Source organism: Neofelis nebulosa, chromosome 5 (genome assembly GCF_028018385.1).
Source record: "Neofelis nebulosa isolate mNeoNeb1 chromosome 5, mNeoNeb1.pri, whole genome shotgun sequence".
Classification (NCBI taxonomy): domain Eukaryota; kingdom Metazoa; phylum Chordata; class Mammalia; order Carnivora; family Felidae; genus Neofelis; species Neofelis nebulosa.
This window is the reverse complement of record NC_080786.1, coordinates 22,114,807-22,403,164: the sequence shown is the minus strand read 5'-3', so window position 1 is coordinate 22,403,164 and position 288,358 is coordinate 22,114,807. Positions and strand designations below refer to the sequence as shown.

At 38.5% G+C, this 288,358-nt stretch overlaps 3 protein-coding genes, 1 long non-coding RNA gene and 2 pseudogenes across 11 annotated transcripts; 4 read left to right on the top strand and 2 right to left on the bottom strand.

Annotated features, from left to right (window-relative positions):
• Positions 1-64,601: 64,601 nt before the first annotated feature.
• LOC131511769 (high mobility group protein B1-like) lies at positions 64,602-65,256 on the top strand (annotated as a pseudogene).
• A 45,316-nt stretch (positions 65,257-110,572) lies between these two features.
• LOC131513088 (chromobox protein homolog 3-like) lies at positions 110,573-113,035 on the top strand (annotated as a pseudogene).
• Positions 113,036-139,594: 26,559 nt separating this feature from the next.
• LOC131511771 (uncharacterized) lies at positions 139,595-165,749 on the top strand. 3 transcript variants are annotated; one of them, XR_009261723.1, is made up of 7 exons: positions 139,595-139,703; positions 141,950-142,060; positions 154,503-154,572; positions 158,259-158,440; positions 158,764-158,827; positions 164,351-164,506; positions 165,226-165,749. It is a non-coding gene; the product is annotated as an uncharacterized LOC131511771 (long non-coding RNA). The 3 variants fall into 3 exon arrangements; XR_009261722.1 differs by lacking the exon at positions 165,226-165,749 and adding an exon at positions 164,691-164,874; XR_009261724.1 differs by lacking the exons at positions 158,764-158,827; positions 165,226-165,749 and adding an exon at positions 164,691-164,874.
• EFHB (EF-hand domain family member B) lies at positions 162,686-211,915 on the bottom strand. 2 transcript variants are annotated; one of them, XM_058729775.1, is made up of 13 exons: positions 210,890-211,915; positions 193,165-193,227; positions 192,571-192,714; positions 191,701-191,881; positions 190,172-190,282; positions 186,241-186,370; positions 181,560-181,643; positions 180,908-180,975; positions 176,825-176,979; positions 171,134-171,341; positions 167,965-168,177; positions 165,747-165,928; positions 162,686-163,015 (listed from the first exon to the last, which is right to left on the bottom strand). In XM_058729775.1, exons 1-13 carry the CDS (start codon positions 211,796-211,798, stop codon positions 162,842-162,844), a joined length of 2,622 nt encoding a protein of 873 aa, XP_058585758.1. In that variant the 5' UTR covers positions 211,799-211,915; the 3' UTR covers positions 162,686-162,841. The 2 variants fall into 2 exon arrangements, with proteins under 2 accessions (XP_058585758.1, XP_058585759.1); XM_058729776.1 differs by lacking the exon at positions 190,172-190,282 and having other exon boundaries at positions 210,890-211,914.
• Positions 211,916-217,069: 5,154 nt separating this feature from the next.
• On the top strand, positions 217,070-247,507 carry RAB5A (RAB5A, member RAS oncogene family). 2 transcript variants are annotated; one of them, XM_058729782.1, is made up of 6 exons: positions 217,070-217,345; positions 220,310-220,566; positions 239,260-239,411; positions 239,733-239,855; positions 241,839-241,932; positions 246,067-247,507. In XM_058729782.1, exons 2-6 carry the CDS (start codon positions 220,404-220,406, stop codon positions 246,180-246,182), a joined length of 648 nt encoding a protein of 215 aa, XP_058585765.1. In that variant the 5' UTR covers positions 217,070-217,345; positions 220,310-220,403; the 3' UTR covers positions 246,183-247,507. The 2 variants fall into 2 exon arrangements, with proteins under 2 accessions (XP_058585765.1, XP_058585766.1); XM_058729783.1 differs by lacking the exon at positions 217,070-217,345 and adding an exon at positions 235,718-235,888 and having other exon boundaries at positions 220,436-220,566; positions 239,243-239,411.
• Positions 247,272-267,814, bottom strand: PP2D1 (protein phosphatase 2C like domain containing 1). Of its 4 annotated transcripts, none has more exons than XM_058729777.1 (3): positions 267,606-267,814; positions 259,960-261,023; positions 247,272-248,505 (listed from the first exon to the last, which is right to left on the bottom strand). In XM_058729777.1, the coding sequence occupies exons 1-3, from the start codon at positions 267,626-267,628 to the stop codon at positions 247,706-247,708; spliced, it is 1,887 nt and encodes a 628-aa protein (XP_058585760.1). In that variant the 5' UTR covers positions 267,629-267,814; the 3' UTR covers positions 247,272-247,705. The 4 variants fall into 4 exon arrangements, with proteins under 4 accessions (XP_058585760.1, XP_058585761.1, XP_058585763.1 ...); XM_058729778.1 differs by having other exon boundaries at positions 260,212-261,023; XM_058729780.1 differs by having other exon boundaries at positions 247,272-248,238; positions 267,606-267,813.
• Positions 267,815-288,358: the final 20,544 nt, after the last annotated feature.

The window sequence follows — 288,358 nt, the reverse complement described above, 5'->3', positions numbered from 1 at the left end:
TTTTTGTATTTGAAAGCACTTGTCACTCATTCTCCAACATATTTCCTCATCTTGAAAAGAAGAAAAGCCTGAAACTGCTTGATAAGGAAACAACTGGGAAATTAAAGTTGATGTGTCATACCTTTTGCTGTCTCAATTTTTTGGATTCTAAAGCCCCACTTAGGGGAACAGACAAAGACAGAGCTGGCAAGAGTGAGCAGGGTGAGAAGTGAAAGAGAATAGAAAAAGTGAACTAGAGGGAGACAGAAGCAATTCAGCGGGTGACGAAGAGACAATGAGAGAAGTGAGGACAGATCGATGAAGGCAGAAAGTGAGAAACTGACACAAATGGGGACAGAGAGAGGTAAAGACAGGGATTGAGGAACAACAACAACAACAAAAAAACCGGTAGAGCTAGAAAGAAAAAGGATACCTGTACTAGATATACAAGAGAAAAAATATTCCTTCAATAAGAACCTATGGAGCAGATTCTATGTGAGATTTCTATGTTAGCAGGCACTGGGACAGTAAAGAAATCAATTAAATAAGTTAATGCAATGAAGAACACTGATATGCAAAATAGAGTGCTCTCTGAGAAGAACATAGCAGGAATACCCAGCTGGTACAAGTTGGTCGGGCACCTTCTAGGGAAAGTTACAGATCTTTTCTTTTAATGAATGTGTAAGAAAAAAAAAAGCTTAGAGTTTACAAACAATGGGTTCATAAAGCTGAATTTTATCTGATAGGCAGCCTTCTTAGATATTCTCCCTTGAACTCATACCTCTCTTTATCAGAGTTGCCACTAGCCCAAATACAGCAATACAAAAACAAAGAAAACATTCTTGCCTTCAAGGCAATTTACTTCCATCTATTGGAAAATTGTCATAATGTGCTGCGGTTTTTTTTAGAACAAAATGGTTTACTGCTATCTGACAAAAAGTCATCTGAGTAATTACTTACATTCTTCATGTGTACTGTGTCAATGGTGACTCACAATATGTGTGTTCTTGTGCAGTACCCCAGTCTATACAACTTTATTCAACAGCTGATATACACATCTCTCCTTAGGCCAGGGTCTCAGAATTAAAATAAAGGAAAAATTCCTGTATCATTCCTTTCAGGGCTTCCAAACTAGAACTCTACAGGCTGATGTGCCCCATAGCTATGTTTGCTTTTATCTGAAACATTGAGAGATCAGAGTAGTTAAGATAAAAACCCAGATTACCAGCTTCTCTGGTAATAAGTATCTGTTTCCTCATTGTTACGACAGGCAGGAGCAGAGTAGCTCTCTCCCTTACAGCCAAGGCACACACGCTGAAGAACACCCTTCGTAGATTCCATTGTAGATCTCTGGAACACTGAAACCAAAGTCAGTGCTATTCATCATAATTCTTCTACTGCTATATTGTTTACATTTGGTAAGCTTTTTTAATTTATATACACTGGCCTCTATAGGCAACTGAATCTGAAAACTTTGATCTAAAGCTGTATTGTCCAATATTTTAGCCAGTAGTCACATGGAATTATTTAAATTTAAATTAATTGAAATAAAATTTCATTTCATTTCATTTCATTTCATTTCATTTCATTTCATTTTCTCAGTTGCACCAGTCACAATACATGTGCTCAGTAACTAACAGTAGCTAGTGATTACCATAGCACAGATACAAACCACTTCCATCAGTGTGGAAAGTTCTATTGGATAGGGATAATTTAGAGGATAAAGAAGGGCTGAGACCAGCATACTTCCCACGTATTGTCCCAAATTTGGACACAAGATCTAAGAGATATTAGTAGGTGTTCTATGGTCAGATGATTTTGTAAAACACTGTGTGTATTAGTATCTTATGGCTGCTGTAACAAATTACTACAAACTTGGTGGCTTAAAACCACACATATTTATTATTTTAACAATTCTGGCAGCAAGAAGTTCAAATAGGGTTTCTATGGCTTAAAATCAAGTATCAATAGAGTTGTGTTCTTTTTGGAGGATCTAGGGTAGTATCATTTTCTTGGCTTTTCTAGCTTCTGAAAGTCACCTCCTTCCCTCTTCAGAGCCAGCAATGGCCAGTCAATTCTTTCTCTGACCTAAATTTGACTCTTCTCTTTCTATCCTCCACCTTTAAAGACTTATGATTATATTGGCCCCATTCAGATAATCCAGGATAATCTCCTCATTTCAAGGTCAACTGGCTAGCAACCTTAATTCCATCTGCAACTTTAATTTCCTCTTGCCATATAACAATGTTTTCACAGGTTCTGGAGATAAGAACATGGACATCCTTGGTGACAATTATTCTGCCTATCATGCTGTGTTAAACAAAATTAATCAGGGATCTCTATAGCAGAACTTTAGTGAATTTTTAGGATCCAAAGAACAATCAAGTGCTAGGGGACTACATGATATACTGTTTATTAAATCTGTATAATTAAATGTTTATTAAATGTCATTACAGAACTTCTTTATGAGTAACATTTATTAGCGCTGTTTCAAGGAACAGAATTTTAAAATTCCACTGTTGGAAATGGAAAAAGAATGTCTCAAAAAGAAGTAATCTTTCCAATCAAAAATCATGAAAATAGTAGACTGTCTCTAATAGCACATGAACATAGTTTTATAGGTACTTCCAGGATTGTATTGAGTTTTTGTTTTCTTTAAACAAGATGGAGCAAGTGGAAAGAAGTGGAAGATGGAGGAAGTAGCCACATGGAAAAATTCTTTAGCCTGCTCAGTCTGTGTAGAAACATCCAGGGTCATGTCTTTGCCTGGGCCCCATACTTCCAACTATAATAGAATAGTCATGAAACATCATACCAATGCATGAACTTCGAGGTACTCTAATCCCAAAACCTGGAGTATCAATTTGTCTTATGTCATTCAGCTAATATGCATCTAAGGACAGACTAGGTCTCCACATTCCCAAGTAAATACTCTTCCCATACCATAAAGCTGTATTTTCCCAAAATGTAGAAAGCCTAATCATCTAAGTTGTTTGTAACTAAACACCAAAGATATGATCTTCGTCCTTTCTAGGGATTAAAAAAAATAAAGGATTTCATTAGAAAGAAATAAAATGTCATTTTGCTGTTGGTTCCCTGCCTCAGAAACTTCCCAGGAATTCACATGGAGGCTTTTGACTTGGCTTCCCTGTCCACATGGACATGCTAACAAAAAAAGAGGATTAAGTCTCTTACCTATCCTCCCCACCAAAGTTCTTCCACTGGACCTGCCCTTCATGAAGCAAGGAACCAAAAGGGCACTAGAAAAAGAATGAGATTAGACAGTGCTAATGATGTTGGAAATCAGTACATAAAAATGTGAATAAGAGAACCATTTATTTCCAAGAATGAGAAAATAATTTCTACACTGTCTCTCAGCTTTGAGTGGCCAATTAATCTGCTGTTGATGTGTCTCCACCAGGTCAACAAATATATGTAAAATATTGGCTACCAGAGTGAGGCTTAGAGGCAGGTTCAAGATGGCAGCATAGGAAGACACTGAACTCACTTCCTCCCATGGACACACTAAAGCTACAGCTACATATAGAAAATTCTTTCAGAAAACTAGCTAAACAGCTCCTGCATGACAAAGGATAAAAAGGCCACATCAAGATGAGTAGGAGATGTAGAGACATGGTCTGTCCATTAACCCCATCTCCAACAACCAGGAGGGACCTCAGCCCGGCACAGTGAGATCCAGCATACAGTGAGACCTCACATATACAGAGCATATTCCTGAAGAGTGAGTAGTTTGAGCCCCACATCAGGCATCCCAACTCTTGGGACGTCCACCAAAGAGCCCTCAAGACATCTGGCTTTTAAAAACAATGGGGCTTATGCCAGGACACAAAGAAGGCTATACAAAATTGAGACTCCACTCTTAAAGGGCTCACATACAGACTCACTTGCCCTGGGACCCAAGGTAAAGCAGCAGCTTAAAAAGTGCCTAGACCATATGTGAAAAAAGATTCATTGGCATTGGATCATAAAGCATCTTCCACAAGGGCAGAGGTCTGTTGGAACTGTCTCCATCAGCACCATTTTTATACTCTCCCTATACCTTGTTAGTGCCGCTAGTCTCACTCCTGTATTCCCCCATTGTCCTGCCCCACTAAATCCAATGAGAGGGCATGCCCTGGACTGGTGCTTTCCTGAAGCCCCACCTAAATTTTTGGGTATACACAGTCCACACAGGAGATACCCCTTGAATATCTGGTTCTGGTAGCCAGTAGGGCTTTTGTTTCTTGAACCACAGAAGTAAAACAATTGGAGAGACAGTTCTTGGAAGGCTGCCACTGAGGGCGCTGCACAGACAGCAAACTAAAACACCCTCAGTCTTCTTGCAACCACTCCTTCAAGTCTGAGAGAAATAGCTATTTTATCTAATACATAGACACCAACATAGAGAGTCAAAGAAAATGAAGAAGCAGAGGAATACGTTCCAAATGAAAGAACAAGGTAAAACCCCAGGAAATGACCTTAATGAAAGAGAGATAAGAAATTTACCTGACAAAGAGCTCAAAGTAATAATCACAAAGACTCTCACTGATCTTGGGAGAAGAATATATGAACACAGAGAAAACTTCAGTGAAGAAATAGAAAATATAAGAAAGTACCAAACACAGGTCATAGAGCTGAACTAAAAAAAAAAAAAAAAATACACTAAAGGGGTTCAACAGTAGACTAGATGAATCAGAAGAAAGGATCAGTGACATGGAAGACAGGGAAATGGAACTCACCCAAACAGAGCAGCAAAAAGAAAAAGAAAAATTAAGCAACGATGAAACAACATCAAGTGGAACAACATTTGCACTGTAGAGGTCCCAGAAGAAGAGAGAAAAAGGGACAAATAACTTATTTTAAGAAATAATAGCTAAAAATTTCCCTAACCTGAGAAAGGAAACAGACATCCAGATCCAGAAAGCCCAAAAAGGTCCAAATAAGGTGAACCCCAAGAGATGCACATCAAGATACATTATAATTAAAAGGCCAAAAGTGAAAGATAAAGAAGCTTAAAAGCAGCAAGAGGAAAAACAATGTGTTACATACAAGGAAACCCCCATTAAACTATCAGCTGCTTTTTCAGCAGAAACTTTGCAGGCCAGAAAAGAGGGGCATAATGTAGTCAAAGTATGGAAAACAAAAACTTCCAACCAAGAATACTCTACTTGGCAAGGTTATCATTCAGAATTGAAAGAGAGATGAAGAGTTTTCCAGACAAGCAAAAATCAAGAGTTCACCCCATTAAACTGGCTTTACAAGAAATTTAGCTAATTTAGATTGATTTCTTTAAGTCAAAAACAAAGGGCACTACTTAGTAACAAGAAAAGACATGAAAGTAAAAATCTCACTGGTGTAGGTAAATATATAGTAAAGGTAGTAGACTAATCATTTATGAAGCTAGCATAAAGATTAAAAGACAAAATGGTAAAAATAGCTATGATTACAATTAGTTAAAGGACACACAAAATAAAAAGATGTAAAATGTGGCATCAAATATATAAAATGTGAAAGTGGGAGTAAATATATAGAGTTTTAGAATGAGTTCAAGCTTATCTTGCTATCAACTTCAAATAGATATATGTATCTACATATCTATATAGATATATCAGATATATCTATCTAGGTATATATATATATATATATATATATATATATATATATATATACAGATATATAGATGTATCTATATATAGACTGATATATGTAAGCTTCATGGTAACCACAAAGCAAAAACCTATAATAGATACACAAAAGATAATGAGCGTGGAATCTAAACATAACACTAAACAAAGACATCAAACCACAAATAAGAGAAGAAAGGAGCGGAGAGAAACTACCAAACAGCCAGAAAACAATTAACAAAATGGAAATACAGTAAAACCTTGGTCTGTGAGCATAATTTGTTCTGGAAACATGTTTGTAATCCAAAGCACTGGCATATCACAATGAATTTCCCCATAGGAAATAATGGAAACTCAGATGATTCATTCCACAACCCAAAAATATTTATATAAAAATGATTACCATACTAGATATAATACGAAATAATGGAAAATACAAAATATAAAGAAAAATAAACAAATTAACCCGCACTTACCTTTGAACACCTTCGTGGCTGGTGTGAGGGAGACAAGAGAGAGGAGGGTTATTGTGTAGATCGATTTTCACTATCACTAACAGAATCATTGCTGTCTATTGCCTCAGTGGAATCTGTATTGTATATGCTCACACTGATGTTGACTACAGTACAGTATTAATACTCTTGTAATATACTGTATTTAATGTAACTGACAATAAGGCAGCAGAGGAAAGGGCCTATATCTGCAGGCAGCCTGACCTAGAATGAAGCGAAGCATTCCTAAGCTTACTTTTGTATAGAAAAGCAAGACTGTCCATAGGTGCTTTGAAATGACAAAAAATACACTAGTGCCAACTGAAGGCACCTTCCAACATTCTGAGAAATCACTGATCTCTGCCAAACACCACAGCCTGAGACTGAGCTTCTGAGCCTGGGAGATGATCACCCACAATCCTGCAGCGAGAGGGAGAGAGAAGAACCATTGGCTCAGTTGTGATCACATGACATTCAGCATCACATACTACTGGCATTGCAAGACATCACTCATTTATCAAGTTAAAATTTACTAGAAATGTTTGCTTGTCTTGAGGAACACTCGCAGAACAAGTTACTTGCAATTCAAGGTTTTATTTCAAGTACATATCTATCTGTAATTACTTTAAATATAAATGGACTGAATTTTTCAATCAAAAATCATATAGCCATCTAGTGGCTGAAAGGATTAAAAAAACAAGACTCATCAATATGCTTCCTGCAAGAGACCCACTTCAGATGTAAGGACACACACAGACTGAAAGTAAAGGGATGAAAAAAGATGTTTTATGCAAATAGAAACCAAAAGAAAACTGGGATAATGATATCTATATCATATAAAGTAGATTTTAAAACCAACACTATAATAAAAGACAAAGAGGGGTGCCTGGCTTCCTCAGTCAGTAGAGCATACAACTCTTAATCTTGGGATCTTGAATTCAAGCCCCACGTTAAGGGTAGAGATTACTTACATAGATAGATAGGTAGATAGATTAGATAGATAGATAGATAGATCAATAGATAGATAGATAAAGACAAACATGAGCATTACATAATGACAAAGGGGTAAATCAAGCAAGAAGATACAAGATTTGTAAATATTTATGTACCCAACATAACATAGAAACATCTAAATATGTAAAGCAAATATTAACAGACCTAATGGAAGAAATTGCAGCACTGCAATAATAGTACAGAACTTTAATACCCCCCTTACATCAATGAATAGATTATCTAGACAGAAAATCAATAAGGAAACATCAGTCTTAAATGACATGTTAGAGCAGATGGACTGAACAGACACTTACAGACCATTTCGTTCAAAAAAAAAAAAAACCAAAAAACAGAATATGCATTCTTCTCAAGTGTACATGTAATACTCTCCAGGATATATCACACGTTAGGTCACAAAACAAGTCTTAATAACTCTAAAATGACTGAGATCATACCAAGAATCTTTTCTGACCACAGCAGTATGAAACTGAAAGGCAACCTACTGAATGAAGGAACATGTTTACAAATCATAAATCCAATAAGGGGTTAATAACTAAAATATATAAAGAACTTCTACAACTCAATAACACAAACCAAACAATTGATTAAAAAATGGGCAGAGGATGGGCACCTGCGTGGTTCAGTCGGTTAAACATCCAACTACAACTGAGGTCATTATCTCACAGTTCATGAGTTTGAGCCCCACATCAGGCTCTGTACTGTCAGCTCAGAGCCTGGAGCCTGCTTCTGATTCTGTGTCTCCCTCTCTCTCTGCCTCTCCCCTGCTCTCAATCTCTCTCTCTCTATCTCTCTCTCTCTCATAAATAAACATTTAAAAAATTGTTTAATGGGCAGAGGATGTGAATAAACATTTTTCCAAAGTGCAGATGGCCAAAAGACACATGAAAGGATGTGCAACATCATTAATCATCAGGAAAATGCAAATAAAAACCACAACATGATATCACCTCACACCAGTCTGAATGACTACTACCAAAAAGACAAGAAATAACAAGTGCTGGCAAGGATGTGGAAGAAAGGGAACCTTCATACATTGTTGATGGGATTGTAAATTGCTGCAGCCACTATGGAAAACAGTATGGAGGTTTCTAAAAAACAAACAAACAAACAAACAAAAACAAAAACAAAAACAAAAGTAGAGGGGCACCTGGGTAGCTCAGTCAGTTAAGCGTCCAACTTTGGCTCAGGTCATGATCTCACGGTATCTGAGTTTGAGCCCTGCGTCAGGCTCTGTGCTGACAGCTCAGAGCCTGGATCCTGCTTCTAGTTTTCCCTCTCTCTATGCCCCTCTCCTGTTCATGCCCTGTCTCTCTCAAAAATAAATAAACATTACAAAATTTTTTTTAAAAAGTAGAACTACCATATGATCTAGCAATTCCACTTCTGGGTATTTATCTGAAGGAATTGAAAACACTAATTTGGAAAGGTATATGCACCTTTATGTTCACTGCAGCATTATTCAAAACAGCCAAGATATAGGAACAACCTAAGTGTCTGTTGACGGATGAATGGATAAAGACATGACAGCATGGATGGACCTTGAGAATACTATGTTGAGTAAAATACCATGTGATTTCATGTATATGTGGAATCTAAAAAACAAAACAAAAAGAAAAGAAAAGAAAACCAAACTCATGGATGCAGAGAACAAATTTGATGGTTATGGGTGGGAGGGTTTGAGGAGTGGGAAAATGGAAGAAGGGGGTAGGAGATATAAACTTTCAGTCATAAAATAAGTCTTTGGGGATAGAATGTACAACATGGTGACTATTGTCAATAACATTATATTGCATGTTATGTAACATGTAGTGGCAGGAGGAAACTATACTCATTGTGGTGATCATTTCAGTATATACAAATATAGAATCATTATGTTGTATATCCCAAACTAATATATTGTCATATGTCAATTATACCTTAATAAAAAAAAGTTAATGAAAATAGTGAGGTACATCTCCATATGGCTCCTAACAAAGATTTTGTGGTGGATTTGACATCTTCTAATGCTGTTAACAAATTAACTTTGTTATGTTTAAAATATACTTTTTTGGGGGGCACCTGGCTGGCTCAGTCAGTTAAGCATCTGACTTTGGCTCAAGTCACGATCTCCTGGTTCATGAGTTCAAGCCCTACAGTGGGCTCTATGCTGACAGCTCAGAGCCTAGAGCCTGCTTCGGATTCTGTGTCTGCCTTTCTCTCTGCCCCTCCGCTGCTCATGCTCTGTCTGCCTCACTCTCAAAAAGAAACATTAAAAAAAATTTTAATGCATTTTTCAGACTTGTGATCTGCCTTATTGGTTGTTGATGACAAGCAAAATTAAACACAACACTAATGTTTATGTTAGAAATGATATCAGAAATAGTCATGCTATTATAGCCATTCAGAAGTTGACAAAGATGGTTAGTTTTGGAATCGTAAAAAGACACAGAACATTCTATCTTTGAGTATTTTTGGATAAACTGACATAGGAAACTACAACAGACTTTGTGAAAGACCCCACACTTATTCACATTAATTTTACAGAATTTAGCATTCATGCAATTAGGTTAAATTTATTACTGTAGAGGGATGGGTCCATTTTCCAAATGTGATCTAAACTCTCCTTTCACTCATCAGAACCAAGGAAATAGGGATCTTTCACAAGTTTCCAGGAGAGGAAAATCACCCCAGTGAGGTTGGAGGGACAGGCTTCAGTGAGGAAAAATCCCTGGACCATAAATTTGTAGATACTTGAATCAAGCGCTACATTTCACCTCAGGAAATGCTTCCAAAACATTGATTTCTCATTGGTAAAATGACAGGGTTACATTCACTTACCTCTAAAATCTCTACTTCTGTTCACGAGGAAAAGATGAAAATCAGAGACATCTCCTCTGATAGATTTTCAGTCTCACCTCCAAATACCTCATCTCACCACAGCATGAGCAGCTGAAAGACAAAGCCAGGAGGAAATCTAGGGATGCAGGATGCCTCCTCTGTTCTGGCTAATAACTGAGGATACAGAAGGGAATGGGTGTGATGTCTTAAAAATATAGATGGGAGTTACTGAAGGCCAGAATAAGCGATGTGGTGTGAACAGATTTGTTGCTTTCAATGGTAAAACATCAACTCAACACAATTTTAGAACTAAGAGAAAAGAAGAGAAAGACAATGAGGAAAAAATAAGGAAAGGGAACAAGAGAAAGAACTTGGTCCATGAATGGGAAAAGTATTCATTGTAACTAGATTCAGGGATGTCATTAACTCCTATGGTACTATCTAGACTTCCTTTCACCATTTCTGGCATTTTCTTCTCTGTGTGTCTCATTCATTCTATTCGACCATATCTGGATCTTGTCCTTTTGGTAGAGTAAGAGGAGAACATGGCACAGACAAATGCAGGCATATGGCATCCCAACTTAGCATTCTGGAAGGAAAGGTGGAGCTTCTCTTTCCTGTCAAGAGAGAGCTTTTCTCTCTCCAATTAAAAATTCATAGAAGGATTCTTACTGACCTTCCTTAGCTCATATGCCTTAGAGGTGTGACAAGGGAGATGGAGTGCTGTGGATGGCCAGACTTAGTATAGCCCCAATTCTTTGTGGCCAGGAGGTGCAGGATAATGTTACTGGTGGCTCCTCCAGGATTACAGTAAAAGGAAGAATTCACCAAAGAATAAAGAGAAGAGATGAAAGGAGTCCTGGACAAATGAAAATAAGAAACATTCAATTGTGCACAGGACAGAAGAGTTCAGGAATTGTATAGAGAAAGAGTCCCAGTGCCCTGAGCACCCCTCAGTGTGCATCTTTGAGAGCTTCTTTTTTTCTGTGGAGGCTTTTGTGTTTAAGGCAGAGAGAATGCAGATGGGAATCTGAAGATCTGAATTTGCTCCTAGCTCTGACAATGAGGGATCTTGCAGAAATCCTCCAAACTTTCTGAGTCTTGTTCACAATTTGAGTGTTAGCCAAGTTGACTTTAAAGATCTTTTCTACCATAAACATTCCATGAGTCTTTGATTTAGCCTGATATCCATTGCAAAGAAAATGTGTATGTGTCTGCACCCCAATGTTTATAGCAGCACTATCAACAATAGCCAAAGTATGGAAAGAGCCCAAATGTCCATCAACAGAAGAATGGATAAAGAAGATGTAGTATGTATATACAATTGAGTATTACTTGGCAATCAAAAAGAATAAAATCTTGCCATTTGCAACTACATGGATGGAACTAGAGGGTATTATGCTAAGCAAAATTTGTCAGTCAGAGAAAGACAAATATCATATGACTTCACTCATATGAGGACTTACAAGATACAAAACAGATGAACATACGGGAAAGGAAGCAAAAATAATATAAAAACAGGGAGGGGGACAAAACATAAGAGACTCTGAAATATGGAGAACGAACAGGGGGTTACTGGAGAGGTTGTGGGAGGAGGGATGGGCTAAATGGGTAAGGGGCACTAAGGAATCTACTCCTGAGATCATTGTTGCACTATATGCTAAATAACTTGGATGTAAATTAAAAAATAAATAAATTATTTAAAAAATTTGAAAAAAATGTGTATGTATCAAATAGACCTCATTCCACAATCACCTTCTTATTGTTCTACATGTAGGTGTGCCTCCTTTTTAATTGATACAGGCATAGAATTGGTGGTAGTTGTGGTAAGAGTAGTGATGGCTCTTAGCATTTACTAAAAGTTTGCTAAGCACCAAGCATTATGCTAGGCATTTAAAAACATTTTTCCAATTCTTACATTTCTGCCAAGTGAATAGTACTATTTCTACTACTGTTTTGCCGTTGATAATACTAATTATCAGAGCAGTTAAATAATTGGCAAATATAACATAGCTGCTATAAGATACATATCCATATTCTTCCTTTATCTAGTCTGTTGTCCTGCTATAGTGCCAGGGAGTCATATCTAAATGATAGAAGGCAGTTCTCTATTGTTAATAACCTGCTTTTTAAACAATGTAACATGAGTATCTTCCTATGTCAATAAACGTAGTTATATCATTTCAAAGGCTAGATTCTTAGCATTTAAGTATTTTAAAATTAATCAATCACTGATTTTTAGACATATTTTTTTGTAAATTTTCACTATTATAAGTGGTACTGAAATGAAGATCTTAACTCATTAAAATCTTTTCTTTGGATACCTTTCAATCATTTCTTTAGATTGAAGTCCAAAATTTAAAATCACTGTATCAAAGGTCGTGTACTTTAGACATACATTTAGATATAATTTAGATATACATATCTCCTCCAAAACAAAAACAAAAACAAAACAACAACAACAACAAAAAAGACTGTGCCAATGTAAACTCCCATAAATAATGTATAAGAGTATCTATTCACCCACATCCATACCAACAGTGGGTACTCAAATTATTTGTACTAGATGCCAATTTTGAGTGTTTTTTGTATCTTAATTTTTATTGTATTACTATGATTATCATGAAGCTATTGGTTTTTTCATATGCTTATAGGATTTTTCTATTATTTTTTATGAATTGCTAGTTCATATCCTTAACCCAAGTGTCATAAACCTTAAAAAGTTACCTTTTTTTCATATTTGCATTACAAACTGAAACAGTCCAAGGGATTTTTAAATTTAAATTGTAGTTAACATACAGTGAAATATTGGTTTCAGGAGTAGAATTCAGTGATTCATCACTTTCATACAACACCCAGGGCTCATTGCAACAAGTGCCCTCCTTGGTATCCATTATTTATCTAGCACATCTCCCACCCTCCTCTCTCCATCAACCCATAGTTTGTTCTTTATTATTAAGACTCTCTTGTGGTTTGTTTCCCTCTCTTCTCTTACCGCCTCTTCCCTTATGTTCATCTGTTGTTTCTTAAATTCTACATATGGGTTAAATCATATGTAAATCTTAAATCTACATATGGTATTTGTGTTTCTCTGATTGATTTATTTTGCTTAGCATAAATACATTCTAGCTTCACCCATGTCATTGCAAATGGCAAGATTTCATTCTTTTTGATGGCTGAGTAACATTCCATCACACACACACACACACACACACACACAGACACACACACACACCACATATTCTTTATCCATTCATCAGGCAATGGACAGTTGGGCTCTCTCCATAATTTGGCTATTATTGGTAATGCTGCTATACAAACAGTGGGGTGCATGTGCCCCCTTTGAATCTGTATTTTTATATCCTTTGGGTAAATACCTAATAGTGCAATTGCTATATCATAGGGTAGTTCTATTTTTAGTTTCTTGAGGAACTTCCATACTGTTCTTCAGAGTGGTTGCATTCCCACCAACCGTGCAAGAGGGTTCCCCTTTCTCTGCATTCTCACCAACACCTGTTGTCTCTTGTGTTGTTAATTTTAGCCATTCTGATAGGTATGAGGTGGTATCTCATCATGATTTTTATTTGTATTTCCCTGATGATGAGTGATGCTGAGCATCTTTTTATGTGTCTGTTAGCTATCTGGATGTCTTCTTTGGAAAAGTGTCTATTCATGTCTTCTGCCCACTTCTTAACTGGGTTATTTGTTTTTTGGGTGTTGAATTTGATAAGTTGTTTATGGATTTTGGGTACTAACCCTTTATCAGATATGTTGTTTGCAAATATCTTCTCCCATTACATAGGTTGCCTTTTAGTTTTGTTAATTTTTCCCTCCACAGTGCAGAAGCTTTTTATTTCGATAAAGTCCCAATATTTCACGTTTGCTTTTATTTCCCTTGTCAAAGGCATTTTTTAAAGGTGAGCTATAATTTTACTGTTGAAATCACTGGATGCTGCATTAACATAAGAACAAACTATTCTGGGTGCCTTTGAATATTTCTAATTTTCCAAAGATTAAAGAAGAATGGGATAGTTGATAAGAGATACACAAACTACAATTATATAAAGTATAAGCACAGAGGAGGGGTGAGAAAAGTCTAATTTAGAATATGTTTTAGATGCTATTGGGGCACCTCCATATCATAATTACTGGGTCCTGGGTGCTGACAGTGTTGACTATTAAGAGCTCACAAATGCCCCTTACTCAACAGAGTTACCCTCTGTTGATGGCAGTCACAGGAAATATTCACTAACCCCCAAGACAGCCGATAGTCAATGACTAATCAATATAGGGGTACAAAAGACTGGCTGGCCCCACCAACATTGTGGAGGGAAAACTTTGTAGTATGTTTAATGCTCTAGAGGCACCTACCCCACCACCAGTGGACTAGGCCAAGGCAAACTTTTCCTAAGATAACAACCTTGCTTTCTCTTTTTCTGTCCTGCTTTCCTCACTCACTTAAAGTTTCCACCTAAAAAATCAAGTGCACCTAAATCCCTGCCTTGGGCTCTGCTTCTCAGAAACCCAATCTAAGATAGCAGGAGTTAGCAAAATTTCATAGAGGAGATGACTTTTCAGTTGAACCTTGTTATATGGCTGGGCATCTAATGTTCAATGGGTAGAAAAGGATATGGGCATTTTATGTAGATAGAATAAGCAAAAGAAGGCACGAGACATACTTGGGGAACATCAAGTGTCTTAATGCGGCTAGAGTATATGAAACTTGAAGGGTTAGGGATACATATAGTCCTTACACATAAAAAGACTTAAAACACCAGTTAGGAGGCTAATGCAGTAGCCTCATTTAGGGCTGATAAGTGCCCAGGCTTCAGAAATAACAGCCAGAATCCAAACCCTTAACAACACTTCAATAATTGACACCGAATCTTGGGAAATTATGTAGATTAGGTAAAGGTAGACTAAATGTGGTTAAATCTGTTTTCATAGGGCACAGAAAGAGACTACAGGGTCAGATTTCAATTTAAAAACATTCTAACCTGGAGCAAAACCACATTATTCATCACTGGAACTTAACCAAATGACTCGTCAAGAAGAGAAAGCATAAAATGAAAATAAGGAAGGAAAAGAACCTGCCAACTCAGCAAGACTTGACAGGTGTTCAAGAATTTAGGCTAATTAATTGACCACATGGTTGATAAATTAAGACAGTATCCTTGTTTGGAACAAAGTATACTTACTCCCCAATTTGTCAGGGGTGGTGATGAGGAGAAACAGGAAGAGGTAATTGAAGTTGAGATAAAAAAAATCATGAAAAGCACTAGGAAAAGGAAAAAAATAAAGAGTAATAAGCAAACAGGAAGTGCAGCAATTTACATAACCATCCCACAGCAGAGTAACACATGGGTCTAAGACCTGGGTGTCTCATAGGACTGGCAAAAATTGCAAGACCTTCAAGTCTTTTAAAGAGAATTATTTGAAAATGATGATGAAAGATATTAGTTAATGGACTAAAGTTATAGTCACCACCTACCACATCCTAAGCAAATACTCTCTGAAACAAACTCTACTTTCAGGAGCTAAAAATATTCATATTTTCCAAGGAAAGGTTATTACCTTGATAACACAAATACCCTCTAATAGGCTTACTGAAATACTCTAGTAATGGGTAGGAAGGAACATCTAGCCTAGGAAGCACGGAACAAAGAAAATCTGACTTCCTTTGAATGTCTTAACACTCCTTCAGCCTCTACAGCTCATCCAAAACAGTAAAAATCCTACCATTTTAGTTTTCTCAAAGTAAAATAGTGCAAGGGAAAATGAAAACCTTAACGAATCTTAAACCTGGGTGCTCACTCTGTTTCTATCACTATAACCAGCTATACAACCCTGAAAAAGTCATAACCTTTCTAGACCTTGTTTTCTTTCCTGCAAAATAAAAGAACTTCGCAAGAGGTTAAATCCAACTCTACAATGCTATTCCTCTACTCTGAAGTCTGAAGCAATCATTATTAGACACTAAAATGACAAAGTAGAATGGCTCAGTTTATATCTCATAGTAGTCAGTTCTATTGATGGCTGTGTCAACTAGTTTGACTTACAAGTATTTCATATAAACATAGTTTCTATTGCTACTGAATAGCACTTCTTTCCTTCTGGATCTGACTTGACACTAGTCTCATTGATGATGGATCATTAATTTTTTTCTGCAATTATTAAATAACCAGTCAACTCCTAAGGTTATGTGATCTAGTTGAAAGAGCAAGGCATTGTGGAGCTGAGGCCCTGAAATCCAATTCTTGCCTTAATGCTATTGGATTGCATGGACGTTGGGAAATTCATTTAACTCTGAATGGAAAGCAACTGTAATTTATCTGTCTTCGTCATAATATTATCAGGGTCAAATGACATATAAGACAGAACCATTTGAAAGTGCTATATGTTGGTAAACTTGAATCTCAGGCCACAAATTGAGATTTGCCAAGATATAACTATTTCTACAGTTGAATTTAATTTCCATTTTGAACTTTCATTCTTCTGGATATGAAAAATTAACATCAGTCAATTCAGGTCCTTTTCTATTTCTTCTACATTTGTGCCCTTGGTCCCAGAAGGGCTGCATAATGCCAAGGCATTGGGGTGGTCTTCATTGTCACTTGGGCCTCTGACACCTGCCACGACTGCCCCCAACTGGTCTCTGATTGACAGTTACTCCAGGTCACTGCTGCATCTTCCATAACTGCAAAGCCACTCCACGTCTGGCAAAACTTTCAATGGAGGAAGAAAACAGTAACCAGAGAGGTAAAAGAACTAACATAAAGATGTGTTATGGAAGCAAACGGAGGAGAAAACACCAACAGCAATGGTGGTCAGAGGCTTTAAGTAACTCAGACAAATCTGAGAGTAAAGGAAGAACAAAATGGAGCTACAAAAAACTTTTGCAAGAACAGTTTCTGTTGAGTGGTAGATATACAACTCTAACTGCAGAAGTAGAGTAGGAATACTAGTAGTGAATATGACAATTTTTTACTTTTTTTCTAAAAAAAAAATACAATTGCAATTATCTTCCCTTTGGAATAGTATGAGAGTTTTACTCAAAAGTTTTAATTGAGAATGTAGTCATTTGAGTACACGAAAGGATATAACTTCATATGGGTCAGCAAGACCTGACCACAAGAATGATTAAAATTCAAGATTATTAAATGTTGTCTCCCCAAGTAAGATAAAATATTTAAGCCCATAATAATTAGGCCACCACTTCTCTGAACTAGTCTTGGGAGTAAAGAGCCAATGAAAATGAAATACCTTCTTCTGCTGTAACAAGCTCAGACAATAAATGGCCAGTAAGTAATGAAACAGGCACCACTGCTGATGGATGGGGTGGATGAGGGAGGGGAGAATATAAGTGGAATTGCTCTGGTTGCCACAACTGTCTATTTTGCATGATTCCATAAGGCCAACCTGATTCCTTTTCAATTTAAAGAGTACTATGTATAATTAAGTCAACCACATAGGAGTGATCATTATCAGAGCATTCAATGCCAGTTACATCCACCTTGCAGAAATGCCCAGATTATGAGAATATCGCACCCTAAATTATACTCCTACAAGACTGTGAAATGGAGGGAGGTATGAGCAAGTATCACCATGACTTTTTTTTTTTCCTTCCATCTTGACCCACCAATCTCAATAAATTCACATTTTTTAAGTTTCAAACATTTATAATAGAACACTGTATGTTAATTATACTTCAATAAAAAAAAATAAAGTTTCAAACATTTAATGCTAAGAGTATTCAATTCAGTTGAACAATGGAGTACATTAAGAAAAACTTTGGTAAGTTAATTTTTTTCCCCTTAATTCTCCTGCCTACCTCAGATAAGCCACCCAGAATAGGAGGGGGGAAGATCTGTTTTAGCAACTATGTCAAATTGGCTCAGTTGTAGACTCACAGAACAAATAGAGCTCAAATATGTTTACATGCTATCTAGTATGTAACAGTAAAAGGTAAAATGAGCTCAGGAGCATTGTGTGTCTTACTCAAGCTATCATAATAAGTGAAGGAGAGCCAGGAATAGAACCCAAATTTTCTACCATTAAGGCCAATGGTCAACAAATATTTACTGAGTGCTTAGTCTATGCTAGTCAACATCCTAGCCCCCGAGGATTAAGAGCTGAAAAATATAACTTGGGATATAGAAAACAAATTGATAATTGGCACAACCGCTTACGATGGCAACAAAAAATGCGAAATGGATTAGAACTCGATATTGTTAAGATGTCAATTCTCTCACATTGGCCTATAAATTCATTATAATCCCAATGAAAACCATAGCAAGATTTTTGGTAGATATTAACAAGATGATTATACAACACGTATGGAAAGGTAAAATACTAGAATAGGCACAACCATTTTTTAAAAGAAGCATGAAGTTGAGAGATTCACACTATCTGATTTCAAGTCCCAATATAAAGCTGTGCCATTTGCAAAAGCATACATAGACCAAGAGAGCAGAATAGACAGTCTATATACCTTCAAAACTATGACCAATTGATTTTTTAACAATGCAAGGCAATTCCATGGAGAAAGAATAGCCTTTCAACATATGGTACTGAAGCAATTCAATATTCATAAAAAAGAATCTTTGATCCATACCTTGTACTATATATGAAAAGTGACTGAAAATGGGTCAAAGACATACATATAAAACCCAAAGCTCTAAAACTTCTAGAAGAAAACAGAAAAAAATCTTTGTGGGGCACCTGGGTGGCGCAGTCGGTTAAGCGTCCGACTTCAGCCAGGTCACGATCTCGCGGTCCGTGAGTTCGAGCCCCGCGTCAGGCTCTGGGCTGATGGCTCGGAGCCTGGAGCCTGTTTCCGATTCTGTGTCTCCCTCTCTCTCTGCCCCTCCCCCGTTCATGCTATGTCTCTCTCTGTCCCAAAAATAAATAAAAAACGTTGAAAAAAAAAATTAAAAAAAAAAAAAAAAAGAAAAAAATCTTTGTGACCATGAATAAGATAATCATTCATAGATAAAATACCAAAAGTACAATCAATAAGTGAAAATATTGATAAATTATACTTCATCAAAATCAAAAGCTTTTGCTCTGTAAAAGATATTATTAAGAGAATGAAAAGACAAACCACGGACTGGGAGAAACTATTTACAAAATAAATCTGATAAAGATCCTCTACCCAGAATATTTTTAAAAATCTAACAACTCAACAATAAGAAAATAAACATCCTAATTAAAAGTGAACAAATGTCTAAAGCTGGAGAATATACAGAGAAACTGGATCACTCGCATCACTGGTGGGAATGCAAAATGGCACCACACTTTGGAAAATGGTTTGGCAGTTTCTTTTGAAACTAAACATGCACTTACCATACAACTCAGCAATCCTATTCCTGGACACTCTGAGGAAAATAAAACTTACGTTCGTACAAAAACATATACGTTAAAGTTTATAGTAGCTTTATTCATAGTAGCTAAAACCTGGAAACAACCCTAAATGCGCTTCAGTGAGTGAGTGGATAAACAAAGTACACTACATCCATTTCACAGAATATCACTCATTAATAAACAGGAATGAGGGGCACCTGGGTGGTTCAGTCAGTTGAACAGCTGACTCTTAGTTTCAGCTCAGTCATGATCTCATGGTTCATAGGATGGAGCCCTGCATCGGGCTCTGCACTGACAGCACGGGAGCCTGCTTGGGATTCTTTCTCTCTCTCTCTCTGCTTCTCTTTCTCTCTCTCAAAATAAATAAATAAACTTTACTTTAAAAAAAAATAAAATACACATGAGTGAGCTACTGATACATGCAACCACTTTTGTGGAGCTCAATGGAATTATGCTGAGTAAAAAAGGCCAATTTCATGATTCCATTTATATTACCTATTGATATACATAACAACTTGGTGGAACTCAAGAGAATTATGCTGAGTGGTAAAAAAAGCCAATATTTTTCCCACCAGGCTCTCAGGCAGGAAAATGAAGAATTTTGTCTATGGAATTTGAACAGACCAAAGGAGAGAACCAAGGATATTGATATGATGGATTTCTTAACAAACTTCCACCCTGATCATCCTCTATTGAAGTTCACAGTCAACAATTTCTACAAAAGTTCTCACAGCTTCTAAATTGGATTTTTTATCCCTGACTCTTAAATAAGAGTTGGCAAACAAGGATTGCCAGCCATCTGAAGAAAGATTCTAATCCAAAAGATAAGAACTGAAACAAATAAATAGGAAACAACAAGATTGATGGGTGAAGAAACTTTTCACCCATATATGCACACACCAATATACTCAGAGACATAAAAGAATATATTGCACTCATGGAATAAGAGCAGGATGCTATAAAAAAAAAAAAAAGGAACATTCCAGGAATAAGAAAGAAAGCATAGAGATATAAAACATGACAGCAGAAATAAAGAAGTCAAGAGAAGGGTTGGAAGATAAGGTCAGGGATATATGTAATGTGTGTGTGAGAGAGAAAAAAAAATGAAGAAATAGAAAATAGGGGAGAAAAGAGAAGAAATTAAAGGATCAATCCATCCAACAGGTCCAAAAAAAAAAAAAAGTTTAGAGAAAATGGAGAGCAGGAAACCATCAATGAAATAATTCCAGTAGAACATAGACATATCTCTACTAGAACAGTTTCATAAAATACTCTCAAAGGAAAAAAACTCCTATGGCAAGAATTTGTGAAAAATAAGCACATCCCAAATAAACACAAGATGTCTTTTGAGTGCATTGAGATTGACAAAACCTCCTTTATCATTTCTTGAAAGTGCACTGTCATTGTTATCAACGCCCGGTCACAAGGACAGGGACATTCACAACTTCTTTCTTTTCTTTATCGATTTTTTATTTTCATTTTATTTTTGTTTGGGGTTTTAACCACAATTTAATTTAAAAGAACTGAACATGCTGTAGCAGTGAAGTCCAAAAATTGATTGTGGCATTTTATTTTATAGCAAAGGTCTATGTTTAGGGAAGAAAAGGCACCACCCAGCTTTCACCTTGAGAATATACATCAGGCTGACTATAGTTTCTGTTCCCTTTGGAGAGCTTATGCCACTGTCCATTCTGAAAAGACATCTTTTCAGTTTTTGATACTCAGAACTCATACAATGACTCTGAACATACCTGTTGGCAGTTCTTTGCTGTTCTGATGTGACTACACGGGGACAACAATGGGTAGAAGCCATTGCCATTTCAGCATTTTCCCACCTCCCCCAGCCCCCCTGCTCCCGTTCAGATGGCCTCATCAAAGGAGACAGGGACGTTATCATGATGCAGGGATGTCAGTTGGCATAAAAGGCCAGGGGCTCAGTAAGGTGGATCTTGAAATTATCTTCATTTTATCACTAAAATAACATTTAAATCTGATTTTTTTGGAACAAATTGTTCATATGCAGCCAAGAGTCTATTCTTTCTTATGCCCTTAGTTTCCTTCAACAAATATTCTCAGAAAATACAAGCACATTTTCTTACTGTTTGAAGAGGCAATGTTGTACAGAGAGCAAAACTCAAGAAAACCAGCTAAATTGATGGTGGCTCTAGATTTAATGTGACGGATTCATGTCACTCTCCCTCTTCAAAATCCTTTGTGTTCAATTCCATTTTCTTTGCTTTTTCATCATCCTACTTCCCGTACTTCCTGTCCTCAGTCCATGTCCAAAGTACAATTTTTGTGGAATGTTTCTTTTTGATATTAATTCACAGATGCAATAAATATGTAATCATCAAAAAACTGATTTTCTATATTGTATAGGTCATACACTGTGCTAGGAATTCAAATTGGAAATGTTAATCAAAAAAGTAGTGCTGGCGGGGCGCCTGGGTGGCGCAGTCGGTTAAGCGTCCGACTTCAGCCAGGTCACGATCTCGCGGTCCGTGAGTTCGAGCCCCGCGTCAGGCTCTGGGCTGACGGCTCGGAGCCTGGAGCCTGCTTCCGATTCTGTGTCTCCCTCTCTCTCTGCCCCTCCCCCGTTCATGCTCTGTCTCTCTCTGTCCCAAAAATAAAAAAATAAAAAAAAAAAACCGTCAAAAAAGTAGTGCTGGGGCACATGGGTGGCTTAGTCAGTTAAGTGTCCAACTTCAGTTCAGGTCATGATCTCAAGGGCCTTGAGTTCGAGCCCATGCTGATATCTAGAGCCTGGAGCCTGCTTTGGATCCTTTATCTCTCTGTCCCTCCTCAGCTCACATTCTCTGTCTCTGTCTCAAAATAAATACACATAAAAAAAAGTAGTCTTTGTGAGGTTTAGAAAGTAATGTGGATTAAAACTTGATACTCCTATATCATTGCTAAATCTTCCTCCCTTTGTCCCTTCATCACTTTCTTCTGTATCATACATATTCACTGCCCATCGTCATCTCCTGTCACATGTACACAGGACATAGATCAGTATCATTTCACTTGATGGATTTAGTAATCAGTAACGCAGAAGCTGTCAAAATGCTAAAAATAAATGTAAAAGTTCCCCATTCACGGTCAACAACATTGAAAAGAAAATAAAAGATTTAGAATCACAAAACCAATCAAAGCATTTATTTTAAGCACCCACGTTGTCTATCATATTAGATATGACTAGAATTAAGAAAAAGGTATGCCAAACACCTGTTCAAACTCCTTAGCACTAGTGTTTCCCCAGGTCCTACCAGTTAGGGAGTAACAAAGAGCCGTATTTATAGAAACACAGTCGTTTTCTAATTCTTCCCTCACCTATTATTGAATATCTTCCAGATCCTCTTAAAAGCCTCCTCCAAGAACTCCTGCATGTCCCCTAGAGTTGCCCCACCAGTATTGAAAAGCAAGGCCTCTCAGCTACAACTTCCTCCTCTTTTGCTCTGGCTTTAGCTCTGGCTCCATGTGGCACTATCAGCAAGCCTCCAATCTCTGTGAAGCCTGGTGAAAGTGCAATTTCACTGATGCTGCCTCTGATGACATCTTTTATCAATGTCGCCTGAAGTCATGCTGTGCTCATGTTGTGCTTTGCTGAAGCTGCCAAATTTCCAATATGGCTGGTGCCCTCCCCTGCTGATCGCCCAGTGTCCTCAGTGGAGCAGTGGCATTCTATGTTCTCTACTGCAGTGCATAAAACAGACAGCCTCACCTTTGTTACTCTCCACTACGCCTGGTTAGTAGTTCAGAATGCCAACAACACACACAAGACAAATAAGAAATAAATTACTAGTTCATTTGTATGGGAATATCCAAAATGCTGTGCCACTGGTGAGCGTAGGAGGGCGAAGCAGATCCTCCCTATTTCCCATTCTAAACCTAGATCTTAGCCCTCGCAGGCTCCAGGCATGCACACAGAGGCAAAACGTGACTCCACATCACTCACACAAACAGTCTCACCTTGCACACCCAGTTACACACAGAACAGAGAGAGCTTAGAGAATGAGGAGGGAAGCCAATCACAAGTACTGCTTCACAGAAGCCTTGCCCCAACGACATGGCATGAAATAAGCTGAGAATTGTATGCACATACAGGACATCAAGACATTGGTTTTAGGTAATTTGACTCGCCCATCTTCCTCCTACCTTGTGTTCTTCTGCCCTGGAGGACTCTTCACTCTGCACAGGCTGCTGAGACATAGCTCCTGGTGTGCTTCCATGAGAACTGTGGAGGCGGCAGGGAGCTGCCTCGATGTACACCGTCAGGTATCCTGATCTCATGTGTGTCCCTTCCACTGCTTGCTGAAACCAGAGTAAAACAAAGAGATTGTAACCGTGGACTAATTAAGGAAATCATCCCAACTAATCCTAAATCTATACCCGCCTTTTGTGTCTGGTCTAGTTCATAGCCCCTTCAGAATGTGGGCTGTGGGCTCTTGGCAGGCTAAGCGCATGGAGACAAAAAGGCCAAGAAGTAAGACTGGAGAAGGTGTATCACATGTAAGCAAACTGCTCACTAGTAGATAAGCCCCACTGAACAAATTCTCCCCGTAAGATTAGCCCCTCCACCTCCCCTAACTCTACATTCCCTCAAGGGGTATGAGGAAAAAAAAAAAAGATCATTCAACCCTCAAGCCCATTATATTCTCAGACAGAAACTTGAGGAATGAAGCACAAATGTTTCCTCCTACAGATTTAAAAAGAGTCAATACCTATGCCTTCCATACCACTTAGAATTTTGGAGAAATGTAACGTTCAGTTTCATTGGTAGTCTTCTCCTTCCCCTCTCTCTTTTCTTCTCCCTCCTTACTAGAAGTCAAGCCAATCGATGCAGGCAATAACTAAGGATGATCTGCCTATGGTGTTTAAAATCACCCCAAATTCACCTCCTCCTGGGAACATACCAAATTACCTCTATTTATAGAGCAGTTCCTCCTGAGGAATTGCTGAGGGCTAACTGAAGAGCTTCTGCACAAGAAAAGATAGAACAGCAAGAGAGCTGGAGACGTGGTAGCAAAAACGCCCCCCACGCCTTAAACTGCAGTGGGGAGGGATAGTACTAAGGAAGTAGGAACAGATTCTTCCCTCTTTCCTTGGGCACAGGGAAAAAAAAAAAAAAGCCAAGGTTTAGAAAAGCAATTAGTATATAAAAGAGCCAGCCCTGGAACTCTACCAGATGAAAAGCTCTCGGGTGGGAGGGGCTGACAGGTTCTATACTCCCCCTCCACCTTAAAAGCCCAGACTGGATGCCCCTTAATGGGCCTGCCACCTCAGGGAGCCCAGGTCCCTAGCCCACTCCAGCCCTAGCCATCCCACCAGGCAGCCACCGGGTGGTACCCACTGGTTAATGCTCACTACAGCTTCAGCCTTCTTGCCCAGATGATGGAGGCACAAAGCAGCCCGGAACATTCCAGGCCCACACTACTTCGGCTTCTGTTGTCTTATTAGGGCACCCTCGGTGCAGAGCACTCTGGGATTTCTTGGCTGATGTCTGTTTTAGATCCAGCCACACTGCCAGGGTGCCTCCTGTGCAGAGCACCCCAGAACACTCCCGCCACACTGGCTTCATCTCCACTTACCCGGGCCAGGGCACCCCCTGCATTGAGTACCTTGGGACACTGCGGCTTACACCCAACCCAGCTGCAACCCATGTGACTGGCCCACAGTCACATTAGCTTTAGCTGGCCTGCCAAGGCACCCCATGCACAGTGCCCTGGGATCTCTCAGCCTGTACTGTGCCTCAGCTCCAGCCATCTCTCCAGAACACATTCTGTATGGAGAACCCTGGAACAGCCTGCTTTACTCTACTCCAGCTTCAGCTAGCCTGTCAAGGTGACCTCTGTGCATAGAGCCCTGGGTCTTCCTGGCTTGTACCCCTTTAGTCTCAGCTGTTCTGCCAGGGCACCCTCTGCACAGAGAGCCCAGGGACCTCCTGGCCTGTACCAGCCACAGCTCCAGCTGCCCTGTCAGGGCATCCTATGTGTGTAGAACTTTGGGACGCTCTGGCTTACACCCACTGTAGACTTAGCTGTCCTACTACACGGTGCCCACTAACACGGAGAGCTCTGGGACCCCCATCCCACACCAGCCACAACTCCAGCCAACCAGCAAAAGTTACAAAGCACACCAGTCAAGCATCCACATAATAGATGACCACACACAAGATCATTCTTTGAAGTTTAGGAGAAGTAGTTGTTCCATCTAAACCACAGAAACAAACACAGAAAGTCAAGCAAAATGGGGAGACAGGGAAATATGCTTCAAAAGAAAGAACAAGACAAAAACCTCAGAAAAAAAACTAAATGAAACAGAGATGAGCAATGTGCTTGATAAAGAATGTAATGATAACACTGCATGTTAACTATACTGGAATTAAAATTAAATAAAAGGAAATAAAAATTAAATTTAGTTTAATTTTTAAAAAGAATTTAAAGTAATGATTGCAAAGATACTCACTGGGTGAGAGAGAAGAGTGGAAGAATTCAGTGAGACCTTCAATAAAGAAATGGATAATAGGAGCACCTGGGAGGCTCAGTCGGTTAAGCATCTGACTTCGGCTCAGGGCATGATCTCGCGGTTCGTGAGTTCGAGCCCCACATCAGGGGAGCCTGCTTTGGAATCTGTGACTCCCTCTCTCTCTGCCCATCCCCTGCTAATGCTCTGTTTCTGTCTCTCAAAAAATAAATAAACGTTAAAAATTTTTAAAAAGAAAAGAAATAAAAAATAAGATAAATAGAACCAATAAAAAAGAACCAATCAGAATTGACAAATACAGTAACTTAAATAAAAATACACTAGAGGGAATTAACAGTAGATTAGTGAATGAAGAAGAATGTATTGTAATCTGGAAAACAGGGTAATGAAAAGCAAAAGAATTTAGAAAGAATGAGGATAGGTTAAGGGATAGCTTGAAAAATATCAAGTGGATATTCACATTGTAGGGGTCCAAGAAAAAAAAGAAGAGACAGAAAGGGGCAGAAAGTTTGTTTATATAAATAATAACTGAAAACTTCTCTAAACTGGGGAAGGAAATAGACATCCAGGTCCAAGAAACACAGAGAGTGCAAACAAGATTAACCCAAAGAAGTCCACACCACAGCACATTATAATTAAAATGTCAAAAGTTAAAGATAAAGAGAGAATTTTAAGAGCAGCAAGAAAGAAGGCATAAAGTTTCATACAAGGGAAACCCTAAATTTTTTTTTTCAGCAGAAACATTGCAGTTCAGTAGGGACTGGCATGATACATTCAAAGTGCTGAAAGGAAAACACCTAGAACCAAGAATATCCTACTTAGCAAAGTTATCATTTAGAATTGAAGGATGGATAAAGAGTTTCTCAGACAAAAGTTAAAGGAGTTTATCACTACTAAACTAGCCTTACAAGAAATGTTTAAAGGGAATTCTTTAAGTTGAAAAGAAATGGCCATAATTAGACATAAGAAAAATTGTGAGTAAGAAAATGTAAAATATGTCGGCATATACATAAAATGTGGAGGAGGGAGTGACGAAAAAAAAGGAAGTTGCTTTTTTTTCCCCAGAACGTGGTAGAACTTAAAAGACCATCAACTTAATACAGACTGCTATGTACTTGGGATGTTTTATATGAACCTCATGATAATCACAAACCCAAAACCTGTAATAAATACACAAAAGATAAAGAGAAAGAAGGCCAGATGTAACACTACAGAACTTAACCAATCACAAAGAGAGTAAAGTCACCTTCTCCCTGCCAATGCTTGGGGGTGTTACTGTATCAACATGCACACTACATTTTCAGGACAATTCTTTCTCAAAAGGTCTCCTAACACTCCTACAGATTCCTGGCAAGCCCTCCCCTCCAGTCTTCAACACACCTTAATCTAGGTTAAGCACAACCTTGGCTCTGCTGCAAAATCAAGTTCCATCATAAACTATCTCTTGCAGACATTTGTAGTTACCTATATTTACTTTTTGTCCAGTTTACAAAAATATTTACATTGTTCTAGACATATGTATGACCTCTATACCTGCCAAAAAGTTTTTGGCATAAAAGAAATAACCAAAGCTTTTGGGCCTAAGACTTCATAGAAATATAAATCTGCTCTCGTATACGCAACCCCTTGTACTCTTTCACCAGGCAATTGACTCTGATTATTTTCAGAGTTTACATAACCATCAACTAGGGAAATGCCCTTGTGGGTCTAGGCCTAAATTCTGGACTGCTAGTAAAAGATATTTTAGTTGTTTTTACTTCTATGATGTAATTAGTAAAATAGCAAAGACTGGGATATGTTGCCTTTGGACTGAATTATTTGCATATTGTCTTCAATGTTTCTGTAATTATTATACTTCTATATTTCTCAAATTACAAGGTCTTAATTGCACTTACCAAAGCGAGATCAAAAACAGCAAGCATTTTGATTAGCATTCTTTGCAAAGGAGTAAAACAACCCTTAGAATTAAAGATCTTTTTCCTAATTTGCTTAAGATAAGGTAGATTGAATTTTGGAATACAGCTGTTAAATGAAGTTCTAAAGAAACATCATGCAGAAGGAACCAGCCCTAGTACTTTGCAAAGAAACACTACCATTGGGTTTAAATGGAAAACTGGAGCACCTGGATGGTTCATTTGGTTAAGCATCCAACTCCTGATTTCAGCTCAGGTCATGGTCCCAGGGTCATGGGATTGAGCCCTGCATTGGACTCTGTGCATAGTGTGGAACTTGCTTGAAATTCTTTCTCTCTCCCTCCCTCTGCTCCTCTTCCCTGCTCATGTGTTCCCTCTCTCTCTCTCTCTCTCTCTCTCTCTCTCTCTCTATATATATATATATATATATATATATATATATGTATGTATATGCACATATACATATATACACATATATATGTATGTGTGTATATACATATATATATAATAAATGGAAAACTGAGAAAATTAATTTACATTAAATGATCTTGGATTAGATGGTCTTTGGAATATTGCATAGTCTCAATTCTTTATGTCCACCCCCATGTGTCAACACCTTTTGCCATCTGACTTTGCAGTTACTCACACTAAAAAATATGACTTGCTTTGGCCAGTAGAAGAATGAGATGGAAGTAAAATCAAGACAGTTCTAGCCTAGGCCTTAAAATATCTTGAGTTGCATTCTTGTGTTTCTGGCATCTTTGTGAGAATTTCATGCCTCGGCTTGCCCACTAGCCCTAAGAGAGGATGAACAACATGTGGAGCAGAGTCACTCACCCAAACTGCTCCAGTCAGCCAACCTTAATCAACTGATCCCCAAGCCAACCCACAGACACAAGAATGAGTCCAGTCAACATCAACAAAGCTGGACAGCCAGTCCCAGTCTAGATCAATTGACCCCCAGCTGACCTGTAAGTACATGAAGAAAAATAACGTTCACTATTGTAGGCCACTGAGACTTTGTAGTTGTTTGTTATTTAACAATAGTTAACCAATCCAGTCTAATATATAAGCTGTAAAAATATTAACTTAAATCCATTTGAAATTATTTATGTATTTATTTATTTATTTTGAAAAGCTAAGGTCTAACTCCTCTTGAAATCAAGTTGCCAGATTTTTTTTTAATGTTTATTTTTGAGACAGAGAGAGCGAGATAGGGAGGGAGGGGCAGAGAGAGAGGGAGACACAGAATCTGAAACAGTCTCCAGTCTCTGATCTGTCAGCACAGAGCCCAATGCGGGGCTCAAACCCACGAACAGTGAGATCATGGACTGAGCCGAAGTCAGACACTCAACCAACTGAGCCACCCACCCAGGTGCCCAAAACATTGGACTTTCAAACCAAGGTATAATGCATTGATCACATACGTTTTTTACTATATATTTTAAAGGCAGATGATATATGAACACACACACACACACACACACACACCCACAAGCTAAGTAACTAGACAGAAATGAGGAGAAATAGAAATCAAGATGACAACCCATGGACCCTATAGTGGAACTCTGAGAAATTACACCTTGCCAATTTGACAGATTTTTAACTTATCAATGGCCTGGTCCCATTCCACAAATTTTCAAAGGAAGACTTTGTCTCACCTCAGCCACTCCATAGCACTCCAATTTAAGAAGGGACCACCTATTTCTATATTGTGTAATCTAAGTGAACTTTCTAGGAGGCAAAGATAAAGTGACAGCAACTTTTAGCAATCTAAATAGGTACCATCATAACATGGTCACTACCTAAACAAAGATTCAATATGAGAAAGAAGAGTCAACTCTATATTCCACCTTTTCAAACTATTTCTATATGCCAGTCATTAGCATTAATCAGCAAGCACTTCTCAAGCTCTTAAAATCTCATAAGAGGACAGGGCTTCTTTATTGCTAATTTTTATTTCTTTTCTTGTTCTTGTCTAGGTTGAAATAAAATTCCACAGGTCTCATGCTAACAAGTAACATAAAAATGTTGGTTTAAATTAAATCAAATTATTAGTCTTTTAGCTTCTAACAAGGTATCTTCAATCAATGATTGAGTGTCAAAAAGTGGTATTTCCTTGCTTTGTTTTAAATTAATTATTGTAGACTCAGCTCCCTGCAGCTTATTAAGAAATTAAATCTTTATGAATGTAAAATACATTTAGAAGAATAAAAGACAAGAAAGCTATTTTTGCACACCAAGTAGCTCAGAACTTTATATTTAAATTCATTAAAAGTAATCAGAAATGTTCTAAATTCTGTATAATGTGAACATTCATTGAATCTTTCTTTAAGAGTTAAAATTACAACAGTCTCATTCTTTGGACATGATATGAAGATATGTGTAAAATTTAATATAAACCTGCGAAAGCCCCCTTTTGCCCCTAAAAATCTGTTTTTTAATCATTCATTCAAAAATACTTATCAAACACTGTATAAGTCAGGGCCTTCGCAGGAAACAGATGGCATGCTCAAATTAGGATGTCTTCAGTTAGGGACACATTACAAAAGTGTGGGCAGAGTGAAGGGAAACCACAAGGAGCAGTGCAGTAATGCTGGACTCAAAACATTATAAATCCACAGGTACAAAAGGGAAGGTGGCATTACTGGAAGTTATAAGGACAGAGTCTGGTAACAGAGGTCTGCCTTGACAGAAGCAGTGACTTCAGGGAACACAGCTAACTTGAGGCGACCCCATAGGATGGAATCCAGAAGCCATGGCAATAAGTATTCTCTTCTTCCCTTCCACTGCTCTCTTGCTGGAGAATTAGGGTTGAGCAGTGAACAAAATGGACAAAAATGGCTGCTATTGTGGACATGACATGCTAGTCAGGGGAGACACAGGAAACCAACCTAAGTAGTACGGAGACAAATAAAGCTGGGTAGAGTCACAGAGAAAGCTAGTAGTAAAGTAGAATAACTGAAATTTAAACAGGATGGTCAAGGAAGACTTTGTTGAAACAAGTGGTATTGGAACAAAGGCACAAAGGGGGTGAAGGAGCTAACCATCTAGATATTTAGGGAAGAACATTCCAGGCAGAGAAAGAAGAAAGCACTTAGGAGACTGCCTGTCCTGGGGGAGAGGAGTTGGAGCAAAGGGCAGAGTATAAAGGACAGGTGATTAGGTAGCCCACCATGAAGACACTGGCGTTTATTCTGAAAAATAGAAAGCAACTGAAAGGGTTTTCAAGTTGAGGAATGGCGTGGTCTGATTTCAACTTTATCAGTGTCACTCTGGCTGCTGGATGGAGAGTAGACTGAAGGCGGAAGGGGTGGAGGAAGAAAGGCTCGTTAGGCATTTACTGCAATAACCCAGGCAAGAGATAATGGTGGCTGACACAAGGGTAATAGCAGTGGAAATGGTGAGAAGTGAAATTCATTCACTCATGAATAGTACAATGGTTTATGAGAGCAAGCTTAGGCATCAAAATCCCTGTATTTATGTCTATCATTTAGCTGTGTGGCTAGGACACGTCATTTAACCTCCCTGTGCTTCATTTTCTTCGTCCACAAATTAGATAAAGTAATAGTACGTAGCTCATAGGATTTTTTCCAAGTTTAAATGATATAATGCATGTAAATGGCACATACAAAGCCGTCAATAAATATTATGATTGTTGTCTGCATTTGAAAAGCATCCTGAGGGGCACCTGGGTGGCTCAGTCAGTTAAGCCTCAAGGGATTCTCTCCCTCTCTCTCTGCCTCTCTCTCTCAAAATAAATAATCTTAAAAAAAAAGCATCCTGAGATGCTTTTTAAAAGTTCTCTCATTACTAAAATGGTGGAAAACCATCTTATGCAGGATGGAAGAAGTCTGCAGGATGTCACTTATGGTGAATTTCCAGGCATTTTTGTAAATCCTTAGTGGTCTCCTTGCCTATCCCTAAATTTTCTAGGAACTGAGGAATATACTCCATTGCCTAGCAGGCCCATGCCACTTGCATACCTCTGACTAGAAGAAAGTTTCTAGTCAGCTTGAATTGGAACTTATTTCCCATTGTCCTACCTGCTGGTTCTAGACCTCTCTTTGGCACGTACAGCTCAATTCCTCTTTCATGTGACAAAACTTTTAGGATCCAAAGGAGGTGGCTAGGCCCTTCTTCTCTCCTCTTCTAAATAGTTTTTAGACAGCAGTTTGTTTGTTTGTTTTCAAGCAGTCTTTTAGAACCAAGCTCAGTGGAAGGGGTAAGGGGTTAATGAATTCTTTTTTCAGAATCAAGAGAGCTAGTACTTGAGACTGGCTCATGTAACATCTGTTGCATACCCTGTTTCCATTCCATTCTCAGCTACAGTTGACAGAAGGTTAAAAGCTCACCTTTTCAGACTCTGGTGGTTAGAGGGAACCATGCTGGCTCAGTGTTGACAATGAAATGCAGGCTGAAGTGTGTTACCTTCTGCATGTGTATTTCTGCCTTCACTATCCTTGATGTTAACTGTGAGTGCTGGACTAAATGCACTCTAAATCCCCTTCCAGCACTGACATTCCATTGGATTTTCTTATCAAACTGGACTTTTTCCAATTAATCTGCTTAATTCAAGTCAAATAACCTACCTGAAAGCTAAATTCATTCTTTTGATTTACCCTCCTTCATTTATATAGCTTTGTTGGACTTAGCCTAGTGTCTTGTGCATAGAATACACCTAATAGATGATTGCTGAATTTAATATAGGAAGAAACATTATAATAGGATATCATTATCTATCTAATTTATCTATCCATTGGATTACCCTTCTCTGATCTTCAGCAACTTGGTAAACAAAATAACACTTATAAACAAATGCAACATACATTAGCCTTTTAGGCTTTTCACACTTGTCACCTCATTATATCATCATGATCCCTTTCTTAACATTCTTTTCTGTTCATAAATAAGTGTATGTTAGGGACGCCTAGGTGGCTCAGTCAGTTAAGCGTCCGACTCTTGATTTCAACTCAGGTCATGATCTCAGTTTGTGGGATCAAGCCCTGCATTGGACTCTGCATTGACAGCACAGAGCCTGCTTGGGATTCTCCCTTTTTTCCCTCTCTCTGCCTCTCCCCCACTCTCTTTGTCTCTCTCAAAATAAAATAAATAAACTTTAAATTTTTTTTAAATAAGTGTATTTTAATTATAGGAAACTGAGAGATTAATCAGAGATTGATTATTAGAGAATTAATTATTAGAGAATAATTAATTATTAGGGAAACACAATTTCAGTGTGTTTGCATTTAGTATGTTTTACTCTGTATATTACAAATTACAGATTCTAAAAAAAAATTACAGATTATTCTCGAAAAGTATTGCATTCTTTTCCTATAATATAATGATATCCCATCTCTTTAAATAGTTTTTGAACATGCTATGAAATAATTAGTGAATCTTTCATGGGAAAGGTTTTTTTTCAGATACCATATAGAATGGTATTTTATAGATAATTTATAGATTTGGAAACTTAAACACAAAAAATTATAATTATCTGAGATTATATAGTAAGTTAATATTTAAGATTACTCTCACTCCTGATAGATAAGGTCACTCCTGACCTTTTTCTATTGAAATCTGAAGGTGTCCCCCAAAATGTTTTAAGTTGCTGATCAATAATTGTGACAAATATCAAATAAAAATCATTTTGTCACATAAAATACCCAAAGAAATTACAAAGAAGATATATAGGTAAAAAGTAAATATATAATAAAAATCAATGGATAGATGGATGGTTGGAGAGATGGATGGATTCTATGAATCTGAGTTGGACTGCTTTATCCATTAGAGCAAATGGTCAAAGTCTGCATTAGAGAACAGTAACTGGAAAAAAGGCTGAAAATGTAACACTTCCTTTCTCCGTCAGAGCTGAAATAGGGAGCCTAATACAATCTCACCAGAAAATGAAAAACTGTGAATCACTCCTGACAGGAATGGATCTTTTTCCAAATTCAAAGTTGTCCCAGCTGCATTCCACCGATACATCTCACGTTGTTGCAGAAACACTGTAAACAATGCAAAAAGCCACTGCAGAGCTTTGTGCAATACAAGTCAAAACCCATAATGACAATCATGCCATTGGCATCTAACACATCTGATCTCCCACATAATGATAAACAATGATATTTGTTCCTTCTCGTCCTAATTAACTCTAGGTTACCTCAATTCTAGAAAAAGTATTATCATAAATAGTATATATTATAAATATTAGATAATATAAATATTATAAATATTTAGGCACAAGTGAAATTAATTAAACAATATCTGAAACACAGAAAACCACGCATTGGAATAAACTCTGATATTGCTAAAGAAAGGAGTATTGAGGAAAAGAACCAAGGAGCACGTCCTTGGTCCACCTGGAAGAAGTCCTCTAGAGTACCCTAGAATACTCTCAGTGTCATACACATGACCTGCTACACTAGCTTCTGGTGCCAAAAAGGCACACACTCACTTAAACTCTCTTATCATTTCACTACTAAATATTTAAATGTGCAAGTTTCAAGTATTTATGAATGAAATGATAAAAGCTCCTTCTAAAAATTATAACACTAGGTCAACCCAAGAAAAATTATTAATTTCTTAATATTATTGAATATCTCCTCACTACTTAGATTCCTTTCCGTCTCTGTCTCTGTCTCTCTCCTCCTCATTTTCAGTCTGTGCGTTCAAACCAGGATCTAAGAGTGTCATATATTCTAACAGGTCAATAGTAGGTCACTATGTCCTTCGGTCTCTTTCAATGTCTTTTTCACTCTCTCACTCTCCCTGCAAGTTATTTATTATGGAAAGCAAGTTGTTCAGCCAGCAGAGTTCCTCCCTGTCTGCATTTTACTGGTCATTACCCATGCTGTCATATAACATGTTTTTATGCCTCTATCTTTCCTGTAAATTTATATTAATTTCTAAGTTTCCCATAGATCTAGAGGCCTAATCAGATTCAGGCTTGATTCTTTTTTTTTTTTTTTTTAATCCTCTCTTTTTAATATCCAAGAGAAGTATCTGGGTTTCACATGCCATATTATCAGAGAATCATTTTGCTTACTTTTAATGCCTGTTCCACCTCTAAATTTTCAAGGAAACATAGAAAAGACATACTCTGGCTGCCCCCACCCCATCTCCTGCTATGAGGAAGGATTATCTATCCTAAATTCTGAGGCAACTCTAATAACTTGAGGTTAACAACTGGCCACACCTATGCCAAATTCAACCTCTCAAAGTCTTAGCCCTGAAATTCGGTCTCTGTTTCAGGTTCCCTCTTCCTATCATGTATTTTGTTCCACCTAAGGTCTTCAGTAAAGATCTTCATAATCCATTCTTTAAGTTATCATAAAATGGTCTTGGCCTTGAACCTTTGGTTCATAGAGGTTTCATGATCTTAGAACTTATGACCTCCTCCAGCCTTTGACCTGTTACAAAGAAATCCTACTGTCCTCACAATTACATATCTAAGAGGAAACACTACATCCTTCTCAAAACAAAGAAAATTTTCTGGCAAATGATTTGTTGTCTTCTACATAGTGAAAGAGTGGGCAACTCTATGTGATCAGCCCAGCCTCCAAGATACAGGATTTAATATAAATATGATCTTCTGGGACCACAGAATTTCATAAAAGCGGGCACAGTAAGTTTAAAAAATGTTTCACAAAGGTTACCTGATATAATCCTTCAAGGTAAATTATGAGTTCGCCTCACCACCCTCATTCTAAAGGTAGGAAAACCAAGAGTGAGTAACTTGCCAGGGGTCATAAAAGTGTCTTTTCATTACAACATATGGTATTTAATCAATACTTAAATTAGCAATGACTGTTCAAAGTCAGACAATGACATAAAAAAAGGCCAATATTTCAAAAATCTGCACAGGTCTGACTAAAGGCAATATGCATTCTAAAACTGGGGCAGCAGTCTTTCAGAAGCAAGGAAAGAAAAAAAAAGGAAAAGAAAAGCTCTGCATATTTCTTGGGGCCCAGGAGACTGGCAGAACACCCTGGGGGGTAATCTTCTGTTACTGATGGAGATGTAAAGTGCTGGTGCTGCACAGGCAAGACTCCGCTTGGCATCGTTCTGTATTTTGGGCTCCAAAGCCATAAGCTTATTCCTTGCTAAGCTGTTTATCTATCCTTGCCCCATTCTCCCATTTGGTATCACCAGGGCTTTTCTGTAAACATCTTTCTTCTTTCTATTCAGCACTGTTTTTCTTTAATATCAGAATTTATATGGTATTTAGGATTTAGTTAAACAACCAGACTCTTCTATATCAAACAAACTTAATTTCATTTGCTTATCTCTATAACCTTTCCTGCGAGGTACCCAACACAGAAGAGTCTGCTTATTCCACCAACTAGTCCCCAGGTGTCTTCTGGCTTGTTCAAACCTACACAATAGGGAGAAACATAAGTCAGGATCTGTTGTTTCATACCCTCTTAAGATGACTGGAACTACTGCCAAATTTTTAGCAGATTCTCCATAAAAGGACCCAGACATAGAGGCAAGATGGGATTCTGTTGTATCCATATTTCCAAACTTATTTTCAAATAAACTTATTCCATCCATTCTTTCTTTTAATTTTTTTTTAATGTTTATTTATTTTTGAGAGAGAGAGAGAGAAAGACAGAGACAGATCGTGAGCAGGGGAGGGGCAGAGAGAGAGGAGACACAGAATTCGAAGCAGTCTCCAGGCTCTGAGCCGTCAGCACAGAGCCTGATGCAGGGCTCGAACTCATGAACCGTGAGATTATGATCTGCCTGAACTGAAGTTGGACACTTAACTGACTGAGCCACCCAGGCGCCCCTCCATCCATCCTTTCTTTCATTTATTCACACATCCATCTATTTGCTCATCCATCCACTCAACCATCTGTCCATTCACTTGACTCTTCATTCACTCATTCATTCATGCATTCATTCAAGAAAATCTAAGTCCCTTCTCTGTCAGGCACCACTGTTGAATTACTCCCTCTATTCTCCATCCTATCCTGTCCCTTCCCATCTTCTTTCTTTACTTTTTCTTGTTCTACTCAAATTTCTGCATCTACCTCAAAAGTCTCATGCTTCTTTATTATCCCCTCTAGTGCATGTGATAATCTCCCAATATATATTTGTGGATTAATAAGAAAAGTTTACAGAACAAGAAGCAGGAAATAATGGTGAGTAAACAAACTAGAAGAAAGATCAGGAGAGGTTTAGAATATGAGGTGACTAGATGATTACCTAATCTGATAAGATTTCTAGGAATCTTCTACCACTTGGAATCGTGGTATATAGTTTAGGCTTTATAGACCATGAGAGGTAGAAAGAGGAAATCGACTTATTTATAAAATAAGCAGCGCTCCCAAGGCTAAGTTGTTGGTGGCGATTTGATTTCCTAAGTAGATGTATATTTCAAATCGTGGAACTCAGTGGCATGCAATAACCCCTTGGGCCTTAGGCCAAGCGATACAGCTTTGTTAAAACAGTCCACTTGGATCATGATATTGCCAGGACACACTGGCTAGCATATACATGCTTGGGAATGAAACGGACCTGAGGTCAAGTCCAAACCTTAATATTTTCTACCTCCGTGGCCTTGGGCAACTTATTAACCTCTCTGAAACTTTGTAAGAATAATAATACTTAGCTCTGTGGATTTTTGAAAATTAAATTATATAAATGGTAAAAGTTTTTAGGCAGCTCCTGGCACATAGTAAATGTTTAGTTACAGTAGCTATTAGTACCATCACATGGATGTGATATTTCTCACAAGCACACTTAGTCAATTCATGGCTTGTAATCAATCATACATGTCTACTTCTGCTTCTGCTCTTTAAATAGGAATGGTCATCACCAATATTAAAATATGTACTAGCTTCAGTTTTCAAGGAGGAGTATGTAATTTACCTGATATTTTCAATCTTTAAAAGAAATTCCAAAACTGCCTACTATATTGACAATGAGTGTTTAAATTAACATGAACTACTTCTGAGAAAGTCTCAGAGCTTCATTTATTAAATCAATCATTTCCTCCTATTGGCTTTACTGACTAAAATGGGCAATAATCCAGAACAAATTAATCCTTTATGTTCCAACTTAATAAAACTTTTAATGTACAGGCTTTGGCCAGAATGTAATAAAATGTGAATCAAATAAGATTATAGGGGAAATAAGCCAATCATTAGAAGGATTTTTTTTTAAGTAATCCAGATGCCAGCTAGGGTCACACTGCCCCTTAAAATGAAGATAAGAATGGATTAAACCCCATGCCATAGCAGTAGGAAATCCAATGCTCTCTTTAAGATACCTGCAAATGGACTGGGAGCCTGGGTTCCTGTGGCCATCTAGTCTCTACCTGTTTCTGCTGTAAATAAAGTATTCAATTTATTAATAATTTCACCATGATCTTCATATTGTTACTTTCTTCCAACATTGCATTGAGCCAAACTTGAAACTTGGCCTCATCTCTTGGTTTCTATAAAGACAAACCCCTCACAAGGAGCATTTGTGTGCAGAGCTGACCTTACTGGAGGTTTACAGAGGAGACAGGAAAGGAGGTATTTAAGCATCACAGTAATGCAAAAAAAAAAAATTTTAAGTTAAAATGAATTACGCAACAATTTTTTTAAGGTTCTCCTATTGATTCTGCCACTACAGACTGTTTACTTTCTGCTGTGTTCCAGTTTATGTCCCAGACTCCAGCCAATTTCTTACTACTCCTCTTCTCCCCTGTCTCTTCCCACTCCCTATTGAAATGTCCTTAAAATATACCAGTTCTTCTTACCATTTATTAGTGTATTCAGTTCTCTCTGGCTATTTCTAAATTTACTGCCAAATCTACTTTGATGAATCCCAAACCGATCATGTGTTAAAGATATCAAATGGCCAATCTATTTTCTTGTCAACACAAAAGGCCAGCAGAAACCTAAGGTTTCCTTTACCAGGATCTTCCCTCCTAAAAATATCTAAGTTTCAATAGTGATTTCTTCTTGTTATATAAATATTTAAGGAAGTAACTGAAGGTGAACCAAATAAAATAAAGCCAGAAACTCTGTTTTGTATATTGTGATGAGAATATGATTCTTCAAAAGTGGAAGAGTGACCACAAAGAATATTTCGTGGGATTCTTCATTGAGATTGATGGGGGGGGGGGGGTGGTGGAATTTTTATGCATTTTCCCAATCTGACACATCATTTGACATGTACACATTTTATTGGTCTTGGATACAGAAATTTCTTTTCTATTTCCACTTATCCAGTGCATTGACCTGTGACCTTAAATAAACAAGAACATCTTAGAACTTCATGTAAAAATTGAAATCAGTTCCAGCTACATTACTTGGTTGGTGTGAGGGTCAGATGAAATAATAAATACATAAGAGCTTTATAAACTAGGAGACATAACTGAAGCCTTTAATGTATTAAAATATGGAGACCCATGAGAAGGTACACAAACTTACTGAAAGGCACAGGATGATCTACTCTTACAATCTGAAGTAGATATATGGCAATTATGCACTTGTCTCTGCAGCAATGTTTTAGTTCATTTTCATGAATAATCACGTTAAATACTTTCTTGGTACAGAATACAGAAAACAGAATGTGAAGGAAGGTAAATATCAAAAGTAGAATGATCACCAGGAGAATCCAGTATACATTAACAAAAGAAAAGGATGGATAAACAGGATGCCAGTTGTATTTATAATTATGTATATTACTTTCATTCAGCCTAAAATACCCATTCTGTTGTGATAAGCACATTAGCTTCCAACCTGTAAAGCTTCATGCAAAGGCAAGTTATAGAAAGAAGGATATATGGTAAGCATGGGACTAAAGTAGGGAAATTAACTGTATAATTCTTGCTTTGGTTGTTATCAGGCAAACGATAGCCCCAAATATCCATTTTCACAATAGGATTATACATGCATTTAATATCAAGTGCTCACGTTAGTTGCGAGAATACAGGATTTTTCTTACCCTAGCCATTGTTGGCATGAATAGAGTCCCTATAATCTCTGACCTTCCTTTCCCACATTAACCAAACTGACTAGCTACTTCTTTTTGTTATCTTCTTTTCCTATATATGCAAATACCTTCAGTCAAGACTGGTAGCCTAAGGGCCATTCGATCTTATTAAATTGTCTTTACATATTTCTGAAGGGACCAACTGTGCTATAATCCAAAGTTATTATTTCACTCTCCAGGGTCTATATATTATTCCTCTTATTTTTAAGTCATTTGAGAGGCACCTCACTGTTACGACTCCCCTTCCCCCTCACACAGCCAAATGAATATGTTCAAAGAAGGAAATGTCAGCTTTCCTATTACACCACCATCCACTTCCTCTCCAGGGTGGAAATTCACCTACACTTGTCTTTTGAAAAACCTGAGGGACCTCCCTCAAGGCACTGAACAGCAGTCTAAGAATAGTCTTCCCCAAAAAATCAGAAAGTCCCTGAGTAATAGAAAGGTATAAATCATAAAGACCTCTAGAAGTTGGTCTCTAGAGGTTAAAAATAAAGTTTTAAGAAGTAGTGATAAAGAAACTAAGCTTAGGTTTTTGAATTCGCCTAGTGCTCTCCTTACTTTACTCAAGATATTTCAAAATGGCAAAACTTTTAATGAACACTGTAGAAACAGGAACATATCAACCAGTGTATATTTCTGAGTACCAACTATATGCCAGTTCTTGTATCTATAAGCAAGATTAAGTTAAGGTCATGGTCATACCTCTCTAAGAATTCACCTCTAAAGTAGAAGGCAGAAGAACTAAACCAACAATTGGAATACAGGATGAAAAGCACTTTTGAAAAGCAAATACTTAACGCCTTGGGAGAAGCTCAACCCTCAGCAGCAGCAGGGGTAAAGAATGTAATGATGGTTTTCTCCCATCTAACATGGCTCCAATTGGAACAACAGAGGCAATGCAAGTTCACAAACATTTAGTTTATTTACCCTGGTCACAACAACTTTGGGAGAAAAGACAACAGATTTGCAGTATTTCTAAAATTTCCCAGTTCACATGCTCCATTCAACCATTTACTTAACACCCAAGAATATTTCTTTTACTCATCCCTTAGTGCACCCCACAGAATCCTCTAAAACTACTTCCTTTAATTAGATAGAGTCGTGTAGATCATTGCTTTTTTAAGCCTTTAATTAGAGGGGTGTGCACTTGTTTTTTTCTTCATTAAACATCGCTAAAATAAGGAGGGACAAGAGCAGCTGAGAGAGAAGCCTATACGTTACAGTCCTCATTACACTCTCTGATCCTTAGGTTGAACTCCAGTGCTGCCCTTAACTTATCTAATGTGCATGGCCACAAGATTGTAAGCACACAGTAATGTTACCCTCATCATCTTTGTTTTTCCAAATGTCCACCAAGAATTCACTTAACGTATTCAATTTTGACATCAAATACATTTTCTTCTCTTTGTATAATTGATTTCTCATTTGACCAATCCTACCCAGTGCAAGGGACTGTAGGGAATGAAGGAGAGACACATACCCCAGAAGCCTTCCGAAAAAGATGGATAGCTAGCTGGTTAGGGAGGAAGAGGAAAGGACATCCAGGCACAGAGATCTCAACAGGGACAAGACCCAGAAGTGAAGGAAAATGTGATTCAGGGAAGCACAAGTTTAATAAAAATGGAGCATCTGGGACATGAAAGAGAAGGACAAAAGAAGAGGACATAAACAAACCCAGCAGCCTACTGATGAAGAGAATCTGAAATACTGGGTCCAGCCATTTCTGTCCATTAATCACCACAAAGGCAATGACCATGTATTTCTCTTCCACTGCCACAAACCCTAGAACAGAGTGCAGCACACAGTAGAAACTAAATTTGATGAATGTATGAATGAATGATTGAATGAATGAGCAAATGAACACAGGTTATCCTTTATGTATAGCAGCTTTACATGTAGCACTCCCAGTATAACCGTCTTATCAAGGGAGCTATTAATTATAGGTAAGAAAAAATTCATGCTAGTAGGTATTCAGATGAAATATGGCACTTTGAAGGATCAAAATGCCTCTGGCCTAGGCTGGGTATGTAGCTAGAGAAGTCTACAACTTTGGCTGAATACTGGAATCGCCTGGGGAGCTTTTAAAAAATCTCAAAGCCCAGTTTCTAGTTAAATCAGAATCTCTCGAGGTAGATCCCAGCAGTTGGGCTTTCATGACTCCAGGTGATTTCAATATGCAGCCGCAGCTGAAGCTCCTGCACATCGACATAAGCTAAGGCTTACGACAGAGGTTCTTCATCTTGGTATACACAGGAACCACCTGGAGACCTTTCTCTCCCCCAAAAACACACATGCCTACTCCCAACTCCTAACTCAGTAAGGGTGGGAAGGATCTCCATCATCTGTGCTTTGAAAAAGCTCACCACGGTTCTGCTGGATGCTAAGGTTTGAGCACCACAACTTTAGAGAAGGGATAGTCAATTTGGCAAAAACTCGATGTTACCTAAAGGCAGGGCATGAAGATGAGAAAAGAACTCTGTCTTCCATCATGAGCCATGAAACCATCACTGCCGGAGACAGACTGTGCAAAAATGAAAAAAAGTTGCCACAAGACAAATGATTAAAAGCATCTCTTCATTCAGAGAAGCGGCATGTTTCTCTCCCTAGGCACATGACTCGTTCCCTAGGAAACACATCAACAGATGAGGCCACCTATCGGGCTTCAAGTATAAACCTAATAGTTGATCATCAGCTTGACCTACCTACATCTCTCTCAGGCAGTGGTAAGAAGAACCCCCACGTCCTACAATGAGGGCTTCTGGGCAGTTTTATTTATACTGAGGCTATATTACGAATCACCTGCTCCTGCACTGCTGACTGTGAGCATTGTTCTTTCTTTAATTAAATCCCTTGAGTGAAAGGATCTTTCCAATCAAACAAATTCTGGAACGCTCTGCAGATGTAAGCAGATTAAAGAAAAGAAAAATAGGGTCAGCCAATTATTTGTTAAGGGAGTGGGAAGTAAGAGGTATCATATACCTCTTTTTAAAAGAACAGGAATCAGGGAAATAAAAAAAAAAATTCCTAATAGTCCTCTGCATTGTCTTCTCCACGAGGCAAAGGTTTCTATATTTTTTTCCCAAAGCCTTTGAAGACGGAATCAATGAGCTTCATTGCAGCACAGAGACCAGAGTTTCTCAGACTGTCAAAAAAAAAGAAAGAAGCATTCGTTAGTATTAAATTGAGCGTTTTCTCTTATCAAAGTCAGTATGCATTCTCTTGTCCTAATAATACTGCATTTATTAGCTTGTCTACTTTGCTGTTATTAACTAAATGGAAGTGCTTGCGGAAACTACTTTACCTGAAAATTACTTTATTTTTATATAATTTGTTCTCTATTTCTCTTTTTTTTTTCTCATGGAAAGTTACTGAGGGTGTGTTGCATTGCTCTTATTACTATTTATAACAATTATTAATGACATTTTACTTTCACATGTCTTTATATGATACTATTTAATCAAGGTGCTTTGCCAGTTTTAAGATAAATAGTCTTGTGCTCAGAAGCCAGGAGCCTGTCCCATACTAGAACAATTAATGATTCTATGATGCCTGTAAAGAAAGAGTGGGGCCTTGCTGACTGACTTCACATGCACTTCTATCTACTTCACAGCCCTTCTATTTCTAATGTCACTAATTAATATTTGCTGCATGGAAGGAGGATTTGTTGTTCTTCAACCCTAAGAGCCTTGGTAAGAATGGCTGCCGTTGCTCTGTTACTGCAGAGGCAAAAACAGGAACTAAATGGGAGGAAAGAGGAAAAAGAAATGCATGCTGTCTTTGATAAGAGAAAATAATTTAATACTAATGAATGCCAATTTCCTTTTGGAACAGTCTGAGAAAAAAGTCACAAAAATAATAAATTCCAATATTTATTAAATAATAGTGATAGGCTGGCATCTTGCTAAAAAATCTTTTCCACAGGCTGCCTTTATCTTTGTCTTTACCTTCTAATAATCTTATAAAATAGGAAGCATTGTTATCCCTATTATAGAGAAGAAAACTGAGGCTTAAGGAGATTTAGTGACTTATCTAAGGTTACACATGAAGCAAATGGACAAGCTGTGACTGGAACCTGGATTAACTCAAAGCTCATGGGAATGTCCTAAAAAATGTTCATGCCATTCAGGGGGAGAAGAGCAGTACCCATTCCAGAATTTACTTTCCCATGCCATATCTCATTTTCAATAACGTCAGCATCGCTGATAATGTGTTCTTCAAATTTTGAATTTGTTAAGTATTTTCTCTCACATAAGTGAATTTCAGTCTCATGAGAGCAGCATGTCCCCATATCACAAGTTTCTAACGTTAAACAATGAAAAGTACATTCTCTCAAACGGTGACTTCTCTGGAGCTACTGAATGTCTAGAAAGATATATTTATTTATTTGGTCCTGTATCTCAGAGTGACTGATCACCAGAAATAAGCTATAACAATTCTCAGATATGCATGGACAAGCCCTATTAATTGATTGCCGTGGAACTTCATGGATATACATTCCAATCATTTTCCAAACCTAGAGTTGACTTGCTTTTGGACTGTTTGGGATGGAAATATGCAGCATCTGATGGCTAAACTGTATCAGTGGGCAAACTCAAAAAATGTTTGCTATATAGCTGCTCTATATTCAACAATGTGATAAATATGATAAAAGAAACATAAGCAAAGTCCTTGCCTTTGGAAATTTCACCATCTGGTGAAATGAGACACACGCATATGAAATAATTAACAAATGAGAAAGTCATAAAATGATAATCATGCGTAAGAAATAATACTATGATAAAGGTGTCGAAAAATAACTATAGGGTGAATTGTATATTTGTTCATTTATCAAATATTAATTCAATACTTGTTAGGTAATGTGAGATTTCAAAGAAGAATCAGATATGGTCTCTGTCCTCTAGTCTAGAAGCTTATAATATAGTTTGGGAAAATATATACAGATGAACAAAAATAAATATAATATAAACCAAATGTGATATGTCTAAGAAGAATTATTATATGGAAAACCAGAGAAGCCTTCATAAAAGAGGTTCCAGATAAGCTTATCTTGAGGGCCAAAGAGAGTTTCAGTGGGTGAAGAGTGGGAGGAGATTTCCAGAAGGCAAATTACACAGGTGAGCCTGTGTGTACACACGTATAAGCATGCATACACTTTTGAAAATTAAGAAAGAAATGCACAAAACCTAACTGGTTATTTATGGGTTGAAGAACTTCAGGGGATTTTTTTCACTTCTTGAAACATTTCTGAAATCTTCAAGTTCTTGATGGTACACATACTTTTCTTCATAATCAGAAAATACTCTTTCCATTTTCAAAGCATTTTGTGCACCCTTGGTAACAACGGAGAAGACTGAAACAAAAACCAGACCAAGGAGATATTCTTATTACCTTGTTTAAGGGAGGGATGAGGCACCACGGGAATGGAAATGCATGGGTGGATTCCTTTTCCCTGCAAAGTTGAGGTAGGTACAGTTCTCAACTCTATTATCACTGATCCCATATCAAAGGAACTAATGTCTTCTGTGTTGAGCTGTAAGTAGGAAGTGTAATCCTGAGACCTTTCCAAAGTCTACTTCCTGTTGTATAACCTTTTTCAAAGTTGATTTCTACTTGCCCCCAGTTATTCTGTATTATCAGCAACCTAGAAAAAGCCCTCAATGACCTATGTCTTAGTCCAGGTGCCCTAGAAAACAAGCCTGAGACAAGGTTTAAGTGTTGGTGCTTTATTGAGAGATGGAATCCCCAAATAGAGAGATAGAGAAAGATGGGAAGTAAATATAAGGTGATACATCACCATACCATCTATTGCTTCATAAGCCACAGTCACTCAGCTGTATGAACATCTCCAAATAAGCTGCAAAGAAAAGTATGTTTGGTACCGCCCACGAAAAGGAAAAAGGACGAGGAATTTATCCGATGGCCCCTCATCCCCATCTCCTGTCTCCCATTTGATCAAACTTTCCCCGTAGAAAATTAACTCTTCTGCTCTTCCAGTTTATATTATTTGGTCCCCGGGGCGCCTGGGTGGCGCAGTCGGTTAAGCGTCCGACTTCAGCCAGGTCACGATCTCGCGGTCCGTGAGTTCGAGCCCCGCGTCAGGCTCTGGGCTGATGGCTCAGAGCCTGGAGCCTGTTTCCGATTCTGTGTCTCCCTCTCTCTCTGCCCCTCCCCCGTTCATGCTCTGTCTCTGTCCCAAAAATAAATAAAAATAAATAAATAAATAAATAAATAAATAAATATAAAAATAAAAATAAAATATATTATTTGGTCCCTTTGACATTTTGGGTGGAAGCCAGGTCCCATGCCCTGTGGATGTAATCTGTTCTGAGTCCAGTGAAAAAGAAGGGAACCAGGGTCCATGAATAACACGGGCCTGGGCTCACACCATGGTGGGTGCCATGGAGTCATTCTAGCAGAAGTTCTGATGGTGTTGGCAACTGGCTTCCCACAAGCCATTGGCTAAAGGGCCATAGACGTGTGGCTCTGAGAGAATCTAAGATAGTGCTTTAAATGTGTCCAATACAGCTTGTTATCTTAGCCTGGGCTTTCTGCAGTAAAACAGATTCTGAGACAGGGCCCACATGCAGAGAGTTATTTGGGGATGTGATCTGGACAACAGAAATGGAGAACCAGTAAAATGAAACAGAAAAGGGAGAAAGTCAGTTGAAGTGTTCAGCCTGGCTCAGTCACTGCCGTGGGCACTACTGGGACCTTCTGAGAAGCTCTGTAGACCATGCCTCAGAGTTTAACACCTCAGGGATAAAGAGGGAGCATCTATTTCCTGGATCCCACTTCCTGTTGGTCAGGGTTTGCCCATGGGATGCTAGCCCCCTTGCACTTCCAGTTTGCCCATAGAGAAATACTTGCTGGATTCCCACAAGCTTCCCAGGCAATAGGGTCAGAAAACTCCATGGCAGAAAGTTGAAGGTATGTGACATGCCTGAGGGGAGGTCACACCAGCACAAAGCTGGTTGCCATTGGAAAGAATGGGGTAAAAAGTGGGCCAGGAGGCTATGAGAAAGAGTACACACCTATCAACAAGCATTTCAACAATAGTATTATTCCTTATTTTTACTTTCAAGAACTGGTTAGATTTCACTGTGTCAACTGTCTGTTTTCATTATTAGGATATTTAATATGTAACTTGATAGAGAGGGTATTTGCGTTTTAACTGACATTAAGCCATAAAAAATATAGGTTTGTTAATTAGGCTTATATTAAGATAGTTAAACAGGGAAAGTACTTTTCATTCTCTTTCCTCTGAAGGAAGAATCTGGGGAGGAAGGAAACTTTCTTTTACTTTACTAAATGCTATTCCCTTTTCCTAGACACTTTGGAATATTTGAACTTTCCATAAGCTCTATAAGAATGCATTGTAATCTAAATGTGACTCTGCACCTCAGAGATTTCAGTTTAGTAGGCCTGGAACCTCTTTCAGAGCATGCTCAATTCAAACACACACCCCCAAACTCCTGTAGCTTCCAAATTGACTTCTGCAGGGTCTCCTCTGTCTCAGCCCCTTCATTTGGGAGTAACACCTCAGTAATATTTATTCTTGTAGAGCAAGCCCTTTGGCTGTGAAACCAATCACATTCATGATTTCAGGAGTACAATTTGGGTATTCAAAACATGAGTAATATTGGAAAGAGATCACATCCATTACCACCCATCCTCCTGCTTCTCCCTGAATCTCTTCACACTCTGCCCCTCTTCCAGAAGCCTGCTCAAGGTACATGACCATCTGACTACACATGGCCTCTGAGAATAGGGAGGGAAACCTTCTGGCTCTGGCTATTATTGAGAGCTGCCTAAGTGAGTTTGTGAGACTTCCCCATCTCCACTAGGACACTTCTGAATAAAATTACATCATTTCCATAACATTAATTCAGCCAAGAAAGCACGTATTGACTATCTATTACACATCAAGCACTGTGCTAAGAGCCAGAAATTATGGACACTGTCCATGCCCACATGGTACTCAGGGTTTTGTGAAAGAGACAGACAAACGTAATCATAATTCAAAGTGATAAGCTTAGTAACACAAACATTATCGAGTAACAGAAGAAATGATTGAGGCGGCCAACAAGGCTTCAAAGAGGCATGATGCCTAATTCATATTTTAAAGAATATCATACAGAGATGATACAGAGATCATACATATCATACGGAGAAAAAAAATGCAAGAGCATTCTAGAGGCCACATCATTTATAAGGTCATACAGGTAGGAAGCTCCATGATATGTTTGGAGGAATTAGCCTAGTTTTAAACTGATAGGTGCAAAGTATAAAATGAAACAAATATGAAATGAATTTGGATAGGCAGGGGATGACCAGATGATAAAGTCTGGAGTCTAAGAAAGTTTAGAGTGTGATGCTAAGGAATTTGTACTTCTTCTGTAGATGGTGAGGGCTGGTGAAAGATTTTTTAAATGTAAAATTTTCTTAATTGTTTCTTTCCTGTATATGCAATATCTTTAGAACTCCTTTTTTAAATCTAAATCCTAGTTAGTTAATATATAGCATAATAATGGTTTCAAGAGTAGAATTTAGTGATTCATCCCTTACATATAATACCCAGTGCCCATCCCAACAAGTGCCCTCCATAATGCCCATCACCCATTTAGCCCATCCCCCCATGCAAAACCCCTGTTGCAACCATCAGTTTGTTTTCTGTATTTAAGAGTCTCTTATGGGGGAGGGGCCAAGATGATAGAAGAGCATGGAAGGGCTTTTTTTGCATCTCTTGTCCCTGAAATGCAGCCAAAGCAACACTAAACCATCCTGCACACCTAGAAAACGAATTTGAGGATTAATACAACAATCTGCACAACCTGAACCACAGAACTTGGCAGGTATGCAGTGAAGAGAGGTGAACTGGGAGAGAAGCTGCAGAGGGCAGGGAGCTCTTTTTGCTTGTGGAGAGAGGACAGAGATGGGAGGGGGGAGAGTACAGGAAAGCATTCCACTCCCCCCCCCCCGAACAAAAGCAGTGAGAGAGAAAAGAAAGAGTACACAAGGGACTGAACAAAAAAAGGAGAAAGGAGAAAGGAGGGGGTTTAAATTTCATTAACACTCTATAAACAGAGTCTGAAACTCTGCAGTTCAATACCTGGTGGTGCTCTGGTGGGAAGGGAGAACCCCAGGAGCAGAGAGTGAGGTCCAAGGGGTCCGAGGGCCACACGGAGAGAGGTGGTTCCCCTGCTGGGAGGACATCTGGTACAGGCTGTCTGGCCACCCCAAAGGTAAAAGTCCCAGCGGACCCAGGAGAACAACCACATTAGCTGGTGCTAGACAAGGACATTAAGGGGGAAGCCTGGTGCCAGATGTGTGTCGTGATTTGCCATAATCCCTGAAAAGCTGCTGTTACACGATTGCGTGAACTTTTTCTGGGGCGGGCTGGCACCCAGCTGCAGTCTCGGCATCAGCAGTAGCACAGTCTCACAAACATTCCTAGAGGTGGGTGGGCACCTGGCCATTGATCAGTGAGAGAGGGTCTGAGCAGGTCAAAGCCACAGTCCCTCAGAAGTGAGGGGTTGGGGGGTGCGCCTGGGTGGCTCAGTTGGTTGAACCCGGGACTTCAGTTCAGGTCATGATCTCGTGGTTTGTGAGTTCAAGCCCCACATCAGGCTCTCTGTGGTGATGGCTGGAGCCTGGAGCCTGCTTCAAGATGGCTGGAGCCTGGAGCCTGCTTCAGATTCTGTGTGTGCCTCTCTTTCTGCCCCTCCCATGCTCATGCTCCATCTCTCAATAATAAATAAATGTTAAAAATTTTTTTTAAAAAATGACAGGTTGGGAAGCACATCTAAGATAAAACTCAGGAGGGAGGTGCTGCCTGGCAACCTGACGGCTTGGTCACAGACAGTGTAAAAGCGGGGAGTGGACAAAAGCCAGAGACAAAGAAGGGGTGCGTGATTGCTGGTCAGGGAGAAGAGTTCTGATACTAGAGACTGGGTAGCTAGGTGACGCCATTTTCACCCCTCCCACACATGCGAACACATGCCTACATTCACCACAACAATTCACCCCATCTAGTGGAGAACGGAGCCATACACTAAGCCCCGCCCAACTGGGCGAACCTCATGCTTCAGGAACACCACGTGTCTCTCCACCTGCTTAGTTTACAGATGATAAAGTGCTTTGCAGTTTGACCTCCAGGGAAACTGATATAATTTCAATCATATTTCAGTCTGTTTGCCAGTCTATCTATTCAATTTTTTTTCTTTTCTTATTCTTGAATACAGAGAGAAAAAATGTATTTTTATTTCCTATATTTATTAAAAATATTTTTCTTTAATTTTTTCCACTATATTTTTTTACTTTTTTGTAAATTTTTCAAATTGTTTTACTTCCATCATTTCATTTTATTCTATTTCATTGCATTCATTTTTTCAAATTTTCTAATGTTTTCATTTCTTTTTCCTTTTTTGTTCTTTTCTTAACAGTCCCTTTCTTCTCTAATCTATCAAGCTCCTTTCAACAACGAGACCAAAACACACCTACGATCTAGCATCCTTTATTTGATTATTTTGTGTGTTGTTAATTTTTTAATTTTAATTTTTTTTACCTTATTAATTTCTTTTCTTCCTTCCAAATGATGAAATGAAGGAATTCACCCCAAAAGGAAGAACAGGAAGAAATGACAGCCAAGGATAATCAACACAGATACAAGCAAGATGTCTGAACTAGAAGGGGGCCTGGATGGCTCAGTTGGTTAAGCATTTGACTTCGGCCCAGGTCATGATTTCACAGTTTATGAGTTTGAGCCCCACATCGGGCTCTGTGCTGACAGCTCAGAGCCTGGAGCCTGCTTCAGATTCTGTGTCTCCCTCTCTCTGACCCTCCCCCCACTCATGCTCGGTCTCTCTCTCTCTCAAAAATAAACATTAAAAAAATTAAAAATAAAAAAAAAATTTTTAAGATGTCTGAACTAGAATTTAGAATCACGATAATAAGAGTACTGGCTGGGGTTGAAAATAGATTACAATCCCTTTCTGTGGAGATAAAAGAAGTAAAACCTAGTCAGGATGAAATAAAAAAATGTTATAACTGAGCTGCAATATTGAATGGATGCCACGACGGCAAGGATAGATGACACAGAGCAGCATATCAGCAATATAGAGGATAAACTTATGGAAAACAATGAAGCAGAAAAAAAGAGGGAAACTAAGGCAAAAAAGCACGATTTAAGAATTAGAGAATTCAGTGACTCATTAAAAAGGAATAACATCAGAATCATAGGGTTCCAAGAAGATGAAGAGAGAAAAAGGGGTAGAAGGTTTATGTGAGCAAGTCATAGTGGAAAATTTCCTAACCTGGGAAAAGACACAAACATCAAAATTCAAGAAGCAGAGAGGACTCCCATTAGATTCAACAAAAACCAACCATCAACAAGGCATATTATATTCAAATTCACAAAATACTCAGGCAAGGAGAGAATCATGAAAGCAGCAAGGGAAAAAAGTCCTTACCCTACAAGGGAAGACAGATCAGGTTCACAAAAGACCTATCTACAGAAAGCTGACAGGCCAGAAAGGAATGGCAGGATATATTAAATATGCTGAATCAGAAAAATGTATAGCCAAGAATTCTTTATCCAGCAAGGCTGTCATTCAAAATAGAAGGAGAGATAAAAATTTTCCCAGACAAACAAAAATTAAAGGAGTTCATGACCACTAAACCAGCCCTGCAAGAAATTTTGCATTTTGAAGTGAGAAAAGATGAAAAAAACAACAACAACAACAACAAAAGCAGGTAAGACTAGAAAGGACCAGGGAACACCACCAGAAACTCCAACTCTACAGGTGACATAATGGCATAAATTCATATCTTTCAGTACTCACTCTAAACATCAATGGACAAAATGCTCCAATCAAAAGACATAGGGTAACAGAATGGAAAAGAAAACAAGATCCATCTATATGCTGTTTACAAGAGACCCACTTTAGACCTAAAGACACCTTCAGATTGAAGTAAGGGCATGGAGAACCATCTGTCATGCGAATGGTAGCCAAAAGAAAGCCAGAGTAGCCATACTTATATCAGACAATCTAGACTTTAAAATAAAGACTGTAACAAAAGACGAAGAAGGGCATTATATCATAATTCAGGGGTCTATCCACCAAGAAGATCTAACAATTCTAAACATTTTGCTCCAAATGTGGAAGCATCCAAATATATAAATCAATTAATCAAAAACATAAAGAAACTCATTGATAATAATACCATAATAGTAGGGTACTTCAACACCCCACTTACAACAATGGACAGATCATCTAAACAGAAAATCAACAAGGAAACAGGGTTTTGAATGACACACAGGACCAGATGGACTTAACATATATTCAGAACATTTCAACCTAAATCAGTGGAATATACATTCTTTTCCAGTGCATATGGAATGTTCTCCAGAATAGATAACATACTGGGACATAAATCAGCCCTCAACAAGTACAAAAAGATCAAGATCATACCGTGCATATTTTCAGACCACAGCGCTATGAAACACAAAATCAACCACAAGAAAAAATTTGGAAAGGTAACAAATACTTGGACACTAAAGACCATACTACTAAAGAATGAATGGGCTAACCAAGAAGTTAAAGAGGAAATTAAAAAGTACTTGGAAGCCAATGACAATGATAACACCACAGCCCCAAACCTCTGGGAGTCAGCAAAGGCGGTCATAAGAAGGAAGCATATAGCAATCCAGGCCTTCCTAAAGATGGAAGAAAGGTCTCAGAAACACAACCTAACCTTACACTTTAAAGAGCTGGAAAAAGAACAGCAAATGAAACCCAAAACCAGCAGAAGACAGGAAATAATAAAGATTAGAACAGAAATCACACAGTCACAAAACAAAAACCCAAAAAACAGTAGATCAACGAAACCAAAAGCTGGTTCTTTGAAAGAATTAACAAAATTGATAAATCCCTAGCCAGTTTGATCAAAAAGAAAAAAGGAAAGGACCCAAAAAATAAAATCAAGAATGAAAGAGAAGAAATCACAACCAACACAGCAGAAATACAAACAACAATAAGAGAGTATTATGAGCAACTATATGCCAATAAAATGGGAAATCTGGAAGAAATGGACAAATTCCTAGAAACATATAAACTACCAAAACTGAAACAGGAAGAAATAGAAAATTTGAACAGATCTATAACCAGTAAAGAAATCTAATTAGTCATCAAAAATCTCCCAAAAAACAAGTCCAGGGCCAGATGGCTTTCCAGGGGACTTCTACCAAACATTTAAGGAAGAGTTAATAACACCTCTTGAAGCTGTTCCAAAAAATAGAAATGGAAGGAACACTTCCAAACTCTTTCTATGAAGCCAGCATTACCTTGATCCCAAAGCCAAAGACCCCACTATAAAGGAAAACTACAGACCAATTTCTCTGATGAACATGGATACAAAAATCCTCAACAAGATACCAGCCAACAAGATCCAACAATACATTACAAGAATTATTCACCATGACCAAGTGGGATATACCTGGGTTGCAGGGCTGGTTCAAAATCTGCAAAACAATCAATGCGATACATCACATCAATAAAAGAAAGGACAAGACCACATGATCCTCTCAATAGATACAGAGAAAGCATTTGACAAAATACAGCATCCTTTCTGGTAAAAAAAAAAAACCCTCAAGAAAGTAGGGATAGAAGGACCATACCTCAAGATTATAAAAGCCATATATGAAAGATCCCACTGCTAATATCATCCTCAGTGGGGAAAAACTGAAAGCTTTCCCCCTAAAGTCAGGAACAAGACAGGGATGTCCACTCTCACCACTGTTATTCAACCTAGTACTGGAAGTCTTAGCCTCAGCAATAAGACAACACAAAGGAAAAAAAGGCATCCAAATTGTTCAGGAGGAGGGCAAACTTTCACTCTTTTCAGATGACATGACACTCCATAAGGAAAACCCAAAAGATTCCACCAAAAAACTGTTACAACTGATCCATGAATTCAGCAAAGTCGCAGGATATAAAATCAATGCACAGAAATCGGTTGCATTCCTATACACCAATAATAAAGCAACAGAAAGAGAAATCAAGGAATCGATCCCATTTACAATTGCACCAAAACCCATAAAATACCTAGGAATAAATCTAACCAAAGAGGTGAAAAATCTATACACTGAAAACTATAGAAAGCTTATGAAAGAAATTGAAGAAGACACAAAAAAATGGAAAAAGATTCCATGCTCCCAGATTGGAAGAGCAAAAGTTGTTAAAATGTCAATACTACCCAAAGCAATCTACATATTCAATGCAATCCCTATCAAAATAACACCAGAATTCTTCATAGAGCTAGAACAAACAATCCTAAAATTTGTATGGAACCTGAAAAGACCCCGAATAGCCAAAGCAATCTTGAAAAAGAAAACCAAAGCAGGAGGCATCACAATCCTGGACTTCAAGCTATACTACAAAGCTGTAATCATCAAGACAGTATGGCACTGGCACAAAAACAGACACCCAGATCAATGGAACATAATACAGAACCCAGAAATGGACCCACCAACGTATGGCCAACTAATCTTTGATAAAGGAGGAAAGACTATCCAATGGAATAAAGACAGTCTCTTCAGCAAGTGGTGCTGGCAAAACTGGACGGCAACATGCAGAAGAATGATCCTGGACCACTTTCTTACACCATACACAAAACTAAACTCAAAATGGATGAAAGACCTAAATGTAAGACAGGAAGCCATCAAAATCCTTGAGAAGAACACAGGCAAAAACCTCTTTGACCTTGGCCACAGCAACTTCTTACTCAACACGTCTCCAGAGGCATGGGAAACAAAAGCAAAAATGAACTACTGGGACCTCATCAAGATAAAAATCTTCTGCACAGCCAAGAAAACAACCAGCAAAACTAAAAGGCAACTGACATAATGGGAGAAGATATTTGCAAACAACATATCAGATAAAGGGTTAGTATCCAAAATCTATAAAGAACTTACCAAACTCAACACCCAAAAAACAAATAATCCAGTGAAGAAATGGGCAAAAGACATGAATGGACACTTCTCCAAAGAAGACATCCAGATGGCCAACCGACACATGAGAAAATGCTCAACATCACTCATCATCAGGGAAATACAAATCAAAACCACAATGAGGTACCACCTCATACCTGAAAGAATGGCTAACATTAACAACTCGGGCAATGAGATGTTGGCGAGGATGCAGAGAAAGAGGATCACTTTTGCACTGCTGGTGGGAATGCAAGCTGGTCCAGCCACTCTGGAAAACAGTATGGAAGTTCCTCAAAAAATTAAAAAGAGAACTACCTTATGGCCCTGCAATTGCACTACTAGGTATTTAACCAAGGGATAGAGGTATGCTGTTTTGAAGGGACACATGCACCCCAATGTTTATAGCAGCACTATAAACAATAGCCAAAGTATGGAAAGAGCCCAAATGTCCATTGATGGATGAATGGATAAAGAAGATGTGCCATATATATATATATATATATATATATATATATATATATATATAATGGAGTATTACTCAGCAATCAGAAAGAATGAAATCTTGCCATTCACAACTAAATGGATGGAACTAGAGGGAATTATTCTAAGTGAAACTAGTCAGAAAGACAAATATATGACTTCATTCATATGAGGACTTTAAGACACAGAACAGATGAGCATAAGGTAAGGGAAGCAAAAACAATATAAAAACAGGGAGGGGGACAAAAAGAGACTTAAATATGGAGAACAAACAGACGGTTACTGGAGGGGTTGTGGGAAGGGGGATGGGCTCAATGGGTAAGGTGCATTAAGGAATCTACTCCTGAAATCATTGTTGCACTATATGCTAAATAATTTGGATGAAAATTAAAAAAAAAAAAACTCCAGGAAACCAAAAAAGAAAGAAAAGGAAGAAAGAAAGAAAGAAAGAAAGAAAGAAAGAAAGAAAGAAAGAAAGAAAGAAAGAAAGAAAGAAAGAAAGAAAGAAAGAAAAGGAAGGAAGGAAGGAAGAAAGAAAGAAAGAAAATTCTGAAGACCATATAAAACCACATGCTTCAGATCTTTAGAGTGGAGACAAGGGAGCTGGAGTATTTATATACCACCTCTCAGCAGTCATTGGCTGAGGGTTTTTCCTAAGGAAGTTAATATCCAGCCACCTAAGACCTGCCATGCACTCAGGCTGAGGTCTTCCCTAGCTTGGGAAAAGAGGCAGAGATACAGAAATTGACAGCTGGAAGTGGCAGAAACACACTGAAGTTATAAAGCCCTAGGATGGGGTACTAAAAAAAGCTATCACTCCTGTCCTCTTTCCCCAGATTCTATTTCCCCCATCATAAAAATGACCTCCATTAGTGGTACTAAGGTGTTAACAGCTGGCAAAACAAGTCAGGGGAGGCCTCCATTTTAAGACGCATTCAAGGACTTCAGGATACGGCCAATGATAATATGAATGTGCCAAATCTGGATGTCCATGGTTTAGAATATTCTGTAGGCCTCAGAATATCAGGAAGCCAATTAAGCTTCAATGCCTCTCCGGCAGCAGTGATGGATGCCAGATGCCTATCAGAGCACCACAGAGAAATCTTAGTATCAGGCAGTGAGGGTCACTGGCAAGCTTAATTTCAGAGCTAGATGTATCAAAATATGCTATGTTGACAAAAACAGTATTTTTAAAAAATTAGCATCTGTCTACCTTCCTACAATCCTTGGCAGAGAAGGTTTTGCTTAGTATGTAAAAGTATAAGATAGGAATTAGAGCAAATACAAATGCCAGTTTTGCTTCTTACTAACAGCAATTTATTCAACCTATCTCTGTTTTTCTATTTATAAAATGATGATAATAATCCTTCAGAGGATATTGTAATATATATATTTACATATATACATATATATGAATATATATACATATATATACATAAATATATACATTCATATATATATGATGTGTGTGTGTGTGTGTACTGTTTGGCAGAATGCTTAGTAGTCCTAAGTGTGCTCCAAAATATGAGGTATAATAGTTTTGTACAGTATTAACAACTAGAGCTGGAATAATGCTTTCTAGAATTCCCCTCTCTGTTTGATTTTAGGTTAGCTTTGGCCACAAAAGAAATTCACACAAGGTTTGGAAGGCAGAGGTGAAGCAGTAGCTATTGCACTCTGAAGGTCAGTGTAGAGCACCAGGCACTGGCAGCCACACACAATTTCACTGACCTCTGACCCGTGTGGTTGGCATGGGGTAGCTCCCAGATCTGCAGATCTTCCAGCTCCCACCGGTTCTCCTCCTTTACCTTCTTCAGGTCCTGGGCCAGATGCACGTGCAGCTCCGTGGTGAAGGGCACCAGCTTTTCATGCAGGTTACTCGCATTGTCAAGATTGGAGGTGATGAGAGACAGTCATGGGTTCCAGTTCATCTTCATGGGATCCCATCTCTTCTTGCTATCATTTGCATCCAGTCTTCCTTCCTGATTGTAAATCTGGTTGAACCATGGAGACTTCCAGCAAAATACTATACTGGATGCAGAGGCAACAGCTTGCAAAGCATATCCCACCAGCTCCCATAATTATATAATGTCTAACCCAGTAATAAATCCCTTATTCTATGTCACAATCTGACTAATGAAACGTGGCAATTATGTGATAAGATGTTAAAATGAAACTATTTCAGACCCAGTGGTACCTAAGTAGTGCAATACATAAGCCTTTAGAGAATAAATAATAACGTGAGGCGTCTGAGATAAAGTACAGGTGACAGCGAAAATGATGATGTCATTCCTCTATTAATAATCTTTTACAGCTTCCCCATTGCACTCAAGATAAAGTCTAAACCTGTTAATGTAGCACACAAGGATCTTCGTGGTCACAAATTCCACTCTCCAGCCAAGCTGAAAATGCCAACAATTACCCAATTCTTTCTCCTTTCCTCCCTCCCCTTCTCTTCCAACTCATCCCCACCCCTCCTCCAGCTCTCCCTGCCTTTCTTCCCTTTCTACTTCCCAACTTTCTCATAAGCTCTTCTATCCATAACACCTGCTTTCCCAACACACACACACAAACACACACACACACACACACACACACACACACACACATACACACACACACACCTCTTTCACCTAGCTAGTCTCAGTTTATACCTTACTCCTTTTAGGATATCCAACCTGGCTCCAAGAACTTGGTTTGGAAATAGTTCCCTAAGCATTCCTTATTTTCTCACCTCCTGACTTTTCAATCTCTCTCCTTACTACCACCTCATCTTTGTCCCTCTAATTCCCAATGATCTCTCGGAACTTAGATGCTACTGCTTCTTCAAACTTCCCTTAAACTAATTAAATTCTCCTCTTGTGAGACACTTACTCTTGTCTTTATCACACAATATTGAATTGGGTGTTTATTCAACTGCCACCCTCAGTAGACACTTAACTCTCTGGCCGCCAAAAGTGATGGATGCTGTGATGTGCTTCCCAGGTATCTCTTTAAAAATAAAGGACTTAGTACTTCGATTTCTGGGACAGCTACTGGCAATGATCCCTCTTCTGCCTGCCACTTTTGGGATTAAAAAAAGTGGAAAACTGAAATAAGAGTCACCTTGCCCAAAGTTGCACCCCCTACTAGAGAGAACCACCACTGATGCGGATGTGTAACAGACAGCCTTCTTGCCCTAGTGCAGGACAGCTCTGAAGGGTCATTCTCCAGAACTCCCCAAATGGTTGGCTGAGGCCTCCACTGAGACCTCTTCATGGTTCAACCCTTCCATCTACCCCATCCAGCTCTTTCCCTTTCCTTCCACAGGGGTTGATCCTAAGAACCCACTCAAATGTGCCTCTTATATACCAACATCTGTCTCAGAGTCAGCTTCTCAGGGAACCAATCCGTGAGAGCCTTGTCCTTGTCACCTTTATCACAGGGCGTAGAATGGAGCGCTGTTCAATAAATATTGGTTGATTAAATATAAGACACAGATGGTGAAGACTCCAATCATCAGAAACACTGGAAGAAGAGGGAACAAAACTCAGTGACTACTCTTCAGCTGCCTCAAATACTTCAAGTGCTCTCTAGAAGTCTGAAAACATGTGGTTGCAGAGTTACACATACTAATCTACCCCCCTACAAACTTTCTGTTGCTATAACGCCAGCCAGTAGCTCACTGGGGATGTTTTAATAATATAAAGAGACATAACCAGATTGAAGAAACCAAATTCTGGCCTAGATAACTTGTGGTTCTGGAAAATTACTGGCAAATTAACCCAAAATTATGAGAAACCCTTCTTAAATGAGAGTAGAAAGAAAAGGTATTCTATGAAGAAAGAAAATATTGGGAGGGAAGAACCAGAGACAAAGCCAAAAAAGGAAAGTAGTCTTTTTGTTCAGGAAGTAGGAAGAAGTTCATGCTGTCTGGAATTCATTACAGAAAGTGACAGAGACTGAGGTGGGAATCATAGAGCTGAATGATAGATGAAGAAGTTAGTTGTAAAAAAAAATTAGCATTAAAATATCGTAAACCTTCATTCAAGTTAATAATGACATTTATCTACAAATCAGTTACCTTCTTTTATTTTTTTTTAAGTTAATTCATTCTTGAGAGACAGAGCATGAGTGGGGGAGGGGCAGAGAGCGAGAGGCAGACACAGAATCTGAAGCAGGCTACAGGCTCTAAGCAGTCAGCACAGATCCCAACACGGGGCTTGAACCACAAACTGTGAGATCATGACCTGAGATGAAGTTAAAGGCTTAACTGACTGAGCCAACCAGGCGCCCCCAATTAGTTACCTTTTAATGTTTATTCTGTTTTCCTAAAGATACTTTTCCATCAAAATCATTAAATTTATGTTTCCTGAATCACTCTCTCTAAATCTAACATACTCCCAAAGGCTGAGTTATCTTCTCAGCACATTAGGCTTAGATACCATCTTACTTAATTGTCACTTAATGCAATAAGTTAAGTATATTAATAAGCTGATAATTTGGGGGGCACCTGGGTGGCTCAGTTAGTTAAGCGTCCGACTTTGGCTCAGGTCATGATCTCACGGCTTGTGAGTTCGAGCCCCGCGTTGGGCTCTGTGCTGACAGCTCAGCCTGGAGCCTGCTTCAGATTCTGTGTCTCCCTGTCCCTCTGCCTTTCCCCAGCTTGTGCTCTCTGTCTCTCTCTCTCCCTCAATAATAAATAAATAAACTTAAAAATTATTTAAAAAAATAAGCTGGTAATTTGGGATATGATAAAGGCAAAGGCTTGCCATGATATCTGAGCAATAAAAATCAATATATAATAATCTGTTGTGAATTCTGTTGGAAGACAAATGTTTGCAAAACAATTCTATACCCTTCTAAGAATGTAAAACACAGAGGCTTACACTGAAAATTTCCAACATCTTGTCCATATGGTTGCATCCAATAAGATACGAGCATTCATTTGATCTCCATCATAGCTATTGCCACAGTCTAGGATTATTTTGCTTTATTTATTTATACACTGTCTCCCTACCTAGAATAATAACTCCCTGAGAGCAGAAATTCTATTTTGTTTGTTCTCCTCATTTTTTTATTTTTTATTTTATTTTTATTTTATTTTTTTAATGTTTATTTATTTTTGACAGAGAGAGAGAGAGAGACAGAGCATGAGCAGGGGAGGGGCAGCGAGAGAGGGAGACACAGAATCTGAAACGGGCTCCAGATTCTGAGCTGTCAGCACAAAGCCCAACGCAGGGCTCGAACTCACAGACCACGAGATCATGACCTGAGCTGAAGTCGGAAGCTCAACTGACCGAGCCACCCAGGCACCCCTGTTCTCCCCATTTTATCTCTAGCACCTAGCTCAGCACCTCTCTCACAACTGACACTCAATTATTAACTGGGGGTAAGAATAAGTGAAGGATGAATAATTATGAACTGAAAAAAAAAAGTCATTTTGGAAGACTTTAATTATATTGTTAGCCAACCTTAGAGATACTGACAAAACTGAGTTGGAGCCATTGGAACCCAGGTTCTTAATTCTTGACAAGTAGAATGGTAAAAACAAACAAATCTGTTTACTACTCAAATATTTTTGTGCCTTCATCAAAATATCATCTCCATCAGCAGGTTAGACTTGAGGAAAAGGGGAACAGATGGTAGACTAACCCATTTTATGACTTAGGGTTCTTTGATGGCAATTGACAGGAACCCGGTAGCTAATTTAAGCAAAGGAGAATTGGGTTACCAAAACAAAAGTGAAGCAAAACAAGAAGAAACAAAAAACAACCACAAAGCCAAAAATCCCTACTGGGATTTTCATTGGAATCCACTGAATATATAGGCCAATTTGAGGAAAGCCATCATATCAACTATCTTGAAACTCTTATAAAAATTTATCTCTTCATTAAGGAATCTTCTATATTTCAACAAATTTTTATATTTTTCTTTGTAAAAGTATTACATGTTTTCTGTTAGATTTATTTCTAGATTTCTCTACATAAACATACACATAGATACAAGTGTGTCGATATTTAAGTAATATTATTTAAAAATTATATATTCTAGTAGTTATTTGCTATACACATGATAATTAAACAATATACACTGAATTTATATGCTGTATCAGCAAGCCAGAGATGTGCTACAAACCTCCTCAAAACTCAATGGCTGTGTTCTTGTGCCTCTTTTATGAGAACAGAAGGTATTTACAATCTTCCGTGTCCATGCTGTGTGATCTATTTGGTCCATTACCTGTCCAGAGTATGAATCTCAGTAGTTGGTAGGTGAATTTGACTCTTGAGTTAAGTCACAATACTCAGTCCTAAGCCTTGTTCCCAGAGAAATAGCAATGTGGAAGATTGTATTTTCTGGGAAAAAAAAAATCTCCCATTCTTCATTCTCTTCTACAGTGTGACCTTGCAAATAATTTATCAAGAGGTGGCATTTATTTCCCTTCCCCTTGAATTTGAGTGGACCCGTGACCGCATTGATGAATAGACTATAGCAGCAATGACATTCTATGACTTCTGAGGCTAGACCATAAAAGATGATGTGGCCTCTGCCTTGTTCACTGAGACATTCACATTTAAAGCTCTGAACCATCCTATAAGAAGTCCAACTACTCAAAGGCCTCCATAACGTGAAGAAGTCAACCCCCATGAAAAGACTGAATACAGAAGCTTCACTTAGCATACCCAGCCAACCTTCTGCCCAACAACCAGCACCAACATCAGGACATGAGTAAAGAAGCCATCTTTGAAAATGGATTCTGTAGCTCTCAGTCATGTAAGTTTTCCCAGCTGAAGTCCCAGACATCACAAAGCAAAGAAATATCTCTCTAGGATGTCCTTATTGAATTGCCAAACCAAAGAATTTGGGGCATAATAAACAGCTGTTATTTTAAACCACTAAGTTTGGAATGGATCACTACACAGCAATTGTAAATGGAACAGAGGTTTAACCAAATTTTTCTGAGACCTCCAGGGACTGGGGTCTAGAGTCTTATTTCTAAATTCTGCTGCAAAGTGAATCATGTCAGAGCAAGGCTGGAGAATGCTAGTATCTAAATCCCAGCCTACTAGTTCCAGGTTGAGAGCCTACTCATTTGCTCTCAGGATGATGCATATTCAGAATCAGGGTTTGCCCACTTGGGGTGAGTTGTTTCTTGAGTCTATATTTTTCCAATCAAGGCCATAAAACCTTTCCAGCCACTTTGGAGTGCAGGATCAAGGGGCGCCTGGGTGGCTCAGTCGGTTAAGCATTCGACTTTGGCTCAGGTCATGATCTCACAGCTCATGAGTTCGAGCCCCACTTCGGGCTCTGTGCTGACAGTCTGCTTCCTATTCTGTGTCTCCTTCTCTCTCTGCCCCCACTTGTGTGTTCTCTCTCTCTCTCAAAAATAAACATTAAGAAATTAAAAGAGAGAGAGAGAGAGAGAGAGAGAGAGAGAGAGAGCCTACAGAAAAGACAGCCATGCCCGCTGCATCTCTGAGCAACTGACACAGCCAAACTTCAGACTGAGCCTGGTTCAGTTACTTTTGCTTCACTTTGTGTTTTCTGAAAGTATGCTCTGCTCAGCTGCTTTTGTAATTTTATTTTTTCACTGGACAACTTGAGGGGGAAAAAAACCTATAAAGGGGTTGAGGGAGCAGCTGTTAAAAATACCAGTTGTGTCAAATAATTCATTGCTCCCCAAAATACAATTTAGCTGACAGAAACTGAAATGAAGTCAAACTTTGTATGGTCTTCCATGTTCTTACGTGCACTGCTCCTTTTGGGTCCCTAAAGCAACGTTTCTCTAAGTCTTCTTTGACTGCAACAGGGAGAAAAACATCCATGAGCCTGTGTTATACTTTCCTCTTTCAAAGTAATTGTTTAGAATATCACCCCAGTAAATTCAGAAGGTATTCTTTAAAGTGTTATTTCTTACTTCCAACATGAGTAACTCACACAACTATAAAAGCCCAGCTCCCCATAAAAGATGATTATGTGCTAACAGACATTATTTGATTGTAAAACTCTGAAGTTGCTGAGTGGGTTGCAGAAGGATGCCAAAAGGATCCTTTGAGGGAAAATGACTTTTCCATCTTTTCCTGAAATTGCTTGTTTTCACTTTGGAAGGAAGATGCAAGTGTCTCAGCTTCACAGTTTGAGGGACTTTACCTCAGAGGCAAGAATTCTAGCTATCAGAATCCCAGGATAGTAGCACTAATCAAAAGGCCTCTCGTTGGGAGACATAAGCATCCCCATGAAAGATAAGAGCACAAGTTCCTTGTGCATTGTGCTGACAATGATATTTGCCTCCTTCTAGAATAAGAGTCCATCTTAGGTTTTTCAGAAGTCTGCTTATTTCTAGAAATAAAATCCACATTACTTCTGTTAGTAGGAATGTTCTGACAACTTATAACTTTGCTTTTAATGGCTTTCAAATCTCATAGAGGAATATTCTGAGGTGAGGAATTATTGCTGAAAGAATCCTATTACCAGGAAACTGGGACCCTATAGAGATGGTTACTTATGTGGGAGCTAGCCTCCAAGGATATTCTCTAGCAGTCTCTTACCTGCTATTTGCACAAACCAAGCCTGCATGCTCAGACCATTGTCCCGGGAATCTGTGCTGAGTTTTCCACCAATTTGACCAATTGAATAATGAGGAAGTAGAGTTTTGGTAACCCCTTACTCCCTCAAGGAGCCTTGAGCTGCCATGTAAGAAATCCAAGTTACCCTGCTGGAGAGAAAGATGAGATGCCAGGTGGAAAGAAAGATCACACGCAAAACACCAGCGTGCAAAATAACTGTTTCTCAGTACTGTGTTTCATCAAATTATTGAACTTTCCCTGAACTCCAAATTCTGAGTTTGTAAAAATGAGAATAGCAATTTCACACACATGAAAATCAAATGAAATCATTCTCTCTTCTTTAAGTTTATTGAGTACCTACTAGGTGCAAATCACTGAAGATACAACAGTAAATAAATTATGAACATTGCTTTATAACAGCCTACATTCTAGAAGATGCATATAAATCCCTGAGCTTAGTCTCAGACTATACTTTAAAAAGTTAATAATGATAATAATATGGTCTCAAGTTATACAGGGCACTGAGGGACTATAATAACTGTACGTATAAGACATAATTCTTGGATTCTTAAATATAGAGAACAAACTGAGGGTTGCTGGAGGGTTGCTGTGGGTGGGGGATGGGCTAAATGGGCAAGGAGCATTAAGGAGGACACTCAATGGGATGAGCACTGGCTGTTATATGTAAGGGGATGAATCACTGGATTCTACTCCTGAAATCATTACCGTGCTACTTGCTAACTAACTTGGATGTAAATTTTTAAAATATATATAAAATAAAAAAATACTAATGTATAAAAATATTTGGTCTTGGCAATACATTGAGTTCCACAGAAACAGCCCCAGGGCAAGCGAGAGTGGGGGCACTGGGCGACTCTGTGCTTCGCTGGGGAAAATAATTAAACATGGGCAGAGGAGATCCTAAGAAGCCGAGAGGCAAAATGTCATGATATGCATTCTTTGTACAAACTTGCTGAGAAGAGAGCAAAAAGAAGCACCCAGAGGCTTCAGTCGGCTTCCTGGAGTTTTCTAAGGAGTGCTCAGAGAGGTGGAAGACCATGTCTGCCAAAAAGACAGGAAAATTTGAAGACATGGCAAAGGTAGACAAGGCCTGTTATGAAAGAGAAATGAAAACTTATATCCCTGCTAAAGGGGAAACAAAAAAGAAGTTCAAGGACCCCAACGCACCCAAGATGCCTCCTTTGGCCCTTTTCTCATTCTGTTCTGTTCTGTTCTGTTCTGTGGATCGCCCAAAAATCAAAGGAGTGCATCCCAGACTGTCCATTGGTGATGTTGCAAAGAAACCAGGAAGAGACATGTGGTATCACAGCCATGCATATGACACGCAGTCCCATGAAAAGAAGGTTGCGGAGCCGAAGGACAGACAGGAAAAAGATGTTGTTCCATACCGAGGAAAGGAAAGCCTGACGCGGCCAAAAAAAAAAAAAAAAAAAAAAAAAAGGAGTCATCATGGCTGAAAATAGCAAGAAAAAGAAGGAAGAGGAGGAAGATGAAGTGGAGGAGGAAGAGGAGGAAGATGAAGATAAAAATGATGAATAAGTTGCTTCTAGAGCAGTTGTTTTTCTTGTCCATAAAACATTTACCCCCCTGCACACAACTTGCTTTTAAAGAAAAAAAAAAATGAAATGTAAGATTGTGTAAAAAATTAAATAAATAAATAACTCTTGTCTTTAAGGAATTATTAATCTAAAGTCTGGGATTATGATGCCTCCCGCTTTGGTTTTCTTCTTCTAGTTAAAAATCTAGGACAACACAAAAAATAATAAGAATAGTGACTGCATATTATTATGTTCTAAACCCTAAAAATGCTGCCCAAGAAATTTAAAAACTAGAAAATGAAGTGTGGGGTACTCTTTCAACGCTTGACGGAGGTAAGAACAAGACAAGTTTTAGTAGGACTGTGGGTTTTGCAGAGGTAGGGATTATGGGCAGGTGATATTCCTAGATGGGAAACAACTTAAGCAAAGTCATAACTAGAAGAGTGTTGTCAATAGAACTTTGTGCCCAGTGTTATATATGTGCTATATATGTGTGTAATATACTAGCCCCTAGCCACATGTGACTATGGCACAGTTGACATGTGGTCAGTGTGACTGAGGAACTGAATTTTTAATTTATTTCATTTAAATTAATTTTAATTTAAATAACCACTTGTGGCTAGTGGTTACCATATTGTATGGCATATGCTCAAAGGACTTGGGGAAAACCAGCCATGACTTTTTCTGTTGCTGTGAGTGATGTCAACCAAGCTCACCTGAGATATTAAGATCATTTGCCTCCCACTGCTTCACCCTAACGATCCACTCCAAAGTATAAAACAGACGGCCAAAAATAAATCTTTCCCTGCAACATAAGTCCCAAGCAACCTCATGAGCTGCCAAAGTTTATTTCTATTCTCACATCTGTACCTTGGGTTTATCTCAACCAATGGTTTCTCCCTTCAAAGGAGTGCTGTTTCCTATAAAATCCTGAGAAGAATGAAAATATTTAAGAGATAACCTAACAGGGGTATCTGGGTGGCTCAGTCAGTTAAATGTCCGAGTTCAGGTCAGGTCATGATCTCCCGGCTCATGGGTTTGAGCCTTGCCATGAGCTCTGTGCTGAGAGCTCAGAGCCTGGAGCCTGCTTCAGATTCTGTCTTCCTGCCCCTCTTGAATTCGTGTGCGCTCTCTCTCTCTTTCTCTCTCTCTCTCAAAAATAAACATTAAAAAAGGAAGAAGAAAGAAAAGAGAAAAGAGAAAAGAAAAGAAAAAAAGGAGAAGAAAAAAAGAAACAAACTAAAAACATCCAGGAATGAAGAAAACAATTGAAAGCTTTTAGTATGTATCAGTTTCCTTGGTTACAGGTAATAAAGAAAAGGGGGAGGAGCAGAAACATTTGAAACACAGATAGTTTGAATAAAAAATCAAACCAGATAAAGGATTTAAAGCTCAGAGTAACATTTAGGCCACTAGCAAAGCAGAGTGAGAAAATGAGGCAATTACCCTGATGGTCCAAAGCAAAAATGAAATCTTTCACCTGGAAACAGCCAGATAATTCCAAGTGAAAGCATTTTTTGGTTATTGTTTTCTGTTGAGTTGAGCTAATTGCCAGGGCTTATTTTCTCAACGTATTCTTAAGTATAGCTATAGATAAGAAAAGTGCATGGGGCACCTGGGTGGCTCAGTCGGTTAAGGGTCTGACTCTTGATTTCAGCTCAGGTCACAATCTCACACTTTGTGAAATCAAGCCCTACACTGATCTGCACTATCACTGCAGAGCCTGCTTGGGAGTCTCTCTTCTTCTCTCTCTCTCTCTGCCCCTTCCCCACTTGTACTCTCTCTTTCTCTGTCAAAATAAATAAAGTTAAAAAAAAAAAAAAACTAAAGAAAAGTGCAGAAGGACCGGTCAGGAACTGGAGTCTGCCTGTGATGAATATGATGGGCCCCAAGAGGCTTTGGATGATGCCTCACGCCCAGCTGTCAATATTAGGTGTACGAAGGCAGGAGTCAGGAGCCAAGGAGGGGGCTGTAATTGCAAAAGCAGCGGCAGCAGCACCCATCCACGTTACTGCTTATGTTCACGTTAGTAGGCACTGGCAGGCCCATTCTGTCATGACTTGTCCTATTTCTCTCCAACAGTCCTAAGAGAAAGTCTCATTAGAATGTGGAAAACATACATCCGGACGCCCTGATGCAGAGAATGTCCTCCAGAGAGAAGTGTATTTGGTAGACTAGTTAGTGAGGAGGAGAAATAAACCAGACAACAAAAAAGAAACTCCAGAATCAGTTTGGGTATATTGTCTTGGATTCGAAATTCCTGTCTGCCAACACCCAGCAGATCTGGGACACCAAAGTGGGTGCTATAGTAAATTATACTAGAAAGAACTCTCAAGTGATAGATTAGCCCCAGTGTAGGGCAGGCAGCTGAGACTGGCTTTGCCCTCTAGCAGGTTAAAAGGCTGATAACAGTGGAGCGAGGCTCTCCATGTGTACATTAACCACAAAAGAATCCCCCTCACTGTTCAGCACATTGTGCTGCAGCAGTCAGATTTCCAGAAATAGACTTGCCCAAATCCCCTTTTTATATTTTCCAGAGCTGAAGCTGAACTTTCAAGGGGCATGACTTTGCTTTTATTTTTCACTCTTCTTTTTATAGATGACTGAATTTCCTAGTGTTGCTTTCAGATCAGATGTTATTTTGGGCACAACTCAAAGAAAGCCATCCATATACATTGAGAAGCAGTGGGTGGCAGAAAAGTTCAGCTTCATTCCTGATTAAGCAAAGAGACACATCAGGGGGTGATGGAGAGGGGGAGAAGTGCTAAAGGCTCCAAAGTCATTGGAAGGGACAAGTGTTTCACTATAGAGGATGATGCTGGCTGATGTTCAAAGTCTACCAGGTTTTAAAGAAGGATTTTCAGTTTCTCAAATACCAGATTTATTGTTCACATTTGCTCTTATCACAAACAAATTTAATCATTACTCCTTGAAATTAAATTTTTTAACAATAGAAGCTATACAAAGTCACCATGGTTTTGTGGCTAAACCCTGAGTTAACCTTATCTTAATAGCATAGCAACTCTCCAGTCCTAGTTCATAACTTACCCTCAAAATCCCATTCCTCCCTCTTCTTGACCTCCTCCTCCCTGTCCTTCCTCTCGTCTGCCAGGAGATATTTGTTTAGGGCTGTTTTTTTTAATTTTTATCAAATGTATTTTCTTTCCTTCCAAGATACTCCTTCTCCCCAATTATGTAGTTTTCAACAAAAAAACTACAAATATATATATATATATAACACAAAGAACTAATTTCTATAGAAAAATGTTATACTGTATTTGAATATATATATTAATGTACACATAAATAAAACATTGATGCTATAAAAAATAAAACTAACAAAAAATAAGGTTCATGTTTGAGAAACACCTTCCCTTCAGGGAGAAAGTTATTTACGCTTTGATTTTCTTCATTAAAAGAAAATGTTACAGAAAATTTCAAAATGGAGAAAACAAGGAAAGGGATTTACATGAAATCTTCCTTCAATGCCAGCACATGGAGAAACCCAAGAGATTATTTGTTAAGCCCAAGACCTTGTGCAAAACCATTAGCCTTATTGTCTCATTTTATTTTCATAATCACACACTGAGGGGAAGTTGGGGATCAGGCAGATAAATAACTTACCAAAGAACAGATCATAATCAGATCTGATTACAAAATTTACACTCAAAAGCCTTCTGTTTGACCGTAAGGAGAAAGAAGCATTTCCTTTTTTCTAATATTTATTTATTTTTGAGAGAGAGAGACAGAGTGCAAGCAGGGGAGAGGCAGAAAGAGAGAGGAAGACACAGAATCTGAAGTAGGCCCCAGGATCTGAGCTGTCAGCACAGAGCCCTACACGGGGCTCGAACCCACGAACCACGAGATCATGGCCTGAGCTGAAGTCGGATGCCCAACCGACTCAGCTACCCAGGCACCCCGAGGAGCAAATTCAATGTTTGAAGATTTTGATATAATGACCTGAGCACAGGTTGGGGGTGGGGGCGTGGATCCTGCTACTTCCAGCAACTTACCCACACTAACACACTACAAGTCATTATTTTCTCTTTGTTGGTTCCAAGGTATATCGAAGAAACAGTATCACTTTAATTTACTCCCCAGGGATGAAATAACAACACACGTTGGCATCTTGAACCTGCTGCAATGAATTGAATTTTTTTTCCTTCCTTGGAAGTCTAATCCATCAGGGAACCGCCTGGGACAGCACCCACACGCACTCTAACATCACTTCTCAGCTGCCATCCTCCCATACAAACTCCTAAACTGGATTCTAGGCAAAGAAAATGTGTTTGTGCTTGGGGAAAAAATAACAACAGCAACAACAACAAAAGGAAAAACCATAGCAGCCTATCCACACATCCATCTCAAGAAGCCAAAATCAAATGAGGTGAATAACTGAGAGTGGGCTTCATATATTCAGACCTAGAGTTAAAAAAAAAAAAAAGATTTTCACCTACTTCATTATATGTAATGAAAACACTCAAGGTCTCATTGAAGATGTCTTAAAACAGGTGGGGAAGTAGTTAAACCCAAATCTGTACCTGCTTTGTTGTCTTACCCTGTCTTAGATTCCAGAAAAACTTGAGAACTTGAGCTCCACTTTTCTCTTTGACATTCCTTGGTAGCAGAGTGGAAGACTCAGGATTAAAGACCGTTCTCTTGTTCTGAGCCATCCCTAAGAAGATGAAATATGATATCAAAATACTACTATTCGGGGGATGATGACAAGTTTGTGGATGATTTTTATCTTTATCATTTTTACTGGTCTCTAGTTCCTATTTCTAAACGATTGTCTTACTGATATTTTTAAAGACTGTTTCATTCTGAAAGGAGAGTTAAAATCTGCATGTAAGAAAATAAACAAGAAGAAGCTGATATGTTCCTGTAACTTCAGGGATATCTAGGAAAAATATTTTAAGGCTTCATTGGGCCCTTATACTTCTCAGGGCTTTGCCTTTCGGAATTCAAATCTTGGGCATTAATAGAATATTGTGGAAACCTCCCTGGAGCAGAAGGCAGCAAGTCCATTCAGTGGTGGGATGACCTTGAGCAAATCAATTAACTTCTCCAGTTCTTGATTTGATTATTAGAAAAAGATACACTGTATACACTCTAAAGACCTCTTTCAGTCCTAACTGTGCTCAAAATTCAATGCAATGCACCATATTTAGACTGTAATGAATGCTGCTGCTTGAGATAATTAGGTATCTTTTGGGATTGCAAGATGGTAAATGGATGCTTGTTTCTCTCAAAGGATATTATTCCCCCATCTGCTAATTCCCTTGAGCCAAGATAATAATCATTAGTCCTTTCCTGAATTTGTTCTTGTCTCTTTTATTGCACATATAGTTTGAAAATGATGTACACTCTCTTATCCATTACTGGTAACAAGGTGCACAGTATTGTCTGTCCCCTCCCCATTTCTATAGTCAAATGATCATCACCCTTAACCTTCTGGAAAACACCACAGAACCTCAAAAGAACTCAAAAACAGAGTGGTTAGATGTAATGTCATAAATACTATGATAGCATAGTAGAAGACCATTTCTATATGGGCTGGCCAGAAAAGTCCTCTCTGAAGAAGAAGGATTTAAGCTAAGTGTGTTAGATAAAGAATTGGGCATTAAAAAGGCAAGGAAAGAACTCCCCAGGAGGAATGAACAGCATGTACTACGATCCTGAGGTAGGAAAGAAACTATCATATTCTAGGAACTCAGAGAAAGCCAATGTGATCAACAGGAGAGAAAACCACATGAAATGAACTTGGAGAGTGAGGAAGGCCTGGTTTATACAACACATTGTAGGCCTTGCTGTTTGCTGCTAAATGCAGCAAGAGCCATTGCATAGAAGTATGATGTCATCTGATCTGAGTCTTTGAAAGAAAAAGCACTCTGACTGCTATGTGGGAAAGTGATGTTGGGAGTGTAGGGTAGCAAGAATAAAAATGGGGAAAACTGTGGAAAAGATTCAGAGAATTCTGTGCAATAGCTTCAAGAAGAGTTGGCTGGACCGGGGCGCCTGGGTGGCTCAGTCGGTTAAGCGTCCGACTTCAGCTCAGGTCACGATCTCGCGGTCCATGAGTTCGAGCCCCGCGTCAGGCTCTGGGCTGATGGCTCAGAGCCTGGAGCCTGCTTCCGATTCTGTGTCTCCCTCTCTCTCTGCCCCTCCCCCATTCATGCTCTGTCTCTGTCTCAAAAATAAATAAGCTAAAAAAAAAAAAAAAAAAAAAGAAGAGTTGGCTGGACCACAATGGTGGTGATGGAGATGGGGAAGATGGGTGATATTGGGAGATATATTTGAGATCTATCTTGAGATAAATTGTGGAAGTAGAAACAACAGAACTTATTAATGGATAAGATGTGATGCCATGGGTGGCTGAAAAAGTGATGACTCAAGTAACAAAGAGATAAAGAAATCTAATGAGACAAGAAAAACTAGGAGAAACCCAACTAGACTACCTTTGTACAGATGATGTTTAAACAATGAATATAGATGGGTTCTCCTAGGGAGAGAAGACAGAGGAGGTTGGAGGACATGAGACCACTAGCAGGGACTATAACATTTTAGCAGAGAGCGAGATGGAATAAAGAAGTCAAAGGAAGCCAAGAGAGAGTATTGTTCTGAAACCCGAGGGGGGAAATTATTTCAAGAGGGAAAAATAGTAAACCAGGTCTATTGCTACACAGAAGTTTGACAAAATGAGCCCTGGAAAGTGACCAGTGCACATGGCAATATGGAAGTCACCGGTGACCTTAACAAAATAATTTTTTAAGTATTTAATTAAGTTTTTAAAGGTATGCTAGGGAAGTCAGCTTTGGTGTATCAAGGAATGAATGGGAGGAGAGAAAGCAAAGACAACACACACATGCAATTCTTTTGTTTTTTAATTTGATTTTTGAATAGAGAATACAGTCATATGACTCAAAATTCAAACAGTACAACAGAGTACACAGGGGGAAGTCTCCCTCCCACACGTGTCCCTATGCCCCACTGTTGTACCTGAGCCACTCTACTCCGATGTATGCAATGTGCTTGCTTTTTTTTTGTTTCCTTTTTACACATATGGCAGTGTACTATATACACAGCCTGAGCCTTGCTTTTTTCACCTAAAAATGATCCTAGAGATCATTCCGTATCACCATAAAGAGTCTTCTTAATCTTTTTTAAAAGCTCTAGTATTCTATTGAAAGGATCCAACCATTTAGGGGGTGCCTGGGTGGTTCAGTCGGTTGAGCATCCAACTCCTGATCTTGGCTCAGGTCAAGATCTCATGATTCCTGAGTTTGAGCCCCATGTCGAGCTCTGCACTGACAGCATGGAGTCTGCTTGGAAGTCTCTCTCTCTCTCTTCCTAACCCTACCAGACTTGTGCTTAATCTCTCTCTCTGTTTCTCTCTCTCAAAATAAATAAGTTTAAAAAAATTAAACAAAGGATCTAAGTATTTAATTAGTCACTATTTGAGATTTTGCTATTAAAAACAGAGATGCAATAAATATCTTTGAATATATGTCATTTTGTAAATGTGTAGGTTTATCTAATGAATAAATCTGGATGTTGAATTGCTATCTCATTGAGTGTGATTTGGGAAAATACCATCAAATGATACAGATACAGAAGACTTTCTTATTTGGGGTTGGAAAAAGTAGCCCAGAATTTTTCCAAACCTCTTAATCAAACTATGATGACAAGTCCCCTCCTTCATTCTTTTCTGCAATCGGAAAATTAGTTGGCACAGGGTACTATCTTTTAAAACATTCCAAATCATTCCACCTTTAAACATATTCCAAATCAGTTGTTAACAGAGAAATTGGTATTTCCTGAATGGGTAAAAGTTTTGTTTTCAGTACTCTGAGCATCATGAGATTAAAGGAGGAAAGTAGAAATTTTTGATAAAGTTACTCCTAAAATTAGACCAATAAAACAAAGCTCCAGGTGACAAATTTATATCCAAATGAGTTTCAGGGCATTTTCTTTTTATGTTCTATTAGTTTGTTTTTGTGAATGTAGAGGCTTTTTGTGCATAATGCTTGACATTGAAGGGGATGAGAAATCTAAAACAAAACAAAACAAAACAAAAACAATTAACTTTCTCTTTGTTTTGTTTGCTTTTCCATTTTTTTGCAACTAATTTTTTTCCAATTATGATTATGTTACATAGGATCATGACCTCCATCTTGCAAGACGGTTCTCTCCCTTACTAGCTCTGAAGAAGCAGGTGGACATGTTGGGAGGCCCATGTGGCAAGAATCTAAGGACAGTCTTAGGGAACAGAAGGTAACCTCAGTCAATACCAGCAAGGAACTGGATCCCTCCACCCTAACAACATCAAGGAACTTAATTCTTCCAACAAATACACAAGCTTAGAAGCAGATACTTCCTCACTTGAGTCCCAGGACTGTTTGATGCCTTCAATGCAGACTTGCAGAGGGCTAGCTGAGCTACAACTAGAAACTGGCAGATAATATATTTGTGCTTTTTAAGCCACTACATTTGTGGTAATATTGTTATTCAGAAAATCAAATTAATACAGCATGATTTTCATAATTGGGAAACACTTAATTCTGCCATATTTCATAAATTAGAATAACTTTTAGTTCCAATTGTGACCCAGGTTTGAAAATTTTTTAGTCTAGTTAACAAAGTCGTGATTTCCCTCTAAATAAGCTTCACTTTTATATTCAAAATATCAACTGTGGTAGTTTTATGACACAAGTCATTTTGCATAAAATATCTTTCCATTTCAAAACATGGAAGGTAAATATAGATCTGAAGTGGATGCTAATAAGAGAAGTATATGCATTGCTCTGACTTTATTGCTTAATTCTGTCTTGTCTATGACTTCCAAACCTGCAGAAATTTTACTCCTCTGATTCAGGACCACGGAGTAGAATAGAAGAGTTGAAAAAAGAAACTAGTGTTTACTCTGTGCCTGCTATATTCCAAAACCTGGACTACATGCTGAACATATACCCTTTCCTTTAATTTTCACAACCACCCTGCAAGGTAGGTGTTAACTTTACCATTTTCCTGATAAAGAAACTGAGGTTCAGAGAACCGACATTACATACTTAAGGTATCACAAGTAGTAAATAACTGAGTCAGGTTTCATACCCACAGGGTGTTTGTCTCCCAGGCCCATGCTTTTCCCAATCTACCACTTTTAGAGAGTTGAATATTGTGTGTATATAACATAATCTGAATACTGCTAAATTCTGGGCAAGTAGCCCCAAGTCACACTAAGGAAAACAGATATATTTTAACTATTCCTGGTGGCACAGGCTGTTGGTATTAACTGAACATTACTGATTGGAGAGAGGAGGACAAGACAATCCTAGATGTGTAGAGAAAATTTTTAAACATCTTTTCCCTTAAATAGTTTATATTCTAATAGTCTTGGATCACTTGGGAAGAGACAAGAGAGGTGGGAGACCCAGGGAACCAAAGTACAGTGGAGCACTGACCAACAACATTGGTACCAACTAGGAGCTTGTTGGAAATGCAGAATTGGGCCCCGCTCACACCTACTGGATCAGACTCTGCATTAGCAAAACTGGTAAGTGGTGCATATTAAAGTTGGAGAAGCACTGTGGTTGAGGGATTAAGAAATTCTTCCTCTCTATGGGACTGACTGTTATAAAAAGAAAGGAGCTGTTTTCTATTTAAATTTTAAATGGAAAAAAATACACAGATGTTGTTTTTTTTAATTTATTTATTTGAGAGAGAGAGAGAGAGAACCAGTGAGGGAGGGGAAAAGACAGAGGGGGACTGAGGATCTGAAGCAAGCTCTGTGGTGACAGCAGAAAGCCCAACACAAGGCTCAAAGGCACTCACAAACCGTGAGATGGTGACCTGAGCTGAAGTCGGATGCTTAACCAACTGTGCCACCCAGGTGCCCTCTGGATGTTGCTTGTTGGAGAACATTAGGATTTTCACAGACAACTCTTTAAAGTTATCCTGTTATCCGTAGAAATAGAAAGGGTCATGCCTGTAATTTCTCACTGGTTATCTCTAAATGATCCCCTTGTTTGCACAGCCACACCACGTTATATCCCAGTACCTATAAGCATATGTGGTTTGTGTTTTATTCTTTAGATGGACAGAAACAGCTATATTGCTGAGTAGGCAACCTACTATGCCTACTAAAGTTCCTCTTCGCTCATGGATTACGAAAGCAACCTGACCAAAACATTTTTGGTATCCCTACGAGATCTAAAAAGATTCTTTTTGAAGAGGCAAGAAATAGAATGCTGTTTGCCAGTCACCTAGCAAAAACAGCTGAGTTTTTCCACCTTGCAGTGAATGCACTTAAAACAACTGCCAAGTTAACTACAATTAATGTTCAAATGTTATTCTTTAATCTAAGTTGATATGAAAAACACAGCTAAACTCCGTTAGATTTGAAATGGTCCTGATAGAGAGTACATTCTTCATTATATTTTAACCAGGAGCTCTATTAATTACACAATTCAAAATGAACCCTTGATAGCTTGATTAAAAGGTTTCTTGCTTTATGTTGTCACACTCCTTCCCATGTGGTTTCCAGTTTTATTATCAGGGGAACTCTTTCTTTAATCACTGTTTGCTAGGAAGGCCATTCTGGGTTAAAACTTGAATTTCCAAGGATTTATTTCAAACCACTTTAAGAGATTTGGTATTTGAAAGGATTTATGTGCCAAAGGGTCACAGTAAGAACAAAGTAAAAATTCTTGAATCCCAAAGAAATCAAATGTCTTCTGGTTTCCCTTCTCTCTACATTATTTAAACCCCTTCACTGTAAAAGCTCCAATGTACACATTATCGTTAATAATCAAAATATAGTTTAAGCCTCATAACTGTCTTTCTGATTTTTTAGGAAGTTTCATATTATTGACTACAAGTAACATGAAGGTGAAATATTTATTATTTGTGTGTTTTTCTCTGTATTCTGATTCAAACCACTACCACCACAAATGAAATAGTTTTTCCTTTTTTAAAAGAGTTTTTAAACTAACAAATTTTAACATATTTTATGTGGAAAGCAAATTTTTAAAAAATTTACTTTAAAGTCTACTTTAAAAAAGCTACTTTTTTTGGCTGTGTTTCCATCCAGTCTTTTTATATTTATTGGTGTGTATACATATATATGTGTGTGTGGGGAAAGAGTATTGTTATAAAATTAATGCATATTTATTATACAAGAAAACATAAGTTTGAAAGTTAACATTCCCCATAATCCCACACCAAAGATAACCATCACTGATAGTTCTATTATTCCATTATTCTCTTCCATATTCTAATCATACATTTATTCATTTAATATTTACTGAGTATCTACTATATATCAGGCACCGTTTTCTATACAATGAAAACTATAGCACAAAAAAATTGACAAAATCTCTTCCTCCATGGGGCTTATACTGTAATGGACAGAAAAAAATAAATAAGCAAAACTATATAGCATGTTAAGTGGTGTTCATCGATACAGAGAAAAAGCAATGAAATAAAACCTGAAATTTAAATTTTTGGTGTTTTGAATCCTGACTTTTTTCCATACTTAACCTTAAATATAATTATAATCATGTTATTAACATAATTTAAAGTCAAATTTCAAAATGTAGAAATCTCACAGTTTACCAATCACCCATTATTAAGCATTTGTATTTTTCCTAATTTTCCACTGTTTTAAACAACTTGTAATTGCCTTTAATTATTCCATATATGAATATGTGGTCTTCCTACCTAGTTTTTAATCAACTCAAATACAAGTATGATGTCACCTTCAATCTTTATGTCCCAAGAGTGATTCCCCTATACAAAGCTCCCTACTCATCTACATTTAGTGAGTGCTTTCTGAATAATAAACACATACCCTAATGATAAGTTAAAAATTAATTATAGAAATATAAGTCCTCAAGGGACACTGAACTAACACTGAAAGTAGCTCCAGGCTAAACCAGGCTTTCTACAATGGTAGAATAGGGACACACCAGCCTTTGAGATAACTACAGATAGAAAGCTTCTAGCCTTCTAGTCATATCACTGGGGAAAGAGACAGAAGTCTTCTTGAGCCTGTGAAGCACAATGCCAGTGACTTACAAAACCTCTTTAATAGTAAATATGCTCTTCCACTAAAAACCCATATGTCATATGTCATATGTTAACTTGATAGAAAAGCCTGAAATGAGATGGGGCACACTGTGAGAGTGAGAGGAGGGATAAAAGGACCTACAGATCTTCCTATGTAGAAATGTTTTGAGTCAGATTGATTCTCACGTCAGAGATGACTTATCTGTATTGCTACCGGAAGACGGTAAGAGAACCAGATTGCCGCCAAGTAGCTACTGTGTACCAGGCATGCTAGGAGGCACTGGGACAGACAATGGTTCCTCATGGCGTTTAGAGATTGGAAACAGAATGGAAGTGGGCAATGGGGAAGGGAGGCGGACAACCACAACATAAGCAAACAAATAAATTATTGAAAATTGTGGTAAGTACTCCGACACAGATCCTGGGAGTCATTTGGTGGAGACAGGTGTCTACGTAAAGTAATAGCATTTCTGATGAGAAGACACTAGACCTGGGATCTGAAGAGTAAAATAAGTCATCCACACAGAGAGCAAGGACAGGGTGTAGAGTGACAGGAGGAAGAATGATCCAAGCAAAGGCCACAGCATGGGCTTGGTTGTGAAGAAGCCAATTTAACCTCAAAATGGTTTCCCACTCTCCTTTTTTCATTTGCACAACCCAGGTGTTCCCATCCTGGCTTCCTGCTTCAGCCTATTTTCAACAGCCTGTTTCCCAATTAAATTTTAACTTGTGTTTCAGTGACTTCGCATCCTGCTCTCTAACAAAACAATTAATTTTGATGTACTCAGACTAGATTAAGTCCCATGTGATACAATCTTTTTGCAGGTTTTAATTTTTCTCTGTAACACCAATCGCACATGTGCTGTGTGTGTGTATGTGTGTGTGTGTGCACTTATCTGTAAAAAAAAAAAAAAAAAAAATTCTAAGCCGTATTTCCAAAGTTCAGCTAGGGGTAATACTTATGTATTTATATTCAGTCAAAGAATACCTAAACATTCAATGATCACAGGAAAACTTCACCTTAATATTTAAATGTTGATAATCTCTCAGAAAACCAAGATTCTGTACCTGTTTTTAAATTACACTGTTACTTATTTACTTGGAAAATAAGTTTTAAAAGTAAAAGGTCTTTTGATATTTTCTTGATGCAGAGAAAAATCCTCATAGCTTTTTTAAATAGCTGGATTCATTCAAATTTATTAGTAAGGTTAATGAATTAATTATTACAAAGTCAATGCATACAACCAACTTTCTATTGCAAACTTACAAATTAAAATGAACAAATACAATTCTTCCCGCCTAAAACACTGTAACAAATGAATTTTCCCACAACATTCAACTCGGGCTTACAACTTAGTCCTTGAATTATTACAATAAAGTTTTCAACTATGTAGGAAATCTCTGGAAACAGACATAAATTCAACAAAACAAATTTGATTTAACTTCAGCATCATGGTAAATACTATGGAAGTGTTCACTTTTTAATGTGTTGTCAATGGAAACAAAACATAATGCTTAATTGTGACCTTTAAATTGTCAAAAGTTCTCAAGTCCATTGTTTTCTCCAGGTTCCTATTACTGCAGATAATAGCCTCCAATCTCAACTTAATTTTTATTATTTTATTAAATATTTAATAGATACAAAGGAATAATTATACAACATTTGTAAAGCATAAAGAGGAACAACAGAGGAACTCGTTTGTGTCCATGCATTCATCAAGTTATTTAAGAAACAAAACACTTCTGGGGCACCGGGGTGGCTCAGTCCATTAAGCGTGCGACTCTTGGTTTCAGCTTAGATCGTGATCTCACAGTTTGTGGGATCGAGCCCCGCATAAGGCTCTGCGCGAACAGCGGCATTCTCTCTCTCCTCTCTCTGCTCCTCCCCCGCTCATACATTCTCTCTCTCTCTTTCTCAAAATAAATAAACATGAAACAATAAACATTAAACAATAAACAACAAACATTAAAAAAATAAAGTTGGGGTGCCTGGGTGGCTCTAACAGTTTAGCGTCCATGCATCAGATGGGCACCAAGAGTCATTCACTGCTTATATTACTCGCAGATAACTATTTGTTGGTTTCTCCTCAGAATTTCTTATCTTCAACATATAAATAAGGAAATAAAATGTATTAACATTTTATTTAGCATCAGGAGACTCTAGAATAGCTTATATTAACAGCTGGTTATTTTTTAATATTCTCCCTTTCTTCCACAAGTTTCATGAGGAATGACCATGACTTTTCCATTACTGTATCCCAAAATGGCCAGCTCAGTGTCTGGCATATGAAGATGCTCATTAAATATTTGCTGACTAATGACAGATAAGGTAATCGGTTCAAGACATAGCTCCCAAGGGGCAATATACTTGATTTTTAATAATACTACGTAAATTTTTCAATATTCAAAAGTGTTGTCGGGGCGCCTGGGTGGCGCAGTCGGTTAAGCGTCCGACTTCAGCCAGGTCACGATCTCGCAGTCCGTGAGTTCGAGCCCCGCGTCAGGCTCTGGGCTGATGGCTCGGAGCCTGGAGCCTGTTTCCGATTCTGTGTCTCCCTCTCTCTCTGCCCCTCCCCCGTTCATGCTCTGTCTCTCTCTGTCCCAAAAATAAATAAAAAACGTTGAAAAAAATTTAAAAAAAAAAAAAAAAAAAAAAAAAAAAAAAAAAAAACAAAAGTGTTGTCATTATTCCAAATGCACATCAATCCCTTATTTTGAGACTCATTCTATTATATTATAATTAATAATGTATCTCATTTTTTAAACAAAGGCAAATAAATCCCAATCTACTTCCAGCTGCCTCCAGAAAACCAGTGTTCTCTCCTTAAATTCTATAAAACCAGCCAAAATTAAGAAGCCATGATATTATAACAAGTCTCTATTGCCTAATCACCAAAGAATTTCTTTCAGGCTCTTTTGAAATATTGAAAATAATTCAGGACTGCCCACCAAGGTTCTTCTCTCTGCTCAATTTAAATTAATCCCTTCTGCTTATATGCCTACTACAACCTTCAAAATTGCCCTCAACCCTATTCATACAAAAAAAGTTATCTTCACATTTATTACTCTGAACTTCTTCCTCACCCTCAAAGCCTCTTCCTGCCCTTACAATGCTGCCAAAAGAGAAAAGGAGTATTACTGTCCCATGGGCCCAGTTACAAGGAGAATTACTAGTTTTAAGAATATAACCTTTCCCAATGCAGACCTTTTCAAAACTTCAGTTTTGTAAATCCCATAAAACATCACACCTCACTAATTTTTGTTATGTACCTACCAGCACTGGGTAGTTTTTTTTCTTCTATTATTAAAGGAACTCCAGGATATTCAACTTTTCAGAGATCTGAATTGTTCTCAGCCCTGAAATTAGTTTATTTAAAGACAGATAAAGTGAATTGCTTTTCCTAAGGAATCAGCTTGAAAGATAGGGAGAAAAATAAAACTCCCACTCTCAAAAAAAAGAAACAAAGAAAATCCTCACTGTTTAAAAATATAAGCGTTAAGGCTTTTATGTACCAAGGATGCTTCTACACTTGAACAACAAGAGTCATTTACTTTAGCACTTGTGTTCAACATTTGGGAAGAACTTACATCTTCAGTAGCACTGTCTCCTTTCTGCAGCTTCCCCACTTCTATCATTTGTGTTTTTTCTGGGCCCTCCGCGTCACCAGAGCTTCAATTTGCTACTCTATAAGAACTTACTCCTCACCCAGAATTCCAGAAGAGTTACAGAAGTTACCCCTAATCTGTCCCCAGAATGACAGTACAGGGGGTATCTAACTCTTAAAGTAGACACGTGAGCACCAACTGTGATGTAGGGTTTTCTTTTAAGTGTCAGTGAATTTTGTGTGATATTCAGTTGGGCATGATTACCATTCAGTCTATTAACCATCAGAAGGCTACAGGGATATTGGTGCAATGGATATAACTTACATTACTGAAATTCTAACCCTTTGCTACTCAAAGAGCGGTGCAGGAACAGCAGCATGAGCATCACTTGAGAACCTGTTAGAAATGCAGGATTTCAGATCACATCGTAGTCCTCTTAAATAAGCAGCTTCATGTAAGCAAGGTTCCTGGTGATTCATAGTCACATTAGATTTTTAAGAAGCATTGGGGTTTTTTAAAATTGTAGTTGACATACATACATAGTTTCAGGTGGATAACAAAGTGCGTTGACAATTCTATACATTATGCAATGCTTATCACAGTAAGGGTAATTGTTATCTGTCACCACACAACATTACAATGATATTGATTATATTCCTTAAGCTGTACTTGTCATCTCTGTGACTTATTTTATAACTAGAAGTTTGTACTTCTCAATCCCCACCACCTATTTCCTCCCCTCTTCTGACACCGATCAGTTTGTCCTCTGTATTTATATGTTTCTATTTTGTTTTGTTTATTTTTTTTTAATCATCTCACACCAGTCAGAATGTCAAAAAGACAAGAAATAACAAGTGTTGGTGAGGATATAGAGTTAAAGGAGCCCTCGTGATACAGTGGTAGGAAAGTAAACTGGTGCAATTACTATAGAAAACAGTATGGACGTTCCTCAAAAAATTAAGAATAGAAATACCATATGATCCACTAATTCCACAAAACAAAAACACGAATTCAAAAAGATATATGTACCTCTATGTTTCATGTTGTAGCATTATTTACAATAACCAAGATTTGGAAGCAGCCTAAGGGTCCATCGAAAGATGAATGGATAAAGAAGATGTGGTGTGTGTGTGTGTGTGTGTGTGTGTGTGTGTGTGTGTGTGTATGAGTATTACTCAACCATACAAAAGAATGAGGTTTTGCCATTTGTAACAACAAGGATGGACGTAGAGGGTATGATACTTATCTTTCTCTGTCTGACAGAGAAAGTTAAATAACATATGATTTTACTTATATATAGAATCTAAAAAACAAAACACACACACACAACAGAGAAGTATTGTTTTAGCTTACATAATCCATCAGAGCCAAGAGTATTCAGAGCCATGCTACAAATGTACCAACAACCACTACCCCTAACCTTTCATACAAAGCATGTGTCCTGTTTCTTCAACAGTGTTAGTAAATAATTACGTGTATTCTTTTTTTTACTATTATTCGAGGGAGAGAGAGAGAGCGAGTGGGGGAGAGGGACAAAGGAGACAAAGAGAGAATCCCAAATAAGCTCCATGCTCAGTGCAGAAACTGATGCAGGGCTCAATCCCACGCCTCTGGGATCATGACCTGAACCAAAATCAAGAGTCGGATGCTCAACCAACTGAGCCATCCAGGCACCCCTACCTATTCTTTTTTTTATGTTTTATTTATTTTTAAGAGAGGGAGCACAAGCAGGGAAGGAGCAGAGAGAAAGGGAGACAGAGGATCTGAGTCAGGCTCCATGCTAACAGCAGCAAGCCCAATGCAGGACTTAACTCACAAACCATGAGATCATGACCTGAGCTGAAATCAAGTCAGGTGCTCAACCGACTGAGCCACCCAGGCACCCCCACAGTTTTATAATATTTTTTTCTAATAAACTCTCTGGCAAAAGTACTTCTCCCATGTTTCAAATAATTCTAAGAAATCTGGGAAGGGGATATGCTTCTCAAAACACTCAGTGAAAATAATTACTGGGGGAATTCATGAAAGAAAAATCATCAAGGCATTAGAGTAATAAAAGGGGAAAAAGTATGACATGTATTATGACTAGGCTTCTTAAAAAAGGAAAGATGAGTAATCAGATGGATATCAACATCCTGAATATCTTGGTTTCTTGTACCAGCCATTTGAGGCCAGATAATTAAGCAAATGCTCCCGAGAAGTATTTTTTCCAGACACTTGTACCAAACTTCTTAGATCCTGCTAATGTCAGAAGGAATCATGAAGGGACAGACAGAAGCTCTAAAATGGAACAGTAATTACAGTAAAAGAGCATAACTATAACTTATAATTACATATTTCTCAAGAGTTTTTCTTTCCTTCCTTTTCTAGAGCTCTGACCCCTTCTGAGGTACAGTAATTATAAATACTAGGGAAGAAAGACAGATTTAAAGGTTATCTGTCAGGAGGAGGGGCATATACTTCACACATTTTTGTAGTTTCGTGAAAAGAGACTAAAAAACACAGTGAATGTCATCTTAAGAAATAAGTGCTTAAAGTCAGAATGAATTTAAATAATTTATTTAAATGTTACATTTCAGGGCAATACCTATAACTTCTAATGGATAATAAAGTAGCACAGAAAGTAGTTTCATTCCAAATAATCTGCTAAAGTTAAGGGATATCCAAAGAAAAGTTTGGTAGTCAGAAAGCAAATAAGAACACCCAGACAGCGAATCAGTTCTCTCAGCAGTTTTCCATTTTAACCTCTACCCAATGAGGAGGTCACTCCATCCAAAGACATCTGATCTCTCTGCATCCTCTCCCTCGATACTCTCACTCTCTCACAACACTCATGTTGGTGTGGGCAACCCCCAAATTCAGACTTCTTTTCCAATCTCTAATTCACATTTTCTTTTTTTTTTTTTTTTTTTTTTTAACCTTTGTTCATTTTTGAGACAGAGAGAGACAGAGCATGAATGGGGGAGGGTCAGAGAGAGGGAGATACAGAATCTGAAACAGGCTCCAGGCTCCGAGCTGTCAGCACAGAGCCCGACGCGGGGCTCGAACTCACGGACTGCGAGATCATGACCTGAGCCGAAGTCGGACGCTTAACCGACTGAGCCACCCAGGCGCTCCTCTAATTCACATTTTCAATGGCCTGCTAGATATTTTTACCCAGACAATCTCAAGCGCACTCTGTTCAACATCGACTGCATCCTCTTCCTTTGAAAAGCTGCACTTCCTCTGTGTTCTTTTTCTATTCATGTCATTACCACCTTCTAAACTGTAAATCTCATATCCATCTTTGTCTTCTCTTCTTTGCTTCCAGCAGGTGATGTAAATCTGCGTATTTTTAGGTTTCTAGTTGCGAAGCTCTATGCTTTAACCTCTATAGACTCTGATGCTGATCCCTTCTTCACAATTCCCTATGCCTTTTCCATGTCAAGTTCTTGCAATCTCTTGCAAGACTACTGTTGGAGCCACCCCACATAATACCACCCACGGAGGTGATTTGCCAGGATGCTATGAAACTTAGATTTTGGGGCCCAACACTTAAATGAGCCCATTCTAAGGTTCTGTGCCTAATGTCAACTTTGTAGTATTGCATTCTTTTTCTTATATGATCAACAATGTAAAAGAAGCCCCATCTGAGACTCCATTTGAGGCTCCCTGGTTCTGAGATCTGTTCACACATGTCAGTGGTTACTGATCTGGGAGATAAAGCGTGCTAGACAGGGTGCAGTGAGAGTTGGCACCAGGCCTCTCCAGACCCCTTGCTGCCAGGCTGCTCTTAGATTTGCATATCCTTATCTCAGTGCTATTGCTATATTATATTATTTTCCCACAGTGAACTGTAGGGTGGAAAAAATTTCATGTGAGGTCTTGTGAATCTTCTTTAGCAAACAAATCCTAACCACCACCATCAGTGCAGTGACTTTTACAATATAAACTTTCTTTTATCTTTACACAGTGAAGATTATCAATCTGCTTTATAGCTTTGAAATTTGTTGTCTGCTGTTTTTATCTGGACTAATTTTTTTAACCTGTTTGTTGTTTTCTTTTAGTTTCATTCTTTGCTTAAAATTTCTTCATTTGTTGTAGAATTTTGAGTCTCGGACTCCGAGTGGGAGCTTTGGTTTCCTCTCTCTCTCTCTCTCTCTCTCTCTCTCTCTGTATCTGTCTCTCTTTCTCTCTTCATTCCAGGTGAACCTATATTGCTGAATCAAAGTGCTTATCCCAGAGCGATCTGGGAAAACAGAAAAAAATCCAGTTCTGTCTCTGAGCCAGTGGGAGGCTTGTTCAGTTCCTACTGATGAGGCTGAATCCCAATTTCCCCAAGCTCATAGATTCCTATTATTCATAAGCCCACAATAGCCTCTTTCTGTATCGTTTCCAGAGCAGGGGACATTAAACAGGGAGCCCAAAAAAGTCCCTATGTACATGTTCACCCAAAGCCCAGAAAATCCCCAGTGTGAACCTCAAACAAAGCTTTGATTTTCTGCCCATAGAAATGTTCCTCTATATTTTGAGCCCATCTATGTCTTTTATTTTGTATCTATCATTCCAACATGTTTGAAACAAAATTTACAACTGTATCTTGACCATAAATATATAGCGATATGCAAATATTTTTGGTGCTTTTCCTTCTGCATGCTTCTATATGCTGAAAGGAAAAAATGTTATATATTTCACATACATATTTTACTATTTGTAACTATGCTACCAAGAAGAACTCTTTTAAAGCTTTTACAACCATGACCAAGAGAACAAAGAGTAGCCCTCTGAAGAATTTGATAAATATCCTCTAATCTCTCTCAATCAGGACTCTTGCCAGAATTTCTGACACCGCTGTATATTTTAATAACCCAGCTACTCACTAGGCAATCTTTCCACGTAACAATAGATCACTGATCCACCACTCTGACTAAAGTTCTGAGTGTGATGTTTTGATTAAAAACTAAATTGCTAAGCATTGTATAATAAAAATCGGCTACTCTAATTACGGGTTTAAGTAGCTGAAAGCATCTGAAAGAACAGCCTCTGATCTCTTCTTTCATTGATATAGACAAGAGGATTAAAGTCAAAAGACCATCCAGAGGTCTGATGTCTGAAAGAACGCAGGGATGAAGTGCACTGTGCAGAGACTTTATGATCCAACTGAGATCCTGTTTAAGAGCATTAAAGAAAAAAAAAAAAAAAAAAAAAAAATTAAAAAAAAAAAAAAGAGCATTAAAGAGCAAAATCATTTGCACCTAGAGAAGGCTCTGAGCCTCAGCTAAATCGCTAGAGAAATATTGTTCTCCCATAGTAATGAGTAGTGAAAATTGTGTTCACCAGAATTATTTTCCAGTGACAGCACTAACTTTGTTTGGAAGCAATTCCTCCACAAGCATGCCTAGGGTAGAGGCTGAGACCTGCAGGGAACTTGAGAGTGTACAGGAGTAACCTGCAAGGAAGTCTTCATTATACTAGATAGAGAAGGGGAAAAGTAAGAAAAAAGAGGAGAAAGGGCCATAGTAAGCAAGAAGCAAGATATACATATAGTGTGTTCTGTGATCCCTTCTTACGTCTCTCTCCCAAAATTCAGTGAACGTCCTCAAAAATATATAAAGACTTGACTGGAATGATTTTTGTTCCAGTGGAAGCAATGAAGGGATGAGCTTATACATCCAGGGTGTAACAGACTGGGTGGGATACATCCAGGGTGTAACAAGGGAGTACACAAACCAAGAGAAACACAAGTGTAGTCCCAGACTCAGCAAATATTTCCTCTAAAGAGCCATACAGTAAATATCTTAGGTCTTGCGGACCATATTGTCTCTGTCACAACTATTCAACTCTGCCAATGTCCTATGAAAGCAGCTGTGGACCGTATGTAAAAGAGTATTTCATACTGGGTGTTGTATGGAAACCAATTTGAAAATAAGCTTCATATAAAAAAAGAATATTCCAATAAAATTTTATTTATGGACACTGAAATTAGAATTTCACATAATTTTTTTAGGTTCCACAAAATATTATTCTTAATTCTTTGGTCAGCCATTTAAAAATGTAAAAGCCATTCTTAATTAATGGACCATATAAAAACATAAAATTTGGCCCATGAGCTATAATTTACCACCCCCTGGGATAGGATATAAAGTATAAGTTAAATCATAGGAAGATCTTCAGACTGTCCCAGGGAGTAGAAGTCATGCTAGTCTCTAAAGACAGAGTTGTACCTGTGGCCATATAGATAGCTTCCATCAAAGCTCCAGGTAGTTGTATAATAAAGATATAGTGGACTCTAAGTAGCTTCTTAGTTACCTTAGCAGACCCTCTTGGCCTCTTTGTTCCTCTTTTTACCCAATCTAGATTTATGTAACTCTCTTGTGTATTATTTAAGCAAAACAAGTGTTTTTTAGGACTATGTAGGACAAGTAGAAAAATTTCATAGGAGTGGAAAGAAAGAATAAATCAGGTGACACAAATTTGGTTTTTCAGAGCTCAGGATGCAGTTAGATCCCAGGCATAGACTTTCAAAGACTTGAATTTATTATATAATTGAATTAGTATCTTAGAACCTGAAGATGAAGGCCCTTCTTCCTGTGACTCCTCTGAGCCACACATTTCCTAAACTAAAAGGTAAGTGAAAAATCAAGCAGCTCAAGTTTCCATGGGGCTTACTGGCAGTGGGTGGAAATATCTGAGGCAAGGAGCAAAATCCCATGTGTTCCTGATTCACTCCAAAGAAAAGTATTTGAAAACCAAAACTGCATGTGGAAGTTGGATTAATAGAAAAGGGAGCATGTGGGAGAGAAAACAAGGAGATGAGGATAGGCAAATGAGTATAACAAAGGAAATAAAGATTAAAGAATAAAGATTCCAGGTTCTAATTCACTAGTGTGTTTCTTCCCCTTGGCAATTAGAAAGCCAATTGTATTTCCAATATAAAATTGCCTTACAGTTTTAAAAAACCAAGATGCTTAAATATATTACTGTTAAATTTCTTGGAACTGAAAGCCTTCTGGAAAATATGTGAATCACATTATCCAAATTTGACTATACAATGTACTAATACACCCAACAGATCAGAGAATCTCTATACCTTTCTTTAAACTGATCCCAGTTAAGGACTTAACAAAATGTTTAGGGAGACTCCTCTTTGCCTCTGATGAATGAACACTGAATGTTCTCCCCTCCTCCAGAAACATCAAGGGCACTGACCCCCTTCCTGGCCCCAAGATGTTCTAAGGGCATCCCCTTGAATCCAGCCTCATAGTGTTCAGTTTTTTATTCAGGTCTTTACATCTTAAAATACATTTGGGATTGCTTACAATAAAAACAGAAGCAGAATAAGATCAAAGATGATTAAAATAGGACCAAAGATAGATACAAGCAAACCAGGGACTATCAAGAAGCTGTACAATTGTTCATCAAAAATTTTGCTCTCAGTTTCTAACAGAGAAATGAGGGAATAGGTTATATACCTTTCATTATTTTTGTTTACCTTTCATTATTATTAGAAGAAAATACAGCAATTTTTTTCAAAGATTCAACACTTGCTTCACCCTAAGACTTGAAACTAATTTTATTAGTACCAACATGGATTTGTTTATCAAGATCTGCATCTGTGCCTCTGTTAGGCAATAGGGAAACAGAAATAGAAAGCATTTCCTGCCCTCCACGTCTTCATAGTATAATGAGGGAAACAGATATCTAAATAAACTACTGACATTGGTTAAGATTCCTAATGGAACTATGTACAAGATGCTATAGTACAGAAAGATAAAGGCAACTAACTTTGCCTATAGTTGGCTACCAAAACTTCCCAGAGAAAGGGAAATTTGAAAGATGAGCATAAGTTCAAATGGATAAAAAGGAACAAGTATTTCAAACAGAAGGAACAGCAAACATGCAGATGTAGAAATTAATAGCTTCTTCAAAGAAATGCAAGGAGAAATGCAAGAGAAATACAAGCCTTCTACAAAGCAGTGTATAAGGGTGGGGACTGGTGAAGCCAAATAAGGAACACAAAAGTCAATTTATAGATTTGTAAATTATGTCCACAATAGGAGATTTTTTTTTTTAATTTTTTTTTTCAATGTTTTTAATTTATTTTTGGGACAGAGAGAGACAGAGCATGAACGGGGGAGGGGCAGACAGAGAGGGAGACACAGAATCGGAAACAGGCTCCAGGCTCCGAGCCATCAGCCCAGAGCCTGACGCGAGGCTCGAACTCACGGACCGCGAGATCGTGACCTGGCTGAAGTCGGACGCTTAACCGACTGCGCCACCCAGGCGCCCCCACAATAGGAGATTTTTAAGAAATCCAACAGGCCTTTAATAAAAGCATATTGTTTTCAAATCATCTAGAAAGTTCTAGAGAAGGGCACTTCTATGAGGAATCCTGCATGATATATAACTTGAGCATTTAGCTCCCCAGACAGGTGACTATGATCTATATGCACCTATCCTCCTTACAGAAAGTTGTGGCTTCACCCTCACCATTAAAATAGGACTCAGCACTCCATAAGAAAATAATAAGAAAATGGAGTGCCTGGGTGGCTCAGTCAGTTGAGTATCCAACTCTTGATTTAGGCTTAGGTCATAATCTCAGGGTTTGTGAGACTGGGCCCCACGTCGGTCTCTGCACTGATAGTGCAGGAGCCTGCTTGGGATTCTCTCTCTCCCTCTCTCTTCTGAACACCTGGCCCCACATAAGCATTTATCTGCTTTCTGCCACTGTAAGTGAGATTTCCCTTTTTTTATAATTTCTTATAAATGGGATCATACAGTATGTAATGGTTGGGGATAAAACTTCCTTCCTCATAAAGCTTTCGTGACTCATCGATGTTGTTGCATGTATCAGTAGTTCCTTCCTTTTTACTGTGGAGTAATATTCCACTGTATGGATATACCATAGTTTCTTTATGCATTTACCTATTGATGGACGTTTGGGTTTTCTCCAGTTTGGGGCTAATATGCATAAAACTATTATGAACATTTGTGTACAATTCTTTGTTTGGATATATATTTTCTTTTCCCATGAGTAAATACCTGGAAGTGAAATTATTGTGTCATGCATTGAACATTATAAGAAACTACCAAACTGTTTTCCAAAGACAGCTGTGCCATATTACACTACCAATAGCAGTGTATGTGTGCTCCACATCCTCTCCAACACTTACTTAGTACTGGTCGCCCTTTTAATTAGCCATTCGAGTAGGCATGCAAAGCAATCTTACTATGACTTTAATTTGTATTTTTTGTGTTAATGATACTTAGCATCTTCCATGTGCTTAGGGGTGGCATTCAAATATCTTCTTTGTAAGGTGTCTATACAAATATTTTGCCCATTTTTATTGGATTATTTAGCTTATTATCCAGTTATAGAATCTATTGTATATTCTGGACAAAACTCCTGTGTGAGATATCTGTATTGTTAATGGTCTGCATCTCCATTTTTGTCAGCTCAGACTGTTAAACCAGGTTAAAAGGAGATACTGCAGTTATCTGATGACCCATGTGTTCCATGTTTCCAAAGTCTCAAGGAGACTAGAGTCAACTGAGATATGCTATCTATGGAACTGTAAATCTGAGGTTGTCTTATTGAAGTCCCATTAAGTGATAGATATCTAGGCTTCATCAGATGACTGATATTCTAGCACAGTGCTTCCCAAGTTTAAATATATGGAGAGTCATCTAGAGATGTGCACAGCACATCACAGCACAGAGTCTGATTCAACAAGTCTGAAGTAGAGTTTCAACTTTTACATTATAACAAGATCCCAGATAATGCAGATGCTATTTGTCCAGAGTCCACACTTTAAGTAACAAAGCACTAGTAGAGACAGAACAGTTTCAAAAACAAAAACAAGTGAGTATTCACTCCCCAATTTATAGCTAAATGTTCTAGAACCCACCATAAAACTGCTGAGTCTGTCTTAAGTACAGGGAACAAACTGAGGGTTGCTGGCAGGCAAATGGATGGTGGGATGGGTTAAATAGGTGGTGGGCATTAAGGAGGGCACTTTTCAGGATGAGCACTGAGTGTCATATATAAGAGATGAATCACTGGGTTCTACTGAAGCCAAGACTACACTGTATGCTAACTAACTTGAATTTAAATTAAAAAAAAAGAAAAACTGTCAAGTCTGTCCTACAACATCATTATCAGCATTCTAAATACCTTAACCCATATCATGTCACAAACTGGGATTAGAAGTAGAGGAGAGCAGAAATAAATGAGGAGGGCCCATAAAATGTTCCATTCAAGTTGAACTGCCATATTAGATAAACAGTCAACTTTTCATATTTTTTCATCTACAAGCCAATATTTTCAATAAAGATAAATTGGCCCACACAGGACATAATATAAACACCACTTTTGATTCATGAGGGGGTCAAAAGGGCTCTATTCCATCAATTCACATTTAAGATTAAACACCTAAAATATTTTCTAAAGCAGGGTTATATGCTTTATATATTTTAGTTTCTACTTTTACATTTACTCAGCAACTTATTAGACAAAAAGATTCTAGGGACTTTTAAATAAAATTTACAAATGCTTTTCTTCTTAAAACTAATACTTTAAGTCCTGGACTAGATTGGTTACTTCACATGTCTCAGTTAAAGTTCTGTTAAAGAAATTTCTCATATCAAGCAAAAAAAAAAAAAAAAAAAAAAAAGAACACAACAGTCAAAGAACATAAAATGATGACCGGGCAAGAATGGTTTGACAACAGCTGATATCAAAAGTTTTATCTTCAATGAGCAACACTTGATAAATTTCTATTAAATTCAAACTCCAGCCTGCATGGCTCAGAAAGTCATTTATGTCTGCTATTGTTTCAACACTCAGTAAAGCAAAACTCCTGGTGTCTGTGCTTTGGAATCCACAACCAATTAACCAGACACATGGGCAACGGACAAGTAATGTATTTCTGGCTGATTCATAAAAAAAGATACGGGAATTATGTTGTGTTAGCTACCCCATATTGGAATAGAGATTTTTCAGGACTAACTAAACAAAATCTTCTCAATATTAAAATGTGTAAAACCTCAAATTCATGAAAGCAGCTTAGCCACATGAATTCATTTATGAACAATAAATACCAAAGATTTTCCGGAACCCAGCCTCCAAACACTCATTTTCTGCCCTGCCAATTCTGGTGTTGCCACTGGCAGTGGAGACTGCTAATTATCTTACAAAGTCCATTCTCCTGTTCTTCTATAGTAATAGGGTTTAAGCAATCGTTGCCCAATTAACACTATATTGCCTGATCACCCTTGAAGCTCAGTATAGCCATATAATCATCATTAATTTAACATGAGCAGAAGTAAAGTGCACAACTTATGCTCCACTTAATTTATGAGAAAGGATTACTTGCCCTGGTCATCCACTCCTCCCAGTCTGGTGTACCTAAGATTGACCATATAGATGAAGACAAAACCCTAGAATGTAGAGGAACCCACAAGATGAAAGAAAACCTGTGTCCTTAAGTGGCTGTGTGGGGCTGAGCTGTCCTCACCTGGACCACTCACCTCAAAACTCCTTTATGAGCTTTAAATAGACCACAGTCTTCTGTAAACCACCATGGTTTTCCACACTTCCCATGTTATAACAGCTTTGCCTGTGTGTACCCACTGCCATAGCTTTCTTTTTTTTTTTTTTTTTAACGTTTATTTATTTTTGAGACAGAGGGAAACAGAGCATGAACAGGCAGGGGAGGGTCAGAGAGAGGGCGACACAGAATCTGAAACAGGCTCCAGGCTCTGAGCTGTCAGCACAGAGCCCGACACGGGGCTCGAACTCACGGACCGCGAGATCATGACCTGAGCCAAAGTCGGCCGCTTAACCGACTGAGCCACCCAGGCGCCCCCATAGCTTTCTAAAGAAGGTGTCAAAAACTGAGTCTTACTAAATTAACCTGATAAAGCAATTTCAAACTATCCTAGGGAAACTATACCAACCATCCATTAGAATTGTGTTTTCAATAATAAAAGAAGATGTATTTATGAGCAAAATTATTTTTAAAAGATTGGAGAAGTTAGCCATTTATGTCACTGTTAAATCATTATGCTTTAAATAATAAGAGAAATATATTTAAAGGCAAAACATTTTAAAAGAAATTGAAGATGGCCATTTATATCACTATCAGTCATTTTTATTTCCTGTTGTTCAAAAAAAGATGATATGTGATATGAAAGGGGGAAATTATTTGTATAAATTATTAAAGCCAACTCTCTTTCCAAAATCAAAGTGCAAACTTATTCATCCCAACCCTGCTGACATATAGCTCATGTACTGAAGAGCATATTATTGGCATATTTCATTAAGCAGGTTTTCTTAACATATTCTCCTCTTTCTATGGCCCCGTGGATTAAGGGGAACAACTTTTGTTATAAAATTAACCTCCATTTGAACATTGGATTTAGCAATTATTATCTGTTCATTCATTTAACACTAGGGATCAAAGATGGGTATGGTTCTGTCACTACACTCAAGGAACTCACAGCCAGAGTAAGAGAAAAACATCTAAAAAGATTATTATGTACAGAATGAGATATGCAATGGCAGAGGAAAGCAGGTGTTTCAAAAGAAGCCAAAAGGGCTTCTCATTCATTTATAAAGGTCAGGGAGCCGGTCTGTCTTCTTCCACCATTGTACCTCAGTTTCCACTCAATATATTCTGATCAAACTGAAATAAATTTAATTTAATTTAGACATAAGCTACATCTACAGGAATTCTGTGACCTTAAATGAGATGCTCCTGTAGGTCACAGTTTCCTTGCCAGCAAAATGAAGACACTAATATTTACCTCATAAGATTGTTTTGAGAAGTAAATGAAATAAAATATATAAAGTACATATACATAATAATTAATACATTAAGATTCCTTTCCCTTCTCTCTACATTCCAAGAATAACACCACTACTATATTTTAGCCTTGAAGCTAGAATTATTAATGTATATTAGATTTATTAATAACTTTCCCACTTTCACTAATTTCTATAAATACTTTCTCAAGGTTTTCTAATTTCAGTCTATAAATCTCCTGTGGATAATATGTTGATAGTTTATTACCTTCTATAAATAACAGTATTTCCACATGATGGGTCTAAATTTGCTTCATCAAGTGTCCTTTTTTAAGGACATGGTGATTTATTGCACAATTCTGCTCACATGATCCACACTATAATTTCATCAACTAAATCCAGACACAAGGAAAATAATGTATTTTCATTGAAAAAAAGATCAGAAAATCTCAACCCACCAGCCCAAAACTGCAGCATAAATCAGTCACCCAACTCAAGCCATAGGTAGAGACAGAATAACCTGAAAGAAATCAGACCTTGTAATATGCATGTGTGAGGATCAAATATGAACTACCTAAACATGTAATCACAGAAATCAATATGAAAACTGATACAAAAATGGAGTTCTAGCCAAAGCAAAAATAAAATTGCCCTGCAGAGAGGCCTCCAGCACTAAAAAAAAATACACAGGATCCCCCTGTAAACACACACACACAAAACACATATAAATGTGTATAGAAGATAATTTCCAAGAGAAAAAAGAAGATAATTTACATCAAAGAACTCATAGAAATTATAAGATATAGAAGATATTCATGCCGTTATAAAATTCAGGTGACAAAAAATACATAACAGATGATGTATTCATGATATGGTATAATTGATGTGATATGATTTGATGCAATAGGTTATGGAAGAACAACCCTTCCTCTAAAAACAACTAGAAAAACTAAATACAATACCAAAAAGAAAACCTATTTGAAGGCTCAGAGAGCCACCAAGGCAATTAGGACTTGAGAAGCTAAGGTCTCAGAAAGGTAACCCAAGTAAGCCACTTTTACCGTCAAAGCGCTTGCAAATACTTTGCATGGTCTGAATCTGGCAAAAGAACTACAAAAATAGAGCTTCTGAAAATTCATCAGTATAAAGAGACAAAAATCAGAACCCGGGTCTCCTAAGGCAGCCAATAATTGAGTAACCAAGTTCCTAAAGAAAGAGAAGGGAGAGAAGTCTAACACATGATGGCCTTCCACCCAAGGCATTTGTTGGATGCTTACACTGCATAGGGCAAAAATCAAGAAGCTGAACATAAAGATGCTGAAAATAAAATATGAATTTGGGGCAGTCTCAAGTGCTAAGGAAGCAAAAATAAGAATTCAAGGCCTAAAGAGTGTAAGGGCCCCAGTAAACACCTCATCTGGACTCTCAGCTGGGATCCTAAAATGGCTCTATCCCAGGGACAGGGACAAACCAACATCATAAAGCCTTAGAAGGAGCACATCCTAAACTTGTAAGAACAGTTGCTAAGTTAATGAATACTGCATCCATCCTGTCTGCCTACCAGAAAATGGTGTGAGGCCTCTTTGGAGAAAGATAGTATCATCAAGAGCCTCTATAATTTTTCATATATAATACTCATTTTTAAATTGAAAATGACCAGGAATTCCTAGAAATAAAAATAGACCCACAGAGGAGCCACTTAGTGGAATTATACAACACAGAGTTTAAAATAAATGTGATTAATATGTTTAAGAAAATAGATGACAATATGGAGAATATTAAAGAACTGGAATTTATGAAAAATAATTAAATGGAACTTTTAAAACTGAAAAATGCAGTAATTCAAATTAAGAACTTTGCATCTGTATTTAAAAGCAGAAGAAATTGTTTGCGAACTATATGATGGGTCAGGGTAAACCACAAAGGATAAAAAATAATAACAGACAAATGACTACAAATATATCTAAAATATAGTAAAAATCTAATTTACATGTCATTGCAGTCCCAAAGAGGGAAAAGAAGGAGAACATGATAGAAATATTTGAAAAGGCAATGGCTGAGGATTTTACAAAATAAATGAAAGACATCACCATAGATTGAAGACATATTAACAAACTTCAAAAAAGACATATATATAGAAATCCATATATAGACCCATCATAGTAAAACTGCTGAAAACCAAAAATAAAAATATTAAGTCAGACAACAACCAAATACTCTACAATATATTCTGTTGGTGAGGCTGTGGGAAAACGAGCACTCTCATATGTTGCTAACTAGAATTCAAAATGGTACAATGCTGGGGCACCTGGGTGGCTCAGTCAGTTAAAACGTCTAACTCTTGATTTCGACTCAGGTCATGATTCAATGGTCATGGGATCAAGCCCCACACTGGGCTCCATGCTGAGTGTGGAGCCTACTTAAGATTCTCTTTCTCTCCTGCCCCTCTCTCCCAATGGAGTACACTGGAGCTAAAAGTGAATGGGGAATATCTCTCATAGAATAATCACTAGGATACATTAACTGGAAAAAGATGGGTTTGTACAGTGTGTTACTGATTAAGGAATGAGAGAGGTAAAGACTATATATTTTAATTAATTTTTAAATGAAAAAGGAAACCATAAAAATATAAATGATCATCTATAGGGGGAGAAAGGAAATGGGTGGAGGGGAGAGGGATATAAGTTAGAGTCAAATATAAGGGATATAAGTTATGTCAAATATAACATATTTTGTAGCTTTGATTTTACAGCCATGTAATTATTTTACACAGTAATGAAACAAGGTTTGTGCAACTTTAAAAACCTGCCAATGGGCAAATATGGCACAATTTGAGGGTCAGTGCAAATTATAACTACATTTGTATGAAATTATACCAAAATAAAAGTGAACATCATTCAAGGAAATGAGTAAAGCATTAAATTATTTTGAAAACTCCTAAGTAAAGGGAAAGAATCAGGCATTTATCTGCATTTCCTATATAAACTATCACTGGGTTACCATATAGTAGATAGAATTCTGACTAAAAAAATAAAAAATAATAGAAATTCACATTTTGGCAACCTCTAATTAATTATATGCTCTCTATACATTGAGCACCAATGGCTGCAAACATTACAAAGAGACCACCATACATCATGTGACTCATATTGACAGAACTTAATTCCACCAGTGGAGTATTTTTGCCCAAAACATAAAACATAAAGCCTGAATCTGCACCCACCGATTATATTACTGGAAACACAGGAACCTTGGAACTGTTAGAGAAATCACAGGGATGCACTTAGCAAAGTACAGACTGTGTAAAACTACACACACACACACATACAAATGATCCTGTTTCTTTAACAAACAAACTGCACAAGATGAAAGAAATAAGTAAGGAAGGAGAGAGAGGCAGAGGGAGAAAGAGAGAAAAAAAAGACACAGGAAAACATCTATTAAAAATTTTTAGGGGCACCTGGGTGGTTCAGTCGATTCAGTGTCCGACTTCAGCTCAGGTCATGATCTCATGGTTCATGAGTTCGAGCCCCACATCAGGCTCTGCACTGACAGCTCAGAGCCTGGAGCCGGCTTTGGATTCTGTGTCTCCCTCTCTGTCTCTGCCCCTCCCCCCTCGAGTTCTGTCTCTCTCTCTCAAGAATAAATAAACATTTAAAAAAAGGAGAAAAAAAAAGAGAAAAGAAAAGGTGATCTGCAAAAAAAAAAAAGTTTCTAAAAATAGGGGTACCTTGGTGGCTCAGTCAGTTGAATGTCCAACTTAAGCTCAGGTCATGATCTCACAGTTCGTGGGTTCAAGCACCATGTTGGACTTGCTGCTGTCAGCCTATCAGCACAGAGACTGCTTCAGATCTTGTATTGTAATTATGTTTTTTTTTTTAATAAACCCTTAGCTGAGGATGTGGAGAAAGGATAACTCTCATACACTGTTGATGGAAAAGCAAACTGGTGCAGCCACTGTGGAAAACAGCACGGAGCTTCCTCAAAAAGTTAAAAATAGAACTACTCTACAACCCAGCAATTGCACAACTAGGTACTTACCCAAAGGATACAAAAACACAGATTCAAAGGGATGCATGCACCTCGATGTTTATAGCAGCATACAGCAAATTATGGAATTAGCCCAAATGTCCATTCACTAATAAATGGATAAAGAAGATCTGGTATACGTATACAATGGAATAGTACTCAGCCATCACAAAGAATTAAATCTTGCTATTTGCAAAAATGTGGTTGGAGCCAGACTGTATTATGCTAATAAGTCAGTCAAAGACAAATACGATATGATTTCACTCATATGTGAAATTTAAGAAATAAAACAGGTGAATATATGGGAAGGGGGGAAAAAGAGGGAAACAAGTCATGAGAGATTCTTAATAATAGAGAAAAAACTGGGGGTTGATAGAGGGAGGTAGGGGTGTGGGCTAAACAGGTGATGAGTATTAAGGAGGGCGCTTGTTATGATGAGCACTGAAATCAGAACTACACTATATGTTAACTAGCTTGAGCTTAAATAAAATCTTGGAAGAAAAAAATAAATTACTAAAAGATATCTGAAAATCCCCAAATATTTGGAAATTGAACAACCCATGCCTAACAAACTGATGAGTGGAAGAAGTCTCAAAGGAAATTAGAATATGAAGTAGGTCAGAGAAAGACAAACACGTATAATTTCACTCATGTGTGGAATTTAAGAAAAAACAAACAAGCAAAGGTAAAAAAATGAGAGACAAATCAAGAAACAGATTCTTAATTATAGAGAATGAAGCGATGGCTACCAGAGGGGAGGTGGTTAGGTTACCAAGGTTAGGTGACAGGGATTAAAGAGTGCACTTGCCCTGAAGTGCACAGGGTGATGTATGGAAGTGTTGAATGACTATATTGTACATGTGAAACTTATATAACACTATATATAAACTAACTAGAATTATAATAAAAGCTTAAAATAAAAACAAAAACAAACAAAACAGTAAATTAAGATATATTTTAATTGATTACAATGAGAATGCAATATATCAAAATTTGTGAGATGCAGCTAAAGCAGTGCTTATACTGGGTTTCTAATGGAAACCAATTTGACAATAAATTTCATTTAAAAAAAAGAATAAATAAATAAATAAATAAATAAATAAAGCAGTGCTTAGACATTTCTAGCATTAAATACTAATATTAAAAAGGAAGAAAAGTCTCAAACTAAATGATCCAACTTAAGGAATAAGAGAGAGAAAATTACATCCAAAACAAATCAACTATAAGGAAAGAAATTATAAAGATAAAAACCAAAAATCAATAAAGTTGAAAACATAAAGCAAATAAAAAAAAAATCAAAGACACCAAAATCTGGTTCTTTGAAAACCTCAAAATAGTGATAAAGCTCTAGCTAGTTTGATCAAGAAAGAAAGAGAGGAGACATAAAATCAGTTTCAGGAATTAATGGAAGTCCATCACCACAGATACCATTAATATCAAAAGTTTAATGGAGAAAATATATGGATACATTTTTCACCAATAAATCAACTTCTTAGATAAAATGAACACATTAAATATAATAAATATAAATTAGCCTGCAGCATTTAAGCCATCCCAGCTGATACCATATGAACCAAGACAAACTGTACCTACTGAGTTCTGCCCAAATTGAAGATTTAAGTGCAGAAGAAATAATACTGTTCTAAATTGCTAAGGTTTGGGATGGTTTGTTATACAGCAACAGGAAACCAGAACAAATGCTGTGCTCAAACATGAGAGAAATATTTGAGTGTAATAAAATGTTTACTCAAATGAAAAAAAGCTAGCTCATAAAGCAAGTCAACAAATTTCAAAAAATTAACATCAGAGTATATCTATAAAATTAATCTGTAAATCAATAACAAGAAATAATTAGAAAATCTCAAAATATTTGTAAATTTAGCATTACTCATCTAAATAACTCCTGCATAAGAGAAAAATTATAATGAAATTTATAAAATATATTTAACAAAATGATAATGAGAATATGACATATTAATAATATGAAATTCAGCTAATGCTGTGCTGGGTAAAATCTGTAACTTTAAATGCATCCCTTAAGGGGAAAAAGGTTAAAATTCAATTGCTTAATCAAGCTGAGAATAGAAGAAGGAGAATGAGGAGTGCCTGGATGGCTTAGTTGGTTGAGCATCTGACTTCAGCTCAGGTCATGATCTTGCGGTCTGTGAGTTCAAGCCCTGCATTGGGCTCTGTGCTGACAGCTTAGAACCTGGAGCCTGCTTCGGATTCTGTGTCTCCCTCTCTCTCTGGCCCTCCCTGCTATGATGAATATAAGAACCTAACCAAGGACATGGAAAACATATATATAATACAGAAAATAAGCAAAGCCAAATGTTGTTTCTTTGAAAAGATTAATAAAACTGATAAATCTCTGACAAGATTACTCAAGAAAAAAATGGGAAAGTTACAAATTACTATCATCAGGAATGAAAGACACAGACTTAAAAAACTGAACACACTATTATGAACAAGTTTAAGCAAGTAAATTTGAAATTTTAAATAAAGTAATTAAATTTCTAGAAAAACACTACCAAAAGTGACATAGGAAGAAAGAAATTATCCTAACAATCTAGATCTTTAAAAGAAATTAAATCTAATAATACATTCCCACAAAGAAATCTCCAGGCCCAGATATTTTCATTGGTTAATTTTTCTTGAATATTTAAGAAAGAAATAGCAACAATTTTACAAAAACTCACCTATACCCTAGGAAAAGAGAGGTTCATTTTTTTTTTCATGTCAGCATAACCTTAATACCAAAACCTGGCAGAGTTCTAACCTAAGGAATTATAAAATAATAAATTTATGTCCTTTAAAGTCACTAAGTTTGCAGCAACTTATTACAGCAATGACAAAAATCTAACATAACCCATTAATGATAAAAACTCTTACCAAACTGGGCATAGAAATGAAATCCTTAATCTGAGAGAGAGTACCCACCAAAAACTTAAGATAATTCATATATTTAACAATGAAACGTTTAAAGCTTTCTCTCTTAGACTGGGAATGAGATAAGGATGTCTTCTAGCATTATTTCTATTCAACATTGTACAGGAGTCCCTATCCATAAGACAAAGGAAAAATATTCAAAATGGAAAAAGAAAAAACAAAACTACAATTATTCACACATAAAATGACAATATGTACACAAGAAAAGAAACCAATCTGGAGACAAACTATTAGAATTAATAATTCAAGATAAAAACACATTAACAATATACAAAGGGAGAGTCTAAGGTACTGGACATACACTGTTCTTCGATCTGGGTGTGAGTGTCTCCATTTTGTGAAAATTCACAAAGCCATTCCATTATGGCGTTGTTTTGTACTTTTATACATGTATGTTCATACTTCAGGAGAAAGATTATTGGGGAGGAAGACACATAAAGAGGCTGCACTGAATAATGATTAGAAGTATGTACTCTAAATCTAGACTTCTTCCTGGCCCTGCCTCTCCTATCTATGCGTCCTTACGCAAGTTACTTAATTTCTCAACCCTTCAGTATCACTATCTATAGAATGAAATAACAGTATCTATCTACTAGTTTACTGAGATGATTGAGATAATACAAATAAAGTGCTCAAAACTTCCGAATGAACACTCACTAATTAATTATTAACTATTATATCCCATAGCCAAGAGACAACCCACAGACCTAACAAACAGAAGAATTCACACTAGAACAGAAGTAGTGACTCCAAAATAAGTATAATTAAAGGCTTCAAATAAATAAATAAATAAATAAATAGCTTCAAAGTATTTCAGAACATAAAAACAGAAATTTATGAAGGACATTTGTAAAAAAAAAAACAATCAATGGACTATTTAAAAGTTTTTTTTTTAAGTTTATTTATTTTGAGAGAGAGAGCAAGAATGCTAGCAGGAGAGGGGCAGAGAGAGGAGGAGAAAAAATCCCCACCAGGCTCCACGCTGTCAGTGCAGAGCCCAACAGCAGGCTCAATATCACAAACTGTGAGATCATGACCTGAGCCAAAGTCAGTAATAGGACACTTAACCAACTGAGCCACCCAGGCACCACAAAAGATATTTATAGGAAAGTATAATAATTGAAATAAAATTTTAGTACATATGTTAAACAGTACATTAATTATTGGTGAAAAGAGAATAAATTAGAAGAATTGTGGCCCCTGGGTGCTTCAGTCAGTCAAGCATCTGACCTCAACTCAGGTCATGATCTCATGTTCATGAGTTTGAGCCCCACATCTGGATCTCTGTTGCCAGCACAGAGCCCATTTCGGATCCTCTGTCTCCCCCTCTCTCTCTGCTCCTCACGCATGCTTTTCCTCTCTTGCTCTCTCTCACTCTCTCAAAAATAAATAAGCATTAAAAAATAATAATAACATTTAAAACATAAGTTAGAAGAATAGTCTGAAGAAAAACCCTAAATGAAACAAGAAAGATGATAAATTTAAACAATAAACGAAAGCCATGGAAGCTAGATTTAGATGCTCCATATTATATCTAATCAGAATTCCAGATGGAGACACTAGAGAGAATAGGGAACAGGTAATGGCTATTCTCATTATACCGAGATTTTTCAAGAGCAGAAGAAAGATTTGATTTCTTAAATGAAGAGACATACTGGGTCCCAAGCAGTACAAACAAAGGTAAATTCATGCCAAAATATCATTTGAAACTGCAGAACATCAGTAGTAAAAGAAAGCCATAAAAGCTCCCAAGGAAAAAGATTTCCTAGAATAGAAAGATAATCACACTGACATAAATTCTAATCAGCCACAATAGATGCTGTGGCATGCCGGAAGCGGCCTGCACCAGCTCAAAAAGCTGGTTGTCATATTTCCAGGAATCCTGTCAGACACTCACTATGGCAGTAGCTTGACATCACCACAGTGGGAATATTTATACCATAGAAATTGACAAATGCTACAAATCAGGGTTCTTTCCTCAACATCCAGAAAATATTTACCAAAACATTACTGAATAATCCCAGAGATGATAAAAATCTCCAAAATATTGATGGAATATAGATCCTAATATCTTATGTCACCCCATCATTTGAGACAGAGGGGAAAAGAAAATATTTCCAACCTGAAACTAAAAATATCTTTAATCCACAGACCTGTGCCAAAAGAAATACTACAAGCTATACTTGGGTAGGAAAAAAATAAACCCAGAGCTAAGGAATAAACAAATTAGTACCCTGTGTCCTTAAATGCAAACAAGTATTAACTATAAAGGGGTATAAATAATTAAATTTATGTTTAAAAAGAATGTGGAATTGGGGTACCTGAGTGCTCAGTCAGTTGAATGTCTGACTCTTGATTTTGGCTCAGGTCATGATCTGACGGTTCATGAGATGGAGACCCCAGTCAGGCTCTCTGCTGACAGTGTGAAGCCTGCTTGGGATTCTCTCTCTCTCCCTCTGTCTCTACCTCTCCCCCACTTATGTGTGTGTGTGTATGTGTGTGTGTGTGTGTGTGTGTGTGTGTGTGTGTGTGTCCCTCCCTCTCTCTCTCTCTCTCAAAAATAAATAAACTTTAAAAAAAAAAATACAGTGTGGAATCAAAGTAGTGCTCATCAACAACATGGAAGAAAACAGTAACAGTAGTCAAGGAGATGTTGGAGCAATGTTTATTTTTTTAATCTTTTTTTTAATGCTTATTTTTTAGACAGAGAAAGAGTGAGCAGGGAAGGGGCTGAAAGGGGGAGGGAGAGAGGGAGGGAGAGAGGAAGAGAGGGAAAGAAAGAATCCCAAGCAGGCTTCTCGCTGACTGGGGCTCAATCTCACAAACCATGAGATCATGACCTGAGCCAAAATCAAGAGTTGGGTGTCCAACCAACTGAGCCACCCAGGTGCCCCATGGAGAGATGTTTAATAGACTAAAACTTTTGTGTTATTAAGGAAAAAGATAATGCAACTGATTAATTTTTAGACTTTGTTATAAAAACATAGTTTAGTTTGTTTGAGGATGCATTGGAGATAGCCTGACACATATTAAGCGCATGCTTAATATATATTTGAGGCATCTACCACCAAAGGAATTAAATCTTTCTTATTTTCCTTGAGTTGGAAAATAGCACTGCAGAAAAAAAATGAAGAATTAAATACACCATAGTCTGTACAAGTACAAAACAACATTAAGACTTGCTACTCATTATAGTCAAGAGAGATATGGACCTAACATTTAACATCACAACCATCTGGGCATGAAGTTATGATAACATGCAATCTTGGTCATCTGTATTCAGTTTCAACTTGTTCTATTCCTCTGCCACGTCTATGTCTCTAAGATGGACTGCAAGAGCCTACTACTCCTTTAGACCTCTCAAAACAAAATAGTTCTCAGAATATCATTGATCTGTTTTTTTTTTCTTTATCAAACATATTTTAAGTAATTCTATACAGGGTGAGAATTTTTGGCATTGCTTATCAATTCCCATTCAAGATGTACAGAAATATAATTGTCTCTGTGCCAGACTCTGATAACATGAATTCCCCTGGTCAATTATTCTTTCCTGGAATTATACATTTAGTAATGCTAAGATTGAAACAGGATCTAGAGATAAAAACACTTGGGGAGTAGGATACAAAGGGAGAAATTGCTTTCAAGTGGATTTGATTAATTCCCTTATAAATCATTTTTGTTTTTTTTTTAACTTTCACACAGAAGATAAATTTGCTACAAGATATACCATCACCAAGAAAGAAATGCAGGGTAATAGACAACATCGGCCTACAGTCACTCTGAATTCTGATTTCCTCTTATGAATTTTCTCATCTCCTTTATAATGCCTTTAAAGTATACTTAATAATATTAAATATAAATAGACTGAAAAGTTCTCACTGAAGGCATCAGCTACCACACTGTCCTTGCCCCATCCAGCAGTTCCTTATGACCAGGGTGACCCAGTTTGCCTGGGAATACTCCCAACATATGACTCTTGTCTGGCATAAGTATTAATAATGCCTTGTTGCACACGCAGAGGTGTCCTCATTTAGACAATAAATTTTATGGTCACCCTCCTTATGAGCACACAGTTATGACTCTCCCAGATGAAGTGTAGAGGGAAGTAGATGAATATTACTGAGTGCTCACTTTGATTAAGTAAGGTAGTCACCGGGTTAGGCTGTGTAAGTTATTTCAGCAACATCTCAGTACTACCGTAGGAGGTAAGTAATATTTATTACTAACTTAGAGATGAGGAAAGTATTGTTCACAGGGTATGAAGTGGCCACAAAGCTATATATCTGATGAGTGGCTAAGTAAGGATCAGAATCCAGGTCCAAAGTTAAACCAGTGCTCTTCCTCCTGCACCATCTTCCCAATGAAAGGAAAATGGATCAGAATGTCAGTATCTACCCCTGTGAGATTTGGAAAATCTGTCAGTGCTCCTTACCAGAAGTCAAAGGCAGCAGGCATTCATCAGAATGCAGTTCTGGGTGGCCGTCTGTGGGAGACAGAGTGCAAAGATGCCCACAACCAATCTCTCTTGTCCCCCACCACACCTCTTATGCAGCAGGTGGAGTCCGTTGCCCCTCCCTTACATCTGGGATGGTCCTGTGACTGGCTTTGATCAATACAATGCAGTAAACTTGAAACTGCCAGGTCCAAGCCTAGGTCTTAAGCTTGGAAGCTTCCCTTTTGCTTTCTTGCTACCTTGAGTGACCACATAAAGAACTCCAAGCTATCCTAATGGAAAAAGAAAGCACATGAAGAGAAAGGTCAGGTGGAGGAAAACCAAAGCAACCCAGCTGACAGGCACCCCCAAGGCTCCCAACATGTGAGTGAGGCCATCTTGGACTTACAGCCTCTCCCAGCCCCAGATGAACATAGCTGCTTAAGTGAGCTTGGCCATCTCTGCGGAGTCCTGTCAGGATTTCCTGACCCGTAGAATTGTAAGCAATCAATGAGCATTGCTTTAAGATCCTGAGATTTGAGGAGGTTTTTGATGCAGCAATAGATACCTGATAAACCGTCTCTTTCCCCACCTCTTTATCTCTATCACTCAACCACACACCAGATCTCATCTTTCTGGGTCTTTTAGGAAGCCAGGAAATGACGCCCAGGTAGGAAAGGGCTGACCTGGAAACAAAATGGACCAGTAGACTTACCTCCTGTCAACATTTCCCAAACCAACCCTGACCCACTTCCACTTTGTTTTTGCCTCAGAAAAAATTCTAAGAATTTCCCCCATTTCTGCTTTATTTTTCCGCATCTCTACCTCATAATTTTAAGACCACTATCATATCCAGTTTTGTTCTTTCCTCAAGGAACCTAAAATCACAATTTTTATATGGCTATTTTTTAGCCTGAGGAAGATCTGTAAATACGTGTATATTTATGTGTGCATGTACTGGTTTTCATTTATATTTCTTAGGTCTCAACTAAGTCAAAATTACATTTAATTCTATACACGGTTGAATCATACAAGATAAATGTCTGATCTCTTTATTTATCTCTCAGTGCCAAGTAATAATGTACCAATTTCCAACAAGAAGCCCCTTTATTTCTCTATAAAAAAATTCTTTAATCCAATTTGATTCATTCAGTAGTCACAATATGAATATGGTACATTGACCTGAAGAGCTTATTCAGTATTTTTAAGAGATCTCAACTGTTACCAATGGCAACGAGAGAATAAGCTTGACATCTCAGACTATAAAAACCTTAGAGTCCATCTATAAGATGAGCCCAGCAGAGAACTGGGAGGTTTATGACATTTTAATCATTGATAATTTTGGTTGTTGCTGATGAGAAGACTTTTTAATGTGAGGAACTTGGAAAGGGTTCCAAGGACAGTTGCCAAGGTAATTAAAACAGCCTTGTAAATTGGTTTGAAGAATATGCCAGGCTATCAAAATGACCATAAGCCTATCTGACCCTCCTCCCCACCCTGGCCACCCCATCTATTCATCAGATGTTCTCAGCCTTAATTGAAATTGACAACACAATGATGACAAAAATGTGCCATGGCTCATGCAGCACACACTACTTCATAATCCCATAGAGAATGTGACACTAAATAATGAGATAGATCATTTATACCCTGCCAACTCCTGAAAGTTTTAGGTAGCTTATGTTAAAAATGCAGTAAGAATAATGCACAAAATTAATATAAGGCAAAGCCAGCCTTGAGTATTTTAAAATTTATAAGAGATGAAGTAAAAAGAGTAGAAATTAACCCCCCCAAAATGCTAAATGACGAAACACAGGACATATGGATATAACTATAGCCTTGACTACACAGAATGGAAGAGAGGTGGTGGAAGGAGAAGCGAAAATACACTCATAGTGAGATGTCATGGGGAGATGGAAGGAAGACAAAGTAGAGGCAGAGTACCAAAATACTCTTGGTTCCAGTCTCCATAAAGTGCACTGTTGTAAAACTTTCAAGTGTCTCATTTAATCTTCACAGGAGTTGATGAAAAAATGGAGACCCAGAACCCTAGTGACTTATCAAAGGCTCACAACCAGAAAGTGATGAAACAATTATGTCCAAATTAAAGCTGTGTGACTCCAAAGCCAACACTCCTTCGGCCCAAACATTCTCAGTCAACAAGGAATTCATTCAAGGGCACAAAGCAATACGATAAATAGTTTCATGCAAAGCAATTCTTTCACCCATGCAAAGGTGTTCCTTATGGGTCTATTTTCAGAGGACAAGTATGCTTCAGTGGTAAGACATTTGTATAGAGTTGTTAAGGGCACAGGATACAGAGTAAGCAAAGAAAATTTGAATCCCAGTAGCATCACTTCCTAGCTGCGTGACCTTTATCAATTTACTACACCTCTTGCAGCTTTAGTTTCCCTGCCAGAAAAGTGGGGACCATTATGCCTCATTGACTGAATGGTGAAGGGATGACCTAAAATAACACGATGCTAAGTGTTTGGCAGAGAGTTCTGAACACAGAACATAATAAATGTAGACTATAATAATCTCTCTCTTCTCATCCTTATAACTATGGTTATTAAGATGGCCATGATTTTACTGAAGTATTTATGGGTAAAATGACATGCACTCTGGGATTTACTTCAAAACACTTTAGCTTAAATAGGGGAGTGAGGGGAGTATTATATGATAATAGAGAAAACAAGACCAACAGATGTTTGTGACTGTTGAAATTAGATGGAACTGGTACATTGGATTCATTATACTATTCTCTCTACTTTTGTGTGTATTTGAAATTTCTCACAGTAAAAAGCTTTGAAAAATGTTCATGGTTAGTACCCAAAGAACACCTATGTGGTTGAAAATTGCCAGGACTAAAGGCTAAGAAGATACGACTGAATTCTAGAGAAGACTGGCCTTTTCTCAGAAGGCCTCGTGGATCTGCTCCAGACCTGGATTGAGGACACTCTTATTAAACCCAAGCTGTGCAGCATGAAGTTGGAAAGGGATGACCTTGTCCTTCAAAAGTTTAAGGACAAAATTTACCAATCTCCAGAGCTAAAGCTGATCATTTTTCCAACACCATCACCTTGATTTACCTTCCTCCCATTTGCATCCATTGGTATTATCCAGCACTTTTATCCTTTCTGTTCGTACTATGGACCCCTCCCCACAATAGGAACAGCTTCCCTGTTCCTTTAAACTTCCTTCTACCTGCCTGGGATTATAGCAAAAGTCTCTAAAGCTGGCCTTCTCCAAAAGTCCTGCAAATGATTTTTTCTCCATGGCTTTGAATGGCCCGATTTGCAACGCATTTCCTGAGTTAAATAAAATAGCATTTTTTAAGGCCTAGGTGCTTTTAAGAAGGAAAACACATTGTTATCCATCTGTATAAATTAATTGATCATAAATTAAGTAGCATGAGATTCCAGAGTGTGGGGATTGTGGGAAGGAGAACATATTCAGAAAGAGGAGGTCATACTGAGAGACAAATTTCACAATTTAGTTCTACTATGTTTCCCAAAGAACTGTCTTATGTCTATATCCTGTAGTCCTGCTCCTTACCAAGACTTACCTGTGCACTGTCACAGGTAGCCACTTTCTGTTTTCTAAGCTAGAGAATAATGACCAACTTATGCTTGGTAAGGTAGAAACGACTAATACAGTATACATGACAAGATGGGAACCTCCTAGGGAGACATTCAGTCCATGTAGAAAAAACATGGACCTTAGAATCACAGTGCCTTAAGAGGGGCGCCTGGGTGGCTCAGTCAGTAATGATCAGGTGATGATCTCACGGTCTGTGAGTTTGAGCCCAGCATTGGGCTCTGTGCTGACAAGCTCGGAGCCTGGAGCCTGCTTCGGATTCTGTGTCTCCCTCTCTCTGCCCCTCCCCCATTTACGCCTCTGTCTCTCTCTCTCTCTCTCTTTCTCTATCTCTCTCTCTCTCTTTCAAAAATAAATAAAAGTTAAAAAAAATTGGGGCACCTGGGTGGCTCAGTCGGTTGAGCGTCTGACTTCGGCTCAGGTCATGATCTCGTGGTCCATGGGTTCGAGGCCCACGTTGGGCTCTGTGCTGACGGCTTGGTGCCTGCTTCAGATTCTGTGTCTCCCTCTCTCTCTGCCCCTCCCCCACTCATGCTATGTCTCTCTCTCTGTCAAAAATAAATAAACATTAAAAAAATTTTTTTAAGTTAAAAAAATTTTTAAAAAAAAGAATCACAGTGTCTAAGAAAAGTAAAAAACAACTGGTCCTCTATTTCATTCATCAGTGCCATAAGATAAAATTTTAGGGGCGCCTGGGTGGCTCAGTCGGTTAAGTGTCTGACTCTTGATTTCAGTTCAGGTCATGATCTCACAGTTTGTGGGTTCAAGCCCCACACTGGGCTCTGTCCTGACAGTGCAGAGCTTTCTTAAGATACTTTCTCTTTCTCTCTCTCTCTCTCTCTCCCTCCCTCCCTCCCCCACTCACTTGTGCTCTCTCTCTCTCAAATAAAATAAAAAAGTAAAATACTAGACTTGTATTTATGCTATTAAAAATCATCTGTGCATTTGTTTTCTGAAATTGATTGCACTATGAAGGTACAACCAACCCTTGACCAGCTAACTTTACCTCTTCTTTTAACAATATCAATGTTTCACTATATAGCCACATGGAATTCATCTTAACAAAGTAGAATTTAACATATCAGTTCCATTTAGCATTTTCTCACAAGTATGAATAGTGACAGCACCAGTATTTCTAGAACCTTTGTAGTGAATTGCAGCCAATAGAATAGTCTCATTGTTTTGGTTTCACCAAATTCTGCAATTTACTCAGTTGTTCTCTCTGGCCCTTTGCATAAGTAGATTGAAGATATTTGTCTCCACTTAAATTCTTTTGTGAAACTTGAAATTACTTTCAGTATTAGTAGTATTTTTCTTTGAGAAATCAGCAGCTAAATAACAAAGAAAAAATTTAGCTAAACATCATCTTACAGATTTCACCCAAAAAAAGGGGGGTTATTTATTTATTACCAATCCAACCTACCCATTCTCTATCTCTTTTTTAGACAGAAGCCATAAAAGGTCAAGTGAAAGCATTGTATTAAGAAACAATGGAGCTCAGACTTAAAGCACACATGGCCAAAGGTGCTGCAAACCAGGGATTGGGAGATTAGAGGCAGTGAATAATAATTCTTCAGGTCTTGCAAGAAAAAATGGCATCCAACAAACCAAAAAGCAGACTCAACTATGGAAAACAAACTGATGGTTACCAGAGGAGAGGTGGATCCGGGGGGGGGGGGGGGGGGGGGAAGGGGCGGCGGGGGAGATGGGTGAAAGAGGTGAAGGGGATTAAAGAGTACACTTACCTTGATGAGCACTGAGTAATATATGGAATTGTTGAATCACTATAGTGTACACCCAAAACAAATAAGATACTGTATGTTAACTAAATGGAAATTAAAATAATTTTTAATGGCATCCAATTAAAATATATTGCAAAAAGTGGGAGAGAAAAATAATGGAAAGAGTAATAAAGTGGATAAGACAGAGCCTGAAGAATTTTGGTGGAAAAAGTACTGTATGGATGCCTAATGACTGGGAAAGTGGAGTATTTCCTGAAGCGGAAGGGATTTACTGACAATGCTGAAAATACTTGGGAACCTGAAGAAAATTTAGATTGTCCAGAGTTAATTGAAGCATTTCTTAATTCTCAAAAAGGAGATACAAAAAGAAAACCTTTATCTGACAGTGAATCTAACGACAGCAAATCAAAGAAAAGAGATGCCACTGATAATCCAAGGCTTTACCGCAGGTCTTGACCTAAACAAAAAATTAGTGCCGTAGACAGCAGTGGTGAATTAATGTTTGTCATAACATGGCAATATTGAGATGAGGCACAGCTGGCCAAAGAGGCAAATATGACGTGTCCTTGAATTGTAAATGCTTTTTATGAACCGAGACTAACTCAGCATCTATTTAAATTCCAGTTAGTTAACATACAGTATAATATTAGTTTCAGGGATAGAATTGAATGATTCATCACTTACATACAACACCCAGTGCTCATCTCAACAAGTGCCCTCCTTAATGCCCATCACCTATTTAACCTATTCCCCCACCCACCTCCCCTCCAGTAACCATCAGTTTGTTGTCTATAGTTAAAAGTCTGCCTCATGGTTTGCTTCTCTCTTTTTTTCCCTTATGTTTATCTGCTTTGTTTCTCAAATTCCACACATGAGTGAAATCATATGGTGTTTGTCTTTCTCTGAATGGCTTATTTTGCTTAGCATAATACTCTCTAGCTCCATCCATGTCATTGCAAATGCCAAGTTTTGGTTCTTTTTGATGACTGAGAAATCTTCCATTATGAATATATTATATATATATATATGTATATATATATACACACACACACAAGTATATATGCACACATACACACATATTATATATATATATATATATATATATATATATATATATATATATATATATACTCGTGTGTGTGTATATATATATATATTCCATTGTGTGGTATATATACAACATCTTTATCCATTCATCAGTCAATGGACATTTGGGTTCTTTCTTTAAATTGGCTATTGTTGATAATGCTGCCATAAACACTGGGATGCATGTGTTCCTTCCAATTACTATTTTTGTATCCTTTGGATAAATACCTAGTAATGCAATTGTTGGATTGTAGAATAGTTCTATTTTTAACTTTTTGAGAAATCTCCATACTGTTTTCCAGAGTGGCTACACCAGTTTGTATTCCCACCAACAACATAGAGCATTCCCCTTTCCCACATACTCACCAACACCTGTTGTTTCTTGAGTTATTGATATTTGACACTCTGACAGGTGTGAGGAGGTATCTCACTGTAGTTTTGATTTGTATTTCCCTGATGATGAGTAATGCGGAGCATCTTTTCATGTGTCTGTTGGCCATCTGTGTCTTCTTTGGAAAAATGTCTATTCGTGTCTTCTGCCCATATTTTAAGTGGATTATTTGTTTTTTGAGTGTCGAGTTTGATAAGTTCTTTATAGACTTTGGATAATAACCCCTTAACAGATATGTCATTGCTAATATCTTCTCCCATTCCAAGGGTTGTCTTTTAGATTTGTTGAATGTCTGGGACACAAGAGGGGACATTTTTTAAAATATAATTTATGGTCAAATTGGCTTCCATACAACACCCAGTGTTCATTCCAACAAGTGCCCTCCTCAGTGCCCATCACCCACTTTCCCCTCTCCCCCACTCCCCCCCCCCCCCCCGCCATCAACCCTCAGTTTGTTCTCTGTATTCAAGAGTAACAGGGGAAATTATTCACTCTTCTGGGAGTGCTTCCCTGAGAGCAGCAAGCATGGAGGCCCCTCAATGAGGACAAAGTAACTGGCTGGTGCCAGTTGAATGTTTGCGTCCCATACATTTTTCAGATCACTATTTTCATGCTGTCTGCCTCTGGGTTGCTTGCCTGTCTGGAGGAGTGCAGTGCAATTTGGGTTCTATCCCAGCCAAGCCTGCTGAATTTTAAAACTCTAAATTTCAGAGACATGCTGTGGCTGGGGTCTGTGCTGATCTCCTGGGGAAGGGTCTCACTGTGCAGGGACTGATGCAGGTTTGACTGAGAAGGGCAGTGGCACCAAAATGCAGGGGTGTGGGATTTGCAGCAAAGCAGGCTAAACAGTCAGTGTCTCAGCACCCCAGCAGGTGTCTCTGGGCCCATGCTGAGGGACGGCGGGGGGTGGGGGTGGGGGGCACGGTGGGAGTGGCACCCTCTGGCTCTGTTGTCCCCAGAGAAGCGTCTCTACAAAAGCCACCTCTCACAGATGTACTCTAAGAAGAGTGACAGTCTCTCCCCATGTGCCTTAGGAAACCCTCAGATGGCGCCATCTGCCGTGGCATTGCTTGCCTGCCTTCTCTCCAGGAATAGGATAGCACCCTCAGGGCTCTATCCCAGCCAAGCCCTCGGACCCCTAAAACTCCAGTCCTAGGAGCCCCACTGGTTGCAAAAACTCAAAGATCAGCCCCTCTCATTCTTTCAGACAATGGTTTTGGGGAAGCGTTCTCCTTGTGTGTATCCACTCCACTCTCTCTTGTCTTTCTCTGTGACTGGGGTCCCCTCCCCTCTGCAGCACCTGCAATCTGTTTCTCCCCTAAACCACATCTTTCCATATCCTACATTCCTGTATGTAGATTCTTCTCTCCCTCTAGTTGTGCAGTTTGTTCTTTCAATCCTCAGATTGATTTCTTGGGTATGCAGAATGATTTGATATTTGCCTAGCTGTGTTTGAAAGACAAGGCAAGCCTAGAGTTAGTCCTCCTACTACACCACCATCTTATCTCTCTGTCTAGCACTGGTTACTTTGAATAAATACTGTCTGCGTTGTTTTTTTTATCAGAAAAGAATATTTGAGATCATGTGTTATTTTGACCATTATATTATCACTTGAGGCCATATATTATTTCCTTTGCATTAGAGAACAGCTTTTCTAAATGTTGGTGGAAATCCCCATAGTTATTACTCAATCAGAATTTGCATTTAACTCCTATATGCCTAAGGACCATTCTGGATTTTTTGTTATTTGGGGTTTTTTCGTGTGTATATATAACACATATATAAATGGTTTTCTTTTTCTTTTCTTTCTCTTTCTCTTTCTTTCTTTCTTTTTCTTTCTTTCTTTCCTTCCTTCAACATTCACCAAAACAAAACAGAATTTCATAACCATGGATAAGCCCATGTTTCTTGGATGCCATCATTTTGAGCAACCTAAGAAATAAGTCACTTCAAGTTAAATTGAAATTTTTCCTAAAGCCCTAAATTTTCAAATTAAATAGATAATTTTATAATTAATTGGATAATTTAAATATAAAGTAAATGATTTAAATTGGACAATTAGGCTCTTTCCATAATGTGGCTATTGTTGAAAGTGCTGCTATAAACATTGGGGTACAAGTGCCCCTATGCATCAGCACTCCTGTATCCCTTGGGTGGTTTATATACACAATGGAATACTACGTGGCAATGAGAAAGAATGAAATATGGCCTTTTGTAGCAACGTGGATGGAACTGGAGAGTGTCATGCTAAGTGAAATAAGTCATACAGAGAAAGACAGATACCATATGTGTTCAGTCTTATGTGGATCCTGAGAAACTTAACAGAAGACCATGGGGGAGGGGAAGGGAAAAAAAAAAAAAACGGTTAGAGAGGGAGAGAGCCAAAACATAAGAGACTCTTAAAAACTGAGAACAAACTGAGGGTTGATGGGGGGTGGGAGGGAGAGGAGGGCGGGTGATGGGTATTGAGGAGGGCACCTGTTGGGACGAGCACTGGGTGTTGTATGGAAACCAATTTGACAATAAATTTCATATTTAAAAAAATAAATTGGACAATTTAAAAGCAGCCATATCAGAATCCATATCCATATTTTATTTGCAAAAGCCCTGAAAGACTAACAACAACCTCCCCACCCAAATGAGAAAACTAGAGAAGTCCTGGTGTGTTGTAATTAGGTAAGCAAAGTTAGGTAAATGGACTTTTGTATTATTTTATTATTTCATTTTATTTTATTTTTAGTTAAATGGACATTTTGGAGATTCCTCCTGGTGAACCATTACTTTACACGTTGAAATGCCTAAAAGAGATTGACTAAATGCGTCTAAATGCAACTAAATGGGACTAAAAGGTCATGATTCAAGGAATGCCTAAAACTTCATTCTTGGAAACCTAATGATAATCAGATGGTTAAAGATGTCAGCAATTTAGGACCTGCTGCAATAAATGGGTGAACAGACTTATGTAATCTTAATCCTTGACCTGCATGTGTTTTCTTTATCCCAACTCCTTTTTTACATGTAGGCTCAATCTTCTCAGTATTTGGGTTACTGAGTTCTGCTTCCTAGCAGAAGCTAGGAAAAAAACAATAACTTTGTAGTAATCAGAATGTTATCCAACTGCATATTACTTACTTTAGTGTACACAGTACTCAATAAACAGTTTTATTTTCAAAAAGAAAAAAGAAACAATGTATTCTTCCCTACAAACTCTAGATAAATTATTAGTCCTTCTCTTTTTTCCTCACAGATAGAACTGAAGCCCAGAGATATTTATATCTATTCCCTTACTCTGAAATTACCTACGTAACTTGCTTGTGATTGAAAGCTTTCCAAAAACCATTTGGGTCTCCGTGCATCACTCTAGTGACCACATGTTAATTCTAGTAACTAGACTGCAGCCAACACACGTCACACATGTGTTTCCCCTGCCGCCAGTCTTTCACGCCCACACCTTATTACTAAAGCAATTTAAAGACCTGTATTCTGAAACGATAAAACAATTCTTTTCATGTTATTTTTCGCTTCTAGATTTCTCACTTCAGTTTAATGGGACATGCTTACACCACTAACCAGACTGATGACCCACCTTGTGCTGCCCCATCTGTGTATGTGTAGACTCTCTTGGTCCACTGAACAGCCTTTGGCTGCAGTTGTTCACTGACCTGTCTATTGCCCCTTTCAGATCAGGAGTTTCTTTAAGGCAAGAATCATCTCTCGTATGCCTCTAAGTCCCTAATCATCTGGCACAATGCCTGGCACACAGGAAATGCTCAAAAGTTAGTGTTGAATGAACACATGACACATACAATATACTGTCCTATGAGTAAAACCATGTCTGATACACAGAGGAAATTTCATATCAACTTTGACATGCTTTTTTTTTTCTCTTTTTCTTCTCTTTTTTAAGTAGGGCCCATGCCCAACATGGGGCTTGAACTCATGACTCCAAGATTAAGAGTTGTATGCTCTGCTAACTGAGCCAGCCTGACACTCCAATATTCTCAACTATAACTGTTATGTGTCTAAATGTGGATTTAAAGTATGTATATATTACATATATATGTAAATATATATGAAATATATGTACTAATTCGTAATATGTATAATTAGTAATATGTTTGTATATAAATATAAAATAATGTATACTAATACATATAACTATATATGCGTGTGTGTGTATGTGTATATATACATACTCGACCCTTTGCATCTGTCTTTCATTCTAGGAAATATCCTTTATTTCTCTGAGTATATCCTTCATTCTATTTCTCATTCCATGAGATTATATTTTCTCCTAAAACTCCTACTAATCAAATGTTACAACTTCTATATCTGTTCTCTCTTAACTGCATATTCATAGATTTATCCATTTATTCCATTTATTTATCTCTATCTCTTTGTGCTGTGTTCTAAGAGAAATTTCTTTAGCTTGAGTGCTCAGCTGTATCTATTGGTTCATGCACTAAATTTTTTCCCAGTACTATATTTCTATTGAGGTAATTTACATACAGTGACATGTACAAGTTTTGAGTATAGTTCAATGAGTTTTAGCAAATGTATACAGCTATCTTTCATGAAAGATCTCAATTTATTGTTACCTACAAATCCATCCTGAAAAAAATGAATAATTGAACTTCAGGAAAAATAAAATGGAGTTCAGAGGAATAAATAGCCATATGAAGTATTACAAAAATGTATTCTTAAATCTAAAGAATCGTTTGTTAAAATATTCAAAATAATCTGACACTAAACTCCAGTTAAAATCAACGCAGGAATGAGCAAAGAGGAGGAAGCAAAAGACAAATGCATACTACATTTTTTATTGTTTTAACGGAAGGCTATATAGACACTAATTAACTCTATACATAAGAACAATACATGTAAAGGTTTGTGTTAAATTTTAAGAGTAATCCCAGTAGAGTAACAACAACAACAAAAAAAGTGGATAATCAGAGCATTTTGGTAGGTCCATTGTGAGAAGGTAATATCTGAACTCAAACTGAAAGGGTGAGAAGATCTTACCAGGCAAAGTGGGGAAAGAATATTTCAGACAGAAGAAAAAGCATGTGTAAAGGACCAGAGGCAGCAAAGAGATTGGCATGTCTGAGGAACAGAAAAGAGACCAGTAGAGCTGGAGCTCTGAGAAGAGTGAGAAAGAAGCAGTTAGATCTGAAAGGTAGGAAAGAGGCACCATGCAAGGCCTTTAGACAATTTCAAAGGTTTGGATTTTATTCTAAGTTCTGAGGGAAGCCTTTGAAGTGTTTTAAGCAAGGGACTGATTAATGTTTTTATGAAACCATTATGGAGAACAAGTTACAGAGGAAGAAAACTGGAATTCCGGAGAGTAGGTCAGAGGCAATGGGGACTGGGCTAGGAGACGGCGATGGTGACAGAACAAAGTGGAGGAACTGGGGGAATATTTTAGAGGGAACACTGACAATCCCTGCCTGGATATCCCCGGATATGAGGGGTGACGGAGAGGAGAAAACTGAAGATGTCTCTCAGGCTTCTTGTTTTCACAGAAAAGCTGTTTTATAAGTAGGTGAATGGCTTTCATAACTGGGTGGCCCTCACTGGGCTAGGAAAGGACTCCATCTGAGAAGAGAACAGGGAGTGGGGTGGAAAACCCCTGCCCTATTTCAAACCGTGAAGAGGCAGATGCCCTACTAGATGTCCAAGTGCAGGTGTCGTGCACAGACAACACACAAACCTGGCATTGCTGAACAGTTCAGTGATCTTCAAACACAGGGGACTGGTGAGATGATCTCGGAGAGAGTGCATGGATGCAGAAGGCCCAGGGTGGACAACCACGCTTTCCAAATGCCAGCAAGTGAACAAGAAAAGGAGAGGCACAGAAGATGCTAAGGAACAGCTGCCAGAAGGAGGAAGGTAAATCTCTGTACATCAAATGATCATTTAACATGTAAGTATTTCTTTCAGCTCCAATTAATATTTAAGGATGGTGTTCCATCCAAAGAAAAAAATCCTAATATGTGCTTCAATTTTAGCTATGTGACTCAGTTCCTTCCATGACGCTGGCTCCCAACTAATGGCTGAATTTTCATTCAGTGATTGTTATCCTCCTTTTCCAAAATCTACATCTCATTATCAGGTCATCCTCAAAGCTCCTGAAAGAATTACTAAATAATTCCCTTTTCTCCTCCTGGTTCCCTTTCTCCTCTTATACTCAATCTCACTAACGGAGAAAACAAATGGTGTTCCAGGAGTTGGAGTTAAAAACAACTCTTCCGGAATAGTTATAACTCTATCATTTGATAGAAAGAGAAAGGACATTGGTCTCAGGAAGATTTGAGTCTGAACCTGGCTCCATCAATTTCTAGTTCTTTCACCTTGAGCAAACCCCTGAAATTTTCTGAGCTTGCTTCTTCTATAATGCAGAGAATGTTCCCACCCAACTTTTAGGATTGTTGAAAGTTTTAGAAATAATACACATAAATACTTGGCACAAAGTAGGATTCCATGAATAGTAGCCATGTAATAACATTTTTAATGCCTCCCTGAGAAGACCTAAAAATCTTACTTTCATTGTAATTCAAGAATCCTTCTGCAGATCCATTAAAATATATACTGGTAATATAGCACCACAGACAGGCATCAGAGCTTTGAAGAATAGAAAGAGGAATAAAATATGCTCTGCGGCTTCACAGAGCTTTGCTATCTGCCTCAATGATTCTCAAATTTAGAGACATGTCACAATCATCTAAGGAAACTTGGGGGGGGGGGGCGGGAATACAGATTCCAGGCACCACACCAGTAAACTTTGATTCAGTAAATCTGAAATAAAGTCCAAGAATCCAATTCCACCATTCCTACCTATGTACAATGAGTCTGATGGACACCAAAATTTAAAAGCCACTAACTGGGTAAATAAGAACCCCTAGCAGGATGTCCTCCTAGTCCATGGTCCAGCATCACAGCATGGTAGGGAAGGGAAACAGAACTTTAGGACAGTTGACCATGAAGGTACTTTTCAACACTCATTCCCCTTCATATGGATTGTAATTCTAGAATTGTATTCCATACAGCAACACAGCTCAGGGGAAAATGGAGGCATACTGCAGGGGAAGTGTGATAGGAAATAACCTACCATAACTTCCTAAGAAAGTGCAGAATTTTCACTATGGCTCTTAAGTCATAAACTAAAAGGGATCATAGAAATTATTCTGGAACGATGACACCAAATGGCAAAGTAGCCCCAGCCTCCACCCCTGACAAAGATGAACAATTAGACAGCTATCCACAAACACGAGCAGCCCTGAGAGAGGTCAGGAGTCCACCCAAGAAACTTCAGCAACACAATGGAACAAAAAACCTGAGAATAACCACACGAAAAGGGAAGGAAAAATTGTTTCCTTTTGCCTGCATCATTCTATCCTCCAGACTGGTTCTGATGAACACAAGAGGTAACTCCCCAACTAGAAAGAGTTCTCCCCCCCCAGAAAAGGGAGAGCAGAGTGAGTGACGAGCTTTGCCAGCCTTTTGGGACCACTTTGGTTTTTACTCCATGCAGAGACTGACAAAGCTGAGGCACATAGAATTGGCTAGGAACAAGGATGAAGGGCAGGAGCTACCAATATCAGCCATGGGCAGAAGTGACCATGGTTCCTAGTGCCCTGCTCTGCAGAGAACACAGCTACTTTCACCCCTGAAGAAACCAATGACCGTTACAGCTATGGACGCATGCAGATTTCACTGATCCTTACCTCACAGGTATTCACACTCAACAGATACCAGCCATCTGAGTCTCTTCTAGCCCCCGACCAAAGTCTGGGATCCAGGCCAGCAGCCACGGCATGGCATGGACTAGGCAGTCCTCTGCAGCTGCATGAATGCAAAATACCACTCTAGACACCCACAGCTAACCCCCACTACTGTGTGTACACTCGGGGCGAGCCCACCTAGCCATGCACTTGCACACCGCAAGTCTGGCTCCCGTCAGCCATTTCTACTGCTGGGTGCGTGCCCATGGTGAGATCTTGCAGCCATAGAAGTACAAACAGACAGCAAAGGCCCTATAGCTGCTTGTGGACCTGGACTCAGCCCTACCTCCAGTTGCTGGCCTATAGCACCGCATGCACTTACAGCAAGCCCCCCAGCAGTGCACCTGCGTGCCCCCACCCGATCTTTGTCACCAGCCTCCACTGCTCTGTGCATGCTGTTGGGAGACCCTGCAGCTGGTACACCAACAGCCAGGGCCATCGAGGCTGCCAGTGTACCCACAGCTGACCCGAGCCTTTGCTGCTGGCCCTGGCCCAGTCCTTCTCTTTATACAAGCAACTGCAACTGGCCCCCACAGTTCAGTGCGTGTGCACAACCAGCTCCGGCCCTAGCTGCTGGACCTGGAGGCACTGCTGAGGACCCCAACAGCCCTTGCAACCACTATGGAGCCCCACAACACTTGACAAGGACCACACACTTGTCAATGCTGTGGACCCAAGCAGCCTAACATCACACCCTCCTGAACCAAGAGTCCCTACACATCCCTGTACTTAGCATCCTGCAGGACTAGAACCAGGGTCACAGCACACTCCAGCATGCCCCCACCTGCGGGTGAAGGCCTTTCTTTATGGACGCCAATCCATAAAGTCTTGAAGAGGTGACTGCTTCTTCAAATAAAACAAAAGACAAAAATCACGTGATAATCTCAATAAATGCAGAAAGAGCATTTTACAAAATATAACATATTTTCATTATAAAAATATTCAAAACATTGGATATAGAAGGAATACACAGCAACATAACAAAGGCCATTTATGACAAGACAATAACTAGCATCATACTAATGGTACAAAGCTGAAAGCTTTTCCTCTAAGATCAGGAACAAGACAAGGGTGCCCACACTCACCACTCCTATTAAACATAGTGCTGAACAATTAGGCAAGAAAGAAGAGATAAAAGACATTCAAATCAAAAGGAAAGAATAAAATCATCTTTCATTGCAAATGATATGATCTTACATAGAGAAAATCCTAAAGACCCACCAAAAAACTGTTGGATCTACTCAACAACTTCAGTAAAATTTCAGGACACAAAGTCAACACACAGAAATTAGTTGTATTTCTATATACTAACAAACAATATGTGAAAAAGAAATTTAAAAAACAATACCATTTGCAATAGCATCACAAGCAATAAAACACTTAGGAATAAATGTAACCAAGAGGTAAAAGATCTTTACACCAAAAACTAGAAGACTTAAATGAAAGAAATTGAGGATGACACAAACAAATGGAAAGAAATCTCATGTTCATGGATCAGAAAAATTAATATTGTTAAATGGCCAAAGATCGAAGGCTATCTATGGATTCAATGCAATCCCTATCAAATTTCCAATGGAATTTTTCACAGAAATAGAAAAGACAATTCTAAAATCTGTATGGAATCACAAAAGACCCTAAAGAGCCAAAAAAAAAATCTTGAGATAGAACAAAGTTGGAGGTATCACACTTCCTGAGTTCAAACTGTATTATAAAGCTACAGTAGCAAAAACAGTATGGTACTGGCATAAAAATAGACACATAGACCAATGGAACAGAATTCAGAACCGAGATAAATGCTCAATATACAATCAACTAATATTTGACAAGGTAATCAAGAATACTCAATGGGGAAAGGATAACCTTTTCAAAAAATAGTGTTGGGAAGAATGGATAACCACAGGCAGAAAAATAAAACCAGACATCTATTTTACATCACTCAAAAATGAATTTGAATGGATTAAAGACTACAATTTAAGAAATCATTAAAGGAAGGAAAATCATAAAGGAAATCATAAAATTCCTTGAAAAACAAAACTTTGGGAATAGCTCTTTGACATCTTTCTTGGCAATTATTTTTAGGATATGACATCAAAAACACAGGCAACAAAAGCAAAAACCAAATATGACTACATCAAACTATAAAGCTTCTACACAGGAAAGGAAACCATCAACAAAATGAAATGGTAACTTACAGAATAGAGGAAAATTTTTGCCAACCATATATATGATAAGGGACTGGTATCTAAACTACAAAAGAACTCCTACAACTCAATAGCAAGAAAACAATCATTAAAATTGGTCAGAGGAGTTGAATAGACATTTCTCTTAAAAAGACATATAAATGGCCAACATGTACATGAAAAGATGCTTAACATCACAAATCATCAGGGAAATGCAAACCAAAACCACAATGAGATATCACCTCACACCTGTTAGGATGGCCATGATGAGAAACAGAAGAGGGGCGCCTGAGTGACTCAGTTGGTTAAGCATCTGACTCTTTATTTTGGTTCAGGTCATGGACTCATGGTTCATGAGATTGCGTTCCAAGTTGGGCTCTGTGCTGACAGAGTGGAGCCTGCTTGGGATTCTCTCTCTCTCCCTCTCTCTCTCTCTCTCTCTCTGCCCTTCCCCAGTTGTGCATGCTCTTGCTCTCGCTTTCTCTCTCTCTCTCTCTCTCTCAAAATAAATAAATAGACTTTTAAAATAAATAAATAAAAATTTTAAAGTCAAAAACAGAATTACCACATGATCCAGTAATCTCACTTCTAGGTATATATCCAAAGGAAATAAAATTGCTATCTTCAGATATCTGCAATCCCACATTCATTGAAGAATTATTCACAATAGTCAAGATATGAAAACAACCTAAGTGTCCATCTAGGAATGGACAGAAAAAGAAAATGTTATATAAATGGAATAATATTCAGCTATGAGAAAGAGGAAAATCCTGATCCCTTGAGGGCATTACTTTAAGTGAAATAACTCAAAGAAAAATAAACACCATATGAGCTCACTTATACGTGGAATCTGAAAACATCAAACTCATAGAAACAGACAGCAGAATGGTGGTTGCCAAGGCCTGAGAGGGAGAAATGGGGATATATTGGTCAAAGACTACAAACTTTCAGCTATGAGATGTTCTGGAGTATGTTCTAGAGATCTAAGGTACAGTATGGTAACTACAGTTAGCAATTCTCTATCATATACTGGAAAGGTACCGTGACATTGTAGCTTTAATATTCTCTCCATATCAACAACAACAACAACAAAATGGTAATTATGTAAAGTGAAGGATGTGTTAACAACATTATTATGCTGAACATTTCTTAATATACACATGTATCAAATCATCACATTGTACACCTTAAACTTACGCAATGTTTTGGGGCACCTGGGTGGCTCAGTTGGTTAAGTAGCCAACTTCAGCTCCAGTCATGATCTCACCGTTCATGAGTTAGAGCCCCACATCAGGCTCTCTGTGCTGACAGCTCAGAGCCTGGAGCCTGCTTCGGATTCTGTCTCCCTCCCTCTCTGCCCTCCCCGCTTTGTGCTCTGTCTCTCTCTCAAAAAGTAAATAAACATTAAAAAAAAATTAACTTATACAGTGTTTTATGTCAATTAAATCTCATTGAAGCTGGGAAAAAAAGAGAGGAATTATTCTGTCCAGTGTATCTCTCACTGTGGTCTGTGGCCCACTACAGGGACTTCCTAGAGCCAAACATTGATGCTATGTTTCCAGGAAAGTAATGCGGAATTATATATACTTTCTTTTTGAATGGCTTAATGACATACTAGTTACTATGACTTTATAAAAATTTGACATTCATGAATAAAAATTATGACACTGCTAGGATGTACTGAGGTCTCCAAATTCAGTGCGAATTCCTCGAACCAGACTGCTGTGCGCCATTCAGCAGACGTGCAAAGCTCCTCCCCGGCACGTGGGCATGCATACACTTGGCACACCCGTGATTCTCAGAAACATGCTCTATTGGTGCCTCAAACAAGCTGTCCTGAGCCCACTGTGGTATGCTGCCTTTGTTATTTTAGCTAAAATACATTTAGAATTAATGTTTTACTTTTGTGAATTATTTTGTTTTCATGTATTCTTGGCATTCTGACTGTAACTTTGTTCCTTTTTTTAGGTTTTGATACATTCGTTTTTTTGTTTAATAACTGTAATAGTTTGCTATTGCCCCTATAACAAACCACCAGAAATTTAGTGGCTTCAAACTGCACAAGTTTATGTCTTACAGTTCTTGAGGGCAAAAGCCCACAGTCACGGCCGTAGTCAATGTGCCAGAAGGGCTGGCCCTTTCTGTAGGCTCTGCAAGAAGAACCTTTCATTGATTTTTTTCCCCACGTCTAGTGGCCACCTGTATTCCCTGGTTTGTGTCCCCACCCTCCATTTCCAAAGCACACCACTCAATCTCTGCCCCATTATCACATCACCTTCTCTCCTGTGGTCAAACTTCCCTCTACCTACCTTTTATGAGGATGCTTGTGATTACATTTAGGGCCCACCCAGATAAACACCCCCCCCCATCCCAACACGCTTAATTTAATCACATCTGCAAAGTGCCTTAGCTATACAAAGTAACATTCACAGGTTCCAGAGATTAAGGGCAGGGGAAGGAGCATGATTCAGTCTCCCACGATAGCTATTGCTTTTTATTTTCTGCTTTCTTGCCCTTTTTTAATCTTGCCCAAATCCATAGCACATGTGACTGTGCACAGTTCCATTCATGTAACACCTGTATACTTAGTGACCTAGGCATGGTGGTAAAAGCCAGATATCAAAGTAAACCAGACATGGTGCTTACAATGTAGCAGGGAAGCTGACTTTGAACAAGATGTTACATCTTTAATAATGAGTGTTGCAGAAGATCAAGTAAAGGGTGCTGGAAGTATGATGAAGCAGGCAGTTATCCCAAGCTGTGGTGTCAGGGAAGACTTCTCTAAGACGGATATTTGAGCTGGGACGTGGAAGATGAATAGGACTAGTTCGGTGGAGGGGTTGCGGTGGGCTGGGGAAGCTCCTTCTTAATTTCTCACTGGCAAAGGGAATGAGTAAGGTAAGAAGGCTTCGGAACTCTTGTCCCACCTACCTGAATAGATGAATAAACTAAGGTCCACAAAATTAAAGTTACTTCCTAAAGGCCCATTATTCTGACTAACTTTAAAGTCCTTTAGGAATTGGAAAGAGTGATAACAGTGTTAAACTGAGTAACTTGAGAACACTCAAACTCTGCCTCAGACCAGCTACTTCTCCCCATCCATAGTATCTTAGGAAAATACATCCACAGAGGGCAACCCGTGGTCATTATTAGGCTTTGGCCTCAATACCCAGTGCAGAACTCTTTTGGACTAGGCTGGAAGGGAGCCATAAACCTAAAACCAAAGTTGTATAAACCCATATTCTCCAAATGTCTCCCCACAAGACACTTACTAATTATAAAAGAGAAAAGAGTAACTTTTCAGTATAGAAACCTGCAAGGCACTACTTGAATCAAGTGATCATACTTTACATCACCAATATTTAAACATATCAATATCATATACCTCCCAACATGATGCACTACGAAAGACACATCATTTCTGTGGTTTTCTTGCCAGAAATGCATAATCTCAATCAAATCATGAGAAAATATCAAACACCAAGTGAGGGATATCGTATGAAATAACTGACCAGGAATTCTCAAAAGTATCAAGGTTACAAAAGACACATACACACACACACACACACACACACACACACACATACACACACACACGTTGTCAGACTGGAAACAAATAGACAAAACAACTAAATGCAATATGGGATCCTGGATAACATCCTGGACAAGAAAAAGAACACTAAATAAAGTCTGTATGTTAATTAATATTATTATACCTACATTAATTGCCTGGTTTAGATAATGACATTATGATTATTATGATTATTATGATTATTATTACATAATGTTTTATCATTAGGAAGATCTTGGCGAAGGGTAGAGCCTGAAGTATTACTGCAACTTTTTGATGTCTCAGATTATTTGAAAATTAAAAATTATAAAAAGATATATTATAAGCAAATTAGGTCCTCAAATTTAGACTCTATAAATGTTTACAAATAACAAAAATAGGCTAAGTCAGGTTTTCTATCAGACTTTCCAACTTTGGAGCCTGCCTCATATGATAGTTTTATGCAAACAGACTGAAAAATATACTAATCCCTGTTATCTAGACCTTATCACCTAAATATCTCCAACCAGAACCACAAACATCCAAAACATATCCTGAATCTGCCCACGTAACCCTAAAGTGGAGATATCAGATGGGAATGGGCTGGGATGGGTGTGATGGCAAGAAGGAATCAAATGTTTCATTCAGCATTTATGCAATTTCACGTTTCCCCCACTGCTAGATTCTTTCCCAAAACTTAAAATATCATCCATCAACTTTTAGCCCCATGTCGACTTCGCAACATGAAAACAAGCTAGACCTTAGTTGCTTTGGAAACTGGCAAAGCAGTGCATGAATGTATAGCATCAAGTAGGGGACATGAACTTTGGGACAAAGACAACTAGGATTCAGACCCTGACTCAGCTTAAATTATGTTCTATCTCTGTGACAATGAACAAATTGTCTATAAAATCCTTCTTCTGAGAATTGATGATGATAACAAAAAAAAAAAAAACCTGGCAGAGTTGTTATACAGATCAGATAATGTGTATGAAAAGCTAACAGAGTTAATGAGTTCACAGAGAGCACTCAATAAAGGATAGCCCAGTTACATGAAAGAGTTAAGAGTTGGTGTTCTGGAGTTTAGAAAGAGGTTATTCTTCCATTTTTTCACCATTCATTTCCATCCTCAGCTATCACTTAATTCTACCTAAGGCAGTAATGTTTAATCCCTAAGAAATCTAGAGTATGATGAGTTCCATGCTGGGCATATTCTCCCTGTAGGGCCTACAGGGAAGGTGTGGATCACTTAGTCTTGCAAAAAATTTCCAGGTAACTGCCTATCTACTCAATGACCTTTTTAAAGTGTACTTATTTTTGAGAGAGAGAGAGGGAGAGCATTCACATGTGTGAGCAAGGGAGGGCAGAGAGAGAGAGAGAGAGAGAGAGAGACAGAGGATCCAAGCTGGCTCTGCACTGAAAGCCAGATGCGGGGCTCAAAACCAAGAACTGTGAGGTCATGACCTGAGCCAAAGTCAGATACTTAATCAACTGAGCCACCCAGGTGTCCCTACTCAATAACCTTTTTTAGAACAAATAGAAGAATCAGTATGGATGGAAAAAGCCGACACATTCGAAGTTTAAGAATGACTTCAGCAGATAAAGTATCCTTACACACATACTTCAATTAAGCTAATAAACTTAGATTACCAAAATAAATATGACTAAGGACAGCTATATAGAAATGCTTGTATAAACTGGGAATATTTGTGGAAGGCTACATAAGAAACCAGTTCCCATGGTTGTCCCAAAGAAAAAAGACAGACACAAAGGCCAAGAGCAGGAAGGAAATTAACTTTTCATTGGACACACTTTTATACCGTGTGATTTTTTTAAACAATATTCAGACTTGTTAAACACATTATTAAATATATAATTTAAAAGTAAGAAAAGTGGTTCCATAAACACTAATGACTCCGTTAAGCAGCTAGGCAGGTGGAGCATCAGAAGGGGATCATTGCTGAATTCCCAGCTCCTACATGAATAAATTCAGCTACTGTCTCATCTCATCCAGATAACAGACTAGACAAACCAAATATCTGGACCAATACTCAGGATACATTTCTGCAGCATCCTTTCCATCATGTGCATGTGGCCTTACAAACGAGCTGGTTCCAACTTTTACAAACGAGCTGGTTCCAACTTTTGTGGAGGGTCTGCTGTGCAGAGACAGGTATATTTCATCCAAATGCCCATCTGTAAGTAGAAATAAGTGAAAACCCCCATGATAATGTCACTAGAGGTGAGAATAGCAGACTAAAAATAGAGGGTTGAACACTGAAATTGGCTTCCAGGGTGGTAAAAGAGTGTTTGCCTTTGGGAGGCCATTAAGTGGGCAATGACTATCGGCTGCTCTGCCTGCAGCCTCTGCGGTCGTGGCTCTTGTGAAGGTGACTGTCAAAGTCTGGATGATATGTCACAGAGGGGCATCATGAAAGACTTTGCAAATGACAGAAATGGCAGGACCTTCTATGGAGAACTAGTTCTGTTACATCAATGCTCTCTTCTCACCTGAGCCACAACCTTGGCGTCCCATCCTCTCCAACTTACTGACGGAAAACTACTGCAAAGGTCCCAAGGATTCTTCTCACTCTCTGATGTCCACTGAGTACTTGCTACCAATCACTTCACGCGGCTCTTAGTCCTATTTTAGCATTTACTCTTCCATTTTGACATCATAATCCAGTGATCACTATTTTCTATGAATTAATATTTCAGATGAGATATATCCATAAAGAAGATTCAGGGTACAAACTGACTACTTGCTCTGGGGAGCTTGGAGTGTAAGGCTTTGTCCTTAGAGGCTGCCTATAACATTAACTGTCAGCCACAACCCTGACAATAGAAACCTAAAAAATAAACTAAAAAAATAAAAACACGTTTAAGATACATAAAGTATACAGTTTTAAGTTTACAACCTGATGATTTTTTACATATGTATCCAGCTATATAACCACATTCCAGATAAAGTTTTGACTTCTGTGATCAGAGAATACACCTTGCATGATTCCATTTAAACGAAGCAGAAGAACAGGCAAAATTAATACAACACGTGTAAATCCACCCCCAGATCAAAATAGAGAACATTTCAACACCTGAGATGACTCCCTCTTGCACTCTCTCAGCCAATACCATCTCTACTGAAGTTAAATGCAATTCTAACACCATAGATTACTTTGCCTATTATTGAAATTCATCTAAATGGAATCCCACGGTATGGACTCTCTGTGTCAGTGATTCATCCAGATTGCTGCATGCATCAGTACTTCTTTTCATGCTGAACATTCACTGAGTGAATACACTACATTTTGTTTATCCTTTTTCCTATTCACAGACATTTAGGCTGATGTAGGTATTTACAATGTTGAGTAAAACGATCATCCTTATGTATCTTTTTGTATACATGTGTACTAATTTCTCTGCTATATAGGACTGGAATTACTGGGTCATAGGGTGGGCATTTGTTTAGCTTTAGGAGATGTGACCAAATGGCATAAATTCTTTTATGAAAGTTCACAAAATTTAGAGAACTACTCACTAATGAGAAAATGCTTTTCCTCCTTCCCAGGTGCCAACAGCACACATTGGCCTTTACCTTTCTAATTCTCACCTTCTCTACTTTCCGAGTCCTCTGTATCTGCTCAAGGTGATCCAACCTTTAATCCCAGGGTTTGGCCTGGGCAGCATGAATAATCTATAGTTGTTAATTATGCACATTTCCATAAGAGAAGGCATCTCTCCTGAATGACACTTCACCATTTTCTAATTAAGAAGAAATAATCCAACACATAAGAAAAAGTCTAAGTATAGGTTCTCAGAAGCTAAGAGAAGAGGCAATTTAAAGAAAAAAGGGATATTTAGTTAAATTAAACACTTCAAAGAAGTAAAAGAGAATGTGAATTAAGAAAAAAGTCATGGGTGGGGCGCCTGGGTGGCTCAGTCGGCTAAGGGCCTGACTTCGGCTCAGGTCATGATCTCATAGTCTGTGAGTTCAAGCCCTGCACTGGGCTCTGTGCTGACAGCTCAGAGCCTGGAGCCTGCTTCAGATTCTGTGTCTCCCTCTCTCTCTGCCTCTCCCCTGATCACATTCTCTCTCTCTCACTCTCTCTCTCTCTCTCTCTCTCTCTCTCTCTCTCTCTCTCAAAAATAAATAAACATGGAAAAAAAGAAGAAGAAGAAAAAGAAAAAGGCCATGGGAGTGCCTGCGTGGTTCAATCGGTTAAGTGTCTCACTCTTGATTTCAGCTCAGGTCATGCTCTCACAATTCCTGAGACTGAGTCCCACATCAGCGTGGAGCCTGCTTGGGATTCTCTCTCCCTCTCTCTGCCCATCCTCTGCTCGCATGCACACTCTCTCTCAAAAGAAATAAATAAAACTTTTAAAAAAGAAAGAAGAAAACAGTCATGGAGTAGGGAGGATGAAGAAACCAAGAATGGCAATATGTTGATGATAATTGTAGCTGGCTGATAAATACATGGAAGTTCATTATACTGATCTCATTACTTTTGTATATTTTTAATATTTTCCATAATGAAAAGTTTCGAGGCATTAAATTTAGTCATTTTAAATTTTGATAACTTTTCAAAGGATGGTTTCATTCATTGGAGTCATTGTCTAAGAAGCATGGCCCAAGGGTATGGGCCATGAGAAAGGAGCAATGTAGATTCTCTTTTAAGAAGGTTTGCCATGAAAGTCTAGATGGAGATTCTGATAGATTGGGTGAAGTAAAGGAATAAAGGAAAGACACAGTGGGCATTTAAAAAATCTACCTAGGGGCACCTAGGTGGCTCAGTCTGGGGAGCATCCGACTTTGGCTCAAGTCACGATCTCATGATTTGTGAGTTCGAGTCCTGTGTCGGGCTCGCTGCTGTCAGCACAGAGCCCGCTTCAGATCCTCTGTCCCCTTCTCTCTCTGCCCCTCCCCCATGTGCACTCTCTCTCTCAAAAATAAATAAGTATTTACAAGTTAAAATAAAAGTATACATGAATATTAGGTAAGCATGAATATATTTTTAGGCAGAGAGGAAGAAGACAAATGATGCTATTCAGCTGCAGAGACCAGACTATCAGGAGTTACACATTATAGAAAAGTGTTCCTAACCCACAAACTTGAAAATCCATCCTTCTCAGACCTCAAAATGCCCCATCTGCTTGCAAGTTCCTGATATTCCTCCTTTCTCCATTCCTTAATGTGCGGGGATACCATATTAACCAAATAGTCTCTTTGGGGAGTCATCTGATATAATAAAAAAGAAGATAGTAAAACAACAATTCTGTGACAATCTTCTGATACTTAGGCCAGTTTCCCTAATACAACATTTCCTATCCAAGAAGGAAGAGAGAGAATTAGTCACAAAGGAGTTAACAGCAAGAAGGGTCAAGTGATGTGCTCTCAGAACCAGGGTTTTGAGAGTTAAAGTGCAGGCAACACCCCCCCCCACCACCAGGTTTCTTCATATTACTCTTGCTGTACTATTATCAACCAAGCACAGGCTTGCCAGGAGTTAAAGTGCTGTGAGGTATTCCACAGCTTTCCAAGGCTACCAGCACTGCTGTGGCTTCCATGGAAGAGCTGTCAAGGAATGAGGCCACAATTACATGGGCAGCGGTTAAATAGGACCACTCGGCATGAGTGAGGAGACGTCTTAAGAAAGTTGGGGAGGTTGGTGATGTTGCAAACAGAAGGGATGCCTGAAGGAGTACAGGTCTTGACAGGCTTTGAGGATACAGGCCAACAGGTCAGCCCCCAGATATGCAATGAAAAGACTGGAGCCACATTTTGTTATTTTTCTTCTCAATCACTGAAGAAGCTCAGTAAAATTACAGTCTCAGATACTGGCTTCCAATTCTTGACTAAAATCAACAGAAAAAAAGTGTGTGTATGAGAGCGTGTGTGTGTTTGTGTGTGTGTGCATATATGTGTATATGTGTAATATATAATAAATATGTATAAAACATATATTTATATGTATATTTTTTTGTATTTTTAATTTTTATTAATATTCCAACCCTTGATATGAAAATCACTGCTCTTGGGTCACCTGGGTGTCTCGGCTGGTTAAGCATCTGACTCTTGACTTCAGCTCAGGTCATGATTTCATGGTTCGTGAGATCGAGCTCCACATCAGGCTCCGAGCTGTCAGCATGGAACCTGCTTGGGATTCTCTCCCCCTCACTCTGTCCCTCCCCTGCACAAGTGCCTTCTCTCTCTCTCTCTCTCTCTCTCTCTCTCTCTCTCTCTTTTCCTTTTGCTTTCTCTCTCTCTCAAAATAAATAAATAAACTTAAAAAAAACAAAGAAAAGAAAATCACTGCTCTAAAAACGTCTCTAGAGGGGTGCCTTGGTGGCGCAGTAGGTTAAGCATCTAACTTCAGCTCAGCTCAGGTTATGATCTCACATCTTGTGGGTTTGAGTCCCATGACACCTCAGAGCCTGGAACCTGCTTCAGATTCTGTCGTCTCCCTCTCTCTCTACCCCTCCTCCACTCATGCTCTCTCTCAAAAATAAATAAACATTAAAAAAATAATAAAAAAATAAATAAAAAGGTATCTAGGAAAAAGCTCATCTGGCAAATAGCCCCTTAAATGCCTATACATTTCACAGGAGTTGTGATCTTAAATGCCTTTTGGAACCAAGCAGGAAATTTAACCATATGAAGTACCTGGCATAAATAGAAATAAATAATAGAATAAAATGGACTGAAACAGAAAATATCAGCTCATTCCCCATAGTAAAGGTGACTGTTGTTCCATGAAGTTTGCATCATTTGTGTGAGTGTATATGTACTGGCTCTCAACATAAAATGTATTTTTTATTGGGTATCATAATCACAAAAGTTTGAAATCCACTGCTTAAAGCATAGTTATAGGGCTTTTCTAGACACTAAGTGAAAGGATCTATGTCTAAAATATCAAGTGGGTGACGCATCAAGGTCTGTGCCGACAGCTCAGAGCCTGGAGCCTGCTTTGGATTCTGTGTCTCCCTCTCTCTCTGCCCCTCCCCTGCTCATGCTCTGTCTCTCTCTGTCTCAAAAATAAATAATAACATTTTTTTAAATGTTTTAATAAAAAAAATTTAAAAATAAAATAAATAAAATATCAAGTGGGTAATTTGAGGACAAGTCTTCTTTACAATGGGATCAAAGGATGTGAAGGACTCACTCCCTCAGATGGTAATGAAATCAGTAGCCCTACCCAGAAGATATCATTGGTCTTTCCACCACTCTCACCAACTTTTTGTCTAACAGTAAACAAACCTGCCTCCTTCACCAAGGTTGGAATCTGAGCCTCCCAGAGTGGTTTTTTTTTTAATGTATAATATGAAGGCATTAATATCTTCAGATTTTTTTTTAATGTTTGTTTGTTTGTTTGTTTGTTTGTTTGTTTGTTTGTTTTTGAGAGGGAGAGAGAGAAGAGGGGAGGGGGAGACAGGAGGGGGAGGGGGAGACAGAGGATCCGAAGCAGGATCCACACTGACAGCAGAAAGCCTGATGCAGGGGTCGAACTCATGAACCATGAGATTATGACTTGAGCCAAAGTTGGATGCTCAAGTGACTGAGCCACCCAGGCACCCCTTCAGATTTTTCAAAGTATATGAAAAAATATTTGCAATCTATGAGAATTCAATTTGTCCCCTTATCTTTTGTACTTGAAATTAATTCTACCAATATTTTTTCAGGATTTCTTTCTTGTTTTATTTCATATTATTTTTTCTATTATTTTCCTTAAGTAAACTCTGCCCCGTAACTGGGGCTCAAATACATGATCCCAAGATCAAGAGTCACATGCTCTCCCAACTGGGCCACCAGGTGTTTTGTGTTTCATATTGTTTTAAACCAACCTTGCTGCCCAGAGTCAAGTTAGCACGATGCGGAGGACCCACTGTGTCCCAGTATAGTATGTTCTTTGTGGGAGCATACATGCTCCCCATACCGTTTGCAATTCCTGTTTGTTCCTGTATCAACACGGTAAACATAAACCTTCATTTTCCTGAAGACTGCACTATATTCCAATGAGCTTTGAACATACAGAATACAATACACTTTGTTCATTTAGCAGAAATGGAATTTCTCCACCAAAAGGTGTTATCTTAACCTGGGGTATGGGCACAAACTTGATAGAAAAAAATTACACCTTTATTTTCACATCAAACTGAAGTTTAGCACTTCCTTCATTTATAAATGTAGGCAACAAACCTCAATATTATTTGCAGTACCTCTGGTTGTGTTACAGATATTTTCATATCACATGAGAGATATTACAAATATCTCAAAATATCATTTATACTCATCATTCTGTTGAAACAGGACAGTTATTTGACCTAACACTAGGCCTATTTAAAGTGTTAAGTATCATATGTATTGTGATATTTTTAAGATTTGATAATTTTATTTCAATATAATCATATTACTTTATAAGCCTATGTATTCTATGTTATGCATTTTTATAATTATTTTGAGAAAAATCCAATGGGCTCACCAAATTCCTAAAGTGTGTCAAGTGTTTGGAACATGCCCAGCTCATATTAGCACAATATGTTTTAATGAAACAAATAAAAATAAATTTAATGAGTTACTGGTGGGAAGTGGGACAGAGTCATGGTCTAGGAAGGCTAGGTGTTAGAAATAAGCAAGTTAAAAAGAAATGGGAAACAAGTAATTTCACAAAGTAAAATCCTACTATGTACTATATGATCCTATTAATGCACATTTATATAATTTAATGCTTATTTATAAAGCAAGCCTTAAAAACAAAAGAGCACATTTTAAATCTCTTACAGGTGTTTGAAGTCACTCTTTTCCAGCACTATATTTAGAGCTTAAAGATAAAATACTCCTTAAAAAAGCCAGAAACAAAGGTTTCTGCAAAAAGACCACAGCAAATTTAACCACTGAGACTACACCCTGCCTTTCTTAGTGTAGAACAAGTCCCAGTTATTGAACTACAGCAGATTTTTATTAAAAAATAAGACAGGTGAGGTTTAAGAAAAGCATTATCATCTGCACTGTGAAAATCTTCTTAACCTTATAGCTTTTTGGCAGCTCACTTGGGGACCTCCCAAAAAATGGCAAGTAATATCTTAGAAGATACATGATGAGAAAGCCAAACCACCACTTTTTGGGGTCTCCCCAGGAAATCCCCCGTCAACTGCAGACCTCCTGTCACAGTGACACTCTCTGAACTTGCCAAGTCTGAGGATTATTCTCTTTCAGACAGTAAAGTCCAAAGTGAGCCTCAGTCGTTTCAAGTTATCTTTTCTGCAAAGAATAGAGGCATGTCTCAAGGTTAGACTGTGAGCACCACTCACTGGGCTTCCATATACCCTCAATATATTTTCCTTAGGAACCAAACCCATTGCTTCTGTTTGTTTTTGTTTTGTTTTGGTTTTGGTTGTTTTGTTTTGTTTTGTTTTGTTTTTTACTATTTATTTTTGAGAGAGAGAGAGAGAGAGAGCATGAGTGACGGAGGGGCAGAGAGAGACAGAGACACAGAATCTGAATCAGGCTCCAGTCTCTGATCTGTCGGCACAGAGCCCGACATGGGGCTCAAACCCACGAACTGTGAGATCATGACCTGAGCCAAAGTCAGATGCCTAACTGACTGAGCCACCCAGATGTCCCCAAAACCACTGTTTCTAAACCTATATGTGATTTTCTCAGTCTCTTCCTCCAAAATACCTTTCAGGCACCTGTTTCTCTTAAGATCTGGCAAACTCCTTCATGTATCTTACACAGTCCTGCACAGCACCCCCTGAGCCCAGCCCTCCAGCCTTACCTATGCAGGACCTTTGCATGTGTTCACAGCTCCACGTTCTTCCCACCATCTTCCCACCCTCTTACCAAGGTAGAGCTTTTGCATCCTTTAGATCTCAACATTAATCCAAGCATCGGTGTATCAGGGAAGCCACCCACACTGCCCTGATTACCATGTTTCATCAAGTTTATGATGCATGTGTCTCTCCCCTTAAGTGTGAGAGTATGTCCTATAAGTAAATGGAGTCTCCCAATCACTGCTGGCCCAGATTAAAGTCAAATTCTTCCAGCAAGATTTGCACTTACCTTCACCAATTTGCACTTGCTCCAGGGAACCACCAATCTGAACTCACTTTAAATTCTCTGCTTGAGTTTTTCGGACACAGTAGTGATGTGAATTCAGATGGAAAACCCTAAGTACTGACTTGGCATCAGAATTCTCAAGGGGGTTTTCTTTTCCTCCTACCACTCAGTGCAAGGTTGAGACCAGTAAGTTTCCTTGCTGTTCCTTACTCTGAGATCATTTACTTCTTATTTACTGAGTAGGAAAGCCCTTTGGTATTCCATTTCCATTGTAAATGACTTTTTTTCCTTAGTGGTACATAAAGTAACCATGCATTATAACCACCTCTAAGTTTTGAAGAAATACAGACATTTAAATTCCCCAGTTTTCTTACTTGCCGCTGTTGTAGTGTCAGTTTGTTCCTATTATGTGATTAAATCTACCTCCTTTACTAGACTATAAGCTCCATGAGGACTGGGACGTGAGACTTCATTTTTTTCATCATTGCAACTCTAGAGGCTTGCACAGAGCTTGATTAAATATCAGGTGCTCATTTAATATTAACTGAATGAATGAATGGGCTGATGGAAGAATAGACGAATTAATGAGGTAACTCCTCTGCAGCATAACTAATACACATCTCTCTCTGCTTTACTGTTTAGTTTCCAAGATTCAGCCCTACCTTCTCTGGCCAGTACTACAACCTTCAGAACCCAAGTTCTGTCACCAGAGTCACTTCTAATTTAAAAGACATAAATAAAATACAATAAATGGTCTCCATCAAAGCTTACTTCAGGCCAAGCTTCCAAAGTCAGTGAAGACTGTCATACATTTTAGCCTCTATCCCACATGGGTCCTCACACTGTCATGTAGCTTCCTTCTCTATGTGGACCACTTTGTTTGCCCCAAAGTCTCACTTCTTACTTCCCTTCTCACACCAACCATCAAGACGTATAAAGCCAAAGTTCTATTCTCTCCACATCCATTCGTCAACAATAAATAAGGGCATTTGTATTTGCTATTGTAAGAATTGATTTTCGTACAGGTCATCAATGGGTGTTAAAACCATTGGGTAAAAGGTTGAAGGTAAACAGGGTATCTTAGTCTCAAAGTATTACTCCATAGATCATCTATTGATTACAATGCAGAAAGGTGATCTTTACAAGGAAGAAATCAAGGAGACAACACTTAACCAAATTTAAGCTATGATCAAATTTAACATCATCAATAATGGAACAAACTGACACATGCCTCTTGGCAACATGCACCAAGAATAACTCATTATAGCTTATGAATTACTCTTGTCAAAAATGTTTAACATGTATATAATCCTAATGAAACAATCAGATGAATCCAAATTCAGGGACACTAGCCTGGACTCTGAAAGTGTAAAGAAAAAAAAAGGGGGGGGGGGACGCCTGAGTGGCTCTATCGGTTAAGCGTCCGACTTTGGCACAGGTCATGATCTAGCGATTTGTGAGTTCGGGCCCTGTGTCGGGCTCTGGGCTGATAGCTCAGAGCCTGGAGCCCGCTTCGGATTCTGTGTCTCCCTCTGTCTGCCCCTCTGCTGCTTGCACTCTGTCTCTTCCATTGTCTCAAAAATAAATAAATGTTAAAAAAAAAATTTTTTTTAAGGAAAAAAAAGGAGGGGGGCGATTAAGGAGCAAAACTAATAAATCCACTGCATGAGTACACGATCCTTGGTTTAAAAGACAAAACAGCTATAAAGTACATATTGGTATAACTGCAGATATTTGAATATGGGCTGTATATTATGTATATGATATCTACTTAACTTATCTAACTTTTCTTGAGAGTAATCATTGTATTGTGTTTATACAGGGATGTTATGCTGTGTGAAACTTACTTTCATATACACATAAAGATACACATACATACACACTCAGAGACCGAGAGAAGAGAGGGCATGCAAATGTGGCAAAAGATTAACGAGTGATCTAGATAAAAGGTATAAGGTGTTGACTACAATGTTCTTTCAACTTTTCTGTTAGTTTGACATTTTTCAATATAAAATGCCAAGGGAAAAGTATAAAAGAATGAAGTTGTTTCTTTTGGTAGTTAGGGAAGAAGGAGGCTGAGAAAGGATTTGTAACAGTAAAAAACATAGCAAGGAACATGGTGTTTAAAATGGAAAGCACTCTACCTTCCAAGAGTTTCTCAAAGAAGAGTGATGCCGGTCTCTCATTTGGACTGAAGGTCCTTCCCTCTCTTGCAGCAAACAGGTGCTGATTCGTGAGATGTGTAGAGTGCTTCACAAGCACTTCACCTACAGTATGCCATTTGATGCAATTGATGACCAACCTGTGAAGGAGGCAGGGCAGGTGCTGTTACATTCACTTACATTCATTTACAAATGAGGAATCAGAACCCAAGAGAAAGGTTGTATTTGGCTCCAGTAACTACAGCTCAGTACATGGCAAAAAGAGGTCTTAATTCCCATCTCCCCTTCAGTCCTGGGTCAGTATTTGTCTCCACAACAACTGCTGTTCACAATACCATGACTATTCATTCATTTCATTGACTAGGGGGCACCTAGCTGGCTCAGTGAGTAGAGCATGTGACTCTTGATCTCGAGGTCATGAGTTCAAGCCGCACGTTGGGTGTAGAGATTACTTTTAAAATAAATAAATAAAACCACATTATATAAAAAAAAGATGACTATCACACTTCATTGACTAATATTTATTGTGTGTCAACCATATGTTCAGGATTACAGACAGAGAAAGCTGAATAAAATAATTATCAATAATAATCATAGAGCATTTATTCATTCAGTAAATTCTTACTAGCCTCCAAACGCCAGGCGTTGCGCTGGGAGTGGGGATACCATGGTAAATGAGAACTTCTTTTTTCAACGTTTTTTTTTTTTTTTTTTTTTTTTTTTTAATTTATTTTTGGGACAGAGACAGAGCATGAACGGGGGAGGGGCAGAGAGAGAGGGAGACACAGAATCGGAAACAGGCTCCAGGCTCCGGGCCATCAGCCCAGAGCCTGACGCGGGGCTCGAACTCACGGACCGCGAGATCGTGACCTGGCTGAAGTCGGACGTTTAACCGACTGCGCCACCCAGGCGCCCCGGTAAATGAGAACTTCTAAGAGAGCACAGTCCATAAAGGGAGACTAGCTTTGGACACAATGTGAAAAATGCCATCAGAGCAGAATCACAAATGCTCTAGCCAAATAAAAAAAAGAGTACTTCTCCATCCCTTACCATAATGATAATCCCACTTTATTGGAATTACTTGGTTTTTTGGTTTGTTTTTTAAGTTTATTTATTTTGAGAGGGAGAGAGCACACGCCGGGAGGGACAGAGAGAGAATCCCAAGCAGGCTCTGCACTGACAGCAAGACAGCCAGATCCAGGGCTTGAACCCATGAACCAAGAGATCATGACCTGAACTGAAACCAACAGTTGGATGCTGAACCAACTGAGCCACCCAGACACCCTGGGGAATTACTTGTTTTAATAATATCCACCTTCCCGGGGCTCCTGGGTGGTTAAGTCAGTTGAGCGACTGACAGCTGCTTTTGGCTCAGATAACGATTTCATGGTTTGTGAGTTTGAGCCCCTCATCCGGCTCCACACAGTCATAGTGTGGAGACTGCTTGGGATTCTCTCTCTCTCATTCCATCTCTCTCAAAATAAATAGATAGATAGATAGATAGATAATTTTCCTTCTCCTACTAGGGCATCTGACCGCTACAGCAGTCCCTGTTTATCCGCTGAGGGATACATGCCAAGACCCTCAGTAGATACCTGAAACCACAGATAGCACCCGAACCTTACACAGACTGTTTTTTTCCCCGTACATGCTGTTTTCCCCTCCATATATACCCATGTTGAAGTTTCACTTATAAATTAGGGACAGTAAAAGATTAACCACAATAACTAATCATAAAGTAGAACGGTTACAAAAATATACTGTAACAAACGTTTTGTAAATATGGTCTCCCTCTCTCCCAAAATATCTTACTGCCCAGTACTCACCCTTCTTGTGACGTTGTGAGACCATCAAATGCCTACGTAATGAGATGCCGTGAGGTGAATGTCGCAGGCATTGTGACGTCAGAAGGAGGAGGACCTGCTTTCCCACCATGCTTGGCGGCAAGGAACCGAAACCCCGGAAAGCCGAACCGCTAATGAAGGAGGGCGACTTTATATGCGAAGCACTGAGCAACCGTGTCAGAAACGGAGGAGGTGCTGAGTAAATATGTGGGAAATAAAGAAGGCAAGGAAGGGACCAGGGGGGAGGGAGGGAGGATGGAAGGAATATCTCTGACCCTGAAATCCAATCTACCCAGTTTGGTTATACAAGATATTTATAACACCTCCTCTTCTCACAATCCATTTGCCAACCAGCAGTGGCCTGGCAGTGAGACAACGTCGCATTGTCTTTGATGCGACCGCTCCAGAGAGGTGAGGAAAGGAGGCAGTGTGGGTGAGGCATGGCCACAAAATCAGCAAACCTTATCCACTAGCCAATACAGCCCACAAATTCTCCGGAGGGCAAACCTTCATGAATTGCTTTAGGTATATCCATAGATGTTTTAGGGTAGTTCACGGAAGAATCGTCTCAGTGCCCCTGGCTTTATGCTCGGTTAAGAGCTAGGTGTTTCGTCAGTGTTGCTATAAATTGAATTGAAAAGAGTTGTAAGGAAGGAATTAAGTCTTCAGAACCATAGTATGTGTGTGCGTGTGTTCATCAATTACCTATATCTTCAAGTAAACACCCTGCAGAAAACCTAGCCTGAGGTCTCAAATTCAAAGCTTCTAAGGCCTCCCGCAGATATCTGACCTGCGCCAAGTTTTCAATATTCCAGCAGATGAGGAAGAATATGATGCTAAAGAGTCTTTAAATATTTTTTCCAGCTCATACCTACTTTAAGGTACTTGATGCGTTCTGTGATTAGAATTATCATTGTCATTCTAAAGAGAGTATAATTCAAATGCACAGGGTATCACATGACAATACATACCAAATCCTCGGGTGCTCAAACATGAGGATATGAATTGACCAGATCAGGAGGTTAAAGGAGAGCAGAGCTGTGGCAAAATCAAAACCAAACTGGGGCGTGATTTCCATGTTCTTGACACATGGAGGCTTTCTACTTTCTGCAAATTAGAACTTCCCACAGTTTCCCAGCTTGGCTAAAATTTACTGCCTACTCCTCAAACCTGAATCCCTTGAAAGCAGAGCTCTCTCCTTTGTCAATTACACCTTTATGTGTTATTCCAAAAAAGGAAAAGATGAGCCCAGTTCTTTCTCCCTGCTTCCCTACTCCATTATAAAACTAAGCATACTCCGATATTGCACTGACTTCTTCAGATATCATATAATAAGGTAATGTTTATGGGTGAAAAAAATCATTTAATACATTAATACATTTTCTCAAGGTTAACATTTTACTAAAATCGTTAATTTCCCAAAGCAGGGAGTGAAAATAAAGGATGAAGTTAGTTAATACTAAGAAAGAATACTGATGTTTGCTTCTTAGGAAGCAAAGATGACCACTATTTTCTTTCAAATAAAGAAAACCAAATAGATTTCCTAAGTTGGTGATCCAGAAATCATTTAGGATAATAATAATAATTTATTTAGGGATTACTATATAAGGTATATACTACTGTTAAGCCTTTTAACAAATAGAGAAATCATAGCTTGGAATGGTTAATACTTGCCCCCAAGGTCATAAATCTACCGAGTGATGGAACTAAAAGTGTAATCCAGGTAGTCAGATGCCCCTAGTGAAGGAATAAATTTCAAAGCAGAAAATAACAGTTTCTCACTGCAATGAAAATATATTTCCTTTAAACCTTGATGTAACTCCTCTGTCCATAAATACAGGCAATTGTAATACACATTAGGAGGATCTGGCCTTAAAACATAGCTCCTGGCTCCATTTATATGCTGGAAAATTTTGGTTGTCAATATTGATTAGTCAGAAGTTATTTCCTTCACAGGCCAAAAGCATTTAAAATCTTCTGAAAGAGATAAACATCAAATTCTAAAGTGACATCCATTATTTACATAGTGATTGTGCACATTTTTGCCATTTCCTGGGCCCTTTACAATTTTTTATGGGCCAGTACCTACCAGACATTCATTAAATGCTTCATTAAATGAAATGAATCCGTAAATGAGTAAGTATCACTGGCACTCTGTCTTGGGCGACTGCTTAAGACCAAATCTGACTGGGTGCTCTGATCCTTGGCTACTTCAATTACCTTTTGCCACCTAACAAGTTACCCCCAAACTTAGTGGGTTAAAACAATAACAATTTATTATTGCTCATGATTCTACAGGTTGCCTGTAGGTTCCGCTGGGCAGTTTTTCTGCTCTACATGATGTTGGCTGAATCACGCATGTGGCTACATGCAGTGAGGAGCTGGGCTGGGGTGCCTCAGTGTTCTTTCACATGGGTTATCTCTGTCTCATCTTCTAGGAATTCTACACTCTGCCTCTCTGTGCCGCAGAGTTTCCTGGACTTCCATGAAGCTGGTTCCAAGAGAAAGCCTTCCAAGAAGAGCAGCCCCAAAATGCAGACACTTACAAGGTACTCATGTGGTTGAACACACACTCAATGTGGGAGAGGACAATAGAGAGCATGAATCCAGAGGTGTGGTTTATTTAAGCAAATGGTATAATAATCTACCTCATAGATCAACTTGTTTCCACTCTTATCTCTTTCAGTACAAACTGGTCTGGAATAGTAGAGTTGTAATCATGAGAATCCTTTTAGTTAGAACTAACAAAAACTCAACTCAGACAAACTAAAGTAAAAACCAAAATATATAGACTCATGTAATTATAAATTCAGGCATAGATGGATCCAGGTGCTCAAATACTGTGTTTGGGACTCTCTCCCCCTCCATCTCTTGGCTCTACTTGAGTAGACAATTACCTGTTGTGATTAGATCCCTGGCCGCAACCTCTTCTTGTTACTTCTTTGGGGAGGAATTCCTCTATCTTGGCATTTTGTCTAGGTCTCTGTCTCTGTGTGTTAGGAAAGTCTGCTGTATTTTCTGCTTCTGGGGGGTAAAAATGGCTATATTAAGAAGAGGTTGGGGCGGGGGGGGGGGGGGGGGAGGGGGGCCCAAAGTTCCCTTGTCCCTCAAACACAGCAGTGTTGAGGCCAAAGGACTTTGAATTCCAACAGTCCAGGCTGCAGAGTGACAAAGTCGTCTCCAGGACCCACGGGGATAACCTGGCTGGCCACAGGTTCGTGACTGCAAACTGGGAGAGATAAAATGGGCCTCATGGGCATGGAGGGGAGGGACAAAGGGGAGGGACAAAGGGAAGAGAAAGGCTGGGGAAGCATAGGACTGTACCTGGACAAGAGAAAAACCACTGACCCGGACAGAGAAAGATGCAGTCTCTAACTGTGGGGCTTACTCCAGACAGGGGCCCGCTGCCCAGTTCACACACCTGGTGGGAAGGGGAGCCAGCCTCGGGCTCGGTAACTACTTCAGAGGCACAGTCTGCAGTGGGAGAAAGCAATCCCCTCCCGGGAGTGCTGTGGGAAGAAGGCATATAACCTTTCAAAGGACAAAGACTGCCTGCACCCACCAGCCAGAGGCCATATATCGGCGGGGCGGAGCGGCACTTTCCCGGAAACAGGGCACATGGAGCCAGAGCCCTTAAGACATCAGGGTTTAAATCCCAGCTGATCACCAGGGAGGTACCGGGAGTCGGGAGTTGGCGGAGCGGGACAAACCCCTTCGTTCGCGCCCGCAGCACAGTGAGGACAGCCTGAACAGAGTAGTTTGGGACACCCAGTGGGTGGAGGAGAGACTGGGGTGTCGCCATTTTTCTCCCCATCACCAACAAGGTGGGGCTTCGGGGAACTGACAGTGGGCCCATAGGGGAGGCGGGGCCCATATACACCAAACCACGCCCCTCTGCACCTAGTAACTGTGTATCTAGCATTTTCTGATTTAATTCTTGGACAGTTCTTTGTATATATATATTTCCCCCCCCCCCCCTTCTCTTCCTTTTCTCCTTTTTATTTCTTCCCTCCTCTAGTCTGGTTATTCTGGTTGTTGGTTTGTTTAAGCAGACATATTTAATCTATTCTCTTTATACCTATTCTGTATCTCCTTCTTTATTTTCCCCTCTCTCTCTCTGGATTAAGCCATAGAGTTTCTCTGCCTGGTCAAGTTTCTTTTCTTTTCTTTTTCCCCGCCCCTGTCATATCTCTTTTTGTATGGGATAAGGCCTCTTCCATCAACACCACCACCCCACTGTTTTTGCTGTAGCTGGTGTTTTGGGGTTTTTTTCTTTTCTGGTTTGTTTGCTTGTTTTCTTTTCCTGGGCTACTTCAGCGAAAAAATCAAAGCACACTTGGTGGAGGGTCCAAAACATCACTACGAGTGAGGAGATAAAGCAACCAGAGTCACAACTACAGAGAACAAGTAACACCCTCCAAAAACACCTCCTGAAGGGCCAGGCCCTGGACAGTGTATGACCCCTCTTTAATATAGCAGTGCTCACAGGGGCACCCAGGTGGCTCAGTTGGTTAAGCGTCCGACTTCAGCTCAGGTCATGATCCCACGGTTCATGAGTTCGAGCCCCGCATTGGGCTTCGTGCTGACAGCTCAGTACCTGGGGCCTTCTTTGGATTCTGTGTCTTTCTCTGCCCTTCCCCCACTCATACTCTGTCTGTCTCTCTCTCTCAAAAATAAATAAAACACTAAAAAAAATTGTTTTTTAATTTTAAACTGTGTAGTAGTCCTCACAGTTGCAGGACACATAACAAGTTTTTAAAACACATAAGGGACAAAAAACTAGACAAAAATGATGAAACGGAAGAATTCTCCTCAAAAGAAATTCCAGGAAGAAATGACAGCTAAAGAATTGATCAAAACAGATATAAACAATATAACTGAACAAGAATTTAGAATAATAGTCATAAGATTAACTGCTGGGCTTGAAAAAAGCATAGAAGACAGCAGAGAATCTATTGCTGCAGAGATCAAGGAGCTAAAAAATAGTCACGATGAATTTAAAATACTGTAAATGAGGTGCAAAATAAATTAGAAGTGGTGACAGTGAGGATTGAAGAGGCAGAGGAGAGAATAGGTGAAATAGAAGACAAAATTATGGAAAAAGATGAAGCTGAGAAAAAGAGAGATTAAAAAAATTCTAGACCATGAAGGGAGAATTAGAATACTAAGTGTTTCAATGAAACGGAATCATACCTATATGATAGGAGTTCCAGAAGAAGAAGAGAGAGAGAAAGGGGCTGAAGGTATACTTGAACACATCATATCTGAGAACTTCCCCAATCTGGGGGAAGGAAACAGACACTGAAATCCAGGAGGCACAGAGAACTCCCTTCAGGCATAACTTCTGCATGACATATCATAGTGAAACCAGCAAAATACAAGATAAAGAGAGAATTCTGAAAGCAGCTAGGGACAAATGGTCCTTAACCTACAAGGGTAGACAGCAGACCTATCTACTGAAACTTGGCAGGTCAGAAAGGAATGGCAGAAAATTTTCAATGTGCTGAATAGGAAAAATATGCAGCCAAGAATCCTTTATCCAGCAAGTCTGTGATTCACAATAGAAGGAGAGATAAAGGTTTTCCCAGACAAACAAAAACTGAAGGAATTCATCACCACTAAACTAGCCCTACAAGAGATCCTAAGGGGGACTCTGTGAGTGGAATATTGCAAAGACCACAAAGGACCAGAGACATCACTACAAGTATGAAACCTACAGATAACACAATGATTCTAATCCACATCTTTCAATAATAACACTGAGTGTAAATAGACTAAATGCTCCAATTAAAAGACATAGGGTACCCTAATGGATAAAAACAAACAAACAAAAAACAAAAAAACAAGACCCATATATTTTCTGTCTATTAGAGACCCATTTTAGACCTGAGGACACTTTCAGATTGGAAGTGAGGGGATGGAAAACCATCTATCATGCTACTGGAAGTTAAAAGAAAGGTGGAATAGCCATACTTGTATCAGACAAACTAGATTTTAAACTAAAGGCTATAACAAGAGATTATATCATAATTATGAGGTCTATCCATCAAGAAGAGCTATCAATTATAAATGTTTATGCACCAAATTCAAGAACACCCAAATATATAAAACAATCACAAATATAAGCAATCTTATTGGTAAGAATGTGGTAATTGCAGGGGACTTTAATACTCCGCTTACAACAATGGACATCCAGACAGGAAATCAATAAAGAAACAATAGCCCTGAATTATACGCTAGACCAGATGGACTTGACAGATATATTCACAACTTTTCATCCTAAATCAACAGAATACACATTCTTCTCAAGTGCACACAGAACATTCTCCAAGATACATCACATACAGTCACAAAACAGCCCTCAATAAATATAAAAGAAATGAGATCATACCATGCACATTTTCAGATCACGATGCTATGAAACTTGAAATCAACCACAGGAAAAAGTTTGGAAAACCTCCAAATGCATGAAGTTAAAGAACATCCTACTAAAGAATGAATGGGTCACCCAGGCAATTAAAGAAGAAATTAAAAAGTATACAGAAACAAATGAAAATGAAAACACAACAGTCCAAACCCTTTGGGATGCAGCAAAGGCGGTCCTAAGAGGAAAATATATTGCGATTCAGGCCTATCTCAAAAAAACAAGAAAAATCCCAAATACAAAATCTAACAGCACACCTAAAGGAACTAGAAGCAGAGCAACAAAGAAACCCCAAGGCCAACAGAAGAAGAGAAATAATAAAGATCAGAGGAGAAATAAACAATATAGAATCCAAAAACAAACAAAAAAACAGCAGCAGCAGCAACAACAACAACAAAGTAGAACAGATCAATGAAACTAAGACCTGGTTTTTTGAAAAAATAAACAAAATTGATAAACCCCTTAGCCAGACTTCTCAAAAAGAAAAGAGAAAGGACCCAAATAGGTAAAATCACGAATGAAAATGGATTTATCACAAACAATCCCTCAGAAATACAAGCAATTATCAGAGAATACTATGAAAAACTATATGCCAACAAACTGGACAACCTGAAAGAAAGGGACAAATTCCTAGACACCCACACACTACCAAAACTCAAATGGGAAGAAATAGAAAATTTGAACAGACCCATAAGTAGTGAAGAAATTGAATCAGTTATCAAAAATCTCCCAACAAATAAAGAGTCCAGGACCAGATTGCTTCCCAGGGGAATTCTACCAGACTTTTAAAGCAGAGTTAATACCTGTCCTTCTCAAGCTGGTCCAAAAAATAGAAACGGAAGGAAAAATACCAGACTCATTCTATGAAGCTAACATTACCTTGATTCCCAAACCTGACAGAGACCCCACAAAAAAAGAGAATTACAGGCCAATATCCCTGATGAACATGGATGCAAAAATCCTCAGGAAGATATTAACAAATTGAATTCAACAGCATATAAAAAGAATTATTCACCATGATCAAGTGGAATTCATTCCTGGGCTGCAGGTCTGGTTCAGTATTCACAAATCAATGTGATACATCACATTAATAAAAGAAAGGATAAGAACCATGTGATCCTCTCAATAGATGTAGAAAAAGCATTCGACAAAATACAGCATCCTTTCTTAATAAAAACCATCAAGAAAGTCAGGATAGAGGAACATACCTAAACATCATAAAAGCCATATATGAAAAGCCCACAACTAATGTCATCCTCAATGGGGAAAAATTGAGAGCTTTCCCCTTGAGATCAGGAACACAACAGGGATGTCCACCCTCACCACTGTTGTTTAACATGGTGTTAGAAGTCCTAGCATCAGCAATCCGACAATAAAACGAAATCAAAGGCATCAAAATTGGCAAAGAAGAAATAAAACTTTCACTTTTTGCAGACTACATGAAACTCTACATGGAAAACCCAAAAGACCCCACCAAAAGGCTGCTAGAACTGATACATAAATTCAGCAAAGTCGCCGGTGAGAATGCAAACTGGTGTGGCTACTCTGGAAGACAGGATGGAGGTTTCTCATAAAGTTAAAAATAGGCTACCCTACAACCCAACAGTTGCACTACTAGGTATTTGCCCAACAGTTACAAAAATACTAATTTGCAGGGACACATGCATCCCAATGTTTATAGCACCATTATCAATAATAGCCAAACCATGGAAACAGCCCAAAAGTCTATCAAATGATGAATGGATAAAGAAAAATGTGGTATGCATGTGTGTGTGTGTGATGGAATATTACCCAACCATTAAAAAGAATGAAATTGTGCCATTTGCAATGACATGGAAGGAGCTAAAATCTATTTTGCTAAGCTAAACAGGTCAGTCAGAGAAAGACAAATACTGTATGATTTCATGCATATGTGGAATTTAAGAAACAAAGAGGAATGCAGTAGAAAGGGTAAGAAAAAAAGAGAGAGAGAAGCAAACCATAAGAGACACCTTACTATAGAGAACAAAGAGAGTTAATGGAGGGAGCAGGGTGGGGGATGAGCTAAATGGATGATGGCATTAAGGAGGGCACTTGTGATGAATACTGGGTGTTGAATGTAAGTGATGAATCACTAAATTCTACGTTTGAAACCAATATTACACTATATGTTAACTAGAATTTAAATAAAAACTTGAAATAAGAAACGAAAAAAAGAAGCAAACGGGCGCCTGGGTGGCTCAGTCGGTTGGGCATCCGACTTCGGCTCAGATCATGATCTCACGGTCCGTGAGTTCGAGCCCCGCATCGGGCTCTGTGCTGACAGCTCGGAGCCTGGAGCCTGTTTCGGATTCTGTGTCTCCCTCTCTCTGACCCTCCCCCATTCATGCTCTGTCTCTCTCTGTCTCGAAAATAAATAAACGTTAAAAAAAAAATTTAAAGAAGCAAACCAAACAAAGACAGTTACCATGTGATAAAAAAAAATCAACAATCCATGTTTAAATGGTCTTCATAGCTCACAGTCTCAGAAGAGAGCCCTCTATTGCTTTTGATTTCTCAAAAGAAATGATTTCCAGTGAGTCAGTGGAAAGGTTGCTTTTAGTCTGCTTTTTACTAAAAGTATAATAGTACCAATTGCTATTGCTGTATTAACAAATTTTCATAAAACTTAAGTGGCTTTAAATGACATAAAATGAAATAAAATTAAAAAGTCATTTTATGATCTCACGGTTTCTCTGGGTCAGAAACTTGACACTGGTTCCCTGGGGAAGTTCTGGCTTCAGATTTCTCGAGTGGTTGTAGTTACATAGTGACTGGAGCTAGAAGTGAGGTAGGGAAATGGGTCAGAAGGAGCAGATGGGAGTTGGCCAGGCATCTCTCTATATATATAGTTTCAGGGCTTCTCCATGTGGTCTTTCCACATGGGATAATTTGAGCTTCCTCATAGCATGGTGGCAGTTGGACTGTTTACATGGCAGCACAGGACTCCAGCATACATATTCCAACAAACAAAGGAAAAGATGCATCATCTTTTGTGACCTAGACCTAGAAGTCATGCTGCATCACTTCTGCAGTCTAATTGGTTATAAGTGAGACATGAGAGATTTAAGAGAAGAGAAATTAGACTCCACCTTTTGATGGTGGGGCAAGTATCTATAAGAACATGTGGAGTGGGGGTGTCAGGTTGGCTCAGTCAGTTAAGTGTCTAACTCTTGATTTCAGCTCAGGTCATGATCTCATGGTTCATGGGTTCAAGCCCCACTTTGGGCTCTACACTGACAGAGCTGAGCCTGCTTGGGATTCTCTCTCCCTCTCTCTCTGCCCCACTCCCGCTTGCCGTTGTTCTGTCTCTCTCTCAAAATAAATAAACAAATAGGACAAGTGGGCTTAGAAATATTCTTTTGGCCACCTTTGGAGAATGTAATCTGCCACAGCAGCCCTTATAGGGCTCTGGCTTGATTCAGGAACCTCATTTCTAATGTATACCTTGCATAGGCTCAGGTTATCATGATGTCATGCTACAAACATGTTTTTCTGATTTCAAATTACCTCTTTGTTTCAAGCATTCAAGGATTTCTATTTCTTTTTTTTTTTTTTAGAGAGATATGATTTAGTTGTGTTTCTATTCTCATATTTTATCCATCAGGCCCATGTGTTAATAGTAGGAGGAGACACAGCCCAGTTCAAATGCCCAAAACTGGATTACAACTCTGTTCCTTGTCTCTGGAAACTTCAGTCCCATTTGGCAAAGATTGCCACCAAGATTAAGTTTATTCTCAAGTTTTAACTTGAGACAAAAAAGCACATGGATTCTTTAGCTTACTGTTTTAGTTCTCTTGTCAAAGGTGAACCCAGATATAAGTACAATGAGTCTTGAGCAAAATAACTAAAATAGAGTCACGCCTATATGTCAGTGAACTACAGAACATAAAAAATATGAAAAAGTCTTGAAAGCAAGAAGAGAGAAAAGATATATGACCTACAAAGAAACAGTCAGAAATCACTCATTTCAAAAGTAACAATGTGAATTAAAATGCAGTGAATATTGCCAACATGTTGGCCAGCAATAATTATCAATTAAGATACTATACTGAACTAAAACATTATGTGATTGAAAATGAAAGTGAAGGGGCGCCTGGGTGGCGCAGTCGGTTAAGCGTCCGACTTCAGCCAGGTCACGATCTCACGGTCTGTGAGTTCGAGCCCCGCGTCAGGCTCTGGGCTGATGGCTCGGAGCCTGGAGCCTGTTTCCGATTCTGTGTCTCCCTCTCTCTCTGCCCCTCCCCCGTTCATGCTCTGTCTCTCTCTGTCCCAAAAATAAATTAAAAACGTTGAAAAAAAAAAATTTAAAAAAAAAAAAAAAAAAAGAAAAGAAAATGAAAGTGAAAACAGATTAAATTAACAATCATTAGCCATATCAGAAAGAACTACTAAAAAGGAAAAGAAGGAAATTAAATTCAGAAAGAGGTGAGTTGTAAGAAGCAATGATAAGCATAGAGATTGTAAACATACGGGGCATAAATCAGCTCATTCAGAAGTCCTTTCAAGTCATTAAGGTAGAGACTAAAAAGAATGGTCAAGACACATCCCTGATCTATTCCTTTCAACATTTTATCTGATACATTAGGTGGTGTTTCATACATGTGCTGACCCTTGCAGAGGTAACCACAAGATCCTGGAACTCTATTAATCTCTATTAATTATGACAGGAGAGACAGAGAAATAATTACACGCAAACTAAACTCTCAAACTCATTTCAGTGATTGGTTTCATCCTTGTTTACTACAGTTCGTAAATTATGAAATATACTCCTTTTGGTATTCCCCTGTCTTTCCCTCCACCCAGATAGAGGTGCAAGTGAAAAGTTAATACAACACTTCTAGTTTTCTTCAACATGTAGAGAGCTTAGAAGTCAAATCTCCCATCCTTACAATCTAAAAAAGCAAAACAAACTGAAAAACAACTTTTCCTGGGCCCATCAGGGAACTGACACTGCAGGGTAAACTGCCAATCCAAAATCTGGAGAGACAGCAAAATCCAGAGTCACAGATGAGATCCGCTTCCCTGGAGGAGGAGCTGCTGGCACTAGAAGCTGGTAGGAAACGATCATTGTGACAAATTGCTGAGGCTGACAGTCGAGCAGCCTGAGACTGAGAAACTCCTGGGGGCCACACTGTTGGGGGGGGTTCCCCCCACTCCGTTGGATTTTACCTTCAAGAAAACTACCAAGTTCTCATGATGAAGATCACAGAAAGACTGGGTGGATTTGGCAGAGGAAGGAGAATAATCATTATGAAAAATGTCCAAAGTGCTCTCTATAACACAGGTCTACTTCCCAGGGAAAGAATGAAGCAGAGCGTTATCCCAACTGGGGAGGTAGGGGGGTCGGAGGATATTCCTCCTACTCCACCTCATCTAGCTCTCTGGCCTCATGTCAGGAGGGAAAAAAAGCTCTTCCACCCTATCAACAGTTAAGAAGGTCACAGCCCTGAGACACAGGCCTTCTAAAAGACTGAGGTTTCATCTTAAAGTTGTACAATGCTTCCCCTCCCCCATACCATACCAGCTCCCCAACAGGCCTCCACTATCACAGCAGGTTACAGATGAAGGAACTGTAAGACTCTAAGAGTTCTAAGGAAACCCAAAATCTACAGGAGAGAGACATCAAGGGCATTAAAGGAGTATGAAGCCTCTGGTACCTATAGCTACAGCAAACATGAAATGCATCCCACCTCCTAGCCAGGTTAACATAAATTTTCCCAAATCCTATTGAACTCACTTCCTATATTACCCAATACAACATGACCAGCTTTCAACTAAATCTTACAACCAAAGGCAAAATCAAAGGAAAGAAAAAACACACTCCAAAGAGAGCAAGCATTAGAACCAGATTCAGATATGACACAGCTGTTGGAATTATCAGACAAGTAATTTAAAATATCCGTGATTTAATATGTTAAGGAATATGAAGAGTAGACAACATGCAAGAACAGCTGGATAATATAACCAGATAGATGAAAACTCAAAAAAAAAAAAAAAAAAGAATCAAAAGGAAATTATAGAAATCCAAAACACTGGAACAGAAATGAAGATTGATTTGGGTGGGCTCATCAGTAGACTTGACATGGCTGAGAAAAAAAATCAGTGAGCTTGAAGATAGGTCAACAGAAACTTCCCAAACTAAAAGGCAAAAAGGAAAGAAAAAGAGCAAAACATCTAAGAGCGAAGGGACAATTTTATTTTCAAAAGGCCTAATGTGCATAATTTGAATGTCAGGAAAGAAAAGAAAGAGAAAGGGAGGGAGAAAGGACATCATTAAGCTCATTGTTAGATTAATGTAGATATAGATGTTTACACATAGAAATATTTGTAAATATGTATAGGTACACAGTCTAATATACACATATATATTTGCTTGCTCTATTAGCTAAGAGGGCATGGAAGCAAAGACACTCCAGTAGTAATTAGCACACTTAGTGCTCAGAGCTTGATTTCCAATACCATTCTCTACTAAAAGGGCTCGTTAGGATTCTTTGGAGAAATGGCTAATTCTATACTGAGAGCACAAGTGCTATCCCTAGCCAGCTGCACTGTATCACCCAGAAGCTTTAGAAATGCAGAATCTCAGCCCCCCGGTGGGGGAGGGGGGTGGGGGAGGGGGTACCTACCAAGTAAGAAAATGTATTTTATTTTATTTTTGGGACAGAGAGAGACAGAGCATGAGCGGGGGAGGGGCAGAGAGAGAGGGAGACACAGAATCGGAAACAGGCTCCAGGCTCCGAGCCATCAGCCCAGAGCCTGACGCGGGGCTCGAACTCATGGACCGCGAGATCGTGACCTGGCTGAAGTCGGACGCTTAACCGACTGCACCACCCAGGTGCCCCAAGAAAATGTATTTTAAAAAGATCTATGGGTAATCTGTATGGATGTTAAACTTTAAAAGGTACTAACTTAGGGGCACCTGGGTGGCGCAGTCAGTTAAGCTAAGCATCCGACTCTTGACCTCTGCTGAAGTCTTGATCTCAGGATTGTGAGCCCAAGTCCCATGTTGGGCCTACCTGAATGAATGAATGAATGAATGAAAGAAAATAAAAGGCACTGACTTAGTGGCTATCAAATATAAATCGCCTATCCTCACCTCCCCCCAGCAAAATTCTTCTGGTAAATCTCAAGAATTTAGTTCTTCTGATAGACACATTTGCTACAAAAGCCGTTGAACTTACCAAAGATTCTAACTGTAAATATGTTTCTACCAGGACCAAATTTCTAAAGAAATTTTTAACTTTACTCTAAGTTCTGTACTAGTTAACCATCCTTCTAACAACTTAAAGAATTGGGATGGGAGTGCCTTTTTAACAAGCTAAGCATGCATTAATCAGTTCAAGGTATTGATATACATGAGCTGACTCCAAGAGAGGGGGGGAAAAAAGGGCTTTTTCCTCTGCCCAGGTGAAGGTGTGTTCACCTCTATCTACAGAGTAGAAAATCAGGCAGAGTAATTACAGGTGGAATAAGGACTATAAGCTCCAGATTACTCTCAGGAAACATTTCTGAGTCTAAACGCACTTTTTAATTAGCTCTTCCAATAGCATCATGCTAATTGGCTAATTTGGAAATGATATGAGACCCTGTGTGCTTTAAAGAAAATCTGTTTGTTGATATATTTATTTGCACCTGAGACTGTCTTATTGCTGGCAGGACAGATATTATTAAAACAGAATCACCTGCTTATTTTAACCAGATTTTTTTCAACGAACACACATGAATTGGATTATCCCTAGGGTTTCAGGAGGAAGTATTAGCATTTTGAGTGATAGGAAATTGCCACTTAGCTGGGAAATAAATGAGCTTTAAATAGATCCCATTATTTTTTACAAGGCTATTATTGTAAATGTTTCATAATAGAAGAAATGCCCTTCAAGTCTATCCTCATTGGTGGTTTATGGTTGGGGTGTTAACCTCTAAGTAGCCCAGCTCTTCACATCCAGCCACAGTGAGTTTTCATATTTTGACTATATAAAATAAAATTACCTTTTATTGGCCCACATAATATTTCCAACAAGTTTCTCTATTTGTTAGCTATGTTGTAAAGAAAATGTATTAAATTTATTTGCCTGGGCTAGGAAACTGGCTTTTTAAAGTTTTCATGGGTTGGGGCGCCTGGGTGGCACAGTCGGTTAAGCGTCCGACTTCAGCCAGGTCACGATCTCGCGGTCTGTGAGTTCGAGCCCCGCGTCAGGCTCTGGGCTGATGGCTCGGAGCCTGTTTCCAATTCTGTGTGTCTCCCTCTCTCTGCCCCTTCCCCGTTCATGCTCTGTCTCTCTCTGTCCCAAAAATAAATAAAAACCTTTGAAAAAAAAAATTAAAAAAAAAATAAAGTTTTCATGTTTAACATATTTTACCTTTAACAAGACTATCTGAACACTATAGAAATATGGATTTAGGTGAGAACGTGGTGATATATTTGGATATTTATTTTTATCTCACTTGAATATTTCTCACTGCTTTACTTGTGTCACTCAGAGATAACACTTTATAATCCAAACAAGCCTCCACTCTAGCTTACTATTTAAAATGTTCCTTTCCAGCCTAATTACTGCCACTAAATAATAAAAGAAGAAACTGCATGGATCATCCTGGATTTCACAAAGTACAGTGGTAAAAAGTCTCCTCCCTCCAGTTTAACAGTCTTCTTTTTACTCAGTATTATTGAGCCTCTGCAGCTATTCTGCACTGTGGGCTAAGGCTCCTCAGTAAGTTTGGAAATGCTAGGGTGCCCCCTACCGTTGTAAATGGGGAAGCATGTTTCTTTGCATCTCCATTCAGAGAACAGCATTCTCCTGAAAATGATATTTAACCAAAGTTCAGATGCGGGGTGGTTAGTCACGTGGTAAGTGGATGGATGGATGGCAAGAAAATAAGGATATATATGAAGCCCACCTGAGGATAAAATTTAAATTTAGCTACTTAAATGTTTACCTGGTCTAGAGGTCTATCTATGGGGGGAAGAAGAGGAATTGAGTATTACATGACCAAAAATATTTGCGTGTGTTCTTTTCTAAAATAACAGTGTGTATCTTTCATCATGATTTCAAAGGGATATGAAACCAGGGTCATTCTCTCTCTGTTACCTTCCCTGTCGTCTTTCTTGGTAGTATCAATATCCAGGTAGGTGATCCTTCTGCTTAACAATGGACTTCTCACTTTTTGTACTCCTTTCCTTCAATGATCCTATTCTCCACCTGTTTAAGTCATGCAATCCTATTATCACATCCTAGACATTGTCATTACCAACAACTGCCATGTACAGAATTTCACTTTGCAAGCATTCCACTTTGTGATCACCAACCTCTATTTTATATATAACTTTTTCATATATATATATCTTTCCCACAATTCTTTGACTGACTGGGATAGCCCAATCCATTAATCCTGCCATTTTTCACTATCATTTATTTCTGAACTTCCTCTTTACTCATCTTAGTTTCCATGTTCTATCACTGGAATCAACTCCTTGCATACACTCAACTCCTTGGTCCCTTCCTCCCACCATTTTATTCACCAGGTTAAATTCCACCCCTAAATTCATATCTCCACTTATTCCAAATCTGAAGTGCAGCAGTTGCATATGAAGAAACTAACCAAAGAAAGATACAAAATCAAGTAATTGGTCTCACTTTCAATTTATGATCACCAAATTCAGGAGGGCTGGCAATTTTGCTATATTATTGATAAATCTTATTTCACCAAAATTTTAAGCTTATGTTCTTTGAAAGACACTGTCAAGAAAATAAAAAGGCAGGGCACCTGGGTGGCTCAGTCGATTGAGCAACCAACTTCAACTCAGGTCATGATCTTGTGGTCTGTGAGTTCAAGCCCCACGTCAGGCTCTGTGCTGACAGCTCAGAGCCTGGAGCCTGCTTTGGATTATGTGTCTCCCTCTCCCTCTGCCCCTCCCCTGCTCTGTCTGTCTCTGTCTCTCTCTCTCAAAAACATTTAAAAAAAAATTTTTTAAAGGCAAGCTAAATATAGAAGAAAATATCCACAAAACACATATGATAAAGGATTTGTATCTATAATACGTAAAGAACGCACAAAACTCAATAATAAGAAAACAAGCCATTTAAAAAAATAGGCAGTGAAGTGCATGCATGGTTCAGTCGGTTAAGCGTCTGACTCGATTTCTGCTTAGGTCATGATCTCATGGTTCGTGAGATCAAGCCCCACATGAGGCTCCAAGCTGACAGCACAGAACCTGCTTGGGATTCTCTCTCTCCCTTTCTGTCTACCCTTACCCTGCTCATGCTTTCTCTCTCTCTCTCTCTCAAAATAAATAAACTTTTAAAAAAACTAGGCAGCATGTTAGAATGTATACTTTACCAGAGAAGATATATGCATGGCCAATGAGCCCATAAAGGATGCTCAACATCATTAGTCACTAGAAAAATGTAAATTAAAACCACAATGTGCTATTACTTCAGACCTATTAGACGAAAATAATTTTTTCAAACACGATACCAGGATGAACTAGAACTCTCATAAATTGCTGGTGAAAATGCAAAATGATAGAGCCATTTTGAAAACAGATTTTCAGTTTCTTATACAGTTAAGCATATGCTTACCATATAGTCCAGCAATCTCACCCGTAGTTATTTTCCCGAGAGATGAAAACTTATGTTTACACAATACCTATTCACAAGTGTTCATAGCAGCTTTATTCAGAATTGGTAAAGACTGGAAACAACTCAGATGTCTAACTGGTAAACAGATAAACAAATTGTGGTGTATCCATACAGTGGAATATTACTCAGCAATAAAGAATGAACTCCTGACCCATGCAATGACGTAGATGGATCTTAAAATCATTACTAAGTGAAAGAAGTCACTCTCAAAATGCTAGCTACATATTCCATGATTCCATTGATATGACATTTTCAAAAAGGTGAAAACTACAGGACAAAGAAACAAATGAGTGGTTGTGAGGGGCTAGAATGTGGAAAAGGAGATGCTTACCGCAAAAGGGTACCAGAGAATTTTGTGACGTGATAGAACAGTTCTATGTTGTGTTTGTGACAGTGGATCTTACTGAATGTAAATGATATCTCAATAAATCTGTTTAAAAATTGATGCATTGATGCCTGGGTAAGTCAGTTAAGTGTCTGACTTCAACTCAGATCATCTTGTAGTTCGTGAGTTCAAACCCCACATGGGGCTCTCTGCTGTCAGTGTGGAGCCCACTTTAGATCCTCTTTCCCTCTCTCTCTCTGTGCCCCTCCCCTTCTCCCTCTCTCTCTCTCTCTCAAAATAAATGAACTTTAAAAAAATAAATACTTTAAAAAAATAAAAAATAGAATAACAACATGAAAATGGATACAATGTATTATAAAATCAAGATACCAAATACCTAGGAATAAATCTAACAGAAAATGTACAATATCTCAACATGGAAAATTGAGAATTACTGAGATAAAGAAAAGTTCAATAAATGTATGAATGTATCATGTTTATTGTTTGGTAGTCAAAACATTATAAAAATGTCAGTTCCCCCCAATTCATCTTTACACTCAATGCAATCACAGTAAGAATCCCAGTATATTGTGTGTGTACACATTTTTTTAAAAAATAATAAAATGAGGAGGTCTGCTCAAAGCATAGTGATAGACATGCCAGGTGGATTCTAAATTACCTAGAGCAGTAAGTCAGTGGGGATTATCGAATCTGCCAAAATCAACGATGGACACTTACTTAAGAAAAAGAATCAGGGGGATGAGGACAAAACGAAGAAGAAGTCAACATAATTATATTAATATATGGAGAACAAAATAGTACTTACAGGTAGGTGAGATGAGCTATGACCTGAATCAGGTCTTTTGACTCATATTTATTGAGCTAAAATGGTTCTAGGTGCTCACATATGCCATCAAAGCTGTCTTACAAGTTCATAAGGGACTTATGTTATTTCCATTTTGTAAATAAGAAAGCCACAGCTTTGTAAGTTTAGGTGTCCTTCCTAAGGTCACAAATACAGATTTGTTATTCATATCAAATGCTCTCAGTTTGCTCCTCAAGAAGAGTCTGATTGATAAACTAAAATTGCTAAGCATTTTATGACACCATGTGGCCAGATTTAGTGAAGCGTGAGGGCCTGAAGACCGTGTCATGCCAGGACCGTAATTCTTACAAATAGGAATCAAGGAATCAGCACTACTTTTCTGATGCAACACAATCTGGGGGAAAGGATGTCACTTTAGCAAAGAGTGGAAAAAAACTAAATGATGAATTAGAAATCATTGAAGGCATGAAACTTGATTGAGATGACAGTTCCTCATACTTTCTTAATATAGCCAAATACAAGATGTTCATCTGCATGAAAAGAAAATCTCCAGCATCATGCACCTCACAGCATCCCAAGCACCATGAGCTATTTGATTCCAGGAGCTGACCTGGTCCAGTGCAGCTGGTTTCACGGTTGGGCTGTCCGCTTTTTGCTGAACCCTGGTCGGAGATGGCATACTGCTGACGGCAGGTTAGTCCACATATTAAAGGCTGGTCCCCCCCACCCCAATTATAATTAACATACAGAGTTATATTAGTTTCAGGGGTATAATACAACTATTCAACAATTCTCTACAGTTCTCAGTGCTCATCAAGATAAGTGTAATGTAAACCTCTTTTTTTCACCCGTCCCCTCACCTACCTCCCCTTTGGCAACCAGGGGTTTGCCAAAGAGTCTGTCCTTTTGTCTTTTTATCTTTATCAGTTTTGTTTCTTAAATTCCACATATGAGTGAAATCATACGGTATTTTCTTTCTCTGACTGGCTTATTTCACTTAACATTACACCCCCTAGGTTCCTCCATGTCATTGCAAATGGCAAGACTTCATTCTTTTCATGGCTGAATAACATTCCATAGGTATGTATGTATACCCACATACCACCTCTGCTTTATCCATCCATCTATGGATGGACACGGGTTGCTTCTGTATCTTGGCTGTTTTAAATACTGCAATAAACATAGGGGTTCATATATCTTTTTGAATTAGTGTTTTCATTTTCTTTGGTTAAATATCCAGCAGTGGAATTACTGAACCATATGGTAATTCTATTTTTAATTTTTGAGGACCCTCTATACTATTTTCCAGAGTGACTACACCAATTTGCATTCCCACCAAGAGTGCACCCAAAGGTTCCTTTTTCTCCACATCCTTGCCAACACTTGTGGTTTTTTTGCATGTTTTTTTATGTTAGCCATTCTCACATATGTAAAGTGATATCTCATTGTGGTTTTAATTTGCATTTCCCTGATAGTGATTTTGGCAATCTTTTCATGTGTCTGTAGGGCCATCCTAATGTCTTCTTAGGAAAAATGGGTATTCGGGTCCTCTACCCATTTTTAATTGGGACTATTGTTTATTGTAGTTTTAAATTTCTTTTATTATTAATATTTTTTGGTGTTAAGTTATATAAGATCTTTATATATTTTGGTTATTAACCCCTCATCTGATGTATCATTTGCAAATATCTTCTCTCATTCAGTAGGTTGCCTTTTTGTTTTATTGATGGTTTCCTTTGCTATGCAAAAGCTTTTTATTTTGGTGTAATCCCAATACTTTAATTTTCCTTTTGTTTCTCTTGCCAGAGGAGACATATCTAGAAAAATGTATCTATAGCTGATATTAAAGACATTACTGCCTATGTTTTCTGCTAGGAATTTTGTGGTTTCAGGTCTCACATTTAGGTCCTTAATCCATTTTGATTTTATTTTTGTTTATGGTATAAGGAAGTGGTCCAAATTCACTCTTTTCCATGTAGTTGTCCAGTTTTTTCAATACCATTTGTCTTTTTCCCACTGTATATTCTTGCCTCCTTTGTCATAGATCAATTGACCATAAAAGCATGGGTTTATTTCTGGACTCTTTATTCTGTTCTATCGATCTACGGTGTCTATTTTTGATGCAGGGTCTTTTGTGGTTCCATATGCATTTTAGGATTATTTGTTCTAGTTCTGTGAAAAATGTTGGGATTTTAATAGATATTGCATTAAATATGTGAATATTTAATGCTTTGGGTAGTATAGACATATTAACAATATTTGTTCTTCCAATCCATGAGCACAGCATCTTTCCACTTGTGATTTCTTCAATTTCTTTCATTAATATATAGTTTTCCAAATACAGATCTTTCACCTCCTTGGTTGTTTATTTCTGGGTACTTTATTATTTTGGGTGCAATTTTAAGTGGGATCGTTTTCTTAATTTCTCCTTCTGCTACTTCATTAATAGTGTATAAAAATGCAATATATTTATGTATATTAATTTTATATCCTATGACTTCACTGATTTATCAGTTCTAATAGTTTTTTGGTGGAGTCTTTAGGCTTTTCTATATTTAGTATCATGTCAACCGTAATTAGTGAAAGTCTTACTTTTTCATTACCAATTTAGATATCTTTTATTTCCTTTCCTTTTTTAAAAAAAAGTTTGTTTATTTATTTTGAAAGAGAGAGAAAGAGAGTTCAGAGGAGGGGCAGAGCAAGAATCCCAAGTAGGCTCCATGCTGTCAGCACAGAGCCCAATGCAGGGCTTGATCTCATGACTGCAAGATCGTGACCTGAGCCAAAACCAAGAGTCAGACCCTTAACTGACATGACTATTATACATTGATTTGTGGTTATCATTAGGCTTATATATAACATCTTATGCACATAGCAATATTGATTGTCAAACATAGGGTGTGAACCCATTCTAAAAGCACTAAGTTTTTACTCCCCACCAACCATGTTTTATGTACATAATGTCATAATTTGCAACCTTTTATTTTGTGAATCCCTTGACTGACTTTTGTATAATTGATTTTACTGCTTTTGTGCTTTAACCTCCATACAGTTTTATAAGTGATTAATCTACTTTTTTAGTTTTTTAAGTTTATTTATTTTTGAGAGAGAGAAAACATGAGCAAGGGAGGGGCAGAGAGAGAGGAAGACAGAATTCCAAGCAGGCTCTCCACTGTCAGTGCAGAGTCCAATGTGAGGCTGAACATGAGCTGAAACAGATATGTAACCAACTGAGCCACCCACGTGCCGCTTGTCTAACTTCCTGTATTTGTTTTTATGTATTAGGAGAGTCAGTTATGTCCCTTGGTCTTGAAAATAGTGGCTTTATGGGGCACCTAGGTGGCTCAGTTGGTTGCATATCTGACTCTTGATTTCAGCTCAGGTCATGATTTCACGGTTCATGGGTTCCAGTCCCACCTCAGGCTCAGTGCTGGTGGCATGGAGCCTGCTTGGGATTCTCTCTCTCCCTCTCTCTCTCTGCCCCTCCCCTGCACTCATGCATTCTCTCTCTCTGTCTCTGCCTCTCTGTCTCTCTCTCAAAATAAATAAACTTAAATATTTTTTTAAATAAATTACCCATATAATAAACGAATTATAAAATTACATTTTCTAGAGAATGGGCAATTTTTTAAACTTTAGGTCTCTCTCTCTCTCTTTTATAAGTAATGGTAGACTACACTGTAACAACAGTATCTTAAACAGTAATTTTTCATACTAATAGACAATGAACAACAAAATTCAAAGTCAATCACAGAAAAACATTGATGGAATACATTTTATTGATAATTCAATTAATCAAGTTGTATTACTAATCAAGCTTCAGTGGTGGCTTTAACCCACACTGGTGCTTTTGATGTATAGGAAGAACACACTATGCTGAGGTCACACCTTCTCACCATCCCTACTTCATCAGGCCAGAGCATCAGAGGGCCAAGGCATGAAAGGAAATGATTGTGTGCAATTTGCTACTAAGAGTGCTCTAAAGCTGCAAGTAATGGTGGGTCAGCTGTGTCCTCTTCACATACTTTAAGGGCAATATGCTTTTCTGGCCATAGGAAGACTTTTTTTTAAGTTTTTATTTAAATTCCAGTTAATTAACATACAGTGCACATAGATTTCAGGTGTACAATACCTGGTGCTTATCACAAGTGCACTTCTTAATCCCCATCACCCATTTAACCCATCCCTCCACCCACCTTTCCTCTGGTAACTATCAGTTTGTTCTCTATAGTTGAGTCTGCTCCTTGGTTTGCCTCTTTTTTTTCCCTTCACTCATTTGTTTTGCTTCTTAAATTCCACATATGAGTGAAATCATATATGTCTTTCTCTGACTGACCTATTTCATGTAGCATGACACACTCTAGTTCCATCCACATCAGTGCAAATGGCAAGAATTCATTCTTTTTCATGGCTGAGTAATATTCTAGTGTGTGGGTGTGTGTGTGTGTGTGTGTGTGTGTGTGTAAACACCACATCTTCCTTACCCATTCATCAGTTGATAGACACTTGGGCTCTTTCCATAATTTGGCTAGTGTGGATAATGCTGCTATAAATGGCCATAGGAATATATTAAAACTAACGGCTATCGTGTCATTGTTGGAACTCCAGCTTTTCTTCTCTAAATTCTGCTCCTTGTGTTTGTTTTCCTCAGATGCTAACACAGATTGAAAGCTTGCTAAGCTTACATTCTGTCATACTGACACCTCAAGAGAAAAATAACAAAAGATTGAAGGCAAAATTTTGTCAACCTAGTATCACAAACTAGACTTTGAATTTCATTCAACCAACCAAAATGCATAGACTTCTTAAGCATCTGTCTACAATGCTTTCATTACAAACATCTACATCATTCTGAACTAGGCCTTTGGTGAGATGAAAGATTAACTCTAAGTGCTCATCAAGTTGTTTGGTGTTTTACAGAAAACAATACAATAAATCTTAAAATCCCAAATCAAATTTATTAGCAATACACATAGGCATATGAGTCCTACTTCAGTGACTGACATCTAACGTATCTAAAACCAGAATGGACTCAACATTTTAATGAACACAGATTTAACATTTCCTTTTTTAAATGAATGAACTCCAAAAATATCACATGGTTGTTTTACACTTGATCCGGTCTGCATGTTGTAGCTCATCCAGAACATTTCTGATGGTCTCTACAGAAACTTCTCCTCTGTGATGTTTTTTTGATGCAAGATTCCATACATTTTCAAATTCTTCATCAGAAAGCCTGACACCAATGTTACATAATATCTCTGCAATCTAGGGGAAAAATTGAAAGTCAGACTGAGATCTATGTTTTTAAATTTGTATTTTAATATCTTTAATATTTTTAGAGTGCCTGGGTGGCTCAGTCAGTTAAGTATCTGACTCTTGATTTCAGCTCAGGTCATGATCTCATGGTTAGTGAGATCTTAATGAGCCATGTTGGGCTCTTGCACTGACAGACTGGGATTCTCTCTCCCTCTCTCTCTGCCCCTCCCCCACTCACACTCTAACTCTCTCTCTCAAAATAAATAAATAAGCATTAATGCAATTAAGAGGGTATTCACCTATACTAACCCATATATAAAATTACTTTCAACTATTTAAGTGTTTCTGGTTATTTTAAAAGGTAGTTGGTGCCTGAGTGGCTCAGTCGGTAAAGCGTCTTTGGCTCAGGTCATGATCTCACAGTTCGTGGGTTCAAGCCCCATGTCGGGCTCTGTGCTGACAGCTCAGAGCCTGGAGCCTGCTTCGGATTCTGTGTCTCCCTCTCTCTCTGCCCGTCCCCTGCTCGCACTCTGTCTCTCTCTCTCTCTCTCAAATAAACATTAAAAAAAATTTTTTGGGGGCGCCTGGGTGGCGCAGTCGGTTAAGCGTCCGACTTCAACCAGGTCACGATCTCGCGGTCCGTGAGTTCGAGCCCCACGTCAGGCTCTGGGTTGATGGCTCGGAGCCTGGAGCCTGTTTCCGATTCTGTGTCTCCCTCTCTCTCTGCCCCTTCCCCGTTCATGCTCTGTCTCTCTCTGTCCCAAAAATAAATAAAAAACGTTGAAAAAAAAAAATTAAAAAAAAAAAAATTTTTTTACGGTAGCAGCCAAATTCAAGCAGAAAGAATAAAAAGTTAAAGACACATTGGATTTAAGTTCCATCTCACTCACTTCTTGTCACTAGGATCTTGTGTATGTCATGTAAACCCCTTGAAAATTCCCTTCTCTAAAATAGGATCATTTATAAAATGTCCCTAACTGGCCCGATATAAACTTTACAGTTGTGAATGTGCAAATGCCAGAGAGATAAAGCATGCATGAATAACTGAGCAAACTAAAATCTGAACATACTGAAAGCCAGCAAACTTTGGTTAGCAACCTCTCTGCATTGATAATTATTAAAGGAAAACATAAGGAAGGAAAGATAAGACATAGAAGTAGAAAGAAATGTTAGAGTGAGTAGAGGAAATAAAAGATTTGAAAAAAAAATTAAATTTAAAGGAGGAAAAACATTTATTATGAAGCACACAGAAAAAAAAAAGCAGAGGGAAATAGAAAGAAAGGTTAGACAGTGAATAGGAAAGCCAAAGAAATAGAAGAGTTGCGGAATCTTAACAATTTAAAGATCCTGGAGAAATGATGTGCCCTCCTGGGAAATTAACCGTATGATCAACTACACTTGAAATTCAGAAGAGCTGCCAGAAGCTGCAGTTGTACAGCAAAACACCTCAGTGCCCCTGTGCAGAACAGCGTTTTCCTGCTGCCCCACCCACAGTGACAGGTAAGGAGTGTCCCCACAGAGTCAACTCCTGAAGTGGCCTCCTCCTCCACTTCCTTTCCCCCTCCTCAGGAGGCATCCCTCCCTTAGGTCCCCATTCCATTGTAATACACAGATTAGCTGATCTTTCCAGAAACCCGTCCATTCTCGCTCCAACCACTCATCTGGGTTCTTTTTTTTTTTCCAGATGTGTGAGACAAAGGATGACTTCCTAGTTAAAAGAATTTTAGGCAACATGCAACAAGCAGGAGATTTTTGTTTCTTTTGGCAACCCTGAACTTCTATTTCATATGGCCGTTAGAGTAATTAAGAGATGTGAAAACACAGTCTGGGGGTGTCCCTTCTCTGATCCCCCGGGGATGGTCCCAAAGGCCAGGCAAAAGGCCTCTCCTCTGAGTTTCTCCCTTCCTCTGTCCCCTACCTCAGTGGGGATGAATTGTTAGAATGAATCTGTTATAATTAAGGTAGGAGTTAGTAAATTTTCAAGTAATCAACCCTTCATCTGAAGTCTCAGAAAGCATCATATGTCTACATGTCTCCTCATATCATTCCTAGCTCTGGATATGAGAGTTCTGAAGCAGCAGTTGTGTCCTAGATTACACGCTGCCTTCCACGAGCGCAGATCAAGCAGGCTGACCATGCATTGCTATTAATCCTTGGCCCTAAGAACCCTAGTGGCTATTCTGATGTAGCTGGTCACTCCTGTTTTCTAACCCACTTAGGAAGAAAATCACCTGGAATATGAGGACCATGTTTTCTAACAAACAAAACAGAAACAAGATACATGGGCTGACAAAGGACGTGGCAACAGGATGGAATATTTTAAATCAGATAGCAGTATATAAGGAGGGTGGCAGAGTGGCCCTTCTCATGCCTACTCTTTGGTGTTGGAGATATAAAACCATGAGATACTTACACAAGGAAAGGAGTGATCCCTTTTGATTGAGTTCCTTAGGAAAACATTTCTTTTTATACATAGGTCCTAGTGGATGTATCATATGAGAGTAATGTTTCCTATCACAGAGGAAACTCTGCTCCAAGAATTGTACCAAAATGTCACAACCAAACTAAATAGTATCCTTAAGAATCCTCTATTTGGGGATCCTGATGACTTTTGTAACATAAAAGCTCAACTTTTTAAAAGTCTAAAATTAAATAGGTGTTGATAAATAAGCATTTTCATCTTTGGGTGTTTATGCAAAGTTGACATGTCTTTCAACTCTTTTGAAATAATACGCTCTACCTCTTTTTTAGATCTTGTCTTGAAGAAGTCTCTTTCAAACACTCCTTTCTGGCCAAAGATGGTAGGATGTAGTAATGAATAGGCATTGCCCTCTTCACCATAATTAGTTCTATCACTGATGCGACGAATTCGAGGGGCAGGGATATCAGACCGAATGGTTGGAACACCATAGATGGGATAACCTAGGACATCAATGAGAGAGGAAAACAGACATTCTACAACTGAGCTATACAATACAGTAGCTACCAGTCACCTGTCACTATTGAATACACACTTGAAATGGGGCTAGTGTGCGATGCCTCGGTGGCTCAGTCCATTAAGCATCTGACTCTTGATTTCGGCTTGTGTCATGATTTCACATTATGAGATTGGGCCCTGCATTGGACTCTGCATGCTTGAGATTCTCTCCCTACCTCTCCCTCTGCCCCTGCCTTGCTTGCATGCATGCACTCACTCTCTCTCAAAAAATAAAAAAGAAATATCTAAAAAAAGAAAAAAAGAAAAAAAGAAAAAGAAATGGGCTAGTCCAAATTGAGATGTGATGTAAGGGTAAAATACACACTGAATTTCAAAGATTTAGTACCCCCAAAAAAGTGAAATATTTAATCATATTGTATTGATTACTTGTTGAAAAGGTATTTGGGAGATCTATGTATTATATATAAAGTGTATATACTATTAAAATTGATTTCACCTGTTTCTTTTTCCTTCTTTTTTTTTTGTGAGAGAGAGAGAGTGCAAGCAGGAAGGGGCAGAGAGAGAGAGGACAGAGGATCCAAAGCGGGCTCTGCACTGAGAGCAGTGAGCCCAACCTGGGGCTTAAACTCACAAACTGTGATATCATGACCTGAGCCAAAGTTGTATACTCAACGACTGAGCTACCCAGGCGCCCCTCCCTGTTTCTTTTTCTTAATGTGGCTACTAAAATTTTTTAAATACATGTAACTCCAATTATATTTTTATTGGACAGTACTATTCTAATGGGAGTAGAAGCTCATTACACCAGAATATATGGCATATCTAAAAAATCCAGTTAAGAAAAACATGCAAATCCTTAGTCATGTCCTTAGTCTCAGGAAGAGATCTTGACCAACATAAAATAATCTTTCTAACTAACCAAGAATCATCATGCTCAATATTAAGATAATGAGGTGTTATGAGTTGAACTATATTCTCCCCCGATTTATATGTTAAAATCCTGACCACCAGTACCTCAGAATGTGACCTTATTTAAAAACAGAGTAATCGCGGGGTGCCTGGGTGGCTCAGTTGGTTAAGCATCCAACTTCAGCTCAGGTCATGATCTCACGGTTTGTGGGTTTGAGCCCCACGTCATGCTCTATGCTGACTGCTTGGAGCCTGGAGCCTGTTTCCGATTCTGTCTCCCTCTCTCTCTCTGCCCCTCCCCTGCTCATGCTCTGTCTTTCTCTCTCTCTCTCAAAAATAAACATTAAAAAAAAAGAAAATAAATTAAATAAATCATTAAAAAAATAGTCATTGTATTTGTGATTAATTAAGATGAGGTCATACTGGAGTAGAGTAGGCCACGCATCCAATGTGAGTGGGGTCCTTACAAAAGGGGGCATCTCACACAGGAGAACACCATGTGAGGGTGAAGGCAGATATCAGGGTGATACAGCAGAAGCCAAGGAACACCAAAAATTGTCAAAATCTAGGAGAGGAGCCTGGAACAGATTCTCCCTCACAGCTCTGGAAGGAACCAACTCCCATCAATACCCTGGCCTCAGACTTTCAGCCTCCAGAACCATAAGATGATAAATATCTGTTGTTTGAGCCATCCAGTTTGTGGCACTTGTTATGGCAGCCCTAGCAAACTAGCAGGAGGAGAATGAAGATACAGAGAAGAGTTTTGTGACAGCTCTTCAAATATTTGAAGGCAAATCTGTTTGAATCACATGGTTTATAAGTCTCCTAACAGTTGGTGAAGTCTGCGTAATATTCAATATTCTGCTCATCATAGATCAATTTCATTAGCGTTGAGAGAATCATATTACTTGGGTCATCATTAACAATAGTTCAGTTCTCCCTACATTTACTGAGACCCCCCTGGTTGCTTCAAATACAGAACTGAATGAAAGGTCCTAGGCTTTGAGAAACAGCCTAATGAAGATAAGAGACTGGGGATAATACAAGGACAAAGAACACTTCTATGTTTGCTGATCCTTTTAGAACTCAGCAAATAACGTGGCATACTCACAAAGAGAAGGAACAGCTCCTACAACTGCATTGATCTCAGAAGAAGTTGTCTTATAGTGATTAGAAACTTTATCACTTGGCCTCAGAAGTGTCCGGAGAGTCTTTTCTGAGCTCCCTGGTTCTTTTAAGACAGTATCTTCTGGCTTTATCAGGAGAGTTGGTTCAGATTCTTCAATATTAGCCCCCGCAGGGTTTGCACAATCTGGTTTTCTACCTTCAAGCAAAGAGGGAAAGGCAGGGGAGTCGGGGGCGGGGGGGGGGGGGGGGCAAGTACAGGAAGAAATTACTACTTGGTGCTTACTGCTCTACAGCAAAATCCATTTTCCTGGTTAGTCCCTCCTTGCTGGTGGAGACAGAGACTGGGCTGATGGAAACCCTCCACTGAAGCCAGCGTCCCACTGTGGGAGAGCAAGGGCAGGCTGATGACATATATGGGAACCCCAACGTGGCCTAAGGTTTCTTCTTGCCACTCCACTCGCTTTATTCTAAAATAAAGCTTTTAAATCTGAGAGACCAAATGAAACCATGGAACCTATTTCTCCTTTAAAAAAAAAAAAATTAGAATTTATTTTCATATTTAACTTGAACTACAGGATTACCAGAGTTGTTTCCAGAGTTCTTCCCCAAGGAGGGAGGGAGAAGACATATCGGGGTTGTAAATTCCACACATACCTGATGGTGGCAGGGAACCCCATATATTGCAACATTTGGACTGGCAGTGAGAACACAGCATGAGCTCAAGAACCGATTATATAAATAATATAGGGTTAGGTTATATACTTCCTTGAATCGGTATATAAAAGAAAACCCTGAGGTAAAACTCCAATTCTAAGACTCTGTCTTTTTGAAGATTTACTTTACTGAGTCATTCCGAAATTTAGGACTGAATTCCTGACACAGCTTTTTCACAGACCTGGTAGCTACACAGCCAGCACTAGAGGGCGCTGTGGTCTTTCAATTTCTAGAAGAACTCTCAGGGTTCTGGGAAAGCCCAAGCAAGGGTTGCAAAGGCAAATGGAACCCCAGTATCAGATTGGTGAGAACCATGGCAAACCAGAAAAGACATGCCTATCTAAAGTCTGCAGCCCCTATTCAGCTCCTGCCAATTGTTGCCATGAACACTTTCAGACCTTGTGTTCCAAAACCTCTAATGCGGTCCCTGCACCCCTCAAAAGGCAGAAATCTGGACAAAGTATGAGAAACAGTTTCTCAGAAAACTGTTTGAAAGCTACTGCCTTATTAACTAACTGGAATTTTTTTTTTTAATTTCAAAAGTAAAAAAATAATAAATAAAAACTAACTTGAAAAAAAGAAATGAAGGAAAGAAAAGAAAGGAAAAAAAAGAAAAGAAAAGAAAGAAAAAGAAAAGAAAAACAAAGAAAGGAAGAAAGAAAGAAAGCCACTACCTTAGAACACTTACCTCTTTTCCTCTAGAAGTCAACAGTAATATAGAATTTGATATAAGAAAATTCCTGTCAGGGGCACCTGGGTGGCTCAATCAGTTGAAATTCAGTTGAAACTTGATTTCAGCTCAAATGGTGATCCCAGGGTTGTGGGATCGAGCCCCACGTCAGGCTCTGCACTAAGCATGGAACCTGCTTAAGATTCTCTCTCCCTCTCCCTGTGTCCCTCTCCCCGACAACCCCTACTCACCTGTGCTCACACTCTCTCTCCAAAAAATTAAAAAAAAAAAAAAAAAATTCCTGGCGAAACATTCCTGAGCCCTTTCTGACTGACTGGCCACTATCTTAGAAAATTCTGAGAAGGTGAAAAATTTCAAGGACTCCATTGAAAATGGCTGATGAAGTCAGAACCCAAAAACCAAGAACAATTTGAAAATCTGGTTTCAAACCGGCTTCAGCCCTCGGCCACTGCTCCATGAGTTGTGCCAAGAAGAAAATAAATCTATCACCCCTTTGTATTTCTGAGAGGACGAGGGTAGAAATGTTTTCCATAAAATCTTCATTAGGCAGAGAAGAACTTCCTGCTTTCCTTGTGGTTAGAATAGAAAGGCCATCTCAGAAACCCATAAGGGGTCACACATCATCAATAAAGCCCCAAATTTGGTTTTGACCTTGCAGGAAGGCATGACCCAGAAATAAAAGTGAAAACAGTAATAACTTCACTTTTTAGAGAAAAATATTCCAAGAGGAGATAAAAAACGTAAAGTCTTTTAAAAAAGTTAATCTTCCTTAATAATCAAGATTTGAACATTAAAGCAAACAAAGTATCATAACAACTAAATTATAAGAATGTTTGAAATAATACTCAGTGGTAGCAAAGTTAGGGTCAAACCTCAAAGATTTTGCTGATACAATCATAGATTGGTACAATCATTTAGAAAAGCAAAATGAAAATACAGAGTTCTTCTGGGACAATAATAGCATTCATAAGAAATGAGATATAATTAGAAACAAAGCTTTTTGAGTGTTACCAATATTACTTTCAAAATATCTGGAAACAACCTAAATTTCAAAGAGTAAGGAAATGGCTTAGTAATTCATAATATATCAGCATGAGGGAACTGAAAATGAAATTTACAGAAAAGTTTACCATAAAACTATTTCTTAATTCCATATAAATTTGAAAGCTAAAGTTTAAAAAGTCAAATAAAAATGGTACATTCACTGTGATTTTAGCTACATTTAAAATATACACACATGTCCATATACATAGTATATATGTGTATCAATATATGGTTAGTGATGTAGGAAGCCAATGTAAGAAAATGTAAAAGAAGAAGTGTTCTTACCTCAAATTCTATTTTACTGTTGACTTTTCCTGGGGGAGGGGAGCTAATTAAGACAATGGTTTCCAAACAGTTTTCTGAGGAACTGTCTTTAGTGTTTTAGGTCTCTGTGTAAACTGTTTTGCTTTTAATTTTTTTCTTCTGAATGAGGAGTACATAGTTCCAAATTCAAGAGATACAAACACCTAGATTAAAATGTGAGTCTTGCTGCCACCGTGTCCCTTAGCTACCTGGTTCCCCTTAAATGTCATCAAACTCTTTCCTGTCCTTCCACAGGTATTCTATGGATAAACAAGCAAATAATATGTATGTATGTGCATATTTAATATTATATATTAAAGTTGACAAGAGTCAAGCTTCTAGAAAAGTAAAAATATAAAAGTCCATTGAAGAAGTTAGCAAATCTTCAAAAATTAAATACCTTTAATAATGACCCTCTCTTCATACTCTTTCAGAGGCATTTTATCTTTCCAGTTAAGAAAATTTGCAAACTCTAGGTAGTTAATCAGTCCATCTTTATCCACATCACAGTAGTCAAATAGCTGGTCCAGGAGCGTCTCATCTAAGTGCAAGCTGACCTGATCACAAGCCTCCCGAAGCTCAGCTTTATCTATTGCCCCGTCTCCATTCTGTTAGACACAAAGCAGAAAAAGATGAAGCAAGCATCATCTTTAAGAGCAGAGTATGCAACATCTATTATTTCATTTGAGAAAAAAAAACAGATCTATCACATAAATTCAATGAATTTATCTTATTATTTTACAAAAGAGCAGGCAGTTATTAAGGTAAGTCTTCATTGTGTCATCCTAACATGCGCACAGTAATTCCAACCCTGGTTGGAGCAGGGTGTGGCTCAGAATCTTTGTTCATTCTATTTTAATAATTTTTTTTTCCAAATACTTTTTTTCTTTAAATCACGTTGTGGTAGGGCAGGTGTAACCATGATTTGTGCTTGACATTTCATTTAACCAACATCTTGTGCTTTTGACAGCTTTCTACCATTTCCCATACTTTCAAAGTTTTTAACACCTCTGGTGCTCAGACAGCACTAAATGGCCCTCCACTCCACTCTCTGGTAATGAGGGGAAATTGGGGAAGTAATTGTAGGCCAAGTGCACGGAGGTACAGCAGACAGTTGCCTGCTTGTTGTTAACATTCCTATGGGCAAGAGGGACATGCTACCAATCTGGCCCGTTGTAACAATTAGCACTAAGATTCATCCTGGTAGGGGAAGCAGGAGAATTTCCACCTTCTTCCAGACAACAGCTAAAGGAGTACCTACACTGTGTGTGGAAGGAGGGAAATTTATGAAGGCTATGGGCAGGAACCAGCTGGTTTCCCTTGGGAACAAAAGGGACAGAACACGTAATGCTTGGTAAGGAGGAAGGGCAAGAGCTGAGACGTCTTACCACTCTGGAGACTCCTCCTGGAGTCTATCAACCCTTAAGTCCATTTGGAGAGGAGAGTAAAAGGTCTGAGTATTTTTGCAGTGCGTCCTAGCTGCTATAAGAGAGCTTTGGCCCTCTCAGAGAAATTTCCCTGAGATAAACTCCCAAGAGGTGATAAATGACTCATTGACTAGTATTCAGCTCTTAAGCTCAGGACTGGGTTTACAGTGCTGAGTGATCCCTGGAGAATGAGGAACTGACCAATAAACTCTAGATAAATTCCTGCAGTCAGATCCCTAGTCCTGGAAAACATCCCTGATGCCTGTGTTGAAAGAGAATGAGAATTTAAAACATATTATCTCGACAGGGGGGCTGCAAATTCCCTGGACTAATGTAGACTACTTTATAAAAATCTCTGCTGCAAGCCCAAGTCAAACAAAAATGTGAACCCCATAGCCCTAGCTGAAAAGCTATGTAGGATATGGCTGTTAAATCAAAACTGAAACAGATGGTGCCAACAGTGATGACTTCAATGCCCAATATAGGGATTTGCGTGGAATGAAAACTTTGGTGGTTTCATTGAGCTACATACCACTCAAAACTCAAAGTGAATGTTTCTTATTCACCAGGTAGTGAGTCACTCTCTCCCTCTGCACCCTTGATTCCTCCCTCCTCCATGCCCCAACCTCAACTACTCTAAGGAGAAAGATGACTAGATGTGGGACCAAGGTCTCCCTGTCCCCAAGGGAGATCAAATGCCACATTCATCTGTTCAAGTAAACTGCCTAACTTCAGAGGGGTGAAGTCACGTACTTTTATGGCCTCTTCGGATATGAGTGCCAAATTGATCATCCTACTCAGTCTCTATGGGGAGGAGATGTCTGGATTCAGCTAGTGGGGTGTGGGCAGGGTTTGCTCAAAGTGGAGAAGGAAAACTAGCAATATATTATTTCTGTAGCAGAATATATTATTCCACTACTGAATGTATAACTGGTACTGATGCTTTACATGTTTGTATTATGAATAAGCCACAAGTAGAGGATGCTAGTACCTTTGGGGTCACACAACCCTAATGACCCCTTTGAGTTATAAGTCTCTGTGACTAATGATGTTGACACTTAGAGTCTCTGGGTCTGGTTTACTAACATGCTGTGGTTTTTAACCTCAATGAGAGCTATGGAGGATCAAAAATGGACAGTCAATCTACTCAGTGGGCAGAACTCAAGGCTACTCTCATTCCTCTGGCCAATATTCCCCTTGATGAACCTGTTATATTTTTACTGACTCTTGGACTATTGCCAATGGCCTGCTTATTTGGTTTGCCATTTGGAAAACTACAGACTGGAAGATTAAAAATACTTCTTTTTGAGTCTGAAAACTACGGTAACAAATCATAGCTCCTGATTGAACCATGTGAGTAAGTCATATAGATGCCTATGATAAGGGTCCCTTCTCTGCCCATTCTCAGACTGAAATCAAGCTTCTGACTGAGCGTAAATCATCCACAGTGCCACCATCGCTGCCTGGATCCATTGTTGTACCACACACGGCGACACACCAATCATTACAAAGAAAACCACTCCACGTCTCTGAGGCAGAGGCTACCACACCACATGCCTTACTTTGACTCCTGCCAAAAGTTGGCCAATCTGTCTACATGGAACCTGTGTCCCCTCTCAGAGCTGTTAGTGGTGCATCACACTGTTGACACATTTTCAAGCTATGGAGTTGCTATTCCAGTTTAATCAGCCAGCTCCAGGCACAAGACGATGGCCCATGAAACTAATCTGAGTCTTGTGTTTTGCTTTCTGGACCATTTTCAGCCTGACAATGGTGTGTCTTATAGCAAAAGTGTTACTCAACAATGAGCTATTGGTCAAGGCATTCAGTGAACCTTCCCTACACCCAACCATCCATAGCCATCTGGTAGGACTGAGCTTTGGAATAACCTTCTCAAAAATTGTCTATCTTCCTCACCAGCTTCTGGCTCATGTCCAATGGGTCTCATCACTGAATACTGCTGGCCTTAAAAGGAATAATGTCATCTCAGCTACTTCCTGGGTAATACTTAGAATAAAGGGATTTGGAATGATATAGACCTATTTTGAAAATTTGGGACTCTGCTATGACCATGATGAGTCTTTTTATTTCCCTTCTAGATTTTAAATTTCTGAAGTCAAAAGTCTACACATAATCTGGAACAATGTCTGATGTACAATGAGAGTTCAATAAAATAAAGAATTAATCCTCTAAGCTAAGAAGATTCATTCAGGAAATCATGGCTTGTTTATTCTGTTTCATTTTGTGTTTTTCATTAAACTAAATCTGGGCATCCAATCATATAAGATTCAAATAATCAAAAATTATCCTACAGCTGTACCAGGAAGACCCACATCTTATTACCCTCTCAGAAAAAAAGCTCCTCAAGGACACTGAATACTACATTGTACATATTAAAAGTTAACTATTTAAAAGGTATATCAAAATTAAATAATTCTCAGTAATTTCCTCTCTGCTTAATTTAATTTTATCATAAAGAATGTGCCTGGTGGTTCACTAAGATAACCAACAGCTATTAAGATGATCGTCTTGCCTATAATTACATTTTAAATGAAGAATTTTGAAAAAGCAGAGCACCATGTATTGTGGTAGATTCTCTTATTTGTATCAGTGCTATCTAAATTTACCGCACATGGGGCGCCTGGGTGGCTCAGTCGGTTAAGCGTCCGACTTCAGCTCAGGTCATGATCTCGCGGTCTGTGAGTTCAAGCCCCGCATCGGGCTCGGTGCTGACAGCTCAGAGCCTGTTTCAGATTCTGTGTCTCCCTCTCTCTCTGACCCTCCCCTGTTCATGCTCTCTCTCTGTCTCAAAAATAAATAAATGTTAAAAAAAATATTTTTTTTAATAATAAATAAATAAATTTACCCCACTATAATCTTTGTAAGATACTTGTATTTGAGTCAACTTTAAAATGTACTTATTTTAGCTTACATATTTTAAGTCTGAAGATTCATTTTTAAATTACCTGTAAATAGAATTTGTCTCTGTTAGAAACCAGAGAAACAGTTGAATGCTTACATTTTCTTTAAACACAACTTTGCAAGAAATGCAGTGGGTGACTGATTGGTGTTTGTCCCTGCATAATTGGTACAAATATAAATGAGACAGTTAACCCACTTTTTATTCATCAGTACAACACAGGCACACAGACCCCTAATCTAAAAAAAACAAAGAAAATGAATGGATTAAACTGAATAAGCCAATGAGTAATCAAGATTTTTTTTAAGATAAAAAATGTGAAGTGTAACTTTTCCAAAACTGTGCTCAACACTGGAAGGGAGATATAAACATTATCTTTTCTCTTTGAGATAAACTAAAATCATTCTGCTCAGGGTTTTTTCTTCTCAAATCAAAATTATGATGCGCTGCATCATTACAGGTTTATTTAGGAGCTTTTATTTGTTTATATTGGACTCATTCTAAAATAGTTTGAGGCTGCCTAGAAAAATGAGTACAATGAAACAGAGCCCAAAAAGTGAGGAAATCAGAGCAAAGAGAAAATAAAGATGGACTAAAATAAGAAGAAACTGGAATAAAAAGAGTACACAAAATGTATGCTGTAAGATCATGTTCACAAAACTAGATGTGTGTTGTTGAATTGGCTCTGAGCTTCCTGGAGGCCAACTCAAAAAGGTATTCACAATCAGTACAAAATTCATGCTTCTCATGAGGTAAAAACAAACCAGATACTTAAATAAAACACAATTATTTCCTTTAGAAAGAATGGGTTTCTCTATATAAAGAGGATGCGTGTGACAAAAATAAATAACAGCCTCACCGGCATACTAATAAAATTGTGCCATATTTCACAAAAGATTTGCACAATAGTGCACCTTCGTATAAGCCAAAGGCAATGCAGCTCAGTAAAAACAATCCTGTGATGGCCTAAAATGGTGTGAGGTTATTACGCAGCCCTAGCTTTATCTGACTTTTTCAAAGGCTACAATTTAGAGTAGCTTGAAAACTGAATGATTTTACACTCTCAAAACTGAAACCACAACCGCTCCCCCAGGGGAGAGATGTTCTACGTCTGACTTGGACCTTGACAGCACTACGTGTACATACTCAGCTTTAGGTATAAATGACCTAGACCCAGGAAGTCTTCCCTGGGGACCTAGGGTGCCACCCCCTCCCCTTGCTCCCAGCACAGTACAGTTAAATCTGCCTCAGCGGTTCTCAAATTGAATGTGTATCAGGGCTGCAGGGCTTGTTAATCAAATTGAATGTGTATCAACCTGCAGGGCTTGTTAAAACACTGTCGCTAGGCCCCAACCCCGTGTTCCCCAATACGGTAGGTCTGGGGTGGGCCTTAGATTGTGCATTTCTAACAGGTTCCCAAGTGACCCTGACAGTGATAAAAGAACCACATTGTGGTAACCACTGATCTACTCCAGGGGTCAGTAAACTTTTACCGCCAAGAGCCAAAAAGCAAGTATTTTAGGTTTTGCAAGCTATTCAGTCTCTGATGCCCTATTCTGCATCTATAGTGCAAAAGCAGCCATAGAAAATATTCAAAATAAATTGGCCTATAAAACTATTTACGAAAACAGGTGGTGGACTGGATTTGACCCATGGGCCTTAATCTGCTGACCCCTGATCTACACCAACCTGCCAGAATCTGTAAGCCCATGCATAGTCCCAAAAGTTCTGTTCAACTACTGACCTTGTCATAGTGCCTGAAGGCTGCCAGCAAAGTGTCAAAGTTCTGGTAGTTAACTTTCTTCAAGTGATGTCGCACTGCTGCAGTCAGGGCTCTCTGTCTATCCTTGCCTCGAAGATATTCACCCGGAAGTCTGTTATGGATGAGATCACCAGCTCCTATTAAAGAGGGAGAGAAAAAGTCTTTCATCTGAATTCAGATAAAGTCTGTCAATATTATTCCCATCCTAAAAGAGAGAATGATCTAGCAACTTCTTTGAATGAAAAAACCTCATGCCTAACTCTGATTCTATTATGCAGTGTGTTAAAAACAAAAACAAAAACCTTGTATATGAGGGGGACAAAACATAAGAGACTCTTAAATACAGAGAACAAACTGAGGGTTGCTGGAGTGGTTGTGGGTGGGCGGATGGGCTAAATGGGTAAGGGGCATTAAGGAAGACACTTGTTAGGATAAGCACTGGGTGTTAAATATAGGGGATGAATCGCGGGAATCTATTCCAGAAATCATTATTGCACTATATGCTAACTAACTTGGGTGTAAATTAAAAAATAAATAAATAAACTTTAAAAAATCCTTGTATATAAAAAAGAACATAAAATAACTGATAAAACTTAATACTTCTGACAAAATGAATGTGGGGGGAAGGGATTCATCAGCCCTCCTAGGCTGTCTTTCCTAAGATCGTGAAGCCCTTGCCTATCTGCCTCTTAGCAAACATTTGTCTACAATGCTGAGGATCTGAAAGTGGGGCAGAGTCCATAAGGGACCACTCTATATGCCTTGAAGTTAATAAACCTCTGGGATCCCTTGTAAAAATGGAACTCAAATTACCTACTCCCTTCTAATATGAATTTCCAGTCTGCCTTCATTCTGCATATCAAGTTTCCATTTCTCAGCCCCGCTTCCCCAGTACAACCACCTACACAGGAGACCAGCCCTCATCACAGTTCCATTAATTGAGTCCTGACCCACAATCCCCTCAGTTATCTGGAAGTAATAAAGTCTCCAGTCTACCTACTACATGCGCCCTAGACCTGGACCTTGCTTCCACTTATCCTTCGTGACTTAAAGGAACTTCCCCAGATTATGACACAAAGAAAGTACAAACATACACTCTGCCTCTAAGCCCCATTCCTTGTCAGAAAATGGATTCCTTGGATGTTAATCAGAGTAGAGTTGACCCCATTGCTTCAGATGCGATGGCTTGGTGGATGTCACCAGAAGGAACCTTTTGCCTCAATTCATGCCAATGCCCTCCCTTCCTGCTTTCTTGGGGGCAGGGTCGTGTTGGCAGTTGACTGTCATAGCCTAGATGGAATCATTTGAATCACTACATTGGTGCAGTTCGCAGCAACTAGTATTTATACCTGCTCTGTGTAAGTCCCTATATTAGGCTCTGTCAAGGGTCTCTTTTAATAGGTACTCATTGCACCTCTGAGATTCTTACTTACTATAAAATCAGGTGCTAATCCCACGTATTCTGATAAAAGTCATGTTTTTACGGGTAGATATGGGTGAGAAGCCTGCAACTAAGGCTGGTTCCAGGAACTTGGCAAGTGCCTCAGAACAAAGTCATCTGAAGTGGAATCAGCTATCATCGGACCACCCTGAAGTGGGCAAAGTATAAGTGGCTTCGTGAGAGGAAATCATGACAGTGAAAGTGATTTTTGACAGATAAGCATGGCTTCTTCTGTTCCTCCACATTCCTTCCCCCTGATATAAACCCTGTGGGTGGCTCTTCTGTAAAACAGAGGTCCTCTTTCCTCCATAAGATGGCTCTTGATTGAGTTTTTACCTTCAGAAGCCTTCCCTCTCCATTAACATCCAAAAGGAACATTTGAATGATGGTTTTTTTCAACTCCACCTGGTTTTGCCACTATGCTCTTCACTAGGTATAACCCCTGGTGAGTGATATATATGCTGATATCTTCTCCTGGCCTGGCCCTGAAAGAATATTTTATGAAGCTCATGTCAAATCACTTGCAATTACTCAAGAGTCATCTCTAAAGAACTGAAATCAGGAGTAAAGTTCCGGCCCCGAGAGACCGTGACCTGGCTACCATTCCACGGCCGTCAGAAAAGCCAAGCAAGCTCTTTAATTGTACTCTGCCTGCAACCAATTCCCATGATGCCGCACTGTCCACTGGTCTTGGTTCTGGTGCATACTCGGAGCTGGGCACAACCCTTACGTGCTTCCTGGAAGCGTCTTTTTTTTTTTTTTTTTAATTGTTTTTTTTTTAACGTTTATTTATTTTTGAGACAGAGAGAGACAGAGCATGAACAGGGGAGGGGCAGAGAGAGAGAGAGGGAGACACAGAATCTGAAATAGGCTCCAGGCTCTGAGCAGTCAGCACAGAGCCTGACGCAGGGCTCGAACTCACGGACCGCGAGATCATGACCTGAGCCAAAGTCAGACGCTTAACCGACCGAGCCACCCAGGCACCCCAGGAGGCATCTTAACATACCCAGTAACTCCAGGCCTTAAGGATGAGACATTCTTTGCACAGCTGCCTTTATTTCCATAAATAAGTGTAAAGGAGAAATTCAGGCCCAGTAAAGAAATCAGTAAGTCCCTAGAAGCAGGAGCTTTCTGCAGAATAAATGCTACTCGTTGACCCCAACAATGGTCACAAAAGGTGAGAACCTACAGTTAATCTGTGTCCACCCATAAACTCCAGAAAAAGTCCAGAGAGGACTTATCAGTCCCCTTTCACAGTTCAACTATGCAGCACCAATGCTGGTACTGATACTTACATCTTTTTAAAATTATTAATGTCAGTGTTCTTCCTTTTCATTTTGTAACACTATCTTATTCAATTTGTAAGGATAACTTCGATCAACTATTAGGAAATTTGTCAGTGCTGTCAAGCTGTCAAAATGATAAACTATGTGTTGGATTCACCAATTCATGCTATAAATATTTGTGAAAAATGTACTGTATGCTAGACCCTGGGGATCCAACAGATAGCAAGATGAAGCACCCACCAGCATGAAGCCTACCCTCGAGTAAGCAGAATTTACCATGATTACCTATTTACTTTTCAGGCTCATTGATGCATTTCCTAAATCATCTCTTAACCACTCTTACAGGTAAGAAGAGCCTCTAAGACAGTTAGGCATACATTAAACATGCAACAATTCATCTAAAAAACAGACCCAAAATACAATCTCCTAATTAATGTGATTAATGTTGGTCGAAAACACTATTGCATAAGCTCAATAAATATACATCTTATTTGTCAGTGAGTGGGCTTTAGCTAAAGCCTTTTCAACAGCCGTTCTTCAACTTGAGTTTAAGCGTACATAAGAGCCTGCTGGATCAGCACGTCTGGGCACAGGTTCCAGGAACCTGCATATTTCATAAATTCCCTGGGTGATTTTAATGCAGGTAGACTGCAGACTCTTTGAAAACCACTGATACACGGCCTAATCCTGACAAGCTTTAGCCTAGTCTTGCCTTTGGATATCTACCGTACAGATGGCTCAGAAAGAAAGACAAAATCCTGGCAAGTTTCTTCTGCCACTTTATGGATTAATCGATTGATTGGCTGGTGGGAAGAGAGTGGTTCTTAATTATGTGATTGTAGAGTAGAGTGGTTTCTCAAACTTGAATGTGCCTACAATTCATCTGGGAATATTTCAAAATGCAGTTTCAGATTCAGTAGGTCTGGGGTGGAGCCTGGGACTCTGTATGGCTTAGAAACTCTCAGGGGACACCAACATTGCCAGTCTGCACACCACATTCTGAGTGACAAGAGCCTCGTCCAACGTTTGAATTCACCAAAAAGCTGCTTCGCTCAACTTTCGCGTATTTAATACAGGCCATATTTATTTTCTAAATAAAGTTCTGAGCCTTGACTACACTTACGGTATTCATTCACAAAGGCTTTAAACTGTACATATTTCAAACGTAATATGAACATTTTTTTCTCTCCTGTGCTACAAATTGTTCTCATTAATGTTAATGTAATGTTTTAAGCCTTTAAAATTAGAAGGTTTGAGGGAAGGAGATGGTGAATTTAACAGCATAACTTTGTGGGGATGTTGCTGTTTGTTTTTTAAGGGGAAAGTTTGTATATTTACCATACTCCTCGGCACGGAGACAAGATCCAAACGTGTGGTCTGGGGGAACATTCATTGTTTCTGCAATGCTATCAAAGAAAACAAATCCTTTAGTTAAAACACTCAGCACATGGCATCTCTGGAATTTAGAATACACTTGCCATATGTTTTTAATAGCCTATATTTCTCCTATAACCAAACGATGAAGATCAAACAGAAGTTCTCCAAAAGATCTTCTGTCCAACCTCCCGCTTGCATTAGCAATGGCTATATATGCTTTCCCTGGCCTTCAGAAGCCCAGAGTTAAGAAGAAAATTAAGAACAGACTCAAAGCAGAATACGGAAATAGAGACAAACAGGCAGACAGACAGACACAGGGAAGAGAGAGAGAAAATGTCACATGATAAATTAAATTTCTAATATCCCAGAAATAAAGCTTTACACAAAATTCTCCCTCCCTTTTCTCCGAATGCCCTCTTCATTTCAGAGGACTCAGCACTTTCCTTCAACCCCAGGCTCTACGGAGTAGAGTAGAGTTCCCTGATTAATACGAAAGATGACTTTTTAAATTAACGGATAGCACCTAACAGAAAACAAACCAACATTTACCACAAGAGCACTGTTTAAATTCCATCCAAAGACACTATCAATTCAAAGTTAATTATTAACTTACGGATCTAAAACTCTTCCAAGTTGATGTTGAAACTTTTCTTTGAAATCATCAACTCTCTTAGATACAACCTTAGCTCCTCTTTTCCTATAAAATTAGAAAATTGTCAACCTAAGTATCCTTGGTTGCCAAATACACATATGGTGAGGAATACCATAGTATCATTTGAGTCATCAAAACATACATCCAGTTTCAAAAAAAAGCTGTATGCTAAAAAAATCTGTATATGTTCATTCTTCTATCATTTATATTCTATTATAAAGATAAGTTTATAGTAGAATATAAAATTTTGTGTAAAGAATAAGACAAGCAGATTTAACATTTTTTTCAGTAAACACAACCAAGGTGTTAATATCATTATCACAAATGCAACTCCTAAAATTTCTAAGTTTAAGCAACAAATAAATAACCAAAGAATATAAATAGATAACTCACATCTAGTAAGCAAATATATGGAGAAATTATGATACTCTCCAGGAACAAATGTATAATAAAAGAATAACAAAGTGGCACTTTTAACATAGTACATAAGCAAATATAGAGACAGACAGACAGAATACCTAACATTGGTACAACTTGCAGTAAAACACTTGGTAAATGCAAATTACTGTAATCTTTTTGGAAATAATTTGGTAATATGACCCAAAAAGCATAAAAACGGTCATTCCCTTTTATCTATATCTGGGAGCCAATCATAAGAAGATAATCCACATAACAACTTAAAATGTGGGAAAGTTTTATATATATATACATATATATGTATATGTATACATATATATGTATATATATGTATTTGTAGCTCATTGACTACAAATTAAAAAAAGGAGATAAATGTTTAGTCATGGAGGGTGATTAAATTATGTCACAATAACAAGAATACACTCTGCATGCATTTTAGATGTTGGCTATTAAGAATATACAGCAATATAAAATTATTTTATGTTAAGTGAGAAAGCAGGGTATAAAATAGGATTGCATGGTGATTAAAGCTATGTCAACATTTACACAGGAAGCTACACTAGAAAGAAATACATTAAAAAGATAATAATGGTTGAATTTTGGTGACAGGATTATGGGTGATTTTATTTTGCCAATTTTCTGTAATATAATTTCATTACTTCTATCACTGTGATTAAATGAACAAGGTTTCTTTTGAGAACTGTAAAGTATAACACTACTATTTAATAACATTAAAATTAATAAATTATTGTTTTGCTAAGACTAAAAACAATAAACATTAAATTCTTAAACGCCATTTGCTTTTAAAACTGTTTCCTGTACTATAGAAACACCGAGCCGTATGAATTTCTGGAGAAGAGTGACACTCTGTGGAGAAACAATAGATGAAATATAAAGTAATTCATCTCTTATATCTCCATTAACTTCCCCTTGGTTCAAAAAGGGGGAAAAAAGAACAATATGGGTAAAGTCAGAATAAATCAATGGCAGTTTAAGGGCCATAATTTGAACAAATAAGGCTGACATTCTTTTTTTTTTTTAATTTTTTTTTCAACGTTTTTTATTTATTTTTGGGACAGAGAGAGACAGACAGAGCATGAACGGGGGAGGGGCAGAGAGAGAGGGAGACACAGAATCGGAAACAGGCTCCAGGCTCCGAGCCATCAGCCCAGAGCCTGACGCGGGGCTCGAACTCACGGACCGCGAGAACGTGACCTGGCTGAAGTCGGACGCTTAACCGACTGCGCCACCCAGGCACCCCAAGGCTGACATTCTAAAAACCACCTCCAAAGGGCATAATTAGGAACATGTAGGGATGAAGTGGGTAAGGATTATAAATCACAGAGCTTACTCCTTTCACCCTAAAAGTGCCTAGATTATGTTTCTGGGAGAACTATGAAGTATCTGTTAGCAGCCATGTCTGTCGGAATATCCTTAACTTCAGCATCATTGCACAACCTCACAGCATTCACTAAACAACTCAGAATAAAGGCCTCCGTGTGAATTTTCTCTCACACACACACACACACACACACACACACACTCCCATCATCTGAAAATTCTGATTCTTCAAACCAAAGATCGTAAACAGAATATAGATAGAGGTAGCTTTACAGAGGAAATACATCCCTTAAAAGCTGAGCATAAACCAAATTTACATTAAAATATAAAACTGAGATACCTTAAATTGTAAACATGCTTAACTCCAAAATTATAATAGACATCACACTGTAGAATGAAGAGGTGAGTTCTTTTTAAAATCCAGCAAACCAGGGGCACCTGGGTGCCTCAGTTGGTTAACTGTCCTACTTTGGCTCAGGTCATGCTCTCATGGTTTGTGAGTTCAAGTCCCTGCATCAGGCTCTGCACTAACAGTGTGGAGCTTGCTTAGGATTCTCTCTCCCTCTCTCTGCCCCTCCCCTACTCTCACCCCCCCTCTCTCTGATTTATATATTAAAATAAACTTTTAAAAATCCAGCAAACCAAAGCAATGAAGAATCTCTCTATTGCTTTTGCAATAATTAAGTTTTAAAATACAAGAAATATGATCAAATAAAGCATTGTTCCATCAATGATGTCTCCTTGGGGGTAGAGACAAGTTGGAGGAAAACGATCCCTGCATGTTACCTGCTTTTACAAATTCAGTGTTTGTTTGTTTGTTTGTTTGTTTAATTTAGATATAATTGACACATAACACTGCATTCATTTTGGTTGTATTCAGTGTATATTTCTAGGACTATCCCACCAAATCATTGATAAATATGTCCTTGTTAATAACCTAAAGGCTCTGTTCTAGGACATTCTTAAGGACCACATTGCTGTTGTGTTTATTTTAGATCTTTTATAAATTGATAACAGCTTTACATTTCTAAGCTTTCAAAAATGGATAAACCACATTTTGTTAGCTCCCTTTAGGCATTAATTTCTATATTTAATTCATATATCTATAATCCTTAATAATCCTTAAATAATGGTTTAACTACTTTAATATTAACATGTTAACAAATGTTTGCTATATGGGTTCTTCTGTACTCTAAAGAAAACTATTTCATATGGGTTTAGTATATAATATTACAAGAATTTGTTTTGGGTTTATGTTTTACCATTATTGCTTTGAATAATTCAAGTATCAGAAACTCATAATAAAAAAGTAGACGAGGAATGGAAATCAGTATTTCAGGCCTGTGATCACAGAGTCCAGTGCCTATAAACCTGGTGTGGGGGTTAGAGGCAGCCTCTGGAGCCACACTGCCTGGGTTTCATTTCTACCCCTAGTACTTTTTAGCTGCATGATATTGGGTACACGATTTAATTTCTTTGTACCACAGATTCTTCATCTGCGAAATTGAAAGGATAAAAATTATAACACACCTACCTCAAAGAGTTGTTGGAAAAATTAAATTAATAATATGTAAAGTACTTAGCACCTTGCCTCTAACATAGGGAGCTGCTATCACAGGGGCCACACAGACGAATGAGCCAGGCAGGTTGAGTATCTGTGGGCATGCAAACTTTGTATGCACACTGAGGCCCATGGAGACTTGGATGGCCAGTGTCTCCTTTAAAGAGGGCAGAGGGCAAAACAAATCTACTTCCACAACTGGTGTGCAGAAGTACAGGCACGATGTACTGGGTTCCTGTGGTTGCTGTAACAAATTCCCATAAACTGGTGGCCTTAAATGACAAAACATTCTCCCACAATTCCAGGAGGCCAAAAGTTAGAAACCAAGGTGTCAGCAAAGCTACATTCTCTCCAAAGGCTCTAGGGGACAATCTATTCATTGCCTCTTCCAACATCTGGAGGCAAATATCATTCTTTGGCCTTTCTTGGCTTGAGGCCACATCACTCCAATCTCCCCCATCTTCACATCACCTCTTCTCTATGTGTCTTTTCCTCTTCTGTCTCAAATCTCCCTCTGCCTTCCCTTATAAGGACACTTGTCATTGGATTTAGGAACCACCCAGATAATCCAAAAATGACCTCTTCATCTCAAGATCCTTAACTTAATTACACTTCCAAAGACCCTTTTCTCACATAAGGTAACACTCATAGGTTCTAGGAATTAGAATATGAACAATGTCTTTTTGAGGGGCCACCATTCAAGCCACTATATCAGTATTTCCAATCTTATGGTTTTTTAAGCATAGGAGGAAATATGAATTATTATCAGTAATCTCCCAATGCTTAAGTGTTAACCTATATATAAAACATAACATAGAAAATGAAAAATTAAGGAACTTTATTTTAATTTTCTAGGCAAGTAGTCCTATCTAGAATTCAGGCATAAAAAGGTCACAGTTTGCAAGAATTAAGTCAGATACTCAGGTGCCCAAATAACTATGAAACAAAACTGAATGATAAATAACAATTCAGTTATATATGATATGACCATCTTATAGAGATATGAAAGCCCACATCTTTAAGAAACATGAATAGGGTTGATTCTATAGATTAAAAATACGTCTTCAGATTTGCTTGCAAAGGCATGAAATAACCATAGAATGATACACATACACACACACATACAGTATCATGGTTATCTCTGGGAGAACTGGGAAGTTTGGAAGACATATCACTGCATATCTTTTTCTATTAATTTTATGTTTGAACAATATCAATGCATTGCACCTCTTCAAAAAATAAATTTAATCAACATACTATTCTTTAAGTACATGTTCCATGATATTTAACACGTGTTTCAGGATACAATATAATTAAACTTACATTTGTAGTTCATGGAGCCAATATAAAGTTTTTGCCATGGCTCGTCCATCATTAAAATGTGGTGTTGGGACCCCATACAAGTTAAACCTATGGAAACTTGATGGGTTATACTTTCGGTTCTTTGCTTCTCCTATGATAAAAAAGAGGAAGCAACACAAATAACCTTATCTTGCAAGAAGCACATTATGCTCTCACTGACAATGAAAATGAGAGTGGGAACCAAATGGAATTGTAACAGTGCCAGGATTGCACAGATTTGGCAACGGAGGACAAGCATCCTCCCACGTGAGCTGGGAGACTGGTGGAACAAGAGTCCCTTGTCTTCATATCTGGAAAGTAAGTACAGAAACGATGTAGGAGAAAGACATATGAATGATGAAAAATCCAGGCCCCATTAACGTTGCAGAAATCTTGAAGATCAGGGGAGGTACTGCCGTGCTTTGGGATCCCAAGATTCCCTTTCCACTGTGCTAAGATTTGAGAGCCTGGTGTTTTGTACTTGCTGATTTGATGAGAGCATCAGAACATTGCAACCCTCCCATTTCATTGTATTCACTTATCTCATATTAGAAACTGAAGCCTGAGAACCCAACAGGGAGCTTTTTATAATTAAGATCTAATACTGTACTTTTTTCATGTCATAATGTGGTGTTAGTCTTCTAGATAAAAGTCTTCTAGATAAGGTGTTAGTCTTTCTAGATAAAACTAGAGATCAGCTAAAAGGTTAAAAAAAGGATGGAGATTCAGCCTCACCAGTAATCCAAACAATGTAAATAAAAACAATAATGTGAAATCATAATTTGTCTCTCAGGTAAAAATAAAGAAGATTGGCAATGCTCACTGTTAAGGAGGATGGGAAGTGGAAACTCTAATACACTATGGGTGTGCGGGCAAACTGGGGCACCTATTTTGGTGTATGTTTTGGCTTTCAGAGTTAATATTTCAAATGTTCATAAATCTAGGAATATATCCTAAAAACATCACATTCACAAAGATATATAAGCAATATATTTTGTGATACTGAAAAATACAATATAGATACTGATATGGAAAAACAACTACAGTGTTACATTAAATGGGGGGGGGTGGAAGCAAGTAGAAAAAAGCATATATAGTGGGGAAACAAAACACACATATATACTCCTATGTGAATGCACAAAAAAAAGCATCTATGAAAGTATCATCTGTGAAAGACTGGGAATTGTGGGAGATTTTCTTTGTATTTTATAAAAGAAATATGTATTATTTCAGTAATGACTAAAATTAAGTGTATTTGAAAGATGTTATATATTTATTGTTATTGAATGGTGCCCTTCACATATTATTTTTTAAATATTTATTTATTTATTTTTGAGAGAGAAAGAGAGAGAGAGTGCATGTGTGCAAATGGGGGAAGGGGAGAGAGAGAGGGAGACAGAGAATCCTAAGGGGCTCCGTGACTCAGGGGTCAAACTCATAAACCATAAGATTATGACCTGAGCCGAAATCAAGTCAGATGCTTAACTGACTGAGCCACCCAGGCACTCCATTTTTTTTTTGACATATTATTTTAAATAAAAAATGTTTAATGTATATACATTAAAGTTCCCCAAAAGCATGGAGAATATTATGCCATTTAACTAAAGATAGATGGCTTAGTGCATGCAGGTTAAAAAGATGTTCAAGATATAAACTGTAGTTATACAGTTATACTCTGGCTAATGGGATTTCAAGGTTACATTTACTTTCTCTTCCAATTTTTTTGAGATATTTAGGTATGTATGTATGTATGTATGTATTTGTTTTAATATTTATTTATGCAATATGTACCCCCCAGTGTTGGGTGCAAACTCATGACCCTGAGATCAAGATTCACATGTTTTTCCAATCAAGCCAGCCAGGCACCCCAAAGATTTAATTTTTTTTTTAGTAATCTCTATACCCAGTGTGGGGCTCAAACTTAAAACCCCAAGATCAAGTGTCACATGTTCTACCAACTGAGCCAGCCAGGTGCCCCCCATTTTTTGAGATTTTTTAATTCTCTACAATTATTATACATTTTTTATTTTTTAATGTTTATTTATTTTGAGATAGAGAGTGTATGTGTATCTGCCATCAGGGAAGGGGTAGAGAGAGAGGAAGAGAGAGAATCCCAAGTAGGCTCTGTGCTGTCAGCACAGAGCCCGACATGGGGCTCAATCTCACGAACCATCCTGAGTTACCCAGGCACCCTGGATTTTACACCTTTTCAAGAGGCCAATGAAACTTCCATAAAAAACAGCACATGGGGGCACCCAGGTAGCTCAGTTGGTTAAGCATCCGACTCTCAATTTCGACTCAGGTCACGATCTCATGGTCCTGAGATCAAGCTCCACCTCGGGCTCCACACTGGGTATGGAACCTGCTTAAGATTCTCTCTCTCTTTCCCTCTCTCTCTCTCTCTCTCTCTTTCTCCCACTCTCTCCACCTCACCCCCCTCAAAAAAATTAAATTAAAAAATTTTTTAAATCATCAAATGAAAGTAATGTCAGTCATTTTATAGTCCATTAGAGCTCTTCTAAATATAAAAAAAAAATCTATGCTCATTTTCCTCTAATTGCTAAATATATATATAAGGTATCTAGTTACAAGTCGTCTGTATTATGTTGTACATACATATATGTATATATGTTTGATGACAATTAAAAGTGCTGGATTTTATTGTGCAATACATGCTCAGCTTTTTCAAAAAATGAATAAAGTATTTTCACAAAAAGGGGGAAAGGGAAGGAGGAATAAGAGGAGGGAGGACTGGAGGGAGGAGAGGAAGAAAAGGAGGGAGGGAGAGAGTCAGGGAAGTAGAAGGGGTACCCACGACCGAGTGAGGGAAGCAGTGGCGTGAGAGCGGGAAGGCAGAAATCATCTCAGGACTGGATGTGTTAAAGTGTAGGGAATCAGCAGAGATTGGCCATGAAAGAAGAGAATGACAGATTCCAGACAGTGGAGCAATGAGAATAGGAAACAGGCCCAGCTACCAACAGAATTAGGAGGAAGAGCACAGAGAGGGACTATGGTATGAGAGGGTGGTAGAGGAGAAAAAGTAAAGAAATAAGAGAAAGCAAGGGAGAGAGGGGCCTTGCGCTGCAGTAAAGAGCAAGCCTTGCTTCTAGCTCATGAAGACTGAGTTCATGAATCAATCACATATAATCCATCAGCTTTCTCGGGACATATGTCGGAGTCTGATTCTGTCTTCTATTAATTTCATCAAGATTCCACTTAGCACCAACATGCCAACAATTAAGCTGTATTTCACAGCACTCTAAATATCTAATGCCTTTTAGTTGTGCTATAGAATAGTTCTAGTGATATGCTACATCAGACAAGATTACATCATAATAGTAGGAGTAGGAGTGGGAATAGGAGTGGGAGTAGAAGTCGGAGTAGGAGTAGGAGTAGTAATTGAGCCCCTTCTATGTTCCAGGCACTATGCTAAGCATTTTGCAGGCACTCCCCTAATCCTCACAATATTATCATCTCCATTTAAGAGATTAGAATAGACGATGGTAGGATAATTAAAATATCCAAGATTTAGAGACAGTAAATGGATAAGCTAGCACTTGAACCTGTGCTATCTGATTCAAAAAACTGTGCACTCGACCATCACCCAATCTAAGTACTTAGAATAATCCTGACCTTTGAATAAGAACAGTATTTTTTTAAACCTAAAACTACCATGTAACCTTTCTAAGATGTTTTTTTCCTTTTAATAATACATACATTTCTACAATTTAATATACAAAATGCATAAGTATATGTGTACCTAGCTATCAGGGGTTATGACCTTATGATTAATAAGTTATTATTTACTGATCACTTATTATATGCCAGGCATTTAACCTTATAATCTTTATTCCTCTCCACAAATCTGAGAATCCTATATGCTCAGGCCTATTTTACACTGGAGGGCACTTACCCACATAATAATCATTGTGAGAAACAATATACAGATCATGTCCTTCTTTTCCTTCTTTACATACTTCTTCATAGGGTTTTGGTGGATTCACTACATCTCTAGCAGATAATTCTAAAGGAAGAATTGATGAAATCAGGTTTAAGGTAATTTCCATCTATTTATAACATATTTAAATTGACTAGAACAAATGACAAATGAGGTATGCCAATGGCATAGGCTACATGGGCACTCTGAGAGAACACAAATGAAGATTTAGCAAGAAAAACAGGGCACAGCCTATACACAAATAGTGAAGAATACCAGAAAGTGGGTCAACTCAGGATAATCCTGTAAGGCAGTACTTTTTGTCTCATAGATGAATTATTACAGCTATGAATAGACATATGCACATTTTAGAACATTCTATTATGTATTTAAATGTGGTATACCTTGACAGTACTTTCACATTGAATGGTGTAATCCTAGATAGCAGTTATGATATAATAATTATAATGTTGTAATGCCATGCCTACATAAATACAATTTTTAAATACTAGTATAAAGGAAAAAGATCATCTATCCTAAAATACATTTTTTTCAAGCCTCAAATTTTGCCTAATTTTAACTTTAGATCTGATATGATGAAGTGTAGATTTTGCAGATTTTTCATCCCAAGAGAGAGGCATAATTTATTTCCAGAGTGGGTGTTACTATGTTAAGGAAAATAATCTATTGGCCCTTTGGGTGAAAACAAAGGTAGGGTTCCTGAGATAGAGCCTTAATGGGTGCAGAAAAACAAAGAGAACCAAACTTCTTTGCGGGATAAAGAAAAATGTAATTTGAGGTCTCCTGTGGTAAGATTCCTGGAGAAAGAGAAGAGACCTGAAAAGGAGAGGAGGGAATAAATGTGAAATGGGTGTAAGGAAAAGCACCCAACAACATGGCAGGAGGCTGGGGTTTCAGAAGAAACAATGACCTGTGACCAATTCCATTTTAACTTATTGTTTGTTGAAAGATGTGCTCCACTCCTCTCAAAAGAAGAGTGAAGTTCTTCTCTACACACTGCCTACATTTGGTTAATACACGGTTGACACTGTGGATCTGCACGGATGGAGTGTGGTACACAGCACTGGTCAAACTTACTGTTCTGTGGTCTGTTTCATAAAAAGCTAAGAGTTATGAGCACACCAGAAGCATCGGTGGAAATAAAACACACAAATGGATGTCCATAGAGAAGGGATTGCAGACTTCATAGCTGGCTCCAATATTAACTTTCTTGAATCTCTCTCCTGTTTTTATATCATCTCTTGCTGAATCTGCCTCCAAAACCTGAAATTTTACTGCTTGGTACACATAAACTCTAAGGATTCTGGGTCTGAGACTAATTTTCTTGCTATGATCCCATCTTTCATTCTGAATAATCATTTGTACCACCACCAAATGCCATGTCAACAAGATATTCAATTCCATTTTCTAAGAATTCTTTCTCTTTCTTTTTTTTTAGAAGACTCATTTTATCATCCAGCTCCCCACCATTTTTTTTTTATTACCTCTGACGACTGCTGTCCCAAATGTCGTATGGAGTACATCCAGGCCTTTAGGTAACCCTGGCGTTTGATCATGAGATTTTCCTAATGGTGCCCTTTGATTGCTTAAATATACTGATTCCTTTTTATCTTTAATTTTCTGTTGAAATGTTGTAATGGGCTGTGGATTTATCAATACCTTTGCCTAAAGAAATCATATAAAGCACAGATGTAACAACAACCAAAAGCAAAAATCTGAAAACTGAAACTAATCAATAACTGGGAAGAAGAGAATATGATTATGGAAAAACATTTCATTGTCCTTGCCTTTGCTCATCTTCAAATGAACTGTCAGAATTGGAGCTATGAAGCTGAACCATGCCTACACATGAACCTCCAAGGAGGCTCTAAGGTTTACAAAGAGAGCTCCGTGGTTACTTGACTCAGAGTCTAGAAGTGTGGGAACGACAAGTGCAAGAGCCACGAGGCTGCCACAAGCTCTCTCCAGATATGTAGATGAGGTGTTCTGAATCTGGACTGCCCAGTCAACATTCAGCCTGCTCCCTGCAAAGTATACACAAGCACTATGCAGTGCCTCAACATGGTATCACCCAGCCTTCATCCTCTCTGTGTTCTAACAAAGCCCAACAGCATTTCTCTCTACTCGGAGAGAACGGAGAGCAACTTGGCTCTTAATTATCTGAGGGGAGAATGTGTAGTTTGTGGCTCAGACCATTAATATCTTGTGTCTTGGCTGTTGCTGCTTGGATTTTTTCACTACTCAAGAGTATGAGAGGGAAGGAAACTGGAACCGATGATTTCGTTAATACCTCATTTGTGCAATTTCACTTTGGGAAGTTAATAACATACAGGGAAAAAAGGAAAAGACGTTACCGGTATTGAAGTTTTAGATCTTATTCCATGTGTCAAATAAGGTGCGATTTGGGGATCATTTGCTCTGCCATAAAATACTCTTTCAGCTCCAGCAGGTGGATATCTATAGTTGAAAAATTTTTTTGCCTCAGGTGGAGTAATTAGCTACAGTGAGACAAGAAAATGAAACTAAGTAGTTTTGAAAATATTAGCAAGATTAATCTATACCAATCAGTGAACACCCCCCCTTCATTGCATGAGTAGAGTAAGTACATGAGGAACTATAGACCCAAATAATGAAACTTCCTAACATGTGTTTGTTTTATAGAAATAAACATCATATTTTAAAATTTATATTAGAAAACAACCAGGAAGTATTCAGGTTAGAAAGCATAACATAAATGACTATTTTCTATAGAAATAAACGGTATTTTCAATAGTTTTTGTAGAGCTGGAAATTTTAAGCCTGAATTTTTACTTCCTTGGACAAAATCAATAAAAGGACTCAAAATACAGTAAATAATCAAAATTGACCACATTAAGTTTATACAACTTTCATTAAGAAATGTTGGGAGTTATCTAATGGTCACAAAAATCCATATTGAAAATGCTCACCCTGGGAAGTTTTTCAGTCAAACAGGTTGCAACTCTGTCTCCAATAGGAATAACTTTCCCTGCCTAAGGGGAAAAAGAAAATAAATAGTTGGCCATGTCAGTGTAGAGGTGGAGCATTTTAAACAATGGCATTTATTTCAAATTTGGGCTATGCTTCTAATGCTACAAAGTTACTTTCAACTATTTAACACAATTAAGAAAAAAAGTAAGAAATATAGCAAATCTACAGTAATCCTGATATATAACATAATAAATATTAATTGCTAAATATACCATTACATATATTATACCCACATATAGTTTTATATATACATATATATACATACACACACACACACACACACACACACACACACACACACACACACATAGTGGTAGTATTGTCAGTGATCCTTCCAGTTATGGGATCTCTGTGAATATGCTGAGGGATTCAACTTTTAGAAATAATGTTTATCAATTGCATGATATAATCAGTACAATGAGAGTACAGCTGCATTCAAACTAAGCTCAAGAAAAAGTATTAGGTACTTCTGAATGTGTGTGGTATGTTTGCATTTGAGTGTATTTCTACCAACACCCAACTTTTGGCATATGCAACTATGTCATTCCTGGCCAAGCTCCTTCAGTGAATGGCCCCAATGCACTTGGTTTTGTTCACTTAATTCTAACTTGGTTCTTACCTGTTCTTCCTTTGCCCAAGACAAAGATTATAATTATTTATTCCCAGAGATACACTTTTTATCTATTTCTCCTTTGTCATTTCAAGGCAGCTGATAGTTATTTGTGCAAAGCATAAGTTTCCTTTTAAAAAAAAATAGAGAAAGAAACTTCCCATAAAGAGTGTTCTGGGTCTTTGGAGGGTCATGGAGGAATCAGGATGGAGAAAAGCAGAAAGATTGAGAGTTGGGTGGATGGATAAATGTGTAGATGTTGGCAAGGGGATAGATAGATTAAATAAATGGATAGCTGGATAAAAATATAAATAGATACATGGATATAGATGGGTATGTGAAAGTTTTTTATTATGTTAAGTGTTGAGTACAGAATTCCTCTTAGGAGGAGAACCATCAAGATTTAAGACAGTATCTTGACAACATCTCTGGGTATAAAAGAGGAAGCCCACAGACATGGGCAGACAGAGAATTTAATTGCTTTGCTAAAAAACAGGAGAGCAGCGCTTGGGTGTCTCAGTCGGTTGCATATCCAACTCTTGATTTGGGCTCAAGTCATGATCCCAGAGTGGTGGAATTGAGCCCCATGTCAAGCTCCACGCTGAGCATGGAGCCTGCTTGAGATATTCTCTCTCTCTCTCTCTCTCTCTCTCTCTCTCTCTCTCTCTCCCTCTCTCCCCCTCTGTCCTTCCCCTGCTCATTCTCTAAAATAAAATTAAAAAAAAATTAATGTGAAAAAATGTGAACTATTGATGGGCTAGACTAAGGAAGGATTAAAGGAAATGACAATATTGAGGAGAAGGTGGGAAAGGCCTTCAACAAGTGAGAGGCCAGGAGGACCAATACAAGAAATTGGCCAGTGAGAAGCTTTAATGCCAAATCTTAAGTAAATTCAATTTTTTAAAAGTCTTTAACACATGCTTATTTATTTATTTATTTATTTATTTATTTATTTATTTGAGAGATAGAGAGAGCATGAGTGGGGGAGAAGGGCAGAGAGAGAGAGAGAATCTTAAGCAGGGCTCCATCTCACAACTCTGAGATCATGACCTGAGCCGAAATCAAGAAAAGGACGTTCAACAGACTGAGCCACCCAGTCATTCCAAGTAAATTATATTCATACAACTACGTTACGTGAGAACACTGTGAAAAAAGGGAAAGAGACTCTGTTGTAAATTGGGCTAAAGCAGCATACAGAAAAGGGAGGACACATACAAGTGATTTTTAATTCAGCTAAAAAATTGTAAGAAACCTCAGAGATATCAAGGAACATAAAGTCTCTCCTGCTATACCTGTTATAGGTGCTCCAGCCATTCTTTTAAATATTCAATGGAAAGATAGCCTCATGAGGCTGAAGAATATGGGAATACTCCCACAGCTAATTATGTGGGTGACAGATAGTTACAGAGATAGAAGCAAGGATGGATTGATTGATGGATCAATCAGCCCATGGCCTGATACAGAATTCTACCTGTCCTTCATGCCGGCTTCCCTTCCAAGTGTTTGACAGTAGATATTCTAGGTTTTCATCATTGTAAACATTTTGTGGGCAGAAATGCCCTTGGGATTCCTCATAGAGTTGCCTACATGAAAAGCAATTTGATTGCAAATCAGTAGCTATGAGTAGGTTGATGTCCTCATGCCATTTGACTGGGGACACAAAAATGGAAGCCATTGTGTCTGATTTCTATCTAGTGTCATATAATAAGTCTGACAAGTCTCCTCCACCCCACTTCAGTCATGGATCTCTCTTTTTACTTCAGTTGTTCTCAAGGATGTCTGTCCATCGCTTTGAGGTATGAAAGGCAGCAGAATAAAGATTATTCTGAGCTGACCATTCTAAGAAACAGCAGTTGAGAAAGAAGCTCTGCAAACAAGAATAGAAGTGACCCTTTCATAAGGGATATTTACGTTTTACAAAGGAAATCATTTGTAAATGTGTCTCCCTCCCAGTACCAGGAAGAAAAGGATGGCTCTAAGACTCCACTCTTATCAACAGGGAAACACTGACTTAAATCTGCATGACAAACATAACCCTTGTTTACTCTATTTTTCTTGGCAACCTCCCACAGCTGGACTTCCCTTTGTCCCAACACCTTTCTTTTGTTTTTAACTTAAGATGGTGTTTAAGGAGGTGGCTTGAGCTATCTTGGGGAGTTACTCAGTTTTTCTGGGTATCTCTCATGTATGCATGAGGTATACATATTTTAAAAGCTTGTTTGTTTTTCTCTTGCTAATCTGTTTTTTATGGCAGGGAGTCTCAGCCAAGAACGCAGAAGAGTAGAGAGAAAATTATTTTTCCTCCCCTAAAGTTTCTCCATCAAGCCCCACAACAAAAATACATTCTTTCCTTCATAGCCTACACCTGAATTTGGCTATCCCAAACATAGGCCCCAAGTTTGGTGAAAATTTATTGTGTCATTTTTCATGTGGTCCACTAAGAGGCAATAAAATTGTGTTTTATTTACATAGACATAAACAAGCTCGGAGCCTGGAGCTTCGTTCAGGTTCTGTTTTAGGTTCTGTGTCTCCTTCTCTCTCTACCCCTCCCCTGCTCACACTCTGTCTCTCACTCTCAAAAATAAACATTTAAAAAAATTATATATACGTAAACACACTAAATATGTAAAAACAGGCAAATGGTTCAATAAATTATGGTATCTTCAAATGACATACTATTGTGGGGCACCTGGGTGGCTCAGTGGGTTAAGCACCTGACTTTGGCTCAGGTCATGATCTTGCAGTTTGAGAGTTCAAGACCCCCATTGGACTGTCTGCTGTCAGCACAGAGCCTGATTCCAGCCTGTCTGCTCCTCCCCTGCTGGAGTGTTTTTTTTTTCTCTCTCTCTCTCTTTCTCAAAAATAAATAAAACATTTAAAAAAATAATATACTATTGTATAATCATTTAAAATGATGGATATAAATAATTTTGAATAGTATAAAAATGTTCATGACATAATGTGAATTAAAACAAAGATGTAAATTTGTACGGATACATACGGATACACACAGGCAGCTCTTTCTGCCCACAGGTCCCGTCCCCATGCTTTAATAAAACCACCTTTTCTGCACCAAAAAGAAAACAAACAACCAAAATACACAGAATCACATCTCTATACGCAGCAGTACACGCAGAACACATAGACAAAAAGTTACTAGTTGTGATTCTATTTGAGTGGTGAGATTATAAGTGACTTACTTTCTTCTTTATACTATTCTTCTTAATATTTTACTACTATATATTGCTTTATAAAGCAAAAGAAAGCAATAAAAGGTTATCAAAAAGCCTACAAACAACATCAAATAGAAGGAAAACAGCAACAAGAGCACCAGAAACTAAGAATAATAATCAAGTATATGCAGGCCCAAGACAGAATTTAGAAGCAGCTTTAATGGCCACCTTGAGTCTACTTCCCGAACTCTAAAAGGTAGCCTAGGGGGGTCCTAATGACCTTCCTAACCTGAGGAAGAGAGCAATGATCTTCCTGAAGATTTTCTGTTGACTCAGGGAGCTTTGGTGCCAGGATCCAGCCAAGAAATATAAACAAACGTTAAGTATAACCCTACCCCCCAACACACCATAAAACACACTCTCCAGGACTGTGAACTCCTAGGAGGGACCTCTTCTTGCACCACCAGGATGGGTAGAGTTCCTTAGCCCTGTTTCTCAAACTTTAGTCTCATGAACACCTATAGTTAATGTATGTATTTTTAAAATTATGCTGGCAGGGGCGCCTGGGTGGCTTAGTCGGTTAAGCATCCGACAACTCTTGATTTCGGCTCAAGTCATGATCTCACAGTTTCATGGGTTTGAAACCTGAATGGGACTCTGGGCTAACAGAGCAGAGCCTGCTTGGGATTCTCTCTCTCTTCCCTCTCTCTCTGCCCCTCCTCCACTTGCACTCTCTCTCTCTCTCTCTGAAAATAAATAAACTTAAAAAAAATGAAAATAAAATTATGCTGGCAAAAACTTGGGAAATGCTGGATCTTTAATATACTAAGGTACATTTTAAATCTCAAAAGGAAGGATCATTTAGTGCTCTACCATTAATTTGACCTCGGAGGTTTTATTTGTTTGTGTCACTAAATTAGCCTTGTATGAAAAGCCATATACAGGAACCCCTAGTTGGAGTTTCATTTCTTCAAGTGTTTCTACCACTGACTTCATTTATAAAATAAAAGGCTATTTCCAAGGTTGGTAATCGAAGAAAAAATCTCCATATAGGTAAGACAGTGGGTTTTTAATAACATAAATCTTGCCTCCTTTCTCTTAAAGATTTCTTCCCAACTACTATCTCTCAACCACAGATTGGTTTCAGAGGAAGAGGTACTGCCCTTTTAATTCTTGGTTTCAAACTTATTCCCCATAATATGATTAAGGCCAGCCTGGAATAAACACTTTAATAAATACTAGTAGATTTTTCAAAGGAGAGAGAGGAAGATAAAGTCTCAAACCCAGGGAATAAAAATGAAACCAAATAATCTATTTTACAAGGTATATTCATCTACATCTTTGCAGTTTCTATAGCAAGGATTCCCTACCTGATTTATCACTCATCATTTATCACTTATTTTAGCACCTATCATCCAGAAGGACAAGCCTATGCACCCCCAAGTTCAAGTCAAACATGTATGTACACCATACAGATGTGTCAAGATTGCCATCTGCTCTGGTTCAAAAGACTTAGAAGAATGAATGTTATTTTCTGTCTCTTTTTCAAAATTAACTGTCTAAATAATACATGTACTCTGTTCAAAAATCAAAGGGTTGTAATAAAAAACAGCATTTCCCCACCCCACTTGCATCTAGTCCTACCAACTGTCTTCTACACTTTCAGCCACTTCTGGTATTTATCTGCATGTTTCGAACCCTTATACTGATACATACTGATTAGTCTTAGACATCATCTACTGGTACCCTTTTATGATGGAGAAGGCTGGAGCTCTTATACCTCTCAGTACGGTTACATCATACTTTTTGATAAAGTCAATGGTGTTTACATTATGATAATTAGATTATTGTTCACGGCTGAAACAAGTAAGTATATTATATATTGTCGTGTTATGTTATGTTACGTTATTTTTTCCTAATCGTTGCTTTTGCCTTTGCTTTTTGTGTTTTTTAATATGCCTATTTCTAAATTTTTCCAAGTACTCCAACCAAACTGTCAAATTTCTAGGGTGTATTTGTTTGTTTGTTTTTTAAATAAGCTCTCCTATAGCACTTTGTCTTCTTGCTTTAATCTCAGCTGGTTGCTCTTAAGTCTGGTGCAGAGCTCTTGTCCTGGGAATTTTTCCTTTGCCATGCTTCAGAGTTAGGTTTGCCTATTCCCTAAATCCCATCTCTCCCCATTTCACTGAAGTAAATTCTTTAGTATTTTCCTAAAAAAGAATAAAAATCAACTTTTGATTCCTTGCATGTTAAAAAAAAAAAAAAAAACAGGCTTAAAATGGAGCCATTTGTGCTAAGCCCCATGTCAGCAAACTAGGACTTAATATATAACCTAATTGCAGTTTCAGCCTTTCCCAGGAGTGGAATTTTAAATCAATCAGTCTGGAATTTCCTGATCAACCCTTGTGAGGTCATCTGCTTAGTAGACCCCACCCTTACCAAAAGAAAGGTGACCTTGCCTGAAGTAATCCTTTCTTTTTATTAATGACTTCCTTATCCCTGCCCCTTCTGCTTATAAAAGAGTTACATTTTGAACAGCTCCTCATAGCTCTTTTCCACTTACTAAAGGGGATGCTGCCTGATTCATGAGCTGTTAGAAAAAAGTCCATTAGATCTTCAAATTTACTCAGTTGAATTTTTTTTTTAACAGGTACCTGAAAATATCTTTATGCTACTCTTTACATTTGATTAGTGGTTTGGCTAGGTATAAAATACAAGGTAGCAAATAATTTCTCTCTCAATTCTGAAAGCATTATGCCAATGTCCTTTAAGAGGTGATCTAAGGTGGGGCACCTGGATGGCTCAATCAGGTTAAGCATCCAACTTCAGTTTAGGTCATGATCTCACAGTTTGAGTTTGAGCCCCACAATTGGCCTTTCGGCTCTATGCTGACAGTTGGGTTCTGTGCTGACAGTATGGAGCCTGCTTGGGATTCTCTCTCCCTCTCTCTGCCCCTCCCCCACTTGTGCTCTCAAAATAAATAAACTTTAAAATATTAAAAAAAAAAAAAAAAAAAAAAAAAGAGGCTGTCTAGGGTACCTAAGGGGCTTAGTCAGTAGAGCATACAACTCTTGATCTTGGGGTAGTGCATTAAACCCCCTTGGTGGGCAAAGAGATTACTTAAAAAAAAAAAAAGAAGTGATCTTGCTAATTAGATGTCTAATGTAGTTCTGAATTTTTCCATTATATGTGATTTTTTTCCCTCTATGGATGTATTTAGAATCATCTCTATATCCCTAGTTTTCAGAAATTTCATAGTAATGATCCATGGTATGGATATTCTTTCCTTCATTTGGCTTGACCCTCAATTAACTACTTGCAAACTTTTTTAAACATTTATTTATTTTTGAGAGAATGCTTGCACAGGAGGGGCAGAGGGAGAGAGAGAATCTCAAGCAGACTCTGAGCCGAGCTCAGAGCCCAACTGGAGTCTCCATCTCACCAACCATGACATCATGACCTGAGCCGAAATCAAGAGTCGGACACTTAACTACTGAGCCACCCAGGCACCCCAACTCCTTGCAATCTTGATTTGTATCCTAAAATCAAAGAAATGTGGCTGTATTTTTTGATAATTTTCTCTACCTCATTTTACCTATTCTCTCTTTCTGGCCCTACTATTAAATCAAATATGATGAGAGACCATAAGGCAAGCTGAGGGCCAAGCACAAGCTAGCACAACCCCCTTCCCTCCAGGGGGGATATGTGTGATATTCCTCAGGCACTCCTGGTTGCCCGAGGACATAGGAAAGGGAAAGAAAACCAACAGTTAACTGATAGAGGTCACAGTTGGGCAGGAAATAAGTCTCCAACAGTTTACAAATATCTTAGTACAATTAGAAGAAAAGGGGGATCTTATCAATAGCCTAATCTCCAGGAACTCTCTACTGTCTTTTTTTTTTTTTTTTCCTACTGTCTTAATGATAGTGTTTTGCTAGAGGGAAAAACAACTCTAGCCAGACAATAACTAGACCTCCAGTAATCTGTGAGTCTTCTTTAGCATATGGAAATCCCTTTAAGAAACTTTTTGAATCTACCTCCCCCAGCTCCACAGTATGTAACCAGTCACTCTGCACAACTCCAGTGCAGCTCTTTCTGCCCATGCATCCTGTCTCCTTGCTTTAATAAAATCACATTTTTGCACCAAAGACTTCTTCAAGAATTCCTTCTTGGCTGTCAGCTCTGAATCCCCATGACCACTCCAAAAACCCATCAAAATGTATCTGAATATTTGTGGGGTGCCTGAGTGGCTCAGTTGGTTAAGCCTAGGACTCTTGGTTTTGGCTCAGGTCATGACCTCACAGTTTTCTGGTTTTGAGCCCTGCATCAGGCTCTGTGCTGGCAACGTGGAGCCTGCTTGGGATTCTCTCCCCCTCTCCATCTGCCCCTCCCCTACTCACACTGTCTCTGTTTCTCTCAAAATAAATAAATAAACTTAGAAACTATTTTTTAAGATGTATCTGAATATTTCTAATCATTGTTTTAATGTCTGGGAAATATCTTTGATTTCATCCTCTGAGAGAGAAAGCCAGGGAACCTGCATTACAGAAAGTATATTTTTATTTATTAATGACCCATTTTCAGCATGGAGCTACATCCCTACCTTATCTTGGCCTTGGCATTTTTTACTCTAAAATCTGCTTTGGGAAAATAATCCACAGATGTGGTGGAAGGGAGTGGGAGCCGGCATAGAGAGGTAGGGAGTCAGGCTAGCATAGGATTAAGAAGTGGAAACAGAAGCCCAACTGTGCTGAATATCAACTTACAACTGATCTTTTGATTTTCAGATCCAAACTTTACTACACTTTCTCCCAAGGGCTGGGCTTCTCAGGGATTATCCCAGGTTCCTAATATTTCCTTGTCTTTCATGACCTTGACATTTTTGGAGAACAGGCCAGTTATTTTATAAAATGTCGTCCTTCGGTTTAGGTTTGACTAGTGTTTTCTTATGATTAAAGTTATACATTTTTGTCAGGGGTGTCACAGAAACAATGCTGTGTTCTTCTGTCAGGGAGCACACACTGTCAATCTGTCCGATTACTAATAGTGTTAACTTCAGTCACTGAATGAAGGTGATATCTGCTACATTTCTCTATCATAAAGTTATTTTTCCTTTGCAATTAATAATTATTCTACGTAAATATCCAGTTCCGTACCAAACTTTCACTTACTGTTTAAGATCCATTGATGATTTTTGCCTAAATCATTACTATCATGATGATTGCCAAATGGTGACTTTCTAATTCCATCATTCCATCCACACTTATTAATTGGCATTATACTGCAAGGAAGCTTTTTCTTGCTGGCTGTTCAATTTTTCATGTATTTACATAAGTATGAATTCATGGATTTCTATTTTACTCAATGCCCCAAACCCAACCGTTTGGTTCACTAAGAGCTCCTTCAAGCTTGTTTCTGTGCCCCTTGACACATCTGCATTATTCTTTGAGAATTTTCTTACTTTTTGGCTCCCAAAAGTGTTCCAAGTTCATACTGTACTGTACCAGCCCTAGAGTCAGCCATTCTTCCAGAGTCCTTATTCCTTTTAATTCAGAATGATATTCAGAAATGAAGGTCTGGTTTTTGGTATGTTCATTTGTTACCAGATAAACATTGCTTCTAGATCCTCTTAGAGAATAGAAGTAAGGTATGTATGTATGTATGTATGTATGTATACACACACCCCCATACTAGCATCTACATCAATTTTATAATACTCTGTTTTATAAAATGCATGCAGATACATAGACAAGGATTCAGACACGGACATAGATATAGATATACCATGAGTGTCCACCAATTAAAATCCGACCAAGCAGGATTCCTTCTATCCTTTTCCTTTTCATATTGGTAACTTTTTTCTCTATCAGTGAGAAACTTGGCTATTTTCCTCAATATATCCACTCATCTTCTCAGGCCCTCTGTATGTAATCAAACTCCCAACTGTACTGACCACATCCTTACTCAACCACTCTTTTCTCAGTTCCTAATCACAGCTATTCTGCCTCATTTGGCCACCTCCTCAGTCAGTTCCCACTATCACAGCTTTCAATGACCATTTCTATGATTGGTTCCCAAGATTCAAGTCCACTCAGGAAGGTTGATACAAGACCATTTTTAGGGGCACCTGGGTGGTTCAGTTAGTTAAACATCTGACTCTTGATTTTGGCTCATGGTTTGTGAGCTCGAGCCCTGCACTGGGATTCTCTCTCACACACAAAATAAATAATAAACTTAAAAAAATAATAATAATAATAAAGAGTTAAGGAGACTCTTCCTTCCAACTTGGGTCCCTGCTTCAAAAAAAAAAAAAAAAAAAAGATCATTTCTAGCTGCTAAAGACCCATTGACCCATAATCATATGCCACTTTCCCCCCTCCAAACTCAGTGTGGGCTACCACAATAGTCTCATCTCTCCCACGGGGCCTTGGTCAAGATCACTCTGTTTTACCCATAGATATCCTTAACTCTGAATATCTCAGAGAAACAGGAGTGATAACATCAATTTCTTTCTGCCCAAAAGGCCCTGAACCCATTATGCAAATGAAACCACTCAGTTCTCATAATTCTGCAGAGATTGGTTCTTCGCAAATTCTGACAAAATGAATCTTTTCCCCAAATAGCTATCAGCTACTCTTATGAATGAAAAAAATAATAAGGCATCTCCATTACATGACATTTACTGTATTATAAAATCATTTGTCTATTGGTCTCAGGTCTATAGACTCTAAACTCCTTGAAAGTAGGCATCCTTGTAGCACCAATGCCTAACATACTGTCTAATCATTGTAGATACTATTTTTTACTTATTTATTTATTTATTTATTTATTTATTTATTTATTTATTTATATTTTTAGAGAGAGAGCATGTGCAAGTGGGGAAGGGGGCAGAGGGGGAGGGAAAGAATCTTAAGCAGGCTCCATGCTCAGAGTTGACACAGGGCTCAATCCCATGACCTTGGGATCATCACCTGAGTGGAAATCAAAAGTCAGACACCCAACCAAATGAGCCACCCAGGTGCCTCTAGTCATTATAGACACTATAATTTTTTTAACCTTTATTTGAACCTGTACTTCCTTCTTTCTCTTTGTACATCAGGGCTCAATACTATGTACTTTGTAAGACTCAGTTTTTTGTCTAATAACCCAGCATTTCTGCCATAGTCAGTGTATTAGTGGTGATCAAGGGACAGTCTGAGGATGTCTTGGAGAAATAACCATTACAGAGATTTTGATCTCTAACAGAGTGCTTTCTAAAAGCCAACAGCCCTTTTATGGGCTACATATAGAAGACCTCTTTTTACCAGAATCCTTTTAATTCTTGAAGGACACTCTAAAACTCTCTCTTTGTAGGCCACCATTTCCTGGAAACTTTTCCTGAATACAGGTTCTTGATGCTATACCAATGCCTTTTACAAGAAGGACTAGAAGGCCTAATGGAGTCTCATAAATCCATCAAAGCAGACCTTCACATAAAGATCAACACCAACTTTGGGCAGCAACTTCATGCGACAACAGGATGAGTGTGTTTACCTTGAGAAGTATTTACTCCCCTTCCCCCAACTGGAAATGGCTTTGATTGAGATGAGCTCCCCAATTCCCTGAATGTACCCTGATGCAAAGCAATTGTCCTCAAGGATTGATTTTAGCAGGCTCTTCACAATAGGGATTTCCATCTGAACTCACCTCACAGCCATGTGCTTGACACTGGGTTTTAACTCACCCAAATGCACTTCCTTCCTCCTGTAAGATTGGATGACCTCAGGAGCATCAAATACATTACCATTGTATTCCTTGGTGACAATGTTGAGGGATCGCCTGTCTTTCCTCTTTTAGCTATGTGAAGTCTACCAAGCCTACCAAGAAATAGGTAATACACATAATGGATAAACTGATGCAAGCATAAAGAATGGGAATGTGGAAGGAATTCTTTTTATACCAGCATTACTCCCATACCAAACTCAGAGAAAAATGGCACAAAAATAAACACTAGTGTCTGATCTTACATGGGATCATAGATGCAAATATGCTAGTAAAATACTACCATACATCCAGGAATATGTTATAATTATAATATATGACAACCGGGTAGGGTTTAGCTCAAAATATAAAGGTTTGCTATTAGAAAATTAATGGTTTCAATTTGGAAAATATGTATTTCAACAAATGTGGGGGAAAGCTCTTAAGGTTCAAACTCTATTCCTGATTTTTAAACATTTTGAGCAAACTGGGAATGAATATAAATATCCTTAATTTCATATATCAGAAATCTCCACCAAAAATAATACCTGATAGTGAAACACAGGAATTCTTCCCATTAAATTTTGAAAAGAGACCTTACTTTCAATATTGTATTATTGATCATAAGCAATACAGAGAAACAGAAAATAAAGATAGCAGGTATACATACTGAAGAAGGAAAGGCAAAGTATCAATATGCCTACCTAGAAAATCCAAAAGAAATAATTGTTAGCTAGGATGCAATGGGAAGTTGCTTAAATAAGGGAACTGAAAACTATCACAGAATAGAGGACGGGAGGGGACAAAAGCAGGGAAGGAATGGGTTTTGCTTCACAGAACCAACAGTTCCAGCCAAGGAGATGCCCAACTAGGTGTTTCACCCAATAGCCCTTTGACAGGTGTGTCTCACTTGGTGACCCCTTACTTGAGCCAGTTTAAGCTGAATAGGCATTAAGGACCTACAGAGGAGGTCCCAAGGTGTCTTGAAGTTACCTTTAGCTCATTAGAATACTAAGCTCTCCTCCTATGAGCAGAGTTTTCCATCATTTTTTTGAACATGCAATGTATGACTAGCATGTTGACATGCTAGGCATGAGCAGTTGAACCAAAAGTGCATATGCAAGCTCCATGCCCCCTCCTCCAAAACGCTGGGAGACAGTGCTTTGAAAGCTATCTCCCTGTCTTCTTACTTATAACAATAAAAAGCTCTTTGCTTTCAACATTTCCTTGGATTGTGCTCAACATGATGCACCCCAAGTGGCAAACCTATATAATGATAAGCAATTAAGATAATAGGAGCTCACCAAGATAACCAGATATAAGAATAAGAAAAACAATGAAACAGGGGTGCTGGGGTGGCTTAGTTGGTTGAGCCTCTGACTCTTGATTTTGTCTCAGGTCACGATCCCAAAGTCATGGGATCAAGCCCCACATCAGGCTCCACACTGAGTGTGGAGACTGCTTGTAATTCTCTTTCTCTCTCCCTCTGTCCCTCTCCTCCATGCTCTCTAATAAGGAAAAAAAAAAAAAAGAAAAACAATGACAAGAAACATATGAAACAATTTTCAATCTCATCACATAACCAATAAATGTGAATTAAAACAATGCCCTACCAACCATTATTAATTTTTAAAATTCAGTGGTACAATCTTTTAGGAAGGGATTTGGCAACAGTAACTAGAAAAAGATCCATTTGTTGGCTTCTGCTATAACTCTATCCTAAGGAAATATTCCAAGATACATAAAGATGTTCACAGACTACTTTCATAGAAAACAGAAAAATCTGGGAAAAAAAATCTAATGTCCAACAAGAGAGAGAATGAATTAGCTAAAAAATCATATATTGGCTTAAAGAAATATATTTTTTTAATTGTATTTATTTTGAAGGAGGGGGGCAGGGAGGGGCAGAGAGAGAGGGAGAGAGAGAATCCCAGGCATGTTCCACATTCAGCACAGAGCCCAATATGGGACTCGATCTCATGACTACGAGATCATGAGCCAAAATCAAGAGTCAGATGCTTAACCGACTGAGCCACTCAGGTGCCCCAATATTGATTTTTTTTTTTATCAATAAGAGATCTTTGAAGGTCTCTGTAAAACACTGAAATATTATTAAATGATAATTAGTGAAAAATCAAGAAAAACTATGTTTAGTGTAACAACTCCATTAAAATGCATTTGGAGAAAAGTGTCACAAGAAATGTCGTATAGTCAATGATACAAACTCTTGACTCTGAAGTTGTGACTTCAAATCCTGAGGCTAACACCTCCTAGTAATATAACTTTGGCCAAATTACCTGATTTGCCTCAGTTTCTCACCTATAAAATGGAATTTAATAGTAGCAGCTGTCCCTTTTTCCAAAGAAGACATCCAGATGGCTAAGAGACACAGGAAAAGATGCTCAACATCACTCATTATCAGAGAAATACAAACCCAAACCACAATGAGATACCCCTCACATCTGTCAGAAAGGCTAAAATTAACTCAGGAAACAACAGATGTTGGCACGGGTGTGGAGAAAGGGGAACACTGTTGCACTGTTGGTGGGAATGCAAACTGGTGCAGCCACTCTGGGAAATAGTGTGGAGGTTCCTCCAAAAATTAGACATAGAACTACTCTAGGGGCACCTGGGCGGCTCAGTTGGTTAAGCGGGCTGACTTCAGCTAAGGTCATGCTCTCGCAGTTTTCAAGTCCAAGCCCTATGTTGGGCTCTTGCTGACAGTTCAGAGCCTGGAGCCTGCTTCAGATTCTGCGTCTCCTCTCTCTCTGCCCCTTGCTCTCACTCTGTCATTCTCTCTCAAAAGAATAAACAAACATTTAAAAACACAGAACTACTCTATAACCAGCAATTCCACTACAGGGTATTTATCCAAAGGATATAAAATGCTGCTTCGATGGGGCACATGCACACCAATGTTTATAGCAGCACTCTCAATAATAGCCAAATTATGGAAAGAGCTCAAATGTCCATCAACTGATAAATGGATAAATAAGATGTGGTGTATATATGGAACAGTACTCGGCAATCAGAGAATGAAGTCTTGCCATTTGCAACATGGATAGAGCTAGAGTGTATTATGCTGTGAAATAAGTCAGTCAGAGAAAGACAAATATCATATGATTTCCCTCATATGTGGAATTTAAGAAACAAAACAGGTGAACATAGGGGAAGAGAAAGAAAAATAAGATAAGAAAGGGGGGAGGCAAACCATAAGAGACTCTTAAATAAAGAGAAGCAACTGAGCGTTGGTGGAGGGGAGGTCAGTGGGGGATGTGCTAAATGGGTGATGGGCATTAAGGAGGGCACTTGTTGGGATGAGCACTGGGTGTTATATGTGTGATGAATCACTAGGTTTTACTCCTGAAACCAATACTACACCGTATTTAACTAACTTGAATTTAAATAAATAAATTTTAAAAAATAATAGCAGCTGTCTCATAGAGTTGTTGTGACAGCAAATGAGTTAATACCTGCAAAGCTCCATGAGCTGTGATGTTGGTATGGTAAGCTGCTAATAAACATTAACGTGAATGCAGCAGAGTGCTAGTAGGCATTGTATTAGGGAGATAAGATTCTGAGTGTTTTCATTCCCATTTTCTAAACTTTCTATGATATTATTTTTGTTTTACAGTAAAAATGCATATTTTAATATTAAAAAATACTATTTCTAATTCATGCTAATCTCTTCTCTTGCCTATATTCTAATTCCACTCCCTCCTGTTTATCTAGGACCTGGTTCCATCCATTATCTCTTTTCTGTTACCTCAAACTCCTCTAATGATTCACTAAATAAGTAGATTCCTAACTGTAATCCTTACTCTCTTCACTGTCACACTTCTTAAGGAAAAAAAAATTCACAATAACTTTCTTCAATTTGAATTTCCCATGCACTCTTCGGTATATTGGAATCCAAATTCTCTTTCCGTTATGCCAGTCTAACAATGTTGTTAATTTCCTTAACATTCAAAACTAATTAATGTATATCCTATTTACCTGATCACAGGTGTTTTAACACTTCTAGTCACTTTCTCCTTGAAATTCTCTTCACTGTCCTATCACACTTAGAAAGGATGTGAGAGGAGGAGGAGGCACAGGTTTTAGAATTGCCTCTGTTGGAAACCGAAAGCTGGTAGCCTGTGTCTGAGATCAGGTCTGAAGCCATAGACTGTAGAACCAATCCAGAAAGGAGAAGTAGGTGTGGTCAAGTGAAAGCGCTTGGCTGGGGAAATCCAATAATGGAACCAGAAAGCAAAGTGGGTCAAAGACAAAAGAACACCCTGAATCCCAAGGGGAACAAAAAAGTCTGCAGTTGCAGAAGAAAATCTGCAGAATCCCCGTGACCACTTCAGCAGAATTGTATTGTCAAATCTCAGTGTGTGGAGTCTTTTATTCTCAGAATATCTTAAGGATGCTTTTTTTATGTAACTCAATACCACCCTCTCAGACTCACCTCTTTCTTCTCTAACTGTTCATTCTCCCATTTATTAATCCAGCCTTCCTTCCATTTATCGTAGATTTACCAAATGATCACCATAAGCCAGGCATTGTGATATGCCATGAAGCTGCACAATAAATAAGGTAAAAGTCCTTCTCAAAAGCTCACCCAATTCATATTTCTTTCTCTGACCACCACATTAATGTGTTTCCCAAGGTTCTTACCTAGACACTTCTATGCTACTCATGGCTCCAACTGTCTCACACTACCAATGGGCTCCCTGGCTTCTTCATCTGATACTTGTAGATATTTCAAACTCAGGACGGCCAACACCAGACACTCATTTGCCACCAAACCAGAAGAGATCATTATCAACCTAGAAACTTTAAAGTCATGCATCAATTTTCCTGTCTTTCACCACATAGATGAACAAATGGATAGCAATTCTTAACAATATCATCTCCTAAAAAGCTTTCAAACCTGCACTCTCCTCTTTATTCTAACTCTACATTAATTTCAGTCCCTAATTACTTTGATAAAGCCTTCTGTTTCCTGTCATCCATTATCTCCCCCTTCCAGTTCATCATTACTACTGATGTCAGAATTATCTTTCCAAAAGACAAATTTTATCCACCATTGTTTTGTATCCATATGTTTTACCCCTGCATTCTGGACATTTAGATTTTGTCCACATATTTCTTTTGTTGTTGTTGTTTATTTATTTTTGAGAGAGAGAGAGAGAGACAGAGTGCGAGCAGAGAGGAGACACAGAATCAGAAGCAGACTGCAGGCTCTGTCAGCACTGAGCCCTACATGGAGTTCAAGCTCACAAACCGCGAGATCATGACCTTAGCCGACATCGGATGCTTAACCGACTAAGCCACCCAGGCACCCCCATCCACATATTTCTTTTTCATCTGTATCTCTCAACACCATGCTGGATAAAAAGAATTGCTTATATTTCCCAAACACAAGAAACTTTGGTCATGCTTTATGCCTTTCTTTGCCAAAAATGCTCCAACCTTGTTTTCCATCTGATATGTCTAAATTTGCTCAAATATTACTTGCTAGGCAAAGTATTTCCCATCTCCTTCAGAGCTGTCCAACTTCTCCACGGAACTCTGTGCTTAGAGTATATCTCTATTAAGGAAGAATCACATTTGTTTTGCATTCATTTGGACATCTATATAATACTTGTTAGCTGTCTCCAACATTGAAATGAGTGCCTAAATGTAGATTGTAGAGATCATGTATTTTTTATATTTTCCTGCATCCAGCAAAATGGCCACCACAAGTCTTTGCTGAAAGAATGAATAACTCACAGAATAAATAATGAATAGGAGAAAATGTGTTTTTCTTTCCCTTCATTACATGACTAAGAGGATACAACATGTATCTCAGTGAAAGGGCTGACAAAATGCAGATTGAGAAATAGAATGAAAGTCAAAGGAGAAAGGCAGGAGAAATCAAGAGGAATCACTGGTGTGCACAGAAAACAAAGCTGACATCTAGGAAGAGAGGCAGAGCATGAGAGGAGATCAAAGTGAAAGCTGGAAAGAATCCAACAGGACAAGGGATATCAGAATCCCAATGAAATCTTTGCAGTTTGACTCCATGAACCCAAACAAGTCTCATCAGTTTGTCATCCTGATAAAGACAGGACATTCCACAGTTCCTAGGAAAAGAACTAGAAAAAAACTTACACTTGGCCAGCAAGGCATCCGATCAAAAAATTTCCCAGAGTATATAGGTCTGATGCAATCTGGAGGTTCTACTCCAGGTTCATTGTTTTCAGTCTCTTTTCTCTCTTCCGGTTGTTGGGCAAACTGGCACTCAGAAGGTTCTATCACCAAGCCCATTTGGGGGCCTGTTTCATCTGGCTCTTCTAGACCAGTGTCTACCACTGCAGGAGGCTTCATCTCTGCACTGGGCTCCATTACCACACAGGTACCTCTTCCCAGTTCCTGTCTAGGATCCATATCCAAAGCAGGCTGTTTCCCTACTGAAGCCCCTAACATTTTAGGGGAACCAGCTGCAGAGCCTCTCCTGCTCCCTAGAGCCTGCGGACTTTCGCCTACCATGCCTAAGGGAGGCTGTATTATCCTTCCAGAACACCCTGCCAGAAGACACTCATTTTCTAAACCCCCTCCTCCTGGCACCATACCCAGAGGTTTTGTTTCCCGTGAGGCTGAGACCCCATAGACTCCTAAATTACTCCTCTCCGTGAGGGTCCTAGATGTATTCTGTCTTTTTAATTTCATTTCAAGCTCCTTGCTCAACAGAGATTTTCTTTCTGGTGATGCATTCCTCTCAAATTTATTACTAACCAAGAGGTTCTCCCTACATGAGGAATCTTCTTTTCTTAATCCCACTCTCAACCCTAACTCTGTGGGAGATTTTGTTCCCATGACGACCCCCCTCTCTCCTAAATCATCCTTCCCTTCGTGAGTGAGCCCAACCTCTATGCTCTGGGGAGATTTCCTCTCAGACACCCCCATTCCTCCAACAGCACTCATCTCAAAGGGGAAGTCTATACCTGGCTCAAGGAAAGTTCCTAATCCCTTGGGGTGCCCCAAACCTTTGGGGGACCCCACTCTCACGAAAGAACACATCTCAACTCGGACTCCCTGCCCACAGCTTCCTGCCTACGAAATAACACCTAGCAGAAAGGAGACTAAGGTCTGTTTACCCGGTTACCTAGGAAACAGGGGCGTGGCTTAACGCGCAACTCTTTCTCGGGGCAGGATCCCGCCCATTTCTCCCCGACTTTCTCCAGTCAGTTTCTCTCCCTCTCTCTCTCCCCCTTCTTCTTTTTCTCCTTCCCTCCCTCTCTCCTCTCTTTTCCTCCTTCTTGACCAAATCTGGAGGGCAAGAAAACAAGGAGGATGTGGTTTTGGGCACTGGAGAAAATGTTCACTAACTTCTCTTCGGTTTGTCTAGCAAAGCAGTCCCCTCAGGATGGGTTCAACCGTGGGCTTCCTCCTCCTGGCCATTGGCCTACTAATTTTATGGCAATCAGGATAAAAGCAACCACTTCTCTGGTTGTGACCATTAATTTAGGTCCTTCCTTGTGCATGTACAAGCACAGTGCACGTAGTTCTTTCAGCCTAAAGAACTACTTTAAATTCTGTGAAGTTATTTGGTACCTGTGTTACAGAAACTACTTAAAGTCTTTGAGAACATTTACATTTTAATAAATAGGCTTTAAATAGTATTTAAATATGTTAAAGTTTGAGGGGTGTTATACAATAATGCATATCAACTTCTTAAAATATTGTGCAACTCAAAATCTGGATATGTAAGCATGAGATTTTCTTTAAATTGGGGCTACAACTTTGTCACGTTTTAATGAAAGTGTATTTAGTAAATATTTGTCATGTTTTACACATACAGGGGATACAGAGCACCTAGCTTAGAATCTGAATGGAATTTATAGGATTCCAGTCTTTTAGAAACTATGAAAAACTTGTAAATGAAAAACTAAAAAAAAACAAATGCTTAAGAGACATTTCACATTTGAACAAATTGTGTACTGTAATTTTCATATAGTTAATATAAATATTCTTCTCCCTCAAGCACTTTAAATGACTTGAAAGCATGTAAATGAAGGGATGTCTGTATGTATAAGTGTTCATTCAATTCTTTCATTTTTACAAATAACTATTGAGTACCTACTTTGTGTCTATGATGGGACTATAGTGAAATATAAGCCAATACCTCTCTCTTGGAATTTATATTCTAGTGGGGATAAATAACCATCAAGTAAACCAATAACTAAGATCATTTCACATAGTGATAAATGTTACAAAGAAAACAATACTTTGATATAAAGAGATGCTACTTTAGAATTGGTGGGCTTAGAAGTTCCTTAGGTACATGACAATTGAACCGAGGCTTGCATTTAGCCGGGCAAAGACACACACTTTTTAAACATGACTAGCTCAAGTTCTCATAATTTTTTTCTCATTGCCTTGCCATCATGCCCACGTTTCCTTATGTTAGAATTACCTTTAGGTTTGCCTCCAGGTAGTCCCAGTTAAAACAAAATGTTACCAGTCATTACTATCTATGATTCATTCTTCAACTACACAATGGAGGAAAGACGTCCTGGAAGAGAAGGTAGAATATATAGGGTAAGAGTGCCAGGGGTGACAGAGAGACATAAAGTGCTGGGAATTTGTGAGTGGATGTTTATAGATTTGAGAGCAAAGGAAGCACTAAGGGCTGTGTTCAAGTCTATAACTTCATTTAGGGTCTGTCCACTTTGTAGCTTCCTTAACAAAACCTGTCAATTAGTAGGACTCCACATTTGTCACTAAAATATATGCACTTGTCAGTCCTCCTCAGTTAACTGGGGCTAGGAAAAAAACACAGGCATATTGTGAGTGGCAGCAGCAAGAGAAAAGCTTTACTGTGGCATTTCAGTCTCTGGCAGCAGATCTTAAAAGTGCTTAGCCACTGGTACAGTACTCTTTAAGACAAACATTATGACTAAACTACAAAATATTGTGGAATGTATTCATGAAGGAGGTGAATTAAAAGACCAAATTGGTAGAAGAAAATAAATGAGGAAGCAATATCCTAGAACAATGAAATGGGGAGTTCCTAGCAATTTATAAATTTCCACATCCCTGTGTTATTTGTGAGGTCTTCTCCAATCAAATGCTCACCACTCTAAATATAATTAGGTTCACAAATATTTTTGAGGCCCTTGTTATCTCAAAGATGCTTTGTGAGGAATTGAAATGATGAATAAATAACGGTCTTGGTCCTTTAGAACTTTAAAATCCTAATGAGATTTTAGCTTCCCTAATGGGAACAAAAACCTGAGGAGAAAAGTGTAGGCACTGTAAAATAAGGCAGATAGGTATTAGAACCACTACAGAGAGTAAAGTGAAGTAGCGTGAAACTACAGGAAAAAAATAACTAAATCCAATAAAGTACAGTTAACCCTTGAACAACACAGATTTGAACTGTGTGAATTCATTTATACGCAGATTTTTTTAAAATAAATATATCAGAAATTTTTTTGGAGATCTGCAAAATTTTGAAAAAATTTGCAATGGCATAGCCTAGAAATACCAGAAAAATTAAGTGAAAGTTAGGTATTATTGTAAGAGTGCAGTATGTAATACATTTAACACACAACATGTTATTGGTAAGGCTTCTGGTCAATACTGGGTTACTAGTACTCAAGTTTGGGGGGAGCCAAACATTACATGCAGACTTTCAATTGTGTGGGGTCGGTGCCCCTAACCCCTGCATTGCTCAAGGGTCCACTGTATCTTCAGATGCCATCCAGAGGAGTTGGTGTCCTGGCCAAAGTGAAACCTGCAGTGATGGGTGGTAACAGTGTTCTGGGAGGGAGAGAACAAAAGGATCAAAAATGCCAAGATGATAACATACCAACAACATTCTGGGAACAGAATAGACCAGTGTGATTAGGATACAAAGCAAGTGTTTGGGGAGAGGGAGACCATAGAAACAGAATGAAAGAAATGTGGGACAGGACTACAGAAGTTTGGACTCTATTTTGCAAATGAGGTATCCTTGGGCATTTCTGAGAATGACTGGCTGAAGCGTACAGAATGATTGAAGACAGGTGTGTGCATTAATTCCTGTTTATATTAATACTACCACAGCCTGGGTGTTGGGATTAGATCACAGATTTGGGGATGAGAATTTTTGGTATTAGAATGGACAATGGTTTATGAGGGAAAACAGGAAGAGTGAAGATGATTCTGGCCTTTCATGTTCAGGTGACTGGGAGGCTGTTAATACCAGTCAACAAAGCAGAAGCAGGTTTGGGGTGGAATAGGTTTGGTTTACATACTGTTGACATGTCAAAACTGCTGTGACATATCCTATTTCCTGATTCTTCCTTGGATTGTCCAAGAGGTATTAACGTGACTAACACACTATATTGGAACAACCTCTTGGGATAAAGTGCCACAGATACCATTCAGGTATGACACATTATGCTCTTCTGGTTAGTAACTGGGGAGTTGATCTAGAAGACTGGCTGTTCAAGGATTCAAATCATCTTCATTGCACAACGTTGACTGAGAAGCCTCAGGATACCTTCCCTAGTACACATCCTAGACAATCAATACCGATGTTCTCAAAATGAAGCTTATAAATGGTAAACTGCAAACTGAAAAGTAGTCCTTATCCTGAGGGAAAGTCAATTTAACATTCCACCAAATTACAGAATGAATTTTGTTTTGTTTCAGATACCTGGCCAGAAACTACTCTATGAACTTTAACAAAGCAAGGTGTGTATGTAGGTCTGCAGTGGATGGTAACGAAAGTCTTAAGTTGTACTGGAATCCTGCTTAAACTCAGGCTGTGGAGCCAGCCTTCAGGTTAGAATACAATTCATCACCAGCTCAGTGGGGGTTTTGGACAAGTTACACAATCTCTCTGCCTCATATTCTTTACCTTTATTTTTTTATTTATTTATTTTTTTTTTAAATTTTTTTTCAACGTTTTTTATTTATTTTTGGATAGAGAGAGACAGAGCATGAACGGGGGAGGGGCAGAGAGAGAGGGAGACACAGAATCGGAAACAGGCTCCAGGCTCCGAGCCATCAGCCCAGAGCCTGACGCGGGGCTCGAACTCACGGACCGCGAGATCGTGACCTGGCTGAAGTCGGACGCTTAACCGACTGCGCCACCCAGGCGCCCCCATATTCTTTACCTTTAAAAAAGGCGCGCCTCATTCATTAATTCCACACTTAAGACTGAAGATTCTGAGCTGGCAGGCACTATGCGAGACAGCGTTGAGGACCACTTTGGGGAGTTAATATTCTAATGTAGGAAGGCATTTAGTTTCAGATATTAGTTTCAGAGTGAAACCTTCTAGTATAAGAGTAAAATGGAAAAACTCCTCTAAAGCGTTTCGTACAGTAATTCGCAAAGGAAAGCCCCGAATAAAAGCGAGCTACCATTTTAAGATTTGCTCCCCACCACCACCATCAAAAATAGGTACACTAGGATTTCTCTGCTTCCTTGCCAGAACCGAAGAGAATGATTCTCCAGTTTGTGAATTTGGCAAGAAATAATCTAAGTTGTTTGCTGCCGTAATTTTTAATTCTGATGGCTAGGTTGAATAAATTTTGTTGATTACTTATCGATAAAAAAAAAAATAGGTACACTGAATGAACAAAAGCAAGTTATTAAGATTTCCTCGCCTAGAGACAACTTTTGGTACGGGGTCTAATCCTCTTCCCTGGGTAAATAACCACACCTTTACAACACATCCATCTCCCCCCCCCCCCCCGCAGGACATGTTCGGGGGCTCTCACGTGCTAGAAAAGTACACCCCCCCATTCCCCTTAGCCAAGTTGCCAGGGTTGGGGTGTCGCAGGGTAGAATAACTGGGACTGTGTGCAAATATTCAGCGGGAACTTCGCCGCCCCCCATGGCGGGGAGCAACAAACCCCAGTTTTCTCACGCTTCCCCGAAAGCCAGGGAGTAAAGAAGTAACCCCCCCCCACCCCCACGCCGGCCGCCGGGAGACCGAGACAGCCACGGAGATAACAATGGCGCCGACAAGGGCGGGGCCGTGCTTGCCTGGGATGTGGGAGGGGAGGTGGGAGGTGGCTGAATCCTACACGGCCTCTCGCCGAGGTCACGTGACACGGCCCACCCGGCCCCGAAAACCTGGCCCGGCCGCCAGGGCTTCGACAAGGGGCGGAGGAGCAGACGGAGAGAGCGCACTGGCGACGGCGGAAGTGACGAAGAGGCGTAGTTCGCTACGTGCAGCGACGTGGCGGCGAGGCCGGCGCCCGGCGGCGGAAGTGGCTCCCGCGCTGGGACTTGAGTGTTTGTGTTTTGGTTCGCGACGGAGCCGCCGGCTGGTCTGAGGGGAGGAGGCAGAGGAGGGAGGAGGAGGAAGAATTAGTCCGAACTCGAGCGCCGGCGGTGGCGGAGGAGGAGAAAGGAAAAGAGGAAGGCGGAGCGGAGAGAGGCGGAGACGGAGCCGGACGGGGGCGGCACCACGGCACGATCCCGGCACCGTCCAGTCTGAGGGGAGCGGCCTGAGGAGGAGACGCGCCGCCGCCGTCTAAGCCACAGCCTCACCCTCTCCTCGGGCCACGCCTGGGACCTGCTGCTGGGAGGCTTCAGCCCCGCGGCTCCGCGTCCTGCGGTCTCAGGTAACCAAACCGTCCCTCCCCTGCCCGGCGCCGGCCGGGACCCCAGGTTATTCGCTGTCCTCGGTCTCTCCGCGGCCCTGCCGGCACGGAGTCCCCCGCCCATTCTTCCCCGCCCGGCGCCAGTACCCAGAGCTATCGAGCCTGGCGTCTCCGTCCTGCCGGCCCTGGTGATTCATTCCCCAAACAGCTCTGGAGACCAGGATTTGCAGACTGGCTGAGGGAGCGACGGGTGTCACCCTCTTCCCTTCTCAAGATGGCGCCGTGAAAGAGTGCCGGAGGCCGCGGTTCCGTCTGGCCCCTGTCCTGGCAGTCCCGGAGGGGGTGGTCCCAGCCCGAGCCAGGCCAGGTTGGGGGAAGCAGGATGGGAAAGAGGGCCAAGGGGCCTGGCGGGTCCTGCTTGTTCAGGCCGTTGGGAGTTTGGTATCAGTTACTCAGGTACTCTCCAAGGAGGAACCGGGGCCTACAGCAGGTGTGAATGGGGGGGAGCTCCGCCTACCTGCGACTTCCAAAGACGGGTAATGGAGGGAGGAGGCGCGTCCACATGCTATGCCTAGGGACTGTCTGGTCTAAGAAAGGTGGTGAACCGCAGCTTAAAAGAACTCAAGACGGCTGGGCCGCTGCACACGCACAGTGGGTAGAGACCTTATTAAACCTGTCTGCTGTTCTCCTCCCTGGGAGCTGGTTACCCCCGGGAGATTTTCAGACTGTAAGCTCTAAACGTCGCAATTCACATAGTTGGGGTTTGGTCTCAATGCTGATTCGGATGCCTTTCAGATAACTGGTTAAAAAAAAGAAACGTGGACCGCCCTGTTATAAGTCAAGAGAGCTCAGAAACTTTATTTTTAATGCAAAATTGGGATAACATGAGCTCCTAGGGTTGCCGTAAGCAAAATTCATGGAATAATGGTTGGCACAAAATAAGGGTCTGGTAAATGTTAGCTGCTGTTATTGATGCTATCTTTATTAACGAGCTCCTAGAGGACTTCATAGGATACCGGTTGTTCTCAAAAGATTTTAAAATGCATTTTATGCAGAATTTTCGTTTTGCAAAACAAAAGTTTCTGTAGCGAATAAAAATGAATGCCCATGATTTTTAACCTTACTGTGCTAACTTTATACATTTATTTCCTGCTCTAGAGTGTTGGAGAGAGCTCTGTTCCAACAGCTTTAACCCTTAAAAGGCACAGCAAAAAAAATTTTTTTAATGGGAGTCTCATGTTTTCCCTGAAATTTTGGGCCTTGAAAATTTGGAGCATGTTGTCCCTGACGAGTATTTCAATTTGCTGTTTTGTGGGTAGTGAGACAACTGGGAAATATTTCAATTGGTGTTGAAATATCTAAAGGTGTGTTCACATGTTTAGTCTGCATGATGGTCTGTTTATTTTATCAGAGAGCCACTCTAATTGCCATTTTTCAGTCCCTGTTATGTGTTGGCCACTGTATTAGAGACTTTTTTTTTTTTTTAACATCTATTCTCTCATTTAATTCTGCAGCAGCTATGTAAGTTAGTTAGGTATTTTGGAAATGGAGAGTTCAGTATACCCAGTCAAGATTACATCACCAAATCCAATATCTTTTAATGTGGTGGGGAGTCAGTGTGGAGATTGGGGCATTTTTTTATTACAGAAAAATGTTAAAGTACACAAAAGAGGGGGAGAATAGTAGAATGAACCCATCACCTGCTTTAAATTATCTATGGCCAGTAGTGTTTTATTTATATCCCTACTGTTTAGAAACAACTTAGACCTACCATTTCACGTTTAAATAGTTCAGTATGTGTTACTAAAAGAACTCTGCAAAGCTGCTGTTGAGATAAGGCAGTGGTGATTTTATTGTCTCAAATATAAGGTCTCATTGGTATTTATTAATCCATTGTCGAGAGGGAGTTTTATGTAACCTCATTTCATGGGGAAAGCAAATTTCTTATATGAGGTACCTAAATGAAATATAACAGTGATTTTTAGGGGGAGGAATCATCAGGTTTAGTATTACTAGTAAGCACATAATCAGATTTTGACTAAAGATAAGAAAACTGTGATTTTTGAGTAGATTGGAAGAGAGTCCTTTTTAATGTTCCCTTATTCCTTTCAGATTGAAAATTAGCAGTAGGTATTAAGAAAAGAGATAGAAGTTGCCATTTAGGCCAGTTTTTTCTAAATGTGTTAAATGGAAAATAATGACTTAATTAGCCCCAAAACTACAGAAAAGTGTAAGTAAATAAGACACCAATAAGCTAACCACATAGAAAACCACTGTTAACACTTCCATGTATGATGTATTTGAGCACATGAGGAAACAGTTTTAAGTCTTTTAGCTACTAGACACACAAAATATTTGTTGCTTTGACATTACCATTAATCAAAAACTGTACAATTTAATAGGGGCCTTCAAATAATAATAGCCAACATTTGTTGAGTTCTTACTATGTTCTAGGATCTGTTGTAAGAATTTCCCATTTATGAACTGAATTTTCCCCAAAACTGTTTTAACCCATCTAGTCTGGCTCCAAAACCTGAACTCTTAAGTCACCTCTCAGGTTGACTGGGTTTGAAACACAGCTATGTTGTGGCTCTGTCATGGCTCTGTCACAGTAACTATGTGATCTCAGTCAAGTTACTTAACCTCTCTGTGCCTGTTTCCTCATTTTTAAGGATTGTAACAGTCTATAGGATTGTTGAATGACTATGTTAAGTACTTAACTACCTGGTACAAAGTTGAGTCTTAAATAAAGATTAGCTTTAAATTTTTTTTTGATCTGAAAATTATAGCAGGATTTTAGGCTTAAGTCTCATACTTTTACATTATTTCAGTACAAAGGTAGTGAATTTAAATACATGGGAATCGGTGTCCTGTAGAGGTTACAATTATCATATTATATGTGATAGGCAAAATTACTGAAGTGATTAACATTAGATTTGTTTACTGATTTGTGTATTTAATAATACAATATTTGTTTCTTTACAGGTTTCTCTACATCCAGAAAGAAAAAAATTTGACACCTTGCATCCTGGAAGTTCATTTAAAAGACTGAAATTAGGGACTTCTTTCAAATTTGGACATGGCTAATCGAGGAGCAACAAGACCCAATGGGCCAAATACTGGAAATAAAATATGCCAGTTCAAACTAGTACTTCTGGGAGAGTCTGCTGTTGGCAAATCAAGCCTAGTGCTTCGTTTTGTGAAGGGCCAGTTTCATGAATTTCAAGAGAGTACCATAGGGGGTGAGATTTTCTTTTTTCCCTTCATTTAATTGAATCATACATTGGCAAAAAAGATTTTGCAGTTCCAGTTGTGTGATGATGAATACCTAAATAGGTCACACAGTGAAGAAAACCGTTCAGCAGACCTTAAGCTTTAAAACTTATCTTGATTTTTGTTTAGGTGGTATCTTTCTACATTTTGATTTCCTGGTTATCCCCAAGATAATTGTGTAAAAGCTGGACTTACAGATACAAGCATGAACAGAGTCAGTGTCCCAAGTAATTAAATTTGATCTGATACCTGTTTCTTGATAATGATTAGAAGCTTCTTTGAATTAATACGTTTGTGCTGAATAATATTGGCTTTAGAATGAATAATGAAAATAATAAATAGTGAAGGTTAACCTTAAAATCCTAATTCTAAATAACTAGACTATTTGTATATTAACACTGATTAGTAAAATTAATTAAATTTTATTAAACTTGAAGAGAAAAAGTCAGTGGTCAATGGAAAGGGACATGAAAGGGAAATGGGACCTGGAGAGAAAGATCAAAGATGAGGAAGAGATAGAGTAAGCCATGAATACAATGGTTTTGGTAGGGTTGAGATGGGATGAGGGGAAGGTAAGAGGCAGGACAAAGAGGAGACAACTAATAGTGCAGTGTTGTGGATAAAGACAGGAAATTGGTGATTGAATTAATCAGATTCACAGCTATATAGCATTGGAGCAAAACTTTTTTCGGTGCCTCAGTTTCATCTGTCAAATGAAGCTTTTGAATTAGGTAATATCAGAGGAACCACACAGCTTTAAGATTCACAATATTTTGCAAGGTGTGTGTAATTAAGCAGTACTATATTTTTAAAGGTATACGTAAATAGATTTTAACCCCATAGGTATAAAAAGTCAAACTTTTGAAATCTGTGACCCAGCTAATATGTAGCAACTTTAGATCTGTGTTTTAGGAATATAACTTTATGTTGTGCATTTAGTGTATGTTCTCAGGTACACTTGATAATTTTATTCATAGTTCAGACCTTTCTAATGAAATAGTTTGTAAAACTGTACTACCTCCTGACTTCCCTGCGTACAGAAAATACAGTACATAGGTGGTATTTCCACTTTAATAGATTTAGCAATGTGGTGTTTGTCATCTTCTTTCATTTGTGTATATATCAAGTTACACAGTGTTCTATTGTTTCAGTATTTTTATACTGGGTGTTCAGTTTTTTATAATGGGTGACCTTCAGAAATGTAGTCCACATCATTGAGCTTTTGAGTTAAAAATGTAATGGACAATATACATTCTTTGTGATTTTTTTGTTAGAACATTTACACACACACACACATTTGGTTCAGGAATGAAATATCTCTCAAGGTAGTATCGCTTGTCAAGTAATTGTCAGTGGCAGCATTTCCCAAAGTTCATATGCATTCTAGGCTAAATACCTGGGCCAGATAGGTTTGGGACTGGCTCTGTGCCACCCTCCCCCTCTTCACAGTGCATTGTCCATTAACAACACTGAAGCACTATATAGTAAAGAACTTAATTCCTGGGTAACTGCAAGAGCCTCAGGAGGGTAAGACTAGAATCTTTGTTTTTGTTTTGGATATTATGGTCATCCAAATGTACTTTGTCGTAATGATATTTAAAGAAGGACGTTTGTAAGAAAAATGGAACTCTGTCAGTGAGTTGTAAATATACAGATCTGATAAATGTCGTATGCGTATATGTAATCTGCATTTCCATTTAACACAAATCAGGTGATCTACATTTATGGATTTTTCAAGTGTTCCTATATCTAAAGCTTCCTTAATATTTTCTACTTGTGCAAATTGACTTTTAAAACCAACTTTAGAAGGGATTTATATCCACATTTCTCTGTGTTAATGTTTGTTGGACAGTTTATGTTATAGACGACCAATTTTTAGGAAGTCTGACAGTGCCATTATGATTATAGCTGTGAGCACTGGGTTTTTGTTTTTGTTTTTGTTTTTGTTTTGAGACATAGTTGACATAGTGTAAGCTTAAGGTTTAAGACATTGATTAGGTATGTTTTAATAGTGAGTGCTGTTTTATGCTCTTTGATAACAGCTCTTCGCCCTTAGGGACAATACTAGTATTCAGTTTTAAAGATTTCATGATTTGAGCTATTTAGTTATCAACACCCCAAGTCCATAACTTGTAAGTAGTATATATTTTTGTTTTGGCTGATGTGTGGTAAGACTTACCTAACAAATGAACTTAGCCAAATGTTTGCATTTTATTTTTTGATGGTTTATATCTACTAACATTAGGTATGGTCTGAAGAGCTAACTTAAAATTTTCATGTTTGAAATCATACGCTATTCTCTTGACTTTGTGTATTCTAGAGCCTTACCTTCATCAAGAATATCAGGGTAGTTTATGCAGTTCTAAACATGATAGCTCGATTTAAGAATCAATGTTGTCTCACTGCATCCTATACAATTGCCCCTTTGCCCTATAGCACTCATAATAAAGTTAAGTAGTTAGGTGTTGGGTTTAATACTTCGGGGAGTTCTAGCTTATTTGTAGGGATTTAAAGTCTGCAGGACATTTATGTTCTTATTGTTTAAGGCAAACCCAGGGGCACCTGGGTGGCTCTGTTGGTTGAACATCCAGCTCTTGATTTCAGCTCAGGTCACGATCCCAGAGTCGTGGAATCGAGCCCCGCATCAGGCTCCCACTGCCCTTTCCCCCACCCTCACGCACACACTGTCTCTCCCTCGCTTTCTCTAAAAAGGAAAAAAAGAGCCCAGAAGGTTAGCAAGGAGCATTTGGTTCATATGGTTGTCTTCCTCAGTATCTCCTCAGTAAATATCTGTTGGATAGGGCTGTTCATCTTTCACTTAACACCTTGAGTACTTTAAGACTTTAAAGGTTTCAAGTGAGTTACTCCTGTCAAAAAAAATATTGTTTAGGGGCGCCTGGGTGGCGCAGTCGGTTAAGCGTCCGACTTCAACCAGGTCACGATCTCGCGGTCCGTGAGTTCGAGCCCCGCGTCAGGCTCTGGGCTGATGGCTCGGAGCCTGGAGCCTGTTTCCGATTCTGTGTCTCCCTCTCTCTCTGCCCCTCCCCCGTTCATGCTCTGTCTCTCTCTGTCCCAAAAATAAAAAAAAAAAAAACAAAAAAAAAAACGTTGAAAAAAAAAATATTGTTTAAACACATTTAAATGCTATTTATAAACAAGTGGATTTTCAACGTAAGTCAGAGCAAGGTTAAAATATGCAGTGAAGGGGCATCTGTGTGGCTCAGTGGGTTCAGCGTCCACCTCTTGATTTCAGCTCAGATCGTGATCCCAGGGTTGTGAGATTGAGTCCTGTGTCAGGCTCTGCACTGACATTGCAGGGAATGCTTGGGATTCTCTCTCGCCCTCTGCCCACTCCCAAAATAAGTAAATAAACCTTTTTTTTTTTTTTTAATATGCAATGAAATAAGACGCAGTCATTTAACTCTTCTTCTTTTCTTTTGAAAGGTAAATGTTTGATACCAGAGTGTAATTTTGAATGCACTGATCATCAAAGGAATGTCAGACAAGTTTAGGTTACAGAACTGTACGGGAGAATATTAACATTCCTCTTGCAGGTAACTGTTATTTTTGAGGTTTGGTTTAGCACACTGGTTCTCAGAATGTTCCGTATTCCAGAAGCATCTGCATTACCTGGGAACTTGTTAAAAATGCAAATTCCTATGTCCTATATTGAACCAAAACACTGAAGTGGGACCAGTAATCTTAAATGTTAACAAGTCTCCCAGGTGATTCTGTTGCATACTGAAGTTTGAGAACCACTGCTTTTTGTGTTCTGAGTAGTCAGTATTACATTTACACTAAAGTTTTTGGAATAATTGCTTTTTGTTAAACTGCAGTTCGAGTAGGGTTTTTGAAAACATGTTGTTTGTTCAGCTACTCCAGTTTGAGGATTACAAGTATTGTGTCCTGGTAACATCACACATGACTTGTATCTCTTTGTATGGGAACCCCTTCTTTGTATGGGAACCCCTTCCCTCAACTCTGTTAACCTGGTAGGCCCTTTAAGAGAGTATGGCCCCTTCTCTGTCCCATCAGGGTTGCTCTGCTTTGTCTCTCTTTACTAAGGGACTTTGTATAGTTTTCAGTTATCTGTACCAGTGCTGTTCTCCTTTATTGCCAAAAGTAATCAAGGACTGATTATACACTAAGTTAATTAAAGAAACAAGTGCCTTTTTAAATTGTAGTTCCAGCACATGGCACATATTAGCTGCTTGATCATAGGTAAGTCAGACTCAGCTCTCACATGAAATGGAAATAATGTATCTAACTAGAAAAGTTTTTAGTAAGGGCTAAATGAAAGTACATATAAATTTCTTGGCACAGTGCGTAATACAGAGTAAAATGCTTATTAAATGTTAGGTGTTACCACTACCATCACCATTACTTTTTGCTGAGTCATTTTTATCATTGTTATATTGCTACAGCATGACATTATTTTGGAATTATGACTATTCCATATAGTGCATGGCATTTGATTTAGGATTTGACAGTAATAAGTTTTTTATGTTTAGATTTCCTTTGTTGGAAGATGAGACTTTTTAAATTTTTAATGTTTATTTTTGAGAGGGAGAGAAGGAGACAGCGCAAGTGGGGGAGGGGCAGAGAAAGAGGGAGACACAGAATCTTAAACACGCTCCAGGCTCTTGAGCTGTCAGCACAAAACCTGATGCTGGGTTCTAACTCATGAGCTGTGAGATCATGACCTGAGCCAAAGTTGGATGCTTAACTGACTGAGCCACCTAGGCACCCCTGGAAGATAAAATTTATAGGAACAAATAAGACTTTAAAAACTTTATAAAAGCAAGTACTTAACTAAATTTGAGCCATCCTAAAAATGAAGTTTTTGCAGATTCATTCAAGTGGATAGTATAAGCATGTACAACTAAGTTTCTTAAAATTCTGCTTGGTAAATTCTTACTAATTTTTCCCTCTCCATTTATTGGTTTTCACAAAACTAGTTAGTCGTGTATATTACATTAAATGCATGCCACCCACATGAACTAAGCTATTTGTGGAAGTCTTCTCAGAGGGGGAAATTACACTGTTAAATAGAATACTAAATGTATTCAGATATTAAACTTGTCTCCTAAACTAAGAAATAAAAGCCAGCCAGAAAATTTAAATCTGAATAACTTACATTCTTCCTATAGTAGTAAACTTTCTACTGTTGCCCTTCACTTGTTAGCCTTCAGAAAGACTGATTTGTATACAAATGATCCCCAGTTTACAGTGGTTCTACTTAGTTCAACTTCATGATGGTGTAAAAGCAATACAGACAGTAGAAACCATACTTTGAGTTTTGATTTTCTTCCAAGCCGGCAGTATTTGGTACAATACTCTTGTGATGCTTGGAAATGGCAGTGAGTTCTAGCACCCAGTCAGCCACGTGATCACAAGGGCAAATAACCGATACAGTCACAACCATTCTGTACCGGTAACAGCCATTCCATTTTTCATGTTTAGTACAGTATTCAAAAAATTACATGAGATATTCAACCGTTCATTATAAAATGGGTTTTGTGTTAGATGATTTTGCCCAATTGAAGGTTAGCATAAGTGTTCTGAGTACATTTGAGCAAAGGTAGGTTAGGTGTATTAAATGAATTTTTCATTTTTACCAAATTCTCAACGTGATGGGTTTATCAGGATTAACCCCATTGTGACTTGAGAAAGGTCTGTAATTGTAACCCTTACATTTATTACCTTTATCTTTTTTTATCACATTGCTCTCAATTAAAAGTACTTTTGAGAAAGGACGGAAGACCTAGATAGAGACAGACCATAAGCATATGGTTTTTGACTCATTAGAAAAATGGTGTTCGAAATGTTCATTGTTCTTTCTAATACAGTGAGAATTAACATTGGTGGAAGTTAATCATTGGTTTCAAGTGAAAGAATATTTATGCATAGTACTATTTCCTTCTAGAAAGTAGGTATTCAGTATCTGAGATAGGTTGTATTACTGAGAGAAGTTGGTAGAGATTGGCTACTTTATATCAGTTTATACGAGCTTTGTCCTAAAAAATGATTTTTTAATAGAATTAACAGTAATTTTTTTCTAGTATCCTACTTCAGAATGTTATACAGGAGTATTTAAACATTGCTGCCACTTAGGAGTCTGTAATCTTGTTTTTAGTCTTGGCAACCTTTTATGGACACTTTGTGAGCCCTGTTCGAACATTTGTAAAATGAGAGGATTGTAAGTAAGAATTCTTCTAGAGTAGGTTTTTTTTTTGTACTTTCCACATTAAACAGTATAATCAATACATTTTAATCATTTCCTCCTCTTAAAATTTATTTCATAATTTGAGTTTTTGAACATCAGTTTTTGTCCTGTCTTACTTGATTCATTGATTGCCCTCTGGTGCTGCTTAAGTGTTCAAAGCTATTTGGTAGAATGGTTTTTGCCAGTTAGCTCTAACTATAGTGAACAGCCTCTGTTGATTAATTTGCTGCTTTTATTCTCTTACAGACTGGGAAGTAAGATTGTCAAACTTCTTTAAAATTCATTTATTCAACAAATTTACCAAGCTCCTAACATTGTGCTAAGTACTAGAAATCAAATCTTACAGTTTAGGATGGGAGACAGATTGAGTACACATAAGGTATGAAAAGTGGTATTACATACCACTATTTAAATTAGGTCTAAATTTCTGACTGATCTTTTTTATTTATTATATATATATATCCCAAAAAAGGATACATACGTATATATAAAGGAAGTATATTCTCAGTTACATACTGAAGAAATATGTAAATTTGCATAAACTTTGGTGCTTGGACTTTATGACATCTATTTTGGCTGCATTCGGACTATTTTTGCTACCTTTCTGTTGTTGACTCTGTTCTGAACATTTAAGGTTTGTGGATAATTGACCTTCGGTAGACACCAGAGGCACATAAGATACTTGGTTTGAATGATTTGATGTGGTGGGTTGGGAAACTTTATTTTTATTTATTTATTTATTTTTACTTAAGGTTTATTTATTTTGAGAGAGAGAGAGTGAAAGCAGGGGAGGGAGAGAGAGAATGGGCAGCTTTTTAAAAACTTCGTTAATAGAATAAGAATTCTGACTTGATAAAAATAGAGAAAACATTGTTTTTGAAAAATGTTTCTTTTCTCCTTTTGCATCTTACACTATAATAATCAGCTGTTACTTATATGCAATCTTGTGATGCGTACTGAATTTAACATAGGATAAGCTAATTTGGAGTCGTCATTGAGAGCTTTTTATTACAGACTTCTTGGTGGAGAGAATAAGAATGTGTAAGAGTGAGAAAAGCAATAGGAAATAATTTCAAGAGGTTTTGGGAGTTTGATCATTGGCTAGCTTGATATAAATACAAACTAGCTAGCAAATTATTAAATTTCTCAAGATGAAAGTGTTACTGAAGCTACATATTGGATTTTGGAAATGAATATCCTCAGTGCTTTACAAGTTTTATAAAACAATATTTGAAATAAGTTGATAAACAGCATTCACCCTCTTTTCAATGTAATACAGATGTGGAAAGTAGAAGCAGGATGAGGAACCAGTTATTCATGGTTTCTAACCTTGAGGATAGCAAATGCTTTTGGACTCAAAAAGAAGAGGATAATCTGATGATATGGGACTCAAGTCACTATATTAATTATTGGGTACCTTTAGCATTTCTCAGCATTTTACGAGGACCTTACTACGGTTATATGAGGTTACACTAAAAATTCTCTTTCCTGTATTCTCCTAACCCACTGGGTTCTCTCCGTCCCCCACCCAAGACAATGTAAATTTCTTATATGCCCTTGGGAAGTTACTATTACTTTTAATCTATATAATCTCTTCCCCATTTAATACAATTTGAAACATATCAGGGCTACTATAATGTAGCTTATATTTTTCACTTCAATATTCACATGATTTTTTTTTTTTTTCTTAGAAACAACCACAAAACTTGATGATTTAGAGCAAAATCATTTCATCTTCTCATGGTTCTGGGAATCGAGTGGGCTTTGTAGATGGTTTTCTGATCACTCATGGGTTGCTATCAGTGCTGGGGCTAGATAGACTCAATCTCAACTGCTGCTAGCTATTGGTTGGAGCCTCAGCCAGAACACCTACATGTGGGCCTTACCACCTGTCTTGAGTTTCCTCACAGCTTGATGGATTGGTTCAAGAATGAGTGTCCCAAAAAGTGCCAGGTGAAGCTGGGTGGCCTTTCATGACCTTGCCCCAGAAGTTACATAAATAGCATCAATCATGTTCTAGTTACAGACTCACAGATTCAAAGGAGGGGTGTCAGCATCATGTAAGAAGAATGTGGTGTGGGAGATCTTGTTGAGGCCATCTTGGAGAACACATTCTGTCAAAGATCTATCCATATCATTTTATGAAGAGCATCTTCATTTTTCTTAGGTGTAACAGTATTCCATTGCATGGATCATATCAATGTATATTTAAGTCACTTCTCTAGTTTTGAATTTGCACATTGTTTTAGATTTTTGGCTGTTAATATAATTTAATATAATGTAGTATTGCAGTAAATAATTCATAGTAATTTCAGATGTATCCCAAGTATCTCTATGGTATATATTCCTAGAAGTTGATTGCCTATATAAAAGGTTACATACATTTGTAATTCTGATATAATTTTCTGACAGCCCTTCAACAACAATGTACAGAATGTGCCTGTTACTGTATATTAACTCAAAAGTGACTTGTAGATTTTGCCATTTTGCCATATTATGAGGAAGATCAAGAATCTTTTCATATTTTTAGAGCCCATTGTGTTTCTGTTAACTATAACTTCATGATATTTTTATGTGAATTCATTTTTAATAGATGCTATTCTATTTTATTTCATTTATTAATGTTAATTTCTCAGTATCTCTGTTTTATTCATACTTATTTTAGTAACTGGTAATCTCACATTTTTTTTACCATATTCTTATTGTTGGACATTTAATATTTGTATTTTTGATTGCTGTTTTTTTTTTTTAACTTTTTAATTTTTTTTTATTTTTTTTTATTTTTGAGACAGAGAGAGACAGAGCATGAACGGGGGAGGGGCAGAGAGAGAGGGAGACACAGAATCGGAAGCAGGCTCCAGGCTCTGAGCCATCAGCCCAGAGCCCGACGCAGGGCTCGAACTCACGGACCGTGAGATCGTGACCTGAGCTGAAGTCGGACGCTTAACCGACTGAGCCACCCAGGCGCCCCTTGATTGCTGTTTTAAGTAATCCTCTAATTGTGGACATTTTCTTGGAATATTTTTTTTCTCTCTGGAGTTAATTCTGTAAGATAGAGTTCTAGATGTGGTTACTGAACCAAAAATAATTTTATCTAATGATTATGGGATCAAAAGGATTCCAGTCTTTTCATCAATTTTTTCCTCCCTTGGAGATACTTCCAGTTGTTTTTTTTGGTCATTGCTCGACTTAAATATGTTTTAAGATTACAAGTTTCCTATAACTGTTAACTCTGGGAGTTAAAATCTTCCTTGTCTTTTCTCCCTTCTTTAAGTTGTCCTTTTCCATTTCTGTGTTGTAAAATTCACAAATATTAGAACTTTTAAGCTTCCTTAGTGGATAGGTTTATTGCTAAGCATTAAAGAGTCACTTCAAGACAGTAATACTTTAATGATCTGAGAGGTTCCCTTGAGGTTGGGGAAGCATTAAGTGCTAGGTTCTTAAACCCAATGCAGAAGGTGTATCACTAAAGAGAAGGGGGGAAAAAAAGAAGCTTCCCCCTTTTCAAGTAAGCATTTTCATATTCTTTTAGGTAAATACCTAGAGGTGAGAATCCTGGATTGTGTATTACTATTTTTAATATTTTTTAATGTTTAATGTTTTCCATAGTGTCTTTATCAGTTCACATTCCCACCAACAGTGCACTAGGGTTGCCTTTTCCCCACATCCTTGTCAGCACTTGTTATTTCTGTTTTTTTTTAACTGGTCACTCTGACTGATGGGAGGTGATATTTCACTGTGGTTTTGAATTACATTTCCCTGATGATTAGTGACGTTGAGCATCTTTTCGTGTGTCTGTTGGCCATCTGTATGTCTTTGGAAAAAAGTATTTAGGTCCTCTGCCCATTTTTTAATCAGATTTGGGTGTTTTGAGTTGTAGGAGTTTGTTACGTATTTTGCATATTAACCCCTTATTGGATACATCATTTGCAAATATTTTCTCCTGTTCAGCAGGTTACCTTTTCATTTTGTTGATGATTTCCTTTGAAGTACAAAAGCTTTGGGGCACCTGGGTGGCTCAGTCAGTTAGGCATCCGACTTCGGCTCAGGTAATGATCTCAGGGTTCATGGGTTTGAGCCCCGAATGGGGCTCTGTGCTGACAGCTCAGAGCCCAGAGCCGGTTTCAGATTCTGTGTCTCCCTCTCTCATTGCCCCTCACCCACTGGCGCTCTGTCTCCCTCTGTCTCAAAAATAAACAAACATTAAAAAAATATTTTAAAAAAATAAAGTACAAAAGCTTTTTAGTTTGATGTAGTCCAGATTGTTTATTTTTGCCTCTGGAGTTTTTAACTCTGACTTGGCCACACTTAATTTCTAGCAATTTGTCAATTACTAAAGCTTAGGTTTTTCTACCTGAGCTGGTTTGCTCATCCTTCTGCTCTGAAGTTATCCTTACCATATCCACCTTTCTGTACAGTTTTGGGAGTAGCGTATTGCCTTCTCCCCTCAATTTTCTTACAGATCAAAGAAGAGTTGACAATTTTTCAGTTCATCTTTTTTTTTTTTTTTTTCCCCCAGTTCATCTTTTTACTTGTTAGGATGGCGCGGCTACTTCTAAGCACCATACATGCAGACCTGGAAGCCAGAAGTGTCTTTTCCTTGCATATTACGGGAATTTAATAAAGTACTGTTTAAACTATTTAATAAAGTACCTATTGTCCACAGATAAAATGTCTTTCAAAGACACACATCCCTTAAAGCTAAGTTAATTTCATTAACTTTTTCTGTATTGGTGTTCCTTGGAGAACATTTGTTTGAAACTAGTTAGTAACTTCTCACAACCTCTCTCCTTTCTTTACCTTTCCTCTTTGTAATGTGTTCATTCTGCTTCCCAGTTTATTATTTGGTACATCCTTGTTATATAAATCCAATCTGGTGAGTAAAGACTTTATAAGGTTTGGGCCTGTGGTGGGATAAGCACAGATTCTTAGCCTTGAAGGTTCATTTACTGATTTTATCAGTCCCATCATAGAGTGTTCAGGTTTGGGGCCCTAACTTAATACTAACCAAACTCAAACTCTTAAGACTAATTTAAAAACAATATGCATAGTTTGGTATCAGAAATACTACCGTGGTAATGTTCAGCAGGTAACATGTGACTAGCTTATGTCCTGGTTAGTAGATTCCTTTAGGAGAGTTAGGTATCCTTAAATATTTTCCAAGATTGCAATTCATTTAGCAGCAGTTGCCTTTAGGTGTTGTTGGATGTTTTTTGTTGTAAAATATGCATGACATAAAGTTTATAATTTAAACATTTAAAAAAAATAAAAACAGGAGCACCTGGGTGGCTGTCGGTTAAGCGTCCATCTTCAGCTCAGATCATGATCTCTCCATCTGTGAGTTTGAGCCCCGCATCAGGCTCCATGCTGACCACTCAGAACCTGGAGCCTGCTTCAGATTCTGTGTCTCCCTGTCTCTCTCTGCCCTTCCCCCGCTCACACACACACACACACACACACTCTCTCTCTCTCTCTCTCAAAAATGAATAAACGTTAATAATAATGAAAGTAACAAAAGTAAGTAACAGTTCTGGAACATTCAGTACATTAACGTGCAGCCATCAGGACTGAACATCTTCAGAACTTCTTCATCTTCCCCAACTGACACTCTTTATTAGGCAGTAACTTCCCATTCCCCCCCACCTTTATCCATAGCAAATAACCATTCTATTTTACCTCCAAGAATTTCACTGTGTAGGAATCTCATATAAGGGAAATTATACAATATTTGTCTTTTTGTCATTGGCTTATTTCACTTAAGATGTCATTAAGGTTCATCCATATTCTCATGTGTCAGAATTTCCTTTTTACAACGGAATAATGTTCCACCATATGTATAATAAAGACCACATTCTGCTTATCTTCTGTTGATCCTTCATTGTGGATTTTGGGTTTTCTTCTACCTTCTGGGTATTGTGAATAAATGCTGCTATGAACATTGGTATACAAGTATCTGTTGAAGTCCTTGCTTTCACATCTTTTGGGTATATACTCAAGTGGAATTGCTGGATCATCTGATGATTCTGCTTAATATTTTTGAAGAATCTGTCATATTCCACAGTAGTGCCTCATTTTATATTCCCGTCAGTGCACAAGAGTTCTGATTTTTCCATATCCTTGCCAGCTCTTTGATTTCTGTTGTTTTGATCATAGTTGTCCTAATGGGTGTGAACTAGTATCTCATTGTGGTATTGATTTTCATTTTCCTAGTAGTGATGTTAAGCATTTTCATTAGCTTCTTGGTCATTTCCATATCTTCTTTGGACAAATGTCTATTTCTTTGCCCAATTCTTAATTAGATGTTTGGGGTTTAGTGTTGTTGAATTGTAGGATTTCTTTATGTATTCTGAATATCAATCTCTTATTAGATGCTCATTAAGAATGAATCTTATGTGATTAGTGATTTGTAGATCATCTCATAAGATGGATTTACTTTTAGAAATATTGCCATCTTTTTACATAGTACCTGTCTAGTAAAAATTTTTTTAGCTTGGGGCACCTAGGTAAAGTTAAGTCAGTTAAGCATCTGACTTCAGCTCAGGTCATGATCTCATCGTTTGTGAGTTCGAGCCCCATGTTGGGCTCTGTGCTGACAGCTCAGAGCCCGGAGCCTGCTTTAGATTCTGTGTTTCCCTCTCTCTTTGACCCCTCCCCTATTCATGCTGTGTCTCTCTCTCTCAAAAATAAATAAACATTAAAAAAAATTTTTTTTTTAATTTTTTTTTTTACCTTGTTGCCAGGCTTTTGGAGTATTTTCTTTTTGGGTTTAGTCACTGTATGCTTTCCTGTCTGCCCTAGTCTTTTTTTATCCCCCTTCTATTTCTTACATTAACTGAAATGTAACTCTTTCCTGAATACATGGTTTTTGCTGTCATAATCCACTGGGTACTCCTGACAATGCACATATGATTTTAATGGGAAATAATAATAGGCTTAGTTTTTTATTTTGCCTGCTGTTAGCTTTAGACTTCCATATATTCTTCTCTGTGTGCAATTTTATTTGAAGTCAGCGCTTATCTGAGAAAATCCATTATATTCAATTACTGCTATTGATACTCATTTCCCAACAAGCCAGTTTCTACCCTGATAATTTTGGTACCTGCTTCTTGATGCTGCTCGGTCAATTCCTGCCATCCTTCTCCCTGATTGGATATTCATCTTGGGAGTTTGATTCAGATCCATTGAACTCATTTATTAAATTCCTTGCCTCTAAAAAACTTTGCTTCTGCAAATCACTCCCAAACAATCTCTAACTTGGATTTTATGATCTGCTTCTGAGAACCTCAACCAAGACCCTTCTCTCTAGCAATTCTATTCCTTACCTTTCAGTTTTTTGTTTTTTTTGTTTTTTTTTAATTTTTTTTTTCAACGTTTTTTATTTATTTTTGGGACAGAGAGAGACAGAGCATGAACGGGGGAGGGGCAGGGAGAGAGGGAGACAGAATCGGAAACAGGCTCCAGGCTCCGAGCCGTCAGCCCAGAGCCTGACGCGGGGCTCGAACTCACGGACCGCGAGATCGTGACCTGGCTGAAGTCGGACGCTTAACCGACTGCGCCACCCAGGCGCCCCTACCTTTCAGTTTTGAAAGGCCTCAAATCCACTACGTATAAGGGAGAACATTCAGTCATGATTCTACTGTGAGGAGCCTACTGTTATTTTAGTTTTTTCTGTACATTTCTGGTCATGTTCCTACATAGATGTACCATATGCCTACCAGGAATTTATATTTATATATTTATAGATATAGATATCTATATCTATATCTATATATATATTTTTGGCAATTAAAGGTTATTTTATAACCATTTTTTAATGTAATTGCTATTTAATATCTACGAAGTCACCAGTACCTTTGCATTTATACATTTTGGTTGTTTCTAATTGTTAAGTACAAAATTCTTTCTTTCTAAAGGTTTCTTCCTATTCTCCTGCTCCCCATACCATCTTTTGGAGATTCCATGAGGTACTAGATTAACAAGTGTCAGCATTTTCATTATTTTGCTACATGTTGGCAAAATTATTTTCAAAACAGTTATATCACCAGCAATGTGAGTTTTTGCCACACTTTTTCAAGGTTGTTTTTTTTTTTTCATAAGCAAGTAAAATAACTTTCGACTTTTTGCTGTAAGGATGATTTTGTTTGTTACTAGTGATGTTGACTTTTTTTTTCCTAGGTTATATTTCTTTTGTGAATTTTCTGTACACATTTATCCTTGATGCTTTGGGAGTTTTGCTTAAGATTTATATGAGCTATCTACATATTAAAATTTAATCCTTTAATATTCACTGTAGAAATTTTCCAAAAATGTGTTCATCCCTGTGTTATGGGTGTATGATACATGTTGGCAGATAAAATCTCAAATTTTTTTATGTAATCAAACTGATAGTCATATAGGATTTTTGGTCAATTCTAATAACATAATCCTTTTCTATCAGATTTGATACAAATTTGAGGGTTGGGGTGGGATTGGTTCCTTGGTTTTTCTCTACTATGCCCTTCTGTTCAATTCATGTAGAATCATTTTAGTTGTTAGATTAAACTCTGATTTATTAACCTATGGATAATGCAATTATCCGGATAATGCTTTGGATATTTTTCCCCTGGCTCATTGTATTGCAGTGTCTCTTCCTTGCTTATTATTTATGAAGGTCTTGCACATTATAGGCTTTAGGTATTTGCAGATTTAACATTTACAGTTTCAGCTATCTCAGCTGACTGCAAGGTCTGTGATTTGCTAATTTGTAGTTTTGCTGAAACTGAAATGTTACTTGCTTGCTGCCAGGCTTACCAATAGGAACTGATCTTGGAGCTCAAAGAGGGAGCCTATTAGACAGGCCAGCACCCGCATCTCAACACAGCTTTGTTTTTCTCTACTTGTCGTCGCGTACACAGTAACTCTCGAAGTGATAAAAGCTGTTTCTTTGTGAAATATGGGCCCGAAAAGAAAACCAACTGCTAGTGCTGGTGATGAAGTGAAGAGAAAATGAAGAGGTCTAAGAAAGTGATGGTTCTTAGCCAGAAAATAGACGTTTTGGATAAATTAAAGTGGTTGTGCAGATTAAGGTAAGTTGGTGGTGGTTAATGTTGCTACAGTATCGATGTAGTAGTGTATATTTTGAGTGTCAGAATTTATTTTTGTAACTTTATAAATGATTAGCAATGTGATTTTAGAAGCATTAAGGATTTGAAGATGTCAGCTGTACTTCACTGAGTTTTATGGGGGAAGTCAAGTTTTATGGGGGAGGTATTTGAAAATTTGCGAACATTAGGGAATCATGATGGCCTTGCAGTATGTAATGTTCAATAACGCTGAATTGTCCCATAACATAATATTTCTGTTCTTGTGGCACTACAGCACTTTTAATTGTTTTAATGTGGTTTTGATGTACCCTAAAACCCCATCCCCCTGGCCTCTTAATACTGTTACTTTTTTTCCACCCCCATCATTATGCTCTATCATAGCACATGAATAACAGTATGGTGTTAACCAAGTTAAAGAGATCTTGATGGTATTTTGTTTGATATTGTGTTAGTTATATAATAACTTGGGTAGAGAAAGGCCTTTTGAAATGTCTATGTTTTTTCCCCATTTGGGAACTATTTGTCTATTCAGATGTTATCGAAGATACCCCCAAAATAGACATATCTTTTATGAACTTCTTTTAGCAAACATTTTGAATATTTATATGAACTGGGATTTTTATTATGGGTATGGAGAAGAATAGCTAACAGTAATTTCCCAAGAAACTCCTAGTCTAGAAGAAAAAGATGACATAAATCAGTGTTTATAAAAAATGTGAAAATGTTCATGGCACAGAGTTGGGAGCTATTAAATGGGGTGTGATGAAGGATGCTAAGAGGAGTTGAGTGAATTGATTGTTCTTGTTCTTTGTTAATATAATTGGGATCCATTTTCCTCCAAGCATAACAACTAAAACCCTGGTTATTGCCAGTGTGTTGTAAGGCTGTTGACTTTGATCTGTTCTAGCCCATTTAAAGAACTCATTATTTTATCTGTTCTTTTTTAGTTAATGCCTTTGGATTTTCTTGTCAGTCATGCTTCTTAAAAATAGTCTCTTTTCAATAATCTTATTTTTTTTAAATTTTTTTATTTTTACATTTATTTATTTTTGAGAGAGAGAGACAGAGCACAAGTGGGGGAGGGGCAGAGAGAGAGAGAGGGAGACACAGAATCGGAAGCAGGCTCCAGGCTCCGAGCTGTCAGCACAGAGCCCAATGCAGGGCTCGAACCCACGAGAACTGCGAGATCATGACCTGAGCCCTTGAGCTGAAGTCGGACGCTTAACCGACTGAGCCACCCAGGCACCCCACAATAATCTATTTTATTATAAGGATATTTGAAATGTTAATAAATAATGGTGATGGTGGACATTCTTGTTTGGTTTCTAGATTTAGAGAGACTGTTTAAGTGCTTTCCTATTAAGCAAAATGCTAATTTCAGGCTTACAATAGACACTTGATAAACTTTAAGGAAGATTCCTACATGTATATTAGGAATGGATATTGCCTCAAATGCCCTTTTGTCATTTATTTAAATATATGGTTTTTCTTTTTTAGCCTGCTGGTGTGACTGCTTTGTGATTGTGAATCTACAGTTACGGGTTATTGTTTTATTGTATTTGTTGAAATTTCCTTGCCTGTATTTTATTTGTCATTTTTGTACATGCATTTATTAAAAAAAGATTGGTAGTCTTTTATAATATCTTTAACTGGTTTGAGATTCAGATTATATTTCCTTTAAGGCAGCATAACTATTAATTATGTCTCTGAGCCTAGAGTTGATTTATGGAAGTGTAAATGAATGTTTTTACTCCCAGTGTATTTGTGAACATAGAAAAGAGAAAGAGCTGTCATCACAGAGTCTGATGGCGGGGCTTGAACTCATGAACTGTGAGATCATGACCTGAACCAAAGTCTGACATTCAACGGACTGAGCCACCCAGGCACCCCAGAGTTTTAGAAAATTTTATAACTTAATTCTGTGCCAGTTTGGGAGAAAGTTGAATAATCACACCTTGAGCTGAAAGTAAAAGGGAAGGGCATACTAATTTATAATGAATGATAGAGTAGCAGAGGATTAATTACCAAAGTTAACGAAGGAAAACAACTGTAAGATGTCAGCATGCTGCTAAAAAATGGCTAAGTGTAGGTCTGGTTCTAAGTATCTTTATTTTAGTGCAGCTAGCTACACTTAGAAACTTAGTCTAACAATTCTTAGTTTATTTTGAGAGTGAGAGAAAGAATGAGTGGGGGAAGGGCAGAGAGGAAGAGAGAATTCCAAGCAGGCTCTGCACTGTCAGCACAGAGCCCAATGCAGGGCTCTATCTCAGGAACCATAAGATCATGACCTGAGCTGAAATCAGGAGTTGGATGCTTAGCCAACTGAGCCACCCAGGCACCCCCTAACAACTGATATTTTAAAGTTCAATTCACTTGATTATAAACTACCTTTTATGAATCGATTTCTTTTCATTTTTTTTAGTATCCATTACAGTGTTTTTCCTGATGTTTATTCCTAGAGCTCAGAGGATTATGATGGAAATTTTACTTCCTATTCTGAGAAGCAGTTCAGAAAATAAATGATATGTAATTTGCAAGACTGGACAGCGAACTTCTTAACCTTAAAAGCAAAAATATCTCCATAAAATAATACTTTACTTGGCTCAGTCAGTAGAGCTTGCAACTCTTGGTCATGAGTTTGAGCCTGATGTTTGGTGTAGAAATTACTTTTTTAAAAAAAGGATACTTTCTTGTTAAAATCTAAGAAAAGAACTGATGAAAGAGCACATATGCAAAAAGTCCTTATGGCAAGGATTGAAACAGGAATTAATATTGAATCTGAATTTAACAAATTAAGTTTAGGTTGAGTTCATAACAATTATGAAAATTAAAGTTTTATCATGTTTTGAAGGAAAAATATCATAACAAAAAATACTTAGTCATAAAGGACTGGAACTAAATCACCAGACTATGCCAATAAATACCAGGAGAATGGAGCAGGGGGCGTGGTGTTGACAATGTAGGTGGTGTAGTAATAGGTATGCCCGTCCTCTCTATCAGCTCCCCGCCCCTTGCAGTTTTTCAAGAATATCAGTGTATATTTCTTGAACTGTTTTAAAATTTAAAAATTTTTAAATTTGTAATGTGTAGAGCGATTTAAGAAATGTTACTAAACCTATTTAGTGTTACAATAAACTTTTTAAGAATATAGAAAAATCTTCGAATCTGATTTTACTATGAAGGTCTAACAAGCCTGTATGTGTATCAAGCTTTGAAGCACAGACCTTTCAGGTGTCTAAAGCCACTATTAACTGTGCATGTACAGTGTATCCTATGTCCAGGTGGTTTCTATACTGTGAAAATATTAGGGGGGAAATGATGCTAAACTTATTGCAGACATTTTCTTCTTTCAGCTGCTTTTTTAACCCAAACTGTGTGTCTTGATGACACAACAGTAAAGTTTGAAATATGGGATACAGCTGGTCAAGAACGATACCATAGCCTAGCACCAATGTACTACAGAGGAGCACAAGCAGCCATAGTTGTATATGATATCACAAATGAGGTAAGTAGAAATGTATTCTACAGTGAAACTACTTTGACTATACATTTCTTGTATTCAGAATTTCAATTAGAGAAAATATTTTTTTTTAACTTTTTTTTTCGATACCCAACCATGACATTTCTGCCAAAGCTTTCATGAGATGGAAGAACTGATTAAAAAAAAAAAAAAAAAAAAAAAGATGAAATTGTCTCAAATAATACAATAATCCTAAGCACTTCTTTCCGAGTTACATTGAAGAGTTTGTAGCTTTGTCTTACTTACAGAGACTCTCCCTAACCATTTTTTGAGCCTGTGCCAAATAGCTGTTTCTTTGTTTCCCAGGAGTCCTTTGCCAGAGCCAAAAACTGGGTTAAAGAACTTCAGAGGCAAGCCAGTCCTAACATTGTAATAGCTTTATCAGGAAACAAGGCTGACCTTGCAAATAAAAGAGCTGTCGATTTCCAGGTATGTTTGAAGGCACATATGTATTGTAAATTTTCCTTCTGTATCTACACTTGAATTAGTTATTTTAAAGCCATGCAAATAATAGAAAATATCAATTTTTTAAGGAAATGTTGATCTACTGTATGTAATAAAATGCTTCTCATGACAAATCTGAATTTTTAAATATCTTCACATAATTGTAATATATAAATACTCTCAAAGATTTTGTTGATCTAAACAATTACAAAAGAAGTGATTTTTCACAAATAGTGCAGAAATCTATAAAGCAAAAGATTATTGATTGCCTCCTACCCTAATCCCTCCACCCCCACACATACTTTAGTATCCTTCCTAACCTTTTTTATTTACCTGCCAATGTTTATATTAGCATACATACACATACCCACATATACACATACAGCTTGTACTTACGTGGTTCTTAAAAGGGCCTTCAAAAATAAAGGCTCAAAAATCCACTTACAGGTTATTTATTCTAGCTAATTAAGAATGTTCCCTTATGCAAAATAAAGCACAATTATTTATTTACTTACTTACCTGTGTTTATTTTTGAGAAAGAGCATGAGTAGGGAAGGGGCAGAGAGAGAAGGGGACGGAGAATCTCAAGTGCATTCTGCTCTGACAGCAGCGAGTCCAATGTGGGGCTTAAACTCACAGATCATGAGATCATGACCTGAGCAAAAGTCATACCCCAACCAATGAGCCACCCATGCACCCCTAAAGTAAAATTATTTAAAACAAATGTCCCTAGTTAGACATTTGTTAAACTTTCCCTCTTCTCTCCCTCTTTAGTTTCTCTACTATATATGGTATATAGTAGAAACTGTACACTGCATACTATACTATATATATACAGTGTGTGTACGTGTATATACTATATATATAATGTGTACTATATATATATATAGTATAGTATCAGTGGTGGCATAATTGTCTTTGATGATGGCTGTTGGTGGAGTACATGGACTGAAAGGGAACTAATATTTCTTGCACCATTAGGTAGTAAGCTGAGCATATTGCTACCATTGCAATTGTGATTTTATTTAATTCTGGTTACAGTCCTATGAGGTATAATATCTATTACCCTGAGATGGTTCGTCCCCAGCATAGAGTGTGGGAGATAGCAGTTAAGTTATAGTCAAAAGTGGCCCTCTCACACAATTCAAAGGAACCTCATTTTCTTTAATTTTTCTTTAAATTGGAAAGATAATTGGTTGCTCTTCACAACTGTGAGGCTTAAAGGCAATAATATATGTAAAATGTAAAGCGTGACAAATATAGAATAGTAATTTTTAAAGGAATGATTCATGACATACTCAAAATATTGTTAGCCATTTAGTGTTTGAAGCCAGTATTAGATACTAGGATTCCCTTTGTCTTCATTGTGAGTAATGAGCATAAATAAAATTTGCTATAGAGATCGAAGAGACTTATATTTAGAATAGGATAATTTGGGGCGCCTGGGTGGCGCAGTCGGTTAAGCGTCCGACTTCAGCCAGGTCACGATCTCGCGGTCCGTGAGTTCGAGCCCCGCGTCAGGCTCTGGGCTGATGGCTCGGAGCCTGGAGCCTGTTTCTGATTCTGTGTCTCCCTCTCTCTCTGCCCCTCCCCCGTTCATGCTCTGTCTCTCTCTGTCCCAAAAAAAATAAATAAAAAAAAATGTTGAAAAAAAAAAAATTAAAAAAAAAAAAAAGAATAGGATAATTTTCCACCCTCTGGAACTCACTATTTGAAATCAAATTTTAATGTCAGATCAGATGAATCAGAATGGAATAGTGCAAGAAGTTAAGGCAAAAAGAAATTTGAAAAGGTATCCTACAAGAGTGCTGTTATCTCTCTATTACCTTTAGTAGTAATTGCTTATTACCCAGTTGCTGATTATAGGTAGTCAAGTTGGAGTAGTAATAAGCCTCTTTTTCTATAACAAAAATAAGGCAGGTATAGTATGTGCAAAGTATTTATCTCATTTTTTTGTTCTATAAACAGGAAGCACAGTCCTATGCAGATGACAACAGTTTATTATTCATGGAGACATCAGCTAAAACATCAATGAATGTAAATGAAATATTCATGGCAATAGGTAAGTTTTCAAACAGTAAATGTAGGCAAAACAAATTACACATATTTGGTTTGTCTTTTTAAATTTTATTTATTTATTTGTTTTGAGAGAGAGAGCACTGAGCATGCAAGCACAAGCAGGCAAGGGGCCGAGAGGGAGATAGAGAATCCCAAGCCGGCTCCACACTGTTAGTGCAGAGCCAGAAGTGGGGCTTGATCCCATAAACCGTGAGAACATGACCTGAGCTTAAATCAAGAGCCAGACAGTTAACTGACTGAGCCACCCAGGTGCCCAATCTTTTTAAAAATTCTTGATTTTTTTTTTTTAAATGATTCTTCTCTTCTAGATCCGTTCCAAGAATTATTTTGTTAGTAATATTGTTAAATTTGAAAGAATATTATCTATTTATTAGGTTGTAGTACTTTTCAGTTTAGTTAAATTTCTTCTAGGTGAGTTGAAAGCCTGGACTTTGAGCTAATAGTTCAAGCAGATATATGTCTAAAGATTTCAATGAGAAGTTTGGATAAATATGTTTTTCTATTAGATTATACTTTTTATAGAAAAGGAAAATAAGCTCAGAGCAATATTTATCAGGGCAGGGGCACCTGGGTGGCTCAGTCGGTTGAGTGTCCGACTTCAGCTCAGGTCATGATCTCGCTGTCCGTGAGCTCAAGCCCCGCGTCGGGCTCTGTGCTGACAGCTGAGAGCCTGGAGCCTGTTTCGGATTCTGTGTCTCCCTCTCTCTCTGCCCCTCTCCCACTCATCCTCTCTCTGTCTCTCTCTCTCTCTCTGCAAAAATAAACAAACTTAAAAAAAAAATTAAAATATTTATGAGGGCAAAATATGGGCATAAAGAGATTTCTTTCTCACTGATGAATGACTGTTTTCACCTGCACTTTGCCCTGAACAAGGGCTATTTTTCTTTCTCACGTTCTTTTCAAACCACTGATTGACAAATATAACTCAAGTATGCACATGTTATGTAAGTATGCAAATTATTGTAATCAAATATTTTAATGGAGAAAGTTTCAAAGCACTGAGGCACAGAGGTGCTCTGAACAATATAAACAACACGCTTGGGGCTCCTGGGTGGGTCACTTGGTTAAGCATCCATCCGACTTTGGCTCAAGTCATGATCTCACAATACATGGGGTCGAGCCCTGCGTTGGGCTCTGCTGGCAGCTCAGAGTCTGGAACCAGCTTCAGATTCTGTGTCTCCCTCTCACTCTGCCTCTCCCCTGCTCACCCTATGTCTCTCTCCAAAAATTAACATTAAAAAAAAAATTTTTTTTTTAATATATAAATAACATGCTTTATAGTAGCTCGGTGGTCATTTGACCTACCTAGTGCTCTTACTTTTTCCTTTAAGGTAATTTTAACTGGTAATGATTGTGATTCCACGTTTGTTGATTATAAAGCAATGAAGTTAGCGTACTAATAAGGATGCTTTCTATTTTCTGTAACAAAAATATAAGTATTTCTATTGACCTTAACCTCCTTCCAGTAATTTTTTTTTTTTTTAATGTTTATTTATTCTTTGAGAGAGAGAGAGAGAGCACAACCAGGGGGAGGGGCAGAGAGAGGGAGACACAGAATCAGAAGCAGGCTCCAGGCTCTGAGCTGTCAGCACAGAGCACAAGAGATCATGACCTGAGCAGAAGTTGGATTCCTGACTGACTGAGCTGCCCAGGCCCCCCAACCTCCTTCCAGTAATTTTAAGGTGTAGATTCTGCGAGAATGGTCTACTTTGGTGGCTCTCGCATTTTATTGTCTCTGCACTATTCGTGCACCAAGCCCTTCTCATTCCCAAACATTTTTATTATATGGCAATGATTTTTAACTGGGGTGCCATAAACTTATCCCCAAATAAGAAATATTCTTTTTTTTTTATTGAAGTCATACAAATTAACCAATTAACAGCTGATTCAGAGGCTAAAAGAACAGAGTAAATGCTGCAAGTACTGTCAGAATATCTTTCACTAGGCAAGAGAGTTTAATGGTGGCTCATTAGGAAAAAACCTTACTGTTGTATAAAATAATTTACTGCAAAACTCAGGTTTGAAGTTTATTAGGGAAATACTTGTGAAGGATTGGGCAACAATATGCTTTTTTTATTAATAGAACAGATTATACCCAGAACCATATCTAAAAAGCTAGTAACAAATCAAGGAAATCTCTGTGCCCGCTGTGGGGCTTGAACTCACAACCCTAAGGTCAAGAGTCACATGCTCTATGGACTGAGCCAGCCAGATGCCCCCAAATGGGCTTTATTTAATTTGTACCTTTTATTCAGATGTGCTAATAATGTTTTTTTCCAGTCAGAAAGTGGCCTACATATTAGAATTGCCAGTTTTTTTCCTGAAATTACAGTGTTCCTTCCCTTGAAAGAAATACCAAGCATAAATTGATTTGTGGCCTATTTCTCTTACCAGATTAGTAACTTAGATCACACAGTGCACTCATATTTTCACTCTTACTGACTTAGGGAGTAGTTACTTAGTGGGAGAAAATCTACAATAAACTTATCATCCTCTTTCAATTTGATAAGATCATGATTGCATAGCTTCTTTCGTTGCACATCTTCATTAGCTTGATCCAGGATTTTAGCCTGTTAACAATTGGTTAATTGGCAAATTGGTAAACTCCAGTTATCCATATACCAAACAAATAGTATCAGCTTCACTTTGGTAATGCTTAATACGATAGGAGACAGGAGACTGCTTCTCAGAGTTGTGTTTTAGTTTAATCTTTGCACAGTAAACCGATAGAAGCCAAAAGTTCCTCATTCCAATTTATTTCCTGCAACCTCCTAATTTCATTCAGATCTAATTACAGAAAGCCCATGGAGTATACTAAAGGGAAGAAATGATCACTCAGTCCAAAACCTAACTTAGTATTATAATAAAGTTTATAAATGCTAGCCTACTCTTTGTCCCTACAAGGCTTTGTTTGAAAATACATTTGACTGGAAATTTGCCATTTTATTACCATTTACCCTACGATCCATAGAGCCATTTCTAGAGAAGTGGCCCAAGGTGAAGGCTTTTCTTCCCAAACTTCAGTGTTCCTGGTTCTCACTTCTATTGAGGTGGAATGGGATTCTAAAGTGTTTAAGATTCTAAAGATGATTAATGTTCATGGCATTCAGATACTGAAGTAGGACATGTTTAACTTTTGTTTAACCTGAGCCAAGGCTAAGGTAAAGCTAGAACTCAGCCATAGTCATCCCTCTCCAAGGTTGATAGAGACCAATGTATCCAGTCACCTTTATAATCCATACTCTTAGAGTTAGTTAATATTTAGTGAACCCACATCAAGGATCTTTGGGATCTAAGCAGAGTGTATGTAACAGGTGAATTTTTAAATCAGAGAGATCCAGGCTCCAGAGAACAGCCATTAGCTGTATGGAGTTTAGCAGAACTAAAACCTGATTGCTGGTTGAGGGCTTCATCCAAATGTGGCAAGCCAAGATCACCTGACTCAAAATTGAGAAACAGCTTTTTGAGATAGAGCCTTCAGAATCGAGGCAACTCATAACTAGGCAGAGCTACTGGTGAATCGGATTAGGGTTCTTAATCAGACCTAAAAGAGGAAAGCGGTAGATGTTTGAAGGGTAAAGTCTGTGTAACCAGGAAGAAAATAGGAGATGTGACCTGCCAGAATTTGGGATGATAATTAGGTAGCCCAGTAAGAGAACAGGTTCTTACGGGATGATGGTGATGGTACTTGTTTATAATCCCAAATTGTTCCAGAAAAGTATTTGTGGCAGTCTAGAGAATATTGGTATAAGCTAAGATTCTTTATAAACTTACTGGCTGGCCATCATTATTAACTTAGATTTTCTTAAACAATAGAAGTATTAATGATTATCAAATAAAGTATAACTTTTCTGGTATTATTAACTGAAAATATATAAAGGATTAAATATAGCTCTAGTAAATTAAGTTTTAATTATATGTGTGTAACTCCACTGACCTAAGGACTGACCAGTCCATAGTATTTGGTAGGTACTCAGTAAACATTTGAAAAGAATGAACATACTGCTGTGTGATTCTTTGGGTTAACCTAGCTGGAAAAAAAATAATAAGTAAGTAGGTGAAAGTAATTCTAATATGAATATTCTAATTGTGTGTATTTTGACAATTTGTCTCTCAGCTAAAAAGTTGCCAAAGAATGAACCACAGAATCCAGGAGCAAATTCTGCCAGAGGAAGAGGAGTAGACCTTACTGAACCCACGCAGCCAACCAGGAGTCAGTGTTGTAGTAACTAAACCTCCAGTTTGAACTTGCTGGAATACTCTTCTGCTTCCTCAATGTTAATGACAGTGGAATTGGAGCATTTAACCAGCCCAGTATGACTTCCAAAAAGAAGAGACTTATGATAGAGTCAAGTTTCTAATACAGAATTATTTTAAGTGTTTTGAACTTAATTTTTAATAACATGCATGTGACCCTCTGACTAATGTTTCAGAAGTAGAAAGGGGGGATGAGAGCTGTGTGTGTATGCTTGTTTCCTTGGACGGTTAGGGGGAATCATTTCTCATCACCAGGGATAGAGACAAATGATGATGGAAACCCACAGTTAACCAGCCACTTCTATGAAAAAGATTTGGAACTTATTAATTTGGGCTTTTCAGAAAACATTGTTTTTTTAGAAGGAGATTCTAAGGATATTTATGCTTAGCTATGGTATTCAGGCAACTGGTAATTTCTCTTAGTATGCATACTTAAAATGTACATTCCACGTTTTAACAAATTAACCACAAGAAAACAGTGCCACATCTTTAGTGAAAGGGTGAAAAAAATGAACATTAGTGGCATCTAAATTACAGCTGTCCTGGTATTTTTAGTGGGGTAAAAAAAAGTCAAATATAATCTCTTGTTTTAGGAATATGAAAACTGATCTTAATGGATAGTGTTCCCTTCAAACATGTGAGCTCTTCAACAGAAATGAAACAAACCAGGTGTCTGTGATTTCTGTTCAATCACTGCTGGCCATTACATAGGTTTTGTTGTTTGGGGGCAGGGAGGGGGCTTTCGTTCCCTTTGGACGTAATATAGTCAATGCACTAACAATTATGTACATTCAAACTTGATTATTTTAAATTTGATCCTTAGCTGTACTGTAAATAGGGTACTGCACTGTAGTCTCCATATATGTTTATTACTTTTTCTGTAATATTTAAGAGTTGCTTAAAAGTATACAAAATGTACAGTTACTAAAACAGCTAATTTTACCTTTTCTCTCCCTTTGAAAGGAAGGGGCTCCAGTTGTTCCTACATGGCTAGAACCATAATAAACAACGTACCAGTAATTTGTAACATAAATATTGCCGTATGTTAGTAACAATCTTGCAGCCTTGTTTTCCAAAGTTCATTTTATTTTGATCAGTTCAGTATATTGCACTAATTGTTTTAGGTATTTTCATTATATGAAATCTACCATGTGTCAGAGATGATTTAATCTATTTAAGTGTTGAACTGCTAGCAGAACTTGTACATCTACAGTAATTCAGAATTAGTAAGGAGGACAGTTCACCAGTGTTTAGTTTTCTATTGAGGTGCTCAGGTTGGAATAAAGTGGTATAAAAAGCAAGCACTGGTTTTTCTCTTTTTTTGACACGGAACAGTGAACATGTATAAATGGTATGATGTAACCTAAAATATGCTTTTATAGTTTCTTTAATACATTTGTAAAAATGATTTGCATGGTATTGATGTATGATCCTAATATCTGGGTCTTTGAAGAATTGTCTGTACGTTTTCATATTCTGGATAATCGGAACTTTAACTGTTATGTCAAAAACTGATCCTCACTTCCACTGAGAAGTATTACCATGACTGTAATGTTGTCTCTGGAGCCAGCCACTAAAGCAGCGTTCACAAGTTCATGGCTAATATACTTGGCTGCACCTTCATAGAAATTTTTAGTGCATGATTCTTTTTCTTTTTCACTTGAATCTTTTGGCCCATCATTTGCACTGGTTGGTCCTTCGGTTTCTTTCTCACTGCAAAGATCGTGATTAGTCATTTCTGATGGAAATGTTTGTGCGTTTTGAGAATTAGAACATTTTGAATCAGATACATTTTCTTTTGAATTTGTAGTTGACACACATTTTGTAGATTCAGGTTTATACTGAAATAGTATATGGATATTACTTTCTGATTTAGTATTACTTGGTTCATTGATTGGGAAAAGCAGAGGCTCTTTGGATGGTAAAGATTTGTTTTGCTTGACAAAACAGGTTTCTTTATACACTTGAAACATTGTCATTGCCAGTGCAGTGACTTCCTTTGTATCCAGAACTTCCCAGAGTCCATGAGTAGCTAAAATAAGGAATTGGCATAAGTCATCTATAGGGACAGAGATAGTATGAGGTGCTGGAATAATGGATTTCTTCAGTTTGAGATTTCCATGAAACCCAAGTCCTCGTGTGGTTTTTATTTGCCCTTCTAGGAGCCCATGTGGTTCGTTTGAACTAATCATCGCTCCATTCTGAAGTAACCTCCTTCTTTCGGTTACGTTTCGCGTAGTGTGTTCTTTGGTTATGCAAAAGCCTTTTCCATTTCTGCATAAGACTGCTTGTACATTACCTAGAAGATTATTTGAAAAATTAATCCTAAACTAATTGTATCAAAGTATGCTGTTGACTTTATTAATTCTGTGTTTCAGTGCATAAACAGAAAGCAAGAAATGTAAAAATGTTTTTTACATGTGTGAAGTAATGATATGACTGAACGATTTATGGCCATTAAGATCTGAAACTGGAAGGCCAGTTTATCCCTCATTTTTAAACAACCTAGTGTTTAAAATACTGCACTTAATACTAAAATAACTAAAGATACAGACAATAAAAATAACCATCAAGTTTTTTATTCAGCTTCTGAATGAATATTTTGAAGAGCCAACAGTTGAAATTTTTTATAACTGACATATATTCCACAGAGCAGACATTTTTTACATGTTCAGATAAATGCCTTTTTAATTAAAAACAGGCATTTTTTTTGTTGTTTTTGGGTTGTTTTTTTTTTAAGAGTGGAGTTTGATCTTGAACATATTGTAGGTTTGGGTGACGTAAACAATACCACTGTTAATGTTGATATTACTAGTTACATGTGTAGTTAAAAAGAAATTTAAGTCCATTAGCCCTAGTAAAGCAAAAATAATATGTATTGTTAATGTATTACATTGATAATAGTCAACATTAAATTAAACTCTTCGATTGAAAACTGACATCTTAAAAGTAGATCATAGTTTGTTCATGGTTCAGATGAACCTGTGATGTGTGCTTCATTGAAATCTTAAAATCTAAACAGTGCTCTGAACAGATTAAGGGAGGGTTGTATTACCAAAACTTTCTTTGGTTTATTAAAAAGATACACAAAATTTGTTTTAATTTCTTAGAAAAATTATTTTCCCAAATTTTTAGGAATAGGATTATATATTCTAACATAGGCAATAGTTTTTCTTGATATGGAATCATTTATCATTTATAAAAGGTTATACTAATCTGAGATGGGGTTAATGTTTGGATTTTTTTTTTTTTTAATGTTTATTTTTGAAGGAGAGAGAGACAGAGTGTGAGTGGGGGAGGGGCAGAGAGAGGGAGACACAGAATCTGAAGCGGGCTCCAGGCTCTGAGCTGTCAGCACCGAGCCCAACGTGGGGCTTAAACTCAAACCAGGAGTTCATGACCTGAGCCGAAGTCAGACGCTCAACCGACTGAGCCACCCAGGCGGCCCAATGATGTTTGAATATTATAGTACCTTTGAGAATTAATGAGATCATGCAGAATTTACATTAGAATATTCTGGTTTCAAGCATAACGCTATACCTGAAATCTGAATTTTGCTGCTACAGGGGTTCGAGTCTAACCTCCCCACCTCGAGTTTTGAGGCAAAGAAATTGAGATTTCAGAAGACTAAAGTCTATACAACTAGTATGGTTGGACAGAAAGAGCCTAAGTTGGTGATGAAGCATTAGTGTCAGTGATAGGCTGAGCCCTATTGGCTCATTTGTGTAATGGGAATTCTAAAGATGATGTATGTGGAAAATGTTTTTAAAACCAGAGAATAGTAAGTGACAAAAACTACATTACCTCTTTTACATCTCTGTGGTTTGGTTATTAATACTTTGCATTGACTTGTCTTTTTTGCTAGTCATTCTAAACACTTTACAGAAGGTGAATCAGTAAAATAATCCTTGACTTTTGCTAAATTGTAAATTATTTCTGTACCAGCAAAGCATGGAATAATAGTGAACATGTCACCTGGGTAAACTGAATTGTTGTATTCAGAAGACAGGATTCAATACCTCTTTTAAATTAGGAAATTTCTTTATGTGTGTACATATACATGTAAATCGCTCTGAAAACACAGGGGACATCATTTGGCTCAGAATGGTCAAATCCACTGACTTCCTAAATGATAATTTGCATGTGGCAGGCCAAAGCCCTTTTAGCAACAAGAAAAAATACTTTTCTCTGTTGCACGATTTGAAAGGAACTTAATACAGTAATTATGTTGCTACAACGGAAAGGTGGTAAACTGGTATTTTTATTTAAGTTGCCTTTGCAGAGGTTGGTAAGCACAGCCTTAAACTATATTTGCCTTCCCCCACCCCCACCCCCAGTTGCTGTGTTTATTTTACTATTGTGAACATCCCTCTGGGTCAACATAATAGAACTTTCTAGAAGAAGGGATATTAAGTTCTGACTGCACTTTTTGCTCTACAATTTACTTGCTGTCTGACTTTGAGTTAGCTGATAGTTTGCTCACCCTGATAAAAAGGGAAATAGTGCCTTCTGAATAACTTGTATCCTTACCTATGTGAATGGTTCATGAAGGAAAAAGTGAAGGGGGGGGTACCCACTGTATCTCAGCTATTCATACATTACCCAGGAAGTAGAGGATACATAAGATTCAGGCCCTAGAAGAGTACCGTTGGAGGAAATAAAAATTATATGTGCAAGAGTTCATTTATATCCTTTGCATAGGTTGCATGTGCTGTCAGCTGTAAATGAGGTTGTTATAAGCAGTTTGGCTACATTAAGCTGAAAGCTAGGATAGACTAGTGAACAAAAAGGCCCCAGGAAGATGGGAAATTAGAAGATTTAAATAATACTGTATTGGGGCGCCTGGGTGGCTCAGCCGGTTAAGCGTCCGACTTCGGCTCAGGTCATTATCTTGCGGTTTGTGAGTTTGAGCCCCGCGTTGGGCTCTGCTGACAGCTCAGAGCCTGGAGCTTGCTTCCGATTCTGTGTCTCCCTCTCTCTCTGTCCCTTCCCTGTTCACGATCTGTCTCAATAATAAATAAACGTTAAAAAAATTTTTTTTAATAATACTGTATGTCCAAGTGTGTGGAGAACTGAAAGAGGAACAGATTATGACACTTTAAAAGGGAGGACAGATTGGCTTTAAAGAAAGGTTCTTGGAACATCTATTTGGAGGGAATGAGAATAACTAGGCAGTGGACTGATTTGAAAACCCACAAAAGTTTCTGTGAATCTGGGCACAAATAATTCAAATTCCTAGACAAAGTTACTAACTTCAGTAGTTTGGAGAGATTGTGCTGTTCAGAAAATGTTATCAGAAAAAAAGTGGAACAACAACAACAAAAAAAAATGCAATCTGATTTAGAAAAAAAAAAGTGGAACAGGGTTACTGGAAGAGGACATTAATTATATGGGGATTAGAAAAAGTGCTTTGAGATGATACTCAAGCTTTTTCAAGATGGCATGTATATAGTCAGGCAAAGTGTACCCTTATGCAGGGAGCAATGGTGTAGCTGCCTCCTGCAATTGCTGGGTTATCTCCAACTTATGAAAATGAAGAGTATCCCTGTAAACATCAGAGTGACCTTAGAATCCCAAACAGGGAATTCTAGATGTGAATGAGCAAGATCAAGATACTTTTTCAGATAAAGCCACTTACTATTGAAGATAACAGGAAAGTTTTAGAACTGGAGGGAAAAGGAGAAATTGTATATGGTGGAAGGAAAGGAGGATGCAGGAGTGCCCAGGAAACAAATGTTGCCTTGGTTTGGAAGAAACAGAACACTTGGGAATCTGACACACTTGGGCTTTAATAAATTCCAACTTTGTGTTTGATCTTCATTTAGCCACTTTATTTCCCTGAGTTACAGTTTTCCACCTGCAATGTTATTTTTTGTCAAGGTTATTGTGGAGATTTAAGAAAGTAATTCAATAAGTAGAAACTTGATAAAGGTGGTTTTCCTTTGTGTTCCAAGAAGGGGAAACCAGAAGAGAGGCTATCCACAAAAGATAGAGACAAAACTATAAATGTTTCATTTCAGACCCATTTATAAGAAACTTTCAAGAAAATTTGGGATGCCTAGGTGGCTCAATCGGTTCAGTGTCCCACTCTTGGTTTAGGCTCGGGTCATGATTTCACATGATCTTCCCTGCTCTCTCTCAAGTTTATTTTGAGAGAGAGGTAGAGCGGGTGGAGGAGGGGCAGAGAGGCAGAGCAAGAAAGAATCCCAAACTGGCTGTGCACTGCCAGCACAGAGCCCAACGTGGGCTTAAACCCACGAAGGGTGAGATCATGACCTGAGCCAAAATCAAGAATCAGGCACTTAACCAAATGAGCCACTCATGTGCCCCTGGGGGGAAAAAAAAGTTTTAAGAAAATTCTTATGAAGTAGATTTATAGGCTTAAGGAAGTAAAGAGCGATAACTTGGAGCTTGGGAAATGAATTATTGGAGAAAATTAGTGGAGAAAGAAGCAATTGAAAAGGAGCATGAACAAATGTGAAATTGAAACATGAGTGAGGTATACCTAAAATGGAATCATAACAGAAATGCATGTAAATGAGGTCAGGGAAACAACCTATATCCAGTTTGTCTACAGGACTTTCATTTTGCAGAAAAGGCTGAATTTGTATGCGTGGACACTAGGTTTACATCTTCCTACTGACAATTAGCATGAGAGTCTTGCTGATGTGGAGCTAGTTTTCATTGGTTATTCAAAAGATCCCTTTGTTCGTTTTGTAGGATGTATGAGCATGAAACTCATGTTCACCGTTGTACATCTGGAGCCTAACAACACTTTACACGTCAGCCTCAACTATCTGTCAAGTATTTGTTGAATCTATTTTCAGAATCAGGTTTGTATCACCACCAACATACCCCAAGAAAGGGAGAGGGAGGAAGAGGCACGTAAAAGGTCAGTGTTATTTAAGAATATGGTTTCTTCCCTGCGTAAAATAAGGTGATTCTGAAATTGAATTAGGTTTTACAGAAAAAGGATAGGGCTGGAAATAATTACCAGAAACTACTTTTGTTTCCTAAGTGACCCAGTTTTCTGTCCCATGAGCTCATTGTAGATCCAGAGACCAATCATAGCTTTACCAAATACTTTCCTATTCACAATTCCTTAATTGTTGGACACCTCAAGCCCCAGTCCTTTTCTTCTCAAGGTTACCAAGTGATTCCTTTAATCCTCACAGCCTCTTGAGGTAAGGGTAATCACATATTAATACGTAAGAAGAATGAACCTCACCAGTTATATTAAGGCTGCATCACTAGTACAAAAGTAGTTTCTGGGGCCTCATTAAAAGGAATTTTAAGAACAAATATTTATAATCTAGACATAAAGATATTGGAATCGATACACTAAGTCACTACTTTACCAATGCCCATTTACCATTCCAGAAATCCTAGGGCCCTTAAGTATAGTCTTGAGAAATATACTCTGCCTGTGCTCTATAAATGGAACAACAAACCCTAGATGACAGTGCAACTATTTATAATACGATTTACTATTTTAAGCCTACTCTTTTTTTAAAAAAATTTTTTTTTAATGTTTATTTTTGAGACAGAGAGAGACAGAGCATGAACAGGGGAGGGGCAGAGAGAGAGGGAGACACAGAATCGGAAGCAGGCTCCAGGCTCTGAGCCATCAGCCCAGAGCCCGACATGGGGCTCGAACTCATGGACCTTGAGATCGTGACCTGAGCTGAAGTCGGACGCTTAACCGACTGAGCCACCCAGGCGCCCCTTTAAGCCTACTCTTAAGACCTACTGCTCAGGAAAAAAAGATCCAAATATTACTGTTCATTGACAATGCAGCTGATCAAGTCACCCAAGAGCTCTGGTGATGTGCAAAAAGAGTAATGTTGTCTTCATGCCTGCTAACACAACATCCATTCTGCAGCCCATGGATCAAGGAGTCATTTTGACTTTCAAGTTGTAACTTCAGAAAGAGTTTTATGAAGTTATGGCCAGCATAGATAATTATTCCTCTGATAGATCTGGGCAAAGAAAATTGAAATCTTAAGAGGTCAACATATCGACATCAACAGGAGTTTATTTATTTTTGGGACAGAGAGAGACAGAGCATGAACGGGGGAGGGGCAGAGAGAGAGGGAGACACAGAATCGGAAACAGGCTCCAGGCTCCGAGCCATCAGCCCAGAGCCTGACGCGGGGCTCGAACTCACAGACCGCGAGATCGTGACCTGGCTGAAGTCGGACGCTTAACCGACTGTGCCACCCAGGCGCCCCAAGAGTTTAGAAGCAGATTCCAGCACTCATGGATGACTTTGAGGGGTTCAAGACCAGTGGAGGAAGTCAGTGTAGATGTGGTGGAAATTCAAGAGAACTAGAATGACAAGTGGAGCCTGAAGCTGTGACTGAATGGCTGCAATCTCATGATAAAACCAACGGATGAGGACTTGCTTCTTAGGGATGAGCAAAGAAAGTGGTTTCCTGAAATGGAATCTATTCCTGGCAAAGAAGATACCGTGCAGATCATTGAAATGACAACAAAGAATTTAGAATATCACAGGCACTCAAGTTGATAAAGCAGCAGAAGGGTTTGAGACGATTGACTTCAATTTTGCAAGAAGTTCTTCTGTTAGTAAAATACTATCAAACAGCATTACAAACTACAGAGAAATAGTTCATGAAAGGAAGAGTCAATCGATGTGGCAAACTTTATTGTTGTCTTATTTTAAGAAATTGTCACAGTCTCTGCAGCCTTTAGCGACCACCACCCTGATCAGCCTTCAACAAGGAGGCAACACCCACCACCAGCAAAAAGATTACATTATTAAGACCTCAGATGATACTATTTTTTAGCAACGAAGTATTTTTAATTAAGATATGCACTGTGGCTTTTAGCCAAAACACTATTAGTAGACTACAGTATAGTGTGATCATCACATATGGACACTGGGAAACAAACAAAAATTCTTTTCTCTCGCTTTGTCACAATATTTTCTTTATTGTGGTGGTCTGGAACCAAACCCAAAATACCTCCTAGATATGCTTGTATAAAAATAGACAAGTTTAAAAAATAGATATTTTATACATATAAACAAACTCATATATATGTCATATATATATATATATATCATATATATGTCATATATATATACCATATATATACCATATATATACCATATATATATCACATATATACCATATATATCATATCATATATATATCATATATCACATATATATATATCATATACATAGGGAATAAGATTCTTACACCTTATATATGATATATATATATATATATATAGTCTGGGAAGGAAGAAATAAAAGTATGCTGTTGTAAGAATCTTATTCCATATGTAAAATGATATAATATTTGAAGGTAGACTGTGAGAAACTAAAGATGTATACTGTAAATTTCTTAAAAAAATTTTTTTTAACGTTTATTTATTTTTGAGACAGAGAGAGACAGAGCATGAACAGGGGAGGGGCAGAGAGAGGGAGACACAGAATCTGAAACGGGCTCCAGGCTCTGAGCTGTCAGCACAGAGCCCGACGCGGGGCTTGAACTCACGGACAGTGAGATCATGACCTGAGCCGAAGTCGGACGCTTAACCGACTGAGCCACCCAGGCGCCCCATGTATACTGTAAACTTCTAAAATAACAAAGAGTTATAGCTAACTACCCAACAAAGAAGATAGATAGGAATAAAGAAATCAATTCAAAGGAAAGTAGTAAAAGAGATAACAGTATACAACTGTATATCCACACAGAAAGGAGGGAAGTTGGACCCCTCATCATGATCAAAATGGATCATAGACATGAATGTAAGAGATAAAACTATAAATCTCTTAGAACAAAACACTGGTGTAAGTTCCTGCAGCCTTGAATTAGGCAATGGTCTCAGATTTGACACCAAAAGTACAAGCATCAAAACAACAAAGTTGATAAATTGGATTTTATCAAAATTCAGGTGTTTTTGCTTCAGAACACAAGAAAGAGAAGAAACCCATGTAATTAAAATATTTCCTGATCATGTTATCTGATTCTGTGTACAGAATACTAAAAAACCTTGCAACTCAATAGACAAGTAACCCAATTTAAAAAAATGGACAAAAGATTTGAGTAGACATTTCTCAGAGGAAGATAGTGAAATGATTAATAATCACATAAAGAGGTAGTCAATAGTCAACATAGTCAACAAAGAAAAGTGCAAATCAGTACCACTTCATGCCCACTAAGATGGCTAGAATCAGAAAGACAGCACTGGGAAAATGTGTAAATATTAGAGCCCTCAGACATCCATGGCAGGATAGTGAAATGGTGTGGCCACTCTGGAAAATGGTGTGGCAGTTCCTCTAATGGTTAACTGTCGACTTATCTTACAACCCAGCAATTCCACTCCTGGGTATGTACCCAAGCAAGTGAAAACATGTCCACACACAAACTTATCCACAAGGTTCATGCCCACATTATTCGTAACGGCCAAAAATTGGAAACAATGCAAATGTTTTTCAACTGATAAATGGATAAACAACATGTGGCACAACTGTACGGTGAAATATTATGCAGCAACCGAAAGGAAAGAAGTGCCGATGCAGGTTACAACATGGGTGAACCTTCAACACATGCAAAGTGAAAGTAGGTAGTCACAAAAGAACACAAATCATATGATTACGTTTCTATGAAGTACCCATAAGAGGGAACTGTATGGAGACAGAATGTAGATCAGTGGCTTTTTGGACCTGGAGAAATGTCAGGTTAGGGAGCTGATTGCTAAAGCGTACTGAGCTTCTTTGTAAGAAGACAAAAATTTTCAAAAATTGAATATGGTGATGGTTGCACATATCTGTAAATGTAATGTACTAAAAACCACAGAACTGTACACGGGTGAATTGTATGCTTTGTGAATTACATCTCAATAAAGCTATTAAAAATAAAAGCACTGGGGAAAATTAAGGGCTCATTCTGTTTATAAGGAACTAGTGTGGTTAATTAGAAATGTAAAACTTGTGGTTTATTTGATGTTAGGGAAAATGTGTAATTATGTATTCTGTGTAAATACATTTGTTAGTGTTTTAATTCTGTGAGGACTAATTGAAGTAAAATACGAGAGCACCAAGAGAAATTATAAAATGCACTCTAAATGAGATGTGCTAAGAATAAAAACTCAAGAATGTTGGTTTGGAAGTGTCTGTTTCCACATGCACACATTCAACATTTATTCAGTGGCTTCATTATTGCACTCATGTTTCATTATAAAGCGAGTTTTTTGTTTTCTTTTGTTTAATTTCAGAGTTGTGATGGCACTGGTATTTTACAAACTTCAAATAAGAAAAAAAAATGCCCTTGCTATAATTAGAGGTCTTGTATCATAAAATACAAAACATGCTCTTGGTGAATTTCTGTGAACATTTTTTTGTAACCCATTTAAATTGCTTTCTTCCAGGAGCACTCTTTTGTCATTAATCACAACCTCCTTTTCACAAGCTGGATTTTTTCCCCTACCTATTTGTTTTTATTAAAATGAAGGATGCCTAAATGAAAACAGTTTAACATAATTATGTAGCCTGGAGATTAGATCCAACAAAAGTCTGACCTGGAGATTAGAACCAGCCAAACGGCAGTGATTCTGGAAGTAGTAAATCATAGTAAATTAGACATTTAATGATAGTGTCTAGTTATTCACTATCTCATAATTCTTCCTTTAATTTTACAAGAGCCTTAATGTGTAGTGACATTTTCTAATGGAGGTCCCAAGTCCAAGAATATGGGTCAGTTCCCAGATTGATCTGAAATCTGAAAACTGTCTGTGTATGAAGTAGACCTGCTCTGAAGCCATCTGGAACCTCAGCATAAAGCCTGAGAAATGATGAAAATTCTGAGGGAACTAACTGGCATTGCACTTGGCATTGTTTAATGGGAGTTACTCATCTTGGGCTCAGAACCAGAGCTAGAGCAGAAACAGGCTGACTTCCAGGGACCTTGACATTCTAGTGGTCTTCGTGATTGTCTGGTTTTTGTTCAGAGCCATGTTGATCACAATGTCCCGCTCTCTGAGGGCCAGCCTCCTCAAGCTTTGGAAGCAATCGCCTTTAGATGCAGTGTGACATAGCAGGGTTAATTTCCAGCTCCAATTCCCGTTACCTCTGAGACCTTGAACAAATTATCTCACCTCTCCCAGTTTCTGTTTTCTCATCTAGAAAACTGGGGTAGGGGCACCTGGGTGGCTCAGTCGGTTAAGCATCCAACTTCAGCTCAGGTCATGATTTCATGGTTTATGAGTTTGAGCCCCGCATCAGGCTCTGTGCTGACAGCTCGGAGCCTGAAGCCTACTTCGGATTCTGTATCTCCCTCTCTCTGCCCCTCTCCCACTCGTGCTCTTTCTCTCTCTCAAAAATAAAATAAACATTTTAAAAAATAGAAAATTGAGGTAACAACAGATACTAGGGCAGGGGTATGGATAGTTTAAGGGTCCACACTTGCAGCAAGTAATAAGTCCCAGAGATCTAATGCACAATATAGGGAATATAGAGAACAATACTGTATGATAGTCGTCAAAGTTGCTAAGACTAGAACTTAATTATTTCAACCACTAAAAAAGAAATGGTAATTATGTAACATGATAGAGGTGCTAATTGTCACCTGAACAGCAATCATATTATAATATATAAATGTATCATATTAACATACTTTAAACTTGCACAAGGTCGTATGTCAAATACATTTAAAAAAATAATACTTAGAATATATCTTTAGATATCAGGGTTCTTGTGAAACTAAATGAGAAATTAGGCTATCTTCAATATTCAATAAGTGAATGCAATTATTAATAATAACTCTATCCAACTCTTAAAAAGTGAGAACAAACTGAGGGTTGATGGGGGGTGGGAGGGAGGGGAAAGTGGGTGATGGGCCTTGAGGAGGGCACCTGTTGGGATGAGCACTGGGTGTTGTATGGAAACCAATTTGACAATAAATTTCATATTAAAAATAATAATAATAATAACTCTATCCAGGGGCACCTGACTGGCTCAGTTGGTAGCCCATGTGATTCTTGATCTCGGAGTCATGAGTTCGAGCCCTGCACTGAGGGTAGGGTTTACTTAAAAAAACAATAACAACAACGAATAACTCTGTTCATGAAAGGGGTAGTGGAAACCTAATTAAGCATCTCATGGAACTCAGCTTAACTTTTCTAAAACTGTTTAACCTATGTGCTTTCCATTTTGGCAAGCTCCTAAGCTAGAACTTTAACACTTAAAGTGAAAAGAATTGTTTCTTGAAATAAAATTCTCTTTTGGAGAAGAGAACATATGCCTATAAAATTGAGGCATAAAGTATTATTTCTCTAAAATCAAATTGATGCTAGTTGACCGATAAGCACACATGACCTATTGCAATTGTGTTATCAGAATAACCAGTTCAGACTGTAACAATCCTCAAAGAACTTTCCATTCTCCTGGAAAAGGGAAGTATGGGAAATGTCTTTTGTTTCATTCAGATCTAAGCAAATGTGCTTTTCCTTTATCAACAGCTGTATTGCTACCCCATTTAGGAAATTTAACATTTTGGTCACATCATTATGTATATGTTCCTCCAAAATTACAACTGTTTTTGTGCCTGCAATATGCATTTAATCTGTGGTTATTGATCTTTTCTTAAATTAGCCAATGGAATTTCTAGGCATTAATAAGTCACTACGTCATAGGTCACTCAGTATTTCTGGAAGCAAGAGAAGTTTTGCTGCCAGGAATAAAAAATAAATGTAAGGTATAGTGTGCACAACTCAATGTACATACCAGTGTTTGCAATATGCAATACTCCGGAAATTATCTGTGGCATCATCTGGGAAGGGAAACTCTCGGCCACACTAACACGCTTATGGATTCTCTTCTCAGCATAGGGATTTTTAATGTTGCCTTCCAGTATACAAGTAACTGCAGAACAGCCACTCCATCGAACCCTGGATACTTCTTTCCTTCCAAGACGTAAAAGCCTGTCCATTCTCCAAAATGCTTTTGCAAAGGCTTTGTGTATGTTCTCATACTCACATTTCAATGTTTTTGTCTTTTTCGTTATGGAGGAGAAAAGTTCTTCGATAGCTATGTATTCTTCTCTAAACACTGTGTGAAAGGATCCGATTATGTTTTGCTCTTCAGGGGTCATTTGGTAGGAAGGATCGAATCTGGAAAGTTGATGGAGAAGTAAAACTGGGAGTTCAACTGATGTCAGCTCTGCTGCTGAGACACCGTGATGTCCATCAAACAAACCAAAGAAACACACATTGTGTTTATTGCCAAAATTGTTCACTACAGTGAATTTATCATTCATGTCAGCTCTCCATGTAGAATTTCTATCTTCACAAATGGCGACACCTTTAATCAATAGATGACAGATAGTTTGAGGATGTGTGGAACTCCTATGAATGCTGTCAACAATCTTATAGTATGCTGGTATTTGTTTCTTCCAAAGTAGCTCAAAAGCATTGTTAATGCTCTGTAGGATTTTTTCAGTGAATCTAGAAGATGACAATAGTTTAGCGATTATGAGCTGTCTCTGAATGGCAATCACTGAGGGCCCTGGTTTCTTTCCACCCATCCACTGAAACCCCAGGGTGGCCCAAGCCACATGTTGCTTTTTATGGAGGAAAATTTCACGTACGTCAATTTCGTGCTTGCATATGGAACAGGGAAATGTTATCATGTGATCACCGACCTGTTGCTTATCATACTCTTCAGAGTCTCTGGATGGTCTGCCCTTTTTCTTCCTCTTAAAATACCTTCTTCTCAATGAAAGTGGTATTTCCTGGTCTGAATTAAATGTCGACTTTCTCACATTCCATTCCCTTGATTTCCAAAACACTCTGCAAACAGGATAAAAGATATTTACGCGCTAGGAATGACACAGAAAGTCTTGTCAGGCAGACCTTTATCTTTGCGATTTGCTTTAGTTCCTCACAGTTTTGTGTGGGCCTACCGCTGAATATTCTGATGCATCTTTCTGTCATTCCCAAAAGACCACAAAAGTAGGACTCAAAAAATTGGTGACTGAACTGTGTGTGCCTGAATAAAATTAGGCAAAGTCTCTACAAGTCAACTAGAAATCTAAGAACAAATACTCCGAGAAATCAACACAAGATTGTATCCCAGCCATTTGAAGGTATATGCTGAGACCTAGGTATTTGATTTAAAATTGGGCATGATTATTTTTTTTAAGTTGATTTATTTACTTTGAGAGAGAGAGCATGGGGGAGGGGCAGAGAGACAGGGAGAGAGGGAGAATCCAAGCAGGCTCCATGCTGTCAGCAGAGAGCCCGACTGGGGTCTCCATCTCACGAACCGTGAGATCATGACCTGAGCTGAAATCAAGAGTCAGACCTTAACTGGCTGAGCCACCCAGGTGCCACGAGCATGAATATTTTTGTACTCCATTTTATCTTGCTGAAAATATTGTTTTGTTCTACTTAAAGAATTTGCAGCAAAATGCATAGGAGATGCCCAAACCAAGCAGACTAATAAAAAGAACTATAGGACAGAATTTTTTAGGACTACCTGGGAAAGGGGTGTAGGCTGAGGAAGGAAAGAAAAGCTGTGGAGCTGAACGATAAATATCTGGACAGCAGGCATCCTTTCTTATACTACTTCCCAGAAGTATCTAGAACAGTACTCAGCACATAGGGCAATTTTTATCCACATAAGCACAATTCATGAAGCCCAGGGAAATGTTGGAGATCTGAAAAAACTGCTTTAGTTAAAGAATATTTTAAAACCTGAAAAATCAAAGTTAGTACCTTTAAATGTTTATGACATGCGACATCCCGTTAACTTCAACTCAAGTCATATAATTGTATGTGATGTGAGTACGTTTAATATAGTAGATGCACCTACAATAATATGCATAGTAACAGGTATTCAAGAATGCTGACAGTTGTCAAAATAAGAAATGAGCCCATTTAGTACTAATGACAAAATAATAATATGTTTTACATAAAAACAATGCATAATCATTTTTAAGTTCATGACAGAAAGATACAAACTAGAAATGAAAGCGTGTTCTGCTTGTCTCCCCAGCCCCACCCCTAACTCCCAAATCCCAGGCTCAGTTAACCGCCTGTTACCTATCTTTCCAAATATGTGTGTATGTATGTGTGTGTGTGTATCATTAAATATATAATGATATGATATATTAATGTTAACATTAATTACATAAATATATTTACATATACAATATAAATATGTCATCTTTTCTGAAATGTAAGTAGGGTCACATTTTGCATGCCATCCCAGAATCTGCCATTATCACTCAATACTAAGTCATGGCCTCATATTGAAAGTTGGAATATGGAGAGGCAAAACAATCTACTGTAAACAATGTAGACTCTGGATTAAAAGAAAATCTGTCTTGGGGCGCCTGGGTGGCTCAGTCAGTTAAGCGTCCGAGACTTCGGCTCAGGTCACGATCTCACGGTCCATGAGTTCGAGCCCCGCGTTGGGCTCTGTGCTGACAGCTCAGAGCCTGGAGCCTGCTTCAGGTTCTGTGTCTCCCTCTCTCTCTGACCCTCCCCCGTTCATGGTCCGTCTCTCTCTGTCTCAAAAATAAATGAACATTAAAAAAAAATTTAAAAAAAAAAAGAAAATTTGTCTTCACTTACAAACTATATGGCCTTAGTCAAGTTATTGAGCTTCTCTGACCATCTGCTTTCTTTCTGTAAATGAACAGGATTATTTTTAGCATCAAATGAGATCAATGGAGAAGCAATTGGCAATAGGGGACACTCAGAAAGTGCCTGCTCCTTCTACCGAACCATACCAAATGACAACATATGACATAAAGACGTGAAATTGCAATGCTTAGGGGAAATGTATTCTATATAAAACTAATTTAAGGGAAAAAATTAGTAACTCAATGGGAGAGGATTTTTTTTAAGTAATCTTTATACCCAATATGACACTTGAACTTACAACCTCGAGATGAACGGTCACATACTGTACTGACTGAGCCAAACAGGCACCCAGGGAAAGGATGTTGTTAATAGCAGAAACTGAATCTGAATGTTTCAGAATTCCTTGATGTGTATTTATTAATACGTTGTGGTAAGTCGTATATATCATTGCTTGGCTACAGTTATGTTAGTTTAACAAATAATAATAAAAATAAACTGGACATACAAGATAGAACACAGTTTATGGGCACCTGGCTGGCTAAATTGGGGGAGTATTTGACTCTTGATCTTGGGGTCATGAGTTCAAGCCCCATGTTGGGTGTAGGGATTACTTACATAAATAAAAACATTAAAAAAATAGAGCCTAATTTTGAGAAATGTATGTAAATGAGAAATGAATGCATAAGTAAAATAATACGATAGCTCTAGAAAATAGGCAAATATCTTTAAGATTCTTCCCAGTAGAATTTTTATTCTATATGCTATGCAAAAATCTTATTTCTAGGAAGGAAAATTTTCTATGATAAATGATAAATAAGATGGTGTACTATGTGATAGGCAAGGGGTTTTAGTAACTTTCATATATGCTTTGCACATGGTAATATGAAAAATGAAAGAAACAAGCAGAGCTCTGAAAAGTTTGAAATGTTTTGCTGCTTTCCTTATTTGTATTTAATTCCCTGAAGGGCACAACTGTATAGTAAAATTTTATTTACAAATTTGCCCTTCATAAATGTTTCTAGAACTATTAGCATATTAGTAGACCTTCCTAGCTTTGCCTCAACAACAAATTTTTGTGTTTTTTTAACAAAAAAATTTAAAAATACACAAAAATAGAAGAGTATAATGAGCCCCCATATAAACATCACCAGCTTCAACCATTACCAACACTTTTTCATTCTTGTTTCATCTTTGTCTTCAACCATTTTATTTTTTAGTTTCATTTTATGTATTTGTATTGGAATATTTTACCTTTTTAATGTTTATTTATTTGTTTATTATATATATATTTTTAAGTTTTTTTTAATTTATTTTGACCGAAAGATAGAGAGCAAGTGGGGGAGGGGCAGAGAGAGAATCCCAAGCACAGGGAGAGAATCTGACAGCACAGAGCCAGATGCGGGGCTTGAACTCAAGAACTGTGAGATCATGACCTGAGCTGAAATCAAGGGTCAGATGCTTAACCGACTGAGCCACTCATGTGCCCCAGTGTCTATTTATTTTTAAGAGAGAGAGAGACAGAGCACAAGTGGGGGGAGGGTCAGAGAGAGAGGGAGACACAGAATCTGAAGCAGGCTCCAGGCTCTGAGCTGTCAGCACCGAGTCCAATGCAGGGCTCAAACCCATGCACCATGACATCTTGACCGGAGCCAAAGTCGGAAGCTTAACCAATGAGCCACCCAGGCACCCGTCTATTAGAATATTTTAGAGCAAATCCCAAAATTATATAAATTTCACTGGTAAATACTTTAATCTCATCAAAAAATTTGGTCAGCATCCAATCACTTCTTCAATACCTACAACAGGCCAACTAGTGTGCATGGTGCTGAAGATGCAGAGACAAAAAAGGCTTGAAGCTTCCAGGGGAGGAGTTCACAGTGCCACTCATACCTTCATACAAAGAATTAAACAGGTCAGATGAAACCCAGGACAGTACCCAACCAGGGACCTAACCCCTCATCTGGCTAAGAATGGCATCATGACATCTGAGAAGCTGACCTAGAAAAATTCACAGGTGAGAGATATCAATAAGGTCCAAGGTCCAAGGCAAATCCAAGGGAATGACCAGTTAGCAGGAAGGAGGAAGAGGACCCACCAAAGGAAACAGGATGTAAAAGCAAAGAAGTAGGTGGAGAAAATGAGTACAAGAAAACGTTGGTTTGAGAGCATAATTCATTCCAGAAACATGCAGGTAATCCAAAGCACGTGTATATCAAAGCAAATTTCAAGAACCTTTGGCTCAGTTGTGATCATGTGACGTTCGGCGTCACGTCCCACTCATATTGCAAGACATCGTTCGTTTATCAAGTTAAAATTGGGTAGAAATGTTTGCTCCTCTTGTGGAACACTTGCAGAACAAGTCATTCACAATCCAAGGTTATACTGTACTGGCAAAGCTATTAAGCTCTTCTGGCCAAAATGTAGAGCCAAGATTTTTAATTGCTATTATTTGGTAATGTTCATGTAAAGGGTATAGTTTTTCTGAGGCTTAATGAACTGTTGGGACAATATATAAGGCACCCTATGACTGCGATTTGACATAGAGTCAATCCTTTACACCAGAAGTTTATTTTTCTGTATATAGGCACTAGCCTGATACAGTTCTCTCTCACCTCTCACCTGGAGTCATTCTTAGAATGTAATGTGTCATTCAGTTTTCAACAAATACTTGAGTGTCTGAAATATGCTAAGTACTGTTTTATTTGCTGGAATACAGCAGTGAAGAAAACAGGCATGGTCTGTGATGAAGCTTATACTGACACAAAGGCAGACAATAAATAAAGGAAGCATGTAAACATATATTCCCAGATAGGGGTAAGTACTAACATGAAAAATACAGCAGAATAAGAGCATAGAGAGGGATTGAAGCCCTCCTTTGTAAAAGGTAGTCAGAATAATATATCATTTGCCCCTGTACATAGTCTAACAGGACGCCAAGATTTCATTTGATAACTAAGAGAGTGGAGGAAAAAGAATACTGCAGATAAAACTGTTCATTGACTTACAGATGGCCAACAGACACATGAAAAGATGCTCAACATCACTCATCATGGAAATGCAAATCAAAACCACAGTGAGATACCACCTCACACCTGTCAGAATGGCTAAAATCAACAGAACAAGAAACAAGTGTTGGTGAGGATGTGGAGAAATAGGAACTCTTGTGCACTGTTGGTGGGAATGCAAACTGGTGCGGCCTCGGTGGAAAACAGTGTGGAGCTTCCTCAAAAAATTAGAACTACCCTATGGTCCAGTAATCATACTACTGGGTATTTTACCCAAAGAATACAAAAAACATTAATTCGAAGGGATACATGCACCCCTATGGTTTTTGCAGCATTATTTACAATAGCCAAATTATGAAAGCAGCCCAATACCCATCAATAGATGAGTGGATAAAGAAGAGGTGATATTATTCAGCCATAAAAAAAAAAAAAAAAGAATGAAATCTTGCCATTTGCATCAACATCGATGGATCTAAAGGGTATTATGCTAAGTCAAATAAGTCAGTCAGAGAAAGACAAATACCATATGATTTCACTCATATGGAATTTAAGAAATGAAACAAATGAGAGGCACCTGGATGTTTCAGTCAGTTGAGCATCCGACTCTTGATCTCAACTTAGGTCTTGATTGCAGGATCGTGAGTACAAGCCCCACGTTGGGCTATGCACTGTGTGTAAAGACTACTTAAGGGGCGCCTGGGTGGCGCAGTCGGTTAAGCGTCCGACTTCAGCCAGGTCACGATCTCGCGGTCCGTGAGTTCGACCCGGCGTCAGGCTCTGGGCTGATGGCTGGGAGCCTGGAGCCTGTTTCCGATTCTGTGTCTCCCTATCTCTCTGCCCCTCCCCCGTTCATGCTCTGTCTCTCTCTGTCCCAAAAATAAATAAAAAAAAAAAAGTTGAAAAAAGACTACTTAAAAAAAAAAAAAACTAACAAAGGAAAAAAAAGACAAACCAAAAAACAGACTCTTAACTATAGAGAACAAACTGATGGTTACTAAAGGGGAGGTGAGTGGAGGGATGGGTGAAACAGGTGAAGGGGATTAAGAGTACATTTATCTGAGTGTGGTTTTGATTTGTATTTCCCTGATGAGGAGCAACATTGGGCATCTTTTCATGTGCCTGTTGGCCATCTGCATGTCTTCTTTAGAGAAGTGTCTATTCATGTTTTCTGCCCATTTCTTCACTGGATTATTTGTTTTTTCAGGTGTGGAGTTTGGTGAGTTCTTTATAGATTTTGGATACTAGCCCTTTGTCTGATAGGTCATTTGCAAATATCTTTTCACATTCTGTTGGTTGCCTTTTAATTTTGTTGATTGTTTCCTTTGCAGTGCAGAAGCTTAGACAGATACCATATGTTTTCCCTCTTATGTGGATCCTGAGAAACTTAACAGAAGACCATGGTGGGAGGGGGGGGGGGAAGGAAAAAAAAAAGGTTAGAGAGGGAGGGAGCCAAAACATAAGAGACTCTTAAAAACTGAGAACAAACTGAGGGTTGATGGGTGGTGGGAGGGTGGGGAGGGTGTGTGAGGAGTATTGAGGAGGGCACCTGTTGGGATGAGCACTGGGTGTTGTATGGAAACCAATTTGACAATAAATTTCATATTTAAAAAAAAAAGAGTACATTTATCATGATGAAAACTGAGTAATATGTAGAATTATTGAATCACTATCTTGTACACCTAAAACGAATATCACACTGTATGTTAATTACACTGGAATTTTTTAAAAAATGTTAGTCGACTACATTTGTTGTCCACTAGAAATGAAAAAGATTTACCTGAAAGCACTATTAATTTCCATACTTATTTGGAATTGTTACCTCCCTTTGCTCTCTCTTTACTGCCTTTCCCCAGCCTCTGTTCCTCCAGATTGGATAATGATGTTGACAGCAGTAGTGGAGGTGGTTGAGACGGTGGGAGCAATGGTGGTGGTGTGGGGGCAGTGGTGGGGGTTCCACGGATGTGATACTACACCTCTCTGTGTGGGATGTTTATTACATCACCTGGAACCTCAGTCAGAACTCTCTTTATGATGCTGAAGGACTTTGAAGCAGGAGGGTCACAAACCGTATTAACAAACTTGTCTTTGAAGTTTTTGAAAAGAAGAATCATTCATTAAACATACTGTCTTGTGCCTCCATAAGAGGATTAAAAAATAAGAGGAGTAACTTTCAAGTAAGTTTTTGTCTTACAAGTCATGAGACTTTCAAAATTCTGATTTGAGAGGCTATCCCTGATGTATAGACCAATTCTCTCCTCAGTCAGAGGTAAGGTTTCTGAGGCCATCTCTCCAGGACACCACCTCCCACCTGCCCTGTAGGGCCTGCACACTTCATCTCACTGCCCCAAGTCACTGCCTGAAAGTTATAAACTTGTTTGAACTGTCTTTTTGTTTCCTGAGACTGTCTTCACTCCTGGCCAATATCTTTCATTCCTAGGTTCATAATCCAAAGCTGCATTCCACTCTCTCACCCCAGGATGGATTAGAACAAGAGCAATATGTTTGCGTAGTGATGAAATTTGGACAAGACAGGTGCTTACGGGACAACTCCGTGGGGACGTATTACAATCAACTCATCGTTAACGCGTCTAAAATGGAACTCAATGCATTTCCTCCAGAATCTCCCACCAGTAACTTGGTGAAGCTGGCAACTGTTTTGCAGAGTCCCTTTCCCTGTGCAGTTCCAGGTTAGAGTGGGCCAAGAAAGGAATTTGGAGGCACCACTTGTGAACGCCATCATAGTTCAATGAGATGACCTGTGCAAGCAGAGGTGCCCGGCAGGTTCCAGCTTGTCCTTGCTCTTACTCCAGCTCTTCCTCTGGACTGTAGGCCTTGTTGGCCAACAGCAGCCCCAGATCCACCAGCGTCTGACTGCCTTTAGATCTTCAAAGGCAAATGCTTCTTCAAGACTTCTCCATCAGTCTCCTCTTTGAGGTCCTACTTCAGTGGCTGGACATTTTTAGCTTCTCAGCTTGCCTGGTTAGGGACGCCCCTTCCCAGATGTTCAGTTGCTTCCACAGACTGTGCAAGGTCTAATTTCAGCAATGAATTTCTTATTCCGTGAGTCCTAGGGTTCAGCTTTTACTGATTGAACCCTAGATGCTATAGATACCTCTGCCATTACCACCACCAGCACCCTGTTCTCTCTTTCTGGATGGATGGATGCAATCAATCACCAAGACCTGTCAGACCTCTCCCTTCAATATATCCCTCTACTCATCCACTTGTTTCCTTTCCCACTGTTCTAGGATACAAAAATATTTTGCCAGGATTACTTCACTGGCCTCTTAGGCGCTCTACCCATGTCCAGTCTGGTTGCTTCTCAATGTATTCTCCTCAGAGCAGGCGATCCAACTGTCTAAGGCTTGTTACTGGCTTGCCCTGATTCCTGGGATAAACTTAATGTGTTTGACAATGCTCTCCTTCCTTCCTTTGACCTCTGCTAATTTATCTAGCTTCCCTCTCACCATTGCCTCATCCCATGCCAATATGGGGTAGCGCCATTAAATCCTCACCAGTTTGGTAGGACAGGGCATTTGATTGTTTTAATCTGAATTTCTTATTATTCAACTACTTTTTAAAAAAATTTTTTAATTAAAAAAATTTTTTTTTTATTTTTGAGAGAGAGAGAGAGAGAGAGAGAGAGAAGCAGGGGAGAGGCAGAGTATCTCAGGCAGACTCTGTGGTGACAGCAGAGAGCTTGATGCGGGACTCAGACTCATGAACCACAAGATCATGATCTGAGCCAAAGTTAGATGCTTAACCTACTGAGCCACCCAGGTGCCCCTATTCAATTACTTTTTAATTCATACCACGCATGCCAGTACTGCGTGTTCATTTCCATCAGTTGTATCATCCCCCCGCCACCACAAGTGTGGAAAGGAGTGAGGTGTGTTCCTTAAGCAAGTAGTGAGTCTCCTATAGGCTCTTGCTCCCTGGGGTAGGGTCAGGCACCTTGCAGGGTGGCTGCGGTATTCCCATCTCACCTCCACATCAGGTCAGGTGGGGATTAGGGTACTTAAAGAAGTTAGCTGGTGACTTAATGTGAACTTCTTTCCAGAGAGACTAAGATAGAGAAAACATTGTCCTAAAATACTTCCCAAGGAAGAAGATGGGTGTATTTCTACATAGGTTCTCAGCAGCTTGTTTTCTTCCAAAATCTATTTGTGGTCTGTTAATTTTATCTATTAAGTGATTATTTCATTTATGTTATTTTATTAACTTAAATATAAACATGTTGTATTTATATTTATTGATAGATTGGATACCCAATTAATGCATTCTCCTTTTTAATATATTCAAACCATACAGAAGTATATAGAGGAAAAGCAGAGGTACTTTTCTAAAGGTAACCATTGCCAAAAATCAGGTGTATGTTGTTCCAGACAGTTTCTATGTGTTTACATATATACATATAAATATAGACACAACCTATTTTCTTAATGTCTAGTCACTTATTTTGAGAAAGAGAGAGAGAGAGTGTGTGAGCAGGGCAGGGGCAGAGAGAGGGAGAGAGAGAATCCCAAGCAGCCTTCACAAACTGTGAGATCATGACCTGAGCCAGGATCAAGGGTCTGATGCTTAACTAACTGAGCTACCAAGGCACCCCACAACCTATGTTTTTAAGTAAACTCTACCCCCAGTGTGGGGTAGACACAACCTATTCTTTAAAAATTTTTAGGTCTATTTATTTACTTTTTTTTTAAACCAATTCTAAGTGGGACATGAACTAAGATTCTTTATTTGTTTATTTTTATTATTTTTTTTTAATGTTTATTTCTTACTGAGAGACAGAAACAGCACATGAGCAGAGGAGGGGCAGAGAGAGAGGGAGACACAGAATCCAAAGCAGGTTCCAGGCTCCAAGGGGTCAGCAGAGAGCCCAACATGGGGCTTGAACTCACAAACTGAGATCATGACCTGAGCCGAAGTCAGATGCTCAACTGACTGAGCCACCCAGGCGCCCCTCTATTTATTTACTTTTGAGAGAGAGAGACAGTGTGAACAGAAGAGGGACAAAGAGGAGGGGGGAGAGAGAGAGAGCACGAGAGAGAGAGAGGGAGAAAGAGAGAGAGAATCCCAAGCAGGCTCCACACTATCAGTGCAGAGCCTGATGTGGGGCCTGAACTCGTGGACTGTGAGATCATGACCTGAGCTGAAGCTGAGAGTCCGATGCTTAACCAAATGAGCCACCCAGGTGCCCCTACACAACCTATTTTTTAAGTTTAGCTTTAATTTACATATTATCAATGGCACAAATTCTAAATGTACAGCATGATGAATTTTTATATGGGAATACACTTGTAGGTTCCATTAAATCAAGTTTCCTGTATTTTTAGAAATAACTGGGTAACATAACCACAAAATTATTCTGTAAATGCTTTCTTTCGCTACCTAGTATGGGATGGGGACTTTTCAAGTTGGTAGCTATCAACTTACCCTGTTTGTTTTGTGATTTCCTTTTCCTTTTTCTTTTTTTAAAGTGGGCTCCGTGCCCAGCATGGGACTTGAACTCATGACCCAGATATCAAGAGTCACATGCTCTACCAACTGAGCCAGTCAGGAGCCCCCACCAACTTGCCCTATTCTTTTTAACTGCTGTATTATGTTCTATGATAGATGTAAAAATGTAACATTATTTAACTATTACCTATAATAATGTAACTATTTTTGCTATAATGAGCAAAACTACAATGAGTATGAGCACATTTACAATCTTGCTGCACGTATTGGTGCTTGTTGAATGTTCAAACCACAGAAAGTCTGACTAGGTGATTATTCTTCATAGTATTGCTATTTTATTTTACATACACGCTTAAAATGTTACTTTATGCCTATTTATTATTTTATTTTATTTTTTATATGTGTGCTTATTCATTCTTTTAAAAAGAATGAGGCAGCATTGTTTATAGTGCTTAAAAATAAGTGATTAGTTTGCTAAATGACTTGTCAATACAGTGGCATACTATAAAGCTTATACAAACAAACTGATTTATTTAGAAAAAGTCCAGTGAATATTCGTTTGATTAAAAGGAGACTACATAGCAGCATAAGTAGGGTGAGCTCATTTTTGTAAAATTGTACAGATGCATAAAGAAATAGCTAGAAAGATGTTTACCAAACTGATATTAGTTTTATCTTTGGAAGAGATTTTTACTTTTTTATTTTTGTCAATTTATATAGATTTTTATTTATTTTTATTATTTTTTATTTTTATTTTTTAGTGTTTATTTTTTGAGAGAGAGAGAGCAGGAGAAGGGCACAGAGAGAGGGAGACACAGAATCCAAAGCACGCTCCAGGCTCTGAGCTGTCAGCACAGAGCCCAACGCGGGACTCGAACCCACAAGCCATGAGATCATGACCTGAGCCAAAGTTGGCCACTTAATCGACTGAGCCACCCAGGCACCCCATGATTTTATATAGATTTTTAAATGAACATATATCATTTTCCCTAAATAATTATGGTACTTTCGAATAAATAAATCTTCCCTTTTTATATTTTTACGTAAAAACTTCATACATTTTTATTAAAAAAATAAATCATACTTAAACAATAAACAAACAAATAAGTAAATAAATTTGGGGCTCCTGGCTGACTTAGTTGGTAGAATATATGACTCTTGATCTCAAGGTTGTGAGTTGAAGCCCCACATTGGGTGTAGAGATAACTTAAAAATAAAATCTTTTAAAAAATCTATTTAAAAGAAAAGCAATTATAAAGCTTGAACTTGCTTCTTATTACAGTGTAAAATGTAAGCTAGTAAGTGGATTCTCAAGTCAAAGTGTTCTTTTCTTCCTTCCTTGATCCATCAACCAAAGAGAGATTCCCTGGACAGCATGAATCCTTCCACTATGGGTCAGAAAACAAGTTGGTTGTATGTTATATATTCTCGTATTATAGATCGACTGTTCTATACTTGGCTTTTTCACTTAGCAGTAATATTGTTGACCCTGTTCCATATCAGTTCATATAGATCTACCTTCTTTTTTAATAGCTACATGATATTCTATGATTGTACAAAAAGTGATTTAATGTTTTCTGTATTGATGAACACTGAGTCTGGTAATAACACTTGCCTTTGCAAACAATGCTGCACCAAAAAATCCTGGACATACACTCGTTTGGTAAATTCCAGGTAGTAGCATTCCTCTATTAGTGACTAAGTACATTTTGAATTTTCCAAATTTATGTAACAACCCTTTATTGAAGATATACTATGTGTCAGGCACTATTTTTAGCCTGGGGATACCATATGAGGAAAACAAATTTCTTCCTACAAGGAACATATATTCCAAATATTGCCAAATAGCCATCTACACATTTTATACCGATTTGTACCATTTTTCTGAGTTTTATTTCCTCTATTCTGATTAATAATGGGCACAAAAGAGAAAGATGGGAGTTTTTTTTAATGTGTATTTATTTGTTTGTTTGTTTGTTTGTTTTTAGAGAGATAGAGACAGCACAAGCAGGGGAAAGGCAGAGAGAGAGGGAGACTGAGAATCCCAAACAGGTCCTGCACTGTCAGCACAGAGCCGGACGCAGGGCTTGAACTCATGAACAACAAGATCATGACCTGAGCTGAAATCAAGAGTCGGTGGCTTAACCAATGAGCCACCCAAGCGCACCCCAAAATGGGAGCTTACTAATATTTCTTTTCATTTTAAATTAAGAGAAAGGTTGATGTTTTTATACATATTTGTAGGGCCCTAAACTTTCTTTTTCTCTGAAACTAATGATTCAGATACTTTCTCCCCTCTTGAGTTATTAATATTTTTCTCACTGATTAAAAATCAATCTTCTGTAGTGTAAACTTTTAATATATGCATTAATTTTCTATGTGGTTTAAATTTTTCTTAATAAACATGCATAATTTTTCTGAAAACAACAAAACTACTTTTAAACACGTAAGTAGCCAACACAGGATAGAACAAAGGTGGAGAACTGACCCTACCCAACATCAAGACTTACTCTAGAGCTATACTAATCAAGGCCGCGTGGTATTGGTGAAAGAATGGACAAAGAGATCAACAGAACAGAATGGGGAGCCCAGAAATAAACCTGCACAAAATAGCCAACTGATCTTTAACAAGGGAGCAAAGGCGATTCAATGGAGAAAGGGTAATCTTTTCAACAAATGGTGCTGGAACATCTGGACATCCTCAAACACAAAACTAAACAAAAAAAATTGAGACACAGATCTAACACTTTACACGAAATTAACTCAAAGTGAGTGGTTCAGACACCTCAATTTAAAGCAGAAAGGTATAAAATCCCAAAAAATAACATAGGAGAAAATCTAGTAACGTTGCGTTTGGCGATGACTTTTCAGATATGAAAACCTCAATCCATGCAAGAAAAATTGATAAGTTGAACTTCACTGAAATTAACAAGTGATCTGCAAAATACACTACCAGAATGGAAAGACAAACCACAATTTGGGAGAAAATACTTGTAAAACACATATTTGACAAATGACTGGTATTCAAAATATGCAAAGAACACTTGAAACTCCACAATAAAAAATGAAACAACTGGATTTAAAAATGGGCATAAGATCTGAACGGACCCTTCACCAAAGAAAATACACAAATGGCAAATAAGCATAGGAAATGGTGTTTAATACCTGTGTGTCATTAGAGAATTACAGATGGAAACAATGAGCTGTCAGTACACACCTATTAGAGTGGCTGAAGTCCAAACACTGATAGACCTCTCTTCTATCAGAGAGAGAGAGCGAGAGCGAGAGCGAGAGCAAGTGAGAGAGGGGAGGTGGTGTAGAGTAGCAGGAACTCTCATTTCTTGCTGGTGGGAATTTAAAACAGTACAGTCACTTTGGAAGACAGTTTTGCAGTTTCTTATAAAACTAAAAATATGTTTACTGTACGATCTAGCAGTTACACTCCTAGGTATTTACTGAAATGAGTTGCAAGTTTACATATACAAAAACAAAGAACAAAAAACCTGCACATGAATGCTTCCAGCAGCCTTCTTCATAATTGCCAAAACTTGAAAGCCACCAAGATGTCCTTCAGTGGGTGAATGGATAAATAAACTGTGGTACATCCATACAGTGGAATAGTATTCAGTGATGGAGAGAAATGATCTATCAGGCGAAGAAAGGACCTAGACAAATCCCCGGAGCATATCACTAAGTGAAAGAAGCAGATGTGAAAAGGCTGCCTATCCTATGACTCTAGCTACATGACATTCTAGAAAAGGCAAAACGATGGAGATTATAAAAGGATCAAAGAGCTGGGAGGAGAGAGGGATGAATGGATGGGGCACAAGAGATTTTTAGAGCAGTAAAACTATTCCGAGTGATATTGTAATGGTGGATACACGTTATTATACATTTGTCAAAGCTTATAGAGCGTACAATGCAAAGAATGAATTTTAATGTAAACAATGGGTTTCGTTCATAATAACGTATCAATATTGGCTCACCAAGTATAACAGATGTATCACCCTAATGCAAGATGTTAACAATATGGAGGGAAGGGAGTGAGGTGCATATGGGAAATCTGTACTTTCTGCTCAGGTTTTCTGTAATCCCCCAAATGCTCAAAAATAAGTTTACTAATAAAATAATACGTGGGTGGAAGTACAAACATGTAGCAAAATATCTTTCTGCAAATGTGGCCCATAATTTTATTTTCCGAACTCATGTCTAAAACAGACGAACAGTAGAGGTTATAGGAAAATAGAAGATAGATTATGTTGGGAAGTCTGACCACACAGGAGGAGAATCCCTTTATTATAAGACGGCTGTAGAGATTATTCATTTTATCTACTGAACACCTACAGGAATAGGCACTAGATCTGCATAAAAGCCAACGGCAGGTGTCTGTGCTTAAGGAGTTCAGTGTAATGAGGATAGACACACAGATGCAGTAATGGATAACAGCAACGTCAGTGAGGGAACTATTTCTGTTCTTTTTTTTTAAGTTTATTTATTTTTGAGAGAGAGGGGAGGGAGGGTGAGTGGGGGAGGGACAGAGAGACAGGGAGAGAGAGAGAACAGGAGAGGATCAGAGAAAGAGGGAGAGAGAGAAACCCAAGCAGGTTCCGCACTGTTGGTGTGCAGCCTGACACGGAGTTCAAACTCATGAACTGTGAGAACATGAGCTGAGCTGAAATCAAGACCCAAATGTTTACCCAACTGAGCCACCCAGGCACCCCAGCGCAGGGGCGATTTCTAAGTATTTCATCCACATTTTCTTACATCCATACAATGCTGCAAACAGACACTATTAACCTATTTTACAAACAAAAACCCCAAGCTCTGGAAGGTGAGTTAACTTGCTTGAGGTAAGTGACAGAGTTGACAATCAAGTTCAAGAGTGTTGACCAGCAAAATGGGTAACGTTTCTATCATGCCAGGGGCAGAGGTAAAGTCAGTTCATTTTGGAAGAAGGAGACATTCAGTGATTCAAGTTGCTTAAGGAGTTGGATTCCGGTTTGAAACTTCTGAAGTTCAAATACATTCACAAGTCTTTTGTCTCATATTCACTCTTCCTTTCTTGCCTTCTTCCCACTGGAGTGAATTCTTTGGTTTGTCATTCTCCCAACTGAAGGTCAAACGACTCCATGTGGCTCAACAGGAAGATGGCCAGACTAGAAAATACTGAAAGCCAAGCTCTCTAGTGGTCTGCCCTTGTTCGGCTTAACCCTGTCAAATTCGTTTCCTAGATGTTCCACAACCATGATTGTAAAAGTTGAGGCAGCAGGCACCAGCCTGTATGGAAGAGAGCTATATTTAGTGGTCCTTGAGGAGCTGTCTCTTTGGATATCACAGACATTCTGGGACAGCTTGTTACAGTTGAGGGCTTCTGGGCCTGTGGCAGAGAAAATGGAGTGGGTGGTTTGCTGAAGTTTTTATAAATACCCCAGTATTTATTTAATGGTAGAAACACACAGAGAGAACACACAGAGCATTAGAGGAAAGAACACAGCTTATCTCCATTCATCCTCTGGGCCCCGGACCAAGAACTTCCAGTCTGTTCTGAGGATTTGCTTCTAGAGCCAGCTGCAGCCCTGTATCTGGGGAAGTCACCTGCCTGGCTGCTGCAGAAGGAAGGAAGGAAGGAAGGAACGGGGAACAATGAAGCCCTTGTTAAAAGCCAAGTTTTTTGTTGCTGTTTGGTTTTGGTTTTTAAGTTTATTTTCCAATCATGTCACTCCTCTGCTTAAAATCTTTTAGTAGCTGGTCACTGCTTCTAGGACAAAGGTCAAAAGCCCTGATACGGCAGATGAGGCTCTTTAGAGCCTGATTTTCAGCCTCACCTCTCGCTCTGCACTTTCCTTTAAAGTTCCTCAAACGTGTCCATGCTCTGCCCACCTCAGGCCTGTACATGCTATTCCCTCAAACTGGAATGCTTTTCCCTCTGCTGGCACTAATTTAGCTCATTCTTCATTTCTCAGCTGAAACATCACTTCTACGAGCTGAACTTTAGGATGATCAGAAAGGTGTTTCCAGAGACCTCGCATGAATCCTCCTCCTTGCAAACACCTTCCCAACTCCTTATGCTTTTCCTTTATTCAGGTTTCTAACGATGTCTCTGTGTGATCATTTAATTCATGTCTGTCTCTCCATTTCTGTCTTGCTTACCATTTTAGCCCCAGAGCCAAAGCATAGATGTTTAGTACATACGTCTGCCATGCAAGAAGAGTTCCATAAATATTTGTTAAAGAAATGAACAAGTAAGTGTTTGAGCACTTAAATATTCAGTTTTTGATAAAGGGAGTAAAAAAAGATCCTGGATATTTTCTCTCTTTCTTAGTTGTGCCTTAGTCTATAGATACATTCCACAGAAGCTGGCCAAGAGTAGGACTAAGAGAAAGGAGAATATAATATCAGAAGCCCTTAGACTCTGCTGCTGGGAACCTGGTCACCAAACAGTCTGACCCTGTGCTGGCCAATATTGTAGCCACTAGCCATGTGTGCTGTTTAACTTTTTTTTTTTTTTTTAATTTATGTATTTATTTTGAGAAAGAGCACAGAAGTGAGGGAGGGGCAGAGAGAGAGGGAGAGAGAGAATCCCAAGTAGGCCTTGTGCTTTTAGAGCAGGTTTGTGGGGCTCGATCCCACAGACCATGAGATCATGACCTGAGCCAAAATCAAAAGTCAGACACTTACCTGACTGAGCCACCCAGGCCCACCCATGGTGCTGTTTAAATTTAAACTAGTTAAGGGGCACCTGGCTGGCTCAGTCAGTAGAACATGGGATGCCTAATCTTGGGGTCAATGTTCAAGCCCCACATTGGGTGTCGAGCCTACTTAAGATAAAAGAAATAAACTAGTTAAAATGAAATAAAATTAAAATTACATCAGTTAATCAAATGAAAACTTCATCAGTCTCACTAGCCATGTTTCATATGTCAACAGTCACACATGGTCAATAGCTACCATATTGGACTGTGTGGGGGTAGCACATTTTCATTACCACAGAAAGTTCTACTGAATAGTGCTGCTCTAGAATGAAAAATACCTCTTGTGCACAGGACACAGGATTCTCAACAGGCTGACAGAAGAAAGCCTACTTTCTTTCTGCTTTCAGATCAGGAGGTGGGGGACAAGGCCTGCAGCCATTACAGTTACTATGTCTATTACACGTAATTTCTAGGTGCTACAGCGGAAGGTCCTTCATCTATAAGCAGGACTCCTAAGTGCTCCCCATGAGAGTTGTTATAAAGATAAAGTTAGTTAGTTATAACACTTGTTTAGGCCTTTAGTTCTCCATAAATGGCAGCCACACTTGTTACTGGCTGAAAGTTACCTGTTAAGAGCCGGAGAGACTCGGGTACAAATTATTTAGCTTCTCTGAGGCTCAAGTTCCTCATCCCTACAATGGGGATAATTAATAACTTGAACATCCTGGTGAGGATGAGAACATCCAGGTAAGGATAAGTAAAAAGCCTTTCACACAGCACCTAGGATATAGTAAGTACCCCCAAACTGTTAGCTATTCTTATTTTATTATTCAATGCTACAACAAATTTTAGTTTCTCACGAATTGCCTCAGAAATTGGATTCCAGCTGTTAAAATCATCCCAGATGTGTGTCTGAAGATATGCTGATGTGGCCAGTAGTGCGAACTTTCTGAAACTTCCATTTGGTTTTGCCAAGGGCTGGCAGCCTAACCCATAAGTCAAACTGCTGGCAAGAGGGGTGCCTGGGTGGCTCAGTCAGTTGAGCATCCGACCTCGGCTCAGGTCATGATCTCGAGGTTCGTGAGTTCGAGCCCCACGTCGGGCTCTGGCTGACCGCTCAGAACCTGGAGCCTGCTTCTGATTCTGTGTCTCCCCCTCTCTCTGCCCCTCCCCTGCTCACGCTCTGTCTCTCTCTCTGTCAAAAATAAGTAAATATTAAAAAAAAAATGTTTTTTAAAAGAACCAGTTACATTCCCTTTAACCACACCCACATTTCTGAGATGTCCCCGACTTCTCATTAAGCCAAGATGTGCCTGACATAGGCTATATGTCAGAATTCTACTAAAAAGTATTGGTCATCGTAAATGATTGAATTTTATCTAATTTTTCTGTTTGGGCCACAGCTAGATTCCAATGTGTCAGCTGTCAATTCTGCTGTCTCTCAAATTCTAGACCTATTTCCATGAAGCAACTGAATTCCTAACAGGATATGTATGTTTGTATTTGGAGGATAGAGGGGGGAAAAAGAGAAAGCGAAATGATTTTTACTCTGATGTCAGGTTAAAAGCAAGAGAAGGAAGAGGGGGTGGCAAGAGGGAACCCCTAATGTTTACTGAATACTCACCATTTGCCAGAAAAAGTTATTTTTATTTTTTATGGACTTTCTTTTTTTCTTTGTCTTTTTTCATTTAATTTTTAATTCAAAGTAATACATGTACATAAATCAAAATGTAATTGTAATTAAAGTGCACAAATTTGAGGGTGCCTGGGTGGCTCAGTTGGTTGAGCAGCCAACTTTGGCTCAGGTGATGATCTCAAGGTTCGTGAGTTTGAACCCCGCATCAGGCTCGCTGCTGCTGGCTCAGACCCCCCTTCAGATCCTCTATCCCCCTCTTCTCTGCCCCTCCCCAGCCCCCCCTCTCAAAAATAAGTAAACATTAAAAAAATTAAAGTGTACAAATTTTGAATGTATTTTCTCTCAAAAATGTGAATGACAATACACGTAAAAAATGTTTTTAAATTATTTTTCACTTAAAAAAAATGCTATCTTCTAAAATATTCAAAATGACCTACCAAAGCTAAAAGGCAAGATGAAGTTATAATCGCTATCAAAATTTCTAGTCAAAGGTATGAAAATAAGCTACAGGTTTTATTGGCTTTTTAGAAAGTTCAACGAAGTCTTAAATAATGTTATAAAACTGTTCACAGTGTACGCATCGAATGTTCACCTATTTGCCAAAGAAAAAACTTGCCACGCTTCCCATACGTAATGTTTACACCGTACCCATATGAGGGTAAAAACTTGTGTAATATTACCAAATGTTCCTCAGACACCGCAGCGTGAGGGAACACCGTGCTAAGTGATGAGGATCTTCAGAAGCATGAACTGGAGGACAAAGGGAAGGAAGACAAGGGCCGCTTGGCACTCTGGGAAACAATACTTTGTATGCAAGAGCCTTTTGCATTCACATTAAGAAGGCGGCTTTGACAAGTTAATTTGTCTTTCCTCTTACCTAAGCATTTCTGCCACTCAGATCCTACTTGCATTTCCACACTGTGTCTCTCTCACACAGAAGATTTCTCAGTATTGTGACGCAGGCGCCTTCTGCTTGAGGATCTGGGACAAGAAAGGCAGGCAAGTGAGTCTCCTTAGGGTTTGAGATGGTTAGGTTAGATGAAAGGATGCATGTCTAGGTTTACAGGGTGGCCCGGTCTAAGGGCTCAGAGCAAGTGACCAGAGACAGAGAGTCCCCTCCCCCACTCTGCTTTTGCGTGTTTATGACAGGAGAGACTCTACATACTATGGGTCCCAGAGCAGGGACTCCTCTTGCCTGAGGCTAAGGGTGACGCTGGCTGCTTTAAAAACTAATTAGAGAGCGTGCTATCTTTAATGGGATACCAAACTGTTCCTCAAAACACTACAGTGAACTTTCAGTAAAGATGGACCTATAAGGTCATGCTGTCAGGAACTCCTGCTCCAGACATTTCACAATGGTGGTTTAAAAATGGCACACAAAGAGAAAATTTTAATAAGCTGCTGGCCACTACACACTTGACGCGGCAATTGGTTGAGAGGCAACAGGACTTACATGTGAAAGGTAATGATAAAACTCAACGAACACACAGGAGAATATCTTCACGAACTGGGTCAGGCAAAGGGTTTTTAAATGGAAGACAAAAGCACTAAATACAGAAGAGAATATTAATAAGCCAGACCAAGAAGGAAGAGTATCTGTTCATCAAAGGATACTATTAAGAGAGTGAAAGGACCAGTCTCAGACTAAGAGAAGATGTTTGCAACATATAGATCCATTGAAGGAGTCAAATCCAAAATATACGTTAAAAATCTACCAAGTCAATAATAATAATAATAATAATAATAATAATAATAATAAAAGACGAACTAATTTTAAACTGGGTAAAAGACTTGAAAGGGTATTTATTTCACAAAAGAAGGAATCTGAAATGCCCATAAGCAAATGAAAACATGCTCCACATTACTCTGCATGTTGGAAATGCTAACTAAAACCACAAAGAGCACTCTATAGCCACCAACATGGTGAAAACTAGAGACTGATGATACCACAGTTTGATGAGCACGTGCAGCACTGTCGTTTTCATATAATTCAGATAGGAGTATAAACCGGTACAGCCACTTTGGAAAATTGACGGTGCCGGTCAAAGCTCAATGTACACTTGCCCTATGATCCAGCCACCATACCCCTAGCTATGGGAGAAATGAGTGTATATGAGTACAAAAAAGTATTATAAGAATATTCATACTGGGGTGCCTAGGTGGCTTAGTCTGTTAAGCGCCCAAGTCTTGATTTCAGCTCAGGTCATGATCTTACAATCGTGAGATCGAGCCCTGTGTTGGGCTCTGCACTGAGTATGGAGCCTGCTTGGGATTCTCTGTCTTCCTCTCTCTCTCTTTCTGCCCTTCTCTCTCTCTCTCTCTCTCTCTCTCTCAAAAATAAATAAATAAAAATAAAATAAATAAAAAGAGAATATTCATAGCACCTTTATTCATAGTAGTAAGGAACTGGAAATGTTCATCAATAGGAGAATGGATAAGCTGTGGTATAATCATATAATGGAACATCACACAACAGTAAAAAGAAGTGACATATGGCTACATGGAACAGAATGATGGATGTCATAAATATAACTGTATTCAAAAAGGAGACTTACAACAAGAGTTCATGAGGTATGATTATGGTTCTATGAAGTTCAAGAATAGGCAAGACTAATCTAGAATGATAAAGCCAGAATAATGATTGCCTTAGGGTACTGACTAGGAAGGGGCAAAAGGGAGACTTGTTGGGTATTGGGAATGTCCTATAACTTAATCTGGATCATGAGTGGCCAAGTATATGCACATATAAAAATTCATTGAGTGGGACCATTACAATTAGTACTCTTAACCTAATAGATATATATCTTTAAAAAAAAAAGTCTACTAAAAAAATAGAATAAGTATCCCAGAACAATATCTCAGCATCTGTTTTCACCAACTGAAAGAAGTCTGAAGAGGATTTTGCTTTTACAAAAGAAGCTCATTACCATACTAATGTAGGTCTTTCATAAAAGTTAAGTGGCAGAACATGAACTTTCCAGAAGTGGGGGAAACCTGTCTTCAGAATGTTACAGGAAATCTAGATTCTTTGAAAGTTTGATTTTTAAAAATGTTTATTCCCTGCTTAGGCTCTGTCTCTATCTCAAAAATAAATAAACATTAAACACACACACACACACACACACACACACACACACACACACACAGACAAAATACGGGCGCCTGGCTGGCTCAGTTGGTTAAGCGTCTGACTTCAGCTGAGGTCATGATCTCTGGTTTGTGGATCTCCTGGTTTGTGAGTTCGAGCCAAGTCGAATTCTGTGCTGACAGCTCAGAGCCTAGAGCCTGCTTCAGATTCTGTGTCTCCCTCTCTCTCTGCCCCTCCCCTGCTCGCACTCTGTCTCTCTGTCTCTCTCTCTCAAAAATAAATAGAGAGAGAGAACATGAGTTGGGGGAGACAAAGAGAGGTGGAGAGAGAGAATCCCAAGCAGACTCTGAGTTGCCAGTGCAGAGCCAGATGTGGGGGGCTTGATCCCACCCACTGGAGATTATGACCTGAGCTGAAACCAAGAGTCAGATGCTCAACCAACTGGGCCACCCAAGTTCCCCAAGTTTGATTTTAAGTAGGCTCTACACCTAACATGGGGCTTGAACTCACAACACTGAGATCAAGAGTTATATGCTCTAATGACTGAGCCAGTCATATACCCTGAAAATTTGATTTTTAAATATAATATTCAAGTCATTCAAAGAGATACTCACATATTGCCTTAGACAAGTAGCCATTTAGCCTGAATTCAGAAGAAAGAAGTCTTCATTTCTTTTGCTTACTTTGTACCTTTATTGCAAATGGTAGGTAGGCTGGTAAATAAATGTGTCAGTATTTAAAACAAAACAATGGGGAAAAAAAACTTTTTTGACAAGGGCAATGCTCAGCCAAATACATTTGGGACTACTCATATTTAATGTGGGAAATTCTTATTAGGAACAACTAAAAATACAAATGAATAAAATAGCACTAATGACAGATTATGGAGTTGAGATTGTATTTGGGGCATGGCTAAGACACATTGTAGAAAAGATGATTCAATTGCATAAATGCTTGAAAACTAGGGAAAAATAATTTATGTCTCCATCCCTTAGGATTCATTTTATAATTATTTTTCAGTAATGTTTCCTTAGAAGGAAAACTTTTATTTTGGAGGTTATTAAAATAAATGTGCAGTAATCACAGTCACTTTCTCCAGTGGGAATTTGGCCCAAAGAGCTCCATGGAAAGGCATCTACCTCACATGCCTTTATTTTATGGTCACGTCAAGCCGCTATCTCTAAAAACAGGTGGCCGTGTCAGAAAGGATGCCAGCCATTGACTACACACAGGGCTAAACCTCCTTCTCATAATACCTGACCCAGACTCTGCCCTTGGAGTCTGGGCCCTCAGTGGGGACAGTTTCAGTCTATCTGTGGTTTCAGGCTTGCCGGTGCTTTACAGATGCTGTATTGGCTTGATAGGAAGGAATATGGCAAAAGTGAAGGCTCCATGGAAGGAAAGAGCTTCCTGAGTTTGGCTGGAGTATACGATACATCGGGGAGAAGGGCTAGGAGAGATTGTACTTGCTGAATGGATTATGGAGCTGAGATTGTGTTTTAAACATGATGAGAAGCCATTAAAAGGTTTCATGCAGGGAATTATGGGATCAGGTTTGCACTTACAGTTTTCAATGGTAGAGGGAATTGGTAGAGGAAGGGCAAAAGCAGAGACTAGTTAGGAAGTTGTTATTAGTAGTCTGGGTGAGAGAGGAGAGCTGTGAAGATAAATATGAACAGATGGAATATAGAGTTTAAAGGTAGAGATGATGGGGCACGTGGGGGGCTCAGTCGGTTTAAGAGCCCAACTTGGGCTCAGGTCATGATCTTGCGGTTCATGAGTTCATGGGTTCATGGATTTGAGCCCTGTGTAGGGCCCTGTGCTGACAGCTCAGAGCCTGGAGCCTGCCTCAGATTCTCTGCTTCAGATTCTGTGTCTTCCTCTCTCGCTCTGCCCCTCGCCCACTTGTGTGCACGCTCTCTCTCTGTCTCTCTCTCTCAAAAATAAGTAAATGTTAAAAAAAAAAAATAAGGTAGAAATGACTACTAGTGCTTACTAAGAAATTTGAGTGAGGACCTGGGGATATAAATGAGAAAATGAGAAAAATTAGTTTTATTCTTAAGGATGCCCAGTGAAAGACAAGTATATATGAGTTTGCTATGTATCTTTCTGCTGTTTTTGCATTTTTACATGCACCCACTGGACATATGCAGAATTGTGCTTATATGTCAGTGTGCCTGTTTTTAATACAAATGGTATTATACTGTACAGGGTTCATTCAATAGTACTTCTTGGAGATCTATCTCTGCTATTACATTTGTATAAAGGTCGTCATTTGTAACAGCCACATCATGTACTATAGTATTAATATGCCAGAAGTAAACCCCGGTGGTCAAACTGCCCCCTACAATTCCTATTCCCCAAGCCCTTCATTTTCTAATTGTGGCTTCCTTACCTCAGTAAATGGTGTTAACCTAAATAAAGAGGTAAATCGAGACAAGTTTGAATGACTAGAAATCGAACTGTTTTGGGAATAGCAGAGGAATTGCCAATCAGGAAACATATGTTGCAGCAAACTGCAGGTGTGTCCATTGAGGGCTTGGGGTGGGCTGTGTTTATGGGCAGGGAGGAAGTCCGACCAGAGTCCAAGCAGTTAAGTTTGTTAGCTTTGAGGATGGGTGAGAAGAGATTCTTTCCTTCTTTCTTTTTTAAGTTTATTTTTCTATTTTGAGAGAGAGAGACAGAGAGAGAGAAAGAGAGAGAGAGAGAAAGCATTAGTGGGGGGCAGGGGGCAGGGAGAGAGGGAGAATCCGAAGCAGGCTCTGAGCTGTTAGCACAGAGCCCCATGTGGGGCTTGATGTGAGGCTCGAACTTACGAACTGTGAGATCATGACCTGAGCTGAAATTAAGGGTCAGACACTTGACCCACTGAGGCACCCAGGTGCCCCTGGGAAAGGATTCTTATTGCATAATCATTGGTCAGGAGCTAAGTCTCGGTCTTCTATAAGTCAGGTATTTCCAGGAAATCATTCTCAGTTCTTAAGTTCTGTTCTTCTGAGGATGCAGGTGTGAGATTCTCCATTTTGTATCTTCTGGTTCTGTTTTATTTAATTTGTTTATTAAGTAAACTCTATCCCCCATGTGGGGTTCAAACTCACAATCCCGAATATCGAGACTCACATGCTCTACCAACTGAGCCAGCCAGGTGCCTGCTCCGGTTCCATTTCAAATTAAAATCCTTCCGCGGTTGCAAATACTTCACAAACGAAAACATTGCCTTTTGTTTTCTTGGTACTCACTTTGTAAGAGGGCTCCGCATGTAGGAACTTACTGAGTGCTCACAACATCCTGATTATGAGGAGGCAGCAAGACTTCTGAATCCTTTGCCCTTGAAATGTCCCTGCCTGGTGTTCCTAACACACTTTGAATAGGCCTTGAAACGGTGGGCCTTCAGCCTAAGGCAGTATATCATCTGGGTGCTCTGAGCGGGGAAATAATGAAAAATAATGTTCAGCTGATGTCACAAGCCATTCACCATTCAGACAGTGATGGTTTTCAGGCTGGATTGAAATGAATTTGTTTTCTTCTGCTTCAAAACATCCTGGAAATAGCCTGCCTCCTGAGTTCTGGGGCTGGCTGAGGAGGGGGCAGGTGATGGGTGAGTTAATATTAAAGCTAGCGTACTCCTCCAACATTTTATTATGAAAAATTTCAAACGTACAGAAAAGTTGAAAGAATGGCACAGTGATCACTCCTATCCCCACTACCTAGATTCACTTATTAACATTTCACTGACTTGTTTCGTTACCTAATCTGCTCATCAGCCTATTTGCCCCTTCACAAATATATCAATTCATCTTAATTTTTATTTTATTTTGTTTTATTTGAGAGAGAGAGAGAGAGAGAGAGAGAGAGAGAGAGATGGCACGAGCAGGGGAGAGGGGCAGAGGGAGAGAGAATCTTTTTTTAAAAATGTTTTCACTTTTTAAATTTATTATTTTTTAAATGTTTATTTGAGATGGGGGAGGGGCAGAGAGAGAGAGAATCCGAGAGAGAGAGAATCCCAAGCAGGCTCTGCAGTGACAGTGCAACCCGGGGCTCCAACTTTGGAACTGTGAGATCATGACTTGAGCCAAAATCAAGAGTCAGACGCTTAACTGATGAAACCACCCAGGTGCCCCTCACCTTATTTTTTGATGCATCTCAAGGCAAGCTGCAGATATCATGATGTTGCACCCGTAAACTTTCAGCATGATCATCATTAACTAGAGTTTAATATTTATAACTTTTAAAGAGTATTTGAGGGAAATTTATATCCAGTAAACGCATAAATCTCCAGTGGAGCATCCCATAAGTTTGACGAACGCCTACCTGCGGAACCCAAACCTCCATTGATATCTGCCAACATCATGATGTTAGCCTTTGTTCAGAGGTTCACAGCCCTTAAGATTCTTGTTCTGCTGTGGGGAGAATGGCAATTAATCTGCGAAACCTCAGTAAAGCCAGGAGAGGAGAGGTAAGGAGAAGCACGTCAAGCATGCCAGGGACTGTCCTGATGGAAAGTGACTGGAGTCTGCCATTTCCCCCTTTAGGTTGGACTCAAGTTGGGAGAGGCTCTTTCCTTTTGTGTGGTCTACTGTCGCGGTTTAGACATACAAACTTTTTATTTTTCATTTTAATGTGTCACTGCATTAAAAGTCAACACAGAGACGCTGGGAAAAGAATAGAGAAAATTAACTGGAAAAAAACGGGACTGGCAAGGGGAATGTTTCCAGAGAAAAGCGCATTCCTTAAGGCATCTCTGGCTGAGAGCTACATGGCATGCAAAGAATTTAATAATGCGCACATTATGACCCATATTACATAAAAATTATGACTCATATTATGAAAGCATCGCACTTGTGAAGGGACCTGAGAAATAGCGTTGGGCTTTTGAAACTGTTTTAGAAAGGCCGACCAAGGCGCACAACTTTCAAATGAAAAACCGGAATGTGCGCACGGCCCTCATTGTCACCAACAATGAAAAGGACAGTTCTCAACCATAGTTGAAAACGCTGAGTCGAGGTTTTGTTTTGTTTTGTTTTTTTAATTGTTTTTTAAGCGTGAGGCCCAAATCAACAGTCATTCTTTGGGATGCGGCTTAAATTTTTTTCCTGGTTAGTAGGAATGCTAGTGATACCAATTTTGAAAACTATGGAACATTATACAAAGAAAATAACAAGGTTATAATCCCATCGATGCAGAGATGAGCCCTGTTAACAAACTTTTTGAATTCAAACTTTTCCCACTGCGAACAGTTTTCATTTTGCTAGTGCTTCTAGACAACCGTTCTTTTTAACAACCAGCGCTTCTTAAAAAAAAAATTACAGAAAATACTGATTAACACTTTTTTTTCCCCCTCTGGCAGACGGGATCCAGGAATTGCTATAGGAAGAAAGCGTTCTTAATTAAAAAAAAAAAAAAAGTTGCACAGAAAAGGATTTAAAAAGAGAAATAGAAAACATTACGCCTTTATTTTGGTGACTTAGTAACAAAGAAAAGGATTAGCTTGGACGGGTTCTTTTCAAAAATATTTTTTTTTCCTCTGGCTCCCGCTAGGGTGGAGGAAGTTGTCTCCGTTCGGAGAGTGTGGAATAGAGTGGAAGAACAAATGACTGGGAGGCTCTGCCTCGTTGGGGAGAGCGGGGGTCGGCCGGGGGCGGAGGGGGGGG

Excerpts from the sequence above, each read along its gene's own strand:
- EFHB (XM_058729775.1), bottom strand. The coding sequence starts at position 211,798 with ATGTGTTCTTTCGTGAGAGTGGGGTCCCCCAAAGGTTTGGGGCACCCC. Across the intron at positions 190,283-191,700 it reads TGGGACAGCAGTCGTCAGAG|AATTATCTGCTAGAGATGTA; the intron begins GTAATAAAAAAA and ends TTCTTCCTTTAG. Across the intron at positions 165,929-167,964 it reads AGGAGCTGTTCCTTCTCTTT|GTTATCCCATCTATGGTGTT; the intron begins GTGAGTATGCCA and ends TTGATGTCCTAG.
- RAB5A (XM_058729782.1), top strand. The coding sequence starts at position 220,404 with ATGGCTAATCGAGGAGCAACAAGACCCAATGGGCCAAATACTGGAAAT. Across the intron at positions 239,856-241,838 it reads AAAGAGCTGTCGATTTCCAG|GAAGCACAGTCCTATGCAGA; the intron begins GTATGTTTGAAG and ends TTCTATAAACAG. Across the intron at positions 241,933-246,066 it reads TGAAATATTCATGGCAATAG|CTAAAAAGTTGCCAAAGAAT; the intron begins GTAAGTTTTCAA and ends TTTGTCTCTCAG.
- PP2D1 (XM_058729777.1), bottom strand. The coding sequence starts at position 267,628 with ATGGAAATTAATAGTGCTTTCAG. Across the intron at positions 261,024-267,605 it reads GAAATTAATAGTGCTTTCAG|AGTGTTTTGGAAATCAAGGG; the intron begins GTAAATCTTTTT and ends TCCTGTTTGCAG. Across the intron at positions 248,506-259,959 it reads ATTGCATATTGCAAACACTG|GTAATGTACAAGCAGTCTTA; the intron begins GTATGTACATTG and ends ATAATCTTCTAG.